The 288358-nt window shown below is 43.6% G+C and overlaps 2 protein-coding genes, 1 long non-coding RNA gene and 4 pseudogenes across 4 annotated transcripts in view; all 7 read left to right on the top strand.

Moving 5' to 3' along the window:
* The window catches only part of LOC129632518 (uncharacterized), a 10077-nt gene extending 6525 nt beyond the window's left edge, over positions 1–3552 (top strand). Inside the window, exon 3 of the long non-coding RNA XR_008704571.1 lies at positions 3194–3552. This is a non-coding gene — a long non-coding RNA (uncharacterized LOC129632518). The remainder of the gene's footprint in view (positions 1–3193) is intronic.
* LOC129632515 (olfactory receptor 4P4-like) lies at positions 616–1548 on the top strand (annotated as a pseudogene).
* Positions 3553–13881: 10329 nt separating the features above from the next.
* LOC129632085 (olfactory receptor 8U9-like) lies at positions 13882–14828 on the top strand (annotated as a pseudogene).
* A 7342-nt stretch (positions 14829–22170) lies between these two features.
* Positions 22171–23465, top strand: LOC129631859 (olfactory receptor-like protein OLF2). Its single transcript, XM_055553116.1, has one exon. The coding sequence runs from the start codon at positions 22505–22507 to the stop codon at positions 23438–23440; it is 936 nt and encodes a 311-aa protein (XP_055409091.1). The 5' UTR covers positions 22171–22504; the 3' UTR covers positions 23441–23465.
* Positions 23466–26584: 3119 nt separating this feature from the next.
* On the top strand, positions 26585–27523 carry LOC129632083 (olfactory receptor-like protein OLF2; annotated as a pseudogene).
* A 17642-nt stretch (positions 27524–45165) lies between these two features.
* Positions 45166–117366, top strand: LOC129631841 (coiled-coil domain-containing protein 3-like). Of its 2 annotated transcripts, XR_008704197.1 has the most exons (9): positions 46277–46411; positions 49161–49335; positions 63223–63344; positions 104044–104155; positions 104720–104903; positions 105736–105865; positions 112721–112954; positions 115802–115847; positions 116652–117366. XR_008704197.1 is itself a non-coding variant. In XM_055553101.1 (3 exons), the coding sequence occupies exons 1-3, from the start codon at positions 45565–45567 to the stop codon at positions 49658–49660; spliced, it is 501 nt and encodes a 166-aa protein (XP_055409076.1). In that variant the 5' UTR covers positions 45166–45564; the 3' UTR covers positions 49661–50568. The 2 variants fall into 2 exon arrangements, 1 of the variants encoding a protein (XP_055409076.1); XM_055553101.1 differs by lacking the exons at positions 46277–46411; positions 63223–63344; positions 104044–104155; ... (3 more) ...; positions 115802–115847; positions 116652–117366 and adding exons at positions 45166–45698; positions 49469–50568.
* Positions 117367–121474: 4108 nt separating this feature from the next.
* LOC129632079 (ankyrin repeat domain-containing protein 26-like) lies at positions 121475–195959 on the top strand (annotated as a pseudogene).
* Positions 195960–288358: the final 92399 nt, after the last annotated feature.

Genomic DNA, 288358 nt, shown 5'->3' with positions numbered 1-288358 from the left:
GAAGGCTGAGGGCTGAAGAATTGATGCTTTTGAACTGTGGTGTTGGAGAAGACTCTTGAGAGTCCCTTGGACTGCAAGGAGATCCAACCAGTCCATTCTGAAGGAGATCAGCCCTGGAATTTCTTTGGAAGGAATGATGCTAAAGCTGAAACTCCAGTACTTTGGCCACCTCATGCGAAAAGTTGACTCATTGGAAAAGACTCTGATGCTGGGAGGGATTGGGGGCAGGAGGAGAAGGGGACGACAGAGGATGAGATGGCTGGATGGCATCACTGACTTGATGGATGTGAGTCTGGGTGAACTCCGGGAGTTGGTGATGGACAGGGAGGCCTGGCGTGCTGCAATTCATGGGGTCGCAAAGAGTCCGACACGACTGAGTGACTAATCTGATCTGATCTGATCAAAGTTGTTTATCAGGAATTAATGTTTTCCAGAAAGGGACAAAAAGAACGCAAGGAAAACCTTTCAAAATAAAAATAAAATCTTTTTCTTCAAGTTTTGAATGCTTTCTATTTTAAAATGCCCATAACAAGGAATAATATACATCATCATATTTACATATTTATAAAGATTGATAACTATTTAATTTCAGGTGGCTACAAACTGCTCTGAGTCATGGAAAATAGGAATAACATCGCAGAATTTATTCTCTTAGGACTTTCTCAGAAAAGGAAATTGAAATTCTCTATTTTTTACTGTTCTTACTTTGTTGCAATTCTGATCAGAAACCTACTTGTCATGATTTCTATCGCCTCCAGTCAACTTATGAAGCAGCCCATGTATTTCTTTCTGAGGCACCTCTCCCTTGCAGACCTTTGTTACACTTCCACTGTGACCCCCAAGTTGATCGCTGACTTGCTGGCAGAAGTGCTGGTAGCATTGCTTGTTACCATGGCTGCATGACACAGCTCTTCACCATGCACTTCTTTGCGGGGATCGAGGTCTTCTTCCTCACGGGGATGGCCTATGATCGCTATGTGGCCATCTGCAAACCTCTGTGCTGCACTCTGATCATGACCAGACAGAAGTGCGTTGCCATGATCGCTGCTTCCTGCGCTGGGGGCTTCCTGCATTCCTTCGGTCAGTTTCTCCTGGCCATCTTTTTACACTACTGCAGCCCCAACAAAATAGATCATTACTTCTGCAATGTATATCCTTTGCTGAAACTGGCCTGCACTGACACCACCAGAATCAGTCTCCTTGTCATCGCCAATTCAGGCCTCATGGGCCTGGTGACTTTTGTGGTCTTGTTGATATCCTATGCTGTGATCTTGTACACTGTCAGGTCCTGCTCTGTAGAGAATCAGTGCAAAGCTCTCTCCACCTGCAGTTCCCACATCACTGTGGTAGTCCTCTTTTTCGCTCTTTTATTCTTCACTTAATAGTAGACCAGCAACTACTTTACCAGAAGACAAAGTGTTTGCTCTTTTTTATACTATCATTCCTCCCATGCTCAATCCTCTAATCTATACGCTGAGAAACTTGGAGATGAAGAATGTCATAAAGAAACTCTGGTGCCATATCGCAGTAAGAAAGGAAATGAACTAAAAGATACCTCTGATTTTCACCACTGAATTTGTTGAATATATGAATTTCCTACACTGAAGACTTTAAAATGTATAACACTTGTCTTATATGCTTTTTAGTTTCATTTTGTTTTAACAATATATAGATTTAAGTATGAGCAAAAGCTTACAACTCCCTGGATTTATCCAGACTCTCTGCTGTGCTCTTTTCTAGTTTTCTTGTTTTCTTATTTATATCTCCTCTTCCCCTCTGATCTTTTGGCTGTGTAATCAATTAAGATATTTAGCAGTAGACTATCAAAGGCATCATGTAATACAAATCAACACTGAGAACCCATAGAGCCCATTCTTGTATGTGACTTTATTCAATAAAGCCAATTCTGGTTAGCAATGATTTTGAAGATAATTCCAACATTTTACTTGTATCATTTAAAGAATATTCTAAAAGATCAAATTTTGGACCTGCAACTATATTTCTTAAAAATATAGCTTTCTACTCTGATCATTGTGTAGCCCATGGCAATCTGGAGCTTCTCATATGTCCAACACCAGTACTCTTACCTAAGCCCTACATCAATCTCTTTTCTTTTGTTCAAAGGAACTGTCTCTCCCAACCTTGTCCGTGTAAATGTGAACTGCAACTCTGGCTAATTCTAGCACCTGATAGTGTATATTTGTTATGGGCATGTGTTCTGGACTCAGAATTGCTTACTAACTATGAGGACCGGGACATATGCTCAACAAACCATCCATCAGGTGATACTAATAGCCCAGCACATAGTCTTGTGAGGATATGAGCAGGACTGAAACACTGCTTGGTCACACAGTAAGTGCTCAATACGTAGGAGCTATTTTATTACCCAGTCTCCTCTTATGCATCAGAAATGTAACCATTCTGATAATAATTTCCTTTGGAGCAGTGAGGGTGTGAGATTGGGGCTCATATTAATGTCATGCTCCTATTACTAGGCTTCCCTGGTGGCTCAGACAGTAAAGAATCCACCTGCAATGTGGGGGATCTGGGTTCAATCCCTGGGTTGGGAAGATCCTTTGGAGGAGCTCATGACAATCTGTTCCAGTATTCTTGCCTGGAGAATAGCCATGGAGAGAGGTACCCAGCAGGCAACAGTCCAGGGGGTCACAAAGAGTAGGACATGACTGAGTGACTAAGCACAGCACAGTGTGCAATGGGCACCTATTACTGATGAAATTATTTTTTTCTTAGAGTGGGCAAGTGGAGAATATCACTTAAAGTCGATGATCACATCTTTGGCACTGTTCAAGTTAATTGAAAGTCATTTTTTTCCAGTAGGAATTGAAAGTCATCCTGGAGCACCTTTGCCCAATGTCAGAAATGACTAGGAGCAAGATCAGGCCACTAGATAACTGATTAGGAATGGGTAGAATCTCAAAAGTCTTTAAAAAAACTTTGTGGATATGATGTACTTGCATAGAATTTGTTTTCAAGTTGTAGAGAGAGCCAGGTTAGATAAAAATGAGTTGTCAATGTTGAAGCTTCTTAAAATGGGTTCATAATATAAAAAATAAAAATAGCATAGTTCTATGACTCAGTTGAAAATGCCCAACAAATAAACGTAAAGTATTATGTGCTAGAAATTCTTATAGGAAGATCCTAATATATTTACTTGTTGTTGTTTTAAACCTAGCTCTTGACAGCTCTCCGAAAACTCCTGGATAAGGCATGCACAGTATACATGTCAGAGAACATAACAGAGCAGGAAAGTGAAAGATCACTTTCTGGTGTGAAATAAGCAGAGTCTTTAATAAGAAGACCAGCCAACCCTCGAAGTTTCCCTCTGCTTCAGAAGCCCTATCCTCCAACCAACTAGACTTGTATTATTGAAAAATAAAACTTCAAAAATTAACACAAATGTTTCTGCTTTATTTTTATTCTTGGAATAAAAGTTGTGAATGTGGATTATTAAAATACTTGGAGTCTGCAGCGACATGGATGGACCAATAAATTACCTTAGTAAGTAAAGTGAGTCAGACAGAGAAAAACAAATATATGCAATCACTTACATGTGGTTTCTAAAAAAAAAAAAAATTACACAGATGGACTTATTTACAAAACAGAAAAAGACTCACAGACACAGAAAACAAACTTCTGGTTACCAAAAGGAAAAGGGGGAGGGGAGGGATAAATTTGGGAGTTTGGGATTAAAAGATACAGACGACCAAATATAAAATAGATAAACAAAAATGGTCTATTGTATAGCACAGGGAACTATACTCAATATCTTGTAGTAACCTATAATGAAAAGTAATCTGAGATGGAAAATATACATACATATGAACACACATATATATGAACTGAATCACATGACTATATACACGAAACCAATGCAACATTGTAAATAAACTATAGTTTAATAAGATAAGCAAGCCAACACTTTATTGTCAATATCAATCATTAACCAAGGAATTATGATTTAACTCCTTCACTTCTGCACTGTGATCTCCTCCCTTCTCAGCTTCTCAAGAGCATCAGCCATATTTCTCTCTTCAGTTGGATCATTAAGAGCACATATAATATCAAGAAAGAACAGTGAGATTCTTTCTAATTTAGTGAGTGACTGTACTAGCTCTTGCATTCAGATTATTACCTACCTTTAATTATTTTTGGCTAAGACATTTTACAACTCAAAATAGAGAAGTTGACTCACACAAAATAATATCAATGTCAACAATGTCTGGCCATAGAAATTCAAATTGTGTCAGGTGAAATGCAATTAATGATAGTCGTTTGGATACTTGACTAGTTTTGCATCAACTTATAAGTTCATTTTAGCACCTCTTAGTGTTCCAAAGAGTAGCAAGAAGAGATAAGAAAGGCTTCCTCAGTGATCAATGCAAAGAAATAGAGGAAAACACCAGAATGGGAAAGACTAGAGATCTCTTCAAGAACATTAGAGATACCAAGGGAACATTTCATGCAAAGATGGGCTCGATAAAGGACGGAAATGGTATGGACCTAACAGAAGCAGAAGATATTAAGAAGAGGTGGCAAGAATATATAGAACTGTACAAAAAAGATCTTCATGATGAAGATAATCCCAATGGTGTGATCACTCACCTAGAGCCAGACATCCTGGAATGTGAAGTCAAGTGGGCCTTAGAAAGCATCACTATGAACAAAGCTAGTGGAGGTGATGGAATTCCAGTTGAGCTATTTCAAATGCTGAAAGATGATGCTGTGCAAGTGCTGCACTCAATATGCCAGCAAATTTGGAAAACTCAGCAGTGGCCATAGGACTGGAAAAGGGATTTCATTCCAATCCCCCAAAAAAGGCAATGCCAAAGAATTCTCAAACTACCGCACAATTGCACTCATTTCACACGCTAGTAAAGTAATGCTTAAAATTCTCCAAGCCAGACTTCAGCAATAGGTGAACCGTGAACTTCCTGATGTTCAAGCTGGTTTTAGAAAAGGCAGAGGAACGAGAGATCAAATTGCCAACATCCGCTGGATCATGGAAAAAGCAAGAGAGTTCCAGAAAAACATCTATTTCTGCTTTATTGACTATGCCAAAGCCTTTGACTATGTGGATCACAATAAACTGTGGAAAATTCTGAAAGAGATGGGAATACAGACCACCTGACCTGCCTCTTGGGAAACCTATATGCAGGTCAGGAAGCAACAGTTAGAACTGGACATGGAACGACAGACTGGTTCCAAATAGGAAAAGGAGTACGTCAAGGCTGTATATTGTCACCCTGCTTATTAACTTCTATGCAGAGTACATCATGAGAAACTCTGGGCTGGAGGAAGCACAAGCTGGAATCAAGATTGTCGGGAGAAATATCAATAAGCTCAGATATGCAGATGACACCACCCTTATGGCAGAAAGTGAAGAGAAACTAAAAAGCCTGTTGCTGAAAGTGAAAGTGGAGAATGAAAAAGTTGGCTTAAACCTCAACATTCAGGAAACGTTGAGCCATGAAAAAATGCAGCCATGAAATTAAAAGACACTTACTCCTTGGAAGGAAAGTTACGACCAATCTAGATAGCATATTGAAAAGCAGAGACATTACTTTGCCAACACAGGTCCGTCTACTCAAGGCTATGGTTTTTCCAGTGGTCATGTATGGATGTGAGAGTTGGACTGTGAAGAAAGCTGAGCACCGAAGAATTGATGCTTTTGAACTGTGGTGTTGGAGAAGACTCTTGAGAGTCCCTTGGACTGCAAGGAGATTCAACCAGTCCACTCTGAAGGCGATCAGCCCTGGGATTTCTTTGGAGGGAATGATGCTGAAGCTGAAACTCCAGTACTTTGGCCACCTCATGCGAAGAGTTGACTCATTGGAAAAGACTCTGATGCTGGGAGGGATTAGGGGCAGGAGGAGAAGGGGATGACAGAGGATGAGATGGCTTGATGGCATCACTGACTCGATGGATATGAGTCTGAGTGAACTCTGGGAGTTGGTGATGGACAGGGAGGCCTAGTGTGCTGTGATTCATGGGGTTGCAAAGAGTCAGACACAACTCAGCGACTGAACTGACTGACTGAAAGAATAAATATCTGTATAACATAAAAATGTCCAAGATTTACACTTGACTAAAACTTCTATAGATTAAAAAGAAATGACCCACAACTTCCTATTCGTTTATTTAAAATATACTATTTGTAATTATACATTTGATTATTGTTTTGTTTATTTCATTGTCTGTCTCTTTCCTTAGTCTCCAGCCTCACTGAGGACAAATGCTGTTTTTTCACCACTAAATACATTCTCTAGGCCTTCCTTGGTGGCTCTATGGTAAAGAACCCACCTGCCAATGCAGGAAATGTGAGTTTGATGGAGAAGGAAATGCAAACCCACTCCAATATTCTTGCTGGAAAATTCCACGGACAGAGAAGTTGGACAGGCTACATTCTGTGGATTTGCAAAAGAGTGTGACATAACTTAGCGACTAAACAAATGCATTCTCCATAGTAAATTCTGTCCAAGTCAGACCTTTTAGAATTAGGAGATAGTAAATATTTTCATATGAATAAATTTATGAGACCATTTTGTTTTTGCTATAGTTCTTTTAAAATATATTTTCTGCAATATCCATATGGACAATTCAATCAGAAAAAAGCATTTTTTTTTTTTTTTTTTACAAAGGAGTTTGTCTTACAAAGATAAATTGGGAAATTGTCTACGCATCTGCAAGAGATCCCATGGGGGCATGTGAGCTTCCCGGAAAAAAAAAAAAAAAAAAAGAAAGAAAGCATGGGGTAAAGCATAGGAGTCTTTTCCAGGCATCAGCCAGAAATTATAATGCCCTAACAAGCTTTTTTTTTTTTTCTCTCCCCAGGAAAAATTAAGTCTTAAATCCTGAGTATACTCTCTGAACTTTTAATTCTAGCTGTAGGGTTCTCAGTATTTCCCATGGCAGGTCACTCCACTCTCCCTCAGCTAACTGATTCTGTCCTGTCCTGACAAATAAGCATTATATACTCCATGTACATAGTCATTATATACTCCATTTCCTCATAGTCTCCACGTCCCATGTCTGATCTCAGTGCTTTGGATGTTGATGCAATAGGGAAATATAATTAAGAACTTTGATATATTTATTTATTAGGTAGAAATTGAGAAATTGAAACTATGATTTACATCTTTGACAAAGTATACTGATGGGAAAATTCTATATCTTCAGAGATATTGAGACCTTTTCTGTATTACACATTTTGTCAGAATTCTCCTTAAATGCCAATTTAACATCAAGCAGAATATATCATCTATATATGTCACTTTTCTATAGAGACAAAGGTAAAATATCAGAGAGACACATATTTATATTTTAGAAATGGAAAAACTGCATGCTAAAAAAAAATCTCAAAATTAGTTCAATTTACCAAACATATTTGTAACAGTGGAACTCACAAGTTCTCTTGTAAGATTTTATGCAATTAGAGATGGATTACTGCATGGAAATTATAATTTTTAAAATTCTGGCTTTATCTTAGGTGTGAAGCCTGATCTTATAAGAAATCTGTCTGGAAGCCTGATCTTATAAGAAATCTGTCTGATGAGTTAAGCAGCTGGTAAGTTAAATCCAGTTCCTAATTATAATAGTGATTTTCCTTAAAATGAATATTTGAATCATTCTGATTGTATTTATGATCTAAGCCTTCTACTAACCTTTGAAGAATTCCAGAAACTTTAAAATGCTACTTTTACTATTTGGGAAAACCTGGCTTCAACTATTATGAATTGTGATTTGCACATGAGCTCTTAAAATTATCAGTGCCATGTCTTTCAGCAGCTATCAAAATATTACTAGATTTACTTGTCTTTTAATATTTCAAAAATTTAATCATATTATTAGCCCTTTGGATTCCATTATGGAAAAAAGTTTAATATGAAGGAGAATGCACTGGCCCAGAAGATAAGTGGACAGTATTGCAGTGAAGAAACTGAAGATATATTAAAAAAAATTAAAATCAAAACACCAGTATGCTTCTAAGATTATGCAGAAGCAAAAATGTATGATGAAATTTTCAAACAAGCTACTTGAATGGATAATATTTAAGTGGTAGGTTTCTTTTTCCTAAGTTTAGTTGAGATGAAGAACAATTATCAAAGGGGAATATAAACATATGTCTAATTTGGATAATGTTAATTAATTCAAAAGAAAGAAAATAAAAGTATTAACTGGCTGAAATAAACAGTACATTTATCTTCAGAAATGTAGAAAATCAGCTCAACCCAGACCAAAGAGAAAGATATGGCTTGATGATAGGATGTTTCCCCAAAGTGAGCAACCCTAGCCTTCAGGTAAGAAAGAGCAGATTGTTTATGGCAGGGAAACTCTGCTATGTCTTACCCATATTTATCCCATGTTACAATATTGCATGTTTTAAATAAGCTATTCAAAATGTATAGTAAGAATAATACAATATACCCATTGATATGACAAATATAATGTCAATGACAATGAATATTTACTAAATGTTTTATCTTAATATATACCAGTTTCTGTCCTAAGCTGTTATATAAGTGAACTCATCAAGCAGATCTCAGAGTTAATTACAGTATTATTCATTTTATAGATGAAGAAGCTGAGGTTATATATTTTATCTGTGACTATGCTCCAAGTGAATTTTGGAGCCAGTATCTCATTCTATGTAGGTCCAGACCTCATAACCTTAATTACTAGAATCTACTATCACTCGAATAGTGTGAAGACCTCCTAAATTTATAACTCTATGGAGGTTCCAAGAGGAAGGAGGGGAAACTAACATGTTTTTGAGCATCAAGTTCTGCATATGTAAGCTTATTTACATTCCACAGTAATCCTGTAAATTAGGAACCTCATGCTTATTTTAAGGAAGAAGGAAAAAGTATTTAAGGAGGTGAAGACTCTTGCATTTGAGTATCAGAGCTGTGTGCTGAACACGACTCTATCTCTGAAGTTTCTGATATTAATATTAATAATATTTCCTATCTTGTTCAGGGAAGGATAGTATAAGATACAATTCCTGAGATGGTGTACTTACATTTTCTCTGGGGCCTTGATCTTATAGTTAGTAATCATGTGTGTGTTATTTGCTCAGTTGTATCTGACTCTTTGTGACCCCATGGACTGTAGCCTACCAGGCTCCTCTGTCCATGGAATTCCCCAGGCAAAAATATTTATTGAAGTGTGTAGCCATTCCCTTCTCCAGGAGATCTTCCCAACCCACGGATTGAACTCTGGTCTCCTTCATGGCAAGCAGATTTTTACCATCAGAGCCAGCGGGGAAGCCCTTAGTAATTGCTGAGGATGGCCAATAATTATTAAATATATAGTACTTTCCAGATATTGCTTTAAGAAATTTCATATTTAGAAACTAATTATTCAAATATCATGATATAAAGAGATATTACCTTTACCTTGATTTTACAGAGAAGTAAACTGAGGCACAATTAAAGGCTTTGACATAGTCAATAAAGCAGAAATAGATGTTTTTCTGGAACTCTTGGTTTTTTGATGATCCAGTGGATGTTGGCAATTTGATCTCTGGTCCCTCTGCATTTTCTAAAACCAGCTTGAACATCTGGAAGTTCATGGTTCATGTATTGCTGAAGCCTGGCTTGGAGAATTTTAAGCATTACTTTACTAGCGTGTGAGATGAGTGCAATTGTGCAGTAGTTTGAGCATTCTTTGGCATTACCTTTTTTGGGATTGGAATGAAAACTGACCTTTTCCAGTCTGGTGGCCACTGCTGAGTTTTCCAAATTTGCTAGCATATTGAGTGCAGCACCTTCATAGCATCATCTTTCAGGATTTGAAATAGCTCAACTGGAATTCCATCACCTCCACTAGCTTTGTTCGTAGTGATGCTCTCCAAGGCCCACTTGACTTCACATTCCAGGACGTCTGGCTCTAGGTGAGTGATCACACCATCGTGATTATCTTCGTCATGAAGATCTTTTTTGTACAGTTCTTCTGTGTATTCCTGCCACCTCTTCTTGATATCTTCTGCTTCTGTTAGGTCTATACCATTTCTGCCCTTTATCGAGCCCATCTTTGCATTAAATGTTCCCTTGGTATCTCTAATTTTCTTGAAGCAATCTCTAGTTTTTTCCCATTCTGTTGTTTTCCTCTATTTCTTTGCATTGATCACTGATGAAGCCTTTCTTATCTCTTCTTGCTATTCTTTGGTATTCTGCACTCAGGTGCTTATATTTTTCCTTTCTCCTTTGCTTTTCGCTTCTCTTCTTTTCACAGCTATTTGTAAGGCCTCCTCAGACAGCCATTTTGCTTGTTTGCATTTCTTTTCCATGGGGATGGTCTTGATCCCTGTCTCCTGTACAATGTCACAAACCTCCGTCCATAGTTCATCAGGCACTCTATCTATCAGATCTAGTCCCTTAAATCTATTTCTCACTTCCACTGTATAAGGGATTTGATTTAGGTCATATCTGAATGGTCTTGTGGTTTTCCCTACTTTCTTCAATTTAAGTCTGAATGTGGCAATAAGGAAAAAGCAAACCTAGACAGCATAAGAGATTTCACTTTATCAGTATAGGTCCATATAGTCAAAGCTATGGTTTTTCCAGTAGTCATGTAGTCTCACAGATGTGAGAGTTGGACCACAGAGAAGGCTGAGTACCAAAGAATGGAGGCTTTCAAACTGTGATGTTGCAGAAGACTTTTGAAAGTCTGGACAGCAAGGAGAACAAACAAGTCAATTCTAAAGGAAATCAACCCTGAATATTCATTGGAAGGACTGATGCTGAAGCTGAAGTTTCAAAATTTTGTTCACCTGATTTGAAGAGACGAATCACTGGAAAAGATGCTGATGCTGGGAAAGATTCATGGGGGTAACAGAGAATGATATGGTTGGATGGCATCATTGACTCAATGGACATGTATTTGAGCAAACTCCAGGAGACAATGAAGGACAGGGAAGCCTGGCGTGCTACAGTCCATGAGATCACAAAGATTCAGACATGCTTAGGACAAGAAGAAGCCTTGATACTGGAAAAAAGTCTGATGTATTTACAAGCACTGTGGAGAACAGTAAAGAAAATACTGTATCAGGTGAAGCAAAAGTAGCTGTGGCATTTTTTAAAATTTAAATTTGGAAAAATGATAGTAATTATACATAAAATTGAGAAACATTGCCAAAATGACTAATAACAATAATATAGAAGTGAATGGCACTTGCTTTATAGGGCTCAGGCTTCAGTAATTTTTGTAATAGAATATTTTATAATTTGATTAATTATAATGTCCCTGCTTTGTTAACTTCTAGGTTACAACGATTTATTTAAGAAATAATGACAATTTCATAAATAACTATCCCAAGAAAATATTTTTTTTAAATATCATGCATATCATTAGTATTTCTATAATCAGGAATATAAGTAAAAGTTACTTTCTTAAGTAGTTTTAGTTTAAGTTGTAGATACTTTCATTTTCAATTAATTTTCCAGTATGCTTCTATAGTTTAGGGTTAAGCATATTTTTAGTCCAAGAATTTAAGATCATTTTGATAATTTGCTCATACGATCCTGGAAGAAAGCATATTCTAACTGAAAAAAAAAATGAGTAGAAACATTCCATTAATTCATAGGCAGGATAGTTTGAAAATCTGTCTCTCTCATGTTAACTAGATGCTATCCTAACAAAATGGGAAAATAATTAGAACAGTTAATTAGTTTCCTTTTTTTCCCTTAAATGTCTTTCCTTGACAGCCTCCAACTTAATATCAGAGACTTCATAATCTTGCTACTTAAATTATAACTTACATTTCTAACACCTCCTCATTATTTCCAATTTCCTTTGTTAATATTAGAGTTACTGATTTTATATATACAAGATCCTCATTTTTATATTTATGTGATTTAAAGAGAACATTTCATATGATAAACTACAAGGACTAAAATTGCTGCTAAGACAAATTCATTATTTATAACAACAAATTTCTCCTTTTTAATATGAGCATTTCTAGTATAAATATAAATATTTCATGGTAGTGCAGGTAGAATTAGCAGGTATATACTGTGCAATGGACACCCATTATTTTCTCTTTCACTTTGTTTTTCTTCATATAATTGTGTATAGATTGAGTATCTCATATAGCATAATAAAAAATAAACAAAAGTGTGATGAAATATTAATAGCTAAAAATGAAGCCATTGCAATTCATATCAATTGATTTTTATTACAGGTCTTTCACAGACATAAAAGATAAATAATGATAATAATACCTGGAAGAAGATAATAACTTCCTGGAAGAAGTTTTAAACATTTCATATGAATCGAACCATTAATCCAAATAAGTGTCCAGTGATCATTTTATTATCTCTTTTTTTTTTTGTAAAAAAGGAAGCCAAATACTTAACAATTTGGGTAAATACTGATAAACACTAAAGACTGTTTTTAGGTTTATTTTAATTTTCTTTCACTCTCTGGATATTGCTAATTTGGTTGTCAGATACAAACTAGTCTTATGATTCTAGGGACATGTTATTTTTGTTTGTTTGTTTTTGTTATTTCTTTCATAACCAAGTTGTTTCACACAAAAAGTCATGAATAAGCTGAATGTTTCCCAACAGCTTCAAAGTTTTCTCTTAACAACTGTACCAATTCTTAGCTAAACTAATTGTATTTGCTCTCTGTGTAACTGTTCTCAGTCTTCCTGATTGAGTTTGCTCTACCTTGACATTCAGAATCCTCTAATACTAAGGTATTCTATACTGTAACATTTTGCTTTTTTAATTACTCACTAAATACATATTATGCAGAGTAGCAAAGGAGGCAGAAGAGTGATGAATCTCTCTATCATTACATTCCCTTATTTTATATGTACCTCTTTTTCTCTTTAATATTTTTTCTCTTCTGTCTTAAGTATAAGTTTTTTTCTTCTTTTCTTTAATATAACCTCTATGTGACACTAAAAAGCCTCTTGATGAAAGTGAAAGAGGAGAGTGAAAAAGTTGGCTTAAAGGTCAACATTCAGAAAATGAAGATCATGGCATCCGGTCCCATCACTTCATGGCAAATAGATGGGGAAACAGTGTCAGACTTTATATTTTGGGGCTCCAAAATCACTACAGATGGTGACTGAAGCCATGAAATTAAAAGACACTCACTCCTTGGAAGGAAAGTTATGACCAACCTAGATAGCATATTGAAAAGCAGAGACATCACTTTGCCAACAAAGGTCCGTCTAGTCAAGGCTATGGTTTTTCCTGTGGTCATGTATGGATGTGAGAGTTGGACTGTGAAGAAAGCTGAGCACCGAAGAATTGATGCTTTTGAACTGTGGTGTTGGAGAAGACTCTTGAGAGTCCCTTGGACTGCAAGGAGATTCAACCAGTCCATTCTGAAGGAGATCAGCCCTGGAATTTCTTTGGAAGGAATGATGCTAAAGCTGAAACTCCAGTACTTTGGCCACCTCATGCGAAGAGTTGACTCATTGGAAAAGACTCTGATGCTGGGAGGGATTGGGGGCAAGAGGAGAAGGAGACGACAGAGGATGATATGGCTGGATGGCATCACTGACTCGATGGGCGTGAGTCTGAGTGAACTCCAGGAGTTGGTGATGGACAGGGAGGCCTGGTGTGCTGTGATTCATGGGGTTGCAAAGAGTTGGACACGACTGAGCGACTGATCTGATCTGATCTGATCTGATGCAAATGTGATATCATTATTATTATTATTGATTTATACTAAAATAGATAAATTTTCAGGGAGTCAGTTTGCCTCATATAGTCCTAGCATTATCTCTTTTCTTAATTACTGAAATATGGAAAGGACCAGCAACTAAAATACTAAGATAGTAGGATGATGTTATCCTCCACTTCCATCTCCTCTTTCATAACCAGGGATTCCCAGATGTGAGTGATGGCTGCAGAGAACTGAACTGTATTTCCAGAGTTCGTACTGTTAGGACTTTCTGGCAGATGGGATGTGCAGCAGGCGCTCTTCATTCTCTTCCTGCTGGCTTTCAGCATAGCTGTGCTTGCCAATGTAGGGATGGTCCTGCTGATCAAGGTGGACCCTAGACTCCACACATCCGTGTCTTATTTCCTGAGCAATGTGTGCTCCTGTGATGTTCGCTGCTCCTCCACTGTCTATCCCAGTATGCTGGCTGATTTCTCATCTGAGCTAAAGAAGATTTCATTTAATTTGTGTGCTGTTCAGATGTATTGTTTTGGGACCTTTGCAGATGTGGAATGTCTCCTGTTGACTATCATGGCTTATGATCACTATGTAGCCATTTGTAATCCACTTCTTTATGCAGTTGTCATGTCCAGGAGATTCTGTACCCAGCTTGTAGTTTTTATGTACTTAGAACCTTTGATCTATCCAGGAGTTTTTTACCTGTTGCACAATTCAGTTGTCATTCTGCAATTCCAATGTCATCAATCATTTTTTTCTGTAACTTCCCACCCTTATTAGTCCTGTTTTCCTCAGATACAACCATCAATGAGATTGTGATGTTCCCTTATAGCAGCTGTGTTCTGGGTTGCAGTATCATCATTGTCTTCATCTCCTACAGCTACATCATAACAACCATCCTTAGAATGAACTCAGCCAAGGGGAGATGCAAAGCCTTCTCTACATGTGCCTCCCAGTTAACCACTGTGGCTATATTTCATGGCACGCTCCTGCTCATGTATCTCAGACCCAGCTCCAGTTACTCTATGGACACAGACAAAATGGCCTCTGTCTTCCACAGTGTTTTCATCCCAGTGTTAAATCCACTGATCTACAGTTTAAGAAACAAGGATGTGAAAACTTCACTGAAAAGAGTAATTGTCACTAAATTACATTTTTACCCAAAATGATTTATTTAAAGATTTTGATAGCTAATGTTCAGGTACTTTGACTGAGTCTGGTAATCTCACCAATACAACTTCTAGATATTTTCCATCGCTTATCTTTATGCCTAAAATGAATGTGGGGGTCAGAAATTATTTGTCTTCATTGTCTCTCTAAACTAAGGAAGAATAGTAATGGATTCACTTTGCTATTTTTTAGAAAAGATATATTATATCTCTTCTTTGTTCATGTGTATGCTTCAGAGAGATATCATGGGCAGAGCAATCCTTCTTCCCACACCAACTCAACTTGTGGTCCAAATATTCCAATAATTTTTTAAAAACAATGGGATTAATAAACTTTCTCCCTCAAAAGTGAGAGTTAGTGGGTTAAAAGGTTTGTTTTTGCATTTCTTGTGTAATAGTAACATATGTTCCATCATGACACTTAGTAGTACTTAAGTAATAAAAATATATAAAGAAAGAAAGAAAAGAAAAACCTCCTACCTTAACTCAAAGTTTCATTGATGCAAAAATGAGTTTTGCCAATTTTTGAAATTAAAAAAAATCTATTTTAATAGTTTATTCCAGAATATCTATTTTAGACAAAATTCACTTATGCTTCTATCTTTTGGCATAGATTAAATATATATCAGAGGCAGGGGTCATTGGATGTAGAGAATTTCTCAATCTTCTATTCTTCATCATTCTGCCCTGATTACATTAGTGGGAACAACTTTATAGTAATTACATGAATGGGAGTTGGGGGCAATGTACCAGGACCTTCTCTAAAGCTCACTAGAAAAGAAGACTCCATCTCTTTTCATGTGCTCATAGCATTATTCCTCTTAAAATTAGGGAAAAAACCTGGTTAATATAGTTGCAGTTGTAAAGGAATGGTTATTAAAAAATTTGTGTTCAATGGGGAAAAAAGTAGTATTTGCATTAGTACTCCATTTGTAAGTCCTTATATTCTCTCTCTGTATTCATGAAATAAACAGGAACTGTATTCTTAACAATTTATATAGTGGTGATTGCCAAGTAGATGGATACTAAGCAATCCTCACTTTGTAACACTAAATTAAGTACTTCAGGTTGTTCTCACAGTAATAAATTAGCAGTTAATCCATTTATGAAACACATAACATTATATCAGGTTGTCATGACCACTCATTTTATTTTACATCATCAAAAATGAACATGGAATCACTCTTTTCTGATTCCAAGAGGATGGGATAATGAATTATACAAGGTTTTCAATTTAATTTCTTTTCTAATTCTATATATCTCATTAGGCATAAAAAGTGCTGAATATTATGTACTTTAATATATCATAAGAATAAAGCAACACATTAAAACATAATTATCAGCAGGTTATTTGCTTTCAATTACTGATTGAATTGAGTTTTAACACAAAAGTATATATTACTCTAAAATATTTTATTTTATATTCCAGATAATATATTTGCTGTTCATAGAATATTTCACATATCAGGAAATTAATTACAGTCCAACTCCTTCCACATTCAATTTACTTTAATAAAAACATACTAAACATATTCATGTCTATAAAAATTAAACCTTTCTGTGTTGCATAAAATTAGATTCAATGACTATATTTCACATATATGTTTAAGATAAAGAGACATCCCTTAATCTCTTTACCATTGTTTTTTTTAAACTCTTTTCTTTAAAGACTGCTTTAATAGGATTTTCTGGTTCTATTTGTGTTTAATTTTAAGAAAATTATCAAGCAGTAAACACTCAATGTTCTGTCTGATTGACGTTTTTAAAGTATGAAAATATAGTGTGTATATCTGTGCCTGTGTATGTGTGATACTTCTTCTGGGTGTATTAATACTCACTACATCAATAAGTGTGTGGCTTGATCTTAAGAGGCAGCAAATTTAACCTAGCTTGAAGTCATCTTCTTCAGCATTCTATGAACTGAAAAAACAATAACGGAATTGGGTCTGAATTTGTATTTCAGCTCGCTAGCAAAGTGACCTACAACAAATCACTTTTCCTCTTTGGGATATAGTGTCTACTCTGCTAAAAGATAGGCTTAGACAGAATAATCTTTCTTGTCTATTCCTGCTACTACATTCTGTAGCTACATTGGTATGAACCTATCAAGACAATAGCCAATTCTTTTGGTGTGTGTGTTTTTTTCTCTTTAAGCATATTTATTAAAATAGACCTTGGATGAAAGTGGCAATCATAAGATAGCATGTGTTTCAGGAGTCCTAATGCCATCAAGCTGGACCCATTAAACCATTATTTCATTCTGCATTTTTTAAATGGGTAATCAAATGTATAAAAAAAATACACAGTAGCTAAAATTAAAGTGAAAGACATCACTGGTATTGATGTTTAATAACCAGAGGATTCACAATGATAGTGTGTTAGTGGAGGTGGGGATTGACATATGTCATAGAAAATTATATGATGATATAAAAACACTGTTGATATTTATTTACAGAGAAACTATTTATGATAATACCTGAAGACTGGAAGAAAAGATTTCCACACCTAAAGATACAGAGAAGGACCACTGTGAAATGGAGAGGAGGGACGGAGACATGGCATGGTCAGACCCACACCCCAGGAGGGCAGCTCACAAATGGAGGGATGGAGACAACTGCAGAGTCTCTCCCCAAGGGAGTGAAGGGGCTGAGCTCCCACTGGACCACCTCGCCCAGGGCCCCTCCACTGCAAAACAAGCCCAGAAGGTCTGGCTTTGAAAGCTTGAAAGGTGTGCCTATGAGAGAGCTGGATGGCTGCAGGAAACAGACTCAATTCTTAAAGGGTCTGCGCATGATCTCATGCATTCTGAGTGTGAGTGTAAAGGCCTTAATTTTAAGGGAACCCAGATCAGATCCATTTGCTGATCTTGGAGAGCCTCTTGTAGAAGCAGCAGCCAAGTGGAACTCCTGTGGAAATACAGATGCTGGCAGCAGCCACTTCTGAGATCTCATTTGGGCACTAGGACACTCTTATGACAACCAGCATTGCCTAGTCCTCACTCTGCTCTGTTAGTGCAAAGTGCTTACTTGTCCACTAGATAGTTGCCATCAGACCCAGAAGCCCCAGGTGCTGCAGCTAGATGCCCAGGGACCAGAACTCTCCCAGCAATGGGCTGAAATGAACCCCAACCTCTCCAAGCCCCTGACCAGTCACAGGGACCCCAGTCCTGTCCACTAGCAGGCCTGGAACAGTCCTAGCCCCTCCATGCCTGTAGCCAGTCACCTCAGGACCTAAGCCTGTCCAACAATGGGCCAGGAGCCACTGTATCAGGCAGAACCTTTTAGCCAAACTTGCCAGAGGGCAATTCACCTAGGAGTACTTCCACAGTAGCTGGCTCCATCACAACACAAAGGCTCACACAGCTCACATACAGGGAACCCTATGTGGTGGAAATATAGGAAATGTAACTGACTTACCTAGTACAAATACATAGCTCAGCTGGTAAAGAAGCTGCCTGCAATTCAGGAGACCCTGGTTCAACTCCTGGGTCGGAAAGATCCCCTGGAGAAGGGATAGGCTATCTGCTCCAGTATTCTTGGGCTTCCCTGGTGGCTCAGCTGGTAAAGAATCCACCTGCAATATGAGAGACCTGGGTTCAATCCCTGGGTTGGGAAGATCCTCTGGAGAAGGGAATGGCTACCCACTCCACTATTCTGGCTTAGAGAATCCCATGGACTGTGTATCCATCGGGTTGCAAAGAGTCAGACATGATTGAGTGACTTTCACTTCACCTCACTTCATGTAAAGTGAGGAAGCAGAGAAATAAATTCCAAACAAAAGGACAAAATAAAACCTCAGAAAAATAACTAACCTAACTGGTGATAAGCAACTATGATAAAATTTCAAAGCAGTCATCATGAGGATGATTCAAATTTCAAATTAATCAGTGTAATACATCACATTAACAAGTTAAAAAAATCTCATATGTTCATCTTAATAGATGAAAATAAAGCTAATAACAAAATTCAACATATGATGTTGGAGTCGATATAAAGAGAGCATAGCTCAAAAAACAATAAAGGATATATATGACAAGACTATAATCAACATCAAACTCAACAATGAAAAGCTGACAGCATTTTATCTAAGATCAGAAGCAAGACAAGGATGCTCATTCTCATCAATTTTATTCAGTATAGTACTGAAAACCCCAGTAACAGCAAGAAGACAAGGAAAAAAAATAAAAGAAATCAAAATTGAAAAGGAGACAGTTTTAACAAAACTATCATTACCTGACCTGGAGAAGGAAATGGCAGCCCACTCCAGTGTTCTTGCCTGGAGAATCCCATGGACAGAGGAACCTGCCGGGCTACAGTCCATGGGGTCACAAAGAGTCAGATGTGACTGAGTGCATGCGCGCGCATGCGCGCGCGCGCGCACACACACACATACACACCATTACTTGAAGATTCATGATATAGTATGTAGAAAATCCTAAAGACATTGGCAAGAAAGAAAACTATTAGGACCCATCAATAAATTCAATAAAGCTGCAGAATAAAAGTCATATACAGAAATCTTCCCTACCTTCAGCTATATATTGAGTACCATATATGTCTCTGAACAGCTATTGTTGTATCACCCTTTGATGTAGAGATTAATAAAACGATTGTTAAGGGAACTTAAATGCACATCACTTCATCAACATTTTTATTTATAAAAATATTTTGGTTTTGCTGCGCTAAACAGAGTGGAAACTATAAGATGAAATATGATAACTCTTTAATACCATCATAATTATAAACTGAAGATAAACCTCTGGTGTAAGATCATCGAAGAAACTAAGTAACTGAGGATTTCAATGGTGTCCTGATGAATCAAATTAGTTTAGAACTAGATCTAAAAAGTCACTTTTTTTCTTCCTGCAGAATCCATTTAGGGAAAAAAATAAATGATTTTATATGTGTGAAATTATACAAATAATTGAAATCTTGTTGGATAACATGTGACTTCAGAAATGAAATCACAGACAGTTAATGAGGAAAAAAAGGTATTGGTTAGTAACATATCATTGAAAAACTGTTATATTCCAAAGTAGGAAGGTGAAGGAGATTGTTTCAGCAGTAAAGAAACATTAAAAATAATTAAGGGTAAATAAACAAATAAATAAATAATCACTATATTTAATAAATCTATTAATTTCAAGAGAAATAATAACAGATAAAATAGTTAAGTGGAGAGTCCATTTCAGTTTCATTATATGTCTGATTTGACTGGAGGAAGATGATGTAGACTTGGGGTCACAATAAATCATACTGAAAAATTATTTAACCTTCCTGATATAATCAATTTTCTTCAAGTGTGAAGAATTAAAGTTTAGCATTTTCTAAAGTTGTTACAGCATTCATGGGGGAAAATACAAAACTAGAAATCTAATTAATCACATGCTTGCATAACACAGAAGAGTGAGGGCAAACGCCTTAGAGATTTAACTCCCAACTGTCACTAAGTAAAAATTAAGTGTGATCTGTCTATATTGTTCACCTGCCAGAGGCAAGCTAAGCAGAACTTGCTCATCGCAGGTAGGTTTCTGAGTTGCCAAATTTGAAGAATGAAGAATAAGAGCCTTAAATTTCAAAAACTAAGGAATCAAATATTTGGAGACTTGTAAATGAACACTTTATTTACTTATTTCCTTTGGTTAATAATCTGTAATCTAATGGAAAAAACATTGTATTTTTTAAATTAATTTGTTGAATTGGAGGCTAATTACAATATTGTGGTGGTTTTGCCATACACTGATATGAGTCAGCCATGGGTGTACATCTGTCCCCCACTGTATTTCTTATTAAAGCAGGGCAAATCAGATTTATTTTGATTAGCAAACAATTTTATGTATGTATATCTTAAACAAAATTAAGGTGAAAAGCTGGATTTTTTTAAGCACTGTGAAAATGTATAACTAAGATTTAAGATTTTTTTTGAATATTTTAACAGTAAAAAGTATCATATTGAGACACCGATGTATAGAACAGTCTTATGGACTCTGTGGGAGAGGGAGAGGGTGGGAAGATTTGGGAGAATGGCATTGAAACATGTAAAATATCATGTATGAAATGAGTTGCCAGTCCAGGTTCGATGCACGATACTGGATGCTTGGGGCTGGTGCACTGGGACGACCCAGAGGGATGGAATGGGGAGGGAGGAGGGAGGAGGGTTCAGGATGGGGAACACATGTATACCTGTGGCGGATTCATTTTGATATTTGGCAAATCTAATACAGTTATGTTAAGTTTAAAAATAAAATAAAATTAAAAAAAAAAAAGTATCATATTGTTCGTGTTGTGTGTGCTCAATTACTCAGTCATGTCTGACTCTTTGTGACTGCAAGGACTGTAGTCCAACAGTCTCCTGTCCATGGGATTTTCCCGGCAAGAATACTAGAGTAGGTTGCTATTTCCTTCTCCAGGGCATCTTCCTGAGCTCCAGATTGAACCCGTGTCTCCTGCATTGCAGGCAAATTCTTTGCCACTGTGCATAATGACTTGTTACAATACTAATACTATTAATAATTTGTGCAAATTCAATCCATAAAAACACATACCATATTTACTCAAGTCTAAAGCAAAATCAGTTCATCATTCATACTCCAATTCTCATATATCAACAGAGTGCATGCACACACAAGCACACACGTGCACATACATATAAAATACACACAAATAGAAGCTTATATCAAATATATGTTTGTTACTTTTGTCCCATCTATTTTTAATGAACAAGCCAGGTTAAAATCTAAAGGGTTGAAAATGCTTTAGCTAAAGTTTCTTGTTTCTGCTTGTTTCTAGAATTTTTATTTATCTGGTCAAGAGACATGTCTTTTGGCACCAGACTGCTCCTGCACATAAATAATAATAATGTGGCAAAGCAGTAAAATATTTCTAGAGACAATTTTACTAAAATATATATAAAGCTCAATATATACATTAAAAAGTAGAGCAGAGACAATAACCATATTGTTCATTCTTTCAAAAGCAGAGATAAGTTCATTCTGTCATTATTTAATACACAATAATAAGCAAATTGGGCTCCCCAGGTGGGTCAGTGGTAAGGAATCCACCTGCAGTTCAGGAGATGGGGGTTTGATCCCTGATTCGGGAAGACACCCTGAAGAAGGAAATGGCAACCCACTCCAGTGTCCTTACCTGGTAAATCCCATGGACAGAGGAGCCTGGTAGGCTTCAACATTGAGTTGAAAGAGCCAGACACGTCTTAGCGATTGAACAAACAAACAAATAAACACATTATGATTCTTAAGTACTCAAGAAGTGCAATCACTTGTATTCTTAGTTGGATAGGTATCTGTAAAATATAAGGTTGAATACTCCAACCTTGTCTTTAATTAAGGTGTTACTTTCCTATTATGCTTGACATGCAATGAGCTTTCAGTAAAGAACTGATTGCTGAGATAAAGCAGTGCATGTTCCAACTAGTCACATACATTATAGATGACATCCAAATTTAGAGTCAGACTTTCTCAAAACTCCTATCCCACACATAACCTTTTAAAATCAAATAGTGGGGAAATTTGTATGGGCTATTTTCTTAGAATAAAATGTACTGGAATTAATTTTATCTGATTTACAGATAATATTTTGTCTCAAAAAGAGTGAAAACACTGATCTGTCATTGTCTCAGTCATTTCTGAAGCATTTTTACAAGAAGAATAAAGAAGAATGAATGGGGAAAATTGCACTTCCTTGAAAGAATTCCTTCTCTTGGGAATTAGTAGTAGCCCTGTAATCAAAGTGACTCTATTTACCACGTTTCTGGTTGTTTATCTCATTATTCTTGTTGCAAATCTCAGGATGATCGTTTTAGTTAGAACAGAGCCCCAGCTGCACACACCCATGTACTTTTTCCTCAGCCACCTCTCCTTCAGTGACCTCTGCTATTCCACAGCCATTGGACCTAGGATGCTGGCAGGCTTCCTCATCAAGAACAAATCCATCCCCTTCTATGGCTGTGCTCTACAATTTCTGATCTTCTGTACCTTTGCAGAGTCTGAGTGTCTACTGTTGGTGGTCATGGCCTATGATCAGTACATGGCTATTAGCAACTCCTTGCTTTATACAGTCAAGATGTCTGTCAAGGTGTGCTCCCTGCTGATGGCTGGGGTTTATATGGTGGGAATTATGGATGCTTCAATAAATAAAATATTAACCTTCCACTTATGTTTCTGTGGGTCAAACAAAATTAACCATTTCTTCTGTGATGTCCCTCCTCTGCTCTTGCTATCTTGCTCAGATACACAGGTCAATGAGTTAGTGATATTTATCATTTTTGGCCTCATTGAACTGAACACCCTCTCAGGTCTTTTTGTGTCTTACTGTTACATCATCCTAGCAGTGATAAAGATCCACTCTGCTGAGGGGAGGTTCAAGGCTTTCTCTACCTGCACCTCCCACCTAACTGCTGTGGCAATTTTTCAGGGAACTCTGCTCTTCGTGTATTTCAGGCCAAGTGCTTCCTACTCTCTAGATGAAAACAAAATGACCTCCTTGTTTAATACTCTTGTGATTCCCATGTTAAATCCTCTGATTTACAGCCTATGGAACAAAGATGTGAAAGAGGCTCTGATGAAATGTAAAAATAAAAAATGGTTCCATTGAAAATTTGCTCATATACATTTTCTTCCCAATGTTACACAATGATTTATGAAAATCAAAATTGGTTTGACTAATGTTGTATGATTCCATTTGTATTTATACTATCTTCCAATCCTAGCAATATGTGTGATTTCCTAAACGCCACAGGTTTCATTTTATTTCTTAAACTTCTGTTTAATATTCCTTATTTGTGGAAAATTTTCAGAAGTCTTCATTTGTCAAATTTGTGTTTCTTCAGTCTTTATATGTGTTAAATTTTTTTTAATTTTCTGAAAATTAGTGTTTTCTAGGTTGCTGTTGCACTCTATGTGGGCTTTATTTCATCATAACTCCATCTGCTTTTATACTAATGAATCTTGCCATATAATGGAAGTGACCAATGTCAATTAAATAATTATTAAAATTATTTCTAACAGACTGTAATTATGACATAATATACAAAGCCTTGCTGTTGGTCAGTCATTGTGTCCAACTCTTTGCGATCCCATGAATTTAAGCACGTCAGGCTTCCCTGTATACACACATAATCCTGACATCATTTTTATTTAAAAACTAAAAGCCAAATAGTGTAGAAAACATCTAGTTGTCCCTATGGAATGTAAATATGTTGAGATTTTTGATGGTTTTACAAAATCTTTGTTTCATGAATGTGTTTAATGGAGAGTGTTTGTGTTTGTGTGCCTGTGTAAGTGTGTGAGGGTGAATGGGTATGCATTTGTTTTCTAATGTATTGAATGATAACAAAGTGGCTACATAAGGATTGGTGAACTGGAAATTAGGAATGCTTGCAGATCAGAGGCATTCACTGTTTCTGAATAAGTATAATATTGGGCATTAAGGTAGAGGGGGACCAAAGGCAAACTATTCTAAAGGTCTATATTCCATGTACAATCAGCTTACTTGTATGAAATATCAGATGGCAAATTATATCATATCTGTTACTTATTCCTGAGAGACTAAGGGTTCACCACCCAGGGACCAGACACAGAGATGATTATATAATCCAGGTCAGGCAGGAGGCAATGCTGAACCCTCCTGCAGACAGAACTGCATGCAACGAACAAGTCAGGAGTTCTGGGACAGGCACTGATATCTTTGCTGTTTCTTTGATTTATATTTGAGATTTCCTTATTTTTAATGCTTTTTTGAAAGAAGGTATTTTATATAAACAAAGGAACATATGAAATAGTACACACATTTTTATTGTAGTTAGTTATACAACTTGTTTATTTTAAATACATATAAATAGTGAATATAAAAGGAGCAAACATACATTATAGAAATGGTCAGATGTTTTTTACTATTTTAAAAATTTATCTGTTATACAATGCATTATGTGTAACATACATATTATATTTCTATAAATGCTTTAAGTTTTAAAGGAAAGTATTTTTGCTTAATTATGTCTTTCTAAGCAGATATACGAGTTAAGTCCTAGGGTTGAAAACCTGCACAGTGATCACTAGACCACTGTTCCAATGCGCTTCTCTATCCCTCATCTACATGCAATTCCTGTGTTTTAAATTCTCCTAGAACATAAGAGGACAAGTGGAGGAGAAGGGAATGACAGAGGATGAGATGGTTGGATGTCATTTCTGACTCAATGGACATGAGTTTGAGCAAGCTCTGGGAGTTGGTGATGGACAGCGAAGCCTGGCGTGCTGCTCTGGGAGTTGGTGATGGACAGGGAAGCCTGGCGTGCTGCAGTCCATGAGGTCACAAAGAGTCAGACCCAACTGAGTGACTCAACTGACTAACTGATGACATTATATATCACATAATTGGTTTGGGTAAAATATAACAGTGGGACATAGAATTCCATTGTCCTTCCAAAAACAAGTAGTTCTTAAACCAAAGAAAGGCAGAACTCAGAGATAGTGAAGAGAAATCTGGCTCAAATAAAACAATCAAACAATGTTAAAATGTTTAGAGAATTGGAGTGGGGCCACAGCTCAGATGTAAATGTCTCTGAGGTTACAGAAGTGTGACCATGAGAGTATTTATGTTATGTGTCTTACGAAAACGTTATGGCAGAATACAAAGTGTGGAAGAGGGTAGGTTAGGGCAGAAAGGACTCATGCAGCAAACCAAGCCTTCTTCCTTGCCTCTATGACCCTTGCTACCAGCATCTCTGCAACTGGATCTCAAATGCTCTTCATCATCTCCCCAGTATAACTGCAACTTCCAAGCAGAAGAATGGTCAGCGCTGGCATATTACTCTATGTGCATCTCAGCATTTAGTTCATAGAGCCTCTTCCACCCTCTTATCCAAAAATCACCACCCTCTCTGTCCCAGCAGGTCCTGAAACATGAACCATCTATCCCTCCTATGATGAGGTTGGAGGGACTTGAGAGGTTAATGAGGAAGTGAGGACTTCTTATATTCAGAACTGACTATAGTTCTGCCCTCTCCACAGGGGGAATAAGAAAGCAATATATTCATCACCTGTGCTTCTTACTTACTACTCTTCTCTAACACAGGGTATAACAACATTTCTACATCATTGAAAAACAAAACAAACCAAAAAACACAGCAATCTTGTCAAAAGACAAGTTATGTGAACCACCCAATTATCAGACCCTTGCTTCACTCAGAGTATATCATTTTGTTAGTATTAGAAGTAGCAAAGTGTTAGTCACTCAGTTGTGCCTGACTCTGCAACCCCATGGACTGTAGAGCCCACCAGGATCTTCTGTTTATGGAATTCTCCAGGCAAGAATACTGGAGTGGATAGCCATTCCCTTCTCTAGGGTATCTTCCCGACCCAGGGATCAAACCCAGGTATCCTGCATTGCAGGTTAATTCTTTACCATTTCAGCCATCAGGAAAGCCACAAACATGGTCATAAATACTACACAAGTTGGATTGAAAACAGTCTGATTTAGTTCGGATGAAAGGGCACTGCAAAACTATACAGTGCTTTGCAAATGTATTGTTGTCAATTTTTTTTTCATTTAAACAAAATTGGAGAATATTTCTCAGAGTCTGTTGGCCTCATGCAGTCCTAGGAAGGTCTGTCTCTTTTCTTGATTACTTACATCTACAAAAGGACCAGGGGTTTAACTATAATGATAGTAAATTGACATATTTACCCTCCATTTCCATTTCCTCTTTCACAACCAGGAATTTCCCCACAGGTCTGAGTGATGACTGCTGAGAACTGCAGTGTGGCTACTAACTTCACATTCCTAGGACTTTCAGACAGAAGGCACGTGCAGCAGGGGCTCTTCATGCTCTTCGTGCTGGTTTATGGCATAACTGTGGTTGCCAGTGTTGGGATCATCCTGCTGATCAAGGTGGACCCAAGACTGCACACACCCATGTATCATTTCCTGAGCAATCTTTCCTCCTGTGATGTCTGCTACTCCTCTGCTGTCTCTCCCAAGATGCTGGCTGATTTCCTACCTGAGCATAAAAGGATTCCATTTGACTTGTGTGCTATGCAGATGTATTTATGGGGGACCTTTGCAGAAGTAGAAAGTCTCATGTTGGCTGTCATGGCTTATGACCATTATATAGCCATTTGCAATCCACTTCTTTATACAGTTTCCATGTCCATAAGACTCTGTACTCAGCTAATATCTGTTGTCTACGTGGAAGGTTTGGTAGATTCAGCAATCCACACCTGTTGTACATTTTGATTATCATTTTGAAGTTCTAATGTCATCAATCACTTTTTCTGTGACTTCCTGGCCTTTCTAGCCCTCTTCTCCTCAGATGCATCCATCAATGAGATAACGCTGTTCATATCCAGTAGTTGTGTTGTGGGGACCAGCATTATCACTGTCCTCCTCTCCTACAGCTACATCATAGCAACCATCCTTAGGATGAACTCAGCCGAGGGGAGATGCAAAGCTTTCTCTACGTGTGCCTCCCGTTTAACCACTGTAGCTATATTTCATGGCACGCTCCTGTTCATGCATTTCAGACCCAGCTCAAGTTACTCCATGGACACAGACAAAATAACCTCTGCCTTCGACACAGTTGTCATCCCCATGTTAAACCCACTCATCTACAGCTTAAGGAATAAGGATGTGAAGGTTGCCATTAAAAAAGTAATCAGTACTAAATTGTGTTCTGAGTGATACAGTGTTTTCAACCAAAACTACATATGTAAAGATTCTGAGAGCTGAAGTTCAGGTACTGATAGATTCTTGTAGTCTCATCATTACAGTCTTCTGGATATTACCCATTAGTTACCTTTGCGCATAAATTGAGTGCTGAAAGTAGTCATTGGTGATCTTAATTTGTCTCCAGACTAAGAAAGGGGAGCAATATGCTGTTTTGCAGAGAGGGTCTTTTTTATACCTCTTTCCTTGGGTAAGCCTCCTTCCTGTGAGATAGCATTCACCAAGCTAGTCCTCCACCTATGTCAATTCAACTTACCATCCTATGATTCCAGTACATTTTTTAAACAATAGGTTTAATAAAGTTGATCAACAATGAGAATATTAGCGAGTTAAATAGTTTTTTTGTACACTTTTTATGTACTTGTATCACTCTATAACTGTGTCATCATAGCATGTAAAATTGTAGAGGCAGTGAATAAATACTTTCATATACAAAATAAATTCATAAATAAATAAGAATAAACATAAAACCATGTATTGTAATTAAAACCTTGATAGATGCAAGTTCCTTTCCTTTCTTGTTCAACCATTATCTATTTTGATATTTATATTGCTGGGCTTCAGAATGCCATTCAAAAACACTTATTGAATAAATGAATGAGGACCCCTTGCATTATTAAGCAAAGGAGTCCTTGTAAATTTACCAAATACACTAGCAAGAACCCCTCCCTTTATTTCACTTTATTCTAGTATATTTACTGTGCCTTCCAGATGGTAAAGAACCTACCTGCCAATGCAGGGGAAATGAGATGTGGGCTTGATCCCTTAATGGGGAAGATTCCCTGGAGGAGGGCATGGCAACCCACTCTAGTATTCTTGCCTGGAGAATCCCATCGACAGTCAAGCCTGGTGGGCTTTAGTCCATGAGGTCATTAAGAGTCAGGCACAACTGAAGTGACTTAGCACACATGTGTACTCAGTGTAAAAGAAATATGTCTCTGTTTCGTGCCTCCAGACTCAGTTGAATAACAGACACAGGGATCACAGGGATTTACAGAACTTCATGAATAGTCTATTCCTTATACTTCTACCCCAATAATATCACTAAGTAATCGTAGAATCATGTGTACTAGATTGCTATTACACTTCAGAGACTGGTTATCATCCTGTGGATGTTTTATCTTGCCAATATTGCAGAGAACAGATATGGTGCTATTCACAGATGTACAGAAACTCATGATTAGAAGTTGGGGGATGAAGAACCTGGGTCTTTTTTAAAGGTCACTGGAAAAGACAACTCCACCTGTTGAGGTGTTCCTAGCATTTGCCTTTTGCTGTCGTTGTTTTTAGTCACAAAGTTATGTCTGACTCTATTGTAGCCCGCCAGGCTCCTCTGTCCATGGAATTTCCCAGGCAAGAATACTGGCATGGGTTACCATTTCCTTCTCCAGGGGATCTTCCCTACCAAGGGGTTAAACCAGCATCATTTGCGTTATTAGGCTGATTCTTTACCAGTAAGCCATTACCTCAGTTAATATTTAAAAAAAAAAGAAAAGAAAAAGGCCAATTGCTATCTTTTAAATGAAAGAGAAAGTTATCATTTTAAGTATTGGTATACAGGAAGATAAGAAACAAACACAAGGTAATGTTTAGAATTGATTATATTTGCAATGATTGATATTGGCTCCCTGTGTACCTGTGGCATGTACTGGAACTTTATTCTAAACAGACTTTTAGTAGTAGTCATCAAAATATGGGTTTTCCAGTCATCAGGTACAGAGGTAAGAATTGTACCATAAAGAAGGCTGAGTCCAAAGAATCGATGTTTTCGAACTGTGGTACTGGAGAAGACTCTTGAGAGTTCCTTTAACAGCAAGGAGATCAAACCAGTGAATCTTAAAAGAAATCAACCCTGAATATTCATTGGAAAGATTGATGCTAAAGCTGAAGCTCCAATATGTTGGTTACCTGATCCAAAGAGCCAAATGTTTGGGAAAGGCCTTGAATATGGGAACGACTGATGGCAGGAGGAAAAGGGTACAACAGAGAATGAGATGGCTGGATGGCATTGCTGACTCAATAGACATGAGTTTGAGAAAACTCTGGGAGATGATGAAAGACAGGAAAGCCTGGTGTGCTGCAGTCTATGGGGCTGCAAAGAGTTAGACACGACTTAGTGAGTGAACAACAAAATTTGCCATGAAACGGGACCAGTGGCCATGATCTTAGTGTTTTGAATGTTGAGTTGTAAGCCAGCTTTTTCACTCTCCTCTTTCACCTTCATCAAGACGCTCTTTGTTCCTCTTCACTTTCTGCCATCAGAGTGGTATCATCTGCACATCTAAGGTTGTTGATATTTCTCCTGGCAAATTTGACTCCAGCTTGTGATTTATCCAGCCCAGGACTTCTTATGGTGTATTCTGCATATAAGTTAAATAAACAGGATGACAATATACAGCCTTGTCATACCCCTTTCCCAATTTTGAACCAGTCATTTGTTCTATGTCCAATTCTAACTGTTGCTTCTTGACTCATATGCAATTTTCTCAGGAGACAGTACTGAGATGGTACTGTACTGATGGTACTCCCATCTGTTAAAGAAAGTAAATAAATAGTCTTGTTTAGGCTTCAGGGACAAAGCAGAGCAGGCCTGTGACCTTACTTCTAACCTACCTGGGCACTGCCCTGACTGGGAGTGACTGCTATGAGTGCAAGACTTGCGGCCCCATAGATAAGATGAGGGAGGAATCCTGAGATAGTTGAGCCCCTGGAGGGGGCCTGGCCAACCAAGCCCCAGGCTTTGCCATGTTCCAAGTTTTCCATGGCAAATCCAACAGCATTATCTTGAAACCAGGCTTGCATTTTGGTCCCAGATTGATGAATGTATCCGTTTGAGTCTGTCCTGGGATTATAAATCGAAATCAGGACAGTCTTTGAAGTCTCACCCACAGAGCAGGGTGGAGGTACTGCCTGGGACCTTTTCCCAGTTGGGACTCCAGATGTCTGTGACATGGAACCTCCCAGTGCTGTTTAAGTCTAGATGTTGGTCAAAACCCAGTTTGGTGATGTATCCTCTGCTCTATTAATGTTAGTATCTTGAAAGTAAGCAAGATAATTGTCTATTAAATATATGCATTATATATTTGTATATAACGAGTGGGTTACTTTGTTAACAAATCCTTTGAACCTGAGAAGGAAATGAAAACTTTTGGCAAAAAAAAAAACAAAAAAAACCAAAAAAAACAAAAACAACAACCTTTTGAAAAAACACCATCATTTCTAAGATTTTTCCACAGATTTTTGTGATCCACACAGTCAAAGACTGTAGCACAGCCAGTGAAGCAGAAGCAGATGTTTTTTTTTGAAATTCCCTTGCTTTCTCCATGACCCACCCACCTATTTTCTTTTATAACTTCAAATAATGGATTTTTTTCTCAGTATATTTTATATATCAGTACCTCTTAATTATTGTCCAAACCCCTTCCACATTCAATGTACTTTGTTAAAAACCTATTAAAGATAGCCATGCCTATTAAAAATAAGCTTATTTGTGTTATGTAAAATTGGATTCTCTGGCCATGATTTACATACAAGGTGCTGAGGTGCTTAGTCCCTCAGTAGTGTCTGACTTTTGCTGAGCCCATGGACTATAGCCCATGAGGTTCTTCTGTCCATGTAATTCTCCAGGCAAAAATACTGTATTTCCTTCTTCAGGAGATCTTTCTAACCAGGGATTGAACCCTAGTCTCCTTCATTGCAGATGGATTCTTTACTATCTACCCACTGTATGTTTAAGGGAAAAAAAGATAGACTACTTTGTTCCTTTAACTTTGTATCTAATGACACTGTATTAATGCCTTTACATATGATAAGGAAACCAGGGTTTTTTGCATTTGTTTCTGTTTATTTTTGTTTTAACATAATGATTAAGATGTGAGAGAGGTGAGTATTCAATCTGGATTTTTTTTTTAAGTTGGGGTACAGTTGCTTTACAATGTTGTGTTCTGCTATGCATTAAACAAATCACCTATGTGTGTGCATATATCCCCCACGCCCTGACCCTCCGCTCTGGCACCGCACCCCTCTAGGTCACTGCAGGGTACCACATTGAACTCCCTGTGCTGTACAGCAGGCTCCAACTCGCTATCTGTTTTACATAAGGTTGCACAATGATATAAAGCTTCATAAATTCCTCAGGAATGAGCCCTGAAAAGAGATGGCAAAAATTCACAGCACCAGGTCATGAGTGACATCTTCAGGATCCATCTTTATCCCCTTCAGAGGCAGGTCATCCAGGGTTTCAGACCTCACCACACATCCCATAATGATATCATGTTTGGAGTTCTTTGCCCATAGGGCTGGTTTTTCAGGACCCTGCATTCATTCATTGCCCGAGTTGAGCAGAGGTCTCTTCACAGTGATCTATGTTGGACATACCATTCCCAAATCAGTCCAAATGCCTGAAACAACCCTAATGATGCAATTCCCTGGTTGCACCTTGCCAAGAAGTAATTTGGCTAATAAATCCCAGAGTACTTTTCTTATGTAATTCTCTGGTCTTGCCCCAAGGGCCATGGTTGAAATGGCACATTTAGCTGCAAAGGAAACAATGTCGATCTTTTGTGACGAACTCGCACACTTAGGACATTTCCTGTTTCATATTTAGGACAAGACACTTGATACTCATCATAAGGCTACCATTCCATTCTTCCTTACCGAAAGCCAGCATTGCCCACACCTTACCTTCACAGTGATCTGTATTGGCAAAATTTTACTTTTAATTTCTATTTTATATTGGGTTAGAGTTGATTAACATTCTGTCTTAGTTTCAGCTGTACAGAAAAGTGATTTGTAATACAAGTGCATGTATCTATTCTTTTTAAGATTACTATCCCATATAGGTTATTGCAAAGTATTGAGTTCCCTATACTATAGAGTAAGATCTTGTTGATTATCTACTTTATACCTAGTAGTGTGTTTATGTTGATTCCAACCTTCTAACTTATCCCTTCCTCTGAAAAAACTACTGTTGAAGATAGTTTCCACTGCAATAAATGCAACTCTGATTAATTCATTACACAGCATACATTTTCAATACTGAAGGCTTTCTTCTCTCTTGCTAGTTCACCCTCTCCCTGACTACTCAACCTCAACTTTGAGTTTAACACTTTCTTTATATTGTCCAATCCAATTTCCTCTCTTCGTCATTTGTCAGCCTCTCTTTAAGGTATCATCCCAACAATTTTAGGCTTAATTTACCGTCTCTGACTCCCATTGCATGGCCTCCTTCAGTAGCCGTGTGTAATGAGATTGTAACTTAGGTCAATTCTTTTCTCACAGTTCTTTCTTTCTACTCTGCAATTGGTATCCCCGCAAGAAAACGTGAGACAGACACGGGAGAGAGGATGGCATCTGATCCGAGACAGACACACTGACCACCGTGACACACCTCAGAGAGAGGCCATGCGGAAGTAGCAGCTTCCTCAAGGAAGGAAGCCTCAGCCTTGGGCCGAGCCCCAGCTGGATGCTCTGCCCTGGGCCTGGCAGTCACCCATAGAGTCCCCAAGACTTCTTCACAGCTGAGGTCTCAAAGGTCCCTTTGGCTTGGCTACCTTAGGTAAGACCCAGACCCCGTCCCCAGGCCAGAGGGTGAGTGAGTGAGAGTGTGTGTGTGAGTGTGTTGGTGGGCGCGGGTGTGGTCAGGTCGACGGGGGGCCGGGTGGATACCCAGAATGGGGGGGGGTGTGGAGGTCGGGGGATGGGAAGCCTGTGTGATCCTCTTGATGCCTCTCTCTCTCTCTTTCTCTGTCTCTGATACCTGGGGTTTCTGGCTCTTAAGAGCCATCTCGGAGGCGGGGTGTGTTTGTGTGTATTTGTGTCTGTGTGTCTCTGCAGGTGTGTGCCTGTGCATGCACCCACAAGCATGCACGGTCTTGTGTGAGGATGGGGCTGGGGTTGAGGGTGTGGCTGGTGATGGGGCAGCCTCTGGGATTGCCTGAGGCTTGCCAAGGGAGCCTCAGACAGAGACCGGATGGTCATCTGGGTTCCTGGGAGATGAGTGTGGAGGGGCTCACAGGCCACACAGGGGCAACCCAGGTGTGCCGTGGGTGTCAGAGCCCTTGCCACCTACCCAGGGAGGCTTCAGAGACCCAAAAGTAGGGACGCCGGTGCCTTCCAGGCCCGATGGCTGGCTGGATGGCCTGACTGGCTGGCTGGCTGGCCAATCTAAAGGCAGGCTATAGCTTTGAGCATGGTGGGGTGCTAGGGGTCAGGGGCAGGTGGGATTTGCTGTGCCAAACGTGCCTGGGGCCAGGGGCAAAAGGAGAGGGGAAGCAAAAAGACAACAGCACCTGGTATTCCCAAGCAGTCTCACGTCCAAGTGTTAACCAGGCCCGACCCTGCTTAGCTTCTGAGATCAGATGAGATTGGGCCTGTTCAGGGTGTTATGGTTGTAGGGGGAGGCGGCTGCCGCCAGGCGCCCTAAAATTCCTGCAATACGTCTCCATTTCGCTCTGACCTGCCTGCTGGTCAGGAGAGCCGGGTGCACTTCTCCCCTGACTGTGTGCTCTACATGCGCCGCAGGACCTGCCACCAGACCCCTGCACCAGGCCCGGGTGCCCAGCGGCCAGCCAAAGGCGCCCTGCCCCCGCATACCACCAACCCTGTCCAGCACTGGGGCCCAGAAGGCTTCTGAGACCCAGGGCACGCGGCCAGGTGTGCGTGAGGGAGCTCGGGGTTTGGGTGAGGGGCCCAGAGTTCTCCACACTCTCCCAGCCTGGGCTTCTCCAGGCCGGCCCCTGCTAGGCGGCTCCGCCCCACACCCATGCATTCTCTGCTCAGGGCCACTGTGGCCCCGGAGGTGTCTCTCTTGGCCACCCATAGCTGCCTGCGGGCAGTGGTCCTCTGAACCTCCTGTGGGCAGAAGTACAGCCCTGCCGGGGTCCGGAGCGTCCATCCTGCCCAGCATCTGCCTGGTGCCCAACACACGGGGAGCCACCAGCATGGTTGACTGGTGAGCGTCAGCCCCGCCCCATTGCCCTACCGAGGCCCACCTTGCCCCATGCTGCCTTCCAAGTGCATGGCCTTCCTGAGAGAGCAGATGAGCAACATGCAGGCACATGGACAGTCACTCACACGCACCCATGCCAAATGAGACAGCCAGCCAGTGCAAGTTCATCAGCCAGAGTCAGAATCAGCACCAGTGAGAGTCCAGGGCCAGAGGAAGGGAAGGGAGGCCTGGTTTCAAGAGACACAGAGCCTGAAATACACGAAGGTTCAGAGACAGACTTGAAGATGGTGAGAGGGAGACAGACACTCTGGTGCATACACACACACACACACACACACACACACACATACACAGGGAGGCATAGACAGAGAGAGGGAGACACGACCCATGGAGTTCCACTCCAGTTTCAAGGTGAGACTGGCCTCCTCTTGAGGTGCGATGGGACTGTCGGGATTCCTTTGCCAATGAAGCAGGGGAATGGACACTCATCTCGAGATGAGGAGGGGAAAGTGGGGCTCTTCTTGAGTTGTGGCAGGAAACTCAGTGTTCCTCTCCAGTGCAGACGCGTATGTCGGGGAACTTCTTGAGTTGCATAAAGGGTGTCAAGTACCCTTTTGAGGCTCAAGAGGGAAGGTGGGATTTCTCTCCAGATGCTGTAGTGGACAAGGGCCTCATTAAGCCCTCAAGGGCGTGTTGAGGGGAGAATCTCCTGGTTTTTCTCGAGTTGCGGCAGGAAACTCGGGGTTCCTTTCAAGTTCTGAAGGGGACCTTAGGGACCCACTCGTGTTGCCTCAGGAAAGTCAAGACTCCATTCGAGTTGTGAGGGGGCTCTTTGGATTCCTCTCCAGTTGGTGCAGGGGCATAGGTCCTCATCTCGAGTTGAGGCAGGAACCTTAGGATTCCTCCCCAGTTCGGACATGGATCTTAGGGTTCCTATGGAGTTTCAACAGGGTAGTCAGGCCTCGTCTCTTGTTGAGACATGGAACTCCGTTTCTCTCTCGAGGTGTAAAAGGGGTGTCAGGCCTCCTGTTGAGTTGAGGTAGGGATTTGGGGCTATTTCCAGAGGCGCCACAGGGCTCTCAGTCCTCCTTCATGTTGTGAGTTGATACTCGGGGTTACATTCAAGTCATTGCAGGGGAATCAGGCCTTATGTCGAGTGGATGGGGACATCAAGGTCTTTTCAAATTGTGGCACGACCCGTGGAGTTCCTCTCAAGTTTCAAGGTGAGACTGGCCTCCTCTTGAGGTGCGACGGGAATGTTGGGATTCCTTTGCAGATAAAGCAGGGGAATGGACCCTCATCTCGAGAAGAGGAGGGGAAAACGGGGCTCTTCTTGAGCTGTGGTGGGAAAATCAGCGTTCCTCTGGAGTGCAGACAGCTATGTCGCAGAATTTCTTGAGTTGTGTACAGGGTGTCAAGTACCCTTTTGAGGCTCAAGAGGCAAGGTGGGATTTCTCTCGAGATGCTGTAGTGGGCAAGGGCCTCATCTCGTGTTGAGGGGAGAATCTCCTGTTTTTTCTCAAGGTGCAGCAGGAAACTCGGGGTTCCCCTCAAGTTGCGACAGGGACCTCAGGGACCCGCTCGTATTGCCTCAGGAAAGTCAAGTCTCCATTCGAGTTGTGAAGGGCCTCTCAGGATTCCCCTTCAGTCGGTACAGGGGCATAGAGCCTCATCTTGAGTTGAGGCTGGAACCTCAGGGTCGCTCTCTAGTTCGGAGATGGCTCTCAGGGTTCCTATGGAGTTTCAACAGGGGAGTCAGTGTTGAGACACGGAAGCCTGCTTTCCTCTCGAGGTGTAAAAATGGTGTCAGGATTCCTGTCTAGTTGTCATAGGGATCTGGGGCTTTTTCTCCCAGTGCCACAGGGCTATCAAACCTCCCTTCATGTTTTGAGGAGATCCTCAGGGTTCCAGTGGAGTCAGTGCAGGGGAATCAGGCTTATCTGGAGTGGATGGGGAAATTGGGGTTTTTTTGAATTGAGGCATGACTCCAAGGGATACGCTCAAGTTTCAAGGTGAGACCAGCCTACCCTTGAGGTATGACATGAAGGTTGGGATTCCTTTCCTGACGACACAGGGGAATCGACACTCATCTCGAGTTCAGAAAGGGGAAAACGGGGCTTTTCTTGAGTTGGGGCATGAAACTTGGTGTTCCTCTGGAGTGGGGCCATTATCTCGGGGACCATCCTGAATTGCATAATGGGTGTCGAGTACCCTTTGGTGTTTCAAGATGGAATGTGGGATTTCTCTTGAGACACTGCTCTGGAAAAGGGCCTCATCTCACATTGAGGGGAGAATCGCGTGGTTTTCCTTGAGTTGGGGCAGGAAGCTTGGGGTTCTTCTTGAGTTGTGATGGGGACCTCAGGTACCCGCTTGTGTTGCCTCCGAGAAATCTGGTCTCTTTTCGAGTTGCGAGGGGCTCGTCGGGATTCCTCTCGAGTGGCTGCCGGTGAATAGGGCCATGTTTAGAGGTCAGCCAGTAAACTCAATATTCCTCTCCAGTGGTGACAGGGATCTCGGGCTTCCTGTCAAGGCTCAACTAGGGAGTCAGGCCTCGTCTGGTGTTGAGGCCTGGAACTCTGCTTTCCTCTGGAGCTGTAAAAGGGGTGTCAGGCCTCCTGTAAAGTTCAGGCGGGGAATTTGGGCTTTTTCAAGATGATCAGCAGGGGTGTCAGGGGACACCATCATGTTGTGAGGGGATACTCAGTGTTCCATTGGAGCCGATGCAGGGGAATCAGGAATTATTTCGAGCTGAGGGGGAACTCGGTGTCCCTTTTCCTTGCAGCAGGATCCTTGGGCTTCCACTCGAGATTCAAGAGGTCAGACATGCCTCCTCTTGTGGTGCCAGGGGAAGTTGGGATTCTTCTAGAGTTGAAGCAGGAAATGGGCCCTCATGTCCACACGAGGTGGGAAACCTGGGGCTCTTCTTGAGTTGTGGCGGGAAACTCGGGTTTCATCTCGAGTTGTGACGGGGACCTCTGGGCCCCCTTGAGTTGCATGAAGGGAGTCAAGCCTCCTCTCAAGTTCTGAGAGGGAACTCGGGATTGCTCTCTAGGCTGCAGAAAAAAAGGTCCTCATCTCACATTGATGGGGGAATCTGGTGCTTTTGTTCGAGTTGCAGCAGGAGGCTTGGGATTCCTCTCCAGTTACCACGGGGTACTCAGGGAGCCTCTCGTGTTGCCTTAGGGAAGTCAAGTCTCCTTTTGAGTTGCGAGGGGGAGCGCGGGATTGCTCTGGAGTCACGGCAGGGGAATCAGGCCTCAATTCGCATGGAAGGAGGGATCTCAAAGTATTTCTCAAGTTGTGGCAGGAAGTGTGGGTTTCCTCGAGTTGCGAAGGGGACCTGTGGGAGCCTCTCATGTTGTCTCTGGGAAATCAGGAATTCTTTCGAGTTGTGAGGGGCCTCTCAGGATTCCTCTCGAGTTGGTGCAGGGGACTAGGGCCTCATCTTGAGTAGAGGTGGGAAACTCAGGGTTCCTCTCCAGTTCTGACATGGATATCGGGATTCCTATGAGATTCCACTGGGGAATCCAACGTTGTCTCGTGTTGAGGCATGGAACTCTGCTTCCCTCTCGAGGTGTAAAAGGGGTGTCAGGCCTCCTGTTGAGTTGAGGTAGGGATCTGGGGCTATTTCTAGAGGTACCATGGGGCTCTCAGTCCTCTTTTCATGTTATGAGTTGATACTTGAGGTTGCATTTGAGTCATTGCAGGGGAATAAGGCCTTATGTCGAGTGGATGGGGACATCGTGTCTTTTCAAATTGTGGAATGACCCCTGGAGTTCTTCTGGAGTTTTAGGGTGAGACCGGCCTCTTTGTGAGGTGTGATGGGAACGTCAGGATTCCTTTGCAGATGAAGTCAGGCCTTGTCTCGAGTTGGAGCAAAGAACTCTGCTCACCTCTCGAGTTGCGACGGGTATCTCTTGGAGCACTTTGAGTGACCTAAAGGGAGTCAAGCCTCCTGTGGAGTTTTGAGAGGGAACTCGGGATTGCTTTCTAGGCCCTGCGGGAAAAGAATGGCCTCAACTTGCGATAACGGGGGATTCTCGTGGTTTTTCTCGAGTTGTGGCGGGAAGTTTGGGGTTTCTCTTGAGTTACGACGGGGAACTCAGGGAGCCTCTTGTGTTGCCCCAGGAAAGTCCAGTCTCCATTTGAGTTGCGAGGGGGAGCGGGGAATTGATCTCGATTCACGGCAGGGGAATCGGGCCTCAATTTGCGTTGAAGGGGGAATCTCGAGGTCTTTCTCGAGTTGCGGCAGGAAACTTTGTGTTCCCGCGATTTGTGACAGTGACCTCAGGGAGCTCCTCATCTGTCCTATGGGAAGTCAGGAATCCGTTCGAGTTGTGAGGGGCCCCTCGGGATTCTTCTGGGATCGGTGCAATGGAAGAGGGCCTTATCTTGAGATGAAGCTGGAACCTCAGGGTTGTTCTCCTGTTCTGACGTGGATCTCAGGGAGTGTATGCAGTTTCAGACAGGGAGTCAGGTCTCGACTTGTGTAGAGGCATGGAACTCTGCTTCCCTCTCAAGTTGTAAAAGAGGTTTCAGGCCTCCAGTCGAGTTGAATTGGGGACCTGGGGCTTTTCTCAAATTTGCAACCAGGGTATCAGTCCTCCCTTCATGTTGTGAGTTGACTCTTGGGGTTCCATTTGAATCGGTGCCAGGGAATCAGGCCTTGTCTCGAGTGGATGGGGGAAATCCATGTCTTTCGAATTGTGTCAAGACCCCTGGGTTCCTCTCCAGTTTCAAGTTGGGACCGGCCTCCTCTTGAGGTGAGATGGGGACGCCGGCATTCCTTTCCAGATGAAGCAGGGGAATCGACCCTCATCTCGAGTTGAGGAGGGGAAAACGGCACTCTTCTTGAGCTTGGCAGGAAAGTCAGCGTTCCTCTCGAGTGGGGACATGTATCCTAGGAATCTTCTGGGGTTTCATAAAGGGTGTCAAGTACCCTTTCAAGTTCCAAGAGGGAACGTGGGATTTCTTGGGAAACGCTGCAGCGTAAAAGGGCCTCGTCTCTCGTGGAGCAGAGAATTTCATTGTTTTTGTTGAGTTGTGTTGGGAAGCTTAGGGTTCCTGTCGAGTTGCATGGGGACCTAAGGGACCCACTCGTGTTTCCTCAGGGAAGTCAGATCTCCTTTAGAGTTGCGAGGGGCACCTCGGGATTCATCTCGCGTCACTGCAGGGATGAATAGGGCCTCATCTCAAGTTCCGGAGGGAGCCTCTCCATTTCTGACATCAATCTCGGGGTTTCTGTGCAGTCTGAACAGGGGAGGCAAGCCTTGTCTTGTGTTGAGGCATGGAACTCGGCTTGCCTCTCTAGTTGTGAATGGGGTGTGAGGCCTCTTGTCGAGTTGTATTTGGAACCTGTGGCTTCTTCTGGAGAATGCAACCAGAGTGTCAGTGCCCCTTCATGTTGTGACTTGATCCTCAGGGTTCCATTTGAATCAGCGCAGGGGCATCAGGCCTTATCTCAAGTGATGCGGAAATCGGTGTCTTTGGTCTTGTGGCATGAGCCACGAGGTTTCCTCTGGAGTTTAAATATGAGAACAGCCTCCTCTTGAGGTGCGACGGGAACGTCGGGATTCTTTTACCAATGAAGCAGGGGAATCGACCCTCATGTCAAGTGGAGGAGGGGGAAAGCGGGGCTCTTCTTGAGTTGTGGCATAAACATCGGTGTTCCTCTCAAGTGGGGATGGGTATCTCAGGGATCTTCTGGAGTTGCATAAAGGTGTCCAGTACCCTTTCGCGTTTCAAGAGGCAATGTGGGATTCCTCTCGAGAAACTGCTCTGGAAAAGGGCCTCATCTCGCATTGAGGGGAGAATCTTGTGGATTTTCTCGAGTTGCGGAGGGAAGCTTGGGGTTCCTCTCAAGTTGTGACGGGGCCCTCAGGGACCCATTCATGTTGCCTCAGAGAAGTCAGGTCTCTTTTCGAGTTGTGAACAGCATGCCGAGTTTCCTCTTGATTCACTGCCTTCGAATAGGGCCCTGTGCAGAGTTCAGTCGGTTGACTCAGTGTTCCTCATCGGCATCTCAGGGATCTCAGGATTCCTATCAAGCTTCACCTAGGGAGTCAGGCCTCGTCTGGGGTCGAGGCATGGAACTCTGCTTTCCTTTTGAGTTGTCAAAGGGGTATCAGGCCTCCTGTCGAGTTCAGGTGGGAAATTTGGGCTTCCTCAAGAGGATCAGCATGGGAGTCAGGCCTCCCATCATGTTGTGAGGGGATCCTCGGTGTTCCATTGGAGCAGGTCCAGGGGAATCAGGACTTATCTGGAGCTGAGGGGGAACTCGGTGTCCTTTTTCCTTGCAGCAGAATCCATGGGGTTCCACTTGAGATTCAATAGGTGAGACAGGCCTCCTCTTGTGGTGCGAGGGGAAGTTGGCCGCTGTAGGAGAAAACGGCCTCATCTCACGTTGACAGGGGAATCTCCTGGGTGTTTTTGAGTTGTGGCGGGAGGCTTGGGATTCCTCTCCAGGTACCACGGGGAACTCAGGGAGCCTCTCGTGTTGCCTCGGGGAAGTCAAGTCTCTATTCGAGTTGCGAGGGGGAGCGCGGGATTGCTCTGGAGTCACGGTAGGGGAATGAGACCTCAATTCGCATGGAAGGGGGAATCTCAAGGTGTTTCTCGAGGTGCAGCAGGAAGTTTGGGTTCCCTCGAGTTGCCACGGGGACCTGAGGGAGCCTCTAATCTTGTTTCTGGGAAGTCAGGACTCCTTTGGAGTTTTGAGGGGCCTCTCGGGATTCCACTCGAGTTGGTGCAGGGGACTAGAGCCTCATATCGAGGTGAGGCCAGAAACTCAGGGTTCCTCTCCAGTTCTGACATGGATCTCAGGGTCCCTATGGAGATTCCACTGGGGAGTCAGACGTCGTCTCGTATTGAGGCATGGGACTGCCCTTCCCTCTCGAGGAGTAAAATGGGTGTCAGGCCTCCTGTTGAGCTGAGGTCGGGATCTGGTCCTATTTGTAGAGGTGCCATGGGGCTCTCAGTCCTCCCTTCGTGTTGGGAGTTGATACTAGGGTTTGCATTCGAGTCGTTGCAGGGGAATAAGGCCTTATCTTGAGTGGATGGGGAAATTGGTGTCTTTTTGAATTGTGGGATGACCTCTGGAGTTCCTCTGGAGTTTCAGGGTGAGACCGGCCTCCTCTTGAGGTGTGACGGGAATGTCAGGATTTCTTTGCAGATGATGTAGGGGAATGGACCCTCATATTGAGATGAGGAGGGGAAAATGGGGCTCTTCTTGAGTTGTGGCAGGAAACTCGGTTTTCCTCTCGAGTGCAGACGGTTATGTTGGGGAATTTATTGAATTCAATAAGGGTGTCAAGCACCCTTTTGAGGCTCAAGAGGGAAGCTGGGATTTCTCTCGAGATGCTGCAGCAGAAAAGGGCCTCATCTTGCTTTGAGGGGAGAATCTCCTGGTTTTTCTTGAGTTGCAGCAGGAAACTTGGGGTTCCTCTTGGGTTCCGATGGGGACCTCAGGGACCTGCTCGTCTTGTCTTCAAAAAGTCAAGCCTCATTCGAGTTGCGAGGGGCTTCTCGGGTTTCCTCTTCAGTCGGTGCAAGGGCATAGGGCCTCCTTGAGTTGAGGCCGGAACCTCAGGGCTCCTCTCCAGGTCTGACATGGCTCTCGGGGTTCGTATGGAGTTTCAACAGTCGTGTCTGACTCTTTGCGACCCCATGAATCACAGCACGCCAGGCGTCCCTGTCCATCACCAACACCCGGAGTTCACTGAGACTCACGTCCATCGAGTCAGTGATGCCATCCAGCCATCTCATCCTCTGTCGTCCCCTTCTCCTCCTGCCCCCAATCCCTCCCAGCATGAGTCTTTCCCAATGAGTCAACTCTTCGCATGAGGTGGCCAAAGTACTGGAGTTTCAGCCTCAGCATCTTTCCTTCCAAAGAAATCCCAGGGCTGATCTCCTTCAGAATGGACTGGTTGGATCTCCTTGCAGTCCAAGGGACTCTCAAGAGTCTTCTCCAACACCACAGTTCCAAAGCATCAATTCTTCAGCCCTCAGCCTTCTTCACAGTCCAACTCTCACATCCATACATGACCACAGGAAAAACCATAGCCTTGACTAGATGAACATTTGTTGGCAAAGTAATGTCTCTGCTTTTGAATAAGCAGTGAATAAATGTTAGCAGTTGTTATTGTTAATATTATAATTTGGCAATGCTTGCTCTAAGTTAGCGTGCCAGAAATATAAACCATTTTATATCCCCTCTTTCTCTACAAACCTGCAGAACACCTGCTAAATGACTGTTATGGATTGAATTCTGTCCCTTGTTCACATCCCCTCCTCTCTGCCCTGAATTTTTCTGTTCAAGTTTTAACCCCCAATGAGACTGTATTTGGAGATGGCACCTTTATGGAAGTGATTAAGGTTAAATGAGGTCACAAGAGTGTGGTCTAATCTGAGAGGCCTGGTGTCCTTAGAAGGGCCAGACATTTCTGTCTCTCTATATGTACAAAAAAGACAGGCCATGTGGGGACACAGAGGAAAGGTGGCCGTTTACTAGCCTGGAACCAATCCCATTGACACCCTGATCTTGGACTTCCAGCCTCCAGCACTGTGGGAAATAAATGTCTGTTGTTTAAGCCCCTTAGGCTGTGGTATATTGCCATGGCACCCTGAACAGACTAAGACGTTATGAAACGTTTTAACTCATATATTGAAGGAGAGACAAATGGGTAGTCCTAACGTAGCATGTCTGATGCCATCCTCAAATGCCATTTCTCCTTGTGGGAAAAACTTAACTCTACCATCTCCCATGGTGGTGGTGGGGTTGTCGGGAGGAGTCATATACCATCAGGACTACTGTCCACTTGCTTCCCTCAATATAACTGTTTTCTACAGAATTAATCAAGGCTTCAGGATGACTTTCAGCTATGTAGAGGATAGTTATTGTCCGTGAGGAGCTCTTACTCTTACTTCTTTCCTCTTCCAACACAGATGATCTTGTAGGACTAAGAATCTGGTCCATTGAGTCACAGCTTCCCTGGTGGCTTATACGGTAAAGAATCTGCCTGCAATGTGGGACATCTGGGCTTGATCTCTGGGTTGGGAAGATCTCCTGGAGGGGGGCATGGCAACCCACTCCAGTACTCTTGCCTGGAGAATCCCATGAACAGAGGTGCCTGGGAGGCTACAGTCCCTGGGGTCACAAAGAGTAGGACATGACTGAGTGATTAAGCACACATCTGTCCATTGAGTCATCGGTTGGATTCTGGATTGGTGTGACCCCATAGATCTTTAGCCTTCATTCCCTCAGAAGCTGGGCCACACTGGCTGGATTCCTGGCCATTTCACTTCAAGGCATGCCCAAAGCCTTCCCAGGGTCTTCTGGTTCCCTGAGACCATGCTGCTCATGGCTTCTTCCTCCTGAGTCCCTGCCTCACGCCATCTGGATTTCTACCCTGCCACAAGAAGCATGCATGAATTTAATTGTCCTAACTGAAGACTTGGGGATCTCAGGAAGATTTGGTTGTCACGGGATGTGAGGCCTTGGAATTTTCTCTCTCCCCCCACCCCAATTTTCTCCTTACCTTTACTTTCCGAATTTCCTAAGAACTCTTTCTTTCAGTCAGAGAAGACTTTGGCTGAGTTCTAAGACTTAAACTTGCAGAAAACCTGGTTAATAAGATGCTTGCAGAACAAAGAGCCTTCCATTTTACAGCAGTTTTGCTTATCAACTTATTGTAAATATAATATGTATGACATATGTATGATGATATGTATATTATATCCATGCTATTTCATATATATATGATGTTTTGACCATACAAAATATTTATACTTATAAATAATCTTTTTTTTTCTTACTACATGAAGAATAATAAAGGCAATTGGGAGATAAAAGGAACTGCCTAATTTAGAAATAAAGATTTAACTGTAGAGTTTAGGTCTCTTCAGAGTCACTCATTGACTTGTGAAAAGCTCTTTGGAACTTCTGAATCTATTTCTCAGGTGTAGGGTGTTCAGAATCTGAAAGTAGGAATGAGGTTAATCATGAGACCATGTAGCTGTAGGAAAATCCAAGCAATGTGGCTTTGGCTTTTCAGATGTTGAAGGCTTTCCTAAGAGCATCGTTAAAACATAAAAGATGGAAAGGGAGAGAGAGATTCGGAAAAGTTTATTAGATCACACAGAGTTTCCAAGGTAAACTCTGAGACGGTAAAGTTAGATTTCTGTGCCATTTGAGTGTAAATGAACTACTCAGAAAATACAAAAACGTACGCTGAGTACTCATGACAATTGACGGCAATCATTCTAAGAAGGCCATGTCTGGAGCGCGCTTTGTGCCTGCAAAGCTTCCACCTGGTCGGTGCGCAGGGCTCCGGAGAGGGCTGGGCCGCCTCTCCCCACACTGACTTTTTGGCCGCGGACCTCTGCGCTGGCGCAAACACCGAGTTCGGTCGGGGGGCTCCCGGTCCAGCGCCGACTGCGCTGTCTCCCCAGCACCCCGCGCCACTGGACGGCTTCCCGCCTCCGCCCCTCCCGCTGCCGCCCAGCCCCAGCCACGAGGGGCAGGAGGCGGCGGTGGCCGGCTCTCTCCGTGCCCTTTTAAAAGCCTCCCAAGCGAGGCCCCACAGGAGGATCCCGGCACAGGAGGGAGCAGCACGCTGAGCTTCCGCAGAGGTGCGTGGAGCCAGGTCCCAGGGCTGCGCCTCCCGCTGGTGGGGCCTGGCACTTCGGGTTCCCCAACGCTCTCGCTCCCGCCGCGGGGCTCCCCCCTCCCCTGGCCATGCGCCCCGGGTAGCGCGCCTGGGGCGCAGAGCCAACCCGGCGGCTCCCGCCGCCCGCCCTCGCCGCCGGCATACTGCGCCCGCTGCGGCTTCCCGCGCTCTGCCTGCCCGGCGGGCTGGAGGCCGCCGGTGGCTGCCAGCTGCCCTCCTAATGGAGACCCCTGAGCGAGGGCTGCCGAGCGGAGCTGGCCGAGATCATAGTGCACGCCAAGGTGCTCGCGCTGCACGAGGAAGTACACGGCCCGTACAACTACCTGCCCTGGTAGTATGAGGCCAGCGACGCAGGGCTCCTCTACTCCGCTGAGATCGAGATGCTGTGCGACCAGGCATGGGGCAGCATGCTCGAGGTGCCTGGGGGCTCCAGGCTCAACCTCACCGGCCTGGGCTACTTCTCCTGTTACTCCCACGCCATGGTCCAGGATTACTCCTATTTCTTCTTCCTCAGGTGAGCCTGCCAACTCTCGCCCATACCATCCCTTCAGCCACTTGGCATGGCCAGCAGAGGTACCTTTATCCCCAGCAGGCTCAGGAACTCCTTCAGAATCCTGTCTGGGCGATGTTAAGTGATGCCCTGGTCTCCTTCCCATTTTCTGCTCTTTGGTGCTCCTCATGTTGAGTCTACAGAGATCTTGGGTGCCTCTGGCTAACACTGTTGGAAAAACAGGGATGGTTCCCGTGCTTGACCAGGGAAGAGTGTTTCAGGCCAAAGCTCAAGATGGTTTCCAGCAACAAAGAGCCCATTTTCAATAGCAGAGGTTTATGCGGGGGGATAATAGGGGAAGAAGGCTCTGGTCACAGTGCTCTCAGGAGTATGAAGGGCAATCAGACAGGAGCCCTCTCTGGTTGAGTTCCATGCAAGTTGGTCTGTGGTGCAGATGAGATCCCTGTGGATAAGAGTTCAGGCGATGGCGTCTCCTGGAGTTTGAAATAAGAAAGTGGAACCCTAATTGAGATGGAATCCTTATAGAGAAGGAAAGCTATATTTTTAAAGTGGATGCTGTGGGAGTTATTTGGATGGACAGTGGTCAAAACCAATCCAAACATCTTTGGAATCAGATGGTTGTTGGAATTCTGGCTCCATTCTTCCTGTCATTTTGAGCAAGTTACTGACCTTGTCGAGAACCTCAAGAGCCTCACCTTCATAATGTGCCAAACAAGGTTGGTTGAGAATAAATCCTAGTAACTGATGCAGAACACCTGGTGCAGGTTAGATGAGAAATGTGTAGTTACTCAATCCTGCACACCTGCTTAAATGCCAAGATGGGACTGGTGTGGAATGCAGCCCAGCTGTCCTCTTGTTTCACTCAGATTCGCTCATATCAGCTGCGAGCGGACCTCAATGCCAGGCTCTTCCAAATAGCAAAAGTTTATAGAGGAAGGGCCTGGGGGCGGGGGCATTAAGGGATTGGGAAGGTGCTCACAGGGCTGTGAAGAACAGAGAGGTGAATTAGACCAGGCCTTGTCTGTTGGGAGACTCCTGGAATCTTGTGAAGTTCCATGAAAGTTTGTCGTGTGGTCACGATGAAATGCATGTAGATAAGGGTTCAGGTTATGGGCTCAACTGAGGTTTGCAATAGAAAACAGCAGGTGGAACCCTAATGCATTGGTTCTCTCCAGTTTGAGGAGGAGGCTGATACAGAGGAACTGGAAGGAACCTCAAAATGGAATCTAACAGATAGTGATTGGACAATAAGTCCCATCTTCCCAGTATGTGGCATAGCATTAAGGATATTTGGAATGGCCATGACCTTGGTCTGAAGACTAACTTTGAGCTCTTGAGATTTCACATCACTGAGAAAGAAGACAGGTTCCACAGAGGGGCGTCTATAAGCTCGCGGTAACACCTCTTTTCCATATTAAAGCCAGAATATCTAAGTTTAGAATACATGGCGTGCTTTTTGTTTGCTTGGGTGGTTTAGCCAGATTAAGTTGAATTAAAAAAAAAATACTGGAGAAGTACAGTTTCTAAATAAAACTAGCAAGGAATGAGGTAGTACCTTCTTGATATGGATAAACTTAGATTTTTACATGTCTTTATTTAGGGAAACCAGCTCTAAAACTATTCAACAAGAAAACTTTATTTTCCAAATTAAAAAAATGCACTCTTTACACCGCCATTAAACAAAGAAGGATGCTGTTTTCATCCTCGTTTTATAGATTGTACATTTAAGCTTAGAGAATTTAAGAAATCTGTTGTGTGTCAAACAAGAGATAAGTAGCAGTGATAGGACTTGAATATTGGGTCATTCCAATTGGCTTTCCTTTGCCCGGGAAACAAGGAGCACTCCACTAGGAGAAGGAAGGCGGCTTGGGAGATACACAAATGTTCACCTGCACCCATCCCCCAATTCACATGTTTTGAAAAACTTAAGGATAGATACATGCAGTGTGAGGTAGAGAAACAGTCAGAGAGGGACTCCTCTAATGTGAGCCATGTAGATGTGTAATTGGAAGCTCCATGTAAATCAGTGAAGATAGAATATGCTCTCACACTGCACAAAAATATCTCACAATGGTTTAAAGACTTAAACATAAGACATGATGCCATAAAACTCCTAGAAGAGAATATGGGCAAAATGTTCTCTGATATAAATTGGACCTTTTTTTTCCTTAGGTCAGTCTCCCAAGGTCATAGAAATAAAACCAAATATGAACAAAGGGGACTGGATCAAACTTACAAGTTTCTGCACAGCAAAGAAAACCATAAAAAGAAAAAAAAAAAAAAAAGACAACCTAAAGAATGGGAGAAAATATTTGCAAATGATGCAATAGACCAGGGCTTAATTTCAAATATACAGACCATACAATTCAACAACAACAACAACAACAACAAAAACAATAAAAAAATGTGCATAAAACCTTAATAGACATTTCTCCAAAGAAGACATGCAGATGGCCAGTAGACACATAAAAATATACTCAGTGTCATTAATTCTTAGACAAATGCAAATAAAAGCTGCAGCCAGGTACCATCTCCTATCAGGCAGAATGGCTATCATCAAAAACAGAACAAATAGCAAATGTTGGAGAGAGTGTGACGAAAGGGGAACCCTCCTACACTGCTGGTGGGAATGTAAGTTGGGGTAGCCACTATGGAAAACAGTATGGGGGATCCTCAGAAAATTCATAGGTCCACCATATGACCCAGCAGTCCCCCTCGTGGGCATATCCCCGGACAAAACTCTAATTCAGGAACATACATGCACCCCCATGTTCATAGCAGCACTATTCCCAACAGCCAAGATATGGAAACAACCTAAATGTACCTTGATAGTTGAATGATTAAAGAAAATGTGGTACATATATATGAATATTACTCAGCCATAACAAGAAAGAAAGAATGCCATTTGCAGCAACATGGACAGAAATAGAGATAATTATACTAAGCGGAGTAAGTCACAAAGAGAATAATAAATACCATATTATATCACTTATATGTGGAATGTAAAATATGACACAAATGAACCTATTTACAAAACAGAAACAGACTCATGGATACAGAGAATTAACTTGTGGTTGCCAAGGGCAATGGAGGGAGGGAGATGGATGGACTGGGTGTTTGGGATTGGCAGATGCAAACTGTTACATTTGGAATAAACAACAAGGTCCTACCTTAGCACAGGGAACCATATCCAATCTCCTGGGATAAACCATAATGGAAAAAATATTAAAAAAATGTATGTATATGTATAACTGAGTCACTTTACAGCAGAAATTAGCACAATGTTGTAATTAAACTCTACTATAAAAAAGTTTAAAAAATTAAACTCTACTATAAACTCTACTCTATAAAAGAGACGTTGTATAACTGGCAACACTGTCACAGTCTTCTGTTGACTCTCGATTCAAGATGGTACACCCCATGGGTGTCCAGTCTACAGCTCTTGCCTCCTTTTTTTCCCATTAGGATGGATGAGAACTATAACCTCTTGCCTCATGGAGTCAATTTCCAAGATGCCATCTTTCCAGACACTCAAGAGAACAGAAGGATGTTTCCTAGCCTTTTCCAGTTTTCAAACTGTTCACAAGGACAGCAGCTGGCAACTTTCTCCAGTGACTGGGAGGTCCAAGAAGACACTAGGGTAAGAAATGGCTATACCCTGTGCTACAGCAAAGTAACAAGATAGCTATGACTCATATGAATGTTGTGAGCAAGGGAGTCAAGAGTCCTCTTCCAAAGTCCAGATCAAGAAGTATTTTTCACCCTCTCCACAGCTCTCCCAGAAGTTGACAAGTGCTGCTCATAAACTCTGGAGTCCTCAAGCTGTACTGTGTGGCATGAGGTTCCTCAGAGTAAGGAACCTTCTTGTCCCCAGAGTGAGGGGACAAGATGATCTGAAGGTTGGCATGCTGTGCCTCAGTTTCCTCTTCTGTAAATTGGAAGCCATTGTAACATCTGTATCTTAGGGTGGATGTGACATGATTTAACTATGTAGGGAATGTCAATAGGAAAAGCCTTTAGTGAGGTGTTTGAGAGTAAGCACTCAATACACTGAGCTGTTATGACTACTTCTGTTGTTGATTTCAAATACTTATGTATGTTTTCACTTGGCCCTGCTGGGTCTTGGTTGTGGCATGTGGGATCTTCAGTCTTCCTTGCAGCATGCAGGATCTTCAGTTGCAGCATGCAAACCCTTAGTGGCAGGATCTAGTTCCCATGGAACAGAAGGATCCAAATCACTCTGGGCATGAAGATAGAAAAGGCATCTTTCAGTCTGAGGCAGATGCCTGAGTTGTGGGGATATTTCGAGGACTATCGCTTTCTCTGTGCAGTGGCATTGTTGCAACTGAGCCAGGGGAGCAGGGAGGCCGTGTGGCCCATCGCTCCCAGTCTCCCACCAAGGTGTTTATAGGACCATGTGACAGACCACAGGAGACAGTTCTGATGTGGGTTAATGAAGCAATGTGCATGTATTAGGTGGTTTCCTTCTTTCCCCCATCTGTGGTGCCCTGGGTGGCGGCGCTGTCTTTCTCTTGTCTGGTGGGTGGGCCTAGGGGAGTGGCCTTGTTCTTCCAAACCTCCTGCCCAGGGCTCCATGGCACCTGGAGGCTTTCTTCATGTTCTTTGCACAGAAACTGTTCTCATAGTGGACAAGTACATCTGACTGAGGAAAAGTGTTGATTCTTCCTTTCCATACATTACCCAGGGTTCCTTCCTTAGGCCTGCCCTACTGACAGTTCTCAACTCCCTGACCCCTCTTCAAGATTTGCCAAAATTTTCTGAGAGCTTGTCATATATTTCACTCCCCACATGGATCTAAGCACCTTTCTTTCCCTCTGCCCCACTCTTTTTTTTTTTCTTTCCTACCTGACTCTTAATCTGTGCCAGCGCCCACTCCACATTGAACTGGACCCACCAAGTATAAGCCTGAGATCCCCAGCCTAGGTCAGACCATAGCATGTTCAAATTAAATATTTTTAGTCTTGGTCCTGTGGGTCTCCATTTTGTTGGATTTTTGCTTCATGTCCTAAATCCTTGGTAATAGTACATTGATGTCAAGAGATCAGATATTGATCCAAAAATTCCTCACAGCTGAGCCCCAAACTCTTTAGAAATATAGCTGATTAGCCCTGTGGTCACACAATGAAGCTATTAACATTTACTGCAATTAGATTTTCCATCATTTGAAACAAATAGAACAATGGGACTGTGGAAAATTGATTTAATGTGAAGGCAGTCCTATTTTGGGTGGTCAGATGTTGATCTTGGGGAGAATTCCTTTTCCCTTTCATCATCCTGGTTTCTTAGATAACAGAGGGTGGTATGTGTGTTTTCACTGAGTCAGAAGCTTTTGGGGGAAGAGAATTAATTGTTCCAGGTTGCTGAGCTGCTGACAGAGCCAAATTGAGGTGTTGATGGACTTTGTATGTATCACATGTTGGCTCCTTCTGCCCACTTTGAAAGGTACCACATCAGAGCTGAGTTAAATTAGCTAGTTCATTTGAGAATTTAGGTTTAAAATAAAACTAAGGTGCTAGCATTTATATTTTATGATATTCCTTGAGAAATTTTTACTTTCTCTGCAGTGATTAAAATAGGTGTGAATTGAAGGTGTCAGAATTAGATGAAGAGTTATGGACAGTTACTTGTTCCTTTCTTGAAAAAAAAAACAAACAAACAAACTAAAACTAAAAATTATCTGCCTTAAAAACAAACAAACAAGCAAACAAAAAACCACAAAACTTATGTTCAGTTGTGCTGGATCTTTGATGCCTTGAGGGCTTTTCTCTAGTTATGGCAAGCAAGGGCTACTCTTTGTTGCAGTGCACAGGCTTCTTATTGCAGTAGCTTCCCTCGTTGCGGAGCACAGGCTCTGAGCACATGGGCTTCAGTAGTTGTGGGTTGTGGGCTCACTAGTTTTGGCACACGGGCCTAGTTGATCTGCAGCTTATGGAATCTTCCTGGTCGAGGGATTGAACCAATGTCCCTGCTCTGGCAGATGGATTCCTATCCACTGTGCCACCAGGGAAGTCCTCTCTGCTTTTTCTGTGTGAAGATGAGTATCCTGCTTTCTCTCCTATGCAGGGTAAATAAATCATGTTACGACACAAACAGTCTGTTTTTCCTAAGGTGATGGGTCTTCCATCTTAGATGGGGTCAGAGGAGCTTGTTTGGGTCACCTTTTTATTCCAGTTAGACTCTTGTTAATGGGAACATGTGAATCCTTCATTTGTTCTGAGACCATTATGAATGGCCCTGGACAGTGCACATTACACAATTTCCCTATATCACATTCTGTGCCTTAGATGATGATGAATTTAGGGGGGCACACTGATGAATTCTCATCATTTCCACTGTTGCTGCTGCTCTTTTCTAAGTCCCCAGTCATCTTGAACAGTGTGTTTAGATCGTGGTCGTGAAGGGTGCATCTCCTCCTTCTCATTCTCTTGCAGCATCACATGAATCTGGGACTCTAGGATCAATCTGGAGGTTAAGAAATTGAACCAGAGGAAAAGCTGATGTAGGGAAACTTTTTGTGATACATACCCAGGACAACCTGCAACTCCGTCCTCAGCAGTCAAATCCTCCCATTCTCTAATTCCATCCTTAGACATCCCACCACTCCCCCCTCCCCCCACCCACCCGTCCCTTGCTTCAGTCAGTGGAAACATATGTTTGCTTTCAAAAGTTGCCAGGGAATCAGCAGCACTCCTAACTGTTCAGCATCTCTCTGGTTCAGTATCATGTTGTTAATGGGGCCTCTGGGGATGTCTTTGGCAAGTTAGAGCATCCATCCCATTTTCTGGTAGGGTTCTCTCCACGCCAGCCAAGAACATTTTCTTTTCCTTTTTTCCTTCCCTGCTCGGTGAGTGTAACAATCAAAACAAAATTTGGCTGTTTTCCTCTCTCAGCAAGTCCTGTCCCCCGGGACCGTGACCCAGACTGACCCACACATACATCAATCTGACCTAGAGTGTCATGGGACTGACATAAAATCTGTGGAAGACCTCCTGTCATCTTTCTTTTTCCCCTTTTTAGAGTTGGGAAGGATGGTGAGGGAGGTGCCATCCTCATCAGGCAATCAGGATTGGCTGTGCCATTTTCAGAGGCATGGCCTCAGGCAGAACCCTTAATTTCCCAAAACTTCAGTTTTCTCCTTCCCTGATAGCTCAGTTGGTAAAAAATCTGCCTGCAATGCAGGAGACCCCAGTTTGATTCCTGGGTCAGGAAGATCTGCTGGAGAAGGGATAGGCTACCCACTCCAGTATTCTTGGGCTTCCCTTGTGGCTCAACTAGTAAAGAATCCCCCTGCAGTGCAAGAGACCTCGGTTTGATCCTTGGGTTGGCAAATCCCCTGGAGAAGGGAAAGGCTATCCTCTCCAGTATCCTGGCCTGGAGAATTCCATGAACTCTATAGTCCATGGTGTCACAAAGAGTCGGACACCACTGAGCGACTTTCACTTTCAAAACATATAAACTGTCTCAGGTTGTCCTAAGGACCCAGTTAGATCATAGGTTTGAAAGCACTTTGTCATTTGTAAAGAGTGATGGAGGGGTTTATGACTATAAATGGATAGTTAGAAAGTATGGCTTTAAAACTTAAAGATGATGAAAATTTTAAAAAGCTTCCTGTATCTTCCCAGGGCAGTGGCAGTGGGAGCAATGGTGGCAGGGTAGGTGGTGGAGAGGGGAACAGATGATGGGGAAGCTCTCATGTGTGTTGTAATTCATTCAACAGAATTTACTGGGTTCTGGTCACAGAGCACTTAAAAATTCATGTACTGAGTTATAAACCATGTTCATGTGGATTCCCAAATCTGAAAGTGTAAAATGGTAGTCAGTAGAGTTTTTTTCTCCCACCTCTGACACCCATCCACCCAGTTCCCACCCCACCCTCCAAATAACCACTGTTAATAGTTTCTTGTAAGCTTCCAATGAGTATTCTCAACCAATAAACAGTTCAGTCAAGATTCACTGTCTTCTTTAAGGGCATGGCAGCCCACTCCTATATTCCTGCCTGGAGAATCCCATGGACAGAGGAGCCTGATGGGCTTCAGTCCATGGGGTCACAAAGAGTTGACACGACTGTGTGACTAACACACACTTTTGGTACCAGTGGCACTGCAATATGCACACGTGGTTGTGCCCTTCTTTGTTCACAAGTGGGTACATGTAAGTAGACATGTAAGTTTCTATATCTAGACATGTACGTTGGTTTAAACAGCTGTGTCGTATTCCATTGTATTAATGCCTTACTGTGTATTTAATCAAGTTCCCTGTTGATAGGTAGTTATACTGTTTCCAGTCCATGGATATTACATGGAGTGTGGTCATGTATGACATTATATCAGTACACACTTCATTTTGTGGAATTGTTGAGTCCAGTATTTAGCAAGTGACTCTTGAGTGACTGCCATGAGGCAGCTGCTGTGTTAGATACCAAAGTTTCAATGTTGAGAAAAATTTTAGAATATTATAATAATATATTTATAAAAATATAAATTTTAGAGTATAATTATTGTTAATATTTTATCTAAAAGCTCATATCATATTTACATTTTTTAGTTTTTTTGTTGTTGTTTAGAGGTACTTTCTTGTTGACAAGCTTGTGACAGATACAACAATATAGCAATTTTTAACTTATACTAAACCTAGGCACTATGAAAATTTTGTGCTTAATGTTAATGACTCTTAGATATGTCTACAGTAGAGTAGCAAAAAAAAAAATACTAGATATTTAATATTGACTATTTCCCAGTTCATGTGAATCTGAAATTCATATAGGTCAATATTTTCTTATATTTCCAACTGTTTGATTTGTAAGAGCTTCCTTTTCTTGAGGCCATTTAAGTAAGAACTCAGAACTTGAGCAATATTATCAAAAAACAGAAGACTCACACTGAGACATACATAAATCCAGACAGACAGACAAGGGATCTTCTAGTTTTCCACCTGAGATTTAAAAAATTTCTTTGAGCCGCTTTTTTTTTGGGGGGGGGGGCGAGGGTTGGGGGAGGCGGGTGGTGGCAAGAATACTGGAGTGGGTTGCCATTCCCATCTGCAGGAGATCTTCCTGACCCAGGGATTGGACCCAGGTCTCCCGCATTATAGGCAGAGACTTTACCGTCTGAGCCAGCAGGGAAGTTGTTGAATTCTGTGGCAAGGATTAACTTCAAGCGTTGCCCTAGGCAGGCCTTCGTAACAAGCTAATTGTTTTTAATTGAATATGCAAAAGAACCAACTTTATGGTTTCCAAGAAAAAAAGAAGTTTCCTTGTAACCAATTTTGTCTGGTTCTATAGAATATCATGGCGGTCCTAGGTCAGGTCATCTTTCCTTTCTGTAGTCATAGTTTTATCCCTGAATCATAGACAGATCAGCTGATAAAAAGCTTGGATTGTCTCTGTGGGGTGGATTTGCTTGTCCTTGTGTTTCACCTGGGGCAGTATCGAGGCCCGCGTGCCTCTCCTGGAAGTGGGCGTGGGGGCGGGGTGCACCAGGAGCACGTGTTGGGGTGGGGTGGGTGGGCACTGGGAGCCGTCGGGGGCAGGGGGTCACAGTTGTGCTCTCAGGGGTCACCATTGCGGCTGGAAAGGCCCATTTTGTGCACTCCTGAGTCCCCAGGGATCAGCATCCAGTGAGCGGAGCGGAGGGGTGCAGACCACAGGTAAGGGAACTGGGATTCGGTGGAGCAGGGAACTACGTATTACGCCCTCTCTGTTGGCACAGTCTCGGAGCCCCCTAACCTGGTGGTCACGGAAAGGCCTCGCCTTTGGGGCCAAGGCCTTTACCACTTTACCCCTTCACATAAAGCTCAGACCCGTGTGGGTTTTCCAAAGCAGCCTAGTGCCTGCTGGAAGTCCAAGGGATTTATCCTTCCTGGTGATTTCACCTGCGGGGACTTCATAACCCTTACTCTGGCTGGCTGGCCCAGCCCTGCTTCTGCCACTTTGCAGCCCAGTGGGCCCTTGACCACCTGCTGGAATGGGAAAGGGAAGGGTCCACCAGTTTCACCCTAGATATTTAGTAGGGTGGATGGATTTAAACATCTGGTGGCCACCCAGGCAGAAAAAGAAGGGAGGAGGGCACCTTGCTGCCCTTTCATGGTGGAATCTGTGGCTGTCCTTCTGAGAGGGGGCCTTTTCATGGGGACCCTGTGCAATAAGTTTGGGGTTTTGGAACTGAATAATTAGAATGTGTAAAATTTTTAAATTATGTGGTGCTTTAATTAAAAAAAAAAAAACAAAAACAAACAAAAAAAAACAAACAAGCTCCAAATTCTTTGCAAATTGAGGTCTAAAAATTGAAGGCCTAAAATAAAATTTAATATCCTTATGGGATAAACTTAAAACTTAGAAATTCTCCTTAGAAGGATATTAAATTTTCCTTCCACTGTGGCATTCTATGAAGAAATGTGTGTTTTTTTAAGAAGAGAGTCAGAAAAGTGAGGGAAACAGAAAACCAAGAAGTGCCCCTGTAGTTTGGTGAAGGCCTTAGGAGGTCACTTGTAAATACTGCTGACTGTCTGGAGGCAGTCTCTTCCTGTGGCTGATGGGCACAGAGCTATGCAGGCTTGTCCTTTGTATGGATGTTCTTGTTGGTGGAAATCCAGCTTGGATCCATCTCCTGATGTGTAAGAATTTCCCAGACTAGACCCCTAGGCAAATCCTGCAGGGCCAGGGGCTCCTTCCTTCATTGTATCTCTCTGACTAAAACCCAGCAATGACATATTTTCTTTCAATCTGGTCTCTCATACAGGCCTTGGAGTAATATTTCCCCCTCCCCCTCAATAGACTTGGGTTCCAGGGATGAATTATAGTCAGTTGTCCATGATTTTGCAGATGAGGAAACTGAGAGCCAGAGAGGGTGGAGGACTGTCCAAGGGAGAATGGGATATCCTTCCAGGAACCCTGGCTCCTGGGTTTTTAATGAGCTTCCCACCCAGCATGGTCATTAGTTGGCAAGTGTTGACATTGAGAATAAACTATTGGCGGAAATGTAAAAGTCTTTTTTAAAGAATGTGCCTACCAGCTGTGCATCTTATGGAGTATTTTCATTGTACTCTCCAACCCTTGGAAAGTGCTGGGCACAGGGCAGATGCTTCATCATTTTTATTGAATAAGTTCAGTTTCACATAATTATACCAATAGTGTCAGCAACACTATGAGGTATATTAGAACAGTGATTGTCACAGTTGGTACTTCACATATCAGTAAAGAAATAAAACATTTTATTAGGAAGACTGTAGGAGAATTTCTAAGTTTTAAGTTTATCCCATAAGGATATTAAAAAAAAATGAAACAAATCTCTCCCTTCATCACCAAGGCTATCGGAGGTCTGTTGAGGACCCCACGCAAGGGAGGTTCTACCTCTTGGGACATCCCTACTTCAGCATCTCCCTAAGCCAGCAACCTGGGACAGTCGAGTACACTTGAAGTTCCTTCCTTGACCTCGGGAGTTTTTTTGGAAGACAATTTTTTGACAGACAGGGGTGGGGGAAGGTTTTGGGATGTTTCAAGTGCAGTCCATTTATTGTGCACTCTATTTCTATTTTTTTTCCCCCTGTTGGCTCCCTTGGTAAAGAGTCTGCCCACAGTGCGGGAGATGTGGGTTCAGTCCCTGGGTCGGGAAGATCTCCTGAAGGAAATGACAGCTCACTCCAGTATTCTTGCTTGAAGAATTCAATGGACTGAGGAGCCTGGTGGGCTACAAAGGGCTGGACACCGCTGAGTGACCAAACACTTATTTCTAGTATGATTTCATCAGCCCCACCTCAGATCATCAGGCATTAGATCCTCGAGGTTGGGGGCCCCTGCTTTAGTTCCCTCTTTCATCTTTTACACAGCTCCAGCCTGCTTCCTCCCCTCTTCAACCTGCAGAACTACCTACTGGGTTTCTCTGAGTGTGACTAAGAGTCTCCTTCCCTCACTTCCTTTCCTCTGAGTCCCTTCTCCTAACTGGGTTTCCCTGATCTCGGTTTAGGCACTTTTGCCCCAGGTGGTGCTAGTGGTAAAGAACCTCCCTGCCAATGCAGGAATCCGATCCCTGGGTTGAGAAGATTCCCTGGAGGAGGGCAGGGCAACCCACTCCAGTATTCTTGCCTGGAAAATTCCCATGGACAGAGGAGCCTGGCAGGCTCTGACAGTTAGACGTGACTAAAGCGACTTAGCACAGCATACCAGAGGACCTTAAAACTGCAGACTCACATGATGGTTCTGGCTCTTTGGAGTCCCTTGTCATTCCACGTGTATGCTATTTTCAGCTTGTGTATTGCTTCCTAAAGGCCCTGAGAGAGTAATAGGCAGGAAGGCTGGGGGTCTTCAGACAGAGGGAATAGGCTGCAAGTGTCAGATGTTTTTTTCTATGTCTCTTAAGCAGCCGGAGGAAACAAACTGGTGTTACATTTTTTCCCCTTCTCCATACAAATTTAAAAGGATGTTTCTCTGAAAATTCTGTGTTGCCATGATGATTCATGGCTCCACCTGAACTTAACTTTTCTCAAACCTTGAGCTAAGCAATGCATTTTTTCGTAAGGAAATGTTTGTCTTAAGCTATGTTAATATACTACGTATTTCCGCTAGACTGTCTTCAGGTCGGTTCCCCCTAAAGGCTCAGAACTGACTTGACAAACCAGTATGTCTTACTCATACCTTGTTCTCCTAATCTATGTTAATGAAACAATATATTTGCCTGGAAATCTGCCTTTCTTCAAGATTCATGTCAATCATTTTATGGCCCAGGATGACTCACCTGCTACCAATGTTATCTCAATGCATGTTGTGGGTGAGGGGCGTGGTGCCATTCTCTGAGACATTGCCTTTCTTTCCTTAGCAGACTGCTAGTGGCTGTATTGGAGTAGGAAATGGCACCCCACTCCAGTACTTTTGCCTAGAAAATCCTAAGGACAGAGGAGCCTGGTAGGCTGGTCCATGGGTTCGCTAGAGTCGGACATGACTGAGAAACTTCACTTTCATTTTTCACTTTCATGCATTGGAGAAGGAAATGGCAACCCAGTCCAGTGTTCTTGCCTGGAGAATCCCAGGGACGGGAAGCCTAGTGGGCTGCCGTCTATGGGGTCACACAGAGTCGGACACGACTCAAGTGACTTAGCAGTGGCTGTATAACATCTGGCTAAAGACCAGCAGGGGGTATTCTTACTGCAACCATCTGAAGTCTATATCAGCAGCTTTCTCTGTCTCTTTTATACTTTAAGAAAACCTTATGACACAAAAGCTCTGAGTGATCAAGTCATATTGGATCTTCATTTCAGATTGAAGATGCATTCCATGGTATTGCCATCTTAAGTCTTTCCATTGCTATGGGATATCTATACATGTATTCAGGATATTTTTTCAGCAATTGTGTATAATTTCCAGTGTGCCAGTCTTGTCATCCTCATTACATCCATGGCAAAGTATTTTATTAATGTTGACATTATTAAAAGGGAGTTGTTTTTTTTTTTTTTTAATTCCTTTTCAGATTATTATTTGCTAATGTATACAGATAAAACTGTGTAATCATTCATTTTTATCAGTTTGGACAGCTTGATAGTTGTCTTTACTTTCTTTACTTTCTCATACTTTAAGATTATCCTGTCTCATATATGTACTGCCTCACCCCTAATCTCAGTCATTAAGTCAAAGAACTTCTGTCCTTTTATTTTTTTTTTTTAACATTGAATTATTTTTGACTATGCTGGGTCTTCGTTGCTAGATGTCTAGTTGTAGTGAGCAGAGGCTGCCCTCTAGTGGCCGTGCCATGGATTCTCCTTGCACCAGTTTCTCTGGTTGCAGAACTTTGAGCTCTGGAGCATGTAAGTACTTCAGTAGTTGTATGGGGGCTTAGTTGCCCCTGGGCATGTGGAATCTTCTAGCACCAGGGATTGAACCCGTGTTCCCTGCATTGGTAGGCAGATCCTTTACCACAGACCACCAGGAACATTTCCTGTTCCCTTTCATTAGAGAATGATATGCAAAACATACATGTAGGAGCTAAATATGCTCAGCTGACAATATTCGGAAATATATACATGTATTCCAGCTTACCTTTGAACATATTCAGTTAAAGGTAATTTGTGATGATGTCTCCATGGATCTTGGAACCTTTCCTTTTGTTTCTCCATAACTTCCCATTCCAATGGTAAGATACCTGGCTTCCACCACTTGTCATGTATAGAATTCAGTGCTTGTCCCATGTGGTTACTGAAAAAAAACTGTTATACTGTCTTCCAAAGGGTGCTGTGCATGCATCCCACCAGTATCTTGAGTATGTTTCTGTAGGATAGTTTACTATCAGCATACCCTCCGTGGCCAGGTGTCTATTTCAATCTTTACCAATTATGAATGGGCTTGTTTGCTCTAGTGTTCTTGGACAATTTGAGTAGAGATTCTTTGTCAGATATGCATTTTTAAGGAAAACAATTGTATTTATTTTTGGCTGTGTTGGGTCTTTGTGTGTGGGCTTTTCCCTAGTTTGGGTGAGCGTGGGCCATAACTAGTGGTGTGCAGGCTTCTCACTGCAGTGGCTCTTCTTGTTGTGGGGCACAGGCTCACGGGCTTCAGTGGTTGCAGTATGTGAGCTTGGCATTGTGTCTTCCAGGATCTAGAGCACAGGCTCAGCAGTTGTGGCACACAGGCTCCATAGCATGTGGGATCTTCCCATAGCAAGGATCACACCTGCATCTCCAGCACTGGCAAGCGGATTCTTTACCACGGAGTCACCAGGGAAGCCCTCAGGCATATTTTTGATTCTAGTTTTCCACACATGTACCTGGTGAGAGAGGCCAGGATCAAGAGGCCTGGCCACTGGGAGTCCTCAGCCACAGTTCTGGCTGTGCCATCCAAAGCTCTGGGGCCTTTGGCAAGCGCCTCAGCTTCCCTGGGACTGTTTCCTCCCCTCAGAAGTGCCCTGCTGTTGGACTGTAGCCCACCAAGCATCTCTGTCCCTGGGATTTCTGAGGCCAGAATACTGGAGGGGGTGCCACTGCCTTCTCTACAAGGTAGCATTTGGAAGATATTTTCTCCTGGATTGTGGTTTTGATGAAGGAAGGAGGATCCCTTCCAGGGCTCGAGAGTGGATTCTTGTCTGACATTTGGAAACAAATTGTTTGAGGAGAGGAGTGCCGTCCAAGTGAGAGACTTCATTGGGAAGGGCTGTCAGGGCAGAAGGCAGGAGGGTGAGGGAAACGGAGAGAACTGCTCTGCCACGTGGCTCACCATCTCAGGGTTTATGGTCATTGGGTTAATTTCTGGTTTGTCTCTTGCCAGTTATTCTGAATCAGGATCCTTCCTGGGGGCACACACATCACTCAGCCGAGATGGATTCCAGCGAGGAGGGTCCTGGGAAGTTGGTAGGACCTCTGGGCTGCAGTCTCCCATCTCTTTTTGACCTCTCCAGAATCCTGGTTGGTGGTAGCTTGTTAGTTCCTTTTTCCTTACTAGGACCTCCTGTTGTAAGATGACTCCTGCAAGTGTTTTCTCTTCTCTGTTGCCTGGCAAGGGTGGGTGGCCAGTGGTTCATTTAACAGTTTGTCTTTTGGTTCTCTTGAATAAGGTCCTTCACAGAGTAAATGTATAAAATTGTAAAAGTCAATGTTTTAAATAATTTATATTCCTAATTTGGTAAGTTGGATTTTTTGTTGTGTTATAACTCATCACCAGACCAAAGGTCATGTAGATCTTTTGTTGTTCTCTAAAATTGTATAGTTTTTTAAATTGAATTACGGTGTTAGTTGCAAAGTTTGTGTTTCTGTTCATTTCACTTTTTTTTGTGACAGTTATTTATTTTTAGTTGATTGATCATTGATTTACAATATTGGTTTGATTTGTCATACATCCACATGAATTAACCATAGGTGAACGTGTGTCCCCTCACTCTTGAATCTCCCTCCCACATCCCATCCATCCCCACCTTTCTAGCTAGGTTATTGTAGAGCCCCAGTTTGAGTTCCCTGAGTCATACAGCAAATCTCCACTGGTTGTCTATTTACAAATTTTGGTGTACATGCATGCACGCTGCTCTCTCCATTCATCTCACCCTCTCCCTCTTGTTCCGCACCCTTGTCCGTAAGTCTGTTCTATATGTCTGCATCTCTGTTGCTGCTATGTGAACAGATTAATCAGACCCATCTTTCTCGATTCCATGTTTTTTCTTTCTGACTGACTTGCTTGTTTAATATGCTCTAGGTTCATCCTCTTCATTAGAACTGACTCAAATGTGTTCCTTTTTATGGCTGCATTTGATACAGGCTCTGATTGTTCTTTAGCCATGTTTTGAGGAGGGTCATGGAGCTATTTTTCTCCATTTCAGTTTGGGTTTCCAGTCTGAGTGCTCACAGCAGAGCTGCTTCTGGGTGAGCCCTCTGAGGTCTGTGAGCGCGGGGCTGCCCGCTCTTCTCTGGCGGCCCGCAGGGGGCGCCAAAACCCCCTCTGACCCACGGGCGCAGGACGCTTTGCCTTCAGACTGGGCTGGGTGACCAGCTGGCGGCAGTTTTGTCTCCTCAGGGCTCTCAGGGCTCAGGCTCCTGGGTAACAGGGCTGTGTCCCGGCTGAAAGGAGCGGGGTTGCCTCAGTGCCCGCCAGCAGGGTGGCGCTGCAGGAGGGAAAAATGAGGACGAAGTAAACGTTTCCTATGTCCAGCTGAGCACTGACCGGAGGTCCGTCTCAGGACTCGGGGGGGCGGGGGGGGAAGAGCTCCATATGCAAAATGGCGGGTTTTCTGTTTAATTTCTGTTAGATGATCTAGAGGATGACCTTCACTGATGTCCTTCCAAGTAGGTGGCCAGTTTTCCTGTCAGTGTTTCTTAAGAAGACTGTCCTTTCCTCTTCACTTGTTCCTGGTTTGATTTTCATGAACTGACCAGGTACATATGGGTTCATTCCTGGGCTCTCTATTCTTTCCTGGATTCCATGTGTCTGTGTTCATGCCAGTTCCTCACTGTGGTAGTTACTACAGGTCCATGATGTAGTTTGAAGTCAGAGAGGAAGATACCTCCAGTTGTGTTCTTCTTTATCAGAGTTTTCTTGGCCGTTTAAAGTCCTGTTCAATATTAGCAGCCTAATATTAGGAATATTTCTATTTCTGTGAAAAAGGCCATTGAATATTATTTTGTGATTGCAGTCAGTGTATTTCTTGATGGCTTTGGTTGGAATGGACATTTTAATTCCTCATTGTTCCAGTGCATGAGCGTGGAATAGTTTTCTGTTTATTTGTGTTTTCTTTGGTTTCTTTATTAGTGCTTTCTAGCTTTCTGACTACTGGTCTTTTATGTCCTTGATTAAGTTTGTTGCTAGATGTTTTATTCTTTTGGATGCAATAATAAGTGGGATTTTCTTAATTTTTGTTTCTGATTGTTATTAGTGTATAGAAACACAAATGATTTTTGTATATTGACTGGGATTGTACATTGTAGTATTTTATATGATTGTAAATTGATTGGAAATTATTCAACTTTACTGAATGTAGTCTAACAACTGTTTGTGAAGTTATGGGGAAACTTTTATTTGTAAAATCTGTTTCTCCTGCAACAGGTCATCCAGAGGACCCAAGGCATGGTGGTTACTAATAGACTTCCCACAGTACTTCTTCATTCCATGTGGACTCCTTCAAGCGCAGTGAGCATCAATCACAGCTTCCCTTGAACTTCATCTGGGTAAGTCTTGACCTCTATAGGAAAGTTTCATGCCTGTCTAATCTGATTTTCTTTTACAGTATTAACTTGTTTGTTTTAAGACATAATTTACTTTCTGGGAATTTAAAATGTACAGAAAACACCTAGCAATGGGACAAAGTGCTTGCATTTGCTACATCGTCTGAAATACTCTGTGTTTTATCCAAAATGGGTGCATGCTCCAGCAAAACCTGCACATAATCTCCAAAATCAGGAAATCATATGGTTTGTACAGTATAATGTAATCCACAGCCCCACTTACATTTCAGCAATTGTTCAATTATATGAATATATCTTTTCTTCCCATCCATTTTTTTTTTCTTTTTAAGAGTATTACTGAGATTTTCAGTGATTTGGGAAAACTTGATGGATTTAAAGCAGACACGGTGAATATGGGATCTGTGTGGCCTTTTCTATATGGATATTTTTCACTGAAAATGGTTTTAATGTTTATTCATATTTATTCATGATACTTGGGGTTCCACTGGAATCAGTGCAGGGGCATAAGCTTTATCTCAAGTGGATGGGGAAATCGGTGTCTTTGGCATTGTGGCACGACCCACGAGGGTTCCTGTTGAGTTTCAATGTGAGACCGGCCTCCTCTTGAGGTGCGACGGGAACTTCGGGATTCCTTTCTAGACAAAGCAGAGGAATCGACCCTCATCTCGAGATGAGGAGGGGCAAAGGGGCTCAGATTGAGGTGTGCCAGGAAAATCGGTGTTCCTTTTGAGTGGGGATGGGTATGTCGGGGAACTTCTTGAGTTTCATAAAGGGTGTCGAGTACCGTTTCGAGTTTCAAGAGGGAATGTGGGACTTCTCTCGAGGTGCTGCAGTGGGAAAGGGCCTCATCTCGCGTTTAGGGGAGAATCCCTTGGTTTCCCTCAAGGCTTGGCGGGAAGTTTGGGGTTCCTATCAAGTTGTGAAGTGGACCTCAGGGTCCCGCTCGTATTACCTCAGGGAAGTCAGGTCTCATTTCGAGTTGTGATGGGCACCATGGGATTCCATGCAAGTCACTGCAGGGGAAATAGGTCTCATCTAGACTTGTGTCCAGAAACTCCGTGTTCCTCTCCAGTGGCGACAGAGATCTCTGGGTTGCATTCATTGTTCACCTGGGGAGTCAAACCTTGTCTTGAGTTGAAGCTAAGCACTCTGCTCTCCTCTCCAGTTGCGACCAGTACTCCTGGAGCCCTTTGAGTGGCCTAAAGGAAGTCAAGCCTCCTATGGAGCTTTGAGAGGGAACTCGGGATTGCTCTTTAGGTCCTGCAGGAAAAGAAGGGCCTCATCTGGTGAGGACTGGGGAATCTCGTGGTTTTTCTTGAGTTGTGGCCAGAAGTTTGGGGTTTCTATCGAATTACGATGGGGAAATCAGGGAGCCTCTCGTGTTGCCCCAGGGAAGTCCAGTCTGCCTTCGAGTTGCGAGGGGAAGCACGGGATTCTTCTCGAGTCACAGCAGGGGAATAGGGCCTCAATTTGCATTGAAGGGGGAATCTTGAGGTCTTTCCCGATTTGTGGGAGGAAACTTTGGGATCCCTCGAGTTGCGACGGTGACCTCAGGGAGCTTCTCATGGTGCCTATGGGAAGTCAGGAATCCTTTCACGTTATGAGGGGCCTCTCGGGATTCCTCTGGGGTGAGTGCAATAGAAGAGGGCCTCATCTAGAGTTGAGGTGGAAACCTCAGGGTTCCTCTCCTGTTTTGACATGAATCTCGGGGTGTGTCTGCAGTTTCAAACAGGGAGTCAGGTCTCGACTTGTGTTGAGGCATAGAACTCTGCTTTCCTCTCGAGCTGTAAAAGAGGTTTCAGGCCTCCAGTCGAGTTGAATTGGGGACCTGGGGCTTTTCTCAAATTTGCAACCAGGGTATCAGTCCTCCTTTCGTGTTGTGACTTGATGCTCAGGGTTCCATTCGAATCGGTGCAAGGGAATCAGGCCTTATCTCAAGTGGATGGGGAAATCCATGTCTTTTGAATTGTGGCAAGACTGCCATGTTCCTCTCTAGTTTCAAGTTGAGACCAGCCTCCTCTTGAGGGGCGACAGGGACGTTGGCATTCCTTTCCAGACGAAGCAGGGGAATCGACCCTCATCTCGAGATGAGGAGGGGCAAAGGGGCTCAGATTGAGTTGGGCCCAGATAATCAGTGTTCCTCTTGAGTGGGGTATGTTGGGGAACTTCTTGAGTTGCATAAAGGGTGTGGAGTACCGTTTCGAGGCTCAAGAGGGAACATGGGATTTCTCTCGAGATGCTGCAGTGGGAAAGGGCCTCATTTCGCGTTGAGGGGAGAATCCCATAGTTTTCCTCGAGGCTTAGCAGGAAGTTTGGGGCTCCTATCAAGTTGCGACGTGGACCTCAGGGTCCTGCTCATATTACCTCAGGGAAGTCAGTTCTGATTTCGAGTTGTGATGGGCACCATGGGATTCCTCGCAAGTCACTGCATGGGAAATAGGCCTCATCTAGACTTGTGTCCAGAAACTCCGTGTTCCTTTCCAGTGGCGACAGTGATCTCAGGGTTGCGTTCAAGGTTCACCTGGGGAGTCAGGCCTCATCTCGAGTTGAAGCAAAGCACTCTGCTCTCCTCTCCAGTTGCAACCGGTATCTCCTGGTGCCCTTTGAGTGGCCTAAAGGGAGTCAAGCCTCCTATGGAGCTTTGAGAGGGAACTAAGGATTGCTCTTTAGGTCCTGAAGGAAAAGAAGGTCCTCATCTGGCGATGACGGGGGAATCTCGTTGTTTCTCTCGAGTTGTGGCAGGAGGCTTGAGATTCCTTTCCAGGTACCATGGGGAACTCAGGCATCCTTTCGTGTTTTCTCAGGGAGTCAAGTTGCCATTCGAGTTGCCAGGGTGAGCGCGGGAGTGATCTGGAGTCAAGGCAGGGTATCAGGCTTCAATTCACATGGAAGGGGGAATCTTAAGGGTTTCTTGAGTTGCGGCAGGAAGTGTGGGTTCCCTCGAAGTCCAACGGGGACCTGAGGGAGCCTCTCATGTTGTCTCTGGGAAGTCAGGAATCCTTTCATGTCGTAAGGGGCCTCTGGGGATTCCTCTCCAGTTGGTGCAGGTGACTAGGGCCTCATCTCAAGTTGAGGTGTGATACTAAGGGTTCCTCCTCAGCTCTTACAGGGATCTCGGGGTCCTATGGAGATTCCACTGGGGAAGCAGACGTCGTCTCATGTTGGGGCGTGGAACTCCGCTTCCCGCTTGAGGAGGAAAAGGGGTATCAGGCCTCCTGTCTTGTTGAAGTAGGGATCAGGGGCTATTTCTAGAGGTTCCACGGGTCTCTCAATCCTCCCTTCATGTCATGAGGTGATACTTGGGGTGACATTCGCGTCGTAGAAGGGGAATGAGGCCATATCTTGAGTGGACGGGGACATCGGGGTCTTTTCGAACGGTGGCATGACCCCTGGAGTTCCTCTCCAGTTTCAAGGTGAGACCAGCCTCCTCCTGAAGTGCGACGGCAATATCGGGATTCCTTTGCAAATTAAGCAGGGGAATGGACCCTTATCTGGAAATGAGGAGGGGAAATCAGGACTCTTCTTGAGTTGTGGCGGGAAACTTGGTGTTCCTCTCGAGTGGAGTCGGGCATGTTGGGGAACTTCTTGAGTTGCCAAAAGGTTGTCAAGTACCCTTTCGAGGCTCAAAAGGGAAGGTTGAATTTCCCTCTAGATTCTGCAGTGGAAAGGGGCCTCATCTCGCGTTGAGTGGAGAATCTCCTGGGGTTTCTTGAGTCGCGGCAGAAAACTTTGGATTGCTCTCGAGTTGTGACGGGGACCTCAAACCCGCTCGTTTTGCCTCAGGAAAGTCAACTCACCATTCGAGTTGCGAGGGGCCTCTTGGGATTCCTCTGCAGTCGGTGCAGGGGCATATGGCCTCATCTCGAGTTGAGGCTGGAACCTCAGGGTTCCTCTCCAGTTCTGACATGGATCTCGGGGTTCCAATGGAATTTCAACAGGGGATCAGGCCTCGTCTCGTGTGGAGACTTGGAACTCCGCTTCCCTCTCGAGATTTCAAAGAGGTGTCAGGCTTCCTGTCTAGTGGACCTAGGCATCTGGGGCTTTTTCTCGAGGTGCCATGGGACTGTCACACCTCCCTTCGTGTTTTGAGTCAGTCCTTGGGGTTCAAGTCGAGTCAGTGCAGGGGAATCAGGCTTATCTGGAGTGGCTGGGGAAATCGGGGTCTTTTCCAATTGAGGTATGTCTCCTGGGATGCACTCGAGTTTCAAGGTTAGACCAGCCTCCTCTTGAGGGGCAACGGCAACACTGGGAGTCCTTTCCCTTTTTCCTTGTGGCAGGATCCGCGGGGTTCCACTCGAGACTCAGTTGGTGACACAGACCTCCTCTTGTGGTGCGAGGGGAAGCTGGGATTCCTCTTGAGTTGAAGCAGGGGATGGGCCCTCATCTCCAGATGAGGTGGGTCACACGGGGCTCTTCTCGAGTTGTGGCAGGAAGCTCGGCTTTCATCTCGAGTTGTGACGAGGATCTCTGGGCGCCCTTGAGTTGCATGAAGGGAGTCAAGCCTCCTATCGAGTTTTGAGAGGGAACTCGGGATTGCTCTCGAGGTGCTGCAGGAGAAAAGGGCCTCATCTCGTGTTAACTGGGGAATCTCGTGGTTTGTCTTGAGTTGCGGCGGGAGGCTTGGGATTCCTCTCCAGGTACCACGGGGAACTCAGACAGCCTCTAGTGTTGCCTCTGGGAAGTCATGTCTCCATTCGAGTTGCGAGGGCGAGCATGGGGGTGCTCTGGAGTCACGGCAGGGGAATCAGGCCTCAATTTGCATGGAAGTGGGAATCTAAAGGTGTTTCTGAGTTTTGGCAGGAAGTGTGGGTTCCCTCGAGTTTCCACGGGGACCTGAGAGAGCCTCTCATGTTGTCTCTGGGAAGTCAGGAATCCTTTCAAGTTGTGAGGGGCCTCTCGGGATTCCTTTCGAGTTGGTGCAGGCAACTAGGGCCTCATCTCGAGATGAGGTGGGAAACTCAGGGTTCCTCTCCAGTTCTGACAAGGATCTCAGGGTCCCTATGGAGATTCCACTGAGGAGTCATATGTCATCTCGTGTTGGTGCATGGAACTCTGCTTCCTGCTCAAAGTGGAAAAGGGGTGTGAGGCCTCCTGTCAAGTTGAGGTAGGGATCATGGGCTAATTCTAGAAGTGCCACAGGGCTCTCAGTCCTCCCTTCATGTCGTGAGTTGATACTCAGGGTGACATTCGCATCTTTTCAGGTGAATGAGGCCATATCTCGAGTGGACGAGGACATCGGGGTCTTTTCAATCAGTGGCATGACCCCTGGAGTTCCTCTCGAGTTTCAAGGTGAGACTGGCATCCTCCTAAGGTGCGACGGCAACGTCAGGATTCCTTTGCAGATGAAGAAGGGAAATGGACCCTCATCTCGAGATGAGGAGGGGAAACCGGGGCTCTTCTTGAGGTGTGGCAGGAAGCTCGGTGTTTCTCTCCAGTGGAGACGGGTTTGTCGGGGAACTTCTTGAGTTGACTAAAGGGTGCCAAGTACCCTTTCGAGGCTCACGAGGGAAGGTGGGATTTCTCTTAAGATGGTGCAGTGGAAAGGGGCCTCATCTCAGGTTGAGCGGAGAATCTCCTGGGGTTTCTCCAGTCGCGACAGAAAATTTGGGGTTCCTCTCGAGTTGCGACCAGGACCTCAAACCCACTCATGTTGCCTCAGCAAAGTCAAGTCTCCATATGAGTTGCGAGGGGCCTCTCAGGATTCCTCTCTAGTCTGTGCAGGGGCATACGGCCTCATCTCGAGTTGATGCTGGAACCTTAGGGTTCCTCTCCAGTTCTGACATGAATCTCCGGGTTCCTAAGGAGTCTCAACAGGGGAGTCAGGCCTTGTCTCATGTGGAGACATGGAACTCTGCTTCCCTCTCGAGGTTTGAAAGGTGTCAGGCTTCCTGTCGAGTGGACCTAGGGGTCTAGGGCTTTTTCTCAAGGTGCCATGGGGCTGTCACACCTCTCTTCGTGTTTTGAGTTGATCCTCGGGGTTCCAGTCGAGTCAGTGCAGGGGAATCAGGCTTACCTGGAGTGGCTGGGGAAATCGGGGTCTTTTTGAATTGAGGCACGACTCCCGGGGATGTGCTCGAGTTTCAAGATGAGACTGGCCTCCTCTTGCGAGGCAATGGCAACGTTGGGATTCCTTTTCCAATGAAGCAGGGGCATCGACCCGCATCTCGAGTTGAGGAGGCAGGAAATGGGGCTCTTCTTGAGTTGTGACGTGAAACTCGGTGTTCCTCTCAAGTGGGGACTAGTATCTCAGGGACCTTCCTGAGTTGCATCAAGGGTTTTCAAGTACCATTTCACGTTTCAAGAGGGAACGTGGGGTTTCTCTCGAGACACTGCTCTGGAAAAGGGCCTTATCTTGCGTTGAGAGGAGAATCTCATGGTTTTCCTCGAGATGCTGCGCGAAGCTTGGGTTTCTCTCGAGTTGCAACGGGAACCTCAGGGACCCGCTCGTGTTGCCTCAGCGAAGTCAGGTCTCTTTTTGAGTTGCGAGTGGCATGTCAGGATTCCTCTCGAGTTGCTGCCCGTGAATAGGGCCGTGTGTAGAGTTCAGTAGGGAAACTCAGTGTTTTTCTCCCATGGCGACAGGGATCTAGGGCTTCCTATCAAAGTTCAACTAGGGAGTCAGGCCTCGTCTGGTTTTGAGGTATGGAACTGTGCATTCCTCTCGAGTTGTCAAAGGGGTGTCAGGCCTCCGGTCAAGTTCAGGCGGGGAATTTGGGCTTTTTCAAGAGGATAGGCAGGGCCGACAGGCCTCCCATTCTGTCGTGAGAGGATACTCAGTGTTCCATTGGAGCCGATGCAGGGGAATTAAAACTTATCTGGAACTGAGTGGGAGCTCAGCGTCCTTTTTCCTTGCAACAGGATCCACCAGATACACTCGAGATTCAATTGGTGACACAGGCCTCCTCTTGTGGTGCGAAGGGAAGTTGGGATTCCTCTTGAGTTGAAGCAGGAAATGGGCCCTCATCTCCAGATGAGGTGGGACACATGGGGCTCTTCTTGAGTTGTGGTGGAAAATTGGCTTTCATTTAGAGTTGTGACAGGGATCTCTGGGCCCCCTTGAGTTCCATGAAGGGAGTCAAGCTCCTCTCGAGTTTTGAGAGGAAACTCAGGATTGCTTTCGAGGCGCTGCAGGAAAAAAAAGGCCTCATCTCCTGTTGACGGGGAAATCTCGTGCTTTGTCTCGAGTTACGGTGGGAGACTTGGGTAACCTCTCCAGGTACCACTGGGAACTAAGGCAGCCTCTCGTGTTGACTCAGGGAAGTCAAGTCTCCATTCAAGTTGCAAGGGCAAGCTCGGGAGTGATCTGGAGTCACAGCAGGGAAATCAGGCCTCAATTCGCATGGAAGGGGGAATCTCAAGGTGTTTCTCGAATTGTGTCAGGAAGTGTGGGTTTCCTCAAGTTGCCATGGGGACCTGAGGGAGCCTCTCATGTTGTCTCTGGGAAGTCAGGAATCCTATCGAGTTGTGATTGGCCTCTGGAGATTCCTCTCACGTTGGTGCAGGCGACTAGGGCCTCATCTCGAGTTGAGACGGGAAACTCAGGGTTCCTCTCCAGCTCTGACAGGGAATTCCGGGTCCCTATGGGGATTCCACTGGGGAGGCAGCCGTCCTCTAGTGCTGGGGCATGGAACTTTGCTTCCCGCTCGAGGTGGAAAAGGGGTGTCAGGCCTCCTGTCATGTTGAGGTAGGGATCAGGGGCTGTTTCTAGAGGTGCCACAGGGCCCTCAGTCCTCCCTTAGTGTCGTGAGTTGATCTTCGGGGTGACATTCGCATTGTTGTAGGGGAATGAGGCCTTATCGCGAGTGGACGGGGACATCGGGGTCTTTTCGTACGGTGGCACGACCCCTGGAGTTCCTCTCGAGTTTCAATGTCAGTCAGGCCTCCTCCTGAGGTGCGACGGGAACCTCAGGATTCCTTTGCAGATGAAGCAGGGGAATGGACCCTCATCTCGAGATGAGGATATGAATCCGGGGCTCTTCTTGAATTGTGATGAGAAGCTCGATGTTCCTCTCGAGTGGAGACGGATATGTTGGGGAACTTCTTGTGTTGCCTAAAGGGTGTCAAGTACATTTTCGAAGCTCAAGAGGGAAGGTGGGATTTCTCTCGAGATGATGCAGTGGAAAGGGGCAAAATCTCGCGTTGACTGTAGAATCCTCTGGGGTTTCTCCAGTCGCAGCTGGAAATTTGGGGTTCCTCTCGAGTTGCAATGGGGACCTCAAACCCTCTCATGTTGCCTCAGCAAAGTCAAGTCTTCATTCGATTAGCGAGGGGCCTCTCGGTATTCCTCTCTAGTTGGTGCAGAGGCATACGGCCTCATCTCGAGTTGATGCTGGAACCTTAGGGTTCCTCTCCAGTTCTGACATGGATCTTGGGGTTCCTAAGGAGTCTCAACAGGGTAGTCAGGCCTTGTCTCGTGTGGAGACATGGAACTCTGCTTCCCTCTCGAGGTTTCTAAGAGATGTCAGGCTACCTGTCGAGTGGACCTAGGGGTCTGGGGCTTTTTCTCTAGGTGCCATGGGGTGTCACACCTCTCTTCGTGATTTGAGTCAATCCTTGGGGTTCCAGTCGAGTCAGTGCAGGGGAATCAGGCTTACCTGGCGTGGCTGGGGAAATCGGGGTCTTTTCAAATTGAGGCATGACTCCCGGGGATGTGCCTGAGTTTCAAGGTGAGACTGGCCTCCTCTTGAGGGGCAACGGCAACATCGGGATTCCTTTCTGGACGAAGCAGGGGAATCAACCCTCATCTCGAGTTAAGGAAGGGGAAAACGGGGCTCTTCTTGAGTTGTGGTGTGAAACTCGGTGTTCCTCTCGAGTGGGGATGGGTATCTTGGGGACCTTCCTGAGTTGTATCAAGGGTGTCAAGTTCCCTTTCCCGTTTGAAGAGGGAACGTGGGATTTTTCTCGAGACACTGCTCTGGAAAAGGGCCTCATCTCGCGTTGAGGGGATAATCTCGTTGTTTTTCTCGAGTAGCGGCCAAAAACTTGGGTTCCTCTCGAGTTGCGATGGGGACCTCAGGGACCTGCTTGTGTTGCCTCAGTGAAGTCAGGTCTCTTTTCGAGTTGCAACGGGCACGTCAGGATTCCTCTCGAGTCACTGCCCGTGAATAGGGCCGTGTCTAGAGTTCAGTTGGGAAACTCAGTGTTCCTCTCCTGTGGCGACAGGGATCTCGGGCTTCTTATCAAGATGCAACTAGGGAGTGAGGCTTCGTCTGGTGTCAAGGCATGGAAATCTGCATTCCTCTCGAGTTGTCCAAGGCGTGTCAGGCCTCTGGTCGAGTTCAGGCGGGGAATTTGGGCTTTTTCAAGAGGATAGGCAGGGCCGAAAGTCCTCCCATCCTGTCATGAGAGGATACTCGTTGTTTCATTGGAGCCAGTGCAGGGGAATCAGGACTTATCTGGAGTTGAGTGGGAACTCGGCATCATTTTTCCTTGTGGCAGGATCCACGGGGTTCCACTCTAGATTCAATTGGTGACACAGGCCTCCTCTTGTGGTTCGAGGGGAAGTTGAGATTCCTCTTGAGTTGAAGCAGGGAATGGGCCCTCATCTCCAGATCAGGTGGGACACACGGGGGTCTTCTCGAGTTGTGGCTGGAAACTCGGTTTTCATCTCAAGTTTTGATGGGAATCTCTGGGCCCCCTTGAGTTGCATGAAGGGAGTCAAGCCTCCTCTTGAGTTTTGAGAGAGAACTCAGGATTGCTCTCAAGGTGATGCAGGAGAAAAAGGCCTCATCTCGCATTGATGGGGGAATCTCGTGGTTTGTCTCGAGTTGCGGTGGGAGGCTTAGGATTCCTCTCCAGGTACCACAGGGAATTCAGGCAGCCTCTCGTGTTGCCTCAGGGAAGTCAAGTCTCCTTTCAAGTTGCGAGGGTGAGCACAGGTGTGCTCTGGAGTCACGGCAGGGGAATCAGGCCTCAATTCACATGGAAGAGGGACTCCCAAGCTGTTTCTCGAGTTGCAGCAGGAAGTGTGGGTTCCCTCAAGTTTCCACGGGGACCTGAGAGAGCCTCTCATGTTGTCTCTGGGAAGTCAGGAATCCTTTTGAGTTGTGAGGGGCCTCTCGGGATTCCTCTGGAGTTGGTGCAGGTGACTACACTTCATCTCGAGTTGAGGCGGTAAACTCAGGGTTCCTCTCCAGCTCTGACAGGGATCTCGAGGTCCCTATGGAGATTCCACTGGGGAGTCAGATGTCTTTTCTTGTTGGGACATGGAACTCCTCTTCCTGCTCGAGTTGGAAAAGGGGTGTCAGGCCACCTGTCGAGTTGAGGTATGGATCAGGGTCTATTTCTAAAGGTGCCATGGGCTCTCAGTCCTCCCTTAGTGTCGTGAGTTGATCCTCGGTGTGAAATTCACATCGTTGCAGGGGAATGAGGCCTTATCTTGAGTGGATGGAGACATCAGGGTCTTTTCAAATGGCGGCACGACCCCTGGAGTTCCTCTGGAGTTTCAAGGTGAGACTGGCCTCCTCCTGAGGTGTGACCAGAATGTCGGGATTCCTTTGCAGATGAAGCAAGGGAATGGACCCTTATCTCGTGATAAGGAGGGGAAACTGGGGCTCTTCTTGAGTTGTGGCGGGAAGTTCAGTGTTCTTCTCGAGTGGAGACGTATTTGTCGGGGGAACTTCTTGCGTTGCCTAAAGTGTGTCAAGTACCCTTTGGAGGCTCAAGAGGGAAGGCGGGATTTCTCTTGAGATGCTGCAGCGGAAAGGGGCCTCATCTCGCGTTGAGGGGAGAATCTCCTGGGGTTTCTCGATTCCTTGCAGAAAACTTGTGGTTCCTCTCGAGTTGCGAAGGTGACCTCAAACCCCTCGTGTTGCCTTAGGAAAGTCAAGTCTCCATTCGAGTTGCGAGGGGCCTCTCTGGATTCCTCTCCAGTCGGTGCAGGAGCATAGTGCCTCATCTCGAGTTGAGGCAAGAACCTCAGGGTTCCTCTCCAATTATGATGTAGATCTCGGGGTTTCAGTGGAGTTTGAACTGGGGAGGCAGGCCTCGTCTTGTGTTGAGGCATGGAATTCGGCTTGCCTCTTGAGTTAAGAATGGGGTGTCAAGCCTCTTGTCGAGTTGATTTTGTAAACTGTGGTGTTTTATGGAGGATGCAACTGGGGTGTCAGTGCCCCTTGGTGTTGCGACTCAGTACTCAGGGTTCCATTCTAATCAGGCCTTATCTCGAGTGGATGGGGAAATCGGTGTCTTTGGGATTGTGGCATGACCCACGAGGTTTCCTTTCAAGTGTCAATGTGAGACTGGCCTCCTCTTGAGGTGCAACGGGAAGGTCAGCATTCCTTTCCAGACAAAGCAGGGGAATTGAACCTCATTTTGAGATGAGGAGGGGCAAAGGGGCTCAGATTGAGGTGTGTCAGGAAACTTGGTGTTCCTCTCAAGTGGGGATGGGTATGTCGGGGAACTTCTTGAGTTTCATAAAGGGTGTCGAGTACCGTTTCAAGTTTCAAGGGGGAACGTGGGAGTTCTCTTGCGACCCTGCAATGGGAAAGGGCCTCATCTCGCATTGAGGGGAGAATCCCTTGGTTTTTCTAGAGGCTCGGTGTGAAGTTTGGTGTTCCTCTCGAGTTGCGACTTTGACCTCAGCATCCCGCTCGTATTGCCTCAGGGAAGTCAGGTCTCATTTCGAGTTGAGACAGGAACCTTGGGATTCCTCACAAGTCACTTCAGGGTAAATATTCCTTAGATAGACTTGTGTCCAGAAACTCCATGTACCTCTCCAGTGGGGACAGGGATCTTTGGGTTGTGTTCAAGGTTCCCCTGGGGAGTCAGGCCTTGTCTCGAGTTGAAGCAAAGAACTTTACTCTCGAGTTGCAACGGGTATCTCCCGGACTCCTTTAAGTGGCCTTAAGGGAGTCAAGACTCCTATGGAGTTTTCAGAGGGAACTCGGGATTCCTCTCTAGGCGCTCCAAGAAAGAACGGCTTCATCTAGCGATGATGGAGGAATCTCATGGTTTTTCCTGAGTTGCGGTGGGAAGTTTGAGGTTTCTCTAGACATACGACCAGGAACAACTGAGCCTCCCGTGTTGCCCCAGGGAAGTCCAGTCTCCATTAGATTTGAGATGGGAAGCGCGGGATTTCTCTCGAGTCATGGCAGGGGAATCGGGCCTCTATTCACGTTGAAGGGAGAATCTCGAGGTCTTTCTTGAGTTGCGGCAGGAAACTTTGGGGTCCTTTGAGTAGCCACGGTGACCTCAGGGAACTTCTCATGGTGCCTATGGGAAGTCAGGAATCTTTTCGTGTTTGGAGGGGCCTCTCAGGATTCCTTTGGTGTCAGTACAATGGAAGAGGGCCTCATCTCCTGTTCAGGCGGGAACCTCAGGGTTCCTCTCCTGTTCTGATGTGGATCTCGGGGTGTGTCTGCAGTTTCAAATGGGAAGTCAGGTCTCAACTGTGTTGAGGCATGAAACTCTGCTTTTCTTTCCAGCTGTAAAAGAGGTTTCAGGCCTCCAGTGGAGTTGAATTGGGACCTGGGGCTTTTCTCGAATTTCGAATCGGGGTATAAGTCCTCCCTTTGTGTTGTAAGTTGATTCTCGGGGTCCCGTTCGAATCAGTGCAAGGGAATCAGGCCTTATCTCGAGTGGATGGGGAACTCCGTGCCTCTCAAATTGGGGCAAGACCCACGGGTTCCTCTCCAGTTTCAACTTGAGACTGGCCTCCTCTTGAGGTGCGACGGGAACGTTGGCGTTCCCTTCCAGACGAAGCAGGTGAATTGACCCTCATTTGAAGTTGAGGAGGGTATAAAGTGGCTCTTCTTGGGTTTTGGCCTGAAACTCAGGGTTCTTCTGGAGTGGGGACGGGTATCTCGGGAAGCTTCTGGGATTTCATAAAGGTTGTCAACTTCCCTTTATACTTCCAAGAGGGAACTTGGGATTTCTTGGGAAACACTGCAGCGAAAAAGGGCTTCATCTCGCGTGGAGGAGAGAATTCTATGGTTTTTGTGGAGAGGTAGAGGGAAGCTTAGGGTCGCTTTCAAGTTGCATGGGGACCTGGGGGACCCGCTCGTGTTTCCTCAGGGAAGTCAGATCTGCCTTTGAGTTGTGAGGGGCACCTCGGGATTCCTCTTGCGTTGCTGAAGGGATGAAGAGGGCCTCATCTCGAGTTGAGGCGTGAACCTCAGGGTTCCTCTCCATTTCTGACATCGATCTCTGTTTCTGTGGAGTTTGAACAGGGGAGGCAGGCCTCATCTTGTCTTGAGGCATGGAGCTCGACTTCCCTCTCGAGTTGTGAATGGGGTTTCAGGCCTCTTGTCAAGTTGCATTTGGAACCTGTGGCTTTTTCTGGAGGATGCAACTGGGGTGTTAGTGCCCCTTGGTGTTGTGACTCAGTACTTGGGGTTCCTTTCGAATCAGGCCTTGTCTCGAGTGAATGGGGAAATCAGTGTCTTTGGGATTGTGGCATGACCCACGGGGTTTCCTGTCGAGTTTCAGTGTGAGACCAGCCTCCTCTTAATTTGTGACCGGAATGTCAGGATTCCTTTCCAGACAAAGCAGGAGAATCGACCCTCATCCTGAGATGAGGAGGGGCAAAAGAGCTCAGAATGAAGTGTGCCTGGGAACTCGGTATTCCTCTCAAGTGGGGATGCGTATGTCGGGGAACTTCTTGAATTGCATAAAGGTGTCGAGTACTGATTCAAATTTCAAGAGGGTACATGGGATATCTTTTGAGATGCTGCAGTGGGAAAGGGCCTCCTCTCGCTTTGAGGGGAGAATCCAGTGGTTTTCCTCGAGGTTTCTCAGGAAGTTTGGGGTTCCTCTTGTGTTGCGACATGGATGTCAGGGTCCGCTCGTATTGCCTCAGGAAAGTCAGGTCACATTTTGAGTTGTGACAAGCACTTCTGGATTCCTCTCAAGTCACTGCAGGGGAAATATACCTCAGATAGACTTGTGTCCACAAACTCCGTGTTCCTCTCCAGTGGTGACAGGGATTTCTGGGTTGCATTCAAAGTTCACCTGGGGAGTCAGGCCTCGTCTTGAGTTGAAGGAACGAACTCTGCTCTCCTCTCGAGTTGCAATGGGCATCTCCTGGAGCCCTTGAGTGGCCTAAATGGATTCAAGCCTCCTGTGGAGTTTTGAGAGGGAACTCGGGATTGCTCTCTAGGCCCTGCAGGAAAAGAAGGGCCTCATCTCGCGATGATGGAGGAATCTCGTGTTTTTTCTCGAGTTGCGGCGGGAAGTTTGGGGTTTCTCACGAGTTATGACGGGGAACTCAGGGACCCTCCTGTGTTGCCCAAGAGAAGTCCAGTCTCCATTCGAGTTGTGTTGAGGAACGGGGGATTGCTCTCGAGTCACGGCAGGGGAATCGGGCCTCAATTCTCAGAAAAGCAGGAATCTCAAGGTCTTTCTCATGTTGCGGCAGGAAACTTAGGGGTCCCTCGAGTTGCGACGGTGACTTCAGGGAACTTCTCATGGTGCCTATGGGAAGTCAGGAATCCTTTCGAGTTGTGAGGGGCCTCTTAGGATTCCTCTGGGGTCAGTGCAATTGAAGAGGGCCTCATCTCGAGTTGAGGTGGGACCCTCAGGGTTCCTCTCCTTTTCTGACGTGGATCTCGGTGTGTGTCTGCAGTTTCAAACAGGGAGTCAGGTCTCGAGTTATGTTGAAGCATGGAACTCTGCTTTCCTCTCGAGCTGTAAAAGAGGTTTCAGGCCTCCAGTCGAGTTCAATTGGGGACCTGAGGCTTTTCTCGAATTAGGAAACAGGGTATAGGTCCTACCTTCGTGTTGTGAGTTGATTCTCGGGGTTCCATTCGAATCAGTACAAGGGAATCAGCCTCATCTGGAGTGGATGGACAAATCCATGTCTCTCGATTTGTGGCAAACCCACAGGTCCTCTCCAGTTTCACATAGAGACCGGCCTCCTTTTGAGGTGTGACGGGGACTTAGGCATTCCTTTCCAGATTAAGCATGGGAATTGACCCACATCTCGAGTTGAGGAGGGGAAAACGGGGCTCTTTCTGGGTTTTGGCGGGAAACTCAGCATTCCTCTGGAGTGGAGATGGCTATCTCGGGAAGCTTCTGGGGTTTCATAAAGTGTGTCAAGTTTCCTTTTGAGTTCCAAAAGGGAACATGGGATTTCTTGGGAAATGCTGCATTGTAAAAGGGCCTCATATTGTGTTGAGGGGAAAATTTCGTGGTTTTTGTGGAGTTGTGGCGGGAAGCTTAGGGTTCCTCTCGAGTTGCATGGGGATCTGGGGGACCCGCTTGTGTTTCCTCAGGGAAGTCAGATCTGCTTTCGAACCCGAGGGGCACTTCGGGATTCCTATCCCGTCGCTGCAGGGATGAATAGGGCCTCATCTTGAGTTGAGGCGGGAACCTTAGGGTTCCTCTCCATTTCTGACATCGATTTCAGGTTTCTGTGGAGTTTGAACAGGGGAGGTAGGCCTCATCTTTTGTTGAGATGTCGTTCTTTCTTTCACCTTCTAGCTGAATTTTCCCTCTGAGGCGGGGAAGCTCGTCAAGCCTACTAATTTTGCCTGGGCTTCTAAGATCTGACCGGGGAGGCCTTAGTGTCTCCTCTCCTTTGGGAGAACGGGAGGATGCCTGCAGCCTTCGTAGGTGACGTAAATTCCCTGCTTTGGAAGTTTATTCAGCCTCTTTTCTCCACTGAATTTCCTCACTGAGCTATCCTCATTCTATTACTCTTTACATCTCTAGTTAATATCTAATTGAAGCTACTGTATCCTGACCCTCGCCGACGCTGTCCCTGCTTCGAATACCCTGGATCAGCCGGGGCTGGACCCCGGCATTGAGACATGGAATTCGGCTTGCCTCTAGAGTTGCGAATGGGATGTCAAGCCTCTTGTCGAGTTGGATTTGTAACCTGCGTCTTTTTATGGAGGATTCAACCAGGGTGTCAGTGCCCCTTGGTGTTGCGACTCAGTACTTGGGGTTCCATTAGTATCCGGCCTTATCTCGAGTGGATGGGGAAATCGGTGTCTTTGGGATTGTGGCACGACCCACGAGGTTTCCTGTCGAGTTTCAATGTGAGACCGGTCTCCTCTTGAGGTGCGACAGGAACGTCGGGATTCCTTTCCAGACAGAACAGGGGAATACCCCCTCATCTCGAGATGAGGAGGGGCAAAGGGGCTCAGATTGAGGTGTGTCGGGAAACTCGGTGTAACTCTCAAGTGGAGACAGGATTGTCGGGGAACTTCTGAGTTTCATAAAGGGTGTTGAGTACCGTATAGATTTTCAAGAGGGAACGTGTGATCTCGCAAGACACTGCAGTGGGAAAGAGCCTCATCTCACGTTGAGGGGAGAATCCCATGGTTTTCGTCGAGGCTTGGTGGGAAGTTTGGGGTCTCTCTCGAGTTGTGACGTGGGCCTCAAGATTCTGCTCATATTACTTCATGGAAGTCAGGTCTCATTTTGAGTTGTGACGGGAACCTTGGGATTCCTCCCAAGTCACTGCACGGTAAATATTCCTCAGATAGACTTGTGTCCAGAAACTCCATGTTCCTCTCCAGTGGGGACAGGGATCTCCAGGTTGCCTTCAATGTTCCCCTGGGGAGTCGGGTCTCGTCTCGAGTTAAAGCAAAGAACTTTACTCTCGAGTTGCAATGGGTATCTCCTGGGGCCCTTTAAGTGGCCTTAAGGGAGTCAAGACTCCTATGGAGTTTTCAGAGGGAACTTGGGATTCCTCTCTAGGCCCTCCAAGAAAGAAGGGCTTCATCTCGCGATGATGAGGGAATCTCATTGTTTTTCTTGAGTTGCGGCAGGAAGTTTGGGGTTTCGCTCGAGTTACAACCGAGAACTCAGGGAGCATCCCATGTTGCCCCAGGGAAGTCCAGTCTCCATTAGATTTGAAATGGGGAACGCGGGATTGCTCTCGAATCACTGCAGGGGAATCGGGCCTCAATTCACGATGAAGGGGGAATCTCGAGGTCCTTATCGAGTTGTGGCAGGAAATTTTGGGGTCCCTCGAGTTGTGACGGTGACCTCAGTGAACTTCTGATGGTGCCTATGGGAAGTCAGGAATCCTTTCGTGTTGGGAGGGGCCTCTCGTGATACCTCTGGTGTCAGTACAATGGAAGAGGGCCTCATCTCCTGTTCAGGCGGGAACCTCATGTTTCCTCTCCTGTTCTGATGTGGATCTCGGGGTGTGTCTGCAGTTTCAAATGGGAATTCAGGTCTCAACTGTGTTGAGGCATAGAACTCTGTTTTTCTCTCCAGGTGTAAAAGAGGTTTCAGGCCTCCAGTTGAGTTGAATTGGGGATCTGGGGTTTTTCTCGAATTTAGAATTGGGGTATCAGTCCTCCCTTTGGGTTGTGAGTTGATTCTCAGGGTTCTGTTCAAATCGGTGCAGGGGAATCAGGCCTTATCTTGAGTGGATGGGGAACTCCGTGTCTCTCAAATTGTGGCAAGACCCCCAGGTTCCTCTCCAGTTTCAATTTGAGACCGGCCTCCTCTTCAGGTGCGATGGGGACGTCGGCATTCCCTTCCAGATGAAGCAGGGGATTTGACCCTCATTTCGAGTTGAGGAGGGGAAAAAGTGGCACTTGTTGGGTTTTGTTGGAAGACTCAGCATTCCTCTGGAGTGGGGATGGGTATCTCAGGAAGCTTCTGAGGTTTCATAAAGGGTGTCAAGTTTCCTTTCTACTTCCAAGAGGGAACGTGGGATTTCTTAGGAAACACTGCAGCATAAAAGGGCCTCACCTCGCATGGAGGGGAGAATTCCATGGTTTTTGTGGAGTTGTAGTGGGAAGCTCATGGTTGCTCTCAAGTTGTATGGGGACATGGGGGACCCGCTCGTGCTTCCTCAGGGAAGTCAGATCTACTTTCGAGTTGCGAGGGGCACCTCGGGATTCCTCTTGCATCGCTGCACAGATGAATAGGGCCTCATCTCGAGTTGAGGCGCGAACCTCAGGGTTCCTCTCCATTTCTGACATCGATCTCAGGGTTTCTGTGGAATTTGAACAGGGGAGGCAGGACTTGTCTTGTGTTGAGTCATGGAATTCGGGTTCCCTCTCAAGTTGTGAATGGGATGTCAGGCCTCTTGTCGAGTTGCATTTGGAACCTGTGGCTTTTTCTGGAGGATGCAACCAGGGTGTCAGTGCCCCTTGGTGTTGCAACTCAGTACTCGAGGTTCCATTCGAATCTGGCCTTATCTTGAGTGGATGGGGAAATCGGTGTCTTTGGGATTGTGGCACGACCCACGAGGTTTCCTGTCGAGTTTCAATGTGAGAGCGGCCACCTCTTGAGTTGCAACGGGAACGTCAGGATTGCTTTCCAGACAAAGCAGGAGACTCGACCTTTATCTCGAGATGAGGAGGGTAAAAGAGCTCAGAATGAAGTGTGCCCTGGAACTCGGTATTCCTCTCAAGTGGGGATGCATATGTCGGGGAACTTCTTGAATTGCATAAAGGTGTCGAGTACCAATTCGAATTTCAAGAGAGTACGTGGTATATCTTTCGAGATGCTGCAGTGGGAAAGGGCCTCATCTCACTTTGAGGGGAGAATCCTGTGGTTTTCCTCGAGGTTTGGCAGGAACTTTGGGGTTCCTCTGGAGTTGTGACGGGGACCTCAGCATCCCGCTTGTATAGCCTCTGGGAAGTCAGGTCTTACTTCGAGTTGTAACGGGCACCTCTGGATTCCTCTGAAGTCACTGCAGGGGAAATAGGCCTTAGATAGACTTGTGTCCACAAACTGATCTCTGTGTTGCATTCAAGGTTCACCTGGGGAGTCAGGCCTCGTCTCGAGTTGAAGGAAGGAACTCTGCTCTTCTCTCGAGTTGCAACAAGCATCTCTTGGAGCCCTTGAGTGACCTAAAGGGAGTCAAGCCTCCTATGGAGTTTTGAGAGGGAACTCGGGATTGCTGTCTAGGCCCTGCAGGAAAAGAAGGGCCTCATCTCGTGATGATCGAGGAATCTCGTGGTTTTTCGCGAGTTTTGGCAGGAAGTTTGGGGTTTCTCTCGAGTTACAATTGGGAACTCAGGGAGCCTCCCGTGTTGCCCCAGAGAAGTCCAGTCTCCATTTGACTTGCGATGGGGAGTGTGGAATTGCTCTCGAGTCACAGCAGGGGAATCTGGCCTCAATTCGTGTAGAAGGGTGAATCTCAAGGTCTTTCTCGAGTTGCGGCAGAAAACTTTGGGGTCCCTCGAGTTGCAACAGTGACTTCAGGGAACTTCTCATGGTGCCTATGGGAAGTCAAGAATCCTTTCGAGTTGTGAGGGGACTTTTAGGATTCCTCTGGGGTCAGTGCAATGGAAGAGGACCTCATCTCGAGTTGAGGCGGGAACCTCAGGGATCCTCTCCTGTTCTGACATGGATCTCGGTGTGTGTCTGCAGTTTCAAACAGGGAGTTAGGTCTCAACTTATGTTGAGGCATGGAACTCTGCTTTCCTCTAGAGCTGTAAAAGAGTTTTCAGGCCTCCAGTCGAGTTGAATTGGGGACCTGGGGCTTTTCTCTAATTAGGAAACGGGGTATAAGTCCTCCCTTTGTGTTGTGAGTTGATTCTCGGGGTTCTGTTCAAATTGGTGCAAGGGAATCAGGTCATATCTTGAGTGTATGGGGAACTCCGTGTCTGTCGAATTATGGCAAACTCCCAGGTCCTCTCCAGTTTCACGTTCAGACCAACCTCCACTTGAGGTGTGATGTGGACATCGGCATTCCTTTTCAAACTAAGCAGGGGAATCAACCCTCACCTGGAGTTGAGGAGGAGAAAACGGGGCTCTTCCTGGGTTGTGGCAGGAAACTCAGCATTCCTCTGGAGTGGGGACAGGTATTACGGGAAGCTTCTGGGGTTTTATAAAGGGTGTCAATTTCCCTTCCGAGTGCCAAGAGGGAACGTGAGATTTCTTTGGAAACACTGCAATGTAAAAGGACCTCATATCTCATTGAGGGGATAATTTCGTGGTTTTTGTGGAGCTATAGTGGGAAGCTTAGGTTTCCTCTCAAGTTGCATGGGGATCTGGGGGACCCACTCTTGTTTCCTCAGGGAAGTCAGATCTGCTTTCAAGTTGCGAGGGGCACTTCGGGATTCCTCTCCTGTTGCTGCAGGGATAAATAGGGCCTCATCTCGAGTTGAGGCGAGAACCTCAGGGTTCATCTCCATTTCTGACATCGATCTCGGGGTTTCTGTGGAGTTTGAACAGGGAAGGCAGGCCTCGTCTTGTGTTGAGACATGGAATTCAGGTTGCCTCTTGAGTTGGGAATGGGGTGTCAAGCCTCTTGTCGAGTTGGATTTGTAACCTGCGGCTTTTTATGGAGGATGCAATCAGGGTGTCAGTGCCCCTTGGTGTTGTGACTCAGTACTTGGGGTTCCATTCGAATAAGGCCTTATCTCGAGTGGATGGGGAAATCGGTGTCTTTGGCATTGTGGCACGACCTACGTGGTTTCCTGTCAAGTTTCAATGTGAGACCAGCCTCCTCTTGAGGTGCAATGGGAACATTGGGATTCCTTTCCAGACATAGCAGGGGAATCGCCCCTCATTTTGAGATGAGGAGGGGCAAAGGGGCTCAGATTGAGGTGTGTTGGGAAACTAGGTGTTCCTTTGAAGTGGCGATGGGAACGTCAGGGAACTTCTTGAGTTTCATAAAGGGTGTCGAGTACCGTTTCGAGTTTCAAGAGGGGATGTGGGATTTCTCTTGAGACACTGCAGTGGCCTCATCTCGCGTTGAGGGGAGAATCCCGTGGTTTTCCTCGAGGCTTGGTGGGAAGTTTGGGGTTATCCTGGGTTGTGACGTGGACCTCAGGATCCCGCTCATATTACATCATGGAAGTCAGGTCTCATTTTGAGTTGTGATGGGCACCTTGGGATTCCTCCCAAGTCACTGCAGGGTAAATATTCCTCAGATAGACTTGTGTCCAGAAACTCCGTGTACCTCTCCAGTGGGGACAGGGATCTCTGGGTTGCATTCAAGGTTCCCCTGGGGAGGCAGGCCTCGTCTTGAGTTGAAGCAAAGAACTCTACTCTCCTCTCGAGTTGCAATGAGTATCTCCTGGAGCCCTTTAAGTGGCTTTAAGGGAGTCAAGGCTCCTATGGAGTTTTCAGAGGGAACTTGGGATTTCTCTCTAGGCCCTCCAAGAAAGAAGAGCTTCATCTCATGATGATGGGAGAATCTCGTTGTTTTTCTCGAGTTGTGGTGGGAAGTTTGGGGTTTCTCTCGAGTTACAATGGAGAACTCAGGGAGCGTCCCGTGTAGCCCCAGGGAAGTCCAGTCTCCATTAGATTTGAGATGGGGAGAACGGGATTGCTCTCGAGTCACGGCAGGGGAATAGGGCCTTAATTCGCAATGAAGGGGGAATCTCGAGGTCTTTCTTGAGTTGCAGCAGGAAACTTTGGGGTCCCTCGAGTTGCCACGGTGACCTCAGGGAACTTCTCTTGGTGCCTATTGGAATTCAGGAATCCTTTCATGTTGTGAGGTGCCTTTCGGGATTCCTCTGGTGTTGGTACAATGGAAGAGGGCCTCATCTCCTGCTCAACTGGGAAATCAGGGTTCCTCTCCTCTTCTGACATGGATCTCAGGGTGTGTCTGGTTTCAAATGGGAAGTCAGGTCTCAACTTTGTTGAGGCATGTAACTCTGCTTTACTCTCCAGGTGTAAAAGAGGTTTCAGGCCTCCAGTTGAGTTGAATTGGGGATCTGAGGCTTTTCTCGAATTTAGAATTGGGGTATCAGTCCTCCCTTCATGTTGTGAGTTGATTCTCGGGGTTCCATTCAAATCAGTGCAAGGGAATCAGGCCTTATCTCGAGTGGATGGGGAACTCCGTGTCTCTCAAATTGTGGCAAGACCCCCAGGTTCCTCTCCAGTTTCAATTTGAGACCGACCTCCTCTTCAGGTGTGACGGGGACGTCGGCATTCCCTTCCAGATGAAGCAGGGGATTTGACCCTCATTTCGAGTTGAGGAGGGCAAAAAGTGGCATTTCTTGGGTTTTGTCGGGAGACTCAGCATTCCTCTGGAGTGGGGATGGGTATGTCGGGAGGCTTCTGGGGTTTCATAAAGGGTGTCTCGTTCCCTTTCTACTTCCAAGAGGGAACGTGGGATTTCTTAGGAAACTGCAGCATAAAAGGGCCTCACCTCGCATGGAGGGGAGAATTCCATGGTTTTTGTGGAGTTATAGTGGGAAGCTCAGGGTTGCTCTCAAGTTGTGTGGGGACCTGGGGGACCCACTCTTGTTTCCTCAGGGAAGTCAAATCTGATTTCGAGTTGCAAGGGGCACCTCGGGATTCCTCTTGCATCACTGCATGGATGAATAGGGCCTCATCTCGAGTTGAGGCGTGAACCTCAGGGTTCCTCTCCATTTCTAACATCGATCTCAGGGTTTCTGTGGAATTTGAACAGGGGAGGCAGGCCTCGTCTTGTGTTGAGGCATGGAACTCGGGTTCCGTCTCGAGTTGTGAATGGGGTGTCAGTCCTCTTGTTGAGTTGCATTTGGAACTTGTGGCTTTTTCTGGAGAATGCAACCTTGGTGTCAGTGCCCCTTGGTGTTACAACTCAATAGTCGGGGTTCCATTCAAATCAGGCCTTATCTCGAGTGGATGGGGAAATCGGTGCCTTTGGGATTGTGGCACGACCCACGAGGTTTCCTATTGAGTTTCAATGTGAGACTGGCCCCCTCTTGAGTTGCGACGGGAATGTCGGGATTGCTTTCCTGACAAAGCAGGAGAATCTACCCCAATCTAGAGAAGAGGAGAGTTAAAAGAGCTCAGAATGAAGTGTGCCCTGGAACTCGGTATTCCTCTCAAGTGGGGGTGCGTATGTCAGAGAAGTTCTTGATTTGCATAAAGGTGTCAAGTATCCATTCGAATTTCAAGAGGATACTTTTGATTTCTCTCGAAATGCTGCAGTGGGAAGGGGCCTCATCTCACTTTGAGGGGGAATCCCGTGGTTTTCCTCGAGGTTTCGCAGGAAGTATGGGGTTCCTCACAGGTTGTGATGTGGACCCCAGGGTCCTGCTCATATTGCCTCAGTGAAGTCAGGTCTCATTTCGCATTGTTACGGGCACTTCTGGATTCCTCACAATTCACTGTATGGGAAGTAGGCCTCAGATAGAATTGTGTCCAGAAACTCCATGTTCCTCTCCAGTGGGGACAGGGATCTCCGGGTTGCGTTCAAGGTTCGCCTGGGGAGTCAGGCGTCGTCTCGAGTTGAAGGAAGGAACTCTGCTGTCCTCTCGAGTTGCAACAGGCATCTCCTGGAGCCCTTGAGTGGCCTAAAGGGAGTCAAGCCTCCTATGGAGTTTTGAGAGGGAACTCGGGATTGCTCTCTAGGCCCTTCAGGAAAAGAAGGGCCTCATCTCACGATGACGGAGAAATCTCATGGTTTTTCTCGAGTTGCAGTGGGAAGTTTGGGGTTTCTCTCGAGTTATGATGGAGAACTCAGGGAGCCTCCCGTATTTCCCCAGAGAAGTCCAGTCTCCATTCCAATTGTGATGGGAACATGGGATTCCTCTCGAGTCACAGTAGGGGAATCGGGCCTAAATTCACGTAGAAGGGTGAATCTCAAGGTCTTTCTCGAGTTGCGGCAGGAAACTTTGGGGTCCCTCGAGTTGCGACGGTGACCTCATGGAACTTCTCATGGTGCCTATGGGAATTCAGGAATCCTTTCAAGTTATGAGGGGCCTCTTAGGATCCCTCTGGGGTCAGTGCAATGGAAGAGGGCCTCATCTCTGGTTGAGGCGGGAATGTCAGAGTTCCTCTCCTGTTCTGACATGGATCTCGGTGTGTGTCTGCAGTTACAAACATAGAATCAGGTCTCGACTAATGTTGAGGCATGGAACTCTGCTTTCCTGTAGAGCTTTAAAGTGGTTTTAGGACTCCAGTCGAGTTGAATTGGGGACCTGAGGCTATTCTCAAATTAGGAAACAGAGTATAAATCCTCCCTTCGGTTTGTGAGTTGATTCACAGGGTTCCATTCGAATGGGTGCGATAGAATCAGGCCTTATCTCGAGTGGATGGGGAACTCCGTGTCTCTTGAATTGTGGCAAGACCCCCAGGTTCCTCTCCAGTTTCAATTTGAGACCAGCCTCCTCCTGAGGTGGGATGGGTACTCGGCATTCCCTTCCAGAAGAAGGAGGGGAATCGACCCTCATTTTGAGTTGAGGAGGGGAAAAAGTGGCACTTCTTGTGTTGTGGTGGGAAACTCAGCATTCCTCTCGAGTGGGGACAGTTACCTCGGGAAGCTTCTGGGGTTTCACAAAGGGTGTCAAATTCCCTTTCTACTTCCAAGACGGAACATAGGATTTCTTGGGAAACACTGCAGTGTAAAAGGGCCTCATCTCATGTGGAGGGGAAAATTCCTTGGTTTTTGTGGATTTGTTGTGGGAAATGTAAGGTTGCTCTCAAGTTGTGTGGGGACATGGGGGACCCTCTCATGTTTCCTCAGGGAAGTCAGATCTGCTTTCGAGTTGCGAGGGGCACCTCGGGATTCCTCTTGCATTGCTGCATGGATGAATAGGGCCTCATCTCGAGTTGAGGTGCGAACCTCATGGTTCCTCTCCATTTCTGACATTGATCTCAGGTTTCTGTGGAATTTGAACAGGGGAGGCAGGCCTCATCTTGTGTTGAGGCTTGGAACTCGGCTTCCCTCTCGAGTTGTGAATAGGATGTCAGGCCTCTTGTCGAGTTGCATTTGGAACCTGTGGCTTTTTCTGGAGGATGCAACCAGGGTGTCAGTGCCCCTTGGTGTTGCAATTCAGTACTTGGGGTTCCATTCGAATCAGACCTTATCTCGAGTGAATGGGGAAGTCGGTGTCTTTAGGATTGTGACACGACCCACGAGGTTTCCTGTCGAGTTTCAATGTGAGACTGACCTCTTGAGTTGCGACGTGAACGTCGGGATTGCTTTCCACACAAAACAGGAGAATCAACCCTCATCTCGAGATGAGGAGAGTTAAAAGAGCTCAGATGAAGTGTGCCCTGAACTCGGTATTCCTCTCAAGTGGGGACAGGTATTCAGGGAACTTCTTGAATTGCATAAAGGTGTCGAGTACCAATTCGAATTTTAAGAGGGTACTTTTGATTTCTCTTGAAACGCCGCAGTGGGAAAGGGCCTCATCTCGCTTTGAGGGGGAATCCCGTGGTTTTCCTCGAGGTTTCGCAGGAAGTTTGGGATTCCTCTCAGGTTGCGACGTGGACCCCACGGTCCCGCTTCTACTGCCTCAGGGAAGTCAGGTCTCATTTCACGTTGTGACGGGCACTTCTGGATTCCTCGCAATTCACTGCATGGGAAGTAGGCCTCAGATAGAATTGTGTCCAGAAACTCCATGTTTCTCTCCAGTGGGGACAGGGATCTCCGGGTTGCGTTCAAGGTTCGCCTGGAGAGTCAGGCGTTGTCTTGAGTTGAAGGAAGGAACTCTGCTGTCCTCTCGAGTTGCAACGGGCATCTCCTGGAGCCCATTGAGTGGCCTAAAGGGAGTCAAGCCTCCTATGAAGTTTTGAGAGGGAACTCGGGGTTGCTCTCTAGGCCCTGCAGGAAAAGAAGGGCCTCAACTCGCGATGATGGGGGAATCTCGTGGTTTTTCTCGAGTTGCGGCGGGAAGTTTGGGGTTTCTCTCGAGTTACAATGGGGAACTCAGGGAGCCTCCCGTGTTGCCCCAGAGAAGTCCAGTCTCCATTCCAGTTGAGATGGGGAGCGTGGATTGCTTTAGAGTCATGGCAGGGGAATCTGGCCTCAATTCGTGTAGAAGGGTGAATCTCAAGGTCTTTCTCGAGTTGCGGCAGTAAAGTTTGGGGTCCCTTGAGTTTCGACAGTGACCTCAGGGAACTTCTCCTGGTGCCTATGGGAATTCAGGAATCCTTTCGAGTTGTGAGGGGCCTCTTAGGATTCCTCTGGGGTCAGTGCAATGGAAGAGGGCCTCATCTCCGGTTGAGGTGGGACCCTCAGGGTTCCTCTCCTGTTTTCATGTGGATCTCGGTGTGTCTGCAGTTTCAGACATGGAGTCAGGTCTCAACTTATGTTGAGGCATGGAACTCTGCTTTCCTCTAGAGCTGTAAAAGAGGTTTAAGGCCTCCAGCCGAGTTGAATTGGGGACTTGGGGCTTTTTCTGGAGGATGCACCCAGGGTGTCAGTGCCCCTTGGTGTTGCGACTCAGTACTCGGTGTTCCATTCGAATAAGGCCTTATCTCTAGTGGATGGGAAATCGGTGTCTTTGGGATTGTGGTACAACCTACAAGGTTTCCTGTCGAGTTTCAATGTGAGGCTGGCCTCCTCTTGAGGTGTGGCGGGAACGTTGGGATTCCTTTCCAGACATAGCAGGGGAATCATCCCTCATCTCGAGATGAGGTGGGGCAAAGGGGCTCATATTGAGGTTTGTCAGGAAACTCGGTGTTCCTCTCAAGTGGGGACAGGAATGTCATGGAACTTCTTGAGTTTCATAAAGGTTGTTGAGTACTATTTCGAGTTTCAAGAGGGAACGTGTGATTTCTCTCGAGACGCTGCAGTGGGAAAGGGCCTCATAGCACGTTGAAGGGAGAATTTCATGGTTTCTGTGGAGTTGTGGCGGTAAGCTTAGGGTTCCTCTCGAGTTGTGTGGGGATCTGGGGCACTCGATCGTGTTTCCTCAGTGAAGTCAGATCTGCTTTCGAGTTGTGAGGGGCACTTCGGGATTCCTGTCCAATCACTGCAGGGATGAATAGGGCCTCATCTTGAGTTGAGGCAGGAACCTCAGGATTCCTCTCCAGCTCTGACAGGGATTTGGGGGTCCCTATGGAGATTCCACTCGGGTTTCAGACGTTGTCTCGTGTTGGGGCATGGAACTCTGCTTCCCTCTCGAGGTGGGAAAGTGGTGTCAGTCCTCCTGTCGTGTTGAGGTAGGGTTCAGGGTCTATTTCTAGAGGTGCCACGGGTCTCTCAGTCCTCCCTTCGTGTCGTGAGTTGATACTCGGGGTGACATTCGAGTCGTTGCAGGGGAATGTGGTCTTATCTCGAGTGGACGGGGACATCAGGGTCTTTTTGAATGGTAGCACGACCACTGGAGTTGCTCTCAAGTTTCAAGGTGAGACTGGCCTCCTCTTGAGGTGCGACAGGAACGTCGGGATCCCTTTGCAGACAAAGCATTAGAATGGACCCTCATCTCGAGATGAGGAGGGGAAACCGGGGCTCTTCTTGAGTTGTGGTGGGGAAACTCGGTGTTCCTCTCGAGTGGAGACGGGTATGTCGGGGAACTTCTTGAGTTGCCTAAAGGGTGTCAAGTACACTTTCGAGGCTCAAGAGGGAAGGTAGGATTTCTCTCTAAACGTGGAAGAAAGGGGCCTCATCTTGCATTGAAGGGCAAAATCTCCTGGGGTTTCTCGAGTCGGGGCAGGAAACTTTGGGTTCCTCTCGAGCTGTGACGGGGGCCTCAAACCAGCTCGTGTGGCTTCAGGAAAGTCAAGTCTCCATTCAAGTTGCAAGGGCAAGCACGGGAGTGCGCTGGAGTCACAGCAGGGGAATCAAGCCTCAATTCGCATGGAAGGGGGAATCTCAAGGTGTTTTTTGAGTTGCGGCTGGAAGTGGGGGTTCCCTCAAGTTGCCACGTGGACCTCAGGGTACTTCTCATGGTGCCTATTGGAAGTCAGTGTTGGGGTTTTTCTCCCCAGGACTTGGAAACGACGAACCTGAAAGAAGGACACTTGGACAGTCTCTTGCAAGGACTGACAAGTTTATTTCTGCAGTCAAGCTTTTTTATAGAAGCAGGAACAAAGAGCTTAAAGTATGAGGCCAGCAGAGTGCATACAGAGTTAACACATAATCAGTAGAAACATTTCAAGGATAGCGCACTCTAAATGACTCATGGGCTTCTCCCATAACCTGCTCTCACAAGTAACATCCCTATTTATTATTAACTCTTGGCACTGAGCATAACCAAAGGCAGGAGATGTCTTTCTGTCCGTAGTGCAAAGCCATGTACTTCTGGCCCTTCGCCATTTTCCCAAGGACTTTCTCCTTTTACGGCTTTTTTGCACTATGCTTCCCAACAGTCAGGAATCCTGTCTATTTGTCAGGTGCCTCTCAGGATTCCCCTGGGGTCGGTGCAATGGAAGAGGGCCTCATCTCCAGTTGAGGCGGGACCCTCAGGGTTCCTCTCCCATTCTGACATGGATCTCGTGGTGTGTCTGCAGTTTCAAACAGGGAGTCAGGTCTCGACTTGTGTTAAGGAATGCAACTCTGCTTTCCTCTCGAGCTGTAAAAGAGTTTTCAGGCCTCCAGTCGAGTTGAATTGGGGACCTGGGGCTTTTCTCGAATTTTCACCTGGGGTATCAGTCCTCCCTTCATGTTGTGAGTTGATTCTCAGGGTTCCATGCGAATCGGTGCAAGGGAATCAGGCCTTATATCGAGTGGATGGGGAACTCTGAGTCTCTCAATTTGTGGCAAGACCCCTGGGTTCCTCTCCAGTTTCAAGTTCAGACCATCCTCCTCCTGAGGTGCGACAGGGACATCGGCATTCCTTTCCTGACAAAGCAGGGGAATCAACCCTCATCTCGAGTTGAGGAGGGGAAAACGGGGCTCTTGTTGGGTTTTGGTGAGAAATTCAGTGTTCCTGTCTAGTGGGCACGGGTATCTCGGGAAGCTTCTGGGGTTTCATAAGGGGTGTCAAGTTCCCTTTCAAGTTCCAAGAGAGAACGGGGCTTTTCCTGGGATACGCTGCAGCATAAAAGGACCTCATCTCGTGTGGAGGGGAAAATTTCGTGGTTTTTGTGGAGTTGTGGCAGGAAGCTTAGTGTTCCTCTCAAGTTGCGTGGGGACCTGGGGGACCCGCTGGTGTTTCCTCAATGAAGTCAGATCTGCTTTCGAGTTGCGAGGGGCACTTCGGGATTCCTCTCGTGTTGCTGCAGGGATGAATAGGGCCTCATCTCGAGTTGAGGCGAGAACCTCAGGGTTCCTCTCCAATTATGACATTGATCTCGGGGTTTCTGTGTAGTTTGAACAGGGGAGGCAGGCCTCATCTTGTGTTGAGGCATGGAACTCAGCTTGACTCTCGAGATAGGAATGAGGTGTCAAGCCTTTGTTGAGTTGGATTTGTAACCTGTGGCTTTTTCTGGAGGAGGCAACCGGGGTGTCAGTGCCCCTTGGTGTTGGAACTCAGTACTTGGGCTTCCATTCGAATCAGGCCTTATCTCGAGTGGATGTGGAAATCGGTGTCTTTGGGATTGTAGCAAGATCCACGAGGGTTACTCTCGAGTTTCAATGTGAAACCAGCCTCCTCCTGATGTGCGATGGAAATGTCGGGATTCCTTTGCAGATGAAGCGGGGGAATGGACCCTCATCTCGAGATGACGAGGGTAAAAAAGGATCTCTTCTTGAGTTGTGGAGGGAAACTCGGTGTTCCTCTCGAGTGGAGATGAGTATGTCGGGAACTTCTTGAGTTGCCTAAATGGTGTCAAGTGCCCTTTTGAGCCTCAAGAGGGAAGGTGGAATTTCTCTCAAGATGCTGCAGCGGAAAAGGGGCCTCATCTCACCTTGATGGGAGAATCTCCTGGGTTTTCTCGAGTTCAGGTAGGAAGCTTGGGGTTTCTCTCGAGTTGTGATGGGGACCTGACAGACCCACTTGTGTTGCCTCAGGAAAGTGAAGTCTCAATTCCAGTTGCGAGAGGCCTCTCGGGATTCCTCTCCAGTTGGTGCAAGGGCATAGGGCCTCATCTCGTGTTGAGGATGGAACCTCAGGGTTCCTCTCCAGTTCTGACATGGATCTCTTGGTTCCTATGGAGTTTCAACAGGGGTGTCAGGCTTCGTCTCGTGTGGAGACATGGAGCTCCGCTTCTCTCTCGATGTGTAAAAGGGGTGTCAGGCTTCCTGTCATGTTGGCGTAGGGATATGGGGCTTTTTCTTGAGGTACCACAGGGCTTTCACACGTCCCTTCGTGTTTGGAGTCAATACTCGTGGTCCCAGTTGAGTCAGTGCAGGGTAATGAGGCTTGTCTGGAGTGGATGGGCAAATTGGGGTCTTTTCAAAATGAGGTACAACTCCCGGGTATGCGCTTGGGTTTCAAGGTGAGACTGGCCCCCTCTTGAGTGGCGACGGGCACATCGGGATTCCTTTACCGACGAAGCAGAGGAATTGACACTCATTTCGAATTGAGGCAGGGAAAACAGGGCTCCTCTTGAGTTGTGGCGGGAAACTCAGAATTCCTCTCGAGTGGGTATGGGTATCTTGGGAAGCTTCTGGGCTTTCATAAAGGATGTCAAATTTCCTTTCAAGTTCCAAGAGGGAACATGGGATTTGTTGGGAAATGCTGCAGTGTAAAGGGCCTCATCTCGTGTGGAGGGGAGAATTTCATGGCTCTTGTGGAGTTGTGCTGGGAAGCTTAGGATTCCTCTTGAGTTGTGTGGGGACCTGGTCTACCCACTTGTGTTTCCTCAGGGAAGTCAGATCTGCTTTCAAGTTGCGAGGAGCACCTCGGGATTCGTCTCGCGTCACTGCAGGGATGAATAGGGCCTCATCTCGAGTTGAGGAGGGCACCTCAGGGATCCTCTCCATTTCTGACATCCATCTCGAGGTTTCTGTAGAGTTTGAACAGGGGAGGCAAGACTCTTCTTGTCTTCAGACATTGAACACGGCTTTCCTCTTGAGTTGTGAATGAGGTGTCAGGCCTCTTGTTGAGTTGGATTTGGAACCTGCGGCTTTTGATGGAGGATGCAAGCGTGGTGTCAGTGGTCCTTCGTGTTGTGACTTGATACTCGGGGTTACATTCAAATCGGGGCAGGGTCATCAGGCCTTTGCTCGAGTGGATGGGGAAATCAGTGTCTTTGGGATTGTGGCATGACCAATGAGGTTTCCTCAGCGTTTCAATGTGAGACCAGCCTCCTCTTGGGGTGTGACAGGAACTTTGCAATTCCTTTCCAGAGAAAGCAGGGGAATCGACCCTCATCTCGAAATGAGGAGGGGAAAGGGGGCTCAGATTGAGGTGTGCCGGGAAACTCCGTGTTCCTCTCGAGTGGGGACGGCTATGTTGGTGAACATCTTGAGTTTCATCAAGGGTGTCAAGTACCTTTTCACATTTCAAGAAGGAACGTAGTATTTCTCTCGAGACACTGCTCTGGAAAAGGGCCTCATCTCGCGTTGAGGGGAGAATCTCGTGGTTTTTCTCGAATTGCGTCGGGAAGATTGGGGTTCCTCTCGAGTTGCGATGGGGACCTCAGGGACCTGCTCGTGTTGCCTCAGGAAAGTCAAGTCTCTGTTAGAGTTGCGAGGGGCCTCTCGGGATTCCTCTCCAGTCGGTGCAGGAGCATAGGGCCTTATCTCGATTTGGGGCTGGAACCTCAGGGTTCCTCTCCAGTTCTGACATGGATATTTGGGTTCCTATGGAGTTTCGACAGGGGAGTCAGGCCTTGTCTCGTGTGGAGACATGGAACTCTGCTTCCCTCTCGAGGTGTAAAAGGGTTGTCCGGCTTCCTGTCTATTGGCATAGGGATCTTGGGCTTTTTCTTGAGGTGCCACGGGGCTGTCACACCTCCCTTCATGTTTTGAGTCGATAGTCTCAGTTCCAATCGAGTCAGTGCAGGGGAGTCAGGCTTATCTGGAGTGGATGGGGAAATCGGGGCCTTTTCGAATTTAGGCACGACTCCCGGGGATGCGCTTGAGTTTCAAGGTGAGAGCGGCCTCCTCTTGAGGGGTGAAGGCAACATCGGGATTCCTTGACTGCCAAAGCAGAGGAATCGACACTCACCTAGAGTTGAGGAGTGGAAAACGGGGCTCTTCTTGAGTTGTGGCCGGAAACTCAGCATGCCTCTTGAGTGGGGATGGATATCTCAGGAAGCTTCTGGGGTTTCATGTAGGGTGTCAAGTTCCTTTTCGAGTTCGAAGAGGCAACATGGGATTTCTTGGGAAACGCTGTGGCGCAAAAGGGCCTTATCTCCCATGGAAGGGAGAATTTCATTGTTGTTGTGGAGTTATGGTGGAAGCTTAAGGTTCCTCTCGAGTTGCGCGGGAACCTTGGGGACCCGCTCATGTTTCGTGGGGGAAGTCAGATCTGCTTTCTTGTTGCGAGGGGCACCTCGGGATTCCTCTCATGTTGCTGTAGGGATGAATAGGGCCTCATCTCGAGTTGAGCGGGCACCTCAGGTTTCCTCTCCATTTCTGACACAGATCTCACGGTTTCTGTGGAGTTTAAACAGGGGAGACAGGCCTCGTCTTGTGTTGAGGCATTGAACTCAGCTTTCCTCTTGAGCTGTGAATGAGGTGTCAGGCCTCTTGTCGAGTTGAATTTGGAACCTGCATGTTTTTTTTTTTTTTTTCTGGAGGATGCAACCGGGGTGTCAGTGGCCCTTCCTGTTTTGACTTGATACTCGGGGGTACATTCGATTTGTGGCAGGGCATCAGGCCTTATCTCGAGTGGATGGCGAAATCGGTGTCTTTGGGATTGTGGCAAGATCCACGAGGGTTTCTCTCGAGTTTCAATGTGAGACCAGCCTCCTCTTGAGTTGTGACGGGAATGTTGGGATTCCTTTCCAGTGAAAGCAGAGGAATCAACCCTCATCTCGAGATGAGAAGTGGAAAAGTGGCTCAGATTGAGGTGTACAGCGAAACTCGGTGTTCCTCTCTAGTGGGTTTGGGTATGTCGGGGAATTTCCTAAGTTGCATCAAGGTGTCAAGTACCCTTTCATGTTTCAGGAGGGAATGTGGTATTTCTCTCGAGACACTGCTTTGGAAAAGGGCCTCATCTCGCGTTGAGGGGAGAATCTCGTGATTTTTCTCGAGTTCGGGCGGTAGGCTTGGGGTTCCTCTCGAGTTGTGATGGGGACTTCAGGGACCCACTGGTGTTGCCTCAGAAAATTCAGGTCTCTTTTCGAGTTGCGAGGGGCAGGTTGGGATTCCTATCGAGTTGGTGCAGGGGACTAGAGCCTCATCTCGAGTTGAGGCAGGAAACTCAGGGTTCCTCTCCAGCTCTGACAGAGATCTCAGGGTTCCACTGGACATTCCACTGGGGAGTCAGAAGTCGTCTCGTGCTGGGGCATGGAACTCTGCTTCCCTCTCGAGGTGGAAAAGGGGTGTCAGGACTCCTGTCGAGTTGAGGTAGGGATCATGGGCTATTTCTAGAGGTGCCACGGGGCTCTCAGTCCTCCTTTCGCGTTGTGAGTTGATACTCAGGGTGACATTCGAGTTGTTGCAGGGGAATGAGGCCTTATCTCGAGTGGATGGGGACATTGGGGTCTTTTCGAACAGTGGCCCGACCCCTGGAATTCCTCTCGAGTTTCAAGGTGAGACCGGCCTCCTCCTGAGTTGGGATGGGAACGTTGGGATTCCTTTGCAGATGAAGCATGGGAATGAATCCTCATCCAGAGATGAGGACGGGAAAACGGGGCTCTTCTTGAGTATTTTTTTTTTTAATATTTTTTATTTTTAAACTTTACAAAATTGTATTAGTTTTGCCAAATATCAAAATGAATCCGCCACAGGTATACATGTGTTCCCCATCCTGAACCCTCCTCCCTCCCCCCTCCCCATACCATCCCTCTGGGTCGTCCCAGTGCACTAGCCCCAAGCATCCAGTATCATGCATCGAACCTGGACTGGCAACTCGTTTCATAGATGATATTATACATGTTTCAATGCCATTCTCCCAAATCTTCCCACCCTCTCCCTCTCCCACAGAGTCCATAAGACTGTTCTATACATCAGTGTCTCGGGCGGGAATCTCGGTGTTCCTCTCGAGTGGAGACGTGTATATCTGGAACTTCTCGAGTTGCCTAAATGGTGTCAAGTGCCCTTTCAAGGCTCAAGAGGGAAGATGGGATTTCTCTCGAGACGCTTCAGTGGAAAGGGATCTCATCTCGCCTTGATGGGTGAATCTCCTGGTTTTTCTTGAGTTGCAGTGGGAAACTTGGGGTTCCTCTCAAGTTACAATGGGGACCTCAGGGACCCGCTCGTGTTGCCTCAGGAAAGTGAAGTCTCAATTCCAGTTGCGAGTGGCCTCTGGGGATTCCTCTCCAGTCCGTGCAGGGGCATAGTGCCTCATCTCAAGTTAAGGATGGAACCTCAGGGTTCCTCTACAGTTCTGACATGGATCTCTGGGTTCCTATGGAATTTCAACAGGAGAGTTAGGCCTCATCTAATGTGGAGACGTGGAGCTCTGCCTCCCTCTCGAGGTGCAAAAGGGGTGTCAGGCTTCCTGTCACGTTGGCATAGGGATCTGGGGCTTAATCCCGAGGTGCCACGGGCTTTCACACCTCCCTTCGTGTTTTGAATCGATACTCGCAATTCCCATCGAGTCAGTGCAGAGGAATCAGGCTTATCTGGAGTGGATGGGGAAATCGGGGTCTTTTTGAAATGAGGTACGACTCCCAGGGATGCGCTCGAGTTTCAAGGTGAGACTGGCCCCCTCTTGAGTTGCGACGGACACATCAGAATTCCTTTACCAATGAAGCAGAGGAATTGACACTCATCTCGAATTGAGGCGGGGAAAACGGGGCTCTTCTTGAGTTGTGGCAGTAAACTCAGCTTTCCTCTCAAGTGGGTACGATATCTTGGGAAGCTTCTGGGGTTTCATTAAAGGTTTCAAGTTCTCTTTCAAGTTCCAAGAGGGAACGTGGGATTTCTTGGGAAACGCTGCAGTGTAAAAGGGCCTCATCTTGTGTGGAGGGGAGAATTTCATGGTTTTTTTTTGGAGTTGTGCTGGGAAGCTTAGGGTTCCTCTCGAGTTGTATGGGGACCTGGGGGACCCGCTCATGTTTCCTCAGGGAAGTCAGATCTGCTTTCGAGTTGCGAGGGGCACCTCGGGATTCATCTCGCATAACTACAGGGATGAATAGAGCCTCATCTCGAGTTGAGGCGGGCACCTCAGGGATCCTCTTCATTTCTGGCATCCATCTTGAGGTTTCTGTGGAGTTTGAACAGGGGAGGCAGGACTCTTCTTATCTTCAGACATTGAACTCGGCTTTCCTCTTGAGTTGTGAATGAGGTGTCGGGCCTCTTGTCGAGTTGGATTTGGAACCTGAGGCTTTTGATGGAGGATGCAACCGGGGTGTCAGTGGTCCTTCATGTTGTGACTTGATACTCGAGGTTACATTCAAATCAGGGCAGGGTCATCAGGCCTTAGCTTGAGTGGATGGGGAAATCGGTGTCTTTGGGATTGTGGCACAACCACGAGGGTTTGTCTCAAGTTTTAATATGAGACCAGCCTCCTCTGAGGTGTGATGGGAACTTTGCGATTCCTTTCTAGAGAAAGCAGGGGAATCGACCCTCATCTCGAAATGAGGAGGGGAAAAGGGGTTTAGATTGAGGTGTGCCGGGAAACTCCATGTTCCTCTCGAGTGGGGATGGCTATGTCGGTGAACTTCTTGAGTTTCCTTTTCTCATTTCAAGAGAGAACGTGGGATTTCTCTCGAGACACTGCTCTGGAAAAGGGCCTCATCTCGCGTTGAGGGGAGAATCTCGTGGTTTTTCTCGAGTTGCGTTGGGAAGATTGGGGTTCTTCTCCGAGTTGTGACGGGGACCTCAGGGACCTGCTCTTCTTGCCTCAGGAAAGGCAAGTCTCCATTTGGGTTGTGAGGGGCCTCTCGGGATTCCTCTCCAGTCGGTGCAGGAGCATAGGGCCTCATCTCGATTTGAGGCTGGAACCTCAGGGTTCCTCTCCAGTTCTGACATGGATCTCTGGGTTCCTATGGAGTTTCAACAGGGGAGTCAGGCCTTGTCTCGTGTGGAGACATGGAACTCTGCTTCCCTCTCGAGGTGTAAAAGGGGTGTCAGGCTTCTTCTCCAGTTGGCATAGGGATCTTGGGCTTTTTCTCAAGGTGCCACGGGGCTGTCACACCTCCCTTCGTGTTTTGAGTCAATACTCTCGGTTCCAAATGAGTCAGTGCAGGGGAGTCAGGCTTGAGTGGATGGGGAAATCGGAGCCTTTTCCAATTGAGGCACGACTGCCAGGGATGTGCTTCAGTTTCAAGGTGAGACTGGCCTCCTCTTGAGGGTTGACGGCAACATTGGGATTCCTTGACTACCGAAGCAGAGGAATTGACACTCCTCTCAAGTTGAGTAGTGGAAAACGGGGCTCTTCTTGAGTTGTGGCCAGAAACTCAGCATTCCTCTTGAGTGGGGACGGATATCTCGGGAAGCTTCTGGGGTTTCATAAATGGTGTCAAGTTACTTTTCAAGTTCCAAGAGTCAACGTGTGATTTCTTGGGAAACACTGCAGTGTACAAGTGTCTTATCTCACGTGGAGGGGAGAATTTCATGGTTTTTTGGAGTTGTGGTGGGAAGCTTAAGGTTCCTCTCGAGTTGCGTGGGGACCTGGGGGACCCGCTCGTGTTTTATCAGGGAAGTCAGGTCTGCTTTCGAGTTGCAAGGGGCACTTCGGGACTCCTCTCACATCACTGTAGGGATGAATAGGGCCTCATCTCGAGTTAAGGTGGGAACCTCAGGGTTTCTCTCCATTTCTGACACAGATCTAATGGTTTCTGTGGAGTTTGAACAGGGGAGGTAGGCCTCGTCTTGTGTTGAGGCATTGAACTCGGCTTGCCTCTTGAGTTATGAATGAGGTGTCAGACCTCTTGTTGAGTTCGTTTTGGAACCTGCGTTTTTTTTTTTTTTTCTGGAGGATGCAACCGGGGTGTCTGTGGCCCTTCGTATTGTGACTTGATACTTGGGGGTACATTCGAATCAGTGCAGGGGCATCAGGCCTTATCTCGAGTGGATGGGGAAATCGGTGACTTTGGGATTTTGGCACGACCCATGAGGGTTTCTCTCGAGTTTCAATGTGTGACCAGCCTCCTCTTGAGGTGTGATGGGAACATTGGGATTCCTTTCCCAAGAAAGCAGAGGAATCGACCCTCATCTCGAGATGAGAAGTGGAAAAGGGGCTCAGATTGAGGTGTGCTGCGATACTCAGTATTCCTCTCGAGTGTGGACGGGTATGTCGGGGAACTTCCTAAGTTGCATCAAGGGCTGACGCCCTTCGCCTTTCAAGAGGGAACATGGTATTTCTCTCGAGACACTGCTTTGGAAAAGGGCCTCATCTCGCGTTGAGGGGAGAATCCCATGGTTTTTCTCGAGTTTGGGCGGGAAGCTTGGGGTTCCTCTTGGGTTGTGACTGGGACCTTAGGGACCCGCTACTGTTGCCTCAGAGAATTCAGGTCTCTTTTCGAGTTGCGAGGGGCAGGTCAGAATTCCTCTCGAGTTGGTGCAGGGGACTAGGGCCTCATCTCAAGTTGAGGCAGGAAACACAGGTTTCCTCTTCAACTCTGACAGGCATCTCAGGGTTCCTATGGACATTCCCCTGGGAAGTCAGAAGTCATCTCGTGTTGTGACATGGAACTCTGCTTCCCTCTGTCAGGCCTCCTGTTGAGTTGAGGTAGGGATCATGGGCTATTTCTAGAGGTGCCATGGGGCTCTCAGTCCTCCTTTCGTGTTGTGAGTTGATACTCGGGTGACATTCGAGTCGTTGCAGGGGAATGAGGCCTTATTTCGAGTGGATGGGGACATCAGTGTCTTTTCAAATGGTGTTCCGGACACTAGAGTTCCTCTCGAGTTTCAAGGTGAGACCAGCCTCCTCCTGAAGTGTGATGGGAATGCAGGATTCCTTTGCAGATGAAGCAGGGGAATGGACCCTCATCTCGAGATGTTTAGGGGAAAATGGGGCTCTTCTTGAGTTTTGGCGGGAAACTCGCTGTTCCTCTCGAATGGAGACAGGTGTGTCTGGAACTTCTTGAGTTGCCTAAACGGTGTCAAGTGCCCTTTCAAGGCTCAAGAGGGAAGGTGGAATTTCTCTCTGGTCGCTGCAGCAGAAAGGGGCCTAATCTCGCCTTGATGGGTGAATCTCCTAGGTTTTCTTGAGTTGCGTCAGGAAGATTGGAGTTCCTCTTGAGTTGCGACGGGGACTTCAGGGACCCACTCATGTTGCCTCAGGAAATTCAAGTCTCCATTCCTGTTACGAGGTGCCTCTCGGGATTCCTCTCCAGTCGGTGCAGGAGTATAGGGTCTCATCTTGAGCTGAGGATGGAACATCAAGGTTCCTCTCCAGTTCTGACATGGTCTTTGGGTTCCTATGGAGTTTCAACAGGGGAGTCAGGCCTCATCTCCTGTGGAGACATGGAACTCCGCTTCCCTCTCGAAGTGGAAAAGGGGTGTCAGGCCTCCTGTTGAGTTGAGGTAGGGATCTGGTGCTATTTCTAGCGGTGCCATGGGGCTCTCAGTCCTCCTTTCATGTTGTGAGTTGATACTCGGGGTGACATTCGAGTCGTTGCAGGGGAATGAGGCCTTGTCTCGAGTGGATGGTTACATCAGGGTCTTTTCAAATGGTGTCCCGGACCCTGGAGTTCCTCTCGAGTTTCAGGGTAAGACCGGCCTCCTGTGGTGTGATGGGAATGTCGGGATTCCTTTGCAGACGAAGCAAGGGAATGGACCTTCATCTCGAGATGAGGAGGGGAAAATGGGGCTCCTCTTGAGTTGTGGTGGGAAACTTGGTGTTCCTCTTGAGTGGAGACTTTTCGAGTTGCCTAAGGAGTTTCAAGTACTGTTTCGAGTCTTAAAGAGGGAAGGTGGGATTTCCCTCGAGATGCTACAGTGGAAAGGGACCTGATCTCGCGTTGAGAGGAGAATCTCCTGGGTTTTCTCGAGTTGAGGCAGGAAACTTGGTGTTCCTCTTCAGTTGCTACAGGGACCTCAGGGACCCACTTGTGTTGCCTCAGGAAAGTCAAGTCTCCATTCGAGTTGCAAGGGGGCTCTCGGGATTCCTCTCCAGTTGGTGCAGGGCATAGAGCCTCATCTCGAGTTGAGGCTGGAACCTAAGTGTTCCTCTTCAGTTCTGACATGGATCTCTGGGTTCCTATGGAGTTTCAACAGGGGAGTCAGGCCTCATTTCATGTGGAGACATGGAACTCCGCTTCCCTCTCGAGGTGTAAAAGGGCTGTCAGGCTTCCTGTCGAGTTGGCATAAGAATCTGGGGCTTTTTCTCGAGGTACCCCGGTGCTGTCACACCTCCGTTTATGTTTTGAGTCGATACTCGGGGTTGCAGTCGAGTCAGTGCAGGGGAATTAGTCTTATCTGTAGTGGATGGGGAAATCTGGGCCTTTTTGAATTGAGGCACAACTCCCAGGAATGCACTCAAGTTTCAAGGTGAGACTGGCCTCCTCTTGAGGGGTGACAGCAACATTGAGATTCCTTTACTGACGAAGAAGCGTAATCGACAGTCATCTCGAGTTGAGGAGGGGAAAACAGGGCTCTTCTTGAGTTGTGGTGGGAAACTCAGCATTCCTCTCAAGTGGGCACAGATATCTTGGGAAGCTTCTGGGGTTTAAGAAAGGGTGTCAAGTTCCCTTTCCAGTTCCAAGAGGGAACATGAGATTTCTTGGGAAACGCTGCAGCATAAAAAGGCCTCATCTCGTGTGAATGGGAGAATTTCGTGGTTTTTGTGGAATTGTGGTGGGAAGCTTAGGGTTCCTCTCGAGTTGTGTGGGGACTTGCGGGACCCGCTCATGTTTCCTCAGGGAAGTCAGATCTGCATTCGAGTTGCGAGGGGCACCTCGGGATTTGTCTCACATCACTGCATGAATGAATAGGGCCTCATCTCGAGTTGAGGCGGGAACTTCAGGGTTGTTCTCCATTTCTGACATCCATCTCGAGGTTTCTGTGAAGTTTGAACAAGGGAGGCAGGCCTCGTCTTGTGTTGAGGCACTGAACTCGGCTTGCTCCTTGAGTTGTGAATTAGGTATCAGGCCTCTTGTCTAGTTGGATTTGGAACCTGCGTCTTTTTCTGGAGGATGAAACCGGGTTGTCAGTGGCCCTTCGTGTTGTGACTTTATTCTCAGTGTTACTTTGGAGTCGGTACAGAGCATCAGGCCTTATCTTGAGTAGATGGGGACATTGGTGTCTTTGTCTCTTAATTTCTGTCATACTGAGAAAGGATTTTAATTTTTTTTAACTAGTAATATATAAGAATATTTTGGACAATATGAAAAGTCTCATTGATTAAATTATTGTATTTTTATTGATTCTTCTTGCTACTAGTACTGTGATTCCTCTATAGTAGAAGTCGACTGAATTCATAAAATTCATGATTTTATAGTAAGATTTTAATTTAAAAAATTGTGATAATCCAAAAGCAATATTTTATATAGACCACATTTTGTTTATTTATTCATCTGTCAATGAAATTCCATCTTCTGACTATTGTTAATATTGCTGCTTTGAACATTGGTACACAAATATCTATTTGAGTCCAGAAATTTGAGTAATGATTTGATTGAGAATTTTGAGTTCCTTTTTTAATCCAGATCTTTCTGTGAGATTTTTGGGAATGAATCATTTTAAATATTTTAGTTTTTTCTTTTCATTAAGAATGAACACTATGTCTGCATAGAACCATTTTTCTGAAAGACTGTATTTTTCATTTGTTGGATATTTTTTTTTAGAGATGGGGGTTGCATGGGAATTTTTCAAAGATTATTTTAGTAAGGTGTGACTTAACAAAACCTGGAATATCTTGAACTATTGATGAAAATTATTTTAGAGCATCTCTAGAAAGTAAAATGTAAATATAGGCCGTGTTTATAAAAACTTTCATTAACATTTAGTATTTTATGTGTAAAAGTCTCTATTTTTAACAAATAAATGTTGGCAATTTAAATTCCAGAAAAATGGTGAAATCATTTAAGTTGTTTCAGGAGAAGTCATCAATTTTGAAATCTGTTATTGGCATCAATCAGGTTTAAAAACTGTGTTTACTATAAATTCATATTAACTTGTGAACTCATGAGAAATGATATTTTAAGAAAGAATAAGTCTCTCTAGGTGTTTAGAAATAATTTTCTAAATTTGTTTTTTTCTAAGTCTGAGGATGAAAGGAACAATTAAAGAAATACATTGAATTAAAACAATCTCTGGAAAATAGCTTGGACCAAGAAAAGAAGAAAAACAGTGAGTTAGAAAAAGAGATTACTGGGTAAGATTTTAACATTTCTGATAATCTCAACTATTAATTAAAGTGTAATTTTATTTTATTTAAAACCTTAGACACAAATTCATTTTTTATGTGTATTTTCGTAATTAAACACATTATCCTATTTCAAGGTTTACTGTGGAAAGTCAGCACAATCTGAAATGTTTTTGAGTGCAGCAGTGTTATACTTATCTGTAATGATTTCTAAAACAGTAAAAACCATGCCTCTGCATATAGTAATGTCACTCTCTTCCTCATTATCTATGCTGAATTTTTACTTCTGCAAAGTGTCTTTGTTCTTTTTGGTAATCCTGCCTTCTTTTAATTGTGTTCCTTCCCTTCATCATTCAAGTAATTTATTATCTAAAAACCTACCTGTGTTTTTGTTGGACAACATTAAAAAGTATCTTGATTTGTCTTATATTTTCTTTTTGCCCCAAAATTTTAGTTATAAAATGTACATACAAAAATCTATGTGTAACTTAAAGAATAATAAAATTAGTGACCATGTTTTGATCAGTAAGATAAAAAACTGCTTCTGTTTTTTTTTTTTTTTTTTTTTTGCAGAGTGCAGTTAACCCTCATCATCTACAGATTCAGCCAACCCAAGATCAAAAGTATTCAGGGAAAAAAAAAATTGAGAAAGTTCCAAAAAGCAAAACTTGGATTGGTCTCAAGTTGGCAACTATTTCCATAGTGTTTACACTGTATTTATAACTATTTACAAAGCGTTTACATTGTATTAGATAATGTAAGTGATTTAGGGATGACTGAAAGTATAGGGAAAATGTGCTTTGGGAAACTTGAGCATCCGTGGATTTTGTATATACAGAGTGTTGGGGGATTTTTGAACCAGTCCTCTGTGGATGCCAAGGGATGATTATACAAAGGGTTCTTCTCTGATTCTCATTAATATTTTTCTCTTTTAATTTTCTCTACATTGCTTTGCATTTTGTTAACAATGTGCTGGGCAAGATTTCTACACCTCTTAAAACAGTCTTGAAGAGACTGGTACCCTTGCTCTCTCTTCTGATTTCCTTTCTTCTAAAACTCTCAGCCTGGGTTATTTGCCACTTAACTCAGGCTCCAAAGATTTTTCTTTTCTTCTTTTTTTTTTTCCTCAATTTTGAGTAAGAATCTTGTTGGCTTTTTGTATCTACTTCCTTTTCTTTTTGTAGAGGCTGTGGTCAATAGGAAAAAAACGTGTCTTGTGTCTTTTCAAAAAACATTCATATATAATATCTCTTCATCTTTAGCGTGAATACTGACCTCTGGTTTATAACTAACATTTAATAATCAATTAATATTTCACACTAGCATGCTAAAAATGGACGTTAACTTATTGATAAGAACTCATATATTACATATATCACACACAGTATATTTAAAGGTGATAAAATTTTTCTTCATAATATTTATCTAAGATTAGAATTTAGTTATTATACTTTTAAGGAATATTAAATTTGAACAATGAGAAAGGATTATAATTTATAATTTGTTTGTTTTATCTGATAGAACATATATCTGTTTAATTATTAGATATCTGCTCTTAAAGAACTTACTCATTCTATACATTTCTACAGATTTAAGAAGCTCTTAAAAATGACAAGAAGGAAGTTAAACGAATATGAAAATGGACAGCTTAGTTTCCATGGAGATTTAAAAACCAGTCAAACTGAAATGGATATTCAAATTAATATGCTAAAACATAAGGTAATTTTTAATCAGTTTTAGAACCCCCAAATCACTTAATTTGGGGAAATATAAATCATTCCATGCTTTCAGCAGTGAAACACAGATCTGTCTATTAATTTTTTAGGTTGGACACCAGTAAAAAAGACAGCTTTTCCCTATATCATTTTGAGATAAAAAGGGCACACTCTTGACTCTCTCTCTGTCTTGAACCCTGGCTGGTGATCTGAAGCTAAGCAGCACAGCATTAATGACCCCAAAGCGTCCGTTGTTTTGGGTGGCAGGTTTGTTGAAATCTAATGAACATACCATGCAGTTCATTCATTTAAACCATACAGTTCAGTAACTTTATTGTGTTTAAAGAGTTATATAGGCATTACCACGTTAGAACATTTTCATCACCCTCCAAAGAAATCACCCTGTGCCAGTTTTCCTTTCCTGATCTTCCCAGCCTGAGGAAACCATGACTCCACTCCCTGACTGTGTAGATGTCCCTTTTCTGGACATTTTGTGTCAGTGGAATCACACAATATGGGATCCTTTGTGACTGCCTTCTTTCATTTAGCATAATATTTTCAAGGTACATCTAACATGTATCAGTATTTCCTTGATTTTATTGCTCATTAATATTCTATTGTATGGATGTACCATATTTGATTTATTCATTCATCATCTGATGGACCTTTGGGGTTGTTTCTACTTTTTGGCTAATGTCAGTAATGTTGCTGTGAACATTTATGTCTAAGTTTTGGTGTGAATATATTTTTTCATTTCTTTTGGGAAAGCAGTTATGAATAGAATTGCTGTATTACACAGCAACTCTGTTTAACCTTTTGAGGACCTGCCGTACTGTTTTCCAGCATGGCTGCATCATTTTATATTTTTATCCAAAGTATGTAAAACGTTCCCATTTCTATACATTCCTGTCAACACTAGTCATTACCTGTCTCTGTGAATATAGCCATCCTAGCAAGTATGAAGTGGCATCTCGTGGTGTTTTATTTCTCTCTGTGAGGAGAGGACAATGAAGATTGAGTTCTATATTAGTAACTACTCAAAGCTACCCATCTGTTTTAGAATTTTAGTAAATTGAGATGAGGTCAGAAGTCTGATTTTGGTAATTAAACTATTTCTAGTTATTTCTTAAAGTTCAAATCATATGTCTCATTGCTTACTAGTCTTCATTGCTTTCAAACTTGAGCAGAAATTCTAAGGAGTCACACTTGCCTATTTGTAAGAAATTATAATTGAAGGGAACCCTGAAAAAACTTCTTCCTGAATAGTTCTTAAGTCTTCCTTCTAGTTATATGCTTCTCATCAACATTGTCATTAAAAATCTCACCTTTTATTATATTCCAGTTTATAGGAGACCAGTTTCTACCTGCATTCAAATTATGTTTCTTTATTTTCTCTTTTTCAAAAATCAATTTTTCTGTTTTTTCCTAATCAGCTTTAAGTTGAGTGGCTTCAATACACAACATTGGTTTCGTTCAAAATCTACATTTAGGAAAAGGTGGCCAGGACGGCTGGCTTCTTGTCCCCTCAGCTTCAGGTGGGGCAGCTCGAGGGCTGGGGGCTGGAATCGGGTGAAGGTGTGTTCATTCCCATGTCTGATAGTTGGTATCTGTGGTTGGCTGGACTTTGGTGAAAGCAGACAAGTGAAACACCTACCCTGAACACCTAGGCTCTCTTTGCAGCCTGGGCTTACTCACAACATGGAGCCTGGTTGCCAGGTTGAGAGCCAGTCAGAAGCTCTGCTGCCTTGTCTAACCTCGCTTTGCAGTTCACACAGCATCATTTTCATCATCTTCGGTTCAATAGAAGCAAGTCACTTATACTTGGCCTATATTCTACCATTTTTTACAGAATAAAGTTTTTAAAAATAATGGGTACATTTAAAAACTAGCACAGTTACTCACTGGCCACAATTTTTTTTATATTCCTTCCAATGAAAAATGGAACCCTTTTCCCTACCCATTCCCTCACAAGTCTCAGTTGTTAACAGTGTGAGGCCCAGGCTCAAGTACAGGTCTTACCATCTTCATCAGGTACAGGTGGCACATGCAGATGAGGCTTCTGGGTGTGGTTTCTAGAGTGTGACCCTGTGAGCACAACCTTCTCAGTACTAAGACTTGAGAACTAAAGGGACGAGTTATCTGCCACCCACACCCCCACCATTCTGCTGAATGACTAGATTCTCCTGTTCAGAAATGGGAAACAGGAGGCACCATGGTCCATAGCAGCTCTGAGGTCCAGTTTGGTGCTGCCAGCTCTTTGATGAGGACTTGGTCCTGCCCATAGGAGTGCTTCTCCTTTGTTCTACCCTCTGAGCTCTGTGTGCTGTCCTTTTCATAAGAAATGACCTCTGTCTGTAGCTGAGTCATGTTTCTTAAGCCACCTTCCTCTTTATTGAACTTCTAAGAAAATCCCAAAGGGCTATTCTCATTTGTATGTCTTGGTCTCTGTTAGGCCAAGCACTGTTTTTTTGCTGCCAAGGTTCTCTTTAAAGCTTCTACTGTCCTGAAAATTGGATTGGGGTTCACATCATTGGAGAGGCTACCCTCACAAATCTTTTTTTGAGAGAAGCTCTGCACCTTGGGCTTCTTGTGAAGCTTTGTAGGATGATGCCTTTAAAATTCTTATGCCCTTAAGATCTTTAAAGGAATTTGAGGCACCACCTTAAGTCTTTCCATGGTCTTAATGAAGGGTTTTACAGCCTATAGGCTTCACCTTTAGACCATGTTTTCCTGACAGCACCCTAGATTTGATCTTAGCCCAAAAGCTGTTTCTTTCTTTTAGCATCGTGTGACCACTGGACATGTGGAGATGCTGTAAAGGAGATAACAGATATTGAACCCAAATATAATTGAGACTGGTTCCTTTATATTTAATAGCCCCCCCCCCTTTTGATAGCTTATCCCTCTCATTGATGTTACTTTCAGCTGGTTCATAGCAAGAGTCTCCTTTCCCCTGTGTTTCAGTGTGATTTTCTTCTCTTGCCTAGAAGCTGTCACCAGCAGCCTCTTTAAGGGCCATCAGGATTCAGTTTACAATGTCATGAAGCTCTTTGGGTTTTCATTTATTTCTCTGCATCCATTCAGATCTCACCTACCTCTAGGTTGAAAGGCATTCTCACATCTTTTAGTTCTTTTTTAATGGCATTTTTAATGTCGGTATCTGTGCCAGGTATTTATTGCCAGCAAATTGTATAATAAACCACGTCAAAGCCTAGTGGCTCAAAACAGCATTTACTTTGTTCAAACATTTGTGTTGGGGCAAGGCTCAGTGAGTGAGGCCAGCACGTTTCTTTTCCAGTCGGCATCAGCTGGGATATCATGAAGGTGGGGACCAGAGTCATCTGAAGATTAGTTCATGCACATGTCTGGCAGTTGGAGATAGCTTTTGGATGGGGCATTAGTTGGGGGCGGTCAGTGGGGGTACTGTCAAGGTGTTCAGCATGTGGTCTGAGCGTCTTCACAACGTAGTGACTTATGCTAAGGGTGGGCTTTCCCACAGAACAAAAGTCAGTTTCCCCAGACTCCGTCCAGTAGAAATCAGTTACTGAGGCCAGCACATATTTAATGGGAGGGAATTTCAGAGAAATGTGTCAAAGAATTTGTAGACAGTTTCAATACCACCACATCCACTCACCTCGACTTACTGAGTAATCATTCTGTCTAAAGAAAAGTTCTTTGCAACTCGGTGTCACTGAAATTCCCACAAATTTTGTTTGTTGTTTTGTTTGGTATGTTCTGTTCTGTGAAAAGTAACAAATGGTTACAAAAATGAGGCATTTTTTGCTGTTGCTGTTGTTGCTCAGAAAAATGTATGGATCATCTCACTAAGCTATTAGAAGATGGGATTTCTTTAACCTTTTGAATTATTTTTCTTTGGAATGCAGTTCAAATTAGCAAAAACTATTCATAGTTCAGAAAAATACATGGGATTAGAATCCATATTTATGAGAGTCTTATTTTCACAATCTTCTTTTGGGAAGCATTTATTAACTCAGACCTAGATAACTCAATACAGCATCCCTCAAACTTCTTTAAAACATGGGACATTAAGATGGGGGGAGGAGTAAGAGACATTCTACTAAGAGGTGACTTGTAGTGATTTTATGGAGAAAAAATAGAAAAGAGTGTAAAATCAAGTGCAAATGTTGTGTGACAAAGATGATGACAGTGAAGAATATATTTTGTGACTCTTGGTGGTTTGAACTTCTTTCTTGATTCTCTGAGTAATCCCTGGTCCTACATTCTGCAATACAGATACCATCGTATCTATTTGATCCTGGGTTTGAGTTAGGCTGTGCTCAGTCCACTTGCCTCATTACCAAACAGTATTGTTCATTCTTGCAGATTGACGATCTTACAGCAGAGCTGGAAACTGCATCTTCAAAATGTCTGCACCTGGATGCAAAAAATCAAGTTCTTCTAGAGGAGTTATTATCTATGAAAGGAATGCAAAAGAAATGTGAAAAACTATAGAAGGATAAAAAGAAGTTGGAGCAAGAAGTAGTGAACCTCAGAAGTCATATAGAAATGAATATGATAGAACACAGTGAAATAGAGCAGTATAAACGGGAGATTGATGAAAGGGCGAGACAGGATCTCGTAGAGAAATTAAAGGAAGTCAACCTTTTTTTTGCAGGTTAATTTGTTCATCTGTCATGTTCTTGAATTCACCTCATTGTAAATTATGTTTTGGATCTATACATCTTCTGTGTTTCCTCTACTTCCTTTAGAGCAGTTGGTTTGGTAGTTTTCTGGAAGGAAGGGGGCACTTGTTTCTCCCTTTAAATATTTCCGTTTCCATCACAGTTATCACCAAATTGACCTATCAGAATGATTCTCACTAGAGAATCCTTTCATTTATAAGACCAATTGGTAAAAACAAGACTACTAGGAGGAAAAGAAAATATTGTGGTTTAGAACTGGTCCCATCCTCTTGAATTATGTTTAAGTTGTCTCATTCAATTTTTAAAATTTTAAGTTGATCCTCTTGTTCTTTGAATTATCAGATTATATAAGCACCACTATAACAATAATTCCACTTTAATTTTATAATTCACATTTAATTCACTTCACATTGACAATAATTGTTTTAAACTTCTGCTCTTTTTGTTGTTGTTGTTGTTTTAATTTAATTTAATTTTTTAACTTTACAATATTGTATTGGTTTTGCCATATATCAAAATGAATCCGCCACAGGTATACATGTGTTCCCCATCCTGAACCCTCCTCCCTCCTCCCTCCCCATACCATCCCTCTGGGTCGTCCCAGTGCTTAACCTTTAAAATTGCTTTCTGAATCACTGACTCAAAAGTAAAGGGAGCAAATACTATTTTCCAGGTTAATGATTATTTTTAAAATGTTATCTTTTTAAATTTGCCTTAGATACAAGCAGCATCTCAGGAGAATTAAGAGCAGTTACAAGAGAAGAATAATGCTTCCATAAGAAGTCAGATGGAACTCATAATTAAAGACTTGGAATCTGAACTCTCCAAGGTGAAAACTTTGCAAAAAGATTCTCATAAAGCAGAGTTGGAAAAATATAAGCAACTCTACCTAGTAGAACTAGAAGTTAGAAAGTCACTGGAAGGTAAACTAGACAAGCAAGTCAAAACACAGAATCACAGAAAATAAATTTAGTTCGTTAATTTGTCTCTAAAGCCTAATTTTTATAGAGCACAGTTCATGAGATTAGTAGGAAGTGAAAGCTAACTAGATAGTCACTGCTAGAGGGCGGCCTAAGACAAACTATTAATACGGTGTCCTTTTAAGTTTTACCACACAGAGTCGGAAACGACTGAGGTGACTTAGCAGCAGCAGCACACTGCATAAAGGTATGCTTGTGAAATTGGGGGCAATTAACACAGGAGTGAAAGACAGGATAATTCACAGAGTGGCTAGAAATAGTATGGTTATCTGACTGAGGGAGGGTGTGTGGAGGATGGAAAGGGCAGATGGCACCTCCAGTGCCTCGTCCAGGTTTCCCCACTGTCTGAAAGCAGAGCATTCCTAGGAAGCCTTTCATAAGCCAAAGCAGCATACAGCAAAGAAGTAGGTACCCAAGGGCACGTTCTGCTAGTTGAAGCCTAAAATGAATATGCACAAGTGAAGCACAGGTGCTCCCATATAGGGTTCAGGGTTGTGGTGACTTGACACTGAGATGTGGGGTGTGGCTTCCAGGGAAGGAGCTCAGTGGGGCCAGTCTCCCTGCTTGGGGAGCACGATGCCTCTCACTGTAAAACATATGCTGAAACTTTTTATATGAAATCAAAGAGTCTCTTCAAAAAAAATTTTTTTTATTATCAAAAACAGATGCTGACTTAGGCCTTTCCTAGAAGTGAAGTGACATAAAGTGAACTTTGGAAAAGTAGGGGATACTTATAATTGTTCCTGGGGCTGTTTTAGCTCTTTTCAATAACCCATTGACTTTCTTGTCCTCCCCTCTAGATTGTGACTCTGGATGATTCCTCAGAGCCAAAACTTAATTTCTCCGAGGTCATGAGTGAAACGTGTATACAAGGGTAGTGAAAGCAAATGCTTGAAAGTGGCTTTGTGGGATCGGGTGTTTCTTCATCCCTGAACTGTTTCCTGGAGGAAGGTGTGTCCCAGAGGGCAGCAGGTGTCACTGTGAGGCCACCTCCCTTTCTCCCTGATGCCCTTTCTCTCCTCTCCCAACTGTGACTTGTTACTTGAGGAGCCCTAGACACATGTGTACTTCTTTAGAACAAGGTTACAGCTATTATTGTTTACAGGAGGTCTGCTCTGTGTTTTCAGTGTTCAAACAGTTTATTGGGAATTCCATTTACTATATGGCAACTTTAAAAATGCAAATCATTAAGTTGGTGTTTTCCATCTTCCCCAGGACTCATGGGAGGCTGGCAGTGATCAGCACCAAACTTGAAGTGGAGAAATAGCAGAACAAATCTTTACTCATTCGGGCATTCTTAGCTCGAGGCCAGTGCTGGAGCCCCCTTGTGTTGGAAAGTTCAATAATCCTTTAGTGCTCAAGGGAAATCTTACTCCAAGAGCAAACGTAGGCTTTTCTACCTCAATTCCATGCCCTTCGAATAACAGCATGGAGACTTACTTGACCAAGGTTAGTTCTATTATCTTTTTTGCGCTGGGTTTCAGATTTTTGATATGAATGATCCTTGTTTTTAATTTGGTGAACTTCTGAGTTGTTTATTTGACTTAATGCACATTAAGTACAAGCCATAATTAGCTATACTAATAAAGGAGACAGAAATTTTATGATTTTTTTGTCCCAGAGTTCTTGACTTTAAGAGATACTTACTAAATTATTAAATTTCTTGAAAAGCTGCATTTAAATTCTACTTTAGAAATGAAATCTTATTGCCTAGTATCCAAAAGTATTCTTTCAGATGTTTCACTTCCTTTCTAATTGATTTCAGTTGGCAATGCTTCATAATCATTTCCAAGCTCTGCTGTACCCAACGAAGTTTTTCTACCTCTAAGCATAAGTGAATCACTGTCATCTAAACACTAACCACATATGGATGCTTTTTATTTAAAGGAATCCTATGTAAATCCTTTTTATGAATTAAATAAACTTAAAATACTAAACCAAAACATTAATTTCTAGTTTTGGCTTAACATTTTTTGTCATTTTCTTACATAAATTTTGTCATTTCTTACAAAAATGACATTTTTGTCATTTTCTTTAATTGCTATTTTACCTATAGCATTTTTATTTAAAATTAAAAAAGACAATCTTGCTGAGCATTTGTAGAATATTTCTAGATTTGTAGTTAATTCAAACATTTAAACATTATAAATGAAGCTCACTTTATCTCTATCTTGACATCACCTGGATGAATGGTATCTAAGATAGCAATGATGGGAGTTTTAAATTGCAACCAGTTTTCACTGTTAATCATTATGATTAAAATATCCATTTCAGTCAGTGCACACAGGTTTATGGTTGATGGTGTTTTCCTGATGTTTGTGATGCACAGAAAAGTAGCCCTTGTTAAATGCAGTCTCAAACTGTTTTCTCATTTGGCTTTTTGCCATTGTAGGAGAGCAATTAAGGTTTCTTTGAAAACACTGTATCTACAATGAGTCTTAGTACTTGAGAGCTGTGAAACTGGAGGATGTGCTTTAGCTGTGTGGTCACAGCAGGCCTCAGAACACTTCATCCCAAGTCAGACACTTCCCCATGCAGGCCTAAGAGGAGGAAGAAAATGCCTGACCCCCGTCCCAGACACAGGCTGCTTAATGCACAGCCAAATTCACGGTGCTGTGGGCACATACATCTTTTAAAAGTGGTGATTTGAAACATGTATAATATCATGTATGAAACGAGTCACCAGCCCAGGTTCGATGCACAATACTGGATGCTTGGGGCTGGTGCACTGGGACGACCCAGAGGGAGGGTATGGGGAGGCAGGAGGGAGGAGGGTTCAGGATGGGGAGCACAGGTATACCTGTGGCGGATTCATTTCGATGTTTGACAAAACTAATACAATATTGTAAAGTTTAAAAATAAAATAAAATTTAAAAAAATAAATAAATAAATAAAATAAAAGTAGTGATTTGGAACCAAGCAAGCACTTTGGGAGAAGTTCCTTCTCCCAAACTCACCCATTAGGTAAATCTCCTCACCTCTCATAAGGAGGGTAGGATTATAAGTCCTCATCTTGAAACTTTTCTCCTTCAATTACCCTGTTGTGTGTGTGTGTTTTTCTTAAATGTATGTTTATAAATTAATTATATCAAATGACTGCTACATATAGGAGTTTGACAATAATTTATACTTTTTTTAGATATTTATTTATTTTTACTTTACAATATTGTATTGATTTTGCCATATGTCAGCATGCATCCACCACGGGTGTACACATGTTCCCCATCCTGAAGCCCCCTCCCACCTCCCTCCCCATACCATCCCTCTTACCTTTAAAACATGATTTACTTAGAAAGCTACTATGTCATGTCATGTCACAAGCATTATTGAACTATGTAAGAAGGTTTTACATATTCATTTTCTCCATTCATTTTCTGCATTATAGTTAAAAAATCTATGTGTTTTTTCTTAATCTGAAGAAGTAGCTGGCATAGGACTCTGAACTCAGTAAGAAAGTCATTGGCTTTCTTACCTCTTTTGTAGAATTAAGAACTTTGCCTAAATGATGACTCTCATACCTTAAAAAAAGTTTGTTTGTTTGTTTCAAAGAAAACAAACTTTCTTTAAAAAAAAATTTATGTGGAACCATATTATATAAAACAGAGATAAGTGTAAACCCTTTTAGCCAAAGGAGTGGCCAGAGGTCCTGCACTTGTGACTTCTCAGTTCCTCAACCCTGCAGTGACCCCTGTGGGACCTTCCCCTTCTATGGGACATAGTTCGGAAACTAACAGTTATGTGTTACTCCTTCTCACTAAACACCTTTAGAATAAAAACTTGCTGGTACATCGTTTTCTTGTGTATAATTTTCTCACCTTTCTGTGTTTTTGTTAAATGGAAAAGTTTAAAGAAAATTGCAAGTGTGGTCTCCTTAATAACATTCAACTCAAACTACTTCCTCCATTTGAACAGGATCCTCATCTAGAAATCAAAATAAAGGTCTCAGAAGTATGTATTTAGGGCATGAGCTGTAGGGGGAGAAGATAGTAATCATGTGGGTCATTCCTAGGATCATGAGTCATTCTCTAATTCTTTGAAATTATGTGTACTCAATAGACTGATATTTATTGTACTTTTTATCAGTTAACGTTCTCTATATATGTTCTTTGTTATTTATAAGTGGAATAAGTAGGAATGCATTTTATTTATGTGATTATTTTTCTACTTAAGTAATCTTCAAGTTAGGTCTAGTCTCTAAAAGTATTATTTAAATGTCATATTTAGTAAGCTGTATAACATTCCTATGATAATATCTCTTGCTTAACTTAAAGATAAATAATATTTGACTTATTTCAGAGGCAGCAGGAGTTGGAAAGGAGTAAAACTAGAGAACTAAGAGAAGGTATGTTGCCAAAATGTATGTCTGGTAGTGGTTAAGGCTAGAACACCCAGACTCAAACCGTTATGTTTGTGTAGCTGTCACTTGTTGGGTGACTTTATAATTTCTGTGTCATTGGCTTTGTCAGTAGTTTATCTCTTGCCCTCAGGAAAAGCTCCAAACACCTGCATCAATGTGGGTCCTTCCAAAGTAGTTGGCCTTATCTCTTTACCACCTTATTCTGCCCCTTAGCTGCGCATCTAACCAGCCAGACTGTGTAGGATCCCACAGATTTGTTTCCTTACCTCTCGTCTTTGTACATTCTTCTCCCCTCTGACTCTGTACTTTTTCCTGTCCTTCAGGTAGCTACTTCCATAGCACCTCCACCAAAAAGCTGGCAGTATTGACACAAAACAGGCTGTCCCTTCTTAGTGTTCCTTGTGCCATCTTGTATATCTGTCTTAGTATTTATGACACCATATGGAAATTGTCTGTTCATCTATTTTTACAGTTTATGGCATTATCATCTCAGGGTGACTGGGTCACCTTCATCTTGTAATTCCAGTGTTTGTCACAGCACCTTAGCAGATAGTTATTGAGTAAATGAATGAAGAATGAGAAAGCCAGAAGCTCTGATACTCAGCCACATGTGGGACCATGGGATGAGTATGTAATTGTAATCTTGTATTTTGTTTTCTGTCATTTATAGATATGTTTTTTTTTTTTCCAGAGCACTTAGAAATATCTCAGGTTGTTTTTTTTTTTTTTTTCTAATACTGAGTTAACTCAAGTATTTTAGATAAAGAATGTAATCTTTTTTCTTTCCAGCTGCTGCTAAATTTGAATCTGAATCCTATGGATTGTCTCCTCTAGGAGCTACACATAGGTCAAATCTGTCTCAGGACCTGCTTTGGAAAACATCACAAGAATATGTACAGATTTTGAAGAAAAAATATATGATCTAAAAGATAAATAGTAAAAATTCCCTTCTGGACTGTTTTCATGACATTTTAGTTGTTTTTCATTAAACATGATGAGAAAATCCTTATTAAAGGGAAATATTTTTGTGTGTATGATGAAAATTTATATGGTATTTTAAAAATACTACATTTAAGTAGTATTAATGCACTTGTCATAGCAAACACCCTCTTCCAAAACACAAGAGAAGACACTACACATGGACATCAACAGATGATCAACACTGAAATCAGATTGATTATATTCTTTGCAGCCAAAGATGGAGAAGCTCTATACAGTCAACAAAAACAAGACTAGGAGCTGACTGTGGCTCAGATCATGAACTCCCTATTGCCAAATTCAGACTGAAATTGAAGAAAGTAGGGAAAACCACTAGACCATTGAGGTATGACCTAAATCAAATCCCTTATGATTATACAGTGGAAGTGAGAAATAGATTTAAAGGACTAGATCTGATAGATAGAGTGCCTGATGAACTATGGATGCAGGTTCGTGATATTGTACAGGAGACAGGGATCAAGACCATCCCCATGGAAAAGAACTGCAAAAAAGCAAAATGGCTGTCTGGGGAGGCCTTACAAATAGCTGTGAAAAGAAGAGAAGTGAAAAGCAAAGGAGAAAAGGAAAGATATAAGCATCTGAATGCAGAGTTCCAAGAATAGAAATAAGAGATAAGAAAGCCTTCCTCAGCGATCAATGCAAAGAAATAGAGGAAAACAACAGAATGGGAAAGACTAGAGATCTCTTCAAGAAAATTAGAGATACCAAGGGAACATTTCATGCAAAGATGGGCTCGATAAAGGACAGAAATGGTATGGACGTAACAGAAGCAGAAGATATTAAGAAGAGGTGGCAAGAATACACAGAAGAACTGTACAAAAAAGATCTTCATGACCCAGATAATGACGATGGTGTGATCACTCATCTAGAGCCAGACATCCTGGAATGTGAAGTCAAGTGGGCCTTAGAAAGCATCACTACGAACAAAGCTAGTGGAAGTGATGGGATTCTAGTTGAGTTATTTCAAACCCTGAAAGATGATGCTGTGAAAGTGCTGCACTCAATTTTCCAGCAAATTTGAAAAACTCAGCAGTGGCCAGAGGACTGGAAAAGGTCAGTTTTTATTCCAATCCCAAAGAAAGGCAATGCCAAAGAATGCTCAAACTACAGCACAATTGCACTCATCTCACAGGCTAGTAAAGTAATGCTCAAAATTCTCCAAACCAGGCTTCAGCAATACGTGAACCATGAACTTCCAGTTGTTTAAGCTGGTTTTATAAAAGGCAGAGGAAACAGAGTCCAAATTACCAACATCCGCTGGATCATCGAAAAAGCAAGAGAGTTCCAGAAAAACATTTATTTCTGCTTTATTGACTATGCCAAAGCCTTTGACTGTGTGGATCACAATAGACTGTGGAAAATTCTGAAAGTGATGGGAATACCAGACCACTTGACCTGCCTCTTGAGAAGTCTGTATGCATGTCAGGAAGCAATAGTTAGAACTGGACATGGAACAACAGACTGGTTCCAAATAGGAAAAGGAGTACGTCAAGGCTGTATATTGTCACCCTGCTTATTTAACTTATATGCAGAGTACATCATGAGAAATTCTGGGCTGGAAGAAGCACAGGCTGGAATCAAGATTGCCAGGAGAAATATCAATAACCTCAGATATGCAGATGACACCACCCTTATGGCAGAAGTGAAGAGGAATTAAAAAGCCTCTTAATGAAGGTGAAAGAGGAGAGTGAAAAAGTTGGCTAAAACCTCAACATTCAGAAAACAAAGATCATGTCATCTGGTCCCATCACTTCATGGGAAATAGATGGGGAAACAGTGGAATCACTGTGAGACTTTATTTTTTTGAGGGGGGGGGCTCCAAAATCACTGCAGATGGTGCCTGCAGCCATGAAATTAAAAGACACTTACTCCTTGCATAGCATATTGAAAAGCAGAGACATTACTTTGCCAACAAAGGTTCATCTAGTCAAGCCTATGGTTTTTCCTGTGGTCATGTATGGATGTGAGAGTTGGACTGTGAAGAAAGCTGAGCGCTGAAAAATTGATGCTTTTGAACTGTGGTGTTGGAGAAGACTCTTGAGAGTCCCTTGGACTGCAAGGAGATCCAACCAGTCCATTCTGAAGGAGATCAACCCTGGGATTTCTTTGGAAGGAATGATGCTAAAGCTGAAACTCCAATACTTTGGCTACCTCATGCGAAGAGTTGACTCATTGGAAAAGACTCTGATGCTGGAAGGGATTGGGGGCAGGAGGAGAAGGGGACGACAGAGGATGAGATGGCTGGATGGCATCACTGATTCTTTGGATGTGAGTTTGAGTGAACTCCAGGAGTTGGTGATGGATAAGGAGGCCTGGTGTGCTGCAATTCATGGGGTCGCAAAGAGTCAGACACGAGTGAGCAACTGAACTGAACTGAATACTACTTTTAAACAGTAGTATCTAAGTACTTTTGATACTAAGTATTTTCTCTGCAGCTAACTTAAGTGATTTAAAAACCAGCACTGTTAAGTTTTCCATATTCAAAGTGAAAGTGTTAGTCACTCAGTCGTGTCCAACTCTGCAACTAATGGACTGCAGCCCGCCAGCCTCCTCTGTCCTCCATTATCTTGTGGGGTTAGCTCAAATTCATGCCCATTGAGTTGGTGATGCTATCTAACCCTCTCGTCCTCTGTTGTCCCCTTTCTCCTCCTGCCTTCCATTTTTCCCAGCAAAAGGATCTTTTCTGATGAGTCAGCTCTTCACATCAAGTGGCTGAAATATTGGAGCTTCAGCCTCAACATCAGTCCTTCCAATGAATATTCAGGATTGACTTCCTTCAGAATTGACTCGTTTAATCTCCTTGCAGTCCAAGGACTCTTGAGAGTCTATTCCCAACACCACAGTTCAAAAGCATTAATTCTTTGGCAGTCAGCCTTCTTTATTGTACAACTCTCATATCCATACATGACTACTAGAAAATAGTGTATATATGTTAACTCCAATCTTCTAATTTGTCCTTCCCCTCATGTTTCCCCTTTCATAACCATAATTTTATTTTCAGATCTTTTGAGTTGGTTTCTGTTGTGTAAATAAGTTTATTTTTATTAAATTCCACATGTAAGTGATGTGATACTTTTTTTTCTCTGAGTTACCTTATTTAGTATTGTAATTTGAGATCCATCTGTGTTGTTGCAAATGCCATTATTATTTCTTTTTATGGCTGAGTAATATTTCATTTTCGCTGTGTGTGTGTATGTGTGTATATACTGCATCTTCTTTATCTATTCTTCTGTTGATGGACACTTAGGTTGCTTCAATGTCTTGGCTATTGTAAATAGTTCTGCAGTGAACATTGGGGTGCCTGTACCTTTTTGAATTATGGTTTTCTCCAGATGTATGCCCATCACTGAGATTGCTGAATCATATGGCAACTCTATATTTAGTTTTTACAGCAAACTTTATAGAGTTTTCTACAGTGAGTGTACCTAGTTGCATTCCATAAGCAGTGTAGAAGGATTCCTTTTCTCTACACTCTCTCCAGCATTTATTGTTTGTATATTTTTTGATGATGGCTACTCTGATTGGTTTGAAATGATACCTTATTGTAGTATTTCTGCATTTCTATAATGATTAGTGATGCAGAGCATCCTTTCTGAGCATCTCTCATGTGCTTTTTGGTCGTCTGTAGGTGTTCCTTACAGAAATGTGTATTTAGATCTTATACTCATTTTTTGATCAGGTTGTTTGTTTTTTGCTATTGAGCTCTTTGAGATGTTTGAATATGTTGGAGATTAATCCCTTGTCAATTGCATCATTTGCAAATATTGTCTCCCATTCTGTGGGTTGTCATCTTTCTTGTTTATGATTTCCTGCACTGTGCAAAACTTTTACATTTAATTATATCCCGTTTGCTTATTTCTCTCCTTATTTTCATTACTGTAAGAGGTGGATGAAAAATGATCCTGCTGTAATTTATGTCAGAGTGTGTTCTGCCTATATTCTCCTCTGAGTTTTATAGGACCTGTCATATTTAGGTGCCTAATCCATTTTGAGTTTATTTTTGTGTATGATGTTAGGGAGTGTTCTGATTTCCTTCTTATACATGTAGCTGTTGAGTTTTCTCAGCACCACTTATTGAAGGGGCTGTCTTTTCTCCTTTGTATAGTCTTGCCTCCTTTATCCTAGATTAATTGACCACAGGTACGTAGGTTTCTCTCTGGACTTTCTGTCTTGTTCCATTGATCATTCAATATATTTCTGTTTTTGTGCTAGTACTGTGTTTTGATAACTGAAGCTTGCAGAGTAGTCTGCAGTCAGGGTACCTGATTCTGTCAGCTCTTGCTTTTCTTCCTCAAGATTGCTTTGTCTATTTGGGGTCTTTTGTTTTCATACACACTGTAAATTTTTTTGTTCTAGTCGTGTGAAAAATGCCATTGGTAATTTGATAGAAATTGCACTGAATCTGTAGCTTGCTTTGGATACTATAGTTATTTTGACAGTTATACAGTTATAATGTCACTTTCATTTCTATATTTCAGTTTCCTTTTCTATATTTCAGTTTCTTTCCTTCTTAGTTTAGATAAAGGTTTATTGATAGTGTTTGTTTCTTTCAGGAAATCAACTTACAGTTCTTGCATATGAGCACTGGGCTGGCATGCCAGGCCTCTGTGTGCATGGGCAATGTGTTTAGAGGTGTTGTTTAGCAACAATCATTCTGGGATGAGAGATTCCAAACCGTTGAGCTTCCCAGCTGGGAGGTTGTGGCAGGACGGCTCTGGCTTAACTGTAGTGCTCATGTTGGGTTTAGGGGACTCTGAAGAGCCAAGGGAGAGGTAAGGTGTGTGTGTCTGTAGGCTCTGCGGTGAAGAAGATTTTTGGCTTCGGGAGTAAGAAGGGTGTGTAGCCCTTTGGCTCCTCCATCAACCCAGTGAGAGACAGTGGTCATGGAATCAACTTCCAGCCCGGGTGCCGCATCCGAGACAAAGACCTCAGAAAGATCCACAAAGCTGCCATTGTGGGCAACGTAGCCAAAGTACAGCATGTTCTGTTGTTTGGAAAAAATGGCCTGAACGACAGGGACAAGATGAACAGGTAAGCGGAGTGGAAGGGCCTGGCAGAGATCCCTCCTGTGAGTTTCCCCTCCAAGGCTCCTGGATACCTTCCTGGGATCCAGCACCCCACAGACTTTATAGGCAGCAAAAAGTCTTAGCTCGTTTTGGACCCATTTATAATTCCCCTTATAGAGCTTTGCTGATAGTTTTGAAGTCATTTAACTGAATGTCGGTAATCACAGAAATGAAATGAAATATGAATAGCATCTGTTTTTCCTTTCTTCCTCCTACTTTTTATTCACATGGGTTAGCATGATGTACTCATGAGTAAAAGCTCCCAAGTTATATAGCCTTCAAGAACTCTTCTCAACCTTCTGGCTCTCACATTTTTTCTCATGTGATTTATGAAAGCACTTCTTCATGGATCACCTTTTGTGGATCATGGCAGTGGACAGATTTCTGGTGTAGTCAATATCTTATTTTTAATGTATACATTTTTTATACTGTAAGGTTATATATTACAGAAAACTGCATAGTGAGCAAAATAATTCCCATGCCAAATAAACTTCTGGATTAAAAATTCTTCAGATACATTTCAATGTCCATTTTATATCAGTGTACACTTAGGTATATGTGTTCTTTGCTTAAGGACCTTAGAAGACAGCTTTGAAGTAGGAAGCTGGCTGTGTCCTTGAATAGGAAGACATTTTCTTAGGATGTATGGTCTTTCTATATTTAAAGCTAATCAACATTTCATGGTTTTAAAGATTTTGGCTTACATATTCTGTCTTTAATTGTTGTGATGAAATTAAAAGTTTTGTATAGTAGAGGAAGATTTGCCCTTCTAGATATCAAAATGTGCTATAAGTGCACACAAAGTGTTCATTTACTAACAACTGAAAAGATAGATAAATGAATGGAACAGAATACCCAAACACCCAAATGTATGTAAAACTTTAGAACTTGAAAATGATGACCTTTTCTGTTAGAAATGATAAACTGTGTGTAGATGGTGGATAAATAACCTGGTAAAAGAGAAAAATAACTCAATTTTTATCTCACCAAAAAGTTTCAGATAGATTATGGATCAAACATTTCAAATATGCAGAGTGAGAAAAGTACAAGAATAAAACTCAGATTCCTATTTATACTTTTTTTATCTGCTAACAGAGACCTTCTGTTTTTTCTATTTCTACTGTTTCTTAACCTTATTTTTTTTAATTGGAGAATAATTGTTTACAATGTTGTGTTCTTTTCTGCTGTATAACATCATAAATGAGTTTCAAGTATACATATACCCCCTACCTTGTGAGCCTTCCTCCCACACCAAAGACCTTTCTAAGAATGATTTCAAAAGTAAGAATTCTGGAGCTTCCTGGATTTCCACACACACACACACACACACACACACACACACACACACACAAAGAAAATAAATCTGGATGTTGATTTAACATTTTAACAACACAAAAAATTTAAAATTCTCTGTAGATCAAGCTGTCTATAGGCAAGTCGGCTTAGCAGACAGGGCTTGTCTTTTTGGCACAATTTCAATTTTTTTATTTTTATTTTTTTTGAGGATTGATATTTTAAGACAACTTTCAGCCTTTTCAGAAGTCAAGGGAATCTAGGGAGTTCTTTAGTCATCCAGTGGTTAAGACTCACTGTTGTGGGCCCAGGGTTCGATACCTGGTGGGGGAACTAAAATCCTGCCAGCCACTGGGATGTATTGTACAACATGGGGAATATTGCAAATATCATATAATAACTTTAAATGGAGTATGACCTATAAAAATTGTGAATCACTATGTTGTGTACCTGTAATATATAGTAATATGTAATATGCATCATCTATATTTTAGCTGGAATCAAGATTGCTGGGAGAAATATCAATAACCTCAGATATGCAGATGATATCACCCTTATGGCAGAAAGTGAAGAAGAACTAAAAAGCCTCTTGATGAAAGTAAAAGTGGAGAGTGAAAAAGCTGGCTTAAAGCTCAACATTCAGAAAACGAAGATCATGGCATCCAGTCCCATCACTTCATGGGAAATAGATGGGGAAACAGTGGAAACAGTGTCAGACTTTATTTTTCTGGGCTCCAAAATCACTGCAGATGGTGACTGCAGCCATGAAATTAAAAGACGCTTACTCCTTGAAAGGAAAGTTACGACCAACCTAGATAGCATATTCAAAAGCAGAGACATTACTTTGCCAACAAAAGTTCGTCTAGTCAAGGCTATGGTTTTTCCTGTGGTCATGTATGGATGTGAGAGTTGGACTGTGAAGAAGGCTGAGCGCTGAAGAATTGATGCTTTTGAAGTGTGGTGTTGGAGAAGACTCTTGAGAGTCCCTTGGACTGCAAGGAGATCTAACCAGTCCATTCTGAAGGAGATCAGCCCTGGGATTTCTTTGGAAGAAATGATGCTAAAGCTGAAACTCCAGTACTTTGGCCACCTCATGCGAAGAGTTGACTCATTGGAAAAGACTAATGCTGGGAGGGATTGGGAGCAAGAGGAGAAGGGGACAAAAGAGGATGAGATGGCTGGATGGCATCACTGACTCGATGAATGTGAGTCTGAGTGAACTCCGGGAGTTGGTGATGGACAGGGAGGCCTGGTGTGCTGCAATTCATGGGGTTGCAAAGAGTCGGACACGACTAAGTGACTGATCTGATCTGATCTGGTATTTTAATTAAAAAGAAGCAACCTTAGACAAAAAGACTTTATGGTAATTCGATCAACAGGAAAAATGAGAAATGAGCAAACAAAAATGCTACTAATTATAGTTGTACAGACATTGTGAATTACAAATTTCATTCCAATGTCAGACGTTAAAATGTCAGAAAATGAACATATTAGAATCATTGAAGCACAGTGTTGTCTCTAATCCTCAAAATGTATCTGCAAAGGAGGTATGATATCCTTTGACTTCATTGAGATGTTGTCCTTGTAAAATAGTAGTAATAGTAATAAGTATGATTATATTACCTAACAGTTAGTGAGCTGTTATCTGTGCCAGGAACAGTTCTAAACTCTTTGCATGAATCTCATTTAAGCATTGCAGTGCTGTCCTGTGAGAGAACTACTTCTCTCTCCATTTTGTTGATGAGGAAATTGAGGCACAGAGAGGCTGAGCAACAGCTAAGTGACAGAGTAAAAGTCAAATTCAAACCCAAGTTGAGCTGAATCTCAAGGTCATGGTCATTCTACTCAAGTAAATTGTTCTTTCATTAGTGTTAAGAGCTAATGCTAATATATAATGTTCTTTCTCCAGAAGGAAATGAAATATTTGTTTTAGAGTGGTAGGAATAGCATGCTATTGAATGTTTTCAATCACAGGAACAATTATTTGTTTTGAAACAATAACACTACAGTTTCCTGAAAACTCCTCTTGCTTTTTTTTTTTTTTTTTTTTGGGGTACATGTATCCTTTTTTTTTTTTTTTTTTTTTATTATTATTTTTTTTAATTTTATTTTATTTTTAAACTTTACATAACTGTATTAGATTTGCCAAATATCAAAATGAATCCGCCACAGGTATACATGTGTTCCCCATCCTGAACCCTCCTCCCTCCTCCCTCCCCATTCCATCCCTCTGGGTCGTCCCAGTGCACCAGCCCCAAGCATCCAGTATCGTGCATCGAACCTGGACTGGCAACTCATTTCATACATGATATTTACATGTTTCAATGCCATTCTCCCAAATCTTCCCACCCTCTCCCTCTCCCACAGAGTCCATAAGACTGTTCTATACATCAGTGTCTCTTTTGCTGTCTCGTACACAGGGTTATTGTTACCATCTTTCTAAATTCCATATATATGCGTTAGTATACTGTATTGGTGTTTTTCTTTCTGGCTTATTTCACTCTGTATAATAGGCTCCAGTTTCATCCACCTCATTAGAACTGATTCAAATGTATTCTTTTTAATGGCTTTTATAGGACTGCCCTCCACTTGGCCTGTGCCAATGGCCATTGAGCAGTGGTAACTCTGCACCTGGAGAGAAAATGCCTGCTTAACCTCTATGACAATGAAAACAGGGCAGCACTGATGAAGGTATGGGGCAGCGAATCATGTCCACACAAGGTGGATGTGATTTAACTACTGAGACTAAAAGTGAATTCATCTCATTTAGATATAGCAAACCGGTGAAGCTTGTGGACTGTTTACTTTGAATTCCTAGAATTTACACTCTGTTTCTTGGCACAACACTGACAGGCCATAGAATGCCAAGAAGAGGAATGTGCAACTCTTCTGCTGGAGCATGGTGCCAACCCAAATGTCATGGATGTCTGTGGGAACACCGCTTTCCACTACGCTGTCTTTTGCCAGAATATATCACTTGCAACAAAGCTGCTTTCCTGTGATGCCAATATAGAAGCCAGGAACAAGGTATATCTCAACTAACTTTATCTACAAAATATGCAAAGCATTTTTTTTTTTAAACTGCTGCTGCTGCTAAGTTGCTTCAGTAGTATCTGACTTAAGGGTTTTTTTTTTTTTTTTTTTTTTTGAATCAGTCTAAAATAGCAGAGTAAAGCAAAATTGGCCTCAGTATACTTTGTCTTAAAATTCAAACATAACAAAAGCATTTTACGACATATTAGAAATCTTGGTGCTATTCACAAATTCCCATTTTATGAAAGATGGTTTATATAAACACAGTTTCTCTTTCATTGCCCAAGTCTTAAGAGGGTAAAAGGAAATGAAAAGGAGCAAGCTAGTGAAAAGTGCAAGTCAAGCTGGAATTTTGGCAGTTGGGAAATGCCAAGAAGAGGATTTATTGATTTTAATATTTATTTGGCTGAGCTGGGCTTCATTTCAGCATGTAGGATCTAGTTTCCTGACCAGGGGTTGAACCCAGGCCCTCTTTCCTGGGACCACTGAGATCCAGCCACGGGACCACCATGGAAGTCCCGAGATTTTGGTTTGTGCTTTTTATTCCCTTCAGTTTATATATTTCTTATATGCTTTTCAGTTTTCAGGGATAATAGTTGTTATTTTGAAAAAGAGTGTGAGTGAATTGTAAACTTGCCTAGGTGCCAGTTTTAAGAAGACTCTGATAAAAACAGACTGACAGTGAACAGGTGGTGATTAAGTGGGAATTAAGAGAGAAGTACAAATAACTACCTGATATTATCCTATTCTGGCAGAACCATCCACTTAGATAAGACTCTAGACTCTGCTCTCCCATCTAGAATATCTTGATGGGAAGGAAGTAAGGGGTTTATAAATAATGAGATCAGGTTGCCTTTTGGGTTTACTATTCCCTGTTCTACCACTGTTTACCCAGGAAAATTTTAAAAATTGCAGTTTTGATGACTCTTGCCTCTTACACTTTTCTTTTTTATTCAAACCTTCACATAAGAGAAGGAATTGGCCGTGTGAGTAAGAGATGAGACTGAAGTGGTTGCTGCACTAATTCTCAGCTATATTCTGCTGGTGAACCACAATTATTTGGGAAAACTTATTTTAAAAATGTATAAGCCTAGGCTGTTCGCTGTAGATTTTGACTGAGTAAATCGAGGAACTCTTGGATGTGTGTATTTAGAACTCTTCCCTTCAGATTCTGAACCAATCCTTGATGAATAACTATGGAGTGAATACATCTAATTTCTAAATGCACCCTTCACAAAAGAAAGTAGTCTCCTGAAGCATTGGAGTTTGATAAATGCTAGCTACTTCCATCAGCTCCCTCCTTTCCAACAATATTAGCCTGACTTTTTCTCTGCCCCTGTGCTTGAGATACTAAAAGGAGTATCTTTGGCAATATCTATGGGCTTGAACGATAACTCCTTTTCCTTCCAACCACTCATCATTCAGTGACACTCCAAGAGTCTTTAGCAATTTGCTCATGGCGAAGTCACTTCGTCTGTAGAGTCTGACCCTTTAAGGATTTTGCATCTTCACTTATCATCCAGGTCATTAGGTCAACAGATGTTTGTTACCAGCAGGGTTTTCCTGACTGCAGTAATAGTAACTCATGAGCCTTTTTTGGTGTCAGCTTCAGGACAGACTCTTGGAGGGTGTCTGTTAGAATTGCTGATCCCTGGCATAAGCAAATGAGAGCTTTAAAACCCATGAAGTTAGTAACAGTACAGAGGGGAATTGTTGCAAGCATTTATTTTCAGCAGGCTTGGAAACTCATGATCCATTTTATTAACAATCCAGAAGAATTCTAGAGATAGATTGTAGTTTCAACAGGCAGTGGAAACATTCTTGACTGTGAATTTTGAGTCTTTTTAAAAGAATTTATGTTTAATTGAATGATGAGTCTTAATAGCCATATTTATTACATATTGGGACCCACTTTTTTGTGAAACATATGATACTAAAGAAAAGAAAGGTTTCACATACAAATATTTGCTTTATACCCACTTGTTTGGAAACAGCAAACATAAAACCAAAAGTGGGCCATAAACCAAACATGGCCCTTGATTATGTTTAGTTTACATCCATACACTGAGTCAACATTTCAAATTTAGGAGGCTCATGTGGAAGTTCAGGCTTCTCCAAGAACCAAATCTGGACCCCCTTGAGCCCATCCTACTGTTTGGTCTGCGTGCAGAGGCCACCCCTTCTGTGTGGGATGGGTGTTTTCGGGGTTACCGGTCTCACCTGGCTTTTTCACTTACTTAGGTCATCAGCTTTCCATCCATAAGCATTTGAGTTTCCAATTTTTGATAGTTTATTTTAATAAATATTTGAAGGTTTTTAAAGACAGTATAATTAATCTATAATTGATTTCATATTTTAAAAAATCTCTTAAGAATGGAATTAAATTTTTCAAATTAGAATTTTTAAGTTGGTTGTGGCAGTTTCGCACTGAATAACTCTCACAAACACACAAGATTATAAGATACAGTGCAGGAGAGCTGGTGGAAGAGCAACTCCCCGAGAAAATGTTGAGCATGTATGTATTGGTAATTTTATGTTGCAATCTTTAACTAAGAGCAGTAAAGCAAGACAGACACCAGAACTCTAGGATTTTGGAAGCTTCCTCCTGGTGGTCTGGAGTTAATCACATGAGAGTCATCAAGAAGGGTCTTTGAAGATAAGGTGGGGAGGGTGCTCATTCTGCATGCAGTTAACATCTAGCTAATGCTGACCTCTCCACCAGAACATCTAACTTAAGGAAGGGCGGTGGAAAGAGCAAGCAAGGAAGAGAGAATGAGTAAGATTAAATTCCAGGAGACATTTCTGAGAAAGCAGTAAAACAGGGTTTCCACAGTTGACTTTTTGAAAAAGAAAAACAAAAGTTTCTCTCTTTGCATGTTCATATAGAGAATAATATTCCCACTGGAATGTCTGTAAACCTTTTGAGTTTACTCATGGTCATCCTTGGATAGGTTATGCATGCTACAGATAGTATTATATATTTCTGCCTCAGCATTGTCCCTAAAATATGCATTTGATACAGTAGCTAAATGATACCCCCACCTACTGCATTGGGAGCTTGACACTTAGCCACTGGACAACCAGGGAAGGCCCAGATGAGGAGCATATTAAAGAGAAAGAAGATTCACAGGGCAATGAAGAGGGGGCTCTCTTTCATTTACTTTCTGACTTTTATTTTTAAGTTCAGAAATTCGGCTGCACGATTTTAATTTCAGTTTAGAAATAGGTTAACTGTGTACATTAGAAATGGTTTTCCCTGTTTTACAGGATGACCTGACACCACTGTTACTTGCTATATGTGAAAGGAGAGGGTAAATGGTGGAGTTTTTAGTAAAGAAAGAAGCAAATATACATGCGGTTGATAAGATGAAAAGGTACCGTTGTTCTTTTTCTTTTTAAAACCCTTAGTGCTAGTCTAGGATGATAATATCAAGATTAAATGAATAAGAGGATTCATTTGTGATCTACTTAGGTAGAATATCAATTATTCTGACTGAGAATCATTAACAATATATAGCAGGAATGTATAGCAGGAATCATATTCCTTTAAAGTATTGACCGATGTCCTATGCAACCTCTTTTTGTTTGGTTGGTTGATCTTGTAATAGCTGAGGTATTTCAAATTAGTTTTATTAGCTTTGTGAAATATGGATTCTGCTTTTTAGTTTACCTCATGACAGTATCAAGTTTCTTAATTCTTTTAAAAGAATTCTTTAACCTCTACTTTGTATGTATATATTTTTATAAGATGCATAGTAAACCTAAAAGACTTGATTTTGTCTTTTGGATAACTCTGTTTTAAATTACTTTGATTGAAGAATGCTGATGTTACTAGGTTACAAAAGAGTCAGATACAACATAGCGACTAAATAACAATAGCCACAAAAAGGTGATTATTACTCATGGTCACCTGATCCTGTAGGCTCATCAGTTTTTATCCTTTCTCATTTTAGTACATTTTTATATTTGCATTTTTAATGCAGGTAGAAGCAAGAAAGATAGCTTTTATTGGATAAACAGTTCCTTTAACCAAGACAAGTCAGAGGTGAATGATACAGATGAAAATGATGGGCTTTAGATTCAGGCTAGGTTCAATTCCTAGGTTTCCTACTGATTAGGGTTATCATCAGCAAATAAGTTTCCTGATACAAAAGGCAAATAGTAATGCATCTTTCAAAGGTGTCTGTGTGTAAGAAAGATTTTATATATAGTATTTCATTTTTAGTGCCTAGCACATGCTTGTCTACATCATTAACTGCCACCATGACTATTTTTATTCCCATTATTATCAATTTTTTTTATTTAAACTTGAAAGTTGGCTACATGGTGTCCTAGTTGTGGGAACTCTTAGCTGCAGCATATGGGATCAAGTTCCCTGACCAGGGATGGAACCTAGGCCCCCTGCATTGGGAGCCTGGAGTCTTATCCACTGGCCCACCAGGGAAGTCCCCAACAGGGACTTTTGAAATAGTAAGTGCTGCTACCTGGCATCACAGTGGGACAGGAGGCTTCTTTTCTGTCCCTTCATTTTAGCCTTGGAGGTAATTTGCAAAGATGCACACTTGAGTCTGTAAATGATCAGTTCTTCATGAAAGGGCAAGGTGTTCACTTGGTAAAGCATATCAAATTAACTGTTTAAGTAAGTCAACTCAACTTCCTGAGGCTGAAGTCATCTCTCTGTTGTTTTAGAACAGCCCTCATGCTTGCTGTCAAGTATGAATCAACAAATGTCGTCAGACTTCTTCTTCAGTAAGGTGCTGACATCTTTTCTCAAGATGTTTTTAGGTGGACTGCAGAAGAATATGCTGTTATTAGTGGTTTTAATATGTAAGTGTTCACATTAAAATGCCAGTTCTCACTAAACTGCAGCCAAAAATAATTTTAACTGTTACTTGCTATGTGACCAGTGAGAGTTCCAGTTTGGTGCAGGCAGTTTGGAGAATAGTAGTGAGATGTTCCCCCTCAAGAGCCGAAAGCCAAGCAAAGGCCAATTAGATACTCTTGGCTCTGGGCTCTGGGTGCTTTATCTCAGGACATGTAGACCTTGATCCTTATAAAGCTTGACATTAGCTATTTCATTCCAACTGTGACCTCTTGGTATGGCTTATGAACAGTGTCACAGTTGTGATATTTCTAACTAGTTCTTTGGGTCTTGCAATGTTTATTTCAGCAGCAAATCCTGTTTTCCCTTGAGGGCTTGCCTCTCTATACACTTCCACTTGAATTTTCCAAGAACCCAGAGGATTCCCTAAGATCAACGAAACAGTCCTCTTCCACAAGTCATTTGGAGGGGAGAAAATAGTTCCTTGTCATCATTCTGTTCCTTGCATTGATTCTACTGCTGCAGCACTGCTGCTACAGCTGGTCTTGACAGGGTCTGCTTGGCAGCTGGATCTGGAGTCTGGATGTGGCTCTATAAAGACCTTTAATAAAATCATTTTAAAAGAAAAAAAAAAAAACTCATCCTGCAGTGGGCTCATGATTGACCTTTGCTCCCAGGCTGCCCCTCTGGGCCTAGGTTCCCCAGCCTTTAAGGTGATGCACACGTCGACTTCAGAGTGAGAGCTCCTTTGTTCTCATATGTATACTTGTCGCTCAGTCACTGCTGCAAACAAAGCTCCAGCACCCAGTTCAGGCAGCTGGGCCACCTAGCTTCCCCCCTCACTCAGATACCTTATGTGGAGCCCACATGGAAGCCTAGATCTTCACAGTGAGGTGCCCTTGAGGCTCTTATTTATCTTTTCTTCTATCAGATGTCAGGGGGGACCATTTTATGCTGTCAGAGAGGGTCAAGTGCTCATGCAGGGATTGAGCAGACTTCCCTTTCTCCTTTGTATCTAGACTTGAACCTCAAGGCGGCTTTCTGTCCTGTAGGGGCACCTTTTCTTAGGTCACAGGTTCCCTGTCATCCTTCCCAAAGTAGTGGGTGCCAGCTTGCCTGAGATTCCCTAATTATGCTTGGCCCCTCATGGGATCTCTTTCCTGTAATAATGAAAATCTTCCAACGGATTTCTGTCTGCCTCCACCTTAAATGTTTTCAGAATCTGCCCCATAAGGAACGCATTCAGCAGAAATCCCTAAATCTCAAGTAAGATAGTTGGAATTCAGAGAGGTAAGCCCTGTCTAGAACTTGCCAGTACCCACTGTAAGAGTAGGGATATGTCTTCCAAGTGAATTGGAGAGGAACATGGAGATTAAACATCATTGTCAGAAAGATCTGCTGGTTCAGAGTTTGAGTAGGTAGATAAGGAAGAGTAGTGGTCCAGGCCAGGTCTTGATTGTGATTAGGTTTCTGCTCTTGGTGTAATTAGCTGCAATAATGGGCGATCATTATGTTCTCTAATGTAGTGAATTCACATGTTATAAATAAATTTAGGTATACATTATCTAAAAGCTGAGATTCCCTAAATTACAAACCACAAAGAACAGCTAATCACCAGAATTAATAACAGTTTCATGCAACACTTGAATGATAAACGTATGAAAAAGCACACATTGGGATTTACTTGGGATTCCAAAGTAGTTACAGCAATAAAGTTGGAGATGAAATTATTCCACTCTTTGACTGTTTCTGCAAGCATTTTGGGCATATATTATCTCATTACATCCTATTAATCCTCTTTTGAAATAAGGTAGTAATATCCCAGTTGTGTAGAGGAAGACTTTGAACTGAAAAGAAACAACTCCTCCAGGAACAAAGAGCAGTTGGTTATAGAGGTAGGATTTACAAGCTCGAGAGATTTTTCGTATGCCAAGCTAAATCTAGTTAATTATTGGAGCTGTACTGCCCTGAGTTCATGACTATATCATCTTCCTTTTCTTTTTCCTTTCAGTTCAGTTGCTCAGTCATGTTCGACTCTTTGGGACCCCATGAACCATAGCACGCCAAGCCTCCCTGTCGATCACCAACTCCCAGGGTTTACCCAAAATCATGTCCACTGAGTCGGTGATGCCATCCAACCATCTCATCCTCTGTTGTCCCCTTCTCCTTCTGCCTTCAATCTTTCCCAGCATCAGGGTCTTTTCAAATTAGTCTTCTCTTTGCATCAGGTGGCCAAAATATTGGAGTTTCACCTTCAACATCAGTTCTTCCATTGAACACCCAGAACTGATTTCCTTTAGGATGGACTGGTTGAATCTCCTTTCAGTCCAAGGGACTCTCAAGAGTCTTTTCCAAGACTGCAGTTCAGAAGCATGAATTCTTCTGTGCTCAGCTTTCTGTATAGTCCAACTCTCACATCCATACATGACTACTGGAAAAACCATAACCTTGACTAGATGAACCTATCTTGAGAAAGTAATGTCTATGCTTTTTAATATGCTAAGTTGGTCTAACTTTCTTTCCAAGGAGTAAGCGTCTTTTAATTTCTTGGCTGCAATCACCATCTGCAGTGATTTTGGAGCCCCAAAACACAAAGTCAGTCACTGTTTCCCCATATATTTGCCTTGAAGTGATGGGACTGAATGCCATGATCTTAGTTTTCTGAATGTTGAGCTTTAAGCCAACTTGTTCACTCTCTTCTTTCACTTTCATCAAGAGGCTTTTTAGTTCTTCTTCACTTTCTGCCATAAGGGTCGTGTCATCTGCATATCTAAGGTTATTGATATTTCTCCTGGCAATCTTGATTCCAGTTTGTGCTTCATCCACCCTAGTATTTCTCATAATGTACTCTTCATATAAGTTAAATAAGCAGGGTGAATTTATACCTTTACTTTCTCCTTTACTACATGCTAAACAAAAGTTTGTAGAACTTAGAAACTTGAAATGTATATGACAATTGAAGTTTTAATATTATCTCTGACATTGTCTAAAACGATCTAAGAATTTGGTAGTTGTTTTTTCGTATCAGTGTTAAAATATTATTTATCGCATTTTTAATACATAGCTTTCGCCAACTGATTTCTGAATATAAAGAAAAGAGATCTAAAACTTCTCCTGAAAATAGCAACCCAGGTATGTCATCTGATACCGAATTACTCTCGGTGATTCTACCATAGATAAAGTAGGAATGAGGAAGTTTCAATAATGAAAGAACTATGAAAAAAGTAGTATAAATTACATGTGTATTTTATTTTTTAATTAATTTCTTTATACTCTAGTATTCAGAATTCTTTAAGAAGTTAATTGTAGGTGATTTAACATCAAAGACAGTATTGTCTGAAAAGAAATCTATCTCTTTAATATGGCCCCTAAAGTCCTATATTGGATCTTTGTGTAAATCAGACAAAAAAAAAAAAAAAAGTGAGTATGATGTATATTTCATCTATAGTCATAGTACAGGAGATTGGATGTCTTATGAAAGTGAAATTTCATTTTTAAAAATGGTTTGCATTTAGTGAGTGATGGCTCAGACGGTAAAGCATCTGTCTACAATGCAGGAGACCCGGGTTCGATCCCTGGGTCGGGAAGATCCCCTGGAGAAGGAAATGGCAATCCACTCCAGTACTATTGCCTGGAAAATCCCATGGACAGAGGAGCCTGGCAGGCTACAGTCCATGGGGTAGCAAAGAGTCGGACAGGACTGAGCAACTTCACTTTCACTTTCACTTTTACTGTGTAGTGATTAGTCTCATTAAAATAGTTACCATCATTAAAACTGGGAACTTGAATAATCCCTTCCTGGTAGGATAAGAAATGATAAACAATAACTGCAAAGTTGAGGCAGTGTGCAGCATAGTAGTGAGAGATTATTTCTGAAAGATACCTACCAATTGTACAGAAGGCAGAAAAGCAATGCCTGGTTGAGAAACAGTTATTTTGCCTATTGTACCAAGCAGGTCTAGATTACCAACTTCATTCCTTACAGATCCAGAGAGAGTGAGATAGGTTGACTTCATTAGGATCAGGTATTTTCTTTTGTGTGTTGGACAATTGTCATGAGAGTATAGTTTTGTAAGAACAAGATGTTCTCTTGCCATCAGTTAAAAGATTATCATAATAGATATTCAAATAGAACAACTTGGGACTCTGCAGGTTCTAATAAAAGCACAAAAATACTTTGCATTAACAAAAACAGCATTAGGTCCACTGGATGTGGCATCCAGCACATTGTACAGGGTATCCAAGGATACCTTAAACTGAGTAGACCTCTATCTAATCAAAGGGGGCTTCCCAGGTGACTCAGTAGTAAAGAATCCACCTGCCAATGCAGGAGATATGGCTTGATCCCTGTGTCGGGAAGATCCCCTGGAGAAGAAAATAGCAACCCATTCCCATATTCTTGCCTGGGAAATCCCATGGACAGAAGGGCCTGGTGAGCTGTAGTCCATGGGATCACAAGAGTCAGACATGATTTGGTGACTGAACCACAAAAACATCTATCAAAGAGCTGTAGTTTGGTCTATTACACTAGTCAGAGGAGATACAGAGATGGCAGTGTCTTGGTCTTCAATATGCTCAGAATAGAGTTTTTCTCTGGTTAATTTCTGTATTTTTCTAAAGAAAATTTTCAAAGAAAACATGCTTATTTATTTGTTCATTTGTTCACTAAACAGATACATTTCAAGTGTCTTTTATGTACTAAGCATTGTTCTGATGTCACAGGGTGAAAACGTTTAAAAATCACCGCCCCTGCCCTCCTTGCTCAAGCTTGCAGTGCATCTTTCCCCGTGGAGTCACTGCATGTGAGTCATCCCTCCAGCATCAGATCATGACGGCCCTGGAAAATGTTGTCCAACAGCATCAGAGTCCGTGGTTCCCTCCATCCTTCCCTAACTCTCCTTGTTCATCAGCTTAGGATGTGATGATGTATGCCTTCCAAGCTGAAAAAGCATGATTTCTATAAACATTTGCCATATAATAGAAAGGACTGATATAATGATATCCCTCACTAGTACACAGCACTCTTTGGGCCATCCTGATCTGTGTGGTCCAGATACTCCTGAGCAATGGAAGGAGATAGTCTCAACAGATTCTTTTTAAACATGTTAGTATATATATATACACAGAAGCTGAACTTTTTAAAAAAGATTTTAAAGTTTTTTAAAAAGTTCCATATATATATATGGAACTTTTTAAAAAAGTTCAGCGTCTGTGTACCCTACTTCTCGCTCACCACTACAAGTCTAGTCCCCATTCTCACCACTGAATTGAGCCCCTTTACTCATTTGCCCTCCCCCACCTGCCTTTCAAGAGATTATCCTTTCTAAACCTGGAATCACTACATCTTTCATACTTCTCTTGCCTTTGGAAAGAGGGCCAGGAAGAGAAGACTTTTGTTTCTGATGTTACCTTGCTGTGAGGTTCAGTGCCTTTGACCAAGCTTCCCTGTGATAGGGCGTTTTCATTGTGAACTGAAGAGCCAGAGAAGTAATCATGTCTCAGCAAGACATCTATAGTCTCTATTCAGTGCTCCAGACAATAGAAATCCAGAAATACTATGCTGTTTAAGCGTGCTATTGTCAGCTTATAGTACTTATTGTATTAATGGTATAGTATCATTTTCTGTCAGTTTCCTGGAGTTTGGTTAGGATTATGGTCATTGTAAACAGCAGTTCTTTTCTTTGTTGTTTTGTTTGGCATTTGATGACTATAAAGGGAAGGAGTGGTTCTTAGGCATTAGTAACCTACGAGTATACTACAACCACTGTTCTCTTCCTCTAGTGTGGCCTCCAGGTGTGGTTTGAAATGAAAACTTTTAAACAAAGCCTCCGTCTTGAGGTTTTAATACTCTGTATTTTTCTTCCGTTGATTTAAAATGTATCTTGCTTTTTTCTTTAATAGTGGATGAGAGTTCTGAAGAGGACTCTTCAAAGGAAGTAGGATTTTATGGATGTTTTAAATTATATGTTTAACTAAGGGAACATGGAGAAGAGAAACTAATGGTTGTTGAGTGTTCTACTCTGGGTTAGACGTGCTTAACATTTGTGACCTCATAGAGTCATCACAGCAGCTTTGTAAAGTAGCTGTGTTCTACTTTTAATTAGGCAACTGTGGTTTCAGGAGGTTAATGAATTGACCCTGGTTAAAATGAGCTGACCTGTGATTTGACAATTGGCCTTCCTGGCTCCCACGTCCACTCCCATGGCCCTCAGCAGAGACTGAGAAGTACCTATGTAGCATATAAGTTAAAGATATAAATTAGTTCTTTGACATGTGTACATTTTAGTTTTCAACATTGTGGGGAAACTCCCTGTAATCCCTTAGAGTAAAGGAGAGAAGTGGTGCCATCTCAGTAAGTGGTATCCCTGCTGACGGACCAGGACTCCCATTTTGGATGGACTCAGATTCGTCTCTGAACCTTGAACAGACAGTGGAGAAGGAAAAGCCTATTCTTCTGCTTTGTTTTAAGTCATCAGGTTTATTCCAGTTTGGGCAAACAAGAATTATTCCAATCCATCAATTGGATTTTCAGTTCAGCAATTAGAACTTTAAGTGAAAAATTATTTTTAGGCTCTGCCGATACACTGGCTGTCACTCTCTGTTATGGAAACTAAGAATGAATGTTAACTAGATATTTCATAGGTTGGGAGAGATGGATTCAGAAATAGGTAATGAAAAACTGCACCTGGGGGTGCAGTGGTTAAGATGGTTAGTAAGACATCTTCCAATGTAGGCAGTGTGGGTTCGATACTCAGTCAGAGAAGCTAAGATCTCACATGACCCAGGGTCAGACAGCCAAAAGATAAAATAGAAGCACCATTGGAACTAACTCAGTAAAGACTTTAAAAGTGGTCCACATGAGAGAGAGAGAGAGAGAGAGAGAGAGAGAGAGAGAGAGAGAGAGAGAGAGAGAGAAGTCGCTCAGTTGTGTCCGACTTTGCGGCCCCATGGACTGTAGCCTACCAGGCTCCTCAGTCCATGGAAGTTTCCAGGCAAGAATAGTGGAGTGGGTTGCCATTTCCTTCTCCAGGTCCACATCAAGAAATCTTTAAAAAAATTAAAAAAAAATCTGTTTTAAAACAGGCCACATTTTTTTAAATTTTATTTTATTTTTAAACTTTACAAAATTGTATTAGTTTTATTAATGTCAAGAAAGTTCATTTAATATACTGACGAACTTTCACTTGTTTTTTTTTTCTTTTTTTCTTCTTTTGTTCAAGGACATGAGGTCACTCATTTTTATTGTATGTTTTTGCTTTAAAGGTTTCCCAACAAACCTGGCATTGATTTAGGGCCTACTCAAACAATGAAGTCTTAGATTTTAAAACCAAGGTAAAGTGTTATGTTGTGAAATTAGTTTTCCTGCTCTGAAATTAGTTTCATGTAGTATTTACTCTTATGATTAGACATGGAAGTGACAAATAGATTCAAGGGATTAGATCTGATAAACAGAGTGCCTGAAGAATTATGGATGGAGATTCGTGACATTGTACAAGAGGCAGTTATCAAGACCATGCCCAAGAAAAAGAAAAGCAAAAAGGCAAAATGGTTGTATGAGGAGGCCTTCCAAATACCTGAAGAAAGAAGAGAAGCAAAAGGCAAAGGAGAAATGGAAAGATATACCCATTTAAATGCAGAGTTCCAAAGAATAGCAAAGAGAGATAAGAAAGCCTTTCTCAGTGATGACTGCAAAGAAATAGAGGAAACAATAGAAGGGGAAAGACTAGAGATCTCTTGAAGAAAATTAGAGATACCATGGGAACATTTCATGCAAAGACGGACACCATAAAGGATGGAATGGTATGGGCCTAAGAGAAGCAGAAGATATTAAGATGAGGTGGCAAGAATACACAGAACTCTACCAAAAAGATCTTTATGAGCCAGATAATCAGGATGGTGTGATCACTCACCTAGAGTCAAACATCCTGGAATGCGAAGTCAAGTAGGCCTTAAGAAGCATCACTATGACCAAAGCTAGTGGAGGTGATGGAATTGCAGTTGAGCTATTTCAAATCCTCAAAGATGATGCTGTGAAAGTGCTGCACTCAATATGTCAGCAAATCTGGAAAACTCATCAGTGGCCACAGGACTGGAAAAGGTCAGTTTTCCTTCCAATCCCAAAGAAAGGCAATGCCAAAGAATGTTCAAACTACCGCATAATGGCACACATATCACATGCTAGCAAAGTAATGTTCAAAATTTTCTAAGCCAGGCTTCAAGAGTACGTGAACCATGAACTTCAGATGTTCAAGCTGGATTTAGAAAAGGCAGAGGAACCAGAGATGGGAATACCAGACCATCTGACCTGCCTCCGGAGAAATCTGTATACAGGACAAGAGGCAACAGTTAGAACTGGGTATGGAACAATAAACTGGTTCCAAATCAGGAAAGGAGTACATCAAGGATATACATTGTCACCCTGCTTATTTAACTTATATGCAGAGTACATCATGCAAAATGCCAGGCTGGATGAAGCACAAGATGGAATCAAGATAGCTAGAAGAAATATCAATAACCTCAGATACGCAGATGACACCACCATGATGGCAGAAATTGAATAAGAACTAAAGAACCTCTTGATGAAAGTGAAAGAGGAGAGTGAAAAAGTTGACTTACAACAAAACATTCAGAAAACTAAGAACATAGCATCTGGTCCCATCACTTCATGGCAAATAGATAGGGAAACAATGGAAACAGTGACAGACATCTTTTTTTGGGGGGCTCCAAAATCACTGCAGATGGCGATTGCAGCCATGAAATTAAAAGACGCTTGCTCCTTGGAAGAAAAGCTATGCCCAACCTAGACAGCAGATTGAAAAGCAGGGGCATTACTTTGCAAACATAGTTCTGTCTAGTCTAAGCTATGGTTTTTATAGTAGTCATGTATGGATGTGAGAGTTGGACTATAAAGCAGGCTGAGCACCGAATAATTGCTGCTTTTGAACTGTGGTATTGGAGAAGACTCTTCAGAGTCCCTTGGACTGCAAGGAGATCCAATTAGTCCATTCTAAAGGAAATCAGTCCTTAATATTCATTGAAAGGACTGATGCTGAAGCTGAAACTCCAATAGTTTAGTCATCTGATGTGAGGAACTGACTCATTGGAAAATACCGGTTCTGGGAAAGTTTGAAGGCTGGAGGAGAAGGGGATGACAGAGGATGAAATGGTTGGATGGCATCCTCAACTCAATGGACAAGAGTTTGTAAAACCTCTGAGAGTTGGTGATGAACAGGGAAACCTAGTGTGCTGCAGTCCATGGGATCACAGAGAGTTGCACACAACTGAGCAACTGAACTGAGCTGAACTGATGTTGATATTTTCATAAAATTTGAAGAACAGTGTAGATGCATAAAAATATATTAATAAAATCATATGAAACAGAGGCTTTGCTCATAGTATATCCTTAAGAATACTGATACGTTACTGATCTACTGTATATAAATTCTAAATATATGTGTTTCTCCACATACCTTATTATACTTTTTTTCCCTGTAAAGTTTGTTCTTGACTAGGAATGTCTCACTTTTTCCTTTCTTCTTTCTCTTCTACCTTAAAAAAAAATTTTTTTTAATATTTACTGTTAACCTAATTTTTCCTTGCAGAACACATTTCTTCAGTGTCTGTTATTTCAGTCCATCTCTCTCTGTCTCTATTGTGAACATGTTTGCTTATGGCTGTCTATTTAGAGTGTGGCTTTCATTCATGATCATTGCCCTATGGGTTAAACCTTGTTTTTTCCCTGTTTCATGGAAGCAGCTGAATTTCTTTCCCTGTTTCATTGGTCTCTAGCTGTTTGACAAACAGAAGTAGCTTATCGTGTTTGCAGTTCTAGCCCATCTAAATAAGGTTCTGTTAAAACCTAAACTTTTGTATTTCCCTTCACAAGTGATAATCCATGTATATATTAATCATGGAAGCAAATTTCAAAATATAGCAATTAATTTAAATGTCTTAGTTTTTCAATAGCGCTCTAAACTACCGGTGGAGAAGGCATGGCAACCCACTCCAGTACTCTTGCCTGGAAAATTCCATGGGCGGAGGAGCCTGGTAGGCTGAAGTCCATGGGGTCGCTAAGAGTTGGACACGACTGAGCAACTTCACTTTCACTATTCACTTTCATGCACTGGAGAAGGAAATGGCAACCCACTCCAGTGTTCTTGCCTGGAGAATCCCAGGGATGGCGGGGCCTGGTGGGCTGCTGTCTATGGGGTCGCACAGAGTTGGACACGACTGAAGTGACTTAGCAGCAGCAGCAGCTAAACTACCGGGGATAAATTATTACTCTAGAACATTTTGGTAGCGAAAGTAATCTAGTGGGTGTCCTAGTATTTGTATAGCAGTCAATTAGGGGTAAGGAGAGGAACATCTGGGGCTTCTGATGTTATCTGTCATAATCCTTTCCCCATGATCAGGTCAGTGACAGAACTGGGATTTGAATCCACATCTGAATGACTCCAGAGCCTGTGCTCTTTATGTTAGATCATAGAGGAACGGGGGATGTTATAATTCTTTTATTCAGGTTAATACTTGTTGTATTCTTCAAGCTCTTATTTTCTTCTCCAGCATATCTTGAAATCAAAGTTAACAAGGCTAATAAAGGCTTCTCAGCAATCCAAGAGAAACAGTAAGTTATTTGAAGACTGTCCTCCTGGTGTTATTCCTTGATTTGAAATGACACATGTTCTCATGTACTCCTGTTTTCACTGTACTAGAAGCAAAATGTGGCATTTTGAGACCAGAGAGTACAACTTTCTCTCAGGACAGTAATTCTGATAGTAATGTTGAAGATGTGGTTGAAACATTTCCCAAACCATCACCCTGGTTTGAGGGCATCTGTCATCCTGCCTTCCCATCGCCTGAGCCTGTTTCAAAACTTCTCAAGTCTGTAGCAGGCCTTGTTTGTACAAAGGTAAGTTGTTCTGTTTGTAACTCTTCTTTCCCTGTATTTGTTCACATACCAGTCCCCTGATCCTTATGGTGACAAAAAAGATCCCACCGCAGAAATAGAAGCCCTCAAAGTCACAATATGAAATGGCATGATAATAAAAGCCATACATGTGCATGATTCAGATTTATAAATATTGTCATAAGAAGTATGCCATTATGAAAGAAAAGAATTACAAAGCACTGAGGAAAAACAACTAGATGAATATGAAGCTGGGGAGGAGGATGAAGGGGAAGAATTCCTTTAAGAAGGACAAGATGAATATAAGATGGAATGAGGATGAAGATGAGACAGATATTATACAAACACAACAGAAATAGTGGGGTCAGTCAGACCAGGAACTCTATATTATAAATATGCAAGAAATTATTTCAAATTCAACTTAAGAAGAGAAAGTGAGATTGTAAAAAAACAATGCTCATACTCTTTTGAAAGACATATAGCTGATTTTTATGAAGAACTTAAAAAAATGTGTTCACTTTTTTTTTGATGGTTGTTTTCGAGGTTGGTGGTGGTTCTCGTTTTTTCGTTGAATTGAAGTGTAGTCAGCTTAAAATACTGTGTAAGTTTCAGGTGTACAGCAATGTGATTTGTTTATACTTGTGTATTTGTGTGTGTGTGTGTGTGTGTGTATTTAATATAGTTCCCTCTGGAAGTTTATTTAAATTTGAAGTGATTTCTCTTTAAAAAAAAAATTCTCACTTTGAAATTAATGAAGCGATGTCTTCTATTTATCCTAGCAAAACTTTTGTTTAGAGATAATTCAAGATGAGCCGTGTTTTAGACCTTTGGATATGTATTATGAATTAAGAATTTCTGGTACTTCTGTTTGTTATGGTTTCTAGCTTCAGTTCAGTCGCTCAGTCATGTCCAATGCTAAATACTTAATGCACTTATTTAATTTATCTTACTGTTTGCTATAACCTTGGTGGATGTTTTAGATCTTTCTGAAAATAAAGAGGAAATACATAAGCATTTTATCTATTCTTTTTACTAAAATTATAATTTATAATTTTATAAATGAAATTCTAAATCTCTCTTCATTAAATGAGAAAATTTCAGCTGCAATAGTCTGAAAGAAGAAATGTAGAAGTATATTTTTTCCTCTGGAGAGATTCTGATTTCTTTTTTCTGAATGTCAGCAAATAATGGGTAATTACATACATTAAATGAATGAAATCACGATTTATGCTTTTTTTCTTATATAGGCTACTTGTTATTATTAAATCATAAAGAAAGAAAAATTACCAGCAGAGTTTATAAAATTATCTGTGGAAGATAATTTTTCTTTTAAAAATATCTCTAACAACATGTACATTCCATGTAATTTTTATTGGAGGCTAGTTACTTTACAATATTGTAGTGGTTTTCCCATACACGGACATGAATCAGCCATGGATGTACATGTGTTCCCCATCCTGAACTCCCCTCCCACTTCCCTCCCCATCCCACCCCTCTGGGTCATCCCAGTGCACCAGCCCTGAGCACCCTGTCTCATGCATCGAACCTGGACTGATGATCTGTCTCACATATGATAATATACATGTTTCAGTGCTATTCTCTCAAGTCATCCCACCCTTGCCTTCTCTCATAGAGTCCAAAAGACTGTTCTTTATATCTGTGTCTCTTTTGCTGTCTCACATATAGGGTTATCATTACCATCTTTCTAAATTCCATATATATGCGTTAGTATACTGTATTGGTGGTTTTCTTTCTGGCTTACTTCACTCTGTATAATAGGCTCTAGTTTCATTCACCTCATTGGCACTGATTTAAATGTATTCTTTTTAATGGCTGTCTAATATTCCATTGTGTATATGTACCACAGCTTTCTTATCCACTCATCTGCTGATGGACATCTAGGTTGCTTCCATGTCCTGGCTATTATAAACAGTGCTGCGATGAACATTGGGGTGCACGTGTCTCTTTCACTTCTGGTTTCCTCAGTGTGTATGCCCAGCAGTGGGATTGCTGGGTCGTATGGCAGTTCTATTTCCAGTTTTTTAAGGAATCTCCACACTTCTCCATAGTGGCTGTACTAGTTTGCATTCCCACCAACAGTGTAAGAGGGTTCCCTTTTCTCCACACTCTCTCCAGCATTTATTGTTTGTAGACTTTTGGATAACATCCACTCTGACCGACGTGAGATGGTGCCTCATGGTGGTTTTGATTTGCATTTTCCTGATAATGAGTGATGTTGAGCATCTTTTCATGTGTTTGTTAGCCATCTGTATGTTTTCTTTGGAGAAATGTCTCTTTAGTTCTTTGGCCCACTTTTTGATTGGGTCATTTATTTTTCTGGAATGAGGTGCAGGAGCTGCTTCTATATTTTTGAGATTAATTCTTTGTCAGTTGCTTCATTTGATATTATTTTCTCCCATTCTGAAGGCTATCTCTTCACCATCCTTATAGTTTCCTTCATTGTGAAAAAGCCTTTAAGTTTAATTAGGTACCATTTGTTTATTCTTGCTTTTATTTCCATTACTCTGGGAGGTGGGTCATAGAGGACCCTGCTGTGATTTATGTCAGAGAGATATGTTTTCCTCTAGGAGCTTTATAGTTTCTGGTCTTATATTTAGATCTTTAATCCATTTTGAGTTTATTTTTGTGTATGGTGTTAGAAAGTGTTCTTGTTTCATTCTTTTACAAGTGGTTGACCGGTTTTCCCAGCACCACTTGTTAAAGAGACTGTCTTTTGTCCATTGTATATTCTTGCCTCCTTTATCATTGATAAGGTGTCCATAGGTTCATGGATTTATCTCTGGGATTTCTATTTTGTTCAATTGATTTATATTTCTGTCTTTGTGCCCATACCATACTGCCTTGATGACTGTAGCTTTGTAGTATAGCCTGAAGTCAGGCAGGTTGATTCCTCCAGTTCCATTCTTCTTTCACAAGATTGCTTTGGCTATTCGAAGATTTTTTGTATTTCCATACAAATTGTAATATTATTTGTTCTAGTTCTGTGAAAAATACCGTCAGGAGCTTGATAGCGATTGCATTGAATCTAGAGATTGCTTTGGGTAGTATACTCATTTTCACTTTATTGATTCTTCCAATCCATGAACATGGTATATTTCTCCATTTGTGTCCTCTTTGATTTCTTTCACCAGTGTTTTATAATTTTCTATCTATCTATCTATCTATATGTCTTTTGTTTCTTTAGGTAGGTATATTCTAAGTATTTTATTCTTTTCATTGCAATGGTGAATGGAATTGTTTTCTTAATTTCTCTTTATGTTTTCTCATTGTTCATGTATAGGAATGCAAGGGATTTCTGTGTGTTAATTTGATATCCTGCAACTTTACTATATTCATTGATTAGCTCTAGTAATTTTCTGGTGGAATCTCTAGGGTTTTCTATGTAGAAGATCATGTCATCTGCAAACAGTGAAAGTTTTCTTCTTCTCTTCCAATTTGGATTCCTTTTATTTATTTTTCTGCTCTGATTGCTGTGGCCAAAACTTCGAAAACTATGATGATTAGTAGTGGTGAGAGTGGGTACCCTTTTCTTGTTCCTGACTTGAGGGGAAATGCTTTCAATTTTTTACCACTGAGGATAATGTTTGGTGTAAGTTTGTCATATATAGTTTTTATTATGTTGAGGTATGTTCCTTCTGTTCCTGCTTTCTGGAAAGTTTTTTATCATAAATGGATGTTGCATTTTGTCAAAGGCTTTCTCTGCATCTGTTGAAATAATCATATGGTTTTTATCTTTCAATTTGTTAATGTGGTGTATTACATTGATTGATTTGCGGATATTGAAAAATCCTTGCATCCCTGGGATAAAGCCCACTTGGTCATGATGTATGATCTTTTTAATATGTTGTTGGATTGTGTTTGCTAGAATTTTGGTAAGGATCCTTGCATCTATGTTCATCAGTGATATTGGCCTGTAGTTTTCTTTGTGTGTGTGTGTGTGGCATCTTTGTCTGATTTTGGTATTAGGGTGATGGTGGCCTCCTAGAATGAGTTTGGAAGTTTACTTCCCTCTGCAATTTTCTGGAAGAGTTTCAGTAGGATAGGTGTTAGCTCTTCTCTAAATTTTTGGTAGAATTCATCTGTGAAGCTGTCTGGACCTGGGCTTTTGTTTGCTGGAAGATTTCTGATTACAGTTTCAATTTCCATGCTTGTGATGGGTCTGTTAAGATTTTCTATTCCTTTCTGGTTCAGTTTTGGAAAGTTATACTTTTCTAAGAATTTGCCCATTTTTTCCAAGTTGTCCATTTTATTGGCATATAGTTGCTGATAGTAGTCTCTTATAATCATTTGTATTTCTGTGTTATCTGTTGTGATTTCTCCATTTTCATTTCTAAGTTTGTTGATTTGATTTTTCTCCCTTTGTTTCTTGATGAGTCTGGCTAGTGGTTTGTCAATTTTACTTATCTTCTCAAAGAAACAGCTTTTAGCTTTGTTTATTATGGTCTCTTTTGTTTCTTTTGCATTTCTTTCTGCTCTAATTTTTAAGATTTATTTCCTTCTACTAACCCCAGGGTTCTTCATTTCTTCCTTTTCTAGTTGCTTTAGGTGTAGAGTTAGGTTATTTATTTGACTTTTTTCTTGTTTCTTGAGGTAAGCCTGTATTGCTATGAGCCTTCCCCTTAACACTGCTTTTACAGTGTCCCATAGATTTTGGGTTGTTTGGTTTTCATTTTCCTTCGTTTCTATGCATATTTTGATTTCTTTTTTGATTTCTTCTGTGATTTGTTGGTTATTCAGAACCATGTTCTTCAGCCTCCATATGTTGGCATTTTTAATAGTTTTTCTCCTGTAATTGACGTCTAATCTTACTGCATTGTGGTTAGAAGAGAGGTTTGGAATTATTTCAATTTTTTTGAATTTACCAAGGCTAGATTTATGACCCAGGATGTGATCTATTCTGGAGAAGGTTCCATGTGCACTTGAGAAGAAAAAGGTGAAATTCATTGTTTTGGGGTTAAATGTCCTATAGATATCATTTAGGTCTAATTGGTCCATTGTATCATTAAAGTTTGTGTTTCCTTGTTAATTTTCTGTTTAGATGATCTATCCATAGGTGTGAGTGGGGTATTAAAGTCTCGCACTATTATTGTGTTATTGTTAATTTCGGCTTTCATACTTGTTAGCATTTGCCTTACATATTGTGGCGCTCCTATGTTGGTGCATATATATTTATAATTGTTATTTCTTCTTCTTGGATTGATCCATTGGTCATTATGTAGTTTCCTTCTTTGTCTCTTTTCACAGGCTTTATTTTAAACTCTATTTTATCGGATATGAGTATTGCTACTCCTGCTATCTTTTGGTCTCCATTTGCATCAAATAACTTTTTCCAGCCCTTCACTTTCAGTCTGTATGTGTCCCCTGTTTTGAAGTGGTCTTTTGTAGACAACATATATAGGGGTCTAATTTTTGTATCTATTCAGCCAGTCTTTGACTTTTGGTTGGGGCGCTCAACCCCCTTACATTTAAGTTAATTATTGATAAGTATGATCCCGTTGCCATTTACTTTGTTGTTTTGGTTTCAAGTTTATACAGTCTTTCTGTGTTTCCTGTCTAGAGAAGATCCTTTAGCATTTGTTGGAGAGCTGGTTTGGTGGTGCTGAATTCTCTCAGCTTTTGCTTATCTGTAAAGCTTAATCTGGGTTGTAGGTTTTTCTCTTTCATCACTTTAAGTATGTCATGCCATTCCTTTCTGGCCTGAAGAGTTTCTTTTCTTTTCTTTTTTTTTTAATTTTATTTTATTTTTAAACTTTACATAACTGTATTAGTTTTGCCAAATATCAAAATGAATCTGCCACAGGTATACATGTGTTCCCCATCCTGAACCCTCCTCCCTCCTCCCTCCCCATTCCATCCCTCTGGGTCGTCCCAAAAGATCAACTGTTATCCTTATGGGAATCCTCTTGTGTATTATTTGTTGTTTTTCCCTTGCTGCTTTTAATATTTGTTCTTTGTGTTTGATCTTTGTTAATTTGATTAATATGCGTCTTGGGGTGTTTCACCTTGGGTTTATCCTGTATGGGACTCTGTGGGTTTCTTGGACTTGGATGACTATTTCCTTCCCCATTTTAGGGAAGTTTTCAACTATTATTACCTTCAGTATTTTCTCATGGCCTTTCTTTTTGTCCTCTTCTTCTGGGGCTCCTCTGACTTGAATGTTGGGGTGTTTAGCATTGTCCCAGAGGTCTCTGAGGTTGTCTTCATTTCTTTTAATTCTTTTTTTCTTTTTTCCTCTCTGCTTCATTTATTTCTACCATTCTACCTTCTACCTCACTTATCCTATCTTCTTCCTCCACTATTCAACTGTTGGTTCCCTCCAGAGTGTTTTTGATCTCATTTATTGCATTATTCATTATTGATTGACTCTTTTTTATTTCTTCTAGGTCCTTGTTAAACATGTCTTGCATTTTCTCAATCCTTGGCTCCAGGATATTTATCTGTAACTCCATTTTGTTTTCAAGATTTTGGATCATTTTTACTATCATTATTCTGAATTCTTTTTCAGGTAGACTCCCTATCTCCTCATCTTTTGTTTGGTTTCATGGATATTTATCATGTTCCTTTACCTGCTGAGTATTTCTCTGCTTTTTCATCTTGTTTAGATTGCTGTGTTTGGGGTGGCCCTTCAGTATTCTGGCAGTTGTGGTTCCTCTTTATTGTGGAGGTTTCTCACTGTGGGTGGGGTGGGATGGTTGGCTTGTCAAGATTTCCTGGTTAGGGAATCTTGTGTCGGTGTTCTGGTGTGTGGAGCTGGATTTCTTCTGTCTGGAGTGCAATGAAGTGTCCAGCAGTGAATTTTGGGATGTCTATGGGTTTGGTGTGACTTTGGGCAGCCTGTATATTGAAGTTCAGGTCTATGTTCCTGCATTGCTGGAGAATTTGTGTGGCTTGTCTTGCTCTGGAACTTGTTGGCTCTTGGGTGGTGCTTGGTTTCAGTGTAGGTATGGAGGCCTTTGGATGAGCTCTTATCAATTAATGTTCCCAGGAGTCAGGAGTTCTCTGGTATTCTCAGGTTTTGGACTTAAGCCTCCTGTCTCTGGTTTTCAGTCTTATTCTTACAGTAGCCTCAAGACTTCTCCATCTATACAGCACAAATGATAAAACATCTAGGTTAATGATGAAAAGCTCCTCCACAGCGAGGAACACTTGGAGAGGTTCACAGAGTTACATGGAGAAGAGAAGACGGAGAAGGGAGATAGATCTGGTGACCAGGAGTAGGAGAGGGGGAATCAAAAGGGGAGAGAGCAAGCTAGCCAGTAATCAATTCCCTATGTGCTCTCCACAGTCTGGACCCCTTGGAGAGGTTCACGGAGTTACAAAGAGAAGAGAAGAGGGAGGAAGGAGACAGAGGTGACCAGGAGGAGAAAAGGGTGAATGAAAAGGAGAGAGACAGATCTAGGCATTAATCAGGTCCCTAAGTATTCTCCACAGTCTGGAACACACAAAGAGATTCACAGAGTTGGGTAGAGAAAAGAAGGGGGAGGGAGGAGATAGAGGTGACCTGGTGGAGGCAAAGCAGAGTCAAAAAGGAGGGAGAACAATCAAGACAGTAATCACACTCCCAAGTAAAAATGGATACTGAAGATTGGGTTCTTAAAGGTACAAAATTAATAACAAATACCAAAAAGCAAAGATTAAAAATCTAGAGTAGTGGTTAGGCTCTGAAAAATACGATATTAGAAAAACAAAACAAAGTCACAAAAATTATGAAATATATACATGAAATTTGCTTTAAAAATAGGGTCTTTTTTCCCCAAGGTAATAGTAGGTTATAAAATTGAAAATTAAAGGAGTAATTTTAGGGGACGTTCAGCTTTAAGGAATCCAGTATGTTATTCTTTTCTTTTGTGTGCCATTTCTCAAGGATTCTCTATTCCTCATCAGTTGCTGCAGGAATGAGCAGAGCTGCATGCATTTCCTGGGACTGAGATCCTGAGAAAGGGTGACCTGCTTGGTCCCTTCAGTGACTCCCTCCAGTGACTTCACTGAAACGTGATCTGCTCAGTTATGCAGACATGCAATGCTTTCTGGCCCTTCGAAGATGCTTATTTGCTTGGCTTTGTTTTTGCTCAGTTTTTTTTTTTTGTTTGTTTTTTACTGCCTAAAGCTGCCTTGTATGAAGATATATAAACATGCTTTTCTGCAAACAAAGCACCCTTGTTTCACTCGAGACTTGGGTCCCCTGTGTACCTCTTCTCATTGACTCCAGTCCCCAGGTCCTGGTCTACAAAGACCATGACAGAGTAATAGAGAACTTAAAAATAATGTGTGTGTGTGTGTGTGTGTGTGTGTGTGTGTATTTATATTTAAATAATGATAATAGTAAAAATATATCTAGGAATTTCTCTGGAGCTGTTGTGGACAGTGTGGGGTCAGTTCAGTTTCAGATAGTTCCTTGATCCAGCTTATACTTCTCAAGATCTATAGGCCCCTTCCAATGTAGTCGCTGCTAACTACAGGGTTTTAATCTGTTGCACCTGTCACTTCCAAAGCAGTTCCCTCTGTTTATTTTAGCTTCTTCCATTTGCTGTTCTCTTCAGTGTCTAATTTCTGTCCTGACACAAGGGGGCAAAGGTGGTCACTTATTTAGGCTCACTTGTTCAGTACTGCTGTGGGGACAGAGGGGCACTGCAAACAAATATCACTGGCATGTGTGGGGAGTGCTTACAGTGTCTTGGCCACACTGGGTTTGCCTCTGCTCATGGCTCATGTGCTTTCCCACTCTACACTTCTCAGGCTCTAGGTTGCTCTGCCAGGGAACTATCTGAGGCGGGCCCTGGGTTGTGTGCACTTCCGAGGTCTAAGCCACTCAGGTTCAGTTTCTTGGGTAGTCCACAAAGGGGCAGACTCCGTTGGGCCTATGTTTTTTGCCCTTCCCAGGTCCGAGCAGCTCAGGCAACCAGGTGCTTGGCGAGCTCTGTCTCCCCAGGTGGGGAGTTTGTCTTGTCACCTCCCTGGTCCCAGGTGCTCGGTGTCCTGGGTGGCAGCGGGTGTGCCCGTCTCCAGTGTGCCCTATGTCTCTTCTGGGGAGCTGATCTCTGGCTGCAACCCTCCTGGCAGAAGTCAACCATCCAGAATCCCAAGGGGTTTTGGTTAGCGACTGGGTGCCTGCTTGATAGAGGCTGCCTCTCTGGGGCCAAGTTTGCCTCTTTCCAGCTCTGGCTGCCCACCTCCTGCTTCCCTGTCTCCAGTGGGGGATGGGCCGATCCACAGCCATCTAGCTCTCCTCTGGTATTTGCTCATGCCTTTGCTTTTTGAGTGGGCCTGGCAGTGCCTTAGGTTAGGGCTTTTTGCAGGATAGTTCTCTCTCTGTCTGTCTCTCTCTCTTTTTTTCCTCTCTCTCTCTCTGGCTATCCCTCAGTTTGGGTTGCTATCTCATGTTAGTTCCTTCAGATTGCCCCCTCAGGGCATTCAGGCCCAGTCCTTACCCTAAGCAGTGCAGTCCGTGCCTCCCTGTTCAGCCCCCACTTGCTGGTGGTGAATGCAAGCACAGGGAGTTCCAGTTAGGCACGTGATCTGTGGGTTTAATTTATTTATGTATTTAATTTTCCTCCTGGTTATGTTGCCCTCTGAGATTCCAAAACTCCCCACAGACCCGCCAGTGAGAGTGTTTCCTGATATTTGGAAACTTCTCCCCTTTTAAGACTCCCTCTCTGGGATGGATCTCTGTCCCTACCTCTTTTGTCTCTCTTTTTATCCTTTATATTTTGTCCTACCTCCTTTTGAAGACAATGGGCTGCCTTTCTGGGTGCCTGATGTCCTCTGCCAGCATTCAGAAGTTGTTTTGTAGAATTTGCTCAACGTTCACATGTTCTTTCAATGAACTTGTGAGGGAGAAAGTGGTCTGCTCATCCTATTCCTTTGCCATCTTAGGACCGCGCCCCCCCCCCCCATATTAATTTTAAGAAACTTTATTGATTTCAGTGTTCATAGATGTGAAATTACCATGTAAATTCTGTGTTATGTGAAACTAACGTGTAAATTCTTCCATATAGAAAAATTAGTCATTGTGGTTACTTGGTTTTTTTAGTTGTTTTTTTCTTTCCCAATGTGAATATTGAGTCCTTGTTGATCATCATAAATGTATTTGAAAACTTTTAAACCTTCAACTTGGATAATCATAGTCTTACTCCTTTTTTTATATCTAGGTCATTCCTCTAATCTTTACCTGCCATTCCAGAAGACATAGATAAGACGTTACAGTCGTTAGTGTGCTGTTTACAGGGAGAGAGGCAGTAAACCATCTGAATGTTCAAATAGGGTTTTAAAAAAAAATCATTTATTCTTAAATGAAGAATAATTGCTTTCCAGAATTTTATTGTTTGCTGTCAGACATCAACAAGAATAAGTCTTAGGTACACCCATGTTCACTCCCTCCCAAACCCCCCTCCAATCTCCCTCTCCATCCCACCCTTCTGAATTGTTGAAGAGCCACTCTTTGAGTTCCTTGAGTGATGGGGCAAATTCCCATTGGCTATCTATTTTATATATGGAATTGTTAGTTTCCATGTTACTCTTTCCATCCATCTCACCCTCTCCCCTCTTTCCCTTCACCCGTGTCTCTAAGTTTGTTCTCTCTGTCTGTTTCTCCATTGCTGCCCTGCAAATAAATTTGTCAGTACCATCTTTCTAGACTCCATACATATGTGTTAGTATCAGATATTTATATTTCTCTTTCTGGCTTACTTCACTATGTATAATAAGATCTAGGTTCATCCACCTCAATAGAACTGACTCAAATGCATTCCTCTTTACAGCTGAGTAATGTTCATTTGCATATATGTACCACAACATCTTCATCCATTCATCTGTCAATGGCCATCTAAGTTACTTCCATGTTCTAGCTATCATAAACAGCACTGCAGTGAACATCGGGGTGTATGTGTCTCTTTCCATTTTGGTTTCTTCAGGGTATACTCCTAGGAGTGGGATTGCTGGGACATACGGTGGTTTTATTCCTAGTTTCTTAAGGAACCTGCATACCATCTTCCATAGTGGTTGTATCAATTTATCTTGCCATCAGCAGTTCAAGAATGTTCCCTTTCCCCCCACACCCTCTCCAGCATTCATTGTTTGTAGTGTTTTTTTTGATGGCCATTCTGACTGGTGTGAAGTGGTATCTCACTGTGGCTGAGCAGTAAAGAATCTGTCTTCAGTGGGAGACCTGGGTTTGATCCCTGAGTCGGAAAGGAGGGCATGACAACCCACTCCAGTATTCTTGCCTGGAGGATCCAATGGACAGGGGAGCCTGGAAGGCTTCAGTCCTAATGTGGCACAGAGTCAGACATGACTGAAGCGACTAAGCAGCAGCAGAGGTAACAGACTTTTGGATAATGACCATTCTGCCTGGTGTGAGGTGGTATCTCAGTGTAGTTTTGATTTTTATTTCTACTGTGTTTTTTTTTTTTACCAAATCGACATTGACAAGATAGTGCTTGAGGCTTGAAAGTATTGCTACATTTGGATTGTCAAGTTGATCTGCAAGGAAAGTTTCAAGAGAAGCAAAAGCATGGGAAATAGTAATAAATATGTGGGGCTACAATAACAGCAGTTAGCTTTAGTGATGTTTTAGTAAGTGCAAACCATTTTGCATATCTTAAGTAGCACGTGCAGAGTACTTGAAGTAACATGAAGTAACATAAAATAACGGTGCCCTGTTTGAAGGTGGCAGCTATGGAAGGAGATAAGAAGGGCCTGATCTCTTAGATGTGGCAGCCACTGCTTGGTGATGCAGCACCGTGTTTGAATTCAGCATCCTGGTTCTGTCATATAGCAACTGTGGGATCTTGGCAAAACCTGTCTTAACCAGGTTAAAAGTAGGGTATTTCTTCAAAAGTGATTAGGAAAACTTCATGCAACTCATTGTTATCATCCATTCTAGCAGAGTATCTCTGAGAACCTTCCACAGAAGTATGTGGATCATTTACCTGGAACTGCGGGTCAAAGAGGAAAAAAGACATTAATTGGACAAGTAGAAGGTAAGAACTGTATTTTACAGAAAAATCATTTGACAGAACGTTGATTGAAAATGGGAATGCTGATACATTCTAATAGGCAAAGAAAATCACCTGTCAGATGGGTAGTGAGAAAAAAAGACGAGAAAAGGAGGGCAATTATGTATCTTATCAGGTGTCTACTACAGGTTACATTGAGAATCTGGTTTAAGGAGCTAAATTATTAGTTCTAGACTTACTTTGCAGTCCAATGTTTAAGACTTTGTCGGGTTAAGACTCTCCAATGCAGGTGGTTCAGTTTCAATCCCTGCTCAGGGAATTAAGATTCCATGTGACACATGACCAAAAACAAATTATTAGTTCTGTTTCAAGATACTCTATGACCTAAATAAAGTCAAGAAATAAGAGGCAAGAGGGAATGAAGGATGAGAGAGGCAGAGGGCACACGGAGGAAATGAAGAAAAGGAAGCACAGGTCTGTGGGGGAAGGGGGCAATAAGTAATGAAGGTCTTTAGATAAAGGGAGAGTATTTGACATAGACAGTGAATTGGAAGTGAGCTTCTTGCACCAAAACTTGTCAGAGAAGAACAGCAAAGTTCTCGCCTCTTCCTGTTTACTTGTTATTAGGAAGACGTTCAGAACTGTGGTCCCTGGGTGTGCAGAATAGTGTGTCATCCTCTGGGGGAGCGTGGGCATAGATGCTCAGCTGTAATGTGTGCAAATTGGTTTCATACAAAATGTGCTGCTTTCCAGCATGGTGTCACATGGGACAAAACAAGAGAGCTGGAAAGAAAGAGAGAACAGGGGGCGTGATGGGGGAGACCAAGGAACCCACAGCCTCATAGAGAGTCCACAGGAAGGTTTCCAACTTCTAATGCCATTTCAGTTTGAGGGGACGTGTTCACGTGAGGAAACAGAGGTTGAGATTTCTGGAGAATGAATTAAGTTGAAGTCATGTAGAAGCAGACTTCATGTAGACCAGAGCTTCTCAAATTTTAATTAGTCACTTGGGGACCATGTGTGAAGTGCACATGCTGAGCAGGAGGTCTGAGATTCTGTGTTTCTAATAAGCTCTCTGAGTAGCAAGGGTGTAGCCTTGCATATAGAGAAATCTGGAAGAAGAGCATTGGATAGTGCAGGATATAACAGGATCAAGGAAAAGCATTATTTTATTTCTTTCTGAGCGTGTTTATAGCCAGAGGGAAGCAAAGAGTTGAAGTAGCAGTTATAGGTGTAAGATACCATTGCTAAGCAAAGAGGAGAAAGAAATGGTAGGTGTCAGGTAATGTTTAACATTAGGACGCCTGTATGTTGTTTTCTGTTTTTCATGAACCCTCTGTTCCTTATCAGTTCCTGGTATACAGGAACAAGTGGAGCGGCATGCTGTTCCCAGGACTGAGGTCACGGAATGGAACACATACTTGGATTTCCTTCAGTAACTTTTACCCTACAGTAAAACTGTTTAGTCACGACCCTCTTACTCAAGATATGGATTGTCTTCTGGCCTTGTGGCGATTGTTATTCCTTGTTATTCCCTTGGTAACCGTTGTTTTACATCTGGCTTTTGTTCTTTTCTTAACTTTATTTTTTTGCCTAAAGCTTCCTTGTATAACAATATATAAACTCACACAAACATGAATAATGCACCCTTGTTCCACTAGAGACTTGGGTCTCCTGTGTCCTTCTTTGCATCTCTGGCTAGTTCTTTGGAACATGGAGGCCTCCTGAGCTCACTTTCCTGCCCGGGCTTCCAAGACCTTGAGAAGATGTCCTGTGCCTTAGTGAGCAGTACAAGCCCTATTCTAGGGCTTTATTGGTTTACCACCTAAGCCAGGGAATATTGGTCTCTCTCTTTTGCTTTCTTTTCATTGACTCCGGTCCACCAGGCCCCAGTCTATAAAGAAAACCACAGAATAGGGATAATCCATAGAAAGGATGTCAAGGAGGAAGATTTAAGTCCACAGATCCAGAGATCACTACCCTTTGGGGAGGAGAGAATCTAGTGAAAGGACAAAGGGAGGAAAGGAAGGCCTTAGGGAGGTGAGTTTGGAGTTCATGAGGACACTTGATAGAACTCCTTCTAGATGACTTCAGTGTATCTGCCCTGAAAAGAGATAAGATCATTATTGCTCCAGAGAATCCTGGAGGTGGGAGGGAGTACTAGAAGTGGGGGAAACCACAGCCCCTCCGAGTAATTCTTAGGCATCAAAGATATATGTTGTGCTGGTATTTGTTATTCAAATTAGATTAATTTGAAAAAGGAGGCATTGACTTTTTTTTTTAAGAGAGCTGATTCTTTGAACGTTGTTTCATAGAAATCCTTTGAAGCATTAGCATGATGTACCAAACCAAACTAAATTTTGAAGCCAAACAGATTAATAGGGTTCATTCCCTAAATGCTAGAAATATTTTTAATAAATACTACACTGATTTTGAAACATGCAAGATTTTTAATTTCTAATAATTCTGTGGCAATTAAATGTATTATTTCCTTTTCACTATCTTTGGTGGATTCCTATGTCTGTCTTACCAGCATCCTAAGATCCCCCTAAAAACAACACACTAAAACTGAATGTATTAAGTGCCAAGGCTGAGTGTGAGGATTCTGCTCAGTACTAACTCTGCATGAATGTACAGCTGGCTTTCATATTTACATGTAATTAACTTTGTGTCCCTTTTTCCTTTTAGATTCTCCTGGGAAATATCCTAATGTGAAGGTAAAAAGGTTTATGATTTTGTCTTGAATTCTGAACTGTGGATCGTCTCCTATGTACATTATTTAGTAATCAACTTGTTTCCAAACCCCATTCAGCCAGCAGTCAGAATGAAAGAGTCTGTTGCTAATAAAACAGTCAGAATGAAGGATTTACAAACATCCAGTTCAGGTAAATTTTGCAGTACACAGTTAAGTCTGGAAAGAGGGACACTGAACTATTTGAAATGCTCAGTCTTCATACTTCTAATATTTTCTTTGCAAATTTAATTGAAGAATTGGACATACACAAAGCAAATGTTATTGTTGATACTTGTGTCTTGAAACAAAAGATATTTACAAGGATAAGAACAAGAAATTTTTAAATTGTAAGCTTCAACTCAGCATGTTTCTGTATATGCTTCGACACTCTGAAGTTCTCAATTTGGAATCTCTATACTTCTCAGGAACTCTCCGAGATTAAATTTTAGACCCTAAGTTTTTTCCAATGTCCAAAAATGCTTGTTTGAACTCTAACCTTTCCCTAGAGTAAAACTTCACTTGCTAATAGGTCAGTTGTACTTCAGCTTATAATTGTTTCATTATAGTATCATTACACAGATGAATGTAGGCCAATCAGATGTTTTGATGAGCAGGTTGTGTGTGTTTGTGTTTGTATGTGCATGTGTTTGTGTGTGTGTATGTGTGAGTTTGTGGTGTCTTTGATAATTAGAAGTAGGGGAAGTAATCATAATTTAATGACTATTTGATAGACATAATCTTTTGAAACAGTGATTCTGAAAGTTGTTGGCTTTAGGAAAGCTTACTCTTTGGAAGGAAAGTTATGACCAACCTGGATAGCGTATTCAAAAGCAGAGACATTACTTTGCCAACAAAGGTTCGTCTAGTCAAGGCTATGGTTTTTCCTGTGGTCATGTATGGATGTGAGAGTTGGACTGTGAAGAAGGCTGAGTGCCGAAGAATTGATGCTTTGGAACTGTGGTGTTGGAGAAGACTCTTGAGAGTCCCTTGGACTGCAAGGAGATCCAACCAGTCCATTCTGAAGGAGATCAGCTCTGGGATTTCTTTGGAAGGAATGATGCTAAAGCTGAAACCCCAGTACTTTGGCCACATCATGCAAAGAGTTGACTCATTGGAAAAGACTCTGATGCTGGGAGGGGTTGGGGGCAGGAGGAGAAGGGGACAACAGAGGATGAGATGGCTGGATGGCATCACTGACTCGATGGATGTGAGTCTGAGTTAACTCTGGGAGTTGGTGATGGACAGGGAGGCCTAGAGTGCTGCAATTCATGGGGTTGCAAAGAGTCAGACATGACTGAGCGACTGATCTGATCTGATCTGATACTTCTAAAAATTATGGAGAATTCCAAGGAACTTTTGTTGATGTCTATTGATGTTTACTATATGGGAGTTCAGTTGAGTTCAGTTGCTCAGTCGTGTCTGACTCTTTGCGACCCCATGGACTGCAGCACACCAGGCTTCACTGTCCATCAGAACTCCCAGAGTTTACTCAGACTCAAGCTCATCAAGTTGGTGATGCCATCTAACCATCTCATCCTCTGTCTTCCCCTTCTTCTCCCGCCTTCAGTCTTTGCCAGCATCAGGCTATTTTCCAGTAAGTCAGTTCTTCACATCAGGTGCCCAGAGTGTTGGAGTTTCAGCTTCAGCAGCAGTCCTTTCAATTAATATTCAGGGCTGAGTTCCCTTCGGATGGAGTGGTTGGAGATCCCTTGCAGTCCAAGGGACTCTCAAGAGTCTTCTCCAACACTACTATTCAAAACTATCAATTCTTCGGTGTGCAGCTTTCTGTACAGTCCAACTCTCACATCCATACATGACTACTGGAAAAACCATAGCTTGGACGAGACAGACTGATGTTGGCTAAGTAATGTCTCTGCTTTTTAATATGCTGTCAAGAATGGTAATAGCTTTTCTTCCAAGCAGCAAACATCTTTTAATTTCATGGGTGCAGTCACCATCTGCAGTGATTTTGGAGCCCCCCCCCCAAATAAAGTCTGTCACTGTTTCCATTCTTTCCCCATCTATTTGCATGAAGGGATGGGACCAGATGCCATGATCTGAGTTTTTCGAATGTTGAGTTTTAAACCAACCTTTCCACTCTCCTCTTTCACTTTCATCCAAAGGCTCTTTAGTTCTTCTTCGATTTCTGCTATAAAGGTGGTGTCATCTGCATATCTGTGGTTATTGATATTTCTTCTGGCTATCTTGATTTCAGCTTGTGCTTCATCCAGCCCGGAATTTTGCATGATGTACTCTGCGTATAAGTTAAATAAGCAGGGTGACAATATACAGCCTCGACATACTCCTTTCCCTATTTGGAATCAGTCTGTTGTTCCATGTCCAGTTCTAAGTGTTGCTTCTTGACCTGCATAGAGATTTCTCAGGAGGTAGGTCAGGTGGTCTGGTATTCCCATCTCTTTAAGTATTTTCCAGTTTGTTGTGATCCACACAGTTAAAAGCTTTGGGATGGTCAATAAAGCAGAAGTAGATGTTTTTCTGGAACTCTTGCTTTTTCCATGATCCAGTGGATATTGTCAGTTTGATCTCTGGTTCCTCTGCCTTTTCTAAATCCAGCTTGAATGTTTGGAAGTTCACATTTCATGTTCTGTTGAGACCTGGCCTGGAGAATTTTGAGTATTACTTTGCTAGTGTGTGAGATGAGTGCAATTGTGCTGTAGTTTGAGCATTCTTTGGCATTGCCTTTTGTTGGAATTGGAATGAAAACTGGTCATTTCCAGTCCTGTAGGCACTGCTGAGATTTCCAGATTTGCTGGCATATTGAGGGCAGCCCTTTCATAGCATCATCTGTTAGGATTTGAAATATCTCAACTGCAATTCCTTCACCTCCACTAGCTTTGTTCGTAGTGATGCTTCCTAAGGCCCTCTTGACTTTGCATTCCAGGATGTCTGGCTCTAAGTAAAGTATCACACCATCGTGCTTATCTGGATCATGAAGGTCTTTTCTATATAGTTTTTATGTGTGTGTTCTTACCACCTGTTCTTAATATCTTCTGCATCTGTTATGTCTGTACTATTTCTCTCCTTTATTGTGCCCATTTTTGCATGAAATGGTCCCTTGGTATCTCTTACTCTCTTGAGATCTCTAGTCTTTCTCATTCTATTATTTTCCTCTATCTCTTTGCATCAACCACTGAGAAAGGCTTTCTTACCTCTCCTTGCTATTCTTTGGAACTCTGCATTCAAATGGGTATATCTTTCCTGTTCTCCCATGCCTTTAGCTTCTCTTCTTTTCTCAGCTATTTGTAAGGCCTCGTCAGACAACCATTTTGCATTTCTTTTTCTCTGGGATGTTCTTGATCAATGCCTCCTCTACAATGTCACAAATCTCCATCCATAGTTCTTCAGGCACTCTGTCTATCAAAACTAATCCCTTGAATCTATTTGTCACGTCTACTGTAAAACCCTAAGGGATTTGATTTAGGTCATACCTGGATTGTCTAATGGTTTTCCCTACTTTCTTCAATTTAAGTCTGAATTTGGCAATAAGGAGTTCATGATCTGAGCCACAGTCAGCTCCCGGTCTTGTTTTTGCTGACTGTATAGAGAGTCTCCATCTTTGGCTGCAAAGAATAGAATCAGTCTGATTTCATCATTGACTATCTGGTGATGTCTGTGTGTAGAGTCTTCTCTTGTGTTGTTGGAAGAGGATGTTTGCTATGACCAGTATGTTCTCTTGGCAAAGCTCTGTTCACCTTTTCCTGCTTCATTTTGTACTCCAAGGCCAAATTTAACTGTTACTCCAGGTATCTCCTGAATTCCTTCTTGTACATTCCAGTCCCCTATATTGAAAAGAACATCTTTTTTCGGTGTTAGTTCTAGAAGGTCTTGTAGGTCATCATAGAACTGTTCAGCTTGTTCAGTGTTACTGGTCAGAGCATAGACTTGCATTATTGTGATATTGAATGGTTTGCCTTGGAAATGAACAGAGATCATTCTGTCATTTTTGAGATTGCATCCAAGTACTGCGTTTGGGACTCTTGTTGACTGTGATGGCTACACCATTTTCTCTAAGGGATTCTTGCCCACAGTAGTGGACATAATGTTCATCTGAGTTAAATTCACCCATTCCAGTCCATTTGGGGGCTTCCCTGGTAGCTCAGTCGGTAAAGAATCTACCTGCCATGCAGGAGACCCGAGTTCAATGCCTGGGTCAGGAAGATCTCCTGAGGAAAGAAATGGCAACCCACCCCAGCATTCTTGCTTGGAAAATCTTATCGCCAGAGGAGTCTGGCGAGTTACGAATAGCCTATGGGATCAGAAGCATTGGACATGACTTACGGCCTAAACCACAAACCAGTCCATTTTAGCTCACTGATTCCTAAAATGTCGATGTTCACTCTTGCCTTCTCCTGCTTGACCACTACCAATTTCCCTTGATTCATGGACCTAATATTCCAGGTTCCTATGCAGTATTGCTCTTTACAGCCTTGGACTTGACTCCCATTACCAGTCACATCCACAGCTAGATGTTGTTTTTGATTTGGCTCCATCTCTTCATTCTTTCTGGATTTATTTCTCCACCAATCTCTAGTAGCATATTGGACACCTACTGACCTGCTGATGGGGAGTTCATCTTTCAGTGTCTATCTTTTTGCCTATTCATTCTGTTCATGGGGTTCTCAAGGCAAGAATACTGAAGTGGTTTGCCATTCCCTTCTCCAGTGGACCATGTTTTGTCAGAATGTTCCAGCATAGCCCGACTCTCTTCGATGGCCCATCACGGCATGACTCGCTCATAATTTCATTGAGTTAGACAAGTCTGTGGTCCATGTGATCAGTTTGGTTTGTTTTCTGTGATTGAAGTGTTCAGTCTGCTTGGCCTCTGATGGATAAGGATAAGAGGCTTATGGAAACTTCCTGATGGGAAAGACTGACTGAGAGGAAACTGGATCCTGTTTTTATGGGCAGGACCATGCTCTGTAAATCTTTAATCCAATTTTCTGTTGATGGGTGGGGCTGTGTTCCCTCCATGTTGTTTGACCTGAGGCCAAACTATGGTGGAGGTAATGAAGATAATGGCACCTCCTTCAACAGGTCCCATGCGTGCACTGCTGCACTCAGTTATCCTGACCGTGCATCAGGCCACCTCCAACCCTCGCCTCAGCCAGAGACTCCTAGAAAATAAAACTAAAAAAGGTAAAGATACAGGCACACACAATCATAATGGCTAATTCCATTCGTCAGTAGAATTCTTATATCACATATCCTGTTTCTGGAGAACTCCTGTGTGCACTCAGAACATAATTGAGCATGCAATTACATTTAGAGTTGTCGTGAAAAGAGTTTTGACCTCTTGAATCCCCTGGCCCAGTGGGTCTCTGGACTTCAGGGATTCTCAAGGCACACTACAGAACCACCATTTTAAACCATTGGCATGGTTGGATGTGAAATGATAAAGGGACCCTTGTGTTGACATGGGGTTTAAAGTTTCACTTTTACATTTCTTGCTTGTTTCTTTGATTTCTCTGAAGAAATTTAGACCTGAGAGTTCCTTTTTTGTTAAGCAAATATTTCTGTATTGCGTTCACTCTTCCCTCATGGTGCTCTGTGCTCTTTGGATCTAGTGTTGTCCTAGACTTATCCTATTTTCACGTGGAAACAATTGGTCACCCACAAGACTATCAGGTCTCATAAAAGTTTATGATATCTATCCAGGGCTTAAAAAATCACTTCTGAAGATATTGATAATCTGAGGAAAGACCATCTCATTGTAATTAAAGAAGTTGTCATTGGTGGTGGTGTTCAGTCGCTAAGTCAGGTCCAACTCTGTGAGCCCATGGGCTGCAGCATGCTAGGCCTCCCTGTGCCTCACCATCTCCCGGGGTTTGCCCGAGTTCATATCCATTGCATCAGTGATGCTATCCCACCATCTCATCCTCTGCCATCTCCTTCTCCTCCTGCCCTCAATCTTTCCCAGCATCAGGGTCTTTTCCAGTGGTTCATCTCTTCACATCAGTTGCCCAAAGTATTGGAGCTTTAGTTTCAGCATCAGTCCTTCCAGTGAATATTCAGCATTGATTTCTCTTAGGATTGACTGGTTTGATCTCTTTGCTGTCCAAGGGACTCTCAGATGTCTTCTCTAGCACCACTCTTTGAAAGCATCAATTCTTCGGGGCTCAGCCTTATTTATGGTCCAACTCTCACATCTGTACATGACTACTGAAGAAACCATGGCTTTGGCTGTATGGACCTTTGTCAGCAAAGTGATGTCTTTGCTTTTTAATGTTGTCTAGGTTTGTAACATTAATTAAAGTAGTAGAATTCATTAAAAGTGCTTTTAAAACCATGGTCTCTAGAGCACACAGTATTATAAGGCATAATTAAGTGTAAAATAAGGTAGATATACATTTTCTTAATAATATATTTGTATGTTGAAAAATAGTCATGTATGGATGTGAGAGTTAGACTATAAAGAAAGCTGAACGCAGAAGAATTGATGCTTTTGAACTGTAGTGTTGGAGAAGACTCTTGAGAGTCCCTTGGACTGCAATGAGATCCATCCAGTCCATCCTAAAAGAAATCAGTCCTGGGTGTTCATTGGAAGGACTGATGTTGAAGCTGAAACTCCAATATTTTGGCCACCTAATGCAAAGAGCTGACTCATTTGAAAAGATCCTGATATTGGGAAAGATTGAGGGCAGGAGGAGAAGGGGACGACAGAGGATGAGATGGTTGGATGGCATCTCTGACACAATGGACATAAGTTTGGGTAGACTCCAGGAGTTGGTGATGTACAGGGAGGCCTGGCATGCTGCAGGTCATGAGGTCGCAAAGAGTCAGACACGACTGAGTGACTGAACTGAACTAAACTGATGTTGAAAAAATAATTATTGATAAAGTTCTTATGGAATACAGAATATGTAATAGAAGTTGAGTGAATCAAAATCAGTAATACTAGGCAATTAAAAAGTAAAAGAAATGAGACACACTAGTTTACATCTCTTCATGAATGATGATGACCTGTGAGATGCTGTAAGCTGTGAAGGACTAGTGAGTTTCAGGGGAGAGGAGGGCATGGTACTGATTCTCTGAAGAAAGACTTTGTACAAGCTAGTCAGAGTTGTATTCTCACATTCTAATAAGTGGAGACTTTGTTTTCACATTTTTCAAATGGGGCTTCTGCTGCTTTGAGCCTCAATAATGAGACTTGTCAAAGAGCCAGGCATTTGAAAGTTGATGGTCAGTGTGCATTTGTGTCCCATTCAATGACCAAAAATCAGTCAGCATCCGCAGAATTTGGACAGAAGACCATAATAGATAAGGTGAAGATGAAGACTGTAGCAGTGTTCCTGGTAGGGAATTACTCTCTCTGTCAGCTATGGAAGTCGGAGCTGCCAGGAAACAGAGGAAGCAAAGAAGGTAATACGGAAGCCCAGAGCACTCAGCTGTGGGCCACCTGGGCGTGGCCTTACCATCCTTCTGATGGTTCCAAATTAGATTCTGTGGCAAAATCTACCTTGTGCTGACTCCTTTTATGCAGCCTACAGCCAATCAATACCTCTTAGCAAGGTGTTTGCATTCTCCCTCTGACCAAAGTAATACAATAAATAAAAAAGAGAGTTAGGAAAACATAAGTTTGTTCAGGCTGGTGTTTAGCATCCACCTGAGAGTGGGTAGCAGGATTACGTTTAGAACTCTGGGACTAGTTGGGAGACTAGGTAGCCATCTAGAGACTGCCTTCTCAAAAATGGGACTTCATACCAGTGTTTTTATATGGCTGTCAATTCATAAGAATTAGTCATGATTATATTCAGTATAACTGCAAAAGCAACTCTGATACCAAATACTAAAATATTTTTTGTGTTTTCTGTGGCTTCATATTTTCTAGAATTAGCTTTCCCAGTGGGAATGGGAGTCATGGGAAATTTGCTACATAGTACTTCCTTCTCAGCTGTGTCCACATAGTATATCAACTTGTTTTAGTATTTGTAATGAATTAAGAGTTCACAAGAAAGGTTGGTATAAAGGAGTGGTGTATCACTTAAAAGCAGTATATAGAAAGTCAATTCTGATTCTATTAGGATGCCCAGTCTATTGAGTAACCACGTCTAAGAAAGTGTTGTCCATAAATACTAATTAATTTAGCACCCTTAATCAGTCATATGGTCAGGACTATGGTAAGTTATTCTTCTCTATCCTCACCTTGCATTTATAGAATATTCTCAGTTATCTCCTAGAATAGTGACTGAAAGGTTGTTGTTGAATCATGCGAAGACACTGGATTTCTTGGCCCCCGGAGGAGAAGAATTCAATCTGGGGCCAGAGACGAGGCTTGATCGCTCAGAGCTTTTGTGTAATAAAGTTTTATTAAAGTATAAAGGAGATAGAGAAAGCTTCTGACATAGGCATCAGAAGGGGGCAGAAAGAGCACCCGCTTGCTAGTGTTAACAATGAAGTTATATACTCTCCAATGAATCCAAAGAATATCTGGAGGTTGTAAATACCTCATCAGACCTACTCCCATAATTTACATTTTAAGATAACAGAAGGTTTAATCCAAAGACTGTCCTTAGGCAGGATACATTATTGTTATATAATCCTAAGGAATGTGGAGAAAGAAAAAAAGTTTGTCCTTTTTTCCCCCTTGAGAATTCCAGACCCCTCTCTCCTTGGGGACCCCTAGACTCCCTATCAACCTGCCTAGGAAGTGACTCTCTCATTCTCCCCTTTTCTTTTAGGAGAATTATTTTGCCTAGGGAAAAGGGGCGTCGTTCTCATTCCATAACTACTTCCGAGTTGATAAGGGGCGTTGTCCCTAAATTGGTGAGGCAACATATTCTCCTAATCCTCATATTGAGGATATCTGATCCAGGGGCCCCAAATAGTAGCTGGAGGAAGCTACAGAAGTAGCAGGAGTTTGAGCAACCATTTGTAACTTAAAAGCTTTCATGCGGCTAGAAACAAATCCAGTTATACGATTACAGATGCAGGGAGCAAACAGCAAGAAAAAAACAATCAGAATCAAAATTAAAAGTCACATTATGTCCATAGTTAAAGTGCAAAGTGTTTCACCAGTCCATTTTAGGGTTGGTAAATGTCATCAGATGAAGAAGAGGCATTGCATGTGATTGTTGTCGAAGGTATTCACAGACTTGGAGAAAGTCTTTTCCTTGAAGTGGGGATGTTCACCATGGGAAGCCTTCCACTGATGAAGAGGGGAGCACTCTGCAGACCCAGCAGTTAGACCGATTGTGGAATGCAGCATAGAAGTGAGCCCAGAACATGAAGACATTGTCTGGAGGATCAAACTTCAGACTCAGGATTTTTGAAGTCAGCATTAGACTCACATAGATTATTAGGCCCATCCGCTGCCCATTGCTTAACTCTAGAGCTCGGGTCAGAGCCACAAGCTCTGCTAACTGAGTACTCGTTCCCTGGGGGAGAGATTTTGCTTCCAAAACCTGTTCAGCAGTCACCACATCGTAACCTGCTTTATGCTTTCCATCCCGAACAAAAGAACTGCCATCTGTAAATATTTCCATGTCAGGATTTTCTAATGGGGTATCCTTTAGATCCTCCTGAGCTGCATAGTTTAAAGTTAGGAATTGAGAACAATCGTGATCAGGTGTTTCATTTTCCTTCTCAGGAAGGAAAGTGGCAGATTTAAATGTCCACAAACTTTAAGCTTAGTTACTGGTCCTTCTAACAACAATGACTGATACTTAAGAAGCCTACTGTCTGTCATCCAAATATTAACCTTAGAATTTAAGATTCCACTCACATAATGAGAAGTCAGTACAGTAAGCTTTCACCATTAATTATTTTTAAAGCTTCAGGTGCTAATAAAGCCACTGCCCCAATACTCTTAGGCAGTGGGGCCACCCACATGAAACTACATCTAATTCTCTGCTTAGATAAGCAATAGGTTTCTGGTGAGGCCCTCGGGGTTGTGTCAAAACTCCCAATGCCACACCTTTTCTTTCAGTGACAAACAAACTAAATTCTGACCCTGTGGGCAAGCTCAGAGCTGGAGCTTGAAGGAGAGCAGTCTGAAGAACCTTAAAAGCCTTTTGAGTTTCTGGAGACCAAACCAGTTTGTCGGTTTGGGCCTGCTGAGTTTCAGCTATAAGTTTATATAAAGGCCGGGCAAGTTCCCCGTAACCCGGAATCCAAATGCGACAGTAACCTGTGATTCCCAAAAATCCTCTCAATTGTCTTAAAGTCATAGGTAGGGGGTGATTTAGTATAGGTTTAATTCTCTCAGGACCTATGGCCCTAGTCCCTTCTGATATGATTAGGCCCAGATATCTAACCTATTGTTGACAAAGCTGAGCCTTTTCTCTTGATGCCTTGTAACCACAGTCTGCCAGAAAGTTTAAGAAATCTTCTGAGGCTCATGAACAAGCTTCCTCTGTCTCAGCACAGAGCAAAATATCATCTACATATTGTAATACCACTGCTTCAGAGCTATTAAAGTTTTGTAGATCCCATGACAAACTTTGTCCGAATAAGTGAGGACTGTCACAAAATCCCTGGGGCAAAACTGTCCAGGTTAACTGAGAAGCTGGCTGCGTAGGGTCTTCAAAGGCAAATAGAAATTGACTTTCTTCCACCAAAGGCACTGAATAGAAGGCATCCTTTAAATCAATTACTGAGAAATATTTGGCCCGTTCAGGAATTTCAGACAATAGAGTGTAAAGATTAGGCACCATGGGGTGTAAAGGAACTACAGCTATTTGTAAATCTTGAACTAGTCTCCATTTACCATTTGATTTCTTTATATCCAAAATAGGAGTGTTGCAAGGACTGTTACAGGGAATTAATAGTCCCTGCTCCTTTAAATTTTCAATGATGGGTTTTAACCCTTCCTTAACTTCAGGTTTCAGTGGATGCTGCTTCTTATGTGGAAATACGTGTGGGTCTTTGAGCTTAACAACTACAGGAATAGCATTTTGTGCTCGACCCACAGATTTTCCATCAGCCCATACTCTAGGATTTACATTTTGTTCAACTAAAGGGAGAGAAAGAGAGGGCTCCATATTCATGAAAACAGAGTCATGGACCTTGCTCAGTATACCCTCCCCAAAAGGGGTGAGGGAGATTCTGGCACAAGCAGAAACTCGTGTGAAAACAGCACAGAATCCCAGTTGCAAGATAAAGAATAACTGAAATAATACCTTTTGGCTCGTCCAGACAGTCCAATTACGGAAGCGGATTGAGAAGAAAGTGGGCCAGGGGCTTCAGTAAGCACAGAATAAGTTGCCCCAGTATCTAAAAGGAAATCGACGGATTGCCCCCCCCCCCCACAATTATTAATACCCGGGGTTCCTCAGGTGTAATTAGGATGGGAGCTTGTGTGGGGACCCCCGGGCACCTTCAGTCCTGATTGTCTTGAGAGTCCAACACCGGAGACCTATGCCTCTGGGGGCAGTCTCTCTTCCAGTGTGGTCCTTTGCAGACCGGACATGGAGCCGGGGGTGGCTTAGATGCCTGAGGGCAATCCCGCTTGAGGTGCCCCTCCTTTCCACAGTAATAGCAAGCCCATCCCTTTTCACCTGGGCCCCTCTGGGCATTTTTCTCAGGCTGTTTAATAACGTTTTTCATAGCCATGGTGAAGGCTTCCACCTTTTACTTTGTCTTTTTTTTTTTTTTGTCTTTCTTTCTTTTCCTCATATTCCCTACCAGAATAGACTGTCTGAGCCAGTTGTAACAGAGTATCTAAAGACTGATTTGGTCCATACGCCCGTTTTAATAGCTTATGGTGGATATCTGGAGCCAACTGAGTGAGAAATCTATCCTTTAAGATCACTTTTCCCTCTTCACTTTAGGGATCAATCTCAGTGAATCTGCAAAAGCCTTCTCTCAGTCTATCTAGGAATTTACCGGGAGCTTCCTTCTCCTGTTCTATGTCTGCCAATTTGCCATAGTTTAAAGGCTTAGAACATGCATGCCTAAGTCCTTCAAGAATACATCTAACAAAATGACTCTGAGCCCATCTTCCTTTAGCTGTGTTGTAGTCCCAGTCTGGTTCTATAGTTGGGACCGCCTGATTCCCAGTGGGGAGGGCTGCTATCTAGTTCTCCCGCTTCCCTACTGATTCATTACCAAGCCATTCATCTCCATAAGCAACCACTTTTTGCAAAACTCGAGTCTTTGACTCAAGAGTCAGCGTTTGTCCCAAGATATACATCACATCCTTCCAAGTGAGGTCATAAAGCAGAGTAACACCTTTAAAAGCTCTAATATATTTTTCTGGGTCCTCTAAATAGTCTCCCAGATTCTCCTTGATTCTTTGTATTTCTTGATAAGAGAAAGGCTTATTAACTCTCACAGACTGATTATTTTTCCTGGTGGGTGTTTCATAAAGAGGCAACAGCTTCTGTGGCTGTTCCTCAGTCTCTTTGGCTGCTCTGTGCATATGATCCCAGGGATAGATTGGAGAAACCTGTTTTTCCTCTTCTCTTTGTCTCCTGTCCTCCATCTCATCTCTTACTTTGATGGTCTGAGTTTCTACTGAAACCAGAGTAGTCTGAGGTCATACTGAGACAGGAGTTGTTTGGACCTCCATGTGGGCAGTTTGAATCCCAGTTTGGAGTCCCAGGTATGGGGGCAAAGTAAGAGGACAGGAGGGAGCTGAAGGTTTCACGCCCAAATCTATACCCTTAGGACATAAGTCTGGCATATTTTGCAGAGAGAAAAAGGGCAACACATATGCTACTTCTACCCATTTCCCTTGTTCCTTACAGAACCGGTCTAATTGTAGAACAGTATTATACTTAAGAGACCCTCCAACTGGCCACTGTTCGCCATCCTCCAATGGATACCGAGGCCATGCAGTATCACATAGGAAGACCAGGTGTGTCTTCTTTAAGCCCTGGGGATCAAATCTATCCCAGTTTTTCAGGATACAATTCAAAGGAATGAGGCTGGAATTGTTAGCTCCCATCTGTAAGAGAGAATAAAAGTGACCAAGGCCATTTTTCTACCGGAGGCGTCCCTCCCTGTTCTAGATGGGGGTGTAGACAGACGTTACACCAAAAGCTTTTCCTTCCTGGTCAGAATTAGTCTGTTTCTTACCGATGCAGGCGCTGTACTCATCCCTCCCGGTTATACCACCAAGATGGGGTGAGGATGTACCAGGGGTAGACTTGATAGCATCCCTACTTGACGTCCAGCTCTTCACCTTTAACCTTGTTTGCCTCTGATGTCACCCGGGGTGAATCAGAGTAACCTTCTGGAATGCCTCCCAAACTAAGACTGCTGTGGGAAACATTCGTCACTTGAGTGCCTGTGCACAACCCTGAGTATTTCTTGACTACAGTAAGACTGACACGAACATAAAACTGAGATGTTCTTTCCAAGCATCACCACACCAGTATAATAGCCTCCTCTGATCCACTAAGAGCCGGCGTTACCAAAGAAAAAAAACCCATTGCAGTCCCAATCTGAGTAACCTTTAACCTCAGAGATGTTCTGGGAGCTACAGCTCCATCTAGCTTCTGAACTTTCGATTCCTAGCGAGACTAGACGCTTTATTGGCTACCAATCCAAGTTTGGGACCTAAGCCGCAGTACACAATAACAGTATAGATCACAAGTCCCTTGAAAGTCTATGATCTGATAGATTAGGTTAGTATTTCTAATTCCCAAGGAGTTATGAAATGGTCAAAGAGACTGAAAAGTTTGACTGAGAAAGGAGAGTTCGGTCCACATGCTTTGCCCATTTCTGGTCAGTTCCCGAAGGAGACATTGGGTGCCTCTTGGCATTGGCAGGTCGGTATAAGGCCCCAACAGGTTTCTGCCATAAGCTGTATGAGATCACCTTGGAACCACAGAGCAGGGTCATTGCTTCACGCAGGGCATGCCATTCATTCACACAAGCACACCGTAGAGTTAGTAAAGCACAGCAGAAAACATGTTAGCTAAGAGAACAAAGAACTAAGGCTCCAAGCATCCTTATCTTGACCTGAAGGATCCCGGATGAGTCCCCAAGATGATAGGTTGTTGTTGAATCACGCGAAGACACCGGGATTCTTGGCCCCCAGAGGAGAAGAATTCAATCTGGGGCCAGAGACGAGGCTTGATCGCTCAGAGCTTTTGTGTAATAAAGTTTTATTAAAGTATAAAGGAGATAGAGAAAGCTTCTGACATAGGCATCAGAAGGGGGCAGAAAGAGCACCCGCTTGCTAGTGTTAACAATGAAGTTATATACTCTCCAATGAATCCAAAGAATATCTGGAGGTTGTAAAGACTTTATCAGACCTACTCCCATAATTTACATTTTAAGATAACAGAAGGTTTAATCCAAAGACTGTCCTTAGGCAGGATACATTATTGTTATATAATCCTAAGGAATGTGGAGAAAGAAAAAAAGTTTGTCCTTTTTTCCTCCTTGAGAATTCCAGACCCCTCTCTCCTTGGGGACCCCTAGACTCCCTATCAACCTGCCTAGGAAATGACTCTCTCATGACTACAGGCTCTAAACTCAACGTGTTTGTCTTTTTTTCTTTTAATCTATACAACTGAGTCATTTGCTCTTGTCTCTCCATGAACTTGGTAGGTCCAGGAAAAACAAATTCAAAAAAATGCCTACATGAGTCCCTTCAACACTGGACGATGTGAGATAGGAAAACTACAAAATAGAAAAATATATAGAAGCCACTTCAGTCAGTTCATGTTGATCATTTTCTTCTCAGTCAATACATTTTATAAAAGAGCTAGCAGTTATTTTATCCTTCAGGATCCCTGGATTTGTACATTTATTGGTTTCTTAAAGATTTATTCTATACTGTACCCTGAAAGTTTTATATCCTAAATATTTCTGTAAACACTACCTCAGTTCAGGCCTGCATCACCTTGTTATTCCCAGTATTAATGCCTTCAGATTCACCTTCCTCTGGTTATTTGTATGCCCTTCAGATTCCTCCCTCCCGTGGTCTTCAGAGTCACCAATCTCAAAAGCACACATGACCATGAGGCACTCTGAGTCACATTAATGTCTAGACCTCTTAAAGCACCGTTGATGCTCTCATAATCTGACTTCTGCCTGACCCTCTATCTCTAGCCCTTTCAGTCCTTTGCTCTAGAATTCTGAACTGCTGCTGGCGCCCTCGTCACTTGTCCCTGTTGCTGTTGTTCAGTCACTCAGTCGTGTCTGATTCTACATGGCCCCATGGACTGCAGCACACCAGGCTTCCCTGTCATTCACCATCTCCTGGTGCTTGCTCAACTCACGTTCATGGAGTCGGTGATGCCATCCAACCATCTAATCCTCTGTCATTCCCTTCTCCTCCCGACTTCAACCTTTCCCAGCATCAGGGTCTTTTCTAATGAGTCGGCTCTTTGAATCCAGTGGCCAAAGTACTGGAGCTTCAGCGCCAGCGTCAGTGTTTCCATTGAATGTTCAGAACTGATTTTGTTTAGGATTGACTGGTTGGATCTCCTTGCAGTCCAAGGGACTGTCATGAGTCTTTTCGAACACCACAGTTGAAAAGCATCAGTTCTTTGGTGCTTAATCTTATTTTTGGTCCAACTCTCATATCCATACTTGACTACTGGAAAAGCCTTTGCTTTGACTAGACGGACTTTGTTAGCAAAGTAACACCTCTGCTTTTTATACACTAAGTTTGTCATATCTTTTCTTCCAAGGAGCAGGTGTCCTTTAATTCTATGACTGCAGTCACCATCTACATTGATTTTGGAGCCCAAGAAAATAAATTCTGTTTCTGTTCTCATTGTTTCCCCATCTCTTTGCCACGAAGTGATGGAACTGGATGCCATGACCTTCGTCAGTCCCATCCCTTCACTTTGGACAAATATCTACCCTGTGTTGTGTGTGCTCCTCTCCCCATCTTGCTACAGCCTGAAATGCTGTCCCTTTCCTGCCCTCTGTTCCCTTGAACTGTGTAAGTCTGCACTCAGTCATTATCTCTAGAAAAGCCATCTCTGACACCTTTTCTACATTTTTCGTTAAACTCCAATGTCTAGTACTGAGCAGAAACCTGAGAAATAATTATTGAATAAGAGACACTGGGGCTCTGTATCAACCTAGAGGGGTGGGATGGGGAGGGAGATGAGAAGGAGGTTCAAAAGGGGCGATATATGTGTACCTATGGCTGATTCATGTTGAGGTTTGACAGAAAACAACTAAATTTTGTAAAGTAGTTATCTTTCAATTAAAAAAATAAATTAAAAACAACAACAAAGACAACAACGCTATATATACCAAGGTGACTTTTAAGAGCTTGTCCCCTGCAGTCTAGGAGCCAAGAGGATAGACATGTAAAGAAATAATTTACAGTTCAGATCTATATCTATCACTAGGAAAATCTAGAAAGGTACACTAGAAAAATCTTTAAAGTACTAAGGGAGCTACAAGGAAAGGTGTACCTCTTTATCAGGGGAAAGATGGCAGTAATCAAAGACAACTTCACAAAGCAGGTTGAGCCTTAAAAGATGAAAAGTAATTTGTCAGAAGAGTATAGGGAAGCATTTCAGATGCAGGAACTGATAAAAGCTAAAAAGGAAGAGGAATTTTGTAAACCATGAATAATGTTGCAGTTGATGCTTGGCATGTTGTTAAAATGTCCTGTTAGGAAGTAGAGAAGAGAATGTATGGTGACTTTATATGTCTGTCCTGTATTTTATTTGGTTTCTGATTGTTTTGTTCACTGCTGCTTGGATCAATCTGTGACTGAATCTTTGAGCTGTTTGTGTGCCTGTAACCTGGTGACATTTGGTATTTCCCAAATGATTTGTTGAAGTTTTCAGGTCATTGGAAGTAGTTCTTAAAGAAGTAAATATTCAGCTGAAGATTAAGATTGATTTAATCTGTTGTTTCATACAATGTTTTAGATCTCTGTTTTAAATGAGGATTATGTGTTTTATCTAAACATTCTAAGTAATTTTAACTAAACATGCAGATCTGTCAAGAGAACTAGACTTGGAAATGATAACAGAGGAAGAACAAGGAAAACTTGATGAAGATAAGAATAACCATGCACAGGTATGTAAAACTGTAAATTTCAATATCTGGTGTAGTACTGTATGAAAAAATGTGTATCAAACAAGGAAAATTAGAATGGAAAGATAAGTTAACGCCCATCACAAATGAGTTAAAGTATAAGTTCAGTGAAATTTTGTGAGGAATACCAAAATACCGACTACGTGATAACCCTAAATAAGGAGCAAACCAAAAGGAAATATCTCCTAATCTCACAAATAATATACCTGATTGTGAGGAAAAAGACGCATTTGGAGTATCTGTCTCTCTAGTATTCCAAGCATTTCCTGAACAAAAGGAACCCAGTCTCAAAAATGTTTTTCCATGGTCTGTAAACTCTGGGTCCCTTGGATAGACTTGTTGGTCATCTTCAAAGCTTTGTTTCCCTGAAAATAAAGTAGACTTTGAAAATTATCAACTAGACATTGAACATGTGTTTATGAAAATTGAGGAGAGTTTTTATAATGATACAGAAAATAAAAAAGTAGAGGAGTCGGTAGTTATATTTGAAGTGAAAGACCAAGAGATTGATATGCAAATGTCACAAAATATGAGGCGAGATCCCACTAATCGGAAATTAGACACGGGACAGGCATGTCATTCTAGTCTGTGGCTTGTCTACTCTGGTAAGATGAAACATAGAAATCAAATAAAAATTCACGTTCCCCTTGCTGTTGTTAAAATACTGATCTGAAAAATAAAGCAATACAGGACTGGTTCCAGAAGCCACTGAATGCAGATAATTGTAGTGCTAGTGACAATAAAACCATGGAACCTGAATTAGAAAATGGGGATTCTTTTCCACGTAATAGTCACAGTGCATCTGAAATGTATGTAAATGAAGAATTAGAGAAGGATATGCAGAGGCTTAAGAATGAAATAGACATGCTTCAAGTAGAGTTGCTGGCTCTGGAAAAAGAAAATTTAACTTCCAAAAGAGTTTCTCATTTTCTCTTGCTTCGGTTTTTCTCTTTCTTGATGATGTGGTCCATTTTGATTTTCCATTTATGAATAAAGTGGTGTCATCCAAAGAGGTAATTGTTGGGGATTTTCTCCTCAGGACTTGGAAGCAATGAACCTGAAAGAATGACACTCGGACAGTCTCTTGCAAGGACTGACAAGTTTATTTCTGCAGTCAAGCCTTTTTATAGAAGCAGGAACAAAGAGCTTAAAGTATACGGCCAGCAAAGTGCATACGGGGTTAACACATAATCAGTAAAAACATTTCAAGGACAGTGCACTCTAAGTGACTCATGTGCTTATCCCACAGCCCATTTTCTCAAGTAACATCCCTATTTGTTATTAAATCTTGGCGCCAAGCATAACCAAAGGCAGGAGATGTTTTTCTGTCCACAGTACACAAAGCTGGGTACTTCTGGCCCTTCACCATTTCCCCAATGACTTTCTCCTAATACGGCTATTTTGTACTACGCTTCCCAACATATCCTCCTTTTGTTTTTAATTTAAGCATGGCAGCTGCTAGTTGGACTCCATTGTGGGAGGCACGGAGTCTTGAGTAGAGACTTCTGTATTCTATAAGCAATGACAAAAGAGCAGGGTGATTAATAAATATATAAAAATATTGCTTCCTGAAAGCCAAGCTCTAGGGTCTAGAGACAATAGGGTTTTGGTTAAAGTATCATAGAATTGAGTGCTGTACAATTCCCTAAGTATCCTAACCTGAAAATTAGCAACTTGTTGTTTCAACAAATTGATGTCTAAACTTGAGTTATCTGTGAGATCCTGCAAATGCGCCTTAACTTTATCCCAAGGATATTCAGTGCTATTATAGGGCATGCTAGTCAGACAAAAAGAAGTAAAATTCCAGTGACAATGTATATGTGTTTGGAAAGTCAGTTGCTGCATTTGATCTCCTAAGTAGATAACCACAGTTCATAACTCATTAATTCGTGTTTGTAATTGCTGATCTATTTGAGCTTGTTGAGTCCATAGATCATGAGAGTCCTTGTGCCAAGCAGTGATAAAATCATGATTTTGTATAGAATTATGTAAAGCCGTACCAGACAAAGTTCCTACAGTCACAATGGAGATAAGGATTAAGATGCCTGCAATAATCCACCCAATGATGCGCTTAGATTGCCTAAGCCCAGTTTTCAACAATACAGAAAGAAATACAGAATCAGTCCAAGTTTCAGTTAAGTTTACAGGAAGCCATAACTCATATCTTTGTTTAACTGGCACAATGCTAACATTGTGATATGAAATGGTGTGATTAAGGCAGGTATACAATGCACATGCAATACAATTGACAATCTTGGCCAATAAGTCGATATCAAAATGCCCTACAATAAACAAGTACGGAAGGTGAACACATTATTGAATATATCCAGTACTATTATATAGGAAGGTATAATTAGAAGGACGAACCACACCCATAGTCCCATAAACATTAGCGAAGTGCTCTTAAGCTGCTGGAATTTTCCAAATGTGCCATTGCTTTGGCCCCACAATGGGGATGATAATCCTGAGTCGTGGGGGTGATAAGCCCCCATTATACCAATTCAGCAATATGTCCTTATCAGTCTAGAAACTTGTCTTAGATTTATGAAAGCCTCCGATGCTTGATCTATTAAACCAGGAGCAGTTATGATGTTCCTCTTGCTCTTCAGTGTCTGCTCAGCCTGACGAGTCATGTTTTTCACTTGAGCCCATGTCAGGTAAGGATTCAAATGATGGTGTTTCCTCATTGGCTCCTCCAGGGTCATTGATGAGAACCTTCACATCAACTTCGTCACTTCCCGAGGGAGTCCGGTCTCGGGGTCCCTCTCGGTAATGGACATGGTGAAGGGGAACCCAGATTTCCTCTCCATCTGCAATGACAAGACCATAACCCTTGCCTAGGAGTAGTAAGATTCCTGGCAGCCATTGATTAAATTGCTTATACCATATTGGTGTAGATTTCTAATTTGCTGTTTTTGTCTTCTGCAAAATGTCTATCTGCATGAGTATCAGAATTATTTTTTGTTAAATTTAAAAAATTTAGGGAATAAAGAGTTAAAGATAATAGTAATTGAGGGTTCATGGGATAAGAAGTGTATCTCCTCTTCCATATTCCCCCTTTCTGTTTTAATAAATGAGTTTTTAGGGTGCGGTAGGCTCTTTCAATAATGGTTTGACCCTGAGGATTATAGGGCATTCCTGTAATGTGTGTTATGTTCCATTCTGATAAAAATGAACGAAATGAATGCGAGGTGAATGTAGGTCCATTGTCTGTTTTCAAGACAGAAGGAATCCCCATAATGGGGGAGGTGAGTAAGAGTGCGGAAATGGCGTGTTTGCTGGATTATGAAGAGAAAGGAACTGCCCAGATAAAGCCTGGAAATGTATCAACTGAGACAAAAATGTAAATAAAACTTTCCTAAGGAGCAGTGAGTGAAATCAGATTGCCAAAGGGAATTAGGCTGTTGCCCCTGGGGATTAACTCCTGAAATCGTAGTTCATAAGTGCAGAGGGGTGCAGACATCACAGGTTTTAATAATATGCTGTGCTTCAGCGAGAGGAATATGGTATTTAGAGTGCAATCTGTTAGCATTGGTATGAAGATAAGCATGTTCGTCATTGGCAGATGTAAAAATGGGAGCTATGAGCCTGTCAAAAGCATCATTTCCTGCAACCAGAGGGCCAGGTAAACCTGAATGAGCACATATATGTGCAATAAAGAAGGGTTCCGTACATGAGCGAATTAAAGCTTGAGTCTGTGAAAAGAGAGTATATAATTCTTCATCTAGGTTGTATAAAAAGGCAGTAACAAAATCAGGAAAAAGGGAAGCAAGGTATTTGGAATCAGTATATACGTTGAAGGATAATGGTTGAAATGACAAAAGAGCATATAAAGCATATAACTCAACTTTTTGTATTGAAGAATAGGTAGTGGGTAATTTCTCTTTGATATCAGGGCCGACAATCCCTGTTATGCCTTTTTTGTTGCCATCAATGAAATAGGTGGGTGCACTGGAAATAGGCTGGGATGCAATGATATTAGTTATAATGAATTTAGTACATTGTAGAAAGCCCCATAATTTTCCTTTTGGTAAATGAAATGAGATAACATTTTGAAAATCATTTAATGCCATTTGCATGGTCAAGTGATATTGTAAGGCAATTTGCAATTCTTTTTTTGTCAAGGGGACGTGTATTGCATATGGATGAAATCCAGTCAAAATTTGTACATGGCTTCTTCCTGACACAATTAAGTGCCCTATTTTCTCAATATATGATACAATTTTTTTAGACTGTTTAGTGTGTAAATATACCCATTCTATTGGGCTATGTTGAGCTATAATTGCAATAGGAGAATGTTCAGTGGGGAATATACATATAAAGAAACTGGTTGATCATAATCTAGCCGAGTTGAAAAAGATTGTTGAATGTGTTTCTCCATTAAGGCCAGTTCTTCTTTGGCCTCTTTTATTAGCTGCCTAGGGCTATTAGGGTCAGGGGATCCCTCTAAAATTTTAAATAGATTTTGTAAGGCATAGGTGGGGATGCCAACAGATGGCCATAGCCAATTAATATCTCCTAGCAATTTTTGAAAATCATTCAGCATGCATAGAGATTGCACAGAAATTTGAGTTTTTTGAGGTTTGATTTTAGATTCTTCCATAACATGTCCTAAATAATTAAAGGGTGCTTTCCATTGAATTGTATCTGGTGCTACAAGCAGGCCATGATTTTGAAGAGCAGTTGTAACTTCATTATATAACTGTTGTAAACAGAGTTCAGATTCCATAGAGAGAAGTATATCATCCATATAATGAATTATAAATGCAGTAGGATACTTATTTCTAATGGGTTGCAATAAAACAGATATGAGATATTGGCAAATGGTAGGGGAGTTCATCATTCCCTGAGGTAGCACCTTCCATTGAAATCTTTTAATAGGAGCCATGTGATTTATAGAAGGAACTGAAAAGGCAAAACATTTTCTATCTTTAGGGTGCAGAGATATAGTAAAAAAGCAGTCTTGTAAGTCAATAATAACTACAGACCATCCTTTTGGTACCATAGAAGGGGAGGGCAATCCGGGTTGTAAGGGCCCCCTAGGTAACATGGTATTATTAACATTTCTTAAATCTATCAACATTCACCATTTTCCTGATTTCTTTTTTATTACAAAAACAGGGGAATTCCATGGGGGAAAATGAAGGTTCTATATGAGCTTTTTGTAATTGTTCATTAACTAATTGCATAAGAGTTGCCAATTTTTTCTTTAGTTAGGGGCCATTGAGATGTCCATACTGGGGTATCAGATTCTCAATCGAGAGGCAGCGGTGTTAACTCAATGGCCCCCATTAAAAGGTTCATTTAAAGAAATTGTGGCTTTCATTTGTTCAAGAAAATCCCATCCTCATAAATTGATTGGGATATTAGTAATATATGACAATTTGATTAGGGCCATATACTTGTAAATAGGATGCACTGACAAAAGTTTTTGTGGCATCAGTTTCACCCACTCCTAATAGTCTAGAAGGAGCCATAACCTTACCCCCATCAAGGGGCCATTCTGCAGCTCTAATGATTGAAATGTTAGCTCCGGTATCTAACATGCCTGTGAAATTATTTCCCTGTATGCATAAAGTAAGCATGAGTTTCTGATGTTCCTTTAATAAGGTGGATAGTGCAGCAGTAAGGTTGGTACTGCCAAAGCCTCCCTGCCGAACTTTATCAGATACCTTCATTGGTTTGACATATGGTAAAAATAATAATTGTGCAAAACTTTCCCCTTTTTGTAAGTATACATTTCCCATTTTCATAACATTTACCATACCATGTATTTCCCCTTCATAATCTTTGTCCATAACACCGGTCAATACCATTAAACTTCTCATTGTGCAGCTACTATGTCCCAAAATCAGTCCCATTGTCCTGGGTGGAATCGGGCCATAATATCCAGTGGGGATTTTGTGGGGGTTGTATAATTTTATTAGTTCCATATCATAAGGACTAGGTATATCAATGCAAGCACTCTTAGATGTAGCTGCTTGTAGCGTCATAACATTAGGTGCTCCTTTTGTAGTGGGGCTAGAGGATGGCCCCTTTATTAGTTTCCCTGTTGTTTTTGTTGTGCACCGGGGTTCAAGGTGTTTCCATCCTTATCAAATTTAGAATGACATTCATTCAGCCAGTGGAACCCCTTTTTACATCTTGGACATATTCTTGGGGGTTTCTTCTTATTAGAAGTAGTATTATTTTTTCTGATCTGTGTTGGTATGTGGCATTGTTTTTTCATATTGTTGGGCTTCCCACAGTTAAAATATTTGGCATTAGCAGCTTTTTGTACATAAAGGTTTCCAATGCCACCAATTTTGCTCTATGGGACATATATCTAATATCCCTACATGCTTTCAAATATTCCATAAGAGAGTTAGTCTCTCGAATTGGTCTAAGCGTGGATTGACATTCCTCATTAGCGTTTTCAAAAGCAAGTTGTTTTAAAATAATATTTTGTAAAGTCACATCCTTAATAGATTTTTCAATTGCATCCTTTAATTTTCCTATAAATTGAGAATATTCCTCCTCATGTCCTTGAATAATCTTAACAAATGAACCATCAGAGTTAGTACTATCAACCTTTGCCCATGCCCTGCAGGCAGTTTCTTTAATGAAATGCAACATCTCAAGGGTAATATTAGCTAATTGCGCCATTACATTGGCCATAGTCCTTGTTCTAGTCAGTATATCATAAGTTAAATTGGCAGGGTTACCATGAAATTGCTGGTCAATCATCAGCTGTTGGGCCTCATCACTAATCCATATTTGCCATTGCAGTAACTGTTGAGGATTTAAAGCCATCTTTGCTACTTGAAAAAAATCATATGGCATCCAATGGTCAGCCCATCCTCTGAGAAATTCTATACAGTAAGGAGAAATAGGTCCATACAGAGTACATGCTTTCTTAAAATTAGACAACATGCCAAAATCTATACCATCCCAAGAATTTTGACCTTGGACGGGTTGTTCAAATTGTATTGGGAAAGCAAAAGCACGAGCAGGCATCTCCCGAGGAGGAGTGAAGTGGTTAGTATGAGCAAAGTTCGCAATTGCTGTTACAGGCGGAGCAGAAGGAAAAACCTCAGATTTGGGCTGTCCGTTGAATGAAATGATCTCCATTCTAAGTGGCTTCAGTTTTGACACATCCTGTATATATATGTCTCTAAGTTGTTTTTCTAAGGATTGTGTCTGATTGAGCACAACATTCTTATATTTCAAAGCACCTTGTATATCTTGTTCTTTAAGCTCATATTCATGTAAAGGTTGAATAGTTTTTACCTCCAAATCAACATTATGCCCTTAATTCGTTCTATGATAGCCTGTATAAGTGATCATGCAACCCTTGCTGATATGCTCACAAAACATTATTTTTAACCCTTTTCTATGTGTCTAGGTTGAGTGTCCCCTCTTCTGGAAACCATGAATTATTCCAGTAAAATATAGCAGTCATTCAACTGATCTCTTGAAACATTAACACCGTTTTGTTTCAAAAAATGATGCATTATAGAAATGAAAGGAATTTTACTGCTATGTGTCCCATCCTGCTTACCTCTTTCTGCCAGGGCTTGTTGCTTTGTTCAGCCTTCCTTTCAAGTCCCTGTTCGTGGCGCCACTTGTTGGGGATTTTCTCCCTGGGACTTGGAAGCGATGAACCTGAAAGAATGACACTCAGACTGTCTCTTGCAAGGACTCACAAGTTTATTTCTGCAGTCAAGCCTTTTTACAGAAGCAGGAACAAAGAGCTTAAAGTATACGGCCAGCAGAGCACATACGGAGTTAACACATAATCAGTAAAAACATTTCAAGGACAGTGCACTCTAAGTGACTCATGTGCTTATCCCACAATCCGTTTTCTCAAGTAACATCTCTATTTATTATTAAATCTTGGCGCCGAGCATAACCAAAGGCAGGAGATGTTTTTCTGTCCACAGTACACAAAGCTGGGTACTTCTGGCCCTTCGCCATTTTCCCAAGGACTTTCTCCTAATATGGCTATTTTGTACTATGCTTCCCAACAGTAATTGTGTAGAAATCGATTATTATCTCAATAACAGGAATTCAGGAAACTATTTTCATGGCTTTTGTCCTTCAATCAATTCTCATATCTAATTCTTCTCCGTCAGTGTTCATATGGACTGGGAAACTCATTTAGCTATGTACCCTGTGGTCTTCTGAGCTAGAATAAGCACCAAGGAGATTGTTAAGAAGAATAATCAGCTAAGGTTTTGTGTCTTTTTTTTTTTTTCTTTAAAGCTGTTGGGTTAAATATAAGTTATATTTCCATAGAATGGGAAGAAAGCACTGACTGATAGATGGGACATGAACATGTGTTCCCTCTAATCTCTTCATAGTGGTTGAATATGTGTGATCTTCTCTGCTTTCCACAGTCGCTGGGCACTTAGATTTCCAGCATGGCCACTTCAGGATCTTTTTAATAACAAATACATGTGCTCCCACATATGCTTTAATCAGCACTCTCAGATGTTTCTTTTGAAACAGACATTTCCATTATGTTGTTTACTAAAATGTAGAAAGTTTTGACATGTGTGATTTTGTTATATAGATAGTGTGTGTGTGTGTGTGTGTGTGTGTGTGTGTGTGTGTGATAGTTGCTCAGTCATGTCCAACTCTTTTTGAACCCTTGGACTATAGCCTGCCAGGCTCCTCTGCCCATGGAATTCCCCAGGCCAGAAAGAATACCAGAGCAGCTAGCTGTTCCCTTCTCCAGAGGATCTTCCTAACCCAGGGATCGAACTCAGGTCTCCCCCACTGCAGGTGGATTCTTTAATATTTGAGCCACCAGGGAAGCCCATAGGTAGTATAAACCCTGAGCAAAAAAGAAAAAAAAAAGTGTTTATCTACAAAGGAGAAGACTGAGTTCTGAGATGCTGTGAGATTTTTCTTTCTTCAGTAATAGGTTTTTAAAACTGTTTGTTTGCTGTTTTGTGTAAGATGTGCTTTGACTGAGTTTGAACAACAGACAAAAAGACAAAACAAACAAAAAGAAACAACAAAACTCTATGTATTCTCTTGTTTAAAAAAAAGAAAAAGGAGATGAGCCCTACACCCAACTAAGGCATTGAGTTACTGTGCCAAAGTCATGCTTTTAACTTATCTAATTAATCTGATGAATTCATTTGGTAATATAAAACATTCAACATTCCAGAATTGTATCATCTCTTTTGGTGCCATAAAATGCTAGGGAGTGCCAGTTTAGGGCCTTAAACAAAACCTTGAACATTTTTTTTTAATTTTATTACTGTTTTTGGTAAATAGTGGGGCAATACTAGGTAATTATTTCTGTACCCTCTAGCTGTAAGGTTTGATGGTTATTGAATGTGGAATTGGAAAGCATTACTTATATTCCAGAATTCCACACTAACTAACAAATCCTCAGTTTCATTCTGCTCCTTGTGTTTTGGTAAACTCTGGTTCATTTAATTTAGTGAACATCGTCACTTTTTTTGCTATCTCCCGGATCCAAGTGAAAAAAAAATTGTAAAAGGCAGAGGGGAAAGAATAGCTTTAGTGCAGAGAGAAGATTGTTTCCTTTCTGAGGCGTGAAGGTGTCACATCCTCTACATCCAGCTATTTAATGGAAAATCCAGGTAGTAAAGACCAAAGAGGACAAATTTTGTGTCTTTGTCTTTTTATTTCACTGTCTCTGCCAGTCAGATGGGGAAGACTGAATATGAATAATTGCATCTTATTAAGAAAGCCATTTTTGAAATTTTGGGGAATTTTGTCTTTTCCTCAAACAGAAAGGATCAGATTTTACAAAAATTTCAATGACTTGTAAGTGATAAAATTAAAATAAACACCAAAATATTCTTATCACTTAAATTCAGGGTGAGCACTGAGTCAAATAATAAAATTGAAAACAAAAGTCTTTAATATCAATACATAGCAATTATTCTTAGTGTCCAACTTCCATTAAAGGTTGAAGAAGAAAAGAAACACAAAAGTAGTGAAGTGGAAATATCAGAGAACATATGTGATGCTGCTGATGAGAGTAGATTGTTTCAGCAGAGAAAGAGTGGAGGAAACAGCAACCAGTACTTTCCTGCTATGCAGAATGAGGGTTCTGATAAGTAATCCTATATCAATATTTAACAGCACGTCCCTTGTTATGTTCCTATAAAATAATTTCTAACTTGAGCTAATGTTTGTGATGTACAGATTTTATGTTTTACTAGAGATATAGTTGTTTTTAATACTCTTGCCCTTTAGCCTTATTCCTAGAGTTCCTTTTTTAACATACCACCATGTTACATATTAGAGTATTCTGGATTTGACTGCATATTTGCCTTAATCAGTGTGTTGTATATTTAAATTTGTTTTGTCACTAATGAACATCCTTTCATTTCAGTTTGAGGACTTCTTTCAGCATTTCTCATGAGGCGGGACTAGTGGTAATGAACTCCATCAGGTTTGTTTTGTCTGGGACAGTTTTTATTTCTCTTTCATTTCTGAAAGACAACTTTTCTAGAAAGAGTACTCTTGGTTGACAGGTTTTTCTCTCCTAGCACTTTGAGTATGTCCATGGAGGGAGGCCAAATTGCTGTTGGTGGCGGGAGAACTGATGAGGCACCACATCATGTGGGTGGTTTAAAAGTGAGCTCTCCTCCCCTGACCAAATATCTCCTTGGTTTCTTCTTTCATGGTATATGTGCCTCATGTCATTTAAAATACCACCTAAATTAAGTGTGGCTTTTTTCTGTGAATTCTCTTTTTCATTTATTTTTGGCTGCTCTGGGTCTTTGCTGCTGCAGTGCTTGGGCTTCTCAGTGTGGTGGCTTATCTTATTGCTGAGCGTGGGCTCTAGGGTGCTGGCTTCAGTAGCTGTGTAGCATGGTTTAGTTGCACCATGGCATGCAGGATCTTCCCTGACCAGGAATGAAACACCTTCCCCCTTTATTGGTAGGTGGACTCCTAAGCACTGGACCACCAGGGAAGTCCCTAAATTCACCATTATTATATTTAGAAGCAAAACAAAAAAAATATAGTGTAAATCTACTTATGACTCCCATGTCTAAGAGTCAAGGCGTTTAGCCAGTGGACTCCAGGTTTTCAGTGTAGCCCTTGAGGTTCTTCTCAGTGTCTTTCCAGATGCATCTCTCTATTTTCTTCCATGTATTTTGTGCTCTTCCTTCCAGATTCCTCGGAAAGAACCCAGATGCCCTGTGCCTGATGTTTGTGCTCACATTTGAATCTCCAAGTAGAATGATTTTCTCCCTTTTCTGTTTCTTATGACCTCCTCTCTTCACTTCTTCTGCAAATCCTTCCTTATTTCACTTATCACTTTCATATGTCAAGTTTTATATATCATATTGTATCATAATCATATCTGTGTTTGAAGGAAAAATTTGTTTTCTTGCATATGGTTGGTACTCTATAACTGTCTTGTGAATGACTTAAGATGGGTAAGAGTTGGAATTTTATAATAATTGGTTGTTTTTTATTCCTTATCAGTTGAATTATTATAAAACATTGGCTTTTTTGTGGAGTTTTTAAAGTAGAGATCCTGGTTTGCACAGGAAAGAAGTAAAGAAAAAGAACAATGACAAACGGACACTGGAAGAACGTGTGATGGCACCAATATTTGAAAAGACATGACTGGTGGTCTGCTGCACATGAATGATGACAGCATTTTAAGGTAAGTGGATCAGGTTGATGATAGGTACATTCTCCAGATTCCTTGTTTGTAGGGGAAGAAATATTAGCACTGAATATTTCTTCTGGAAATAGAGCAGCATTATACAGTGCTCAGGCCTAGACAAGAGATTGCTCAACTCTAGTGGACGAACGCTGCTGAAAGGTTAAGGTGAGGGCCAGTGCCTTTGGCCAGGAAGTCATTTCAGTAAATAGTCCCCTTGGAAGCTGGGCTGTAATGAATACACGTAAACATTCAGTAGGGAATGTTATTGGGACAGGCAATGAAGAACTGGATGGTAACTGAAGAGGAATGTGGAGTTCACAGTTTGTTACTTGTTTTATGCTAAGAAGGGAACTTTTAGAGTAGGTATGCTATTGGAGGGAGAAGGCAATGGCAACCCACTCCAGTACTCTTGCCTGGCAAATCCCATGGACGGAGGAGCCTGGTAGGCTGCAGTCCATGGGGTCACTAGGAGTCGGACACTACTGAGCGACTTTACTTTCACTTTTCACTTTCATGCATTGGAGAAGGAAATGGCAACCCACTCCAGTGTTCTTGCCTGGAGAATCCCAGGGAAGGAGGAGCCTGGTGGGCTGCTGTCTATGGGGTCGCACAGAGTCGGACACGACTGAAGTGACTTAGCAGTAGCAGCAGCATGCTATTGGAAATGAGCCAGCAGAGGGCGTGTTTATTTAGTTTAGTCTTGTTTGCATTTCCGATACTAGAAAGCTTATTGATTGTATGACATTATCTTTAAACTATTACAGTGAACTAATTGTACATACTACTTCTGTTCATGTGTAGTTTTATGGTAAAGGCTTGTTCATTGGTTCTGAAGTGTAATATTTCTATGTAATGGAATATGCAGGTGATTGCTTAAGTTAATTCTATCATATATAGATTTTCAAAAATTACATAATTGTGAATTTACAAACACTTAGGCTATACTGAATAGGATATGGTCATTCCTTGATGATTCTAGTTGACAGTAGCATGATGAGTAGCTATGATTTTGTAAGGTGCTCTGAAACATCACATCATATTAACTTCATAGTTGTTTATAGATTCCAGGGAAAAGGGAAAGATTTTGTTTATATTCAATAGAAAAACATTATTAACAATCTTTCACAAATTATTCCTTTTGCATGATAAAGATCTAAATGACAAAACCCATGCTTCCTTTACTAAGCGTGTCATTAACACATAATGTGTGCTCAATACATGTATGTCAGATACACGAAGAAACCACAGAATGGGTGAATGAATGCCTATTGATGAATTTCTTTACAGAAAACAAAACTTTATTGACAGTAGATTTGCAGGCTTGCCTACCTCTGAAGTGTTTTTAATTTTTGAGAAATATGTTTTAAGATTCAGAAATTATTATTTATAGCTATAGCTAGACCTGAAATAATACTATAGATTCATTTGCTATCATATTACTTAGAAAGACTTTTCAATATTACTTTATCAGCATATTTTGGAAGAGCAGTGTTGAAGCCAAACTTCCTGGCTTTGAATTCTGGGTCTGTTGGTGACATGCTGAGTGGGCTTGGGCAAGTTCCTCAGCCTTTGTGTGCTCCATTTCTTCCTATACCTATATCTCAGAATGACTGTGGGGATGAAAATGCCTTTAGGACATGTCAGGTGCTTCTAATAATGTATGGCCAATGCATAGGATGTCCTCAAAAAGCTAATATCTTGGTTATTCAAATGGATTTCTTTCTTAGAAGGACTGAAGGAATACCTCCCAGATAGGTCATATTGCCATAAAAGTTAGTTCTTATGGAAAAGAACAGGTGCCAAAAACACTGGTATACTGTTTCCTATCACACAATGCAAGTAACTTTATGTTTTTCCTTTTCCTTGGATCTAACTTTAATACTTTATTAATATTACTGACATATTTTCTGTGTCCTTTAATGCTGCTCTTATTTATTTCCACATCCTTTATAGACAATTACTTGCCAATGCAAAGAGTTATATAAAAAAGAAAAGTTGAGGTATTGTTTGTATTTTTGAATATTTAATATTAGCCTGAAAAGAATCATTTGTTCTTTTAGGCCTGCAAGGAAAACACTGTATGAAAAGAAGAAGGTATAGTAAAAAAAAAAAAAAAAAAAGAACTCTCAAAAATATTATCCTTCTCGAAAATACTTTGTCAAAGGAATAGTGGTAAAATAGAAAGTCTTCCTTTGTTGTAAAGAAGTTTACTTTGAACACATCATTTAGAAACACTGTTGATAAAGTTATCCTTTTGATAAAAATCTCTTAAGAAATGTCTGTTTTTGTTTTGATACGGAGATTTATCACCTCTGTACACTTGGTGTATTTATACAGATTTTAAGGACATTGTGAAACAGTATTGTTTACGTGCAGGTCTGCTAAGCTGCTACATCACTTCAGTCCTGTCCGACTCTGTGCGACCCCATGAACGGCAGCCCACCAGACTCCCCTGTCCCTGGGTTTCTCCAGGCAAGAACACTGGAGTGTGCTGCCAGTTCCTTCTCCAACGCATGAAAGTGAAAAGTCAAAGTGAAGTCGCTCAGTCGTGTCCGACTCTTAGCGACCTCATGGACTGCAGCCTACCAGGCACCTCTGTGTAAGTCAAAGAACAAATTAATTACGTGAATGAACTGGATGACTTAACTCAGTCGTCCAAGACTTTCTGAGGATGGTGACTTGCTTTACTCGATGAATTCCACATTGCAAATAAAACCTCTCGATGTGGGGTGTAAAGGTAGGACCACAGTATAAATGTTAACGGAAAGCCTGTCTGTGTATAGAGTAGTGATATATGCACACCTTGTCAGTACTGCTCTAGAGCCAGGGATATGTTACAGTGCTGTACGTCTCAGAAGTTTGATTTGCATTAAAAGGACATGAAAGTGAGTGTATACTCTGAGCCACAGGCCTATGATAATCTCACTCACTGTACCTTCTGTTGACTCTTCTTCTTTCCTATGCCTTCACCCATGGTCAGGTCAGCATCATTTTCCTCGTAGACTAACTGAAATAATCTCAGGACTTCTTTCTGTGCCACTCCACCTGGCAGAACCTCGGTCTGCACAGCAACTGTAATTATTACCTATTTTTAAACATTCAGGTCTCATCATGCTACCCCCTTGCTTCAAGCCCAACTGTTGCCTCTCTTTGCTGCATGATTAAAGGTCACAATTGTGTGGTTCCATTTGGTTTTAGTTTTCACCCTTCTTCCTACATGAATTCTAGAATCAGCTTGTTAGTTCCCTAAAATGTCTTCTAGTCTTAACGTTTTCATTTTCCTTCAGTTCAAAATACTTTGTACTTTCTCTTTTCATTACCTTTTTGATCCAAGGGTTATTTAGATCTGTGCGATTTAGTTTCCAAATATTGAGAGTTTTCCAGAGATCCTTCTGTGGCTCTTGCTTCTCATGATTCGATATGTGCATCCAGAGGGGCTCTGGGGCTAGGATTGATTATTTCCTGCCTTAGGAATTTTCCAGCCTAGCTCATGAGAATAGATAGAATTCCTGGGACTGAGTGAGCACCAGTCACAAGTTCCTATAGTCTTTTTAGATGGTTTCTCCCTGGTCTCAGGTGGTTTCTCCCAGATGGGCTCTGTTCGTTCCTCTGCTGAATACTTGAGGGGCTCCTCCTCATATCTCCAGGGTCCTTTTTCTCTCTCTTCCACTCTCTCCTCTCTGCAGTTCTAATCTGTGATCTCTGCCCACTTTGGTTCACCAGACTGTCAGCTTCATCGCCTCCTGTCAGGGAGTCTGGCTAACTCAGCTTCCATTCCTTCTCCCTGTGTTGGGGCCTGGAAATTCTCTCAAGGCAGTGAGCTGGGGCATTCCTTAGGCTAACCTCATGTGTTTCCAGGATCATTGTCTTTCATTCCCTGAAGTCCTTTGTCATGAAAATCATTGTTTAATATATTTTGTCGGTGTTTTTGCTCGCTCCACTCAGGAAGGTAAATCAGTAGCTGTTCACTCTGTCTTGGTTAAAAACATAATGGGAACTGGAGACTGTCCACAGGGTTGTTCTTCCTACTCTAAGTAAGTAAGTACTACTACCTGCTCATCCTTCATTTCTCAGTGTGACATCTCTTCCCCAGGGAAATCTTTCCTGGACCCAGTCTATGTCATGTTCTGTTATGTGATCATAGAACTCTCTTTTCTTAGAGTATCTATCTGAGCTCATAATTATTTTATTTGTCTTTGTCTTCTACTAGACTTCAAGCTAAACAAAACCCAGAGGCATCTGTTTTATTTGCAGAGCTTTAGAATATTTTCCACATTATAGACCCTTAATACTTGTTCAATGCGTGGATGAGTGAATGTGAATTGCACAGTCCTTTATATTCAAAAATTACTCACATAAATTCTTGTTTGTTAGTTTCTATCTTTGTTTTCTTCATCATGCAGGTTCTGTTGGCTTGTTGAAAATTCAGGATACATTTCTTTTGAATGAAAGATTAGTAGATTTTCAAAGAAGCCACTGTGAACTACTTAGAGGAGAATTTTACAGAATGAAAAGTAAGATTCGTGGGCTACAAAAAGAGCTGTCAGAAACCAAAGAAGTGAAATCACAGTTAGAGCATCAGAAAGTGGAGTGGGAACGAGAGCTCAGCAGCTTGAGGTACTGTACACCTCACTTTTAAAGAAATATTTGAATTATTGTTTCCTTTAATACTGCAGAGATGTAGACGTGTTATAAGGACTAACATCCTCTAGGATTTTACAGAGGAGAAAGTTTTAGTAGTATTGTGGAGTGTCAAATTCTTGGAAATAATATAGCATTTTCTTAACAGTGAATGCTTCCAATAACTTAATGTATATTTTTCCCAATCATCATTTTCATGAGCATACAGAAGTCCACCATAATGGAAACCCCATTAAATATTTACCAAATTGACTTTCAGTTGTTTTTCACTTTTCTGCATTCTATTTAATACTGCAAGGAACACCTTTTCTGTAAATTCATTTCTACCTTTCTAATTATTTTAAATACATTTTCTTTAATAATATTGTATAATTTGGTCAAAGTATGAGAACTTTTTTTTGTGGTTATGCTTTTTTTTAAATTTTATTTTATTTTTAAACTTTACATAACTGTATTAGTTTTGCCAAATATCAAAATGAATCCGCCACATGAGAACTTAAAAATGGTCTGTGATCTATATTTCTAAACTATTCTTAGGAAAGTTTATATTACTTTACATTCCCATCCACAGATTTATGAAGTAGCCATTTTTCTCAAGAGAAAATGAGGACAGAATTTATGCAGTTTTATTCTTAACCCTCTGTCTGAAAACAGTGACCATTATTAAGTGTTTTTCATTGTATTCCCCCCATGTTTACTATTTTAAAAATTGTGAAGAGGGAACAAAAGTTATTGCAGCAGTGAATAATATCATGATATTCTAAGAAGAGTTTTAAATTTTGCAGATTCATCTTAAAGCAAGAAGAAAAGAATAGAAGAAATGCTGAGATGTTTTATGAAAAAATGAGGGAGCATTTAAGAAGAAAAGAAGACCAATATAGTAAAGAAGTTGAAGTGAAACAGCACCTAGAACTCACTTTCCAAGCAGTAGAAGTGAAAGTGAAGACTGAGAGAAATAATCTGAATCAGGTAGAGTAATCTTTGGTGAAAATTTCAAATTTCTAACATGATTTTATCAATATTATTTATAATATCCCCCTTTTTAAAAAATACCATTTATTTAGTGTCATTTTGTTTAGTGTTATAGGAAATTTTAGGTTAATTGTTAAAAACAAAAGAAAAGAAATTCAACGTTCCCAAAGTAACAAGGCCAGAAATAAGAATTGTATGATCCTGACATGCTGTGTGCACTTTTTCGAGCAGAGGGAGGAAGAGGTCACGTCAGTAGCTCACACAATAGATCCTGAGAAACCACAGGGTTGAGAATGGTGTAGAAACTGGAGGTTAAGCTCTCAGCCCACCTCAGGCAACCAATCCTTCAGCCTTGACGGACCATTCATGAGTGAATAGGTCTAGAAGAGAAGGGGCACTGGGAGGGAAGATCATGCCTAATTTTACATCAACTTGCCTCTGGCCTTCACTCTGGCAGGTGGCTGAGGGTCGTGGACCCCCCCTCCCTCTGTGTCCGTCAGCCCTCCAGTCCACCTGCCCCATGAACAGCTCAGAGCTGGCTCCAGCTTTCCCAGATGGTTCTCCCTCACAGTGGAGTCCTCAAGGACAGGTGTTAACTGGCATCCTTGAGAGGTGCAGGAATTTTTTTCCAGCATTTGGTAGAAACCAGACACTCTTGAAGTTGGTTGTCCTTCCTTCTGCAGAGTTCTCAAGTGGCATCTCACAGCAGAGGAATTTGCTTCCACACCCGATGTCCCTCTCAAACTTGGACTGCATCCCATCCCCGAGGTCCTAGCAGCAGATCTCCCACAGTAAAAAGCTCTCGGGAAGAGCTCGGGAAAGTAGTATTTGTAATTCAAATCCATTTGTCTAGAGCAATCAAGTAGTGACATACGATGGCCTCATCGAAGGAGAGGCCTTTAATATTTTCCATAGGAATCAATCTCAAATCTTTTCTGACTATCTCAGAGGAGCCGGCACCCTGATTGTGGTTTAGGCAAGGAAGACCATGTATGGTCCACCATCAACTGCACTACCCGACCAAGTCCCTCTGCTTTGGAGTGAATGTGTCGGTCACTCCGTGCACGTCGTCACCTTCAGTTTCTGAATCAGAGTCCATTCTTGGCTCCGCTGTCATTTCTTTAACCAATACCCTGTCAACGACCTTTTCACATCATTTACTGTTTTTTATTTTGTAAAAACTGTGGCATCAGTTGTAAAAACACTTTTGAACACTTTAAAAACTTGTTTCTTTAGAATAAACTTACAAAAGTGCCTCCCCCGCACCAAGGGGTCGGGGGAAACTCTTGCTACCAATTAAAGATATTCTGGGTTTTGGTAATGATTTCACTTCCTCGATTGATCATTAGATTAGTTTATCACTTCCCCTAATGGTAAGGAGGAAACTATAGGCAGTTCAGAGACCACATTTTGGATGTGATTCTTCTACTTGTGAGAAAATGAGCCCTCTGCTCTGTGAGTGTCCTATTTCAGTACAAGGAACTTTTGAAAACAGTGATAGATATGGCATAATATATATTTAGTGATAGTTATTAAGTGTTTTTCATTGTATTTTCCCCATCTTACTATTTTAAACATGGAGAGATAATGAAAGTTATTGCAGCAGCAAATAATCTCATAGTTTTATAAAAGCTTTCTAAATTTTAGCTTATTTACCATTAGTGTATGTACCATGAATGAAATAGGAAGCTTATTTTGTATTGATATGTTTGTACTAGAAACATGTGGTTTGATGTAAGAAGACTAGTAGAGTCCAAAGACCTGGCGAAAAGGCTGCAGCTTACTCATATTTTTAACTTTTTCCTTTCCAGAATCATTACAGCTCATGAGTTAATTAATGTTTGTAGAAGTGCCTAGTACAGTTGTCAATAGGTGTAATTCTTGTAATTGCCTATTAAAATGTTAGAAGGTAGCATATTTTCAAGGAAAAACTTCTGTACAAAATTTAGTCTATTTATACAGAGTTAAGGCTCTTACTGTGAAGTAGATGTATAGGAGGTACCAAATGCAGCATTTATAAACCTAGCAAGTGGTGCTGTTTATTGAATTATAGTTGATTAACAATATTCTGTTAGTTTCAGGTATACAGCACAGTTACTCAGATATATATGTATATGTGTGTGTATATTATATAAATGGGGCTTCCCTGCTGTTTCAGACTGTAAAGAATCTGCCTGCAATGCAGGAGACCTGGGTTTAGTCCTTGGGTTGGGAAGATCCCCTGGAGAAGATGGAGAAGGCAATGGCACCCCACTCCAGTACTCTTGCCTGGAAAATCGCATGGGCAGATGAGCCTGGTAGGCTGCAGTCTGTGGGGTCGCTAAGAGTCAGACACGACCGAGTGACTTCACTTTCATGCATTGGAGAAGGAAATGGCAACCCACTCCAATGTTCTTGCCTGGAGAATCCCAGGGACAGGGGAGCCTGGTGGGCTGCAGTCTATGGGGTCACACAGAGTTGGACACGACTGAAGCAACTTAGCAGCAGTAGCAGCAGCAGCCTGGAGAAGGAAATGGCTACCCATTCCAGTATTCTTGCCTGGGAAATTCCATGGACAGAGGAGCCTGGCAGGCTATAGTCTATGGGGTCCCAAAGAGTTGGACATGACTGAGTGACTAATACACATACACACTCACTCACACACATGCTTACATGTACACACATATTCTGTTTCAGATTCTTCTTGCAGAATATTAAGTGTAGTTCCTTATGTTGTACAGTATATCTCTGTTGGTTATTTTATATCTACTAGTGTGTATATGTTAATCCCAACATCCTAATTTATCCCTTCCCCTACCCTGCTTTCCCCTGTGGTCACCATAAGTTTGTTTTCTGTGTCTATGAGTCTCTTTCTGTTGTGTGAATAAGTTCATTTTAGATTCAACGTATAAGCAGTATGATATAATACTTGTCTTTGTCTGACTTACATCACTTAAGGTGATAATGTCTAGGTCCGTCCCTGTTGCTGCAAATAGCATTATTTCATTCTTTTTTATGGCTTACTAGTTTTCCATTATATAAATATTCCACATCAGATGCAAATTTTAAGTGTAGTCAGATCTATGAATCTTTTATTTTAAGCCTTTTGGGTTTGTTGTAGTTCAGAGAGAAGCCTTTCCAGTTTTGAGATTTTTGAAAATCTCTTGGGATTTTTTTTTTACTTCATGAATTCATTGTCTTCCATTAAATTTTTGAACCTTTGGGAGTTTCTGCTTGTATAAAGTCTGAGGATTGAATTGAACCTTATTTGTTCCTGTTGGAGACACACTTGGTGCAGTCTTTTCATTGTATAAACATACAAGTTAGCCTTTCATTTCCGAAGAAATCATGGAATGTCACTTTACTGAGTACTAGCTAAAAATCTCCTTTGTTTCACTTAGGTTTATGATAGTTGTGAAGAAACAAAAGACCTGTTGCACAAAAAGCACATGCTGCAGGAGGAAATTTCCATGCTAAGACGAGATAGATGCACTGAAAAATCAGCACCGGGAAAAGGAAGAGAACTATTTTGAGGACATTGAAATTCTCAAAGTAAAGAATGATGATGAATGATAAAGAATGATGATAAAAAATTCAAAAGGCAATAAAACTGAATGAGGAAATGTTAACAAAGACTATATCCCACTATACAGGCCAGCTTAATGCTCTGACAGCTGAGAATACGATGCTAAACTCTAAGCTGGAAAACAACAAAGAAAGTAAACAGAGATTGGAAACGGAAGTGAAATCCTACCGTTCTAGACTGGCTGCTGCCTTACATGATCATGATCAAGGTCAAACATCAAAAAGAGATCTGGAACTTGCCTTCCAGACAGCAAGAGACTAGTGGTTATGCTTGTGGGACAAAATGAAGTACGATGTAGCTAATCTAAAACACAACAAGGAGACACTTTCCCAGCAACTATCTACAGTGGAAAGTATCTTCAATAAGCTGAAAATCAAGCTGCATCACACGAGAGATGATCTTAGAGAAAAGACTTTGATGTTAGAACGTGTCCACAGAGATCTAAGCCAATCAGAGTGTCAAAAGCAGGAAATTGAACACATGTATCAGAATGAACAAGGCAAAGTGAATACATACCTTGGAAAGCAGGAATCCTTAGAGGAGAGATTATCTCAACTCCAGAGTGAAAACATGTTGCTCTGACAGCAACTGGGAGCCGACAGTAAAGAGAAGATGGTCATTAGCATCCAAGAACAGTTTCAGCAGATTGTGAGAAAACTTCAGGCCAATATGAGAAACAAGGTCTGATGCTGTTGAAAAGAAACAAGGAGTTAATCAAGGAATGGAATCATTCAAAAGAGAGAGTGTATTGGTACGAAAATGAGAAAGCAGAAGGAGAAGTGAGTATCCAGAAGGAGAAATAATTCTCAGACTTCGTGAAAGAAAGTTCAATGTGTTTCTTGATTCTGGCTAAATGTTGAATCTAGTTGAATATAAAAAATACACAGGCTGTGAATCTATGTTCTCTAAACCAGCCTAAAAGCATACCTTGTATCCAGCAAATAAAAATTAGACCAAAGAAATCCTTTACTTTGAGTAGGGACATCATGTCATTTATGAAATGTTAAGAGATTTAGTTCTAAATTGTTAACATAGACAGGTACTAGTAATTTACTCTTTATTAAGGTAATAATTTTAATCTTTATGTTATCACATTACAGTATCATGAAGAAGCAGATAAATGCAATGCTCAAACCTTAAATGAATATGTCAAAATGAAGCTTCAGTTACCTGGATTATCTTGATAGTCAATTCCAGGTTTCCCAGAGGCTGTATTTTATATATCGTACTTTGGCTTCAGTAGCTTGTCATAGCTTTTTGTTATATTTGTTGATAATATTTTATTTTTATTCATGTCAATTTGAGTTAATATAGGAATCATTTTAGCCTTGAATAATTTATTCTTAAAGCCTCTCAACTCTTCAAATGCATCTTAGTTAGTTAGTTCAGTCACTCAGTCATGTCCGAATCTTTGCAACCCCATGAATCACAGCACATCAGGCCTCCCTGTCCATCACCAACTCCCGGAGTTCACTCAGACTTACATCCATCGAGTCAGTGATGCCATCCAGCCGTCTCATCCTCTGTCGTCCCCTTCTCCTCCTGCCCCAATCCCTCCCAGCATCAGAGTCTTTTCCAAGGAGTCAACTCTTTGCATGAGGTGGCCAAAGTACTGGAGTTTCAGCTTTAGCATCATTCCTTCCAAAGAAATCCCAGGGCTGATCTCCTTCAGAATGGACTGGTTGGATCTCCTTGCAGTCCAAGGGACTCTCAAGAGTCTTCTCCAACACCACAGTTCAAAAGCATCAATTCTTCAGCACTCAGCCTTCTTCATAGTCTAACCCTCACATCCATACATGACCACAGGAAAAACCATAGCCTTGATTAGATGGACCTTTGTTGGTAAAGTAATGTCTCTGCTTTTGAATATGCTATCTAGGTTGGTCATAACTTTCCTTCCAAGGAGTAAGTGTCTTTTAATTTCATTGCTGCAGTCACCATCTGTATTGATTTTGGAGATCCAGAAAATAAAGTCTGACACTGTTTCCACTCTTTCCCCATCTATTTCCCATGAATGATGGGACAAGATGCCATGATCTTTGTTTTCTGCATGTTGAGCTTTAAGCCAAGTGTTTCACTCTCCACTTTCACTGTCATCAACAGGCTCTTTAGTTCCTCTTCACTTTCTGCCATAAGGGTGGTGTCATCTGCATATCTGAGGTTGTTGATATTTCTCCCAGCAATCTTGATTCCAGCTTGTGTTTCTTCCAGCCCAGAGTTTCTCGTGATGTACTCTGCATATAAGTTAAATAAGCAGGGTGACAATATACAGCCTTGACATACTCTTTTTCCTATTTGGAACCAGTCTGTTGTTCCATGTCCAGTTCTAACTGTTGCTTCCTGACCTGCATACAGATTTCTCAAGAGGCAGGTCAGGTGGTCTGGTATTCCCATCTTTGTCAGAATTTTCCACAGTTTATTATGATCCACACAGTCAAAGGCTTTGGCATAGTCAATAGAGCGGAAATATATATTTCTCTGAAACTCCATTGCTTTTTCCATGATCCAGCGGATGTTGTCATTTTGATCTCTGGTTCCTCTGCCTTTTCTAACTAGCTTGAACATCAGGAAGTTCACAGTTCACGTATGGCTGAAGCCTGGCTTGGAGATTTTTGAGCATTACTTTACTAGCATGTGAGATGAGAGCTATTGTGTGGTAGTTTGAGCATTCTTTGGCATTGACTTTCTTTGGGATTGGAATGAAAACTGACCTTTTCCAGTCCTGTGACCACTGCTGAGTTTTTCAAATTTGCTTGCATATTGAGTAGGATGTCAAGAAACACCTGAAGTTACAGGCAAATTTGGCTTTGGAATATGGAATGAAGAAAGGGAAAGATTAAGACAGTTTTGTTAGAAAATGCACTGGTCATAGTAACCACCCATTTCCAACAACACAAGAGAAGATTCTACATGTGGACATCACCAGATGGTCAACACCGAAATCAGATTGATTATATTTTTTGCAGCCAAAGATGGAGAAGCTGTATACAGTCAACAGAAACAAGACCAGGAGCTGACTGTGGCTCAGAACATGAACTCCTTATTGCCAAATTCAGACTTAAATTGAAGAAAGTAGGGAAAACCACTAGACCATTCAGGTATGACCTAAATCAAATACATTATGATTATACAGTGGAAGTGATAAATAGATTTAAGGGCCTAGATCTGATAGATAGAGTGCCTGATTAACTATGGAATGAGGTCCGTGACATTGTACAGGAGACAGGGATCAAGACCATCCCCATGGAAAAGAAATGCAAAAAAGCAAAATGGCTTTCTCAGGAGGCCTTACAAACATCTGTGAAAAGAACAGAAGTGAAAAGCAAAGGAGAAAAGGAAAGATATAAGCATCTGAATGCAGAGTTCCAAAGAATAGAAAGAAGAGATAAGAAAGCCTTCCTCAGTGAACAATGCAAAGAAATAGAGGAAAACAACAGAATGGGAAAGACTAGAGATCTCTTCAAGAAAATTAGAGATACCAAGGGAATATTTCATGCAAAGATGGGCTCGATAAAGGACAGAAATTGTATGGACCTAACAGAAGCAGAAGATATCAAGAAGAGGTAGCAAGAATACACAGAAGAACTATACAAAAAACATCTTCACAACCCAGATAATCACGATGGTGTGATCACTAACCTAGAGCCAGACATCCTGGAATGTGAAGTCAAGTGGGCCTTAGAAAGTATCACTACGAACAAAGCTAGTGGAGGTGATGGAATTCCAGTTGCGCTATTTCAAATCCTGAAAAATGATGCTGTGAAAGTGCTGCACCTAATATGCCAGCAAATTTGGAAAACTCAGCAGTGGCCACAGGACTGGAAAAGGTCAGGTTTAATTCCCATCCCAAAGAAATGTAATGCCAAAGAATGCTCAAACTACCGCACAATTGCACTCATCTCACACGCTAGTAAAGTAATGCTCAAAATTCTCCAAGCCAGGCTTCAGCAATACGTGAACTGTGAACTTCCAGTTGTTCAAGCTGGTTTTGTAAAAGGCAGAGGAACGAGAGATCAAATTGCCAACATCTGCTGGATCATGGAAAAAGCAAGAGAGTTCCAGAAAAACATCTATTTCTGCTTTATTGACTATGCAAAAACCTTTGACTGTGTGGATCACAATAAACTGTGGAAAATTCTGAAACAGATGGGAATACCAGGCCACCTGACCTGCCTCTTGAGAAACTTGTATGCAGGTCAGGAAGCAACAGTTAGAACTGGACATGGAACAACAGACTGATTCCAAATAGGAAAAGGCGTACGTCAAGGCTGTATATTGTCACCCTGCTTATTTAACTTATATGCAGAGTACATATGAGAAACTCTGGACTGGAAAAAACACAAGCTATAATCAAGATTGCCGGGAGAAATATCAACAACCTCAGATATGCAGATGACACCACCCTTATGGCAGAAAGTGAAGAGGTACTAAAAAGCTTCTTGATGACAGTGAAAGTGGAGAGTGAAAAAGTTGGCTTAAAGCTCAACATGCAGAAAACGAAGATCATGGCATCTTGTCCCATCACTCATGGGAAATAGATGGGGAAAGAGTGGAAACAGTGTCAGACTTTATTTTTTGGGTCTCCAAAATCACTACAGATGGTGACTGTAGCCATGAAATTAAAAGACGCTTACTCCTTGGAAGGAAAGTTATGTCCAACCTTGATAGCATATTCAAAAGCAGAGACATTACTTTACCAACAAAGGTCCATCTAATCAAGGCTATGGTTTTTCCTGTGGTCATGTATGGATGTGAGGGTTAGACTATGAAGAAGGCTGAGTGCTGAAGAATTGATGACTTTGAACTGTGGTGTTGGAGAAGACTCTTGAGAGTCCCTTGGACTGCAAGGAGATCCAACCAGTCCATTCTGAAGGAGATCTGCCCTGGGGTTTCTTTGGAAGGAATGATGCTAAAGCTGAAACTCCAGTACTTTGGCCACCCCATGCGAAGAGTTGACTCACTGGAAAAGACTCTGATGCTGGGAGGGATTGGGGGCAGGAGGAGAAGGGGACAACAGAGGATGAGATGGCTGGATGGCATCACTGATTCGATGGACATGAGTTTTCAGTGAACTCCAGGAGTTGCTGATGGACAGGGAGGCCTGGCGTGCTTCAATTCATGGGTCGCAGAGAGTCAGACACGACTGAGTGACTAAACTGAACTGAACAGGGTCTGGGAGGGCGGTCACACTGCAGTCTATGCACGTGTTACACCAGGTTCAGAATCTTGTCGGGGATGTCATCCTGGATATTTTGTAACTGTGACCTCAGGTACCAGATGAAGGGTGTCCTCTGGAGATAGCAAATATTTAACCCCAGGTACAGGGTCTGGGTGGGGGTTCACATTTGAGACTGTGGACATGTGATCCAGGTACAAGATCTGGGAAATGACAGCACCCAGGAGACTATGGACATGTGTCACCAGGTACTGGGTCTGAGAGAATGCAATACGGGAGATGTCACCCTGGGGACTGAAGACATGTGATCTCAGGTAAAGTGTCTGGGACAGTGTCACCCTGGAAACTGTAGACATGTAACACTAGCATATGTTCTGGGAAGGGAGCTCACAATGGAAACTGTGGCTGTGTCATCCCAGGTGCTTGGACTAATGTGATAGTGTCACCCTTAAGTCTGTGGACTGTATCCACAGGTATGGGTCAGGGGGAGGGTGTCACCCTGGAGACTGGAAATGTGACCAGAGGTTCAAAGTCTGGGAGTGGTGGTCACCATGGATAATGTGGATATGTGACCCCAGGTGTAGGGTCTGGCATAGGTGGTTACCCTGGAAACTGGAAATGTGACCCCAGGTACAGGGTCTGGGTGAGGTGTCACCAAGGAGACTAGACATTTGACCCCAGGTGAAGGTTCTGTTAGGTGATTTCTCCCTGGAGAAAGTGGACAGGTGACCCAAAATGCTGTGTCTGGGATAGAGGCTGACCCTGGAGCCTGTGGATGTGTAAAGCCAGGTGAAGTGTCTTGGAGGTGGGGTCACTGTGGAGACTGTGGACATGTGAACCCTGGTGCAGGGTCTGGGAGTATTCACCCTGGAGACTATGAACATGTGACCCTATGAATAGGGTCTATGAAGGGGTTCATCAGGGAAACTTTGGCCATGTGACACCAGGTAAAGGATCTGATGTGGGGTGTGAACGTGGAGACTGTGGTCATATAACCCTCGATGCAAGGGAGAAAGGGGGTCACCCTGGAAACTGTGGGTGTGTGATCCCAGGTGCATGATCTGAGAGGGGTTCATCATGGAGACTATGGGCGTGAAATTCCAGGGACAGGGTCTGGGGGGTGGGATTACTGTGCAGATTGTGTGCAAGTGTTTCTGGTTACTGGGTCTAGGTGGTGGGGTCATCCTGAGGACTATGAATGTGTGACCCAAAATGCAGGGTCTGGGGGGTGCTCTCCCTGCATACTGTGGATGTGTGATCCCAGATGCAGGATCTGGGATGTGGGGTCACTCTGGGGATTGTGGACATGTTACGTCAGGTGAATGGTCTGGGAGGGTGTTACTCTGGAGACTCTGGACATGTTACCCTAAGTGCAGGGACTGGGAGGTGGTGTCACAGGACATTGTGGTCATGAGACCTCAGGTACAGAGTCTGGATGTTGGCTCATACTAGAGACTGTGGACATGTGATCCCATGTATGTGGTCTGGGAGGGATTCACCCTGGATACTACAGAAATTTGACCACAGGTACAGGATCAAGAGGAGGTTACCCTGGAGACTGTTTATGTGTGACCCCATGTGCAGTTTCTGGGAGGTGGAGTCACACTTCAGATTGTAGAAATGTGTCCCTGGTCCAGGGTGTGGGAGGGGGGTCACTCTGGATCTTGTGGACATGGGACCTTAGGTGCAGGCTCTGGGAGATGTCACACTGGGCACTGTGGTCATGTGACACCAGGTACATAGTCTGGAGGTGGTCTCATCCTGGAGACTGTTTATGTGTGAACCCAGGTGCAGGGTCTGGGAGGTGGGTCACCCTTTAGACTCTAGACATGCAACCCCAGGTACAGGGTCTGGGAAGTGGGGTTACCCTGGAGCCAGTGGACATGTGACCCAGGGTCCCAGGTCTGGGGAGGGGTCACACCAAGGAGACTGTGGATGTGTGACCACACATACAGGCTCTGGGAGGGTGTCACCCAGATGAATATGGACTTTTGAACCTGGTAAGGTGTAGTCACCCTGGATACTGTGGACATGTGAACCCAAGTGTAGGGTGTGAGCGGTGTCAACAAGAATTTTGACACGTGACCCCAGGTACAGGTACTTCAAAGCAGTCAACATGGAGCCTGTGGATGTGTGAACCCAGGACAAGGGTCTTGGAGGTGAGGTCACCCTTAAGACTGGACATGCGACCCCAGGTGCAGGGTCTTGAGGTGGGTTCACTTTGGAAACTGTGGATATGTGACGCCAGGTTCAGGGTCTTGGAGGACATTCACCCTGCAGAATGTGGACATGTGATCCCATGTACAGGGTCTGCAAAGGTGTTCACCAGGGAGACTGTGGCCATGTGACACCTGGTATAGTATCTGAAGAGGGGTGTCAGCATGGAGACTGTGAACATGTACACCAGGTGCTTGGATGTGGCCTGTGGTCACCCTCGAGACTGTGCATGTGTGACCCAGTTTCAGTGTCTGGGATGTTTGTCATCCTGGAGATGGTGCACCTTTGACTTCAGGTGTAGGTTCTGGGGGGTGCTTTCAACCTGGGGACTGTGGACATGTGACAGCAGGTACAGGGTCTGAGTGATGGGGTCACCCTATGGACTGTGGACATTTGATCCCACGTGTAGGGTCTGGAAGAGAGGCCTCTGTAGACTGTGGATATCTTACCCTTGCTGCAGGGTCTGGGAGGAGGTCAAAATGAACACTGTGGATGTGTGACCCCAGGTATTGGGATTTGGAGGCAGGGTCACCCTGGAGACTGTGGACATGTGACTCCAGGTACAGCGTCTGGGAAGTGGTGTCAGCATGGGTAATGTGGACGTTGGAGCCAAATTGTAGGGTTTGGGGAGAGGGATAACCCTGAAGACTGGATGTGTGATTCCAGGTGCATGGTCTGGGAGGGTGTCACCTTGGAGATTGTGGATGTGTGACTCCACATATAGGGTATAGGAGGTGGGGTCACACTTTAGACTGTAGACATGTGACCCTGGTCCAGAGTCACCCTGGAGATTGTGGACATAGGATCCCAGGTACATTGTTTGGGAACTAGGTCACTGTGGAGACTGTGGACACGTGACCCCAGGTGCAGGGTCTTGGAAGGGGGTCACCTTGGAAACTGGACATGTGACCCCAGATACAGTTTCTGGGAGAGTGTCACCCTAGACTGTGGATATGTGACCCCAAATGCAGGATTTGGGAGAGGGGTCACCCTGTTGACTGGACATATGTCACCAGGTGCAAGTTATGGGCAGGAGGGACACCCTGGATATTGTCGAAGTGTGACCCCAGGCACAGGGTCTGGGCATTCCCTCATAGCTCAAAATCTTCCCCCATAGCTTGGTTGGTAAAGAATCTACTGCAATGCAGGAGGCCCGTGTTTGATTCCTGGGATGAGAAGATTTCCTGGAGAAGGAAATGGCAACCCACTCCAGTATTCTTGCCTGGAGAATCCCATGGATAGAGGAACCTCGCTGGCTACAGTCCATGGGGTCACAAGAGTCGGACATGACTTAGTGACTAAACCACCACCATTAAGGACTGTTAAGGGGTGAGAGTTTAGCAAATAGAAAATAAATAGACAGGGTCTGGGAGAGGGGGTCACCTTGGAGACTGTGTATGTGTGACCCCAGGTACAGTGTTTGGAAAGGGGGTCATCCTAGTGACTATGAACATGTGAGCCCAGGTAAAGCGTGTGGAAGGAGGGTCACCATGACCCCAGGTACAGGGTAGGTGATGTGAGGTCACCGTGGAGACTGTGGACATGTGACTGCAGGTGTAGGGTCTGGGAGGGGTTTGCCTCGGAGACTGTGGACAAGTGACACAATGTGTAAGGTCTGGATGTGGGGATTACCCTGGAAACTGGAAATGTGACTCCAGGTACACAGTCTGGTAGGTTGGGTAATCATAGAGACTGTGAATTTGTGACAAAATGCATATGGTCTGACCCTGAGACAATGTACAGGTGACCACAGATGTATGTTTGTGAGGGAGTGTAAGAGTGTGTGAGGGTGTGAGGGGGAATTTAAGAGTGTGCAAGGGAGTGTAAGAGTATTTAAGAGTATGTGAGGGAGAATAAGAGTGCATGAGGGCACGTGAGGGATTGTTAAGAGTGTGCAAGAGTGTAAGAGTGTGCAAGAATGTGCAGGGGAGTGTAAGAGTGAGAGTAAAAGTGTGAGACGGTGTATGATGGAGTGAAAGAGTGTGTTAAGATGTGCGAGGGAGACTCAGAGCATGTGAGGGAATGTAATAGTGTGTGATGGTGTGTGAGTGTGTGTACGAGTGTTCAAGGGTGTGTGAGGGAGTGTAAGAATGTGTGAGAATTGCAATGGAATGTAAAAGTGTGCAAGGGTGTGCAGGAGATAGGAGAATGAGAGGGAGTGTAAGAGTGTGGAAGGATGTGTGAAGGAGTATAAGTTTGTCAGGTAGGGCCACAGAGTGTAAGAGCATCAAAGGAGTGTAAGAGTGTGTGAGGGTGTCTGATGGAGTGTAAGGGTGAGCAAGGGTGTGCAAGGGATTGTAAATCCTTGGAAGGAAGTTTAAGTGCATTTAAGGTTGTGCAAGGGAGTATAAGAGCATGATAGTGAATGTAAGAGTGTGCAAGGTTGAGGAAAGTGTGTAAGAGCGTGTGAGGGACTGTAAATCTGTATTAGAGTGTGCAAGTGAGTGTAATCATATGCAAGAGAGCATAAGAGTGTGTGATGGTATGCAAGGGATTGTAACAGCATGTGAAGTAGTGTAAGAGTGTGCAAGGGTGTGCTATGGAGTGTAAGGGTGTGCAAGGGAGTGTAAATCCTTGCAAGGAAGTTTAAGTGCATTTAAGGTTGTGCAAGGGAGTATAAGAGCATGATAGTGTAAGAGTGTGCAAGGTTGTGGGAAAGTGTGTAAGAGTGTGTGAGGGACTGTAAGACTGTATGAGAGTATGCAAGTGACTGTAATAGTATGCAAGAGAGTGTAACAGTGTGTGATGGTGTGCAAGGGATTGTAACAGCATGCAGTGTAGTGTAAGAGTGTGCAAGGGTGTGCTATGGAGTGTAAGGGTGTGTGAGGGTGGCTGAGGAAATCTCAGAGCATGCAAAGAAGTATAAGAGTGTATGAAGATGAGTGAGGTAGTGTAAGTGTGTGTGTGTGTGCGTGCATGCACGCAAAGGAGTGTAGGAGGGTGTGAGGCATTGTAGTAGCATGTGAGAGAGTGTAAAAGTGTGGAATGGTGTGCAAGGGAATGGAAGAGCATGTGAAGAAGTGTAAGAGTTTGTGAGGGTCTGCAAGGGATTATAAGAGTGTGTGAGGGTGTGTGAGAGAGTGTAATAGTGTGCTAGGGTGTGAGATGTAATGTAAGAGTGTGAGAGGGTGTTCCAGGGAGTTTAAGAGAGACCCCAGGTGCATAGTAGATTTGATGTCACTTGGAACTAGTGGTCATTTCAGGGATTATAAGAACATGGGAGGAAGTATAAGAATGTGTGAGGGTGTCCAAGGACTGTAAGAGTGAGCAAGGTAGTGTAAGTGTGTGAGCGTGTGCAATGGAATATAAGAGTGTGTGAGGGTTATCAATGGAGTGTAAGAGTGTGAAAGGGTGTGAGAGGAAGTGTAAGTGAGTGACAGTGTGTGAGGGAATGTAAGGGTGAGCAAGGAGGTGTAAGACTGCAATGTTGTGGGAGGAGTGTAACAGTGTGTGAGGTAGTGGGAGGGAGTGTAATAGTGTGCAAGGGTGTGCAAGAGCATGCGAGGATGTGGGAGAGTGTGTGATGGTGTGCAAAGGCAGCCAAGGAGATTCAAAGATGTGTAAGTATGTGCAAGAACATAGAAGGATGTGCAAGGGTGCACGAGGTTTGGAAAGAGTGTGAGGACTTGTGAGAGCATGTGAGGACATGGAAGGGAATGTGTGGCCATGTGAATGCATGCAAGGGCAATGAGGGCATGCAAAGGCATGTGAGAGCATGCACAGATGTGTGAGAGTGTGCGAGAATGTGTGAGGGCATGAATAGCATGAGGGCATGCAAGGACATGCAAGAGTATGCGGGGGTGTATGAGGCCGTGAGATGGTGTATGAAAGCAGGTAAGGGCGTGATATTAAACTGTGGTGTTGGAGAAGACTCTTGAGAGTCCCTTTGACTGCAAGGACACACAACCAGTCCATTCTGAAGATCAACCCTGGGATTTCTTTGGAAGGAATGATGCTAAAGCTGAAACTCCAGTACTTTGTCCACTTCATGCAAAGAGTTGACTCATTGGAAAAGACTCTGATGCTGGGAGGGATTGGGGGAAGGAGGAAAAGGGGACGACAAAGGATGAGATGGCTGGGTTGCACACTGACTCGATGGACATGAGTTTGAGTGAACTCTGGGAGTTGGTGATGGACAGGGAGGCTTGGCATGCTGCGATTCATGGAGTCGCAAAGAGTTGGACATGACTGAGCGACTGAACTGATCTGAACTGAAGGGTGTGAGAGATGTGTGAGGACGTGTGAGAGTGTACAAAGACGTGCAAGGGCATGGGAGTACGTGCAAAGACAGGGAGTGAAAGAGCATGCAAGGCCCTGCGAGAGCCTTCGAGGGCATGTGAAGGCATGTGAGGGTTTCCGAGGGTGTGTGAGAGCATGAGTATGTGTGAGATTTAATGAGAGAGTGCAAGGGCATGGGAGACAATACGATGGTGTGCAAGAGTGGGCAAGGGCCTGTGAGGGCATGTTAGGGTTTGCAAGGACATGTGAGGTCATGTGAGAGTGTGTGAGGATGTGTAAGGGTGTGTGAGGGTGTGCAAGGAGTTGTGAAAGTGTGTGAGGACATTCGAGGGAGTGCAAGGCCATATGAGAGTGCATGAGGGCATGCAAGTGGGTGTCAGAGGGTGCAAGGACATGCAAGAGGAGGCGAGGACATGAGAGGCCATGTGAGGACATGCACGGGTGTACGAGGCTGTGGGAGGACATGCAAGTGCATGTGAAAAATGTGTGAGAGTGTGTGAGGCCATATGAGAGCATGTGAGGATATGTGAACATGTGCGAGAGGGTGCAAGGATGTGTGAGGGGATGCAAGGACATGCAAGGGCGTGCTAAGGGGTGTGAATGGATATGAAGGCATGGTAGGGTGTGCAATGACAGGCAAGAGCATGTGAGGTCGTGTGAGGGTGTGTGAGGGAATGTGAGAGCACATGAGGGTGTGCAAGTGCATGCAAGAGGGTGTGAGGACATGTGAGAGGAAGTGATGGCATGCTAGGGTGTTAAAGGGCGTGTAAGGGCATGACAGGGCGTGGAAGGGTGCATGAGGTCATGTGAGGGTGTGTGAGAGTGTGCAAGGATGTTTAAGAGTGTGTGAGGTTGTGTGAGCACTTGAGAGGGTATGCAAGGATGTGCAAGGGCATACAGGAGGGATTGTGTGAGGGCTTGTGAGGCCATTTGATGTCACGTGAGTGCATGCCAGGATGTATGAGAATGTATGAGCATGGGTGAGAGTGTAGTAGGGCCTGCAAGGGTGTGTGAGGGCATGCATGGTCATGTGAGGGCTTGGGAGTACGTTTGTGGATGTGCAAGAGTGTGCGAGTGTGTGCAAGAGCATTTGAGGGCAAGTGAGGGCATGTGAGGACATGTGAGGCCATGCATGGGCATGCTCAGTTCTGTTCAGTTCAGTCACTCAGTCGTGTCTGGATCTTTGCGACCCAATGAATGGCAGCACGCCAGGCCTCCCTGTCCATCACCAACTCCTGGAGTCCACCCAAACACATGTCCATTGAGTTGGTGATGCCATCCAATCATCTCATCCTCTGTCGTCCCCTTCTCCTCCTGTGCTCAATCTTTCCCAACATCAAGGTCTTTTAGAAAGAGTCAGCTCTTTACATCAGGTGGCCAAAGTATTGTAGTTTCAGCTTCAACATCCCTATAATACCTGTGATATGTTTAATAGAAAAAGATTGTAAAAATTGTTTAAAGTGTCTAGAAATATAGGCAGGGTATAACATGTTGTGTAGCTTCACTGTGAAGAGGTGTGGCCCAGATAAATGAGGAATTTGTGTCTATACAGACATGTAGGAAAGAAAATGGAGAAAGTTCAGGGCAAAGGGTTACATCCATTTGTCATAGTTCATTAGGTTGTAAACCGTGAGGATTAATACCTTGTGTGATGGGTAGAGGTCTACAAGTAGAGAAATTACTAATAATTTCAAAGCCAATTAGAGTTTTAGTCCTTTTTCTATTGATAATGATTAGAGCAATTAAATCAAGGTAGGGTGTAAGTGACTTTATTTTCTTAAAACAGATATAGATCCATATTACTGGGTGTTTTTGTTCAAGAAGTCTTGTGGGAAAATGAAGAGAGGGGAGTAATACATTGTCTATTAACAACAAACCCCAAATAATGGTAAGGTGTAGAGGTTTGAATTTTTTTCAGGGACAATGATTAATCCAGAGTTTTTTAAGCATAGTTGAGCTATATCAAACATGTGTTGGGTTTCTAAGATAGATGGAGCCGAAAACAATATATCATTCATATAGTGAATAATATGTTAGGAAATTGTTTTTTCACAGGCTCAAGGGCTTTGGTTACATAGTACTGAAACATGGTGGGAAAATTCATCATCTCTTGTGGCAGTACAGTCTATTGGTACCATTTATGAGGTCCAATATGATTAGGATAAGGGAGAGAGAAAGTGAATCTCTCTCGGCCTAAAGGGTGTAAAGGTATATTAAACAAGCAATCTTATAAATCAATAATAATATTATGCCAATTTTGAGGAATAGTAGTAGGTGATGGGATTCCTGGTTGTAATGTACCCATAGGTTTCATAGATGCATTAACTTTTCTAAGGTCTGTTAGGAGACGCCATTTGTTAGATTTTTTTTTTAATAACAAAAATAGGAAAGTTCCGAGGAGAACAAGATTCCTCAGTGTGTTGTCATTCTAGTTGTGTATCTATAAGTTCCTTCAGTTCAGTTCAGTTCAATTGCTCAGTCGTGTCCGACTCTTTGTGACCCCATGAATCACAGCACGCCAGGCCTCCCTGTCCATCACCATCTCCCAGAGTTCATTCAAACTCACGACCATTGAGTTGGTGATGCCATCCAGCCATCTCAACCTCTGTCATCCCTCTTTCTTCCTGCCCCCAATCCCTCCCAGCATCAGAGTCTTTTCCAATGAGTCAACTCTTCGCATGACGTGGCCAAAGTATTGGAGTTTCAGCTTTAGCATCATTCCTTCCAAAGAACACCCAGGGCTGATCTCCTTTAGAATGGACTGGTTGGATCTCCTTGCAGTCCAAGGGACTCTCAAGAGTCTTTTCCAACACCACAGTTCAAAAGCATCAATTCTTCGGCACTCAGCTTTCTTCACAGTCCAACTCTCACATCCATACATGACCTCTGGGAAAACCATAGCCTTGACTAGACGGACCTTTGTTAGCAAAGTAATGTCTCTGCTTTTCAATATGCTACATAGATTGGTCACAACTTTTCTCCCAAGGAGTAAGCGTCTTTTAATCTCATGGCTACAGTCACCATCTGCAGTGATTTTGGAGCCCCCAAAGATAAAGTCTGACACTGTTTCCACTATTTTCCCATCTATTTCCCATGAAGTGATGGGACCAGATTCCATGATCTTAGTTTTCTGAATGTTGAGCTTTAAGCCAAAATTTTCACTCTCCTCTTTCACCTTCATCAAGAGGCTTTTTAGTTCCTCTTCACTTTTTGCCATTAGGGTGCTGTCATCAGAATATCTGAAGTTATTGATATTTCTCCCGGCAATCTTGATTCCAGCTTCTGCTTATTCCAGCCCAGCGTTTCTCATGATGTACTCTGCATATAAGTTAAATAAGCAGGGTGACAATATACAGCCTTGATGTACTCCTTTTCCTATTTGGAACCAGTCTGTTTTTCCATGTCCAGTTCTAACTGTTGCTTCCTGACCTGCATACAGGTTTCTCAAGGGGCAAGTCAGGTGGTCTGGTATTCCCATCTCTTAAAACTTTTCCACAGTTTATTGTGATCCACACAGTCAAAGGCTTTGGCATAGTCAATAAAGCAGAAATAGATGTTTTTCTGGAACTCTCTTGCTTTTTTGATCCAGCGGATGTTGGCAATTTGATCTCTGGTTCCTCTGCCTTTTCTAAAACCAGCTTGAACTTCTGGAAGTCCACTATTCACGTATTGCTGAAGCCTGGCTTGGAGAATTTTGAGCATTACTTTACTAGCGTGTGAGATGAGTGCAATTGTGCGGTAGTTTGAGCATTCTTTGGCATTGCCTTTCTTTGGGATTGGAATGAAAACTGACCTTTTCCAGCCCTCTGGCCACTGCTGAGTTTTCCAAATTTGCTGGCATATTGAGTGCAGCACTTTCACAGCATCATCTTTCAGGATTTGAAATAACGCAACTGGAATTCCATCACCTCCACTAGCTTTGTTCGTAGTGATGCTTTCTAAGGCCCACTTGACTACATTCCAGGATGTCTGGCTCTAGGTCAGTGATCACACCATTGTGATTATCTTGATCATGAAGCTCTTTTTTTGTAAAGTTCTTCTGTGTATTCTTGCACATCTTCTTAATATCTTCTGCTTCTGTTAGATCCATACCATTTCTGTCCTTTATCGAGCCCATCTTTGCATGAAATGTTCCCTTGGTATCTCTAATTTTCTTGAAGAGGTCTCTAGTCTTTCCCATTCTGTTGTTTTCCTCTATATCTTTGCATTGATCGCTGAGGAAGGCTTTCTTATCTCTTCCTGCTATTCTTTGGAACTCTGCATTCAGATGCTTATATCTTTCCTTTTCTCCTTTGCTTTTCACTTCTCTTCTTTTCACAGCTATTTGTAAGGCCTCCTGAGGCAGCCATTTTGCTTTTTTGCATTTCTTTTCCACGGGGATGGTCTTGATTCCTTTCTCCTGTACAATATCATGAACCTCAGTCCATAGTTCATCAGGCACTCTATCTATAAGATCTAGGCCCTTAAATCTATTACTCACTTCCACTGTATAATCATAAGGGATTTGATTTAGGTCATACCCGAATGGTCTAATGGTTTTCCCTACTTTCTTCAATTTAAGTCTGAATTTGGCAATAAGGAGTTCATGTTCTGAGCCACAGTCAGCTCCCAGCCTTGTTTTTGTGGACTGTATAGAGCTTTTGCAGATAATCCATCTGATTTCGGTGTTGACCATCTGATGATGTCCATGTGTAGAGTCTTCTCTTATGTTGTTGGAAGAGGGTGTTTGCTATGACCAATGCATTCTCTTGGCAAAATTCTATTAGCCTTTGCCCTGCTTCATTCTGTATTCCAAGGCCAAATTTGCCTGTTACTCCAGGTGTTTATTGACTTCCTACTTTTGCATTCCAGTCCCCTATAATGAAAAGGACATCTTTTTTGGCTGTTAGTTCTAAAAGGTCTTGTAGGTCTCCATAGAACCGTTCATATTCAGCTTCTTGAGCATTACTGGTTGGGGCATAGACTTGGATTACTGTGATATTGAATGGTTTGCCTTGGACACAAACAGAGATCATTCTGTCATTTTTGAGATGGCATCCAAGTACTGCATTTCGGACTCTTGTTGACCATGATGGCTACTCCATTTCTTCTAAGGGATTCCTGCCCACAGTAGTAGATATAATGGCCATCTGAGTTAAATTCACCCATTCCTGTCCATTTTAGTTCGCTGATATCTAGAATGTCGTTCACTCTTGTCATCTCCTGTTTGACCACTTCCAATTTGCCTTGATTCATGGACCTAACATTCCAGGTTCCTACGCAATATTGCTCTTTACAGCATAGGACCTTGCTTCTATCACCAGTCACATCCACAACTGGGTATTGTTTTTGCTTTGGCTCCATCCCTTTATTCTTTCTGGAATTATATCTCCACTGATGTCCTATAGTATATTGGGCACCTACTGACCTGGAGAGTTCCTCTTTCAGTATCCTATTATTTTGCCTTTTCATACTGTTCATGGGTTTCTAAAGGCAAGTTTGTCATACCTTATGTCTTCTTATTAAAAGCATATATCTTACTTTTCCTTAGCAACTATGAAGTATCTTGTATGTTAGCATTTTATAGATTGGTGAATATATTTATCATATTATATTATATATATTTATTATATATAAATTATATATAATAAATATACATTATATAATATATTTACTAATAGTTAAAAATCTCTTTCTTCTGTAAGAAAAACTTTTTGTAAGAGGAAATTAATGTTCAGTAATTAATGTTTTAAAATCTTATGTTATTTGGAAATGACCTATCTATTTAATAAACTTTTACTATTTAGTACAACTCTTGAAATGTAAATTATCTCAATCCTAAGAAATTATTTTAGATTATAATAATAGATTATTCTATTAAAAATACGATTATTTTATAGAGTTTATCTAAAAGTTTTCATCTCATTTATATATTTGTATATACATATATAAAGAGTTACCTTTTTGTTGACAAATTTAGTTTACCTTAAACCTAGGCATAATAAAAGTATTATATAATGTTGATGACTTAAGATGTGTCTTAATTAGATTAGCAAACAACTATATTTAAATTATATTTATATTTAAATAAACATTATAATATTAAATATTTTTCAGGTCACATGAATTTGAATTTAAATAGAGCTCATTAACTTCATAGGATCTAAAAACAAAGTTGGTATATCAACGGCAGCACTGCCAGATATTGAGGGTTTGAAGGAAAAGATGGAATTTTCCCCTGTTTTTGTTGAAGGGGACCTGGGGATTCCCCTGTTTGGAGTTTCTTGGAATAGGTTTCCCTTTAATGTCAAATTTAGATTTACAATCTTTGGCCCAATGTATTCCTCTACAGTAGCAAGGGCAGATTTTTGGAGTCTTTTTATTTTTTCCTTTTATTTATTTATTTTTTTTGCTTTCTTAGGGTAGTCCCTTTTTAATTGGTTCTTATTTCCACATGTAAAGCATCCTTCATTTCCCTTTCTTAAGGCAGCAATCATTGTTTCAGCTAGCATTTGCATCTTTTGAGTTTTTAATCCTAGATTGCGACAAGCCTTCAAATAATCAATAATAGTCCCTGTCTCACGAATTGGAGCTATAGATTTTTGGCATTCCTGATTTGCATTTTCATAAGCAAGTAATTTCTCTAGTTGCCTTTTGGCTTCTTCTCCAATTACAGTACGGGAAATATCAGTTTGTAATCTAGCTAAAAAATCAGCATATGTTTCATTAAGTCCCTGAACTTTAAGGAAGTGATGAACTAAAGAAGAAAAGTGATGTGGCTTTCCAGCCATTTTACCCATGTCTTAGTACTTGCTGGCCTCAATAGGCCCTGGGGTCACTCCATCCAAATTTTCATACATGTACCAAGCTCCTGTTCTGGACGCCACTTGTTGAGGTCCTTTAATAGACCAGAACCTGGTGGTCTGGAGTCGACCAATAAGGAAGTAAAGGAGAGAGAAAGAGGCTGATATTCCTTCATTAAGGCAGGGAGCCAATAAAGTCCCTGACACGGGGCTTGCTCTGTTCATGGAGGCCTCAGGCACCCTCTCGATGGGGTGAAGTTGCAGAGCACCTTCTTGAGAGGGTCTTAGAAGCCTGGCCAGGAAAGTGAACTCAGAGAGCCTCAGCGCTCCAGGGGATCAGTCTGAAAAAGGGAGAGAAGGAGAAAGAGAAAGCAAGACACAGGGACCAAAGTTCTGATGAAGCAAAGGTGTTTTATTCAACATTGTGTAGGTATTTATGCTGTCTTACAAGAATAGCTATTTTCAGCAGAGATAAAATAAAAACTTACAAGTTATCAAGGAAACATGAGGTCATTAATATGAAAGATAAGAGGGTTGTAAATAATCACTTTTACCATATGGTTCATAAAAAGAGAGGGTACTTCTCACCGTATAGAAAAACTAATGAAGGAAATGCCTGGATTCTTCAGCCTCCAGGGTATGCTTGGAGGCATCCTCTCCTCTTAATTCTTAATAAGGAACAGAGAATTCCTGACAGATCCAAAACAGCACACAGGAAGCCTCTTGTTAAATGCTTCCTGACAGTGTAGTTTTTTTGCCATACATTGACATGAATCAGCCACAGGTGTACATGTGCCCCCCCCCCCACCCCCCCGCAATCCTGAACAACCCTTCCACCTCTCTTCCCATTCCATCCCTCTGGGTTGTCCCAATGCACTGGCTTTGAGTGCTCTGTTTCATGCATCAAACATGGACTGGTCATCTATTTCACATATGGAATATACATGTTTCAATGTTATTCTTCCAAATCATCCCACCTTCGCCTTCTCCCACAGAGTCCAAAAGTCTGTTCTTTACCCCTGTGTCTCTTTTGCTGTCTTGCATATAGGATCATTGTTGCCATGTTTCTAAACTCCATATATATTCATTAATATACTGTATTGGTGTTTTTCTTTCTGACTAACTTCACTCTGTATAATAGGTTCCAGTTTCATCCACTTCATTAGAAATGCAAATCAAAACCACTATGAGGTACCATTTCACACCAGTCAGAATGGCTGCAATCCAAAAGTCTACAAGTAATAAATGCTGGAGAGGGTGTGGAGAAAAGGGAACCCTCTTACACTGTTGGTGGGAATGCAAACTAGTACAGCCACTATGGAGAACAGTGTGGAGATTCCTTGAAAAACTGGAAATAGAACTGCCTTATGATCCAGCAATCCCACTGCTGGGCATACACACTGAGGAAACCAGAAGGGAAAGAGACACTTGTACCCCAATGTTCATCGCAGCACTGTTTATAATAGCCAGGACATGGAAGCAACCTAGATGTCCATCAGCAGATGAATGGATAAGAAAGCTGTGGTACATATACACAATGGAGTATTACTCAGCCATTAAAAAGAATACATTTGAATCAGTTCTAATGAGGTGGATGAAACTGGAACCTATTATACAGAGTGAAGTAAGCCAGAAAGAAAAACACCAATACAGTATACTAACGCATATATATGGAATTTAGAAAGATGGTAACAATAACCCTGTGTACGAGACAGCAAAAGAGACACTGATGTATAGAACAGTCTTATGGACTCTGAGAGAGAGGGAGAGGGTGGGAAGATTTGGGAGAATGGCATTGAAACATGTAAAATATCATGTATGAAACAAGTTGCCAGTCCAGGTTCGATGCACGATACTGGATGCTTGGGGCTGGTGCACTGGGACGACCCAGAGGGATGGAATGGGGAGGGAGGAGGGTTCAGGATGGGGAACACATGTATACCTGTGGCAGATTCATTTTGATATTTGGCAAAACTAATACAATTATGTAAAGTTTAAAAAATAAAATTAAATTAAAAAAAAGTACTGATTCAAATGTATTCTTTCTGTAGCTGAGTAATATTCCACTGTGTATATGTACCACAGCTTTCTTATCCATTCATCTGCCAATGGACATCTAGGTTGCTTCCATGTCCTAGCTATTGTAAACAGTGCTGTAATGAACAATGGGGTACACATATCTCTTTCAAATTCTGGTTTCCTTGCCATGTATGCCCAGCAGTGGGATTTCTGGGTGGTATGGCAGTTCTGTTTCGAGGTTTTGAAGGAATCTTCACACTGTTCTCCATAGTGGAGAATGTTTGCATAGTGGAGGAGTGTTTGCATTCCTACCAACAGTGTAAAATGGTTTCCTTTTCTCCACACCTTCTCCAGCATTTATTGTTTGTAGACTTTTTGATGGCAGCCATTCTGATCAGCATGAGATGGTACCTCATTGTGGTTTCCATTTTTACTTCTCTGATAATGAGTGAGGTTGAGCATCTTCTCATGTGTTTGTTAGCCATCTGTATGTCTTCTTTAGAGAAATGTCTGTTTAGTTCTTTGGCCCATTTTTTTGACTGGGTTGTTTATTTTTCTGGTATTGAGTTGCATGAGCTGCTTGTAACTGGAGATTAATTCTTTGTAAGTTGTTTCATTTGCTATTATTTTCTCCCATTATAAAGGCTGCCTTTTCACCTTGCTTACAGTTTCCTTCATTGTGCAAAAGCTTTTAAGTTTATTTAGGTTCTGTTTCTTTATTTTTTACTTTTATTTACATTGTTATGGGAGGTGAGTGATAGAGGATCTCACTGTGATTTATGGCAAAGAGTGTTTTGCATATGTTTTCCTCTAGGAGTTTTATAGTTTCTGGTCTTAGATCTTTAGATCTTTAATCCATTTTGAGTTTATTTTTGTGTATGGTGTTCTAAAGTGTTCTAGTTTCATTCTTTTACAGGTGGTTGACCAGTTTTCCCAGCACCACTTTTTAAAGAGATTGTTTTTTCTCCATTGTAAACTTTTGTCTTTTTGTCAAAGATAAGTTGTCCATTGATGCATGGATTTATCTCTGGGGCTTCTATTTTGTTCCATTTATCTATATTTCTGTCTGTGTTCCAGGACCATACTGTATGACTGTAGCTTTGTAGTATAGACTGCAGTCAGGCAAGTTGATTCCTCCAGTTCCATTCTTCTTTCTCAGGATTGCTTTGGCTATTCGAGGTTTTTTTGTGTTTCCATACAAATTGTGAAATTACTTGTTCTAGTTCTGTGAAAAATACCATTGGTAGCTGGATAGGGATTGCATTGAATCTATAGATTGCTTTGGGTAGTATACTGATTTTCACTAAATTGATTCTTCCAATCCATGAACATAGCATATTTCTCCAACTATTTGTGTCATGGATTTGTTTCATCAGTGTTTTATAGTTTTCTATATATAGGTATTTTGATTCTTTATATAAATTTATTCCTAAGCATTTTATTTTCATTGCAGTGGTGAATAGGATTATTCCTTAAACTCTCTTTCTGTTTTCTCATTGCTAGTGTATAGAAATGCAGGAGATTTCTGTGTATTAATTTTATATCCTGCAACTTTACCATATTCATTGATTAGCTCTAGTAATTTTCTGGTGGTGTGTTTAAGGTTTTCTATAAAGAGGATCATGTCATCTGCGAACAGAGAGAGTTTTACTTCTTCTTTTCCAATATGGATTCCTTTTATTTCTTATTCTTCTTTAATTGTTGTGACTAAAATTTCCAAAACTATGTTTAATAGTAGTGGTAAGAGTGGTCAACCTTGTCTTGTTCCTGACTTTAGAGGAAATGCTTTCAATTTTTCACCATTGAGATAATGTGTGCGGTGGATTTATCATATATGACTTTTATTATGTCGAGGTATGTTCCTTCTTTGCCTGTTTTCTGGAGAGTTTTTATCATAAATTGTTGTTAAGTTTTTTAAAAGGATTTCTCTGCATCTATTGAGATAATCTTATGGTTTTTACCTTTCAATTGTTAATGTGGTGTATCACATTGATTTGTGAAAATTGAAGAATTCTTGCATTCCTGGCACAAAGCGCACTTGGTCCTGATGTATGATCTTTTCAATATGTTGTTGGACTCTGTTTGCTAGAATTTTGTTGAGGATTTCTGCATCTTTGTTCATCAGTGATACTGCCTGTAGTTTTCTTTTATTGTGGCATCTTTGTCTGGTTTTGGTATTAGGGTGATGGTGGCCTCATAGAGTGGCTTTGGGAGTTTACTTTCCTCTGTAATTTTATGGCAGAGTTTGAGTAGGATAGATCTTAGCTATTCTCTAAAGTTTTGGTAGATTTCACCTATGAAGTCATCTAGTCCTTGACTTTTGTTTGCTGGAAGATTTTTTATTACAATTTCTATTTCCATCTTTGTGATGGGTCTGTTAAGACTTTCTACTGTTTTTCTGGTTCAGCTTTGAAAGGTTTTACTTTTCTAAGAATCCATCCACTTCTTCCAAGTTCCCCATTTTATTAGCATATAGCTGCTGATAGTAGTCTCTTATGATCCTTTATATTTCTGTGCTGTCTGTTGTGATTTCTCCATTTTCATTTCTAATTTTGCCGGTTGGATTATTCTCCCTCTTTTTCTTGATGAGTCTGGCTAATGGTTTGTCAATTTTATTTATCTTCACAAAGAACCAGATTTTAGTTTTGGTGGTATTTGCTATAGTCCCCTTTGTTTCTTTTTCACTTATTTCACTCTGATTTTCATGATGTCTTTCCTTCTACTAACTTTGGGGTTCTTCATTTCTTTTTTTGTAGTAGACATAGATGTAAAGTTATGCTATTTTTTTTCCCTCTTGCTTCTTGAGATAAGCTTGAATTCCTATGAGCCATTCTCTTAGCACTGCTTTTACTGAGTCCCATACATTTGGGTTGCCATGTTTATATTTTCATTTGATTCTATGCATATTTTGATTTCCTTTTTTAATTCTTCCATGATCTGTTGGTTATTTGGTAGCATGTTGTGTAGGCTCCTTCAGTTCAGTTCAGTCATTCAGTCGTGTCAAAAAATGACTCCATGTACTGCAGCATGACAGGCTTCCCTGCCAGCACCAACCCCCAGAGCTTACTCAAACTCATGTCCATAGACTTGGTGAGGCCAAACAACCATCTCATCTTCTGCTGTCCCCTTCTTTTCCTGCCTTCAATCTTTCCCAGCATCAGGGTCTTTTCAATGGGTCAGCTCTTCTCATCAGGTGGCAAAGTATTGGAGTATCAGATTCACTATCAGTCCTTCCAATAAATATTCAGGACTGATATCCTTTAGGATTTACTGGATGGATCTTCTTGCAGTCCAAGGGACTCTCAAGAGTCTTCTCCAACACCACAGTTCAAAAGCATCAATTCTTCCATGCACAGTTTTCATTATAGTTCAACTCTCACATCCATACATGACTACTGGAAAAACCATAGCTTTGACTAGACAGACCTTTGTTGGCAAATAAATGTCTCTGCTTTTTCATATGATGTCTAGGTTAGTCAAAACTTTTCTTCCAAGGAGCAAATGTCTTTAATTTCATGACTACAGTCAATATCTGCTGTGATTTTGGAGCCCCCCAAAATAAAGTCTGTCACTGTTTCCATTGTTTCCTGCATCTATTTGACATGAAGTGAGGGGACCAGAGGCTATGATCTTACTTTACCGAATGTTGAGTTTTAAGCCATTTTTTTCACTTTCCACTTTTACTTTCATAAAGAAGCTCTATAGTTCTTCTTCGCTTTCTGCCATAAGAGTGGTGTCATCTTCATATGTGAGGTTATTGAGATTTCTCACAACAATCTTGATTCCTGCTTGTGCTTCATCCAGCCCAGTATTTTGAATGATGTACTCTGTATGTAAGTTAAATGAGCAGGGTGACAATATACAGTCAATAAGATAATATACATATTCCTTTCCTGATTTGGAAACCGTCTGTTGTTTCATGTTCAGTTCTAACTGTTGCTTCTTGACCTGCACACAGATTTCTCAGGAGGCTGTTCAGGTGGTCTGGTATACCCATCACTTTAAATATTTTCCACAGTTTTCTGTGATCCACCCAAAGGCTTTGGCATAGTCACTAAAGCAGAAGTAGATGTTTTTCTGGAACTCTTTTGCTTTTTTGATCATCCAACGGATATTGGCCATTTGATCTCTGGTTTCTCTGTCTTTTCTAAACCAGCCTGAACATTTGGAAACTCACAATTCATGTACTGTTAAAGCCTGACTTGAAGAAATTTGAGCATTACTTTGCTAGCATGAAAGATGAGTTCAATTGTGTGGTAGTTTGAGCATTCTCTGGCATTGCCTTTCTCTGGGATTGTAATGAAAACTGACCTTTTCCTGTGGCCTGTGGCCACTGCTGAATTTTCCATATTTGCTGGCATCTTGAGTGAAGCACTTAACAGCATCTTCTTTTAGGATTTGAAATAGCTCAGCTGGAACTCCATCACCTCCGCTACCTTTGTAGTGATTCTTTCTAAGTCCCACTTGACTTCCGATTCCATAATGTCTGGCTTTAGGTGAGTGATCACAGCATCATGGTTATTAAGCTTTGTGTGTGAGTGTAGTTCTGTGTATTCTTGCTCCCTCTTCTCACTCTCTTCTCATTGTGTTAGGTCCATACAATTTCTGTCCTTTATTGTGCCCATCTTCTCATGAAATGTTCCCTTGGTATCTCTAGTTTTCTTGAAGAGGTCTATAGTTTTCCCAATAATATTGTTTTCCTCTGTTTCTTTGCATTAATCACTGAGGATGGCTTTCTTATCTCTCCTTGCTATTCTTTGCAACTCTGCATTCTGATGGATATATTTTTCTTTTTCTCCCTTGCCTCTGACTTCTCTTCTTTTCTCAGCTATTTTTAAGGCCTCCACAGACAACCATTTTGTCTTTTTGCATTTCTTTTTCTTGGGCTGGTCTTGATCACTGCCTCCTCCTGTACAATGAAATTGAGTTGTGTCCACAGTTTCAGATCTAACCTCTTGAATCTATTTGTCATTCCATTGTATAATCGTAAGGGTTTTGATTTAAGTCATACATGAGGAGTTTAATGGTTTTCCCTACTTTCTTCAATTTAAGTCTGAATTTTTCAATAAGGAGTTCATGATATGAGTCCCAGTCGGCTCCTAGTCTTGATTTTGCTTACCGTATAGAGCTCAATGTTCAGCTGCAAAAAAATGTAATCAATTGATTCTGGTATTGACCATCTGGTGATGTCCATGTGTAGAGTCGTCTCTTGTGTTGTTGGAAGAGAGTGTTTGATATGACTGGTGCATTTTCATGCCAGAACTCTGTTAGCCTTTGTCCTGCTTCATTTTGCACTCCAAGGCCAATCATGCCTGTTACTCTTGGTATCTCTTGACTTCCTACTTTTGCATTCCAGACCTCTATCATGAAAAGGACATCTTCTTTTGGTGTTAGTCCTAGGAAGTCTTGTAGGTTATCATAGAACCATTCAACTTAAGTTCTTTGGGATTATTGTTTGGGGAATAGACTTGGATTATTGTGATATTGAATGATTTGCCTCGGAAATGAACAGAAATCATTTGGTCATTTTTGAGATTGCACCCAAGTACTGCATTTCAGACTCTTTTGTTGACTGTGTGGGTTACTCGATTTCTTCTAAGGGATTCTTGCCCACAGTACTAGATAAAATGTTCATCTGAATTATGCAGAGTACATATCATGAGAAATGCTGGACTGGATGAAGCACAAGCTAGAACCAAGATTGTCAGGAAAAATTAATAACCTCAGATATGCAGACAACAGCACACTCATGGCAGAAAGAGAAAAAGAACTAAAGACCTCCTGATGAAAGGGAAAGAGGTGAATGGAAAAGTTGGCTTAAACCTCAACATTCAGAAAACTATGATCATGGCATCTGGTCCCATCACTTCATGGCAAATAGATGGGGAAACAGTGGAAGCAGTGACAGACTTTATTTGGGGGGGATCCAAAATCACTGCAGATGGTGAGTGCAGCCATGAAATTAAAAGATACTTGGTCCTTGGAAGAAAATTTATGACCAACCTAGACAGCATATTAAATAGCAGAGTCATTACTTTGTCAACAAAGGTCCGTCTAGTCAAGGCTATGGTTTTTCCTGTGGTCATGTATGGATGTAAGAGTTGGACTATAGGGAAAGCTGAGTGCCGAAAAATTGATGCTTTTGAACTGTGGTTCTGGAGAAGACTTTAAGAGTCCCTTGGACTACAAGGAGATCCAACCAGTCCATCCTAAAGGACATCAGTCCTAAATGTTCATTGGAAGGACTGATGTTGACGCTGAAACTCCAATACTTTGGCCACCTGATGCAAAGAGAAAAGACCCTGATGCTGGGAAATATTGAATGCGGGAAAAGGGGATGACAGAGGATGAGATGGATGGATGGCATCACCAATACAATGAACAAGAGTTTGAGTAGACTCCTGGAGTTGGTGATGGACAGGGAGGTCTGGCATGCTGCAGTCCATGGATCACAAAGAGTTGGACAGTCCTGAGCAACTGAACTGAACTGAATTCCAGTCCATTTTAGTTCACTGATTCCTAAAATGTTGATGTTCGCTCTTGCCATCTCCTGCTTGACCACTTCCAATTTACCTTGATTCGTGGACTAGAACCTATGCAATTCATTCCATGTTCCTATGCATTTTGTTCTTTTCAGTCTCAGGCTTTACTTCCATTACCAGTCACATACACAGCTGGGTGTTATTTTCACTTTGACCTCGTCTCTTCATTGTTTCTGGAATTATTTCTCTATTCTTCTCCAGTAGCATATTGGGCACCTACCAAGCTGGAGAGTTCATATTTCAGTATCATATCTTTTTGCCTTTTTATGCTGTTCATGGGGTTCTCAAGGGAAGAATACTGAAGTGGCTTGCTTTTCCTTTCTCCAGTGGACCATGTTTTGTAAGAATTCTCCACTATGACCCGTCCATCTTGGGTGGCCCTAAATGGCATGGGTCATAGTTTCATTGAGTTAGACAAGGCGGTTGTCCATGTAATCAGATTGGTTAGTTTTCTGATTTTGGTTTTAATTCTGTCTGCTCTCTGATGAATAAGGATAAGAGGCTTCTTGAAACTTCCTGATGGGAGAGACTGATTGTGGGGGAAACTGGGTCTTATTCTGATGGGGGAGCCATGCTCAGTAAATCTTTAATCCAATTTCTTGTTGATGGATGGGTTTGTTCCCTTCCTCTTGTTTGGCCTGAGGCCGAACTGTTGACCCATGCCTCCACAGGAGACTCGTGGACACTCACAGGCAAGTCTGACTCAGTCTCTTGTGGGAACACTGCTCCTTTCTCCTGGATCCTGGCACATGCAAGGTTTTGTATGTGCTCACCTAGTCTGTTTCCCCAGTCCTGTGAAAGTTCTGCAGTCAGTTCCACTGGCCCCCTAAGTCAAATTTCCTGGGGGTTCTCAGTCCCTTTACTGGATCCCCAGATTGGGAAATCTGTTGTGGGTCCTAGAGCTTTCTTAACAGTGTGAGATTTCTTTAGTATACTTGTTCTGCAGTTTGTGGGTCGTCTGCTTTGTGGCTCTATGTTGAATAATGCTGCGTGACCCAGGTCTGCTGCAGCCAGCACCCCTGTCCCCATGGCAGGCCACTGCTAACCCATGCCTCTGCAGGAGACAAACACTCAAAGACAGTTCTGGCTCAGGTGCTTGGGGGGCTGGTCCTTCCCGTACAGGATTATGGGTTGTGATTCCTGATGTGGAGCCTGCATCCTTTGCTGGTTAGGATAAAGAAGATCTAACCCTTTGTGATTCCACTCAGTTGTGGCTCACCGGTTGGACTGCTGTATTTTTCTTGGCAAGACTGTCTCTCTGCCTCTCCCACCCATCTTAATGCTATACTTTCCCCCTTTTGTTGTAGACTCTCTGTTCATTCAGTTTTCAGGTCCCTTTCTGTGAGAATTATTCCATATGTGATTGTAGATTTGTTGCATCCGTGAGAGGAAGTGAGTTAAGCTTCAACATTGCCATCTTGAACTCTCAAGACTGGGATATTTTTAATATGTATTGTGCTTTGCTTTCAGAAGTATCTGTACTATCTGCTAAGTCGCTTCAGTCGTGTCTGACTCTGTGCGACCCCATAGATGGCAGCCCACCAGGCTCACCCATCCCTGGGATTCTCCAGGCAAGAATACTGGAGTGGGTTGCCATTGCCTTCTCCGTCTGTACTATCAGATGCTCTCAAACTTTAATATGATTCTGTCATTTAATTTTTTAAGCATTAGAACATCTTTCATAAGTCAACTAATCATATTGTCACCATTAATGAAAATAGGAAACAGTTTTACTTGGAGAGAGTGATGAAATGCTACAAAAAGGCATTTGAAGATAAACATTGCTTCTGAAAATAAAACTAGAGATCACTTTTATGCTACTTTTGACTGCCAACCTAAATTTCAAATAGCTTCACAATGTGAAATAATTAGATTACTTAAGGAGAGCAAACACACTAACTTCAGAATTAATAAGACATCAGTATTTATCCCCATTCTACTGTTGCAGAAGAATGCTTTTTAAAAATTCACGTTAGATGTTGGTGAGGCTCTGTGTTATTTTCAGTAAAATGAGGACTCTTCCAGGATTAATAAGGCAATTATGTTAGATTGTTATATTGTTTTCTTAAAATTCTTTAAATTCCACAAAGCATTTACATCACAAAGCAGAAACTAATACTTTTTATTTAATTATTTGTCTTCCTAGATGTTTAATTGAGCCTCAGCTTGAGACCAAATGAGTTACTCAGCAGCATGTAATTGTCAAGCAGTTAATACATGCCACAATTTTGTCAAATCTCATGGAAGAAGATAATAAATGGCATCATAATTCCTGAGGAGGCTGAAGGATGCATTTGGAATTAAATATGATCCTTTTAACACCATGAAATCTATCAAAGGCTCATTTCATGTGATATATAAGATATCATGTGAAACAGAGCTTTTAGAAATTTAGAATATATTTTTAAAACACCCTTAGTATTTATAGCATAATTTCTGTAAGATTTCATATCACAGTATCTATGCATGATTTATGTGGGACCTTTAATTTCACAAGATCTCTTTTCCACACACAGATTTTTGCCACCTCATTCCAAAGCTTTTATCTACCTCATGCCTAAGGGGGAGGAGGGGAAGCAACAATAAGTAGTGATACTTTCATCATATGGGCAAGTTCGTCTAAAACTTCTTTTCCTTTCTTTGGTATTACTTTCCAAAATTATATATATATATATATATATATATATATATACACACACACACATACACACACACATACACATACATACATAAATACATACATACACACACACACTTTTTTTTTTTTTGGTAAAATCACCTTATTACAATATGTACCCTTAAGTAGAGTGTACCCTTAAGTAGAGAGAAAATTTCAGGAAGGCCGGGCCATGTTAAGATCAGCTCAAACTGCAGTCTTGTTGTCTTAGCACACTGTCTGTAGTAGAAATTCGGTAAGCAATCTATGAATTTAAATCTATTTGTTTTGTGAATTCACCAATTAGTCCTAGTTTTACTTTTGAAAACTTTCAAAACAGGTCTCTGTATTGTGGCAGCAATTTGAATGAAGGTATTGTGAAAGAAACAGGTGATTTTTTTCTGTATATCATGTAGGACTAGGTTTGCCTATGTCAGAACAAATAATAATAGCATACAAGAGACGGAAGGTAATTTCTGTCTCAGGAAGTACCCTGGAAGAGCTCAATCATGGACTGATAACTGATATCTCATTGTTGCATCCTGTGACTCATAAAAAAACATCGTGGAAGGTTCTCTTCATAAATTCTCTTTATGGACAAATTTATTGATACACTTGAGCTAGCTTATTTATGTTGTGGACATCAAAAAAGAAGAAAATTGTTCCTTCCTCTTTAGCAGTGTTATACTCACTAAACTTTAAGCAGACATATGGGTGAAAAGAGTACAGTAATATTCCCAGGTACCTTGGAGCTGAGTGTGTCCACATGACTAGGTTTTGGCCTCTGAGATATCCATGAAGATGACATGTGCGGATTCTGGGGATTTTCCTAAAAAGTAACTTTCTTCTAACTTTCTTCCCTTCTTCTTGTTAGCTAGAATGACAACATGAAGGTTGGAGTTGAAGCAAACTTTGGGGCATCTATGGTCCCTTAACAAAAGAGGCCTGAATGTCTGATTAGTAAGAAAGAAGATGCTTGGTTCCACAGAGCACACGAGCCCTTGGACCAACATCTCCAGGGTCTGCCATAAGAAAAACAAAACAAAGCAAAACTAATAATGATAATTTGTGTTTGATTTACAGAACTATTCTCTTGCAACCAAAATCTAATCCAAACCAATAAATTACCTTGTTTCTTCATATCTCATCCCAGGATGGTTAAGCTTTTACCATTTCTGTAAGTGTCTCATTTCCTTTGAAAATGTATGTTCATACCAAAACCCGAAGACAGATGTTAATTCTAGCATTCTTTGTAGCCATTAAAATATACTGATAACTTTGGAAAATAGTGCATTGACTGGAAAATGTCAGGCTAAAGACTAAAGGAATTGTACATAAGCACTGTACTCAAACTGAGAAATTTGTTTCTCATAGTAGTACAGGTTAACAATTCAATAACTGTTTTGCGTGTAAATGGGACTTGAATAAGTAAGTAAATTGATATGGATGGTGGGAGTCAGAGAAGAAAATCATAGATGAGAAAATTTATCTAAGATTAGAGTAAACCCTGTTTTTCCATTTACATGGTACATGATCCATCCCTAATGTGGTTTATATAATGATGGGTTTGAATCTGATATTGTTCTCATTGAGATTTTAACCCCTTTGCCATGTTTTTACAGCAAGCTGTGTGTATTTATCAGAAGCACTAGTTTAAACATCTTGCAGTTTCTGATTCATTTTCTGCCTTAAAAACAAAATTTCTCCAAAGAAATACTCTCACTAAGAAATCTCTAATCACATCCCTTCTCTGTTCAAATGGTATTTTGTTGTCGTTTAGCCACTAAATTGTGTCTGACTCTTTTGCAACACCATGGACTGTAGCCTGCCAGGCTGCTCTGTCCATGGGATTTCCCAGGCAAGAATACAGGAGTGGGTTGCCATTTCCTTCTCTATGGAATCTTCCCTGCCTAGTTATCAAACTTGTGCCTCTTGCTTTGGCAGGCAGATTCTTTACCATCGAACCACTAGGGAAGCCCTCAAATAGTCTTATGGGATGCAAAATCCTTACTCTTCAGAACTGTCCCTGTTTAAAATCAAACTTGTATTTATGGTTTATTTGTCATATTTCTGCATGACCCCTACACATTTCAAAATTCACAAATACATCTTTAACCTTCCCCCTTTTACCACCATCATAATCTCTATTTTAGCTACATTTTCCACAGACCTATTGTTCTGTCATCACTCCTATTTAAGGCTAAAATTAAATGCCACACATTCCATGAAGATGCATCTATTATGTTCTTTCCAGCAAGAACTGATCATCCTATTCTCTGAATTCATAAGGCCATTTAGCTCTTTCTTAAGAAATATATTTGATTCTACTTTGCAGCATAAATGTGTGTATACAAATGTGTCTGGACATGTATTTGCTGTATTCAGTTGCTATTTATCCTGATAACTCATTTCAAGTTTCATCACTTTTGTTACATAAGAAAGAACTGTGCTTCCCCTACCAACTAATAAGAGGTACTTGTGAAAAGAAGAAAAATTATGCTTTCATGATGATATACTTGTACTAGAAACACCAGTTGTATATATTACCCTAAGAAAAACTTCCTGAAGCTTGATGAAAATTCAAGCTTAAATGTAAAAAAAATACCACATTATCAAAAACATTTTTCCAAATTTGTAAACAAAGTGTGTGTATATATTAGAATTTGCCACCCTATAAAATTATGTGCCTATTTCCCTTTTGTCCCCAATTCAAGGCTTTCCAGGTGGCAGTGGTGATAAAGAATCTTTCTGCCAATGCAGGAGACACAAGAGATGCAAGTTCAATCCCTGTGTTGGGAAGATCCAGTACAGTAGGAAATGATAACCCGCTCCAGTACTCTTGCCTGGAAAATTCCATGGGCAGAGGAGTCTGGCAGACTACAATCCACAGGGCTACAAAGAATCAGACACATACCCAAGTTCATATTATATTTGTTGAGCCAGATACAGGTGTTTTACCTGTGAATAGTGCAGCTATGGTCCTTGGCCTTCTAGAGTTTGTTATCTTTGAGGGTGTAAAGAGTGTACTAAATAAGCAATTACAATATCCTAAATTTTTGGTGAAGGAAGTCCTGAATGTTGCTTCTTTTTTTTTTTATTTCATACATGATATTTTACATGTTTCAATGTTGCTTCTATAAGAGTGGTTATGGAAGGCAAATAACCCAAGCCCCAGTGGTCAAGAAAAGCTTCCTGGAGAATGTGTTTAAGATATGATCCCAGAACATTCCCATACACTGATGCAAGTGAGAATTATCTATCAAGGGAATAGAAAGAAGTTCAAAGTAATAATTTAATTTGTAATGAGGGGAAATAGAAATGAAAGTAGTGGGAAATGTAACCAGGGGTCAATGAACAATTTCAAGAAGACTTACACAAAGTTCCAACAAATTACTAGATGTCCATCAGCAGACAAATGGATAAGAAAACTTGTGGTACATATACACAATGGAGTGCTACTCAGTCATTAAAGAATACATTTGAATCAGTTCTAATGAGGTGGATGAAACTGGAACTTATTATACGGAGTGAAGTAAGCCAGAAAGAAAAATACCAATACAGTATACTAACACATATGTATGGGATTTATAAAGATGGTAACAATGACCATGTATGTGAGACACCAAAAAAGACACAGATGTATAGAACAGTCTTATGGACTCTGTGGGAGAGGGTGAGGGTAGGATGATTTGGGAGAATGGCATTGAAACATGTATAATATCATATGTGAAATGAATCACGAGTCTAGGTTTGATGCATGATACAGGATGCTCAGGGCTGGTGCACTGGGATGACCTAGAGGGACGGAATGTGGAGGGAAGTGGGAGGGGGGCTCAGGATGGCGAACACGTGTACACCTGTGGCAGATTCATGTTGATGTATGGCAAAACCAATACAATATTGTAAATTAATTGGCCTTCAATCAAAATAAATAAATTTATATTTAAAAAATCCTATCATATGCTTTTGGTTGTTTGCTTTTATAAAAACATTGTGTTTGTATATATATTTTTATACAAATTTGCTTAGGTTAACTGTTTACATAATTACTAAACCTTTAAGAGAAAAGCATTTTCCTCCTTTAAAAATGTTACAGATACTTTAAGGAAGTCATTGTTTTCCCAGTATTATGATTATTAATATCATCTCAAGTATAGATTGATTCATAATAATAATTATAAAAGTAATTCATCATAATTTATTGTTTTTGTTCAGTCATCCAGTCATGTCCAATTCTTTGCAACCCCATGGACTGCAGCACACCAGGCCTTCCTGTCCCTCACCATCTCCCAAAGTTTGCCCAAGCTCATGTCCATTTCATCCGTGATGTCATCCAGCCATTTTATCCTCTGATGTCCTCTTCTCTTTCTGCCCTCAATCTTTCCCAGCATTACGCATTTTTCCAATAAGTTGGTTGTTCGTATCATATGACCAAAATACTGTCACTTCAGCTTTAACATCAGTCCTTTCAGGTTTGATTTCCCTTAAGATTGACCGGTTTGATCTCCCTTCTGCCCAAGGAACCCTCAGGAGTCTTCTCCAGCACCACCGTTCAAAGACATCAGTTCTTTGGCATTTTGCCTTCTTTATGGTCCAGCTCTCACAACTGTACATGACCACTGGGAATACCATTACCATGAAGTAATGGGGCCGGATGCCATGTTCTTAGTTTATTTAATATTTAGTCTCAAGCTGACTCTTTCACTCTTCTCCTTCATGTCACCAAGAGGCTCTTTAGTTCTTCTTTACTTTCAGCAAGTATTCAGGTTTGATTCCCCTTAATATTGACTGGTTTGATCTCCTTGCTGTCCATGGGACCTTCAGGAGTCTTCTGCAGCACCACAGTTCAAAGGCATCAGTTCTTTGGCATTTTGCCTTCTTTATGGCCCAGCTCTCACAACTGTCATGACCACTATGAAGACCATAGCCTTGACTACATAGACCTTTGCCAGCAGAGAAGTGTCTCTGAAAAACAGAGCTTTTCAACACACTGTCTAGGTTTGTCAGAGTTTTCCTGCCAAGAAGCAATCATCTTCTGATTTCATGGCTACAATCACCATCCACTGTGATTTTAGAGCCTTAGAAGAGGAAATCTGTCACTGCTTTCACTTTTTCCTCTTTTATTTGCCATGAAGTAATGGGGCTGGATACCACGTTCTTAGTTTATTTAATATTAAGTCTTAAGCCAACTCTTTCACTCTCCTCCTTCACCTCACCAAGAGGCTCTTTAGTTCATCTTCATTTTCTGCCATTAGAGTGGTATCATCACCATAGCTGAGGTTGTTGATGATTCTCTGCCTATCTTGATTCTGGCTTGTAACTCATCCAGCTCAGCATTTCTCATGATATACTCAGCATATAGGTTAGACAAACAGGGTGACAGCAGACAGCCCTGTCGTCCTCCTTTCTCAATCTTGAACCAAGATTGGTGGTTATTCCACACAGGATTCTAACTATTGCTTCTCGACCTGCTACAGGTTTCTCAGCAGCCCAGTAAGATAGTCTGGTATTCCCATCTCTTTAAGAGTTTTCCACAGTTTACTATGAGCCACACCATCAAAGGCCTTAGCATAGCTGATGAAACAGAGGTAGATGTTTTTCTGGAATTCACTAACTTTCTCTATGATCCAGCGAATGTTGGCAATTTGATCTCTGGTTCCTCATCCTTTTCTAAACCCAACTTGGACATCTGGAAGTTCTAGGTTTGCCTAATGCTGAAGCCTAGCATGCAAGATTTTAAGCATGACCTTACTAGCATGGGAGATGAGTGCAATTGTCCCATGGTTGGCACATTCTTTAGTACTACCCTTCCTGGGAATTGGGATAAAGATTGACCTTTTCCAATACTGTGGTCACTACTGGGTCTTTCAGGTTTGCTGACATATGGAATGAAACACCTAGATGGCATCATCCTTTAGAATTTTGAATAGTTCTATGGGAATTCCATCATATCCACTAGCTTTATTAACAGCAGGGCTTCCTAAGGCCCACTTGCCCTCACACTCCAGAACGTCTGGATTTGGGTGACTGACAACCCCATCGTAGTAATCCAGTTCATTAAGATCTTTTTTTTGCAAAGTTCTGTGCATCCCTTCCCTCTCTTCTTGATCTCTGCAGCATCTCCTAGTTTTCCACAGTTTCTGTCCTTTATTGAGCCCATCTTTTGGTGAAATATTCCCTTTATAGCTCCAATATGCCTGAAGATATCTCTAGTTTTTCCCCTTAAGTTGTTTTCTTCTAGTTTTATGCACTGCTCATTGAAGAAGCCCTGCTTGTCTCTTCATGCTGTTGTTTGGAACTCTGCATTTAGCTTAACATACCTTTTCCTTTCTCTCTTACTTTTCACTTATTTCTTTAGTTATTTGTAATGTCTCCTCAGCTAGCCCCTTTGTCTTCTTACTTTACTTTTACTTTGGGATGGTTTTGTTTGCTGCCTCCTGTACAATAATACAGACCTCTGTTCATAGCTCAGGCACTCTTTACTAGATTTAATCCCTTGAATCTATGCATTACCTCCACTGCATATTCATAGGGGATTTGATTTAAGTCATATCTAGCTGGCCCAGTGGTCTTCCCTGCTTTCTTTAGTTTAAGACTTTGTTTTTCTACAAGGAGCTGATGATCTGAGCCACAATCAGCTCCAGGTCTTGTTTTTGCTGACTGTATACAGTTTCTCCATCTTCAACTACAAAGAATGTAATTAATTTGATTTCAGTGTTGACCATTTGGTGATGTTCATTTGTAAAGTTGTCTCTTGTGTTGTTGAAAAATTGTATTTTCTTTGACTAGTACATTCTCTGGAAGAATTCAGTTAGCCTTTGCCTTGCTTAATTTTCTTCTCCAAGGCCAAAGTTTCCTGTTACTCCAGGTATCTCTTGACTTCCTACTTTTGCATTCCATTCTCCAGTGATGAATAGAACATCTTTTTTGGTGTTAGTTCTAGGAGGTCTTCGAGGTCTTATAGGTCTCCATAGAACTTATCAACTTCAGCTTCTCTGGCAGTGGTGATAGGGACATAGACTAAGGGAACCTCTTGAAGCAATAGGTTAGAGAGACATCCTCTTGACGAGTGAGGGGGAAGTCTGAATTCCTCTCGAGTCGAAGCAGGGGACTCGGCCCTTATCTCGAGATGAGGTGGGAAACATGGTGTTCTTCTGCAGTTGTGACGTGAAACTCAGGGTTCCTCTCGAGTTGTGAAGGGTGTCTTGGGGAACATCTCCATTTGGAAAAAGGGAGTCAAGCCTCCTTTCGAGTTGCAATGGGGGACTCGGGATTCCTCTCTAGAAACGGGTTTCCTCTCAAGTTGCGATGGGAAACTTGGGGTTCCCCTAGAGTTGCTACGGGGATCTCAGAGAACTTCTCTGGTTGCCTCAGGGAAGTCAGGCCTCCTTTCTAGTTGTGAGGGGCAGCTCAGTTGTCAGGCTCAGGGGAATTGGGCCTCATCTTGAGTCGAGGTGGGATACTCGGGATTCCTCTCCAGTTGCGACTAGTATCTTGGATAACCTCTCAAGTTGCAAAAAAGGGAGCCAAGCCTCCTTTTGAGTTGCCAGGAGGAAGTTGGGGTTGCTCTCAAGTCACCAAAGGAGAATCAGGCCTCATCTTGCATTGAGAGATGAATCTGGTTGTTTTGCTTGAGGTGTGGAGGGAAGCTCAGGGTTCTATTTGAATTGCGACATTGACCTAAGGGAATCTGTACTGTTGCCCCAGGGGAGTCAGGCATCCTTTCGAGTTGTGAGCAGGCACTTCAGATTCCTCTTGATTCACTGAAAGGGATTTGAGCCTCATCTCATCGCAAGTTCAGGCAGGAAACTTGGGGGTCCTCTCGAGTTGCAATGGGGACCTCAGGGAACCTCTCATGTTGCCTCAGGGGAATCAGGCCTTCTTTCGAGTTGTGAGGTGAAACTAGGGATTCCTCTCGAGTTACTGCAGGGGAATAGGGCCTCATCTCAAGTTAAGGCAGGAAACTCGGGGTTCTTCTCCAGTTTGGGCGTGGATCTTGGGGTTCCTATCGAGTTTCAACAGGGTAGTCAGGGCTCATCTTGTGTTGAAGCATGGAACTCTGCTTTCCTCTTGAGTTGTTAAAGTGGTATCAGGCCTCTTTGAGTTGAGGTGGGGAACTCGGTATTTTTCTTGAGTTGCAACAGGGAATTCATACCTCCCTTCATGGGAGGGGAAACTCGGGATTCCATTCAAGTCGCTGCAGGGGAATTAGGCCTTATTTTGAGTTGAGGGGGAACTCAGTGTCCTTTTGACTTGTGGCGAGAAACATGGGGTTCCTTTCGAGTTGTAATGGGGATCTGGGGATACCTCTTGAATAGCAACAGGGGAGTCAAGACTCCTTTCAAGTTGAGGTGGGAAAGTCATGTTTCCTCTCGAGTTGCAGCAGGAGAGTTGGGCCTCCTTCAAGTTGCAGCAGAAATGTGGGGTTCTTCTTTAGTGGATGCTGGAAACTCAGGGTTGTCTGGAGAGTTGCCACAGCGTTGGAGAGCTCCTTTTGAAGTGCAACAAGAAATCAATGTTCCTATGGATTTGCAGCATGGGATGCAGGATTCAACTGGAGTCCTGTCGTGGAAGTCAAGGTTACACTTGAGCTTGGTTGGTACTCAGTGTTCCTGGTGACTTATGGTGGGGTGTCTTGTCAAGTTCTCTTGGGCTGACTCATAGCAGGGATGTGCAGCGTGGCTCCTGTCTTGTTGCAATGACGGGTGGTTGCTCATTAGTTTTGAAAAGGGACTATATTATTGTGGTCTTGGTCAACTCTGTATTTGCAGGGGCTTCAGTTCTCTCTAGTGGTGATGTGCCTGCTCTTGTCTCCTTGTGGTGTGAGGTTCGTCTGTCTTAGCAGAAGAGGGGCTCCTCTCTGTGTGTGATGTCTATCAGGCACCTCTCAAGTTGTGGAGGAGGGCTCCTCTCGAGGGTCAAGGCTGCGTCCTCTCAGGTTGGGGTGTTATTGTCTCCACTTTGGAGGTCCTCTCTGCTTTTGGCGCTATGGGTTCCTTACTTCTATTCATGGGATTCCTGCTTTGTAGTTTCCAGGGCCTCCACTTGACTTCCTTCAGGAAGCTTGTCTTCATTGGAGGCAGAAGGTGTTCTCTAGGTGTGTTATCCATGGGGACAACTCTCTAGTTGTGCCTGGGGAATCCACTTCAGTTTTGTCCAGGGAACGCCTCTGTCATTTGGCCCCAGGTCCCTTGTGCTAGCCTAGGGATCATGTGAGATTGCAGCAGGGATCTCAGGGTGCCTCTTGAGTTGCAGTATATATGACTTGAGGTTCTTTAAGAGTTGTGCTGGAGACTCCTCTTGAATTAGATTCATGAATCTGGGGCAGATCCTCTGTATTAGCCATGCACAAGCTGGTCCCCATCTAAGTGCAATGTGTGGGGGGCTACTCTCTAGATATGGCATGGGCTCCACTCTAATTGCAGTGGGGGTGCACTCATTATTTGTTATGTGTCTGCTTGTCTCTAGTTTCGTTTGCAACCACCTCTCTAATTGTGGCAGGGGAACTTCACTTTAATTGTGGTAGTTGGGCTCCTCTCTACATGTGGTAGAGTGCTTTTCTCAAATTGGGAGGTGGGTGACTCCTCTATGGTGGTGATGAAAAGGGGAGATTTTTCTAGTTGTGAAGTGAAGGAAGCTACTAGCTTTTTGTGGCAGGATGGGCCTCTTGCTTAGGTGTGGTATGAGGCTTTCTCTCTGTTTTTGGTAGAAGGTTCTTCCCCAGTTGTGTTGGGGTAATCTCTTGGCATCCTCTGCAGTTGCATGAGGGTCTTGGGGCTCGTGTCGAGTTGACTCTCTCTTAGCAACTCGAGAGGTTCCCCGAGATACCTGTTGTAACTCGAGAGGAAATTGGGGAACTCGGGGTTCCTCTCCAGTCACTGCAGGGGAATCGGGTCACATTTCAAATTGAGGCAGGGAACCCGGGGTTCTTTTCGAGTTGTAGTGGGAAACTCGGGGTTTCTCTCAAGTTGTCAGGTGGAAATTGGAGATCATGTGGAGTTGCAATAGGTGAGACAGGGCTGCTCTTGAGGTGCTAGGGGAAGTTGGGATTCCTCTTAACTCGAAGCAGGGGCATCAGCCCTCATCTCAAGATGAGGTGGGCAACATGGGGTTCATCTTGAGTTGCGGGAAACTCAGGGTTCCTCTCGAGTTGCAACAGGTATCTCGGAGAAACTCTTGAGTTGCTAAAAGGGAGTCAAGACTCTGTTCTGGTTGCAGGAGGGAACTCGGGATTGCTCTCAAGTTGCTGTAGGGTAAATGGACCTTATCTTGCATTGAAGGTTGATCTCATGTGTCCTCAGGGGAGTCAGGCAACCTATCAAGTTGCGAGGGAAAACTCGGGATTTCTTTCAAGTCATTGCAGAGGAATCCAGCCTCACCTCATCTTGAGTTGAGGCGGGAAAAGCAGGGTTCCCCTCGATTTGTGACAGGTACCTCAGGGAACCTCTCATGTTGCCTCAAGGGACTCAAGCCTCCTTTCAAGATGTGAGAAGGAACTCGGGATTGTTCTCGAGTCGCTGCAGAGGAATCGGGCATCATCTCCCTTTGAAGGGGGAATCTTGTGATTTTTCTCGAGTTGCTGCAGGAAGGTTGGCATTCCTCCTGAGTTGTGATGGGGCTTCAGGGAACCTCTTGTGTTGCCTCAGGGGAATCAGGCCTCCTCTCGAGTTGTGAGGGGAACCTAGGGATTCCTGTCGAGTTGCTGCAGCGGAATGAGATCTCATCACAAGTTGAGGCAGAAAACTCGGGGTTTGTCTCCAGTTGTGACATGGATCTCAGGGTTCCTATCGAGTTTAAACAGGGTAGTCAGGGCTCATCTCGTGTTGAGGCATAGAATTTGGCTTTCCTCTTGAGTTGTGAAAGGGATGTCAGGCATCCTGTTGAGTTGAGGTGGGGAAGTCGGGATTTTTCTTGAGTTGCAACAGGGGATTCAGACCTCCCTTCATGTTTTGAGGGGAAACTTGGGATTCCATTCTAGTCGCTGCAGGGGAATCAGTCCTTATCTCAATTAAGGGGGAACTCAGTGTCCTTTTGTGGTGGGAAACACGGGGTTCCTTTTGAGTTTAGATGGGGATCTGGGGATACCTCTCGAGTGGCAGCAGGGGAGTCAGACCTCCTCTCAGCTTGCAGCAGAAATTTGGGCTTTTTCTCCAGTGGTTTCTGGAAATTCAGGGTTTGCTGGAGAGTTGCCGCAGCACCTGAGACCTCCTCTCCAAGTGCAGTGAGAAATATGTTTCTCTGGATTTGCAGCACGGGATGCAGGATTGCACTGGAGTCATGGTGGGGAAGCTGGGGTTCTCTTCGAGCTTGGTTAGTTCTCAGGGTTCCTGGTGACTTGTGGTGGGGTGTCCTGTCGAGTTCTCTTGGGGCAACTCGTCTCTAGCAAGGATATGCAGAGTTGTTCCTGTCTTTTTGCAGTGATGTGTGGTGGCTCACTATTTTTACAAGTGATTATCATTGTGGTTGGGGTCTACTCTGTAGTTGCCGGGATTTCGAGTCTCTCTAGGGTGGTATGCAAGCTCCTCTCTCCTTGTGGTGTGAGATTTGTCTGTAATAGCAGAAGAGGGGCTCCTATCTATGTGTGAATTCCAGCGGGCTCCTCTCAAGTTGTGGTGGAGGGCTCCTCTCGAGGGGTCAGGCTGTGTCCTTTCCAGTTGGGGTGTGCTTGTCTCCCTCGGGGAGGTCCTCTGTGCTTTTGGCGCTATGAATTCCTCATTTCTATTCATAGGATCTCTACTCTCTAGTTGTGAGGGCCTGCACTCGACTTCCTTCAGGGAGCTCGTTTCCATTAAAGGCAGAAGGTGTTCTCTCTATGTGTGATATCCTGGGAGACACCTCTCAAGTTGCACCTGGGAAATCTTCTTCAGTTTTGGCCAGAGAGCCCCTCAGTCATTTGGTGCAGTGGCCCCTTTTCTTGTGCCAGTCTAGAGATCCTATGAAATTGCAGGGGGGGAACTCGGGGTGCCTCTTGAGTTGCAGTATATGACTCGGGGTTCCTTTAAAGTTGTGGTGGAGACTTCTATTGAACTAGAGTGGGGGCAGATCCTCTCTAGTAGCAATGTGCAAGCTGGTCCCTTTCTAAGTGCAATGTGTGGGAGGCTACTCTCTAGATACAGCTTGGGGTTCACTCTCATTGCAGTGGGTGTCCGCTCTTTATTTGCTGTGGGTCGTCTCGTCTCTAGTTGTCGTTTGCAGCCACCTCTCTCGCTGTCACAGGGGAACTCCTCTTTAGCTGTGCTAGTTGGGATCCTCTCTAGATGCGGTAGAGTGCTCTTCTCAAATTGAGACGTGAGTGACTCCTCTATGGTTGTAATGAAAAGGGGTTCTTTTTCTAGTTGTGAAGTGCAGGAAGCTACTGGCTATTTCAGCAGGGCAGGCCTCCTGCTTAGTTGCGGTATGAGACTTCCTCTCTGGTTGTGGCAGAGGGCTCTTCTCCAGTTGGGGTTGGGTAGGCTCCTCTTGGGAATCCTCTACAGTTGCATCAGTTTCTTGGCCCTCATGTCAAGTTGGGACAGCGAACTTGGCGTTCCACACAAGTCACTGCAGGGTAATCAGGACTCATCTCATGTTGAGAGGGGAATCTCATGGTTTTTCTCGAGTTGGGGTGGGAAGCTCAGGGTTCCTCTCCAGTTGCGACTGGTACCTCAGGATACCTCTTGTGTTGCCTCAGGGGAGTCAGGACTCCTTTCAAGTTGCCAGGGAGAACTCGGAATTGCTCTCGAGTCACTGCAGGGGAATCGGGCCTCATCTCTAGTTGAGGTGGGAAACTCGGGGTTCATCTAGAGTTGTGATGGGTATCTCGGGGTTCCACTGGAGTTGCAATGGGGACATCAGGGATCCTATCAAGTTGCATCGTGGGAGTCTGGCCTCCTTTTTGATGCCAGGGGAAACTTGGGATTCTCTCAAGTCACAGCAGGGGAATAGGGCCTCATCTCAAGTTGAGGCTGGAAACTCAGGGTTCCTCTCGTGTTGTGACAGGTATCTCAGGATCCTCTCGAGGTGTGACGAGAATCTTACAGAACCACTCAGGTTGCCTCACTGGAGTCAGGCTTCCTTTAGAGTTGCAAGGGTAACCTCGGAATTCCTTTTGAGTTGCTGCAGGGAAATAGGGCCGCATCTCAATTTAAGGTGGGAAACTCAGGGTTCCTCTTCAGTTGTGACAGAGATCTCGGCATTCCTCTCGAGTTGCAGCAGAGAAGTCAGGACTTGTTTTGTGTTGAGGTATGGAACTCCAATTTCCTCTTGAGTTGTGAAAGGGGTGTCAGGCCTCCTGTCAAGTTTAGATGGTTAACTTGGAATTTTTCTCAAGTTGCAACAGGGGAGTCAGACCTCCCTTCATTTTGTGAGGGGAAACTCGGGATTCCATTCGAGTTGCTGCAGGGGAATCAGTCCTTATCTTGAGTTGAGGGGGAACTCGGTGTCCTTTCGACTTGCAGCTAGAATCACGGGGTTCCTCTTGAGTTGTGATGGGGATCTGGGAATACTTCTCGAGAGGCAACAGTGGAGTCAGAACTCCTCTCCATTTGAGGTGGGGAAACCGTGTTTCCTCTTGAGTTGCAGCAGGGCAGTAGGGCTTCCTCTCGAGTTCCAGCAAAAACTCGAGGTTCTCTGAGAAGAACTTCTCGGGGTTCAACTCTGGGGTTGTTGCTGGAAACTTGGGGTTTCCTCGAGAGTTACAACAGGAGACTGAGAGCTCCTCTCAAAGTGCAGTGATAAATCACTGTTCCTCTGCATTTGCAGCACAGGATTCAGGATTTCTCTGGAGGCGTGGTGTGGAAGACGGGGTTCTTCTCGACCTTGGTTGGTTCTCAGGGTTCATGACGACTTGCAGTGGGGCCTCCTGTCGAGTTCTCTTGGGGCAACTCATCTCTAGCATGGATGTGCAGGGTGGCTCCTGTCTTGTTGCAATGATGGGTGAGTGGTCACTAGATTTGGCAAGGGACTACTCTCTCGTTATTGTCGGGGTCCACTCTGTAATTGTGGGGGTTTTGAGTCTCTCTAGTGGTCGTGTGCAAGCTCCTCTCTCCTCGTGGTGCGAGGTTCGTGTTTATTACCAGAAGAGCGGCTCCTATCTGTGTGTGATGTCAATGGGTGCCTCTGAAGTTTGGTTGAGGGCTCCTCTAGATGGGCGAAGCTGTGTCCTCTCTGGGTGGTTTGTGCATGTCTCCATGGGGAATGTCCTCTTTGCTTTTTGCACTATGGGTTCTTCACTTCAATTCATGGGATCGCTGCTCTCTAGTTGTGAGGGTCTCCAGCCGACTTCCTTCAGGGAGCTCGTCTCCATTGGAGGCAAAAGGTCTTCTCTCTAGGTGTGATGTCCTGGGGGACACATCTCGAGTTGTGCCTGGGGAATCTGCTTCAATATTGGCTGGGAGCCCCTCTGTCATTTGGTGCAGTGGCCCCTTTTCTTGAGCCAGCCTAGGGATCCTGTGAAATTGTAGTGGGGAACTTGGGGTGCCTCTTGAGTTGCAGGATATCACTCAGGGTTCCTTTAAAGTTGTGGTGGAGACTCTACATTGGGCAAGATCCTCTTTAGTAGCTATGTGCAAGCTGGTTCCTGCCTGAGTGCAATGTGCAGGAGGCTACTTTCTAGATACAGCTTGGGGTCCACTCTCATTTCAGTGGGTGTCCACTTTTTATTTGATGTGTATCAGCTCATCTCTAGTTGACATTTGCAACCACCTTTCTCATTATGGCAGGAGAACTCATTAGTTTTTGTAGTTGGGATCCTCTCTAGATGCGGTAGAGTGCTCTTCTCAAATTGGGAGATGGGTGTCTCCTCTATGATTGTAATGAGAAGGGGCGATTTTTTTACTTGCAAAGTTCAGGAAGCTACTGGTTATTTGTGGCAGAGCGGACCTCCTGCTTAGCTGTTGCATGAGGCTTCCTCTGTGGTTCTGGTAGAAGGCTCTTCTCCAATTGTGGTAGGGTAAGCTCCCTCAGCAAGCTCCTCTTGATAATCCTCTGCCTTTGTATCGGGGTCCTGGGGCCCGTGTTGAGTTGGGACGGGGAACTCGGGATTCCTCTTGAGTCACTGCAGGGGAATCGGCCCTCATTTCAAGATGAGGTGGGGAACAAGGTGTTCTTTTCGAGTTGAGGCAGGAAACTCAGGATTCCTCTTGATTTGTGATGGGAATCTTGGGGAACCTCTCGAGTTGCCAAAAGAGAGTCAACAATCCTTTCGAGTTGTGCGGGGTAACTCAGGATTGCTCTCCAGCCGCTTAAGGGGAATCTACCCTCATTTCACATTGGAGGGGGGGAAATCTCGTGGTTTTTCTCAACTTGTGGTTGGAAACTCGGGGTTCCTCTCAAATTGTGATGGCGATGTTGGTGAACCTCTTGTGTTGACTCAGGGTAGTCAGGCCTCCGTTCGAGTTACAACGAGGAACTTGGAATTGCTCTCATGTCGCTGTAAGAGAATCGGGCCTCATCTCGAGTTGAGGTATGAAACATGGGGTACAACTGCATTTGCGACAGGATTCTTGAGATTCCTATCGAATTTCAACAGGGGAGTCAAGCCTCACCTCGTGTTGGGGCATGGAACTCTGCTTTCCTCTCAAGTTGAAAAAGAGGTGTCAAGACCTCCTGTCGAGTTGAGGCAGGGAACTCAGGCTTTTTCTAGAAGTGCAACAGGGGAGTCAGACCTCCTTTCATGTTGTTAGGGGAAACTCGGGGTTCCACTGGAGTCACTGCAAAGGTATCTACCTTCTCTCGAGTTGAGGGAGAACTCGGTGTCCTTTTGAGTCGTGGCAGGAACCTCTGGGTTCCTCTCGAGTTGCAAAGGGTGAGACAGGCCTCTATTTTAGGTGCGAGGGGAAAGTCAGGATTCCTCTCTAATCAAAGCAGAGGAATTGGCCCTGATCCCGAGAAGAGGTGGGGAAAACGGGGATCTCTTAAATTGCTGTTGGAAAATTGGGGTTCCTCTTGAGTTGTGATGGGTATCTCAGGGAACCTCTGGAGTTGCATAAAGGGAGTTAAACCTCCTTTGAAGTTTCAAGAGGGAACTCAGGATTGCTGTCCAGATGAGGCAGGAGAATCAGGCCTCACCTTACATTGAGGGCGGGATCAGGTGGTTTTTTTAGATTTGTGGTGGAAATTCGGGGTTCGTCTCAAGTTACGACGGGGATCTCAGGGAACCTCTCATGTGGCCTCAGGGATGTCAGGCCTCTTTTCAAAGTGTGAGAGCCACCTTGGAATTACTCTCTATTGGATTCAGGGGCCTAGGGCCTCATCTCAAGTGGAGGGGGAGAATCTCGAGGTTTTTCTTGAGTTGCAGCGGGAAGTGTGGCGTTCATCTCGACTGGTATCTCAGGGAACCTCTAGAGTTGCAAAAAGTGAGTCAAACTTCCTTTTGATTTGCGAGGGGAAACACAGGATTGCCCTGGAGTAACTGCAAGGAAATTGGGGCTCATCTCGCGTTGAAGGGGGAATCTTGTGGTTTTTCTCAGGTTGCACATGAAGCTCGGGGTTCCTTTTGAGTTGTGACTGGGACCTCAGGGAACCTCTCCTGTTACCCAAGGGAAGTCAGGCCTCATTTCAAGTTGTGAGGGGCATTTCACAGGGCTCTTAACTAGTTGCAGCAGGGAACTTGGGTTTCCTCTCGAGTTGCGCCGGTTTCTCAGGGAACCTTTGGAGTTGCATGAAAGAAGTCAAGCCTCCTTTCGAGTTCTGAGGGGGGACACGGGATTGCTCTTGAGTCAATGCAGGGGAACCAGGCCTAATCTCGCACTGGGGGGATATCTCATGGTTTTTCTCGAGTTGCAGCAGGAAGCTTGGGATTCCTCTTAGTTGTGACAGGGAACTCAGGGAGCCTCTCATGTTGCCTCATTGAGCTCAGACCTCCTTTCGAGTTACGAGAAGCACATCAGGATTTCTCTAGAGTTGCTGCAGGGGAATAGAGCCTCATCTAGAGTTGAGGTGGGAAACTCGGTGTTCCTCTCAAGTTGCTACAGGTATCTCGGGGAACCTCTGGAGTTGCATAAAGGGATTTAAGCCTCCTTTGAAGTTTCTAGATGGAATTCAGGATTGCTGTCGAAGTGATGCAGGGGAATCAGTCCTCAACTCTCAATGAGGGGTGAATCTTGTCTTTTTTTTTTTTTTTTCCAGTTGTGGCGGGAAGCTCAGGGTTCCTCTCCAGTTTCTACACGGACCTCAGGGTACCTCTCGTGTTGGCTCAGGGAAGCCAGACCTCCTTTTGATTGCAAGTAGCACCTCGGGATTCCTCTCCAGTCACTGCAGGTGAATAGGGCCTCATCTGGAGATGACCGGGGAAACACAGAGTTCCTCTAGAGTTGTGACCGGGATCTCGGGGGTCCTATCGAGTTTCAATAGGAAATTCAGGCCTTGTCTCTTGTTGAGACATGGAACTCTGCTTTCCTCTCTAGTTGTAAAAGTTGTGTCAAGACTCCTGTCGAGTTCAGGAGGGAACTTGGTCTTTTTCTAGAGGTGCAACAGGAGAGTCAGACCTCAGTTTGTGTTGTGAAGGGAAACTCAGGGTTCCATTCGAGTCAGTACAGGGGAAACAGGTCTTATCTCGAGTTGAGGGGGAACTTGGTGTCCTTTTGACTTGTGGCAGGAACCTAGGGGTTCCTCTTGAGTTTCTATAGGTGAGACAAGCCTCCTCTTGAAGTGCGAGGGGAATGTCGGGATTCCTCTCGAGTTGAAACAGGGGATTGGGACCTCATTTTGAGATGAGGTGGGGAACACGGGGCTCTTCTTGACTTCTGGTGGGTAACTCGGGGTTCCTCTTGAGTGGGGACGGGTATCTCAGGGTACCTCTTGAGTTGCATAAAGGGAGTAAATGCTCCTTTTGAGGATCAAGAGGGAACTCGGGATTACTCTCGAGGCACTACAGCAGAAAACGTCCTCATCTTGAGTTGACGGGGGAATCTCGTGGTTTTTTTTGAGTTCTGGCCAGATGCTTTGGGTTCCTCTTGACTTGGAACCGGGGCTACAGGGAACCTCTCATGTTTCCTCAGGGATGTAAAGTCTCCCATTGAGTTGCGAGGGGAAGCCTGGGATTGCTCTCGAGTCACTGTAGGGGAATCGGTTCTCATATGGCAGTAAGGGTAGAATTTCGTTATGTTCCTCGAGTTGCTGCAGGAAGCGCTAGGTTCCCCAGGAGTTGTGACAGGGACCTTAGAGAACCTCTCATGTTGCCTCAGGGAAGTCAGGCCTCCTTTTGCATTGCAAGCAGCACCTAGGGATTCCTCTCTATTCTCTGCAGGGGAATCATCTCAAGTTGAGGCGGGAAACTCAGGCTTCCTCTCCAGTTGCAACAGGGATTTCAGGGTTCCTATCAAGTTTCAACAGGTGAGTCAGGCCTCGTCTCGTGGTGAGACATGATATCTGCTTTTCTCTCCAGTAGTAAAAGGACTGTAAAACCTCCTGTCGATTTCATGCGGGAAACTTGTGCTTTTTCTAGAGGTGCCACAGGGGAGTCAGACCTCCCTTCACTTGGGAGTGGATTCTCAGTTTCTCATTAGAGTTGCTGCAGGAGAATCAGGCATTATCGAGAGCTGATGGGAAACTTGGTGACCTTTCAACTTGCAGCAGGAAATGCGGGGTTCCTCTCAAGTTTCAATACGTGAGACAGGCCTCCTCTGGGTGCGAGGGGAGAGTTGGGATTCCTCCTGATTTGAAGCAGTGGAATCAATTCTCATCTCAAGAGGCAGTGGGGAACACAGAGCTCTTCTCGAGTTGTGGTGCTAAACTCAGGCTTCCTCTTGAGTGGCGACAGGTATCTCAGGGATCCCCTTTAGTTGCATAAAGGGAGTCAACCCTCCTTTTGAGTTTCCAGAGGTATCTCAGTATTGCTGTCGAGCTGCTGCAGGGGAAAAGGGTGTCATCTTGCGTTGGGAGGGGGGAGGATCTCGTGGTTTTTCTCGAGTTGTGGCTGGAAGCTTGGGGTTCCTCCTGAGTTGTGATGGGGATGGGGATCTCAGGGAACCTCTTGTATTGCCTCAGGGAAGTTAAGGTTCCTTTCAAGTTGTGAGAGGGTGCGTGGGATTGCTCTTGAGTCATTGCAGTACAATAGGGCTTCATCTCAAGTTAAGTCAGGAATCTCTGGGTTCCTCTAGAGTTGTGAAGGGGACCTCAGGGAACCTCTGGTGATTCTTCATAAAAGTCAGGTCTCCTTTTGAGTTGCGAGGGGAAGCTCAGGATTGCACTTGATTTACTGCAGGGGATTTGGCCTCGTCTCACAGTTAGGGGGGACCTCCTGGTATTTCTTGAGCCTCAGTGGGGACCTTGGGGTTCCTCTGGAATTGCGACAGGGACCTCAGGGAACCTTTCGTGTTGCCTCAGGGAAGTCAAGTCTCCTTTCGAGTTTTGAGAAGGAAGTCAATATTGCTCTTGAGGTGCTTCAGGGAAATCGGGCCTCATCTGGCGTCGAGGGGGCAATCTTGCGGTTTTTTTCGAGTTGTGGAGGAAGCATGGGGTTCTTCTCAAATTGTAAGGAAGACCTGAGGGAACCTATCATGTTGCCTCAGGGAAGTCAGGCCTCCTTTCGAGTTGCAAGGGCACCTCAGGATTCCTCTCGAGTCACTGCAGGGGAATTGGCCCTCCTCTCTGGATGAGTTGGGGATCACGGGGCTCTTCTCAATTTGCGGTGGGAAACTCAGGGTTCCTCTCAATTTGCGACAGTTATTTTGGGGAACCTCTCGAGTTGCATAAAGGGAGTCAAGCCTCCTTTCGAGTTTCGAGAGGGATATTGGGATTGTTCTTGAGGCGCTGCAGGGGAAAATGGCCTCATCTTATGTTGAGGCCCAAAATTCAGGGTTCCTCTCATGTTGTGACAGGGATCTCAGGCCTCCTATCGAGTTTCAACATAGGAGTCAGGCCTAGTCTCATTTTGAGGCATGGAACTCTGCTTTCCACTCGAGTTGTAAAATGGGGGTCAAACCTCATTTTGAGTTTCGAGAAGGAATATGGGATTGCTTTGGAGGCACTGCAGGGGAAAGGGGACACATCTGGTATTGACAGGGAATCTCGTGGTGTTTCTCGAGTTGCAGGGGAAACTTTGGGCTCCTCTCAGGTAGGTACCGGAGAAGGCAATGGCACCCCACTCCAGTACTCTTGCCTGGAAAATCCCATGGATGGAGGAGCCTAGTAGGCTGCAGTCCATGGGGTCACAAAGAGTCAGACATGACTGAGCGACTTCACTCTCACTTTTCACTTTCATGTATTGGAGAAGGAAATGGCAACCCACTCCAGTGTTCTTGCCTGGAGAATCCCAGGGACGGCGGAGCCTGGTGGGCTGCTGTCTATGGGGTTACAAAGAGTCAGACATGAATGAAGCGACTTAGCAGCAGCAGCAGCAGGTAGGTAGAAAGTCAGGCTTACTTTCAAGTTGTGAGTTGCACCTCGGGATTTCACTCGAGTGGCTTCAGGGGAATTGAGCCTCATCAGGAGTTGATTCAGGGAACTCAGGCTCCTTTCCAGTTATGCCAGTGATCACGGGATTTCTATCGAGTTTTAAAAGGGGAGTCAGGCATCGTCTAGATTTGAGGCATGGACCTCCACATTTCTCTCAAGTTGTAAAATGTGTGTCAGGCCTCATGTTGAGTTGAGGCGGGGCAATTAGGCTTTTTTGGAGGTGCAACAGGGAAGTCAGATCTCCCTTCATGTTGTGAGGGGATATTCAGGATTCTCTTCACGTCGGTGCATGAGAACAGGCCTCATCTCAATTTGAGGGGAAACTTGGTATCCTTTCGACTTGTGGCAGGAACCATGGGGTTCCTCTTGAATTCAATAGGTAAGACAGGCCTCCTCTTGAGGTGCAAGGGGAAAGTCAGGATTCCACTCGAGTCAAACCAGGGTAATAGGCATTAATTTCAAGTTGACGTGGGGAACACAGGCTTCTTCTCAAGTTACAATGGGAAACTCAAGTTCCTCTAGAGTTGTGATGGGAATCTTGGGGAACCTCTTATATAAATGCAGTCAAGCCTTCTTTCCAGATTCAAATGGGAACTTGGGATTGGTATCGAGGCACTGCAGGGGAAAAGTGCCTCACTTCAGATTGATGGAGATTCTCTGGGTTTTTCTCGAGTTACAGTGGGAAGCTGAGGTTCCTCTTGGTTTGCGACAGGGACCTCAGGGAAGCTCTCATGTTGCCTCAGGGAAATCAGGTCTCCTTTAAAGTTGTGAGGGGCACCTCAGGATTCCTCTGGAGTCGCTGCAGAGGAATGGGGCCTCATCTTGAATTTTTTGGGGAAACTCAGGATTCCTTTAAAGTTGTGACAGGGGTCTCAGTTTTCCTATCGAGTTTCAACTTGGGAGTCTGGCCTTGTCTCCTGTAGAGGCCTGGAACTCCGCTTTCCTCTCGAGTTGTGAAGGGGGTGTCAGGCCTCCTGTCGAGTTCATGCGGGGACCTTGGGCCTTTTCCACTGGTGCAAAAGGGGAGGGAGACCTCCCTTCGTGTTGGGAGGGGATACCTAGGGTTCCATTCAAGTCAGTACAGGCAAATCAGGCCTTATCTCAAGTTGAGGGGGAACTGGGTGTCCTTTAACCTTGCAGCAAGGACTGTGAGGTCCTCTCTGTTTCTTTAGGTGAATCAGACCTCCTCTTGTAGTGCAACGGGAAAGTCGGGATTCCTCTTGAGTCAAAGCAGGGGAATTGGCCCTCATCTTGAGATGAGGTGGGCAACACAATGCTCTTCTCAAGTTGTGGCAGGAAACTCGGGGTTCCTCTCGAGTTGCAATGGGTATCTTGGGGAATCCCTTGAGATGCATAAGGGGAGTCAAGCTTCCTTTCGAGTTCTGAGAGGGAACTCGGGCTTGCTGTCAAGCTGCTACAGGGGAAAAGGGCCTCAGCTCAGGTTGAGGGGGGAATCTCGTCGTTTTTCTCGAGTTGTGGCAGGAAGTTTGGGCTTCCTCTTGAGTTGTGACAGGGACCTCAGGAAATCTTTAGTGCTGCCTCACTGAAGTCAGGTCTTCTTTCCAGTTGTGAGGGGGAGCGCAGGATTGCTCTACAGTCACTGCAGGGGAATTGGGCCTCATCTTGCATTGAGGAGGGAATCTTGTAGTGTTTCATGAGTTGTGGCAATAAGCTTTGGATTCCTTTTGAGTTGCAATGGAGATTTCAGGGAACCTCATGTTGATTCAGGGAAGTCATACCTCCTTTCAAGTTTTGAGTGGAACTTCAGGATTACCTCGAGTTGTTGCAGCATAATAGGGCCTCATCGCCAGTTGATGTGGGAAACTCAGGGTTCTTCTCCAGTTGCAATAGGCACCTCGGTCTTCCTATCAAGTTTCAACAGGAGAGTCAGGCCTCACCTCATATTGAGGCATGGAACTTTGCTTTCCTCTCGAGTTGTAAAAGGTGGGTCAAGCCTCCTTTTGAGGCTTTCGACTGCTCCTTTCAATTGCTCCTGAGGTACTCCAGGGGGTAAGGGCCTCATCTCATGCTGAGGGTGAATCGCGTGGTCTTTCTCCAATGGCAGGAAGCTTGGGGTTCCTCATGAGTTGTGACGGGGACCTCACGGAACCTCCCATGTTGTTTCAAGGAAGTCAAGGCTCCTTTGGTGCTGTGAGGGCGAGGAAAAGATTGCTCTCGAGTCACTGCAGGGGAATCGGGCATCAATTTGCATTGAAGGGGGAATCTTGAGGTGTTTCTTGAGTTGTGGCAGGAATATTTGGGTTCCCCTGAGTTGTGACGGGGACCTCAGGGAGCCTCTCATGTTGTCTCTGGGAAGTCGTGAGTTCTTTCGAGTTGTGAGGGGCCTCTCAGGATTTCTCTCTTGTCAGTGCAGGTGAATCAGGCCTTATCTCGAGTTGAGGGGAAATTCAGTGTCCTTCTATATTGTGGCAGGAGCCACAGGGATCCTCTCGAGTTTCAATATGTGAGAAAGGCCTCCTCTTGAGGTCCGAGTGGAAATTGGGATCCCTACCGAGTTGAAGCAGGTGAATCGGCCTCCATCTCAAGATGAGCTGGTGAACACAGAGTTCATCTCAAGTTGGGATGGGAAACTCAGGGTTACTCTCGAGCTGTGTCGGATACTTCGGGAAAGCTCTTGAGTTGCCTAAAGGGAGTCTAGCCTCCTTTCATGTTCTGAGAGGGAACTCGGGATTGCTCTCAAGCAGCTGCAGGGGAAAAGGACCTCATCTCACATTGCAATGGGAATATCGTGGTTTTTCTCAAGTGCAGAGGGAAGCTGGGGTTTCTTCTTCAGTTGTGCCAAGGACCTCAGGGAGCCTCTCATATTGCTTTAGGGAAGTCAAGACTCCTTTAGAGTTGCAAGGGGAGTGTGGGATTGCTCTCAAGTCACTGCAAGGAAATCGGGCCTCATCTAGCATTGAGGTGGGAATCTTGTTGTGTTTTTTTGTGTTGCATCATGAAGCTCTGGGTTTCTCTCGAGTTTCAAGGGGGACCTCAGGGAACCTCTCATGTTGCCTCAGGGAAATCAGACCTCCTTTCAAGTTTAAAGGGAAACCTCGAAATTCCTCTTGAGTGGCTGCTGGGGAATGGGGTCTGATATCAAAATGAGGTGGGTAACTCAAGGCTCCTCTCCAGTTGCAACAGGGATCTCGGGGTTCCTATCGAGTTTCAATGGGGGAGTCAGACCTCGTCTCATTTTGAGACATGGAACTCAACTTTCCTCTCTAGTGGTATAAGGGGTGTCAGGCCTCCTGTCGAGTTGAGGCGGGGAACATGTGCTTTTTCTAGTGGTGCAACAGGGGAGACAGACCTCCCTTCATGTTGTGAGGGGATACTCGGGATTCCATTCGAGTTGGTACAGGGGAATCAGGCCTTTTCTGGGGTTGAGGGAGAATTCAGTGTCCTTTCAACTTGTGGCAGAAACTGTGTGGTTACTCAGGAGTTTCATTAGGTGAGACAGGCCTCCTCTTGAGGTGTGAGGGGAAAGTCAGATTCCTCTCATGTTGAATCAGGGGAATCAGCCCTCATCTCGAAATCAGTTGGGGAAAATGAGGCTCTTCTCGAGTGGCTGGAACCTTGGGGTTCCACTCAAGTTGCAACTTGTATCTTGAGGAACCTCTCGAGTTGCCTAGAGGGAGCTCAGCCTCCTTTAGATTTTTGAGTGGGAACTCTGGATTGTTCTCGAGGCACTGCAGGGGAAAAGGCCTCATCTTGTGTTAAAAGGGAATCTCATGGTTTTTCTCAAGTTGTGGCAGTAAGCTTTGTTTTCCTCTCCAATTCCATTGGGGACCTCAGGCAACATCTCATTTTGCCTCAGAGAAGTCATGCCTCCTTTCAAGTTGTGAGAGGAATGCCGGGATTCCTCTTGAGTTGCTGGAGGGGAACAGGGCCTCATCTTGAGTTGAGGCGGAAAACTCAAGTTCCTCTCCAGTTGTGACAGGGATCTCGGGGTTCCTAGAGTCCCTTGGACTGCAAGGAGATCCAACCAGTCCATTCTGAAGGAGATCAGCCCTGGGATTTCTTTGGAAGGAATGATGTTAAAGCTGAAACTCCAGTACTTTGGTCACCTCATGCGAAGAGTTGACTCACTGGAAAAGACTGATGCTGGGAGGGATAGAGGGCAGGAGGAGAAGGGTGCGACAGAGGATGAGATGGCTGGATGGCATCACTGACTCGATGGATGTGAGTCTGAGTGAACTCTGGGAGTTGGTGATGGACAGGGAGGCCTGGCGTGCTGTGATTCATGGGGTTGCGAAGAGTCGGACATGACAGCGACTGAACTAAACTGAACTAATAGAGTTTTAACAGGGGAGTTAGGCCTTGTCTCATTTTGAGATATGGAACTCTGCTTTCCTCTCGAGTTTAAAAAGGGGTGTCAGGTCTCCTGTCGAGTTGAGGCAGGGAACTTGGGCCTTTTCTAGAGGTGCAACAGGGGAGTCAAACCTCCGTTCATGTTGTGAGGGGATACTCGTGTTCCATTCAAGTCAGTGCACGGGAATCAGGCCTTATCTCGAGTCGAGGGGGAACTCGGTGTCCTTTCATCTTTCGTCAGGAACTGCAGGGTACCTCTCAAGTTACAATAGGTGGGACAGGCCTCATATTAAGGTGTGAGGGGAAAATCGGGATTCCTCTCGAGTTGAAGCAGGGGAGTCAACCCATATCTTGAGATGAAGTGGGGAACATGGGGCAATTCTAGAGTTGTGGCAGGAACCTCGGGGTTCCTCTTGAATTGTGATGGGTATCTCGAGGAACCTCTTGTGTTGTATGCTACTGCTGCTGCTGCTGCTAAGTCGCTTCAGTCATGTCCAACTCTGTGCAACTCCATAGACAGCACACCACCAGGCTCCCCCCTCCCTGGGATTCTCCAGGCAAGAACAATGGAGTGGGTTGCCATTTCCTTCTCCAATGCATGAAAGTGAAAAGTGAAAGTGAAATTATGTTGTATAAATGGAGTCTATCCTCCTTTCCAGTTTTGAAAGGGAACTTGGAATTACTGTCCACGTGCTGCAGGAAAAGGGGGTCTCATCTTGCATTTAAGGGGGAATCTCGTGGTTTTTCTTGAGTTGCCGTGGAAACCTTGGGGTTCTTTTTGAGTTATGATGGGGAACTCAGGGACCCTCTCAAGTTCTGACATGGATCTTGGGTTTCCTATGGCATTTGTACAGGGGAGTCAGGCCTCGTCTCGTGTTGAAGCATGGAACTCTGCTTTCCTCTAGAGTTGTAAAAGGGCTATGAGGCCTCCTTTCAAGTTGAGGTAGGGATCTGGGGCTTTTTCTAAAGGTGCAACAAGGCTGTCAGTCCTCCCTTTGCATTGTGAGTTGATACTCAGGGTTATATTCGAGTCAGTGCAGGGGAATCAGGTGCAAGGGAATCTTGAGTGGATGGGGAAATCAGTGTACTTTCAAATTGTGGCACGACTCTGGGGATCCTCTCGAGTTTCCAGGTGAGACCCAGCCTCCTCTTGAGGTGCGATGGAAATGTCGGGATTCCTTTCCACATGAAGCAGGGTAATAGACACTCATCTCAAGATGAGGAGGGGAAAACGGGGCTCTTCTTCAGTTGTGGCAGGAAACTTGGTATTCCTCTAGGGTGAGGACGGGTATCTGAGGGAACTTCTTGAGTTGCATAAAGGGTGTCAAGTACCTTTTTGAGTTTCAACAGGGAACGTGGGGTTTCTCTTGACACACTGCAGCGGAAAAGGGCCTCATCATGCATTGAGGGGAGAATCTTGTGGTTTTTCTCCAGTTGTGCCTGGAAGTTTGGTGTTCCTCTTGAGTTGTGATGGGACCTCAGGGACCCGCTCATGATGCCTCAGGGAAGTCAGGTCTCCTTTCAAGTTGTGAGGGGCACCTCGGGATTCCTATCAAATCGCTGCAGCAGAATAGGACCTCATCTCGAGTTGAGTCGGTAAAGTCAGTGTACTCTCCAGTGGGGACAGGCATCTCGGGGTTCCTATCAGATTCATCTAGGGAGTCAGGCCTCGTCTAGTGTTGAGGCATGGATCTCTGCTTTCCACTCGAGTTGTCAAAGGGATGTCAGACCTCCTGTTGAGTTCAGGCGGGGAATTTGGGCTTTTTCTCGAGGATCAGCAGGGGAGTCTGGCCTCCCGTCATGTTGTAAAGAGATACTCACTGTTCCACTGAAGGCCGTGCAGGGGAATCATGAATGATCTCAAGTTGAGGGGGACCTTGGGGTCCTTTTTCCTTGCAGAAGGATCTGCGGGGTTCCACTCGAGTTTCAACAGGTGGCACAGGCTTCCCCTTGTGGTGCGAGGGGAAGTTGGGATTCCTCTTGAATTACAGCAGGGAATGGGCCCTCATCTCCAGATGAGGTGGGGAACACGGGGCTTTTCTCGACTTGTGGCGGGAAACTCGGGTTTCATCTCGAGTTGTGACGGGGATCTCTGGGCCCCCTTGAGTTGCATGAAGGGATTCACGCCTCCTCTCGAGTTTGGAGAGGGAACTCGGGATTGCTCTCTAGGTGCTGTAAGAGAAAAGGGCCTCATCTCGCGTTGATGGGGGAATCTCCTGGTTTTTCTCGAGTTGCGGTGGGAGGCTTGGGGTTCCTCTTGAAGGTTATTGCTGACACGCTTATAGACGTCAGGATTATTGACCTCCTGAATTGGGGAAGAATTCAATCCAGGGCCATAGACGAGGCTTGATCACTCAGAGCTTTGTGTAATAAAGTTTTATTAAAGTATAAAGGAGATAGAGAGAACTTCTTACATAGGCATCAGAAGGGGGCAGAAAGAGTACCTCCTTGCTAGTGTTAGCCATGGAGTTATAGACTCTCTAATTAGTTATTACAGTGAATCAAAAGAATGTCCGGAGGTTGTAAAGATCTCACTAGACCTACTCCCATAATTTATACCTTAAGAAAACAGGATTAGCCAGAAGGTTTTTTTCCAGAGACTGTCCTCAAGCAGGATACATTAATTTTATATAATGCTAAGGAATGTAGAGGAATAAAAAAGTTTGTCCTTTAGTCCTCCTTGAGAATTCCAGACCCCTCTCTCCTTGGGGACCCCTGGACTTCTTATCAATCTGCCTAGGAATTGACTGTCTCATTCCCCCTTTTCTTTTAGGAGAATTATGTTGCCAAGGGAAAGGGGTGTCGTTTTCATTCTATAACTACTTCCTGCTGTTCAGGGGTGTGGCCCCTAAATTGTTAAGGCAACATATTTTCCTAACCCTCATATTGAGGGCCTCTGATCCAGGGGCCCTAAGTAATAGTTGGAGGAGGCTGTGGCACTTGTAGGAGCTCAGACAACTATTTGTAACTTAAAAGCATTCATGCGACTAGAAACAATTCCAATTACACAGTTACAGATGCAGGGAGCAAACAGCAAAATGGAACAATCAGAATTATTGTAATTAAGATAGTTTTCCACCATGGAGAACAAGTTAACATCTCCGAAAATGAGGCAATTGAGGCTTCGTGAGTAACCATGGCCCCAATCATCTTGGTTATGTGTTTAGTAAAATGAGTAACATTAGTGTTCATATAAGGTATATAAGTACAGCATTAGATATGAATAACGGTACAAGTTCCTCCTTGTGCAGCTTTCAGAATATCTAAAGCTAATCTGTTTTGTAAAACTGGCTTTTAAATTTGTGTCCGTTCAGCATTAAGAGCTGAAATAACTTTTTAAGAATCTTGTAATGCCTGTTGAGTAAAAGTAGTCAAAGCATCCACTCGTAGCATAATATCTGTAGTTCCCAAAGAGGGAACAAACACTGCAGCCAAATAATCATACCAGTGAAATACAGACCTTGCCCACCGAGTTTTAAGGTGGGGTAAATTAGAAGGCTTTTCTGGAATCTCTGAGAATATAAAGCCATGAGTAAAGGCTAGACCTAGGGTGCATCTCCCTATCCAACCAGGGGGAAGCCATGCCCATAGGTAAGAGCCAAATATCCAATAGGTCTCTTGGAGCAAACCAGCTGACTGAGATATCCAGTCCTAATCAGTCCCTGGACAGACAAATAAAGGACCTGAATTGGGTTTGGAAAACACGGGAATGATTACACTGAATATTTCTCGAGGCAAAAATCCCAAGTGTTTTCAATCACTATAATTAAGTTGTTGACTAACTTTGGGGGATGGCTCTGTTTCTTCCCAGCATATAGGGGCAGTAGATATTAGAGTCCTTTCTCAGGAGTTAGCCATATAACCTCACCCCATATTTGATAAATGTCAGGAAAATACCCATTAGATCTAGACCTATTTGCCTTATGTGTAGTAATATAATCATTGAACCAAGACAATGTATAATCAAAATTAAAATTACATTATGTCCATAGTTAAAGTACAGTGTGTTGCACCAGTCCATTTTAGGATTGTTAGATGTCATCAGATGAAGAAGAGGCATCCCATATGATTGTTGAAAAGGTATTTGCAGACTTGGAGAAAGACTTTTCCTTGAAGTGGAGATGTCCACCACAGGAAGCCTTCCACTTATTAAGATGGGAGTGCTCCACTGACCCAGCAGTTAGACTGATTGTGAAATGCTGTGTGGGAGTGAGCCCAGGACAAGAAGGCATTGTCTTGAGGATCAAACGACAGACTCAGGATTTTGGGAGTCAGCAGAAGTAGGCTCACATTGATTATCAGGTCCATCTGAAAAGTACAAAGTCAGAGCATAGAAAGCAAAGACATAAAATGAAGTCATTTAGTTCTGGTCAGGGTGCCACCTCTTAACTCAAGTGTGATGTACCCACGAATCAATTCCTGGCACTTTGACAGCTGTGGGAAAAGAAAGAATAACCTGGTACGGTCCTTCACAGAGGGGCTCAATGAATGGGCCCCCAGACGCTAATGTTTTTATGAAGACCTCGTTTCCTGGCTCAAATAGAGGCTTGCTTGACTCAGAGGCTGAGCCAGGAGTCATCTCCCGGAGTTCTGTTAATGCCTGTTGAAAAGCTGAGAGCTGAGTTACATAATTAGTTAATTCCAAGGCTTCAGGGTCTATAACAATGTCTGTGTGTAAGAAAGACCTTCCATAAATACATTCAAAGGGGGGCAGTCCCTCCTTTTTTGGGGCAGTTTGAGCCCTCATTAAAGCTATGGGTAGGACTTTAATCCAATTGTCCTGCATCTTTTGAGTTAATTTGCACAGATGTTTTTTGATAATGTCATTAGCTTTTTTAACCTTTCCTGAGGATTGGTGTCTCCAGGAACAGTGTAAGTGATATTCTATTCCTAGAGCTTTAGACAACCCCTGAGTTACAGCAGCTTTAAAGGCAGAGCCATTGTCACTCTGAAGGCTCCATGGCAGCCCAAACCTGGGGACAATTACATGGGTTAAAATCTTTATAACCTCCTTAACCTGTCCACTATGACAGGGAAAAGCCTCAATCCATCCAGTAAAAGCATCCACCCAAACTTGTAAGCAAGAATACCCATTAGCTTTTGGCATATGAGTAAAATCAATTTTCTTATCCTCTCCAGGATACTTTCCACTTCGTTGTAATCCAGATTTTGTGAGCTTTTTAAACTTTGTGTTATGTTTATGACAAACCTCACACCTTTTGATAATGTTCTTTAAAGTTTTCTTAAATTTTTACCTTCAAACAAACAAGAAACTATCTGGTAAGTACTGTCTGCACCCAAATGAAAACTCTGGTGCAAACCCTTAAGAATTTTCCATTTAGCATTTTCAGGAATTATTAATCGTCCATCCTTGGGCTGTAACCATCCTTTATCAGTAATTTTTGCTCCTCTTTTCTCATATATTTTTATTTCTTTCTCAGTATATTGTGGTGTTTCCTGTTCCACAGGACCTGTCCAGATCAAAGGCATCTGTAGTGAAGGGGTTTCGTAAAGTGCCGGTTTTTTGGCTTGACAGTCAGCCAGCTAATTACCTTCAGCTACTTTACTCCCATTACTGTTGTGTCCTTTGCAGTGCATAACAGCTACTTCTTTAGGACAATATATAGCAGTTAAAAGTCTCCCAATCTCTCTGAAATATTTAATACGTTCTACTATTGCTGTTTTAAATTGTCTTTTTTCCCATATTGTAGCATGAGCATGTAAAGTCCAATAAGCATACTTAGAATCAGTGTAGATATTTACCCGCTGCCCTTTGCTTAATTCTAGAACTCTGGGCAGAGCTACAGGCTCCACTAACCAAGCACTGGTTCCCTGGGGGAGAGATTTTGTTTTTAAAACGTGTTCACATGTAAACCTGTGGCGGATTCATTTTGATATTTGGCAAATCTAATACAGTTATGTAAAGTTTAAAAATAAAATAAAATTAAAAAAAAAAAACAAAAAAAAACGTGTTCAGCAGTCACCACGGCATAACCTGCTTTAGGCTTTCCATCCCGAACAAAAGAACTGCCATCTGTAAATATTTCCATGTCAGGATTTTCTAATGAGGTATCCATTAGATCTTCCCGAGCTGCATAGTTTAAAGTTAGGAATTGGGAACAATCATGATCAGGTGTTTCATTTTCCTTCTCAGGAAGGAAAGTAGCAGGATTTAAATTTCCACAAACTTTAAGCTTAGTTACTGGTCCTTCTAACAACAATGACTAAGAAGCCTACTGTCTGTCATCCAAATATTAAGCTTAGAATTTAAGATTCCACTCATATCATGAGAAGTCAGTACAGTAAAGTTTCATCCATTAATTATTTTTAAAGCTTCAGGGGCTAATAAAGCTGCCGCCCCAATTACTCTTAGGCAGTGGGGCCACCCATGTGAAATTACATCTAATTCTCTGCTTAGATAAGCAATAGGTTGCTGGTCAGGCCCTCAGGGTTGTGTCAAAATTCCCAAGGCCACACCTTTTCTTTCAGGGACAAACAATTTAAATTCTGACCCTGTGGGCAAGCTCAGAGTAGGAACTTGCAGGAGAGCAGTGTGAAGAACCTTAAAAGCCTTTTGAGTATCTGGAGACCAAACCAGTTTGTCAGTTTGGGCCTCCTAAGTTTCAGCTATAAGTTTATATAAAGGCCAGGCAATTTCCCCATAACCTGCAATCCAAATGGACAGTAGCCTGATATTCCCCAAAATTCTCTCAATTGTCTTAAAGTCATAGGTATGGGACGATTTAGTATAGGTTTAATTCTCTCAGGGCCTGTGGCCCTAGTCCCTTCTGATATAATTAGGCCCAGATATCTAACAGATTGTTGACAAAGCTGAGCCTTTTCCTTTGATGCCTTGTAACCACAGCCTGCCAGAAAATTTAAGAAGTCTTCTGAGGCTTGTGAACAAGCTTCCTCTGTCTCAGCACAGAGCAAACTATCATCTACATATTGTAACACCACTGCTTTGGAGCCATTAAAGTTTTGTAGATCCCATGACAGACTTTGTCCAAATAAGTGAGGACTGTCACGAAATCCCTGTGGCAAAACTGGCCAAGTTAACTGAGAAGCTGGCTGCGTAGGGTCCTCAAAGGCAAATAGAAATTGACTTTCCTTCTCCAAAGGCACTGAATAGAAGGCATCTTTTAAGTCAATTACTGAGAAATATTTGGCTCACTCAGGAATTTCAGACAATAGAGTGTAAGGATAGGTGTAAAGGAACTACAGCCTTGTTTATTATTTGTAAATATTGAATTAGTCTCCATTTACCATTTGATATCTTTACACCCAAACTAGGAGTGTTGCATGGACTCTTACAGGGAATTAATAGTCCCTGTTCCTTTAAACTTTTGATGATGGGTTTTAACCCTTCCTTAACCTCAGGTTTCAGTGGATACTGCTTCTTAGGTGGAAATAAGTGCGGGTCTTTGAGCTTGACAACTACAGGAATAGCATTTTGTGCTTGACCCACAGATTTTCCATCAGCCCATACTCTAGGATTTACATTTTGTTCAATTAAAGGGAGAAAAAGGGAGCGTTCCATATTTATTAAAACAGACATGGAACTTGCTCAGTATATCTCTCCCCAAAAGAGGTGAGGGAGACTCTGGTACAATCAGAAAATCGTGCAAAAATAGCACCAAATCCCAGTCACAACTGACAGAAACACTGAAGTAATACGTTTTGGCTCATCCAGACAGCCTTATTATGGAAGTGGATCAGGAAGTAAGTGGGCCAGGGACTTCAATAAGCACGGAGTAAGTTGCTGCATTATCTAAAAGGAAATCAAGAGATTTGCCCCTCACAGTTATTAATACCTGGGGTTCCTCAGGTGTAATTAGGATTGGAGCTTGTGTGGGGACCCCTGGGCACCTTCAATCCTGATTGTCTTGAGAGTCCTACCCCTGAAACCTATACCTCTGGGGGCAGTCTCTCTTCCAGGTGGTCCTTTGCAGACCAGACATGGAGCTGGGGGCGGGTTAGATGCCTGAGGGCAATTCCGCTTGAGGTGCCCCTCCTTTCCACAGTAATAGCAAGCCTATCCCTTTTCACCTTGGTCCCCATGGGCTTTTTTCTCAGGCTGTTTAAGAACGGTTTTCATAGACATTGTGAGGGCTTCTACCTGTCCCTTTGTCTTTTTTTGCCTTTCTTTCTTTCTTTTCCTCATATTCCCTACCATAATAGACTGAGACAGTTGTAACAGATTATATAAAGACTGATATGTTCCATATGCCTGTTTTAATAGCTTACGGGGGATATCTGGAGCTGACTGAGTGAGAAATCTATCTTTTAAGATCACTTTTCCCTCTTCACTTTCGGGATCAATTTCAGTGAATCTGCAAAGGGCTTCTCTCAGTCTATCTAGGAAATTTCCAGGAGCTTCCTTCTCCTCCTATTCTATGTCTGCTGATTTGCCATAGTTTAAAGGCTTAGCATGCACCTGCCTGAGTCCTTCAAGAATACATCTGACAAAATGACTCTGATCCCATCTTCCTTTACCTGTGTTGTAGTCCCAGTCTGGTTCTGTAGTTGGGACCGCCTGATTCCCAGTGGAGAGGCCAGTTATCTCGTCTTCCCTCTTCCCTACTGATTCACTACAAAACCATTCATCTCCATAAGCAACTGCTTTTCCCAAAACTTGAGTCTTTGAGTCAGGAGTCATCGTTTGTCCCAAGATATATGTCACATCCTTCCAAGTAAGGTCATAAAGCAGAGTAACACCTTTAAAAGCTCTAGTATATTTTTCTGGGTCCTCTAAATAGTCTCCCAGATCCTCCTTGATTTTTTTTTTATTTCTTGATAATAAAAAGGATTATAAACTCTCATAGACTGATTATTTCTCCCAGTGGGTGCTTCATGAAGAGGCAACAGTTTGTGTGGCTGTTCTTCAGTCTCTCTAAGCTGCTCTGTGCATATGATCCCAGGGATAGACTGGATAAATCTGCTTTTCTTTATTTATTTCCTGTCCTCCATCTCATCTAGCAAAGTAGGAGGACAGGAAGGAGCTGAAGGAGTCACACCCAAATCTATACCCTTAAGACATAAGTCTGGCATATTTTGCAGAGAGAAAAAGGGGAAAACATAAGCTACGTCTACCCATTTTCCTTGTTTTTTACAGAACTGGTCTAATTGTAAAACAGTATTATACTTAAGAGACCCTCCAACTGGCCACCATTCGCTGTCCTCCAGTGGGTATCACGGCCATGCAGTATCACATAGGAAGACCAGGTGTGTCTTCTTTAAGCCCTGGGGATCAAATCTATCCCATTTTTTTCAGGATACAGTTCAGAGGAGTGAGGCTGGAATTGTTAGCTCCCATCTGTAAAAGAGAAAAAAAGCGACCAGTGCCCTCTTTCTACCCGAGCCACCCCTCTCTGCTCTAGATGGGGTTTAGACAGACTTTACACCAAAGCATTTTTTTTCCTGGTCATACTTAGTCTGTCTCTTACTAACACAAGCGACATACTCATCCCTCCCATTTCTACCACCCAGATGGGGTGGGGATGGACCAGGGGTAGGCCTGAGGGCATCCAGCTCCTCACCATTAAAACCTTGCTTACCTCTGATGCCACCTGGGGTGCAACCAGAGTAACATTACGGAATGTCTCCCAGGCTAAGACCACTTGGGAGAAACATTTTCTCACCTGAGTGCCTGTGCACAACCCGAAGTATATTCCTGACCACAATAGGACCAAAACAAACATAAAACTAAGATGTTCCTTCCAAGCCTCACCACACCAGTATAAGAGTCCTCTGGTCCACTAAGACCCAGCATTACCAAATAGCAAAGCAAAGCAAATTACCAAAGGGAAAAAGAAAATCCATTGTAGTTCCAATCTGAGTAACCTTTAACCTCAGAGATGCTCTTGGAGCTAGAGCTCCATCTAGCTTCCAAACATTCCATGCCTAGCAAGGCTAGGTACTTCCTTACTACCAATCCAAGCTTGGGATCTAAGTAACAGTACACAGTAACAGCATAGATCACAAGTCCCTTGAAAGTCTATGATCCTACAGATTAGGTTAGTACTTCTAATTTCCAAGGAGTTATGAAATGGTCAAAGAGACCAAAAAGTTTGACTGAGAAAGGAGAGTTCAGTCCACATGCTTTGCCTATCTCTGGTCGGTTCCCAAAGGAGATATTGGGTGCCTCTTGGCATTGGCAGGTCGGTATAAACCCCTGACAGGTTTCTGCCATAAGCTGTATGAGGTGGCTGCAGAACCGCAAATCAGGGCTCCTCACTTGCTTGGTGCAGGGTGTTTCATTCATGCATTCACACAAGCACACCGTAGAGTTAGCAAAGTACAGCAGAAAACGTGTTCACTAGGAGAATAAAGAACTAGAGCTCCAAGAATCCTTACCTTGTTCTGAAGAATCCTGGATGAGCCCCCAGGATGAAAGGTTGTTACTGACACACAAAAAGATGCCAGGATTCTTGGCCTCCAGAGGAGAAGAATTCAATCCAGAGCCAGAGACTAGGCTTGAACGCTCAGAGCTTTGTGTAATAAAGTTTTATTAAAGTATAAAGGAGATAGTGAAAGCTTCTGACATAGGCATCAGAAGGGGGCAGAAAGATTACCCCCCCTTACTACTGTAAGCCTTGGAGTTATAGACTCTCTAATTAGTTATTACAGTGAATCAAAAGAGTGGCTGGAGGTTGTAAAGACCTCACTAGATCTACTCCCTGGAAAAGGCAATGGCATTCTACCGGGGTCCAGCCCCGGTTGGATCCAGGGATTCCCTCAGGAGGACGGTGTTGGTGAAAAGAATAGCAAAGCAGAAAGATTAGAGGCTCATTACAACTGGTTTATGCAGAAAGTCAATAAAACCCCTGACATAATGTTTACTCTGACCACAGAGGCCGCAGGCGCCCTCTCGAATCGTTGAAGGTGCCCCACCTTAGGTACCTTCTCGAGTGGGTCTTAGAAGCCCAGGCAAGTAAGTGGTCCCAGAGGACCCCTGCGTTCCAATTAAATGTCCTGAAGGAAGAACAGAAAAGAAAAGGAGAGAAAAAGAAACAAAAAATAACGACACGGGGAGACCAAGCTTTGAGCAAGGCCCATAGCTTTATTTTCAAAGGGAGCCTATATACCTTAAGTTGTGCATAGAGGATAATCAGATTAGATCAGATCAGTCACTCAGTCGTGTCCGACTCTTTGAAATCATGCAAAGTCAGCAGTCTTTGATCCTTATCGAGACCAGGCTTTCTTTTCTGCAAACTTATTGTATACAAATGGTTTAAGTAATTTATATCATCTTCTGGCCAGAAGGCCTGTTAACATTTTATGACTCTGATAAAGGTTTGTCAACCATAAGACTCATTTTCTCTAAGAGTAATTATTTTAAAGTTTGGTTCCATCCTCTGAAGTTGTTAGATAAAGTTGCATTCTTATAGGGCAAAGGTGCAGTGGGCTTACAACAAAGGAAAGAATTTATTACCTTAAGGGTCTAAAGTTGTTAACACCAAGGCCACTACTTAGTTTGTCTATATACCAACTATATTAATTAATACACTTCCAAGGATACAATACAGGGGATGTGGAAACTTGGCAGCAATCATTGGCTCAACACTGAAATCCTCTACTAGTTTTATTCTAACAATTTCTAACTCTCAAAGAGGCTCTATACTATTTGAATACCTTAAGCTTCCCGTGCCTCTCGGGGTTGGGAGACTGTAAACAATTGTATGCGTAGCTGTAGGAGTCTGGGTAAACCTGTCAGGAAATTTAGAGAGCCGTCTGAGGGGTTTGGATTGAAACACTCCTATTATGCCCATGAGGCTTATTAACTAGAGCTTTAAGTTGATTTCCTTCAGAGAAAGGTGGTCGGGGATAGCCCCCTGTTAATGTCAGAGGAGTTGGTGAAAGTTGTAAAATAGTAAAACAGACAGATTCTGGTTTTGGGGTAGATGCTCAGGCAGATCCGGGGAGGGGGGGTGGTCCTCGAGCCCTGACTTGCCTTGCCTGTCAGGGTTCTCCCGCATGACCTTGTCATGGGTGGGAACTCCCATGCTGGCTCCCGGCAGCACCCCACTCCAGTACTCTTGCCTGGAAAATCCCATGAATGGAGGAGCCTGGTAGGCTGCAGTCCATGTGGTCGCTAAGAGTCGGACACGAGTGAGTGACTTCATTCTCACTTTTCAATTTCATGCTTTGGAGAAGAAAATGGTAACCCACTCCATTGTTCTTGCATGGAGAATCCTAGGGAATGGAGAGCCTGGTGGGCTGCCATCTATGGGGTTGCACAGAGTGGGACATGACTGAAGCAACTTAGCAGTAGCAGAAGACCTACTCCCATAATTTACCCCTTAAGATAACAGGATTAGCTAGAAGGATTTTTCCAGAGACTGACCTCAAACAGGATACATTATTGTTATATAATCCTAAGGAATGTAGAGGGACAAAAAAGTTTGTCCTTGCTATCTTGCTCTCCACTGCAGCATTGGGCACGCCAGGGGACAGCCCTCAGCCCTTCACTGGGGCACATGGAGGTGCCAGGTGCCCTTGGCCCGGTGAATCCGGTATTGCACCTGGCCCCCTCAGACGCACTCCTGCAGCCTTCTCACCCATTGACAGGACCACCCTGATATAGGAATGTGTTTGCAAGGCTTGCAGAGTGCAGTCAGACATCCGGCTCTTAATCAGGAATTGAGGCCTGGGAGCAGGTCCAGAGGTCTGGCGTCTGAAGAGCCACACACTGGCTGCATGCTAGAGGCCCAAAAGCCCATTCCCTGGGGCTGCTTTACCTGTCTCCATAGATGATAGTGTCCCCATCTGCCTACAGGCTGAGAGACACCCCCCAGCTGGCAAGCCCTGGATTTGAGTTCATTTTTCGGTGGAAATGGCCCCTGGGGCCCTGGGACCAGGGAGGGCTCCCACAATACCAGGGAACGTCCAGGCAACGTCCACATGGCTGTTCCGTCATGCTCGCACTGCAGGAGAGAGCTCACGAGCCTAGGCCTGTCTGCACCATGCTGGACTCCTGAAGGCAGAACACCCTGGGCGCCCACCTGGAGCCCGGGCCTAGAGGCCCCAAATTGCATTTTTCGCCTGGGGAGCCCTAATGCAGAGTGGCCCAGCAACTGCTTGCAAAGGGCTTCCGTGGCTGTTTGCTTCCTTCTGCCAGAGCTAGCTTTGCTCCCCACTCTGGCATTGGGCACGCAAGGGGCCGGCCCGACACCCCTTGCTAGGGGCCCATGGGAGGTGACAGGTGCCCTCGGCCAGATAACCCCAGCATGGCACCCGGCCCTCTCAGAAACACTCCCACAGCCTCCTCAACCATGGGCATGACCATGCTAACCTAGGAATGTGTTTGCAAGGCTCACAGAGTCAGGGGAACACATACTGTCTGTGTGATAGAGGCCTGAAAACCCAGTCTCTGTGGCTGCCTTTCCTGCCTCCAAGGATGATAGTATCCTCAGACGCCTGCGGGCTATCCAGGCTAGGAAGTGCTGGCTGGGAGGTCATTTTGCAGTGGCAATGGCCCCTGTGGCCCCACGCCTAAGGAGGGCTCTCACCCTCCCAGGGAATGTACAGGCAACCTCTGCATGGCTGTTCTGTCACGTTTTCTCTGCAGGAGAGAACTTGAGAGCCTAGGTCTGTCTGTACCAGGTTCAGATCCTGCGGGGAGGACACCCTGGGTGCTCACCTGGATCCCATACCTAGGGGCCCCCACTTGCATATTTCTCCCGGGGAGCCCTAAGACGGGGTAGCCCAGCAACTACTTGCAAAGGCTGCCCATTGCTGTTTGCTTCCTTCTGTCAGAGCTAGCTTTGATCCTAATTTTGGCCTTTGCCTAGCCAGGGGCCAGCCAACTACTCCTCGCCTGGGGCCCATGGGAGGTGCCAGGTGCCCTCAGCCAGGTGACCCTGTGAGGCACTCGGCCCCCTGAGATGCACTCCTACAGCATCCTTTTCCATGGGCAGGACCTCACTGACCTAAGACTATGTTTTCAAGGCTCTCATTGTGCAGGCAGGCATCTGATCCTGACTCGAGATTTGAGGCCCTGGGAGCAGGCCCGGAGGTCTGGCGTCTGAGAGGCCACACACTTGCTGTGTGATAGAGGCCTGAAAACCCACTTTCTGGGCTACCTTTCCTGCCTCCAAGGAAGATAGCATCCCCAGCCACCTACAGGCTGAGTATCACACCTGGCTGGGAAGCGCTGGCTGGGAGGTCATTTTTCAGTGACAATAGCTGTTGAGGGCCTGCACCCAAGGAGGTCACCAACACTCCCGGGGAACATCAAGGCAACCTCTACACGGCTGTTCCGTCATGTTTGCTCTGCAGGAGAGAGCTCGTGTGCCTGGGTCTGTCTGCCCTGGGCTCCGATCCTATGGGCAGAACACCCTGGGTACCCACCTGGATCCCAGGCCTAGGGGGTAAAACTGACATTTTCTCCCGGGGAGCCCTAACCCGGGACTATGCAGCAACTGCTTGCAAAACATCCTGTTACTGTTTCCTTCCTTTTGCCAGAGCTAGCTTTGCTCCCAACTTTGACATTCAGCAATCCAGGGGCTGGCCTGGTACTCCTCGCTGGGAGCCCATGGGATGTGCCAGGTGCCCTCGGCTGGGTGACCCTGGCATGGCACCCAGCCCCCTCAGATGCACTCCTGCAGCCTTAAGTCGCTGCAGGAGAATAGGGCCTCATCTCGAGTTGAGGCCAGAAACTCAGGGTTCCTATCCAATTAAGACAGGGATCCTGGGATTCCTATCGGATTTCAACAGGGGAGTCAGGCCTCATCTCGTGTTGAGGCATGGAAGTCCGTTTTCCTCTCGAGTTGTAAAAGGGGTGTCAGGCCTCCTGTCAAGTTCAGGCGGGGAACTTGAGCTTTTTCTAGAGGTTCAACAGGGGAGTCAGACCGCCCTTTGTATTGTGAGGCGATACACAGAGTTCCATTCGAGTTGTTGCTGGGGAATCAGGCCTTATCTCTAGTTGAGGGGGAACTCAGTGTCCTTTCTACTTGCAACAGGAACCGCAGGGTTCCTCTGGACTTTCAAAAGGTGAGACAGGCCCTCTTTTGAGATGCGAGGGGAAAGTCAGGATTTATCTGGAGTTGAAGCAGGGGAATTGGCCCTCATCTCAAGATGAGGTGGGGAACATGGGGCTCTTCTTGAGTTGTGACTGGAAACTCAGGGTTCTTCTCGAGTTCGACTGGTATCTCATGGAACCCTTTGAGTTTCATAAAGGGAGTCAAGTCTGCCTTTGAGTTACAGGAGGCAATTGGGATTGCTCTTGAGGCTGTGCAGGGGAAAAGGGCCTCATCTCGCATTGAGGGGGGAATCTCGTGATTTTTCTAGAGTTGCAGCAGGAAGCTTGGTGTTCCTCTCGAGTTGTGATGGGGAACTAAGGGAATCTCTCGTGTTGCCTCAGGAAAGTCAAATCTCCTTTCAAGTTGTGAGCAGGAGCATGATATTGTTCTCGAGTCACTGCAGAAAATGTGTGCCTCATCTCTCATTGAAGGGGGAATCTCGTGGTTTTTCTCAAGTTGCAGCAGGAAGGTTCTGTTCCTGTCCAGTTGCAACGGGGTTCTTAGGGAAACTCTCATATTGCCTCAGGGAAATCAGGCATCCTTTCAAGTTGTGAGGGTCATCCTCGGGATTCCTCTCCAGATGGTGCAGGGGAATAGGGCCTCATTTCAAGTTGAGGCTAAAACTCAGGGTTCCTCTCCAGTTGCAACAGGGATCTTGGGGTTCCTATGGAGTTTCCACAGGCAAGTCTGGCCTCGTCTCTTGTTGAGGCATGAAACTCTGCTTTCATCTTGAGTTGTAAAAGGGGTGTCAGGGCTCCTGTCAAGTTCAGGTGGGGGGAACTTTGGCTTTTTCTATAGGTGCAATAGGGGAGTCAGACCTCAATTCCTATTGTGAGTGGATACTCTTGGTTCAATTCGAGTCAGTGTAGGGGAATCAGGCTTTATTTCGAGTTGAGTGCGAACTTGGTGTCCTTTCTACTTGTGGCAGGAATTGTAGGGTTCCTCTCGAGTTTCAAAAGGTGAGACAGGGCTCCTCTTGTGGTGCAAGGGGAAAGTCAGGATTCCTCTCAAGTTGAAGCAGAGGAATCGACCCTCATCTCGAGATGAGGTGGGGAACACGGGGCTCTTCTCGAGTTGTGTCGAGAAATTCAGCGTTCTTTTAGAGTATTGACTGATATCTCGGGGAACACCTTGAGTTGAATAAAGGGTGTCAAGCCTTTTTTTGTGTAACATGAGGCAACCCTGGATTGCTCTCGAGGCTCTGCATGGGAAAAGGGCCTCATCTCATGTTGAGGGGTGACTCTCGTGGTTTTTCTAGAGTTGCAAAGGAAAGCTTGGTGTTCCTCTCCAGTTTAGATGGTAACATCAAGGAACCTCTTGTGTTGCCTCAGGGAAGTCAAGTTTCCTTTTGAGTTTCAAGGGGGAGTGAGGGATTGCCCTCGAGGCGCTGCTGGGGAAAATGGCCTCAACTTGCATCGAGGGAGGAAATCTGATGCTTCTCGAATTGCAGCGGGAAGATTTGTGTTCCCCTCAAGTTGTGCTGGGGACGTCAGGGACCTCTCATGTTGCCTCAAGGAAATCAGGCCGCCTTTCGAGTTGCAAGGGGTGCCTCAGAATTCCTCTGGAGTCCTTTCAGGGGAATAGGGCCTCATCTTGAGCTGAGACGGGAAACTCTGGGCTTCTAACCAGTTGCAACAGGGATCTCAGATTTCCTACCAAGTTTCAACAGGGGAGTCTGTCCTCGTCTCATGTGGACGCATGGAAGTCCGCTTTCCTCTCATGTTATAAAAGTGGTGACAGCTCTCCTTTGAAGTTCAGGCTGGGAACTTGGGATTATTCTAGATATATAACAGGGGAGTCAGACCTCCCTTCATGTTGTGAGGGGATATTTAGGTTTCCATTTGTGTCAGTGCAGGGGAATCAGGCCTTATCTTGAGTTCAGGGGAACTCAGTATACTTTTGAATTGCAGCTCGAACCTCGGAGTTCCTTTTGAGTTTCAGTAGGTGAGACAGGCATCCTCTTGAGTTGCGAGGGGAACATTGAGATTCTTCTCGAGCCGAACCAGGGGAATCGGCCCTCATCTCGAGATGAGGTGGGGACTATAGGGCTCTTCTGGAGTTGTGGCGGGAAACTCGGGGTTCCTCTCAAGGTGTATGGGTAACTCGGGGAACCCCTTGGGTTGCATAAAGGGAGTTAAGCCTCCTTTCAAGTTTCAAGAGGGAACTCGGGATTGCCCTCGAGGCACTGCAGGGGAAAAGAGCCTCATCTCACCTTCAGGGGGGTATCTCTAGGTGTTTCTCGAGTTCAGCAGGAAGCTTTGGATTCCTCTCGAGTTGCAACAGGGAACTAAGCGAACCTCTCGTGTTGCCTCAGGAAAGTCAAGTCTACTTTCGAGTTGTGAGTGGAAGCATGGTATTGCTCTTGAGACACTGCAGAAAAATTGGTTCTCATCTCACATTGAAGGGGGAATCACGTGGTTTTTCTCGAGTTGCAGCGGGAAGATTGTGTTCCTCTCCAGTTGCAACGGGGATCTTTGAGAACCTCTTAAGTTGCCTCAGGGAAGTCAGGCCTCCTTTCAAGTTGTGAGGGTCACCTCTGGATTCCTCTCCAGACGGTGCAGGGGAATAGGGCCACATTTCGAGTTGAGGCAGAAACTCAGGGTTCCTCTCCAGTTGCAACAGGGATCTCGGGGTTCCTATGGAGTTTCCACAGGGGAGTCTGGCCTCGTCTCATGTTGTGGCATGAAACTACGCTTTCCTCTCGAGTTGTAAAAGAGGTGTCAGGGCTCCTATCGTGTTCAGGTGCAGAACTTAGGCTTTTACTAGAGGTGCAACAGGGGAGTCCTTTGTATTGTGAGTGGACACTTGGGGTTCAATTCCAGTCGGTGCAGGGGAATCATGCCTTATCTCTGGTTGAAGGGGAACTCGGTGTCCTTTCTACCTGTGGCGGGAATCGCAGGGTTCCTCTCGTGTTTCAAAAGGTGAGACAGGCCTCCTCTTGAGGTGCAAAGGAAAAGTCAGGATTCCTCTCGAGTTGAAGCAGGGGAATTGGCCCTCATCTCAAGACAAGGTGGGGAACACAGGGCTCTTCTTGAGTTGTGATGAGAAACTCAGGGTTCTTCTCGAGTTTCGACTGGTATATCAGGGAACCCCTTGAGTTTCATAAAGGGAGTCAAGCCTCCTTTCGAGTCACATGAGGCAACTCGGGATTGCTCTTGAGGCTCTGGAGAGGAAAGGGGCCTCACTAACGTTGAGGGGGGAATTTCATGGTTTTTCTAGAGTTGCGATGGAAAGCTTGGGGTTCCTCTCCAGTTGCAATGGTAACATCAGCAAACCTCTCGTTTTGCCTCAGGGAAGTCAAGTCTCCTTTCGAGTTGCAAGAGGGAGTGAGGGATTGCCCTCCAGATGCTGCAGGAGAAAACTACTCGCATTGAGGGGGGAAATCTCATGATGTTCCTCGAGTTGTGGCAGGAAACTTCGTGTTCCTCTCGAGTTGCATTGGGGACGTCAGGGACCTCTTATGTTGCTTCAGGGAAATCAGGTCGCATTTCACGTTGCGAGGGGTTCCTCGGGATTCCTCTCGAGTCCCTGCAGGAGAATAGGGCCTCATCACGAGTTGAGGTGGAAAACTCAGGTTTCATCTCCAGTTGTGAAGGGCATCTCGGGGAACTTCTTGAGGTGCGTTAAGGGAGACAAGCTGCTTTTCGAATTTTGAGAGGGAACTTGGAATTGCTCTTTACGTACTGCAGGGGAAAGGGCCTCACCTTGCGTTGAGGGGGAAATCTCGTGGTGTTTCTCGAGTTGTAGCAGGAAGATTTGGGTTCCTCTCTAGTTGCAACTGGGACCTCAGGAAACCTTTCGTGTTTCCTCAGGGAAGTCAAACTCCTTTCGAGTTCTGATGGGAAGCATGGGATTGCTTGAGCCACTGCAGGGGAATCAGGCCTCATCTGGCATTGAGGGGGAATTCTGTGGGTTTTCTCGAGTTGCTGCGGGAAACTTTGGGTTCCACTCGAGTTGCAATGGGGACCTCAGGGAACCCCTCTGTTGGCTTAGGGAAGACAAGTGTCCTTTCAAGTAGTGAGAGGGAGTGCAGGATTGCATTTGAGTCACTGCAGGGTATTCAAGATTCATCTCGCATTGAGGGGAAAACTCGTGGTATTTCTATAGTTGTGGCGGGAAGTTTGAGTTCCTCTTGCATGGCAACAGGGACCTCAGAGAACCTTTCATGTTTCCTCATGTCAGTCAGTCCTCCTTTCAGCTTGTGAGGGACACCTCGGGATTCTTTAGAGTCACTGCACGGGAATAGGGCCTCATCTCAAGTTGAGGCCGGATACTCAGGGTTCCTCTCCAGTTGTGACAGGGATCTCGAGATTCCTATCAACTTTCAACAGGGGAGTCAGGCATGACTCGTGTTGTCATGACTCATGAGCCATCTCATGTTGAAGCATGGAACTCTGCTTTTCTGTCGAATTGTGAAAGGGATGTCTAGTCTCCTGTCGAGTTCAGGAGGGAACTTGGGCTTTTTCTAGAGGTACAATAGGGGACTCAGACCTCCCTTCATGTTGTGAAGGTATACTCGGAGTTCCATTTGAGTGAGTGCAGGGGAATCAGGGCTTATCTCTAGTTGAGGGGGAACTTGGTGTCCTTTCGTCTTGAGGCAGGAACTGTGGGGTTCCTCTCAAGTTTCAAAAGGTGAGACAGGCCACCTTTTAAGGTGAGGTGGAAATTTGACATTCCTCTGGTGTTGAACCAGGGAAATCAGCTCTCATCTCGAGATGAGGTGCGGAACATGGGGCTCTTCCCGAGTTGTTGTGGGAAACTCAGGGTTCCCCTTGAGTTGTGACGGTTATTTCAAGGAACCCCTTGAGTTGCATAAAGTGAGTCAAGGTTCTGATCGAATTTTGAAAGGAAATTCGGGATTGGTCCTGAGGTGCAGCAGGGGGAAAGGGCCTCAGCTCACGTTGAGGGGGGAATCTTGTGGTTTTTCTCAAGTTGCGACGGGAAACTTGGGGTTCATCTTGAGTTTCAATGGCACCTCAGGGAACCTCTCATGTTGCCACAGGGAAGTCAAGTCTCCTTTCGAATTGCGAGGGGAAGCATGAGATTGCTCAAGACACTACAGGGGAATTTGGCCTCATCTCCCAGTGAGGGAGGAATCCATGGTGTTTCTCCTGTTGCAGCACGAAGTTTTGGGTTCCTCTAGAGTTGACACAGGGACCTCAGTGAATCTCTCCTGCATCCTCAGGGAAGTCAGGTCACTTTCGAGTTTTGAGGAGTGCCTCGGAATTCCTCTCCAGTCGCTGTATGGGAATATGGCCTCAGCTCTAGTTGAGGTGGGAAACTCAGGTTTCAACTCCAGTTGTGAAGGGTATCTCGGGGAACTCCTTGAGTTGCATAAAGGGAGTCAAGCTTCCTTTTGAGTTTAAAGAGGGAACTCGGAATTGCTCTTTAGGCACTTCAGGGGAAAGAGCCTCATCTGGCATTGAGGGGGGAATGTCACGGTGTTTCTAGAGTTGCAGTGGGAAGATTTGGGTTCCTCTCTAGTTGCTACGAGGACCTCAGGGAACTTCTCGTGTTGCCTCAGGGAACTCAAACTCCTTTTGAGTTGTGATGGAAGCACAGGATTGCTCGAGCCACTGCAGTGGAATCAGGCCTCATCTCGCATTGAGGGGGGAATCTAATTTTTTTTTTTTCCGAGTTGCTGCAGGAAGCTTTGGGTTCCTCTCAAGTTGCAATGGGGACCTCAGGGAATCTCTCCTGTTTCCTTGGGGAAGTCAGGTCTGCCTTCGAGTTGCGAGGGGCACCTCGGGATTCTTCTCTAGTCACTGCAGGGGAATAGGGTCTCATCTCGAGTTGATGTGGGAAACTCAGGGTTCCTCTCGAGTTGCAACAGGGATTTCGGGGTTTCTATTGACTTTCAACAGGGGAGTCAGGCCTTGTCTCGTGTTGAATCATAAAACTCCACTTTCCTCTCGAGTTATAAAATGGATGTCAAGCCTCCTGTTAAGTTGAGGTGGGGAACTTGGGCTTTTTCTTGAGGTGCAACAAGGATGTCAGACTTCCCTTCATGTTGTGAAGTGATACTCGGAGTTCCAATCAAGTTGATGCAGGGGAATCAGGCCTTATCTCTAGTTGAGGGGGAATTCGGTGTCCTTTCATCTTGTGGTAGGAACCTCGGGGTTCTTGAGTTGAATGGGAAGTCACTGCTGTCCTATCAAATAGCAACACAAACCTCAGGGTTCCTCTAGAGTTTCAATAGATGAGACAGGCCTTCTTTTGATGTTTGAGGGGAACATCGGGTTCTTCTTGAGAGGAAGCAGGGGAATCGGCTCTTACCTTGAGATGAGGTGGAGGACACGGGGCTCTTCTCAAGTTGTGGCGGGAAAATCTGAGTTCCTCTTGAGTGGCGACGGGTATTTTGGAAACCTCTTGAGTTGCATAACGGGAATCAAGCCTCATTTCGAGTTTCGAGATGGAACACAATATTACTCTCGAGGTGCTGCAGGGGAAGAGGGCTTCATATTGCGTTGAGGGGGGAATCTCTTGGTTTCTATAGTTGTGGCAGGAATTTTAGGGTTCCTCTTGAGATGCCACGGGGACCTCAGGGAACGTCTCGTGATGCCTCATGGAAGTCAAGTCTCCGTTCACATTGCAAGGAGGAGCAGAGGATTGCTCTCAAGTCACTGCAGGGGAATCAGGACTCGTCTCTCAATCAGGGGGGAAATCTCGTGATGTTTCTCGAGTTTCAGCAGGAAGCTTGGGGTTCCACTCTAGTTGCCACGGGGACCTCAGGGATCCTCTTGTATTGCCTCAGGAAAGTCAAGTCTCCTTTCGAATTGTGAGGGGGAGCGCGGGATTGCTGTCGAATCACTTCCAGGGAATTGGGCCTCTTCTCGCCTGGAGGAGGGAATCTCATGGTGTTTCTCAAGTTGCGGTGGGTAGGTTTGGGTTTGTCTTGAGTTTCAATGGGGACCTCAGGGAACCTCTCATGTTGCCTCAGGGAAGTCAAGTCTTTCAAGTTGCGAGTGGCACTCTGGTATTCCTAAAAATTTGCTGCGGGGGAATAGGGCCTCATCTCTACTTGAGGTGGGAAACTCATGGTACCTCTCCAGTTTCGACATGGATCTCAGGGTTCCATGTCGAGTTTCATCAGGGGAGTCAGGCCTCAGCTCATGTTGAGGTATAGAACTCCACTTTCCTCCCATGTCGTAAAAAGGGTGTCAGGCCTCCTGTCCATAACAGGCGGGGAATTTGGGCGTTTTCTAGAGTTTCAACATGGGAGTCAGATCTCCCTTCATGTTGTGATGGGATATTTGGGTTCCATTCGAGTCGATGCAGGGGAATCAGGCCTTGTCTTGTGTTGAGGGGGAACTCGGGGTCCTTTTGATTTGCGGCAGGAACCGTGGGGTTCCTGTCAAGTTTCACTAGGTGAGACAGGCCTCCTCTCGAGGTGCTAGGGGAAAGTCGGTATTCTTCTCAAGTCCAAGCAGGAGAATTGGTCCTTATCTCGAGATGAGGTGGGGGACACGGGACTCTTCTCAAGACGTGGTGGGAAACTCGGGGTTCCTTTTGAGTGGTGGCAGGTATCTCAAGAAACCTCTTGAGTTGTATAAAGGGAGTCAGAAACCTCTTGAGTTGCATAAAGGGAGTCAAGCCCCCTTTCAAGTTTCAAGAGAGAACTCGGGATTGCTTTAGAGGTGATGCAGGGAAAAAGGGCCTCATCTTGCACTGAGGGGGGAATCTCGTTGTTTTTCTCAAGTTATGGCCTGAAACTTGGGGTTCCTCTCGAGTTGTGACAGGGATCACAGGGACCTCTCGTCTTGCCTCAGGGAAGTCAAGTCTCCTTTCAAGTTGCGAAGGGTACGTGGGATTGCTCTCGAGTCACTGCGGGAGAATCATGCCTTATCTTGCATTTGGGGGGAAAACTCGTGGTGTTTCTTGAGATGAAGCAGGAAGCTTTGGGCTCCTCTTGAGTTGCGACGGGGACCTCAGGGAGCCTCTCATGTTGCTTAGGAAAGTCAGGCCTCCTTTCAAGTTGTGAGGGATTCCTCAGGATGCCTCTAGAGTTGCTGCAGCAGAATACGGCCTCATCTCGAGTTAAAGTGTGCAACTCAGGGTTGCTCTCCAATTGCCACAGCTATCTCAGAGTTCCTATCGTGTTTCAACAAGTGAGTCAGCCCTCATCTCATTTTGAGGCATATAACTCCTCTTTCCTCTGGAGTTGTAAAAGGAGTGTCAGGTCTCCTGTCGAGTTCAGGTGGGGAATTTGGGCTTTTTCTACATGTGCAACAGGGGAGTCAGACTTCCTTCATGTTGTGAGGGGATATTCAGGGTTCCACTCGATCAGTTCAGGGGAATCAGGCCTTGTCTTGAGTTTATGGGGGTACTCTGTTTCCTTTCTACTTGTGCCAGGAACTGTGGGGTTCCTCTCGAGTTTCAGTTGGTGAGACAGGCCTCCTCTTGATGTGCAAGGGGAAAGTTGAGTTTCCAATGATTTACGCCGGGGAATCGGCCCTCTTCTCGAGATGAGGTGGGGAACATGGGGCACTTCTCGAGTTGTGGTGGGAGACTCAGGGTTCCTCTCAAGTGGTGACGAGAATCACGGGGAAGCTCTTGAGCTGCATAAATGGTGTCAAGCCCTCCTTTCAAATTTCGAGAGAGAATTCAGGATTGTTCTCAAGGTGTTGCAGGGGAAAAGGGCCTCATCTCGTGTTGAGGGGGAAATCTCGTGGTTTTTCTCGAGTTGCCTTGGAACGCTTGAAGTTCCTCTCAACTTGCGACTGGGACATCAGAAAACCTCTTGTGTTGCCTTAGGAAAGTCAAGTCTCCTTTTGAGTTGTGAGGGGAAGCGCAGGATTGCACTCGAGTCACTGCATTGTAATGGGGCCATATCACTCATTGAGGCGGGGGGCAGGGGGTGGGAATCTCATGGTGTTTCTCGAGTTGTGGGTGGAATCTTTGGGTTTCTCTCCCCTTGCGACAGTGACCTCAGGAACTTCTCATATTGCATCAGGGAAGTCAGGCCTCCTTTCAAGTTGCAAGAGGCACCTCAGGATTCCTCTCGAAACGCAGCAAGGGAATAGGACCTCATTTCAAGTTGAGCCGGGAAACTCCGGGTTTCTCTTGAGTGGCGACGGGTTCTTGGGGATACTCTCAAGTTGCATAAAGGGAGTCAAACTTCCTTTTGAGTTTCGAAAGAGAAGTTGGGATTGTTCTTGAGGCACTGCAGGGGTAAAGGGCCTCATCTCATATTAATGAAGGAATCTCGTGATTTTTCTCGAGTTGCAGTGGGAAGCTTGGGTTCCTCTTGAGTTGTGAAGGGGAGTTCAGTGAACCTTTTGTGTTGCCTCAGGGAAGTCATGTCTCCTTTCGTGTTGTGAGGGAGAGCACGGGATTGCTCTCGAGTCACTGCAGGGAATGGGGCCTTATCTCACAGGGAGGGTGGAAACTCGTGGTGTTTCTCCAGTTGGGGCGGAAAGCTTTGGGTTCATCTCGAGTTCCAACGAGAACCTCAGGGAACCTCTCATGTTCCCTCAGGGACATCAGGCCTCCTTTCAAGCTGTGTGGGCCACCTGGGATTCCTCTGGAGTCACAGCAGGGTAGTAAGGCCTCATCTCGAGTTGAGGCAGGAAACTCAGGGCTCCTCTCCAGTTGCGACAAGGATCACGGGTTCCTATCGAGTTTCAAGAGGGGAGTCAGACCTCGGCTCGTGTTGAGGCATAGAACTCGGCTTTCCTCTTGTGTTGTAAAAGGGGTGTCAGACACCTGTCGAGTTGAGTTGGGGATTTTAGGCTTCTTCTACAGGTGCAACAAGGAATCAGACCTTGCTTTGTATTATAAAGGCATATTTAGGGTTCCATTCAAGTCGCTGCAGGGGTATCAAGCCTTATCTCGAGTTGAGGGGGATCTCGGTGTGCTTTCTACTTGCAGCAGGAAACGCGGGGTTCCTGTCGAGTTTCAGTAGGTGAGACAGGCCTACTGTTGAGGTCCGAGGGGAAAGTCGGTATTCCACTCGTATTGAAGAAGGGGTATCGGCCTTCATCTTGAGATGAGGAGAGGAACATGAGGCTCTTCTCGAGTTGCATGGGAAACTCGGAGTTCCTCTCGAGTTGCAACAGGTATCTTGGGGAAACTCTTGAGTTGCATAAAAGGAGTGAAGCCTCCATACGAGTTTCGAGAGTTAACTCCGGATTGCTCTAGAGGTGCTGCAGGGGAAATGGTTCTCATTTCGGTATGAGGGGGTAATCACGTGGTTTTTCTTAAGTTGTTGCAGGAAACTTGGGTTTCCTCTCGTGTTCTGATGGGTATCTTGGGGAACCTCTTGAATTGCATAAAAGGAGTCACCCCTCCCTTCAAGTTTCTAAAGGGACTGGGGATTGCACTCCAGGCACTGCAGGAGAATTGGGCCTCATCTCGCATTTAGGGGGGAATCCCATGGTTTTTATCGAGTTGCAGCGGGAATCTTGGGGTTCCTCTCAAGTTGGGACAGAGACATCATGGAACATCTCATGTTGCCTCTGGGAAGTCAAGTCTCCTTTCGAGTTGCATGGGGGTGCACGGGTTGCTTTCGAGTCACTACAGGGAAATTGGGCCTCATTTTGCGTTGAGGGGGGAATCCTGTGGTTTTTCTCATGTTGCAGCCAGAAGCTTGGGGTTCCTCTTGAGTTGTGACGGGGACTTCAGGGAACTTCTTGTGTTGCCTCAGGGAATTCAAGTCTCCTTTCTAGTTGTGAGCAGGTGCACTGGGGTGCTCTTGAGTCACTTCAGGGGAATCAGGCCTCATCTCACATTGAAGGGGGAATGTCGTGTTTCTCAAGTTGCAGCCAGAAGCTTTGGGTTTGTCTCGAGTTGCAACGGGAACCTCTAGGAACTTCTCATGTTGCCTCAGGGGAAGTCAGGCCTCCTTTCAAGTTTGAAGGGGCACCTCAGGATTTCTCTCGAGTCACTGCAGGGGAATAAGTCCTCATCTTCAGTTGAGGTGGGAATCTCAGTTCTCCACTCCAGTTGCAATAGGGATCTTGGGGTTCCTATTGAGTTTCATCAGAATAATCAGGCCTCATCTCATTTTGAAGCATGGAACTCATTTTTCCTCTCGAGTTGTAAAAGTGGTGTCAGGCCTTCTGTTGAGTTGAGGTGGGGAACTTGGGCTTTTTTGCAGGTGCAAGAGGGGAGTCAGACCTCCCTTCATCTTATGAGGGGATACTTGGGATTCCATTTGAGTCACTGCAGGGGAATATGGGCTTATCTTGAGTTGAGGGGGAACTCAACTCGAGATGAGGTGTCCTTTCAATTTGCGGCAGGGACAGCAGGGTTCCTCTCAAGTATCAATAGGTGAGACAGGCCTCTTCTTGAGGTGCGAGGGGAAAGTCTGGATTCCTCTCGAGTCAAAGCAGGGGAATCAGCCCTCACCTCGAAATAAGGTGGGGGGGGGCATGGGATTCCTCTTGAGTGGTGATGGATATCTCGGGGAACCTCTTAAATTGCATAACAGGAGTCAAGTCTCCTTTCGAGTTTGGGGAGGGTACTCGGGATTGCTCTTGAGGTGCTGCAGGGGAAAAGGGCCTGATCTCGCATTGAGGGTGGAATCTCGTGCTTTTTCTCAAGTTGAGGCTGGAAGTTTGCAGTTCCACTGGAGTTGTGACAGAGACTTCAGGGAGCCTCTCATCTTGCCTCAGGGAAGTCAAGTTTCCTTTCAAGGTGCAAGTGGGATTGCTGGATTCCTCTCAAGTCACTGCAGGTGAATTTGGCCTCAACTCACATTGAGTGGGGAATCTCGTGGTGTTTATTGAGTTGCAGTGGCAACGTTTGGATTCCTCTCAAGTTGCGATAGGACCTCAGGGAATCTCTTATGTTGCATCAGGGAAGTCAGGCCTCCTTTCAAGTTGCAAGGGGTACCTCGGGATTTGTCTGGGGTCACGGCAGGGGAATAGGGCCTCTTCCAAGCTGGGAACTTGGGCTTTTTCTACAGGTGCAACAGTGGTGTCAGACCTACTTTCATGTTGTGAGGGGATACTCCAGGTTCCATTCGAGTCAGTGCCTCAGTCAGGGCATTAGGCCTCATCTCTAGTTGAGGGGGAAGTTAGTGTCCTTTTGACTTCTAGCAGGAACTGCAGGGTTCCTCTAAATTTTCAGTAATTGAAACAGGCCTCCTTTTGAGGTGCAAGGGGAAAGTCAGGATTCATCTCAAGACAAAGCAGGGGAATCAGCCCTAATCTCCAGATGAGGTGGGGGACTCGGGGTTCTTCTCGAGTTGTGGAAGGAAACTCTTGAGTTCCTCTCGAGTTGCAATGGGTATCTCGGGGAAACTCTTCAGTTGTTTAAAGGGAGTCAAGCCTCCTTTCAACTTTTGAGAGGGAAAACTGGGGTTGCTCTTGAGGTGCTGCAGGGGAAATGGGCCTCATCTCACATTGAGGGGGTGAATATCGTGGTGTTTCTCTAGTAGTGGCAGGAAGCTTGGGGCTCCTCTCAAGTAGCAATGGGGACCTCAGGGAACCTCTCATGTTGCCTTAGGGAAGTAAGACCTCCTTTCAAGTTGCAAGTGCCACCTCGTGATTCCCCCCAATTCACTACAGTGGAATAGGGTCTCATCTCCTGTTGAGGGGAAAAACTCAGATTTCCTCTCCAGTTGTGCCAGGAACCTCGGAGTTCCAATCGTGTTTCAACAGGGGAGTCAGGCCTCGTCTTGTGGTGAGGCATGGAACTCCACTTTCCATCAAGTTGTTAAAGGGGTATCAGGCTTTCTCTCGAGATTAGGGAGGGAACTGGGTCTTTTTTCTAGATGTGCAACATGAGAGTCAGCCCTTCCTTTGTGTTGTGATGGGATACTCAGGGTTCCATTCAAGTTGGTGCAGGAGAATGAGGCCTTATCTCGAGTTGAGGAGGAATACGATGTCCTTTTGACTTGAGGCAGGAACCGCGGGGTTCCTCTCGAGTTTCAATAGATAAGACAGGCCTCCTCTTGAGGTGCAAGGGGAAAGTCTGAATACCTCTCAAGACGAAGCATGGGAACTGGTCCTCATCTCGAGATGAGGTGGAGAACATGGGGAACTTCTCGAGTTGTGGTGAGACACTCAAGGATCCTCTCGAGTTTGGGTGGGGACACTAAGGAACCTCTCATGTTGCCTCAGGAAATTCAGGCCATCTTTCAAGTTTTGAGGGGCACCTCAGGATTCCTGTCAAGTCGCTGCAGAGGAATGGAGCCTCATCTCGAGTTGAGGCAGGAAACTCAAGGTTCCTCTCCAGTTGTGACAGGGATCTCGGGGTTCCTATTGAGTTTCAACAGGGGAGTCAGGCCTCATCTCATTTTGCGGCATGGAACTCCTCTTTCCTCTCGGGTTGGAAAAGGGGTATCAGGCCTCCTGTCGAGTTCAGGTGGGGAACTTGGGCTTTTTCTAGAGGTGTAACAGGAGAGTCAAACCTCCCTTCATGTTGTGAGGGGATACTCGGGGTTCCATTTGAGTCAGTGCATGAGATTCAGTCCTTATCTTGAGTTGATAGTGAACTCAGTGTCCTTTTGATTTGTGGCAAGAACCACGAGGTTCCTCTCGAGTTTCAGTTGGTGAGACAGGCGTCCTCTAGAGGTGGGAGAGGAAAGATGAGATGCCTCATTGGCCCTCATCTCAAGAAGAGGTGGGGAACACAGGGCTCTTCTTGAGCTGGGGTGGGAAACTCGGGGTTTCCCTCCAGTGGCTCGGGTATCTTGGGAAACCTCTTGAGTTGCATAAAGGGAGACAAGCCTCCTTTCGGACTTTGAGAGGGAACTAGGGATTGCTGCAGTGGCACTGCAGGGGGAAAGGGCCTCATCTTGTGGTCAGGGGCGAATTTTGTGGTTTTTCTCAAGTTGAAGAAGGAAGCTTGGGGTTGCCCTCAAGTTGTGACGGGGTCCTCAGCAAGCCTCTCATGTTGCTGCAGGGAAGTGAAGTCTCCTTTCATGTTGTGTGTGGGTGCATAGGATTGCTCTTGAGTCACTGCAGGGGAAGCAGGCCTCATCTTGCATTGAGAGGGGAATCTCCTGGTGTTTCTCGAGTTGTGCCTGGAAGCTTTGGGTTCCTCTCCAGTTGCAACGGTAACCTCAGGGAATTCAGGCCTCCTTTCAATTTGTGAGGGTCCTTCTGGGCTCTTCTCGAGTCATGGCAGTGACATAGGGCCTCATCTCGACTTGAGGAAGTTAACTCAGGGTTCCTCTCTAGTTGAGACAGTGTTTTCAGGGTTCCTATTGAGTTTCAACAGGGGAGTCAGGGCTCATCTTGTTTTGAGGCATGGAACTCTGCTTTTCAATCGATTTGGAAAAAGAATGTCAGGCCTCTTGTTGAATTGACACGGGGAACTTGGGCTTTTTGTAGAGGTGCAACAGGGGAGTCAAACCTCCCTTTGTGTTGTTAGGTGATACTCGGGTTTCCATTCAAGTCTTTTCAGGGGAATGAGGCCTTATCTCTGATTGATGGGAAAGTTGATGTCCTTTCGATTTGCAGCAGGAACCGCGAAGTTCCTCTCGGGTTTCAATAGGTAAGACAGGCCTCTTGAGGTGCTAGTGGAAAGTTGGAATTCCTCTGAGTCGAAGCAGGAGAATCGGCACTAATCTTGAGATGAGGTGGAAAAAAAACAGGGCTCTTCTCAAGTTGTGGCATGAAATTCGGGGTTCCTCTCGAGTGGTGACGGGTATCTCGGGGAACCTCTTGAGTTGCGTAAAGGGATTCAAGCATCCTTTCGAGTTTTGAAAGGGAATGCGGGATTACTCTCAAGGCCCTACAGGGGGAAAGGTCCTCATCTCACGTTTGGGGGGAATCTCGTGGTTTTTCTTGAGTTGCAGCAGGAAGCTTTGGGTTCCTCTACATTTCTAAAGGTAACTCAGGGAACCTCACATGTTGCCTCAAGGAAGTCAAGTCTCCTTTTGAGTTGTGAGATGGAGAGTGGGATTGCTCTTGAGTTCCTGCAGGGGAGTCGGGCCTCAATTCACATTGAGGGGGGAATCCAGTGGTGTTTTTCGAGTAGCGATGAGGACCTCAGGGAATCTCTCATGCTGCCTCAGGAAGTCAGGCCTACTTTCAAGTTGCAAGGGACTCCTAGGGATTCCTCTTGAACCCCTGCAGGGAAATAGCACCTCATCCCTAATTGAGGCAGGAAACTCAGGGTTCCTCTCCAATTGTGACAGCGATCTCGGGGTTCCTGTCAAGTTTCCCCAGGGGAGTCAGGCCTAGTCTCATGTTGAGGCATGAACTCCGCTTTCCTCTCGAGTTTTAAAACGGTTTTCAAGCCTCCTGTTGAGTTCAGGTAGGAAATTTTGGCTTCTTCCATAGGCACAACAGGTGAGTCAGACATCCTTTCATGTTGCGAGGGGTTACTCGGGGATCCATTAAAGTCGGTGCAGGGATCAGGCCTTGTCTCGAGTTGAGGGGGGCCTCGGTGTCCTTTCAACTTGTGGCAGGACCTGTGGGGTTCCTCTCGACTTTCAGTCAGTGAGACAGGCCTCCTCTAGAGTTTCAAGGGAAAAGTTGGGATTCCTCTGGAGTGGAAGCTAGGGAATCAGCTCTCATCTGGAGATGAGGTGGGGAACACGGGGCTCTTCTTGAGTTGTGGAGGGAAACTCGGTGTTCCTCTCGAGTTGTGATGGGTATTGGGGAACCTCTTGAGTTGCATAAAGGGAATCAAGCCTCCTTTCAAAATTCGAGAGGAAACTCGGGATTGCTCTCGAGTTGCTGAAGGAGAAAATGGCCTCATCTCGTGTTGAGGAGTGAATATTGTTGTTTTTCTCGAGTTGCGGTGGGAAGTTTGGGATTCCTCTCGAGTTGCAGGGGACCTCAGGGAACCTCTCCTGTTGCTTCAGGGAAGTCTAGTCTTCTTTTGAGTTGCAAGGCAGAACGCAGGATTGCTCTCGAGTCACTGCAGGGGAAATGGGCCTCATCTCGCATTGAGGGGGGAACACTGTGGTGTTTCTCAAGTTGTGGCAGCAAGCTTTGGGTTCCTCTTGAGTTGTGATGGGAACTGCAGCGAACCTATCATATTGCCTCAGGGAAGTCAGGCCTCCTTACAAGTTGCGAGGGGCCTCTCCAGATTCCTTCAAGTACCTGCATGGGAATAGGGCCTCATCTCGAGTAGAGGCGGGAATCTCAGTGTTCTTCTATTCTTGCGACAGGCATCTGGGGTTCTTATCGAGTTTCAATAAGCGAGGCAGGCCTCCTCTTTCCTCCCCAGGTACATGGGGAAAGTCAGAATTTCTCTCTAGACAAAGCAGGGGATCTGGGCTTCATCTTCAGATGAGGTAGAAAACACAGGGCTCTTCTCCAGTTGTAGTGAGACACTCGAGGCTCCTCTTGAGTTGTGACAGGTCTCTTGGGGATGTCCACAGTCTCCGGGGTGACCCCACCTCCCAGTCATGTACCTGGTGTCATATATCCACAGTCTCCTTGGTCAGCACCCTCCCAGGACTCTGCTCATGGGGTCAGACATCCACAGTCCCTGAGTGACCCCAACTCCCAGACCCTTCACCTGGGTTCTACATCCATGGTCTCCAGGGTGAACCCTCCCAAGCCCTGCACCTGAGGGAACATGTCCACAAACTCCAGGGTGACCCTACCTCCCAGTCATGTACCTGATGTCATTTGTCCATAGTCTTCCGGGTGAGAACCCTCCCCATAATCTGCACATGCGGTCACATGTCCACAGTCCCCGAGTGACCCCAACTCCGAGACCCTGTACCTGGGGTCACATGTCCAGTCTCCTGGATGACCCCAGTTCCCCAGACCTTCCACTTGAGGTCAAACATCCAATCTTTCCAGGGACACCACACTTCACATACATACACCTGTGGTCACACCTTCACAGTCTCCATGGTGACCCCCTCCCCATTCTGTACCTGAATCACATTACCACAGTCTATAGGGTGACACACCTCTCTGGACCATGTACCTAGAATCACACATCCAGAATCTCCAGGGTGAACCACTTCCAGAATCTGCACATTGGGTAACATGTCTGGAGTTCAGGCTGACACCCCTGTCCAGACTCTGCCCCTAGGGTCACATGGCCACAGTATACAGGGTGACACCCTCTCAACCCTGGACCTGGGAATGCATTTCCACACTGTCTAGTATGACACTCCTCCTCAAAAACTGTACCTGGGCTTATATGTCCAGAGTGTCCAGTGTGACCCTACCCCCATACCGAGTAACAAGGATCACATGTTCACAGTCCAGGGTAATCCCACCTCCCAGAACTTATACATGGAGTCATATGTCCATAGTCTCCATGTTGACCTCCTCCCAGACCATGCACCTGGGATCACACATCCACAGTGTCCGAGTGGCCCCACCTCCAAGACATTACACCTGGAGTCACATGTCTATGGTCCCCAGGTTTACCTCTCCCAGTCCCTGAACTTGGGCTTACACATCCATAGTCTTCGTGGTGACTGTTGAGTCCAGCTCAACAACACAGGTTCCTGAAAGTGTGTCATGGCAAAAGAATGAGAAACATTCAAAAAAGTTACAGTGGGGATCAGGGGACCAACACCACCATGAAGTGAAGGTGCCCAAACTGATCTCTCATGTCTGCTTTATTATACTTTTTGAGACTAGCTTGTACGTGCTTGCAGAAGCATAGCAGGCCAGATGGCCCTCAATGATAATCCTGTGCAGTTAATATTTAGCATTTTTGTATCCCTTTTTTTCTGCCTCAAGTACAAAGACCTAGTTAATCTTTATGTGTCTCCCAGATGACAAAGATAGGAACAGTCTTTTGATGTCTTTCCACCCCCAGGCATACATTCTGCTTTCAAGATGTTTTTTGTTCCTTCTTGGATTCCTTTAGCAATGGCATGCTGAGTCATGTCCACTCAGCAAGATTGCTTAACTCTTTTGCCAGTCCTTTGAGTAGGCCTGTCTCCTACAGGTGACCCCCTCCCATATCCTGCACATTGGTAACATGTCCACAGTCTACAGGGTGACAAATCACCCCAGACACTTTACCTGGGGTCACACATCCCAATCTCCTGGATAAGCCCACCTCCAGGCACTGTACCTTGGGTCAGATGACCACAGTGTGCGAGGTGACAGCACCTCCCACACCCTGCACCTAAGGTCACATGTCCACAGTCTCCAAGATGACTCTAAACCAGACGATGCACCCGGGTAACCTGTCAATGATACCAAGAGTGACCCCACTTTCCAAACCCTGCACCTGAGGTCACATGTCCACAGTATCCATGGTGGCCCCCTCCCAGACCATATACACTGGGACACATGTCCACACTTTCCAGGGTCAGTCTCTTCCCCAGACACTGCACTTTGTATCTCACATGCACAGTCCCCAGGGTGACCCCACATCCCAGAGTCTGTATCAGGGGAAAACAAGTATACACAGTCTCCAGGGATATCCCACCTCACAGACCCTGCATCTGGGATTGCATGTCCAAAGACACCAGGGTGACCCCACCTTATAAACCCTGCACCTGGGCTCATATGCCCACAGTATCCAGGGTGATCCCCTCTCGACCCTGGACCTGGGGACACATTTCCACAGTGTCCTGAGTGACACCCCTCCACAGACACTGTACCTGGGGTCACATGTGCACAGTCTCTAAGGTGATCCTGATCCCCAGACCGAGCATCTAGGATCACATGTCCCACAGTCTAGTGTAACTCCACCTCCCAAACTGTGTATCTGGTGTCAAACATCCACAGTCTCCATGGTGACCCCTTCCCAGACCATTCACCTGGGATTATACGATCACCTTATCAAGGGAGAGCCCTATTCCCAAACCCTGCACTTTTAGTCACATGTCCACAATCCCCAGGGTGACCTCAACTCCAAGACCCAGTAACTGGGGTCACACATCCACAGTTGCCAGGATGACCCCACCTCCCATTCCCTGCATCTGGAGTCACATGTGCATAGTCTCCTGGGTTACACCCTCCTAGACCATATACATGTCACAAGTCCACAGTCTCTGGGGTCAGCCTCTTCCCCAGACACTGCACTTTGGGTCACATGTCCACAGTCCTCAAAATGAACCCATCTCCCTGAACCTGAAATGGGGGACACATGCACTCAGTCTCCAGGGAGGCCCCACCTCACAGACCCAGCACCTGGGTTCCTAGACCCAAAGTCTCCAGGGTGATGGCACCTTCTATACCCTGCCCCTGGGGTCACATGTCCACAGTATCCAGGGTGACCTCCTTTCGACCCTGGGCCTAGGTTCACTTCCCAGAGCCTAAACCTGGAGTCACACGTCCATAGTCTCCATGGTGACTCCCTCATAGACCATGCATCTGGGATCATACAACCACTGTCTCCAGGTTGACTCTCACCAAACCCTGCACCTGGGGTCACATTTACAAAATCTCTAGGGTGACACTTTTCCCCAGATCCTATACCTAGATCACACCTGCACAATCTCCAGAGTGACCCCACATTCCAGACCCTGCACCTGGGGTCACATGTCCGTAATTGGCAGTGTAACCCCAAGTGCTACACACTATATCTGAATTTGCAGGTCCACAGTCTCTATGGTGACCCCCTCCCCTACCATGCACCTTGGATCAAGTGTCCACAGTCTGAAGGGAGATCCCCCTCCCCAAACCATGCACTTTGAATCACACATCCATAGTCCTCAGGGGGACCGCACCTCCCAGACCCTGAATCTAGGGTCACATGTACAGTCTCTGGGGGACACCATCTCACAGAACCTGCACTTGGGGTCACATGTCCACAGTGTGCAGTGTGAACCTAACTTCCAGACCCTGTACCTGGGACATATGTCCACAGTCTTTAGGGTGACACCTCTCCCAGACCCTGTACCTGGGAAGAAATATCTTCAGCGTCCCAAGTGATACCCTCCTAGGCCCTGTACCTGGGGTCACACTTCCACAAAGTCCTATGTGACAGCTCTGCCCAGATCCTGAACCTGGTCACATGTCCAGAGTCTCCAGCATGACCTCCATCCCAGGCCCTGTATCTGGGGTTACATGTCCACAGTCTCCAGGGTGACAATACTCTCCATATTTTGTACATGGTGTCACATCCACATTCTCTAGGGTGACCCAAGCTCCCTGTCCCTGTACTGGGGTCTTACAACTAGAGTCTACAGGGAACCTCCCCTTTCAGACCCTACACCTGGGGTCACATGTTTATTATCTCCAGGATGACCCCGCATCCCAGACCATGTACCTGGGGCCATATGTATAACAGTCTCCCAGGTGAGCTCCCTCCCCAGAACCTGCACCTGGTGTCACATTTTGACAGTCTCCAAGGTGACATGTCTGTATACACCCAGCACCTGGGGTCAAACGTGCACATTCTCCAGGGTGACAACCCTCCCAGACCTTGCTTCTGGGGTTATACATCCACAGTCTCCATTGTGACACCAACCTACCAGACCCTGCACCTGTGGTCACCTAACCACAGTCTCAAGGGTGACAATACCCCCCAGATTATGTACATGGGGTCACATGTCCACATTCTCTAGGGTAACCCAACCTCCCTGACCCTGTACTGGAGTATCACAACCACAGTCTTCAGGATGACCATCTTCCCAGACCCTGCACCTGGCTTCTCGTGTCCATGGTCTCCAGAGTAAATCCTACCCAGGCCCTTCACCTGGGGTCACATGTCCACAGTCTCCTTGATGACACCCCTCCCAGACCCTGTACCTGGGATCACATTTCCAGTTTCCAGGGTAACCTCCTTTCCCAGAACCTACATGTGGGGTCACATGTACACAGTCTCGAGGGTGACCCCACCTCACCAGAATTTTTACTTTGGGTCCCATGACCACAGTGTCTAGGGTGACTCCACCTCGTCAAAACTTTTAGCTCTGGTCACAAGTCCACAGTCTCCAGGGTGACACACCCCCCAGAGCCTGTACTTGTGGTCACATGTCCACAGACTTCAGGGTGACCTTCCTTTCATACACTGTACCCGGGGTCACATGTCCACAGTCTCCAGGATGATACCCTTTCCCAGACACTGTACGTGGGCCACACGTCCACAGTCTATAGGGTGACAACCCTCACAGACCCTGTACCTGTTGTCATACTTCCACAATATACAGGGTGATTCCCTACCCAGATACTGCACCTGGTGTCACATGTCCACAGTCTCCAGTGTGACCTACCTCACAGACCCTGCATCTAGGGTAACATGTACACCATCTCCAGGTGACCTCACCTCCCAAATGATGTAGCTAGGGTCAGATGTCACTGACTCCAGGTGAGTAACCTCTCATGTCCCCACACCTGGGGTTACACTTTCACACTCCTCAGAGTGACCCTACCTCCCAGACCCTACATCTGGGTTCAAACATCCACAGTCTCCAGGGTGAACACACCTCCAAGACCATGTACCTGGAATTACATTTCCAGTTTCCAGAGTAAACCTGCCTCCCAGACCCTAGACCTGGGGTCACATGTCCACAGTCTTCACAATGAAACCCTCCCAACCCTGCACCTGGGTCACATGTCCACAAGCTCCAGGGTGACATCTTCCCAGCCCCTGGGCTGGGGTCACATGTCTACAGTCTGAAGGGTGATTCCACTTTCCAAACCCTGCACCTGTCTCACACTTAAACAGTCTCCAGTGTGACTGCTACTGGTCCTACGCCTGGGGTCACATTTCTACAGTCCCCTGGATGACACCTCTCACAGGTCCTGTACCTGAGATCTCATGTGTATAGTCTCCATGGTGAACCCCCCTCCCAGACCCTGTGCCTAGGGTCAAATATCTGCAGTATCCAGTGTAACTCCCCCCAGACCATAAACATGGGGTCACACCTCTACAGCTTCCAGGATGAGCCCACCTCCAGACCCTCTATCAGGGGTCCCATATCCACAGTCTGCAGGGTAACTCCAACTCCTAGGCCTTATACCTGAAGTCACAAGTCCACAGTCACCATGGTGACCCCCTTTCAGACCATGCACCTTGGATCACACACCCAAGTGTGTCTTCAGGGAGAGACCCTTCACCAAATTTGGCACTTTTAGTCACATGTCCACAATAACTCCACCTCACAGACTCTGTTCCTGGGGTCACATGTCCCCATGTACTACTGTGTGTCCCTACCTCCAAAACCCAATAGCTGGGCTTACACGTCTACTCTTAAGTCCCTGCACATGTCCACACTCCACAGAGTGACTCCACCTCCCAGAACCTACATCTGGGATCAAAGGTCCACAGTCTCCATAGTGACTCCACCTTCAAGACCCTGGCCCTGCCGTCACTTGTCCACAGTCTCCAGGGTGAACCTACCTCCCAGACCATATATCTGACACTACAATTCAGTTTCCAGAGCAAACCCGGATCCAAGACCCTACAACTGGGGTCACATGTCCACATGGTACATCCACAGTGTTCTGGGTAACCCCCCTTCCCAGACCCTGTCAGATCAGATCAGATCAGTCGCTCAGTCCTGTCCGACTCTTTGCGACCCCATGAATCACAGCATGCCAGGCCTCCCTGTCCATCACCAACACCCGGAGTTCACTCAGACTCATGTCCATCGAGTCAGTGATGCCATCCAGCCATCTCATCCTCTATCGTCCCCTTCTCCTCCTGCCTCCAATCCCTCCCAGCATCAGAGTCTTTTGCAATGAGTCAACTCTTCTCACGAGGTGGCCAAAGTACTGGAGTTTCAGCTTTAGCATCATTCCTTCCAAAGAAAGCCCAGGGCTGATCTCCTTCACAATGGACTGGTTGGATCTCCTTGCAGTCCAAGGGACTTGCAAGAGTCTTCTCCAACACCACAGTTCAAAAGCATCAATTCTTCAGCGCTCAGCCTTCTTCACAGTCCAACTCTCACATCCATACATGACCACAGGAAAAATCATAGCCTTGATTAGACGAACCTTTGTTGGCAAAGTAATGTCTCTGCTTTTGAATATGCTATCTAGGTTGGTCATAACCTTCCTTCCAAGGAGTAAGCATCTTTTAATTTCATGGCTGCAGTCACCATCTGTAGTGATTTTGAAGCCCAGAAAATAAAGTCTGACACTGTTTCCTCTGTTTCCCCATCTATTTCCCATGAAGTGGTGGGACCGGATGCCATGATCTTCGTTTTCTGAATGTTGAGCTTTAAGCCAACTTTTTCACTCTCCACTTTCACTTTCATCAAGAGGCTTTTGAGTTCCTCTTCACTTTCTGCCATAAGGGTGGTGTCATCTGCATATCTGAGGTTATTGATATTTCTCCTGGCAATCTTGATTCCAGTTTGTGTTTCTTCCAGCCCAGTGTTTCTCACGAGCTACTCTGCTTATAAGTTAAATAAACAGGGTGACAATATACAGCCTTGATGTACTCCTTTTCCTATTTGGAACCAGTCTGTTGTTCCATGTCCAGTTCTAACTGTTGCTTCCTGACTTGCATACAAATTTCTCAAGAGGCAGATCAGGTGGTCTGGTATTCCCATCTCTTTCAGAATTTTCCACAGTTTATTGTGATCCACACAGTCAAAGGCTTTGGCATAGTCAATAAAGCAGAAAAAGATGTTTTTCTGGAACTCTCTTGCATTTTCGATGATCCAGCGGATGTTGGCAATTTGATTTCTGGTTCCTCTGCCTTTTCTAAAACCAGCTTGAACATCCAGAAGTTCACGGTTCACATACTGCTGAAGCCTGGCTTGGAGAATTTTGAGCATTACTTTACTAGCGTGTGAGATGAGTGCAATTGTGGGGTAGTTTGAGCATTCTTTGGCATTGCCTTTCTTTGGGATTGGAATGAAAACTGACCTTTTCCAGTCCTGTGGCCACTGCTGAGTTTTCCAAATTTGCTGGCATATTGAGTGCAACACTTTCACAGCATCATCTTTCAGGATTTGAAATAGCGCAACTGGAATTCCATCACCTCCACTAGCTTTGTTCGTAGTGATGCTTTCTAAGGCCCACTTGACTTCACATTCCAGGATGTCTGGCTCTAGGTCAGTGATCACACCATCGTGATTATCTGGGTCGTGAAGATCTTTTTTGTACAGTTCTTCTGTGTATTCTTGCCATCTCTTCTTAATATCTTCTGCTTCTGTTAGGTCCATACCATTTCTGTCCTTTATCGAGCTCATCTTTGCATGAAATGTTCCTTTGATATCTCTGATTTTCTTGAAGAGATCCCTAGTCTTTCCCATTCTGTTGTTTTCCTCTTTCTTTGCATTGATCGCTGAAGAAGGCTGTCTTATCTCTTGTTGCTATTCTTTGGAACTCTGCATTCAGATGTTTATATCTTTCCTTTTCTCCTTTGCTTTTTGCTTCTCTTATTTTCACAGCTATTTGTAAGGCCTCCCCAGACAGCCATTTTGCCTTTTTGATTTTATTTTCTATGGGAATGGTCTTGATCCCTGTCTCTTGTACAATGTCACGAACCTCATTCCATAGTTCACCAGGCACTCTATCTATCAGATCTAGGCCCTTAAATCTATTTCTCACTTCCACTGTATAATCATAAGGGATTTGATTTAGGTCATACCTGAATGGCCTAGTGGTTTTCCCTACTTTCTTCAATTTAAGCCTGAATTTGGCAATAAGGAGTTCATGGTCTGAGCCACAGTCAGCTCCTGGTCTTGTTTTTGCTGACTGTATAGAGCTTCTCCATCTTTGGCTG

This window comes from Bubalus kerabau, chromosome 17, assembly GCF_029407905.1.
Source record: "Bubalus kerabau isolate K-KA32 ecotype Philippines breed swamp buffalo chromosome 17, PCC_UOA_SB_1v2, whole genome shotgun sequence".
Taxonomy (NCBI): Eukaryota; Metazoa; Chordata; class Mammalia; order Artiodactyla; family Bovidae; genus Bubalus; species Bubalus kerabau.
This window is presented reverse-complemented; position numbering and strand designations above follow the sequence as displayed.

Bases quoted from the DNA above. Each gene is read 5' to 3' on its own strand.
- LOC129631859 (XM_055553116.1), top strand. From the start codon at position 22,505: ATGAATGGGGAAAATTGCACTTCCTTGAAAGAATTCCTTCTCTTGGGA.
- LOC129631841 (XM_055553101.1), top strand. From the start codon at position 45,565: ATGCTGTGCGACCAGGCATGGGGCAGCATGCTCGAGGTGCCTGGGGGC. The intron at 45,699-49,160 runs GTGAGCCTGCCA...TTTTCCCATTAG, and splicing joins TCCTATTTCTTCTTCCTCAG to GATGGATGAGAACTATAACC. The intron at 49,336-49,468 runs GTAAGAAATGGC...CCCTCTCCACAG, and splicing joins AGGTCCAAGAAGACACTAGG to CTCTCCCAGAAGTTGACAAG.